The sequence below is a fragment of the Astatotilapia calliptera genome, chromosome 9 (assembly GCF_964374335.1).
Source record: "Astatotilapia calliptera chromosome 9, fAstCal68.1, whole genome shotgun sequence".
Classification (NCBI taxonomy): domain Eukaryota; kingdom Metazoa; phylum Chordata; class Actinopteri; order Cichliformes; family Cichlidae; genus Astatotilapia; species Astatotilapia calliptera.
Window position 1 is genome coordinate 14,856,598 of NC_137430.1, and position 285,042 is coordinate 15,141,639.

The 285,042-nt window shown below is 41.5% G+C and overlaps 1 protein-coding gene and 2 long non-coding RNA genes across 4 annotated transcripts in view; 2 read left to right on the forward strand and 1 right to left on the reverse strand.

The window, feature by feature from the left end:
- The first annotated feature begins 352 nt into the window (after positions 1 to 352).
- LOC145430930 (uncharacterized) lies at positions 353 to 128,989 on the forward strand. The gene is made up of 5 exons (XR_013911266.1): positions 353 to 530; positions 4,296 to 4,394; positions 110,883 to 110,950; positions 119,880 to 119,942; positions 128,529 to 128,989. It is a non-coding gene; the product is annotated as an uncharacterized LOC145430930 (long non-coding RNA).
- A 41,186-nt stretch (positions 128,990 to 170,175) lies between these two features.
- On the reverse strand, positions 170,176 to 199,688 carry LOC113028910 (uncharacterized). Of its 2 annotated transcripts, XR_003273302.2 has the most exons (4): positions 199,500 to 199,688; positions 181,309 to 181,363; positions 173,928 to 174,059; positions 170,176 to 170,364 (listed from the first exon to the last, which is right to left on the reverse strand). It is a non-coding gene; the product is annotated as an uncharacterized LOC113028910 (long non-coding RNA). The 2 variants fall into 2 exon arrangements; XR_013911267.1 differs by lacking the exons at positions 170,176 to 170,364; positions 181,309 to 181,363 and having other exon boundaries at positions 173,682 to 174,059; positions 199,500 to 199,632.
- A 10,170-nt stretch (positions 199,689 to 209,858) lies between these two features.
- zfhx4 (zinc finger homeobox 4) overlaps positions 209,859 to 285,042 on the forward strand; it is a 79,396-nt gene continuing 4,212 nt past the window's right edge. Inside the window, exons 1-11 of the mRNA XM_026179368.2 lie at positions 209,859 to 210,266; positions 230,351 to 232,886; positions 233,260 to 233,472; positions 233,815 to 234,109; positions 235,761 to 236,302; positions 251,971 to 252,205; positions 271,698 to 271,796; positions 278,288 to 278,421; positions 279,504 to 279,704; positions 280,002 to 280,122; positions 280,282 to 285,042. The exon at positions 280,282 to 285,042 is cut by the window's right edge and continues 654 nt beyond it. Coding sequence (XP_026035153.1) covers positions 230,397 to 232,886; positions 233,260 to 233,472; positions 233,815 to 234,109; positions 235,761 to 236,302; positions 251,971 to 252,205; positions 271,698 to 271,796; positions 278,288 to 278,421; positions 279,504 to 279,704; positions 280,002 to 280,122; positions 280,282 to 285,042 — 9,091 coding nt within the window. The 5' untranslated portion in view covers positions 209,859 to 210,266; positions 230,351 to 230,396. The remainder of the gene's footprint in view (positions 210,267 to 230,350; positions 232,887 to 233,259; positions 233,473 to 233,814; positions 234,110 to 235,760; positions 236,303 to 251,970; positions 252,206 to 271,697; positions 271,797 to 278,287; positions 278,422 to 279,503; positions 279,705 to 280,001; positions 280,123 to 280,281) is intronic.

Sequence of the window (285,042 nt, forward strand, 5' to 3'; positions counted from 1 at the left end):
ATGCTGATGAGTTTCAAACAGGCACAAACAGGGCATACGTTAACTTAGAGATATATAGTAATCCAATGGTTTGTATTTTAGCTTGTTATCAGAAATGATATCGACTTTATTCTCCTTCTAATCCTTGAAACTGCCAATAATATTTTCCCAAAATATGTCAATCCACTCTTTCTTCTTAACTCTGGAGATTGACCTGGACATTTAATCAAAATCAGAATCAGACTACTTTATTGATCACAGGATATTCTAATATCGGAAAAGTGAGTGTCTGTGATTAGTTTTGTATTAATTTTGAAACTTTTTGCGTTTTGTATGCCCCCCTTCTTTTACTTCCTGCAAGGTTAAAGGCTTTCAAGAGGTCATTGCTTCACGTTGCTAGCTGCTTTCATTATGAATGACATGTTTTGGAAAATAAAAGGTTCCAGTGATGTTATGTTAGGTAGTGTCATTAGCTACTTTTTACCTTTAGACTTGATTGGCTAAAAAGAACATCCTGCTGCAATGAAAAACCAAAGTAAATTACATGTAAGGTAAGGAAGGACCTGTGCCTGCTTTTTGCTGTGCTCTATGTAAACTCCATGCGACTCATGGTTAGCTAGATTGTTGCCTTGCTATTTTTGACTTATATATAAGCTACTCTTACGTGTCTTGTATTTGCTATTAAGTACAAATATAATGATGAATTTTCCAGAGGGTTTAGTCTTGAATATATTTCTAGCAGAATAGCTGGGCTGTGCCTTAAACGAACGGGCTAATAGCCGCTTTTTTGTGTGTGAGAAAACCCTGCAGCATGGCTCGCTGTGAAAGGTTTCCTGGTGTTTAGTGGATTCTTCACTGTCAGTGCGGACTGCTCAAGTCCATCCAAGTCACATGGTTTATTAAAATAATCAAATTACAGCATTTACATTTATGTTAGACTACTTTTAATTAACTGCTTTAGCCCACTTACAATGAAAATTTAAAAAAAAATCTTATTCATGACCTGTGTAGTATGTTAACACTATTGGAAGTAAAAATAACTTGAACTCCAATTTTGAAAACACAACTTTATTTATTTATTTATTTATTTATTTATTATAAAGCTCTGACTTGTATTATGACTATGAGTCTGTGGTCTGGGAGAGAGTCCTGCAACTCTGTCTACAAAATATAGTAAATAATGACCGATGTTGGGCAATTAATTATATAGTTCTCCAAAAAAGTTACTGAGTTTTGCAAACAACAAAGTTTTTTTGCAGCTGTTTAACCTAAAAATGCAGCCATGGCGTTTTTTTTTAAACAAACATTTCAAACTATTTACAGAACAATCAGCTGTTCTGCATCAAATCTGATGCCACACAAATAATTTGTGCCACTCCAAAAAATTATTTCTGTCCACTATGAGATAAAGGAGAACAACAGCCTGATACCTGCAGGCCTGACAACAGGAGATGTATCACTCCTGTAACACCTGTAACATTCAGCAGTCGCCTCATTGTTCTGACACACACAACAAAACTATTGACTACACTAACTACACAAGACTTGCGCTAAATGTCTCAAATCTCTCACATCTCAAAACACTGCCATCACTCCTAAAACTTCCTCCCGTTTCTTAACAACTAAGTGCCATGTTTTGATTGGTCGACATGGTACATTTTTCGACCAATAGGAAAGGGTGGGGTTTTTTTGGTTTTGTTTTTGCTCAAAAGCGGAGAGTGTTTCGATCGTTTTTCTTATAAAACGCAGTTTTTACCGTTTCTTCCCGCAGTAAATATAAACAACGATAGTATCCAGGAAGAAAACCAAACATTACAAATTATTTTTATCATAACTCTGGTTTTACGCGGCCTATCAACACAATTTAAAAACTGGTATAAAGTCCACACGTTTTCCGTCAATTGTTCCATCTGTCCTGCTCACATCTCCAATGGTTGTTCACGTTGTCATTAACGTGGCTTTACTCCACATCAGCCACGCCGCTTTGCTAGCTAAAACACCGGTGTTGGCACATAAGGACGCTGGAGAACTGCCAGGAGAATAACCTCCTCCTAAACATCAGCAAGACCAAAGAGCTGATCGTGGACTTCACTAAAGCAGACAAGGAATTACAAGCCCCTCATCATCAGTGGCACGCCAGTGGAGAGAGTGGACAGTTTCCGATACCTGGGTGTCCACATCGCTGTCACATCAACACCCTGGTCAAGAAAGCCCGTCAGCGTCTCTTCTTTCTCAGAAGACTTAGACTTCCATCTGCCACTGAGGGTGCTCAAGAACTTTTACTCCTGCACCATCGAGAGCGTCCTGACGGGAAACATCTGCACCTGGTTTGGGAACAGCACCAAGCAGGACAGACGAGATCTGCAAAGAGTGGTGCGCTCAGCCGAACGCATCATTCAATTAGAGCTCCCTGACCTGCTGTCCATCTACACCAAGCGGTGTAAGACCAAAGCTAGGAAGATTATGATGGACCTCTCCCATCCCAACAATGGACTCTTCTCACTGTTGAGGTCTGGGAAGTGCTTCCGCTCCCTTAAGGCCAAAACAGAGGCAATGAGGAGGAACTTCTTCCCCCAGGCTATTCGGGCCCTGAACACATAAATTTGAATTTGTCATAGCCTGTCAACGACGTTGATTAGCTCAGTATATACAAATTTCGTATATATATATATTTTTTTGTGCGCAACACAGATTTTTTGTGCGCAGAGACTATTGTGTGCAATTGCGCACGCGCGCTATGTTCCCCAAAACTAAGTGTTAAAGTAAATTGAGGTTTTGGATGAAGCATTATACCCAAATTTGTTCCTAGTTTGGCCCAAAGACAAAGAAATGTTTAAACCCCTTAGTGCTGTCCTATAGTGCACCAAGTATGCACATCTGTATTTGAGGAATCTGTACATCTTTGTTGTCTCTATTCTCTCATAGTCCTGAATTAATTTCAAATAATTACTGAGAAGAGTTTGTGCATGTCTTATAAATGTCAGCCTTTAAATCATCTCAGGGTAGAAGACGAAACACAGGCTCTTGGTCTCTTACCTCCTTTATTCCTCCACTTCTCCCCCTGCTTGCACTCGTTCTTCTCCCCTTTCCTTCCTCTTGACATGTGTCATATTTTGGGCTTCTGCTCTCTAGGGATAAATGCCAGATTACATGGTGTAGTATTTTTATCCGTAGTACATTAACCGGCAGAGCTTACAGCATCAAAGCCTCATAGTGTACATCACACAAGCATGCACACATATGTAGACACACATGCATGCAGGCACACACTCCTATCAGAACTGAAACGGAGGGTGGAAAGTGCTCACTTTGATCACTCTTTCCTTCCTATTCCTAATTACCCTAGTGGCACACATAACATGAAAACACAGAATGCCCTGATATCCCAGCATATAGTCGCACACACAACCACACATAGACACGCACACAAAGAATTTAAAAACATCATGAATTCTAAATACTTAAAAAAATGTGAATCAGTTGTAAAATATTTAAACGCCAAAACCTGAATAAAAGCAACGTGCATGGCATGTACAGATATAAACATTACTTATTATGAAATTAAGAGGATATTAATGCAAAAACTTATGATAAGATAATGCTCTAAAAACCAGTTATGGCTCATATTTGCCTTCATTTACATGCAAACACACAAAATAAGTTAGTGTGTGAATAGAAGAGTCTTTAATCCCTCCCTGGGATTCAGATGATTATTTTTTTAAACATTTGTTATCAGTGATGGATGAGCGCACCTCCAAAATGCGTGCAGACAGACCAGGTTTGACATGGCAGAAGGCATCAAGAAGTACAAGGAAGAAATTTAGCAATACGTCAGAATATTTAAGGGGTCTATTTTGTTGGTGGCAGCGTAGACTGCACTCTGACATTTTGGTAATTTACTGACCTTGAAATTTGCTTTAACCAGCATGTGTTTTATTGTTTTCGAGCCAAGCGGAAAGTCAAATGTGCACTAGTGAGAAGATTGAAACAATCAGGGGGAAGGTTCATTCAGACGAGGCAATACAAAATGAGTTAGTGGTGTTCTGGTGGAAAACATTGTCTTATGCTGAGAACAGACATCTCAAAACTGGAAAAATAGTACTTTGAATCTTCCTTTTCAGTCAATTGATTTGAAGTAGGTGTAACACTACTAACACTGCTCTCTTTTCTCTCTTCTGATGTTTATTTATTGTATTTTGGATTATAGAAGCTCATTAGTCTTCCCCTTCTTCCAACCTTCGTGTTAATAGAAGTAACATTTCGTTTTTTGATCTCGAAATGCATTATTTTGTGACACACTTTTTGTCTGACTGCAGATTCGGGGTGCTGTGAGATTACGTCGCGTTGCTCTGCCTCCCCTTTGTTGTCCAAGTGTCATTGTGATGGCAGCATCACGAGATTGCAGATGTATTTAGGTAAGAATGAAATTAATTATAATAAATTAATTTTCTTGCATGCTGTGTTGCTGTTGTTTTAGGAACCCAAACAGTAGCAGGAACTTGGGGTTCATGCACCCAAGACCTAGCGCTCTCATTTTTAGCAAATCAAGCTGCTCTGGTTTTCTAATATCCTTAATTCAAACAGTAATAATAATATTCAATAATATATTTAGTTAAATAGTTTATTTCATAGCTGGTAATATATCATCTAGATAAAACAAATTTTGAATGATAATAAAAAAAACAGGGTCATGGCTTAGCACATAAATCGAATTAGTTGTGAATACATATTATGCTATAATTTAGTCGAAATCATCCTGTTACAGGAAAATCTGTCAGTTACTAGAACTCGTTTGTGGCGAAAAACACAAACACTTTTACAAACAAACCAGGCACGAGTCAGGAAAAAATGGAACAAAAGGGAAAAACCTCTCTCCAATGCTTGAAAACTGCTCACCAGCTTTTAGCTAATCTCATTCAAATACACAGAGTTTCTCACCATCTCATCGGTTGCAAACAGGATCTGATGGGGGGCCATTCAGCCTGCTGCGAACGCTGCCTTGTTGACCTTTGGGTGCTGTCAAGCGATCAATGAGGGGATATTTTGCTCAGTTTCCACCACTGTTGGTAGATGTGTGAAGAGCCTCACCCTACTTCACGAGGTCATTTAGGAGAGAGCTTGGAGTGGTGGGGAGAGAGTTTGCACCGTGTGTACGTGCGCGCGGTGCACTAAAGATCACAGCTCTGGTGTTTGTGTGTTCACGGTAGGGGTTAGTTGCTCGTAGGGTAGATGTAGCATGAGTGAGTTGTCGAGAGGTTGAATTGGCCCTGCAGTACATACCGTTTAGCTGGAATCAATAAGGATCTATTCATTGAGTGCCTCACCCCAGGCTTGTGCGCCTCATCCAATAACAGGTGAAGAAAGCCTTTTGTGTGTGTGTGTGTGTGTGTGTTTGCCAGTGTGTATTTGTGTACTCTGATAAGCTTATAACCCTTGGGAAGAACATTGATCTTCTAGTTGACCTTTCACCCTTTCAGGTTGACTCTGGTATTATTTTAGGCCTGACTTGTAGGCTCTAATGAAACACAGGGCAATGTGTCTATTGCTCAACTGAGGCTTTATATTGTTATTAAAAACTTTATGCTGTCAGATGAAACCTGCACAACTGCAACTCTAATATAATTTTAGAGTTAATATATTAGTGTATGTGCAATTACTTTAAAGGAGTTATTTTGCATCACACATTTGATGGGGTACAATTACAGAAAGGAGCAAGTGTTAGTTTGCTGCTGTTTATTGCGTGTTTTTTCCATAAATAAGAGGCATTTGAGGTTGAGTGGAGTGCTAATGTCTGTCTCTGTTTCTCTGTGTGGGGTACATACTCCCACCAGGGGTGGTTGACAAGAGATGACTGTGGCTTACCTCACACTGTGAGTGCTGCTCTTCTTTAATCTCTTTCTTTCTGTGTTTCTCTCTCCCCGATCTTAATTTCTCTCAACTCTGACACGTAAAAGCCTTCCCTCCCATCTAAACCACTGCATTAATCCTTCAGCAGGTCTTTGGGGGTATCGTGCTGTTTTTGGGCTCTTCTACTGACACAACGGTTTAGTATCATAATGGCTTGCAAACACCTGTCCAATTAGGCTGGTTATGATGCACCTCAAACTACTAGATGGATCCTGTGGCGTGGCACGGAGATTTAGCATAACGCACTAAATACTTTTTGCTCTGGAAAGATGTTTTTGCAGTTTTGTGACAAATGTCTTTCTGTAAATCCAGGTTTAGTGAAGGGTAATTGAGGGGACTTCAGGAGTCAGCTGTCAGAGAAGGACAAAAGTCTTTCCGCTAAATTTAAAATGCAATGTCAGTTTGCTCTGCGTTACAAAAGTGGAGAAAATTACAGGCTGCCCAAGGTTTATGGGAGGGTTTTTAAAAAGCATGTTGGATTCAAAAGCATCTAAACTGTGGTTAAGTGGCTTAAAGATTTTTGTTTTATTTGAAAAGCAGCTAGGAGATACCAGACTGCACTACTGCTCAATGTCAGATTTTATACTTTGTATCCATATTGGATCTTCGCTCACGTTCCACTTGCACCTCAGGTGCTTTGAGGCTGAAGGGGATTCAAACTTCTGACAACTACTGGAGGAAGTACATCCCTTATATGTGTATAAAAGTTCTTAGACTTTAGTTTTAAGATTGTTTTTTAATTCCTCCTTCAAAGAAATGGCAATTGGTCCTGATATTAAGTGCTGATTGGTCAAACAATGGCAAGCATCCTTTTTAAAAAGCCTGTGCAAACATGGGCCAACGTCAGGTCAAAAATACTTCTTAAAAGTGGAATAAAGTACAGAAAAAACAAACCAACAGCAAAGTTTGGGCTTTACTGATCTTGCAGTTATGAATTGTTTTCAGCTATTAACTCATCATCAGCATTCCTACTGGAAATGCAAACCTACCAGAGGGGTATGAAGTGTGCCAAGAAATTCCACAACATAACCCCACCACCCGCAGCCTGAATTGTTGATACAAGACCAAATGAATCCATGCGTCCAAATTCTGACTCTATCATCCGAACGCTACAGCAGAGACTGAAACTCATCAGAACTTTCATTGTTCAGTTTGGTGACACCCCCCCACCACCCCCGTTGTTTGCTCTGGACAGTGTTGTTCCCTGTCTTGTTTACCTCTGCTATCAGCTAGTCGTTTTTGTCTGGACAGCCAAATGATTACTTTGTGTAAACCCTAGAGAGTTCATGAAAACACCAGTAGATCACAGGCTAGTCTGGCACTGATAATCTTGTCAGTTGCTGTCCAGGGCCCTACGACAGCTTTGTGGCTTATGGCTGACCTGCTCAGCTTTGTGGGCTATGCTGGCTTTTGCCTTTATTTCCCAATGCTTAATGTGAATTTCAGCAGATGGTAAATGGTAAATGGCCTGTATTTATATAGCGCTTTACTAGTCCCTAAGGACCCCAAAGCGCTTTACATATCCAGTCATCCACCCATTCACACACACATTCACACACTGGTGATGGCAAGCTACATTGTAGCCACAGCCACCCTGGGGCGCACTGACAGAGGCGAGGCTGCCGGACACTGGCGCCACCGGGCCCTCTGACCACCACCAGTAGGCAACGGGTGAAGTGTCTTGCCCAAGGACACAACGACCGAGACTGTCCAAGCCGGGGCTCGAACCGGCAACAGATCAGCTTGACCATGTCTACGTACCTAAATGCTTTGACTTTCTATTGTGAGATTTTCTGATTAGAGATATCATTTAGCAATAAAAGCTGTTTAGTGGTTGCAGGTAGCTGGTAGGTGATGCTTCTGGATGCAAAAAGAAATCTGACTGTATAGAAGTCTTTAGGAAAACAACCTTAATATAATACAATATCCATTTAATGTATTATTTGATATCACGTGATTTTTATTTTGTAAATTATGGATCTCTTTTGAGTCAAAAAAAAGAAAAATCAGTGTATGCTTTAGATCTTGTACTTCACAGGTTGCAAGTGCATGAGTTGGCAGAGTCTCACGGTTTCTCAGTCAGATCCATCCCTCAGTTATCACAAGGTTTCAAAGAACAAAGATGGCGATGGCCAAAATGCTCAGCTTTAGGCATCAAAATAAGTGTGACAGAACAATAGCGAAGTCTATCCTTTATATACAGTTTGTCAGTGAAATACTTTGATTGTTTTGTGATGGCTGATAAGTTGTAAAATCTATGAAATGTGCACGTTTTAGAAGCGTAGCAGTGGAGCACATGCAGCTAAAAACTCTTACTTCAGTAAGAGTCAGTTCTCTCCAAGCTGAATTTATTAAACTGGAGCAGATCAGGAATCTAAAAAGGCTCTGAAAGCTTTACAGGCATTCACTCAGCGGCTGAACTTTATGTAAATGCTGTTTTAATACCAGACTTCCCTTTAAACGAGCCCCAAAACACCACTGTCAGTCTCACTGTAATCTCTTTCCCCTTCTAGCTTCATAAAAACCTTGAACAATCTTTCTTTGAGCTTTGTCCTGGATTAACTCATATTACCCTTTTTATAATTAATGGAATTTTGAAATTGTTTATTTCATTAGTTTTGTGTTTATGTTTCATGGACATCTACATGCTTGGCATTTTCTTTTTGTAAGCTCCAGTTCAAAGGTGACAGCCCCCTGCTTTTTGTCCTTGTTTCATCGTGTATCATCAAATGTATATTGTATGGCAACTTTCTTGGTTTGCGTTCATTATGAAGCTCTAAGGATTCGAATTGCCTCCACCTATATGTGTGCATCTGTGTGGTTTCATGGTGCACGCTGCAGTAAGTGTGGATGCGGTGGAGGCAGGCCGCTGGCTCTGGCTCCGGTGCCGGTTTAGGAAGACATCACTCTCCAGGCCAGGCAGATAATGAAGCACAGTGTATGGCGACACAGAAAAGATGACTTATGAACATCTCTCCCTCCTTTTCTCTGACGCTCATTTGCTCACTTGGTCATTCCTCCTCTCTCTCTCACTCTACCTCTTCCTCTGTCTCCATCACTTCATTACACACACACACACGCATGTACAATAGGCGCAGACTGTTTCCCCCTTCAGCCAAACACATTCTGGTTTCCTGAGCATGATTAGAAGAAAATAGTTGTCAGGAAAGAGAGAGAGAGGAAGAGAGAGCTAGCGAGCGGGATGAATGGAGACATGAAGGGACATGTCACACCGTTCACAGAGCACTAGGTCTGACAGGAACCCTCAGGACATGGCACTTGTTTCAAGTGGGGACCAAATGGAGGTGGCACCAGGCTGTCAGTGTTCTCTAGTTAATTAGAAGACATTGCCTTTCTGGCTCAGAGAGGGCAGTTGGAAATCAGAGTTAATTACATCCAGGTTAGAACACTAGTTTGGCACCTCGAGTCAGCTTGTCACAGCTTATCTGATGCTGACCATAATGGCTTCATCCTATACATTCACAGTCAATGATGGCGGCGGCATGTCTGCACTCTTAAGTCTAATGCGTGTACAAATTGGACATACTGGTTTTCACTGTAGTTAAGCTAAGTGGAAAATTCTAAACAGTCGTTACTTTTTGGATCTAATTAATGAGCTGCAGCTCTATTTATTTTCAAAAATGGCAGCGGTCCTGTTTAAAAGCAGAAAAATAAGCTGCACTAGCCGATTTTCAATTTTTATAGAGAGGCCTTTGTTGGGGTTTCTTAATATGTTTTGTGCATTTTCATTTTTTTTTTTTTTTTATGCCGAATTTTTGGGATGGGCTCTCAGCTCTGTCCTGAGATCTAAAACAGTCCATTGCAGTAACCCATTCTGACTCACAAAGTAGTATACGCTCAATGTGAGAACGCACCCCAGAACGAACAAATACAAAGCCCCGAACACAGCAGAATGATAGTATTTCAGTTGCTTTTAGCTCATTTTGTTTGGCCACATGTTGAAAAATACATGTACAAGTCTCACATTTGGCCTTTTCAAACAAGTTCAGGGAAAATGCTTCTACTCTGTATGCGGAATCTTTCAACAACACCGTCACAGCGAACCACTCAGGGCCTGATCCTCATCTCTAAACACAAAGGAAAATGCCTGTCAAGTCTTGAAAGAAATCGTGTACCTGCATTTGAAAATCCATTAGGCAAGGCGGAAGCTGCAGTAACTGAGAGCAGTAGAAGCAGATGAAAGGGGTGACTCATTTGATGGTGCCACTGTGTGTTTTGAAGATGGAATATAGTCTGTAACTTGGCCGCATGGGTGAAAACAGAAAACTTTATGGACGTACGGTCACGTTTTTGGGTAAGCATGCACAGGCATGAGTGTGTGCATATACTCTGGGTTGTAGGTACGCAGATGCATGCACGTTGCCCCCCGTGGCTCAGACCCTCTGTCGAAACCAAAAAGCTACAGGAATGCACACCCTGCTTGTAGCCAGGAAGAGAAGTGGAGGAGGGGGTAATCAAACAAGAGAGCACTTAAGGAGAAAACGGCGGGCTGTTATTCTTGAGCTGCTGTACCGCCCTCCCTTAAAAATAAAGGCCTGTTCTTTTCCTCTCTCCATCATCTTCCATTCAGTTTCCCCATCTTTTAGGCAAACCTAATTACCAGAAAAGCTCAGATTGAAAGGAAAGAGCTTATTGTTTTTTATACTGGATCTCCTGCTCTCCCTGTCTCTAGCGCTTTCTTTTCTTCTTTCTTTGCGTAAAACAGAAATATAAGCTCCGGCTTTTCACCATTTGCAGTGACTTGGGAGAGCCTCGCTTGTTTGAGATCACGGCACTTAATATCCATAAGAGGGAAAGGAAATTTTGAGAAACCTGGTTTTTAAGTCGGCCTCATCTGGTGCTATTCTCCTCTCAAAGCCACTCAAAGCCAAATGAAATCACTCAGGGGAAGATAAGTGAAGCTTGCAAATGACCAGAGAAAAGGGAGAGATCATAGTCCTTGCATCCGCTTCATTTCAGTCAGATTCGAGACACACGAATGAATAGGGCGAGTAATTTGGTATCAACAACTCGCAATTCTGTGTTCCATCTTTTTCTTTTATGTCTGTTTTTATGAATTTTCAGTCTTTTCCACAAGTTTGGTTGCACAGTTTACATAATTCTTAGGACAGTCATGCATGAACTTTGTGATAGGCTTAAACTTGGGAATCCAAGTAGTAGAATTACACTCAGTGTTCCTGGACTCCTCAATTGTCCTCTCATTTTCAGTTGTGACAAGCCGTTCCACAGTGATAGCCTACATATAACAGCTTGCTGTGGACACTAATGAGGCTATGTTTATTTTAATGCGCAATTAGAGGCTCAACTGAACCACAAAAACTGAACAACTGGTGTCATTTTCCCTAAGGGCGTTTTACACCTACAGTTCGTTTACTCTGCTCCAAATCAGCTAATGAGTTTATCAACCTGTAGCTTATACTCATGCTTTGGTTTCTTTTCACACAGAGAAGACTCCAAGTGAACTCCAAGCAAACCAAAAATGCATTATTACAAACCATGTGACAACATTCATACCGCTTATTCGCCAGAATTGTCTGGAACGGGACATGGTTGCTTGCTAGCTGTAGCTGCTGTTAGCGTTGGTGTTATCTTTGGGTTGATTGCATTTGTATTGATGTATAGATAGTTTCCAGTAGCATTTATTTAAAGTTTAGTATTTCATCACCTTTAACAGTTAATATTATGCTAAATTATTTATCATTAATAAATTAAGTCCAGTTAATACATTATTAACTTTTACTGTAGATAGCTGCTAGGGATTTTGATCTGTCCTAAGACCACATGGTAGTGCGGATAACTGCTGATGTGAGATGTGTCATCCTGCTCATGACTCATATGTTGCATTTGATTGGAACAAATATTCCTTCCTTGTCTTTGGCAGTTCATGCAGAAATAAACGCACAGATGTTGTTCTTTCGCTGATGCCCGGGTGTCATTTAAATTTTTTTTCATTCAGTTCTTGATTGTTTTTGCAGGATGTCCAGCTAAGATACACACACACACACACACACACACACACACACACACACACACACACACACACACACACACACACACACACACACACACACACACACACACACACGAATGCAAATCATTGGCTTGAATACCACGCACACAAACACACACCCAGGCAGTCAGCCGCATTTACATTCTCCGCAACCACATCCACCACATCCCCAAAACATAAATTATTTCAGTCATGTTTTACGTTTCTAATTGCTGTAAGTATATATGTCAATGTATGGGACCGAGAAACCCATGTGCAGAAATAGAAATATACGTAGTAGATGCACCATAATAATTTTAATGACGTATTTAGGCCACATTAACTGTCTATGCAGCACTCGCCACTGTAAATGCACATTAGCATATATTATGACTTGGCTATGCAAATAAGCTGCATTAATTAGGGATAAAAAGTAATCTTTCCCTCTCAAGTAAGTTTTCTCAAGGCAAGTGGCACACTTGGCTGTCAACAGGGAATTAACTAAACAAAACCTCAGTGGAAAAGCAACTTTTCCTCATCTGACTAATTCCCAATGTTTTCTCAGTTAATAGTGTCATGATTAGTGCCTCACTCAGTGGTCTGAAAGCTCCGTGGCTGTGGACTCTTGAGCAGCTTCAAACCCGAGCTGAAACGGTAAATGTGATTGGACATTTCTGGGTTGGCTAGATGGCATGTTGGATTAGTTGCTGCATTAATTATGCTCTTAGACAATCAACAGCTAAGACTAAGGCTCTGCTTTGATACTGAGCTTCATTTCTACATTGCAGGAAGTATAAGTCCTTCTTGGATATGCGCTGAAACACCAGCGTTTTTAAATATAGTACTTCTTTTGCATACCAAAGAGACACATAAAACTTGTCAAATTAGTAATATTAGCTTGTGTGACTTATTTTTATTTTTCTGGAAGAACTTCCCCCCACACCCACTGTTCAGGCACACATCAGCTTTCAGCAGTAATCAAATGGACCTAATGGTATGTGACTTTATTTTTACAAATCCCTCAACCTTTAGAAGGTACTATAACAAAAAACATGTTTAACATGTTGGCATTATTTTTTTTCTCCAGACTGTGACATCAGTGTTTCTGGTTGAACTAGTTTTATAGAGTTGTATAAAACTCGACAGGAGAAAAGCAAAAGGGGAGGTCAAGCAACAAGCTTACAAATTATACTGTAACTGTAACCTCAGCCTGAGAAAAAGGAGTAAATATGTCATAATTATGGAGATTACAAAACAAAAGAAATTAAAAATGATACAAATATCTGCCATAGCAAAACTTGTTATTATTTTTATTTCAATCACCCATGTTTAGTTTAGTCCAGCTGAATCTGTAATTTCTTTAATATAAGTTATTAATTAAACATCCCCCCCCCAAAAAACCTACAGCTGGTGAAATTCTTATCTTGCAGTGATATACAAGTGGCCTCCAGGCTCTGTGACATCACTGCTGGGTTGGGTTACATGTACAACAAAGAACATTTCTAACCAAAAAAATTCAGGCATTTTAATAAGGATGGGGATGATCAGATCAAAAACAGACTTGAAAATCTGAAATAAAAAAGGACAATAAAACACTGTTTGTGTTACTCTTTAAAAATCAGACTACCTTTAAACCTCATCAATGAGCAAATTTCAGCTAAAGATACCCAACCATAGCCTTTCTTCCCAGATGTTCCTCTTGGTGCCCGGTGTCAGACATGATGGCAGCTCACCTCAAACTAGAGTGCATTCTTGATTATACAGGGTGAAGGCCGGGCTTTTTATAGAAAACCATTACTACAAGGGTTGGCTACAAGCTGAGTCCAATCCAACTTTACATTTGTGCACTATGCTCATTTGATAGCATGTTATTCCCATCTGTTTGTACATTTAGAGACTGTAAGGTGTTCTTCATCTCTCTTAAATTGTTGTTAATTTACACCTTCAGCATTTTTGCAGACCTTTCCTGCCTTGAAATAGGCAAAATTTTATTAACATAGTAGGTCTTTTCCAGTCTTAAAGAAGGGCTTCCAATCTGGTATTATATTGTTTTCTTCTTTGTAAAATCAGTTGCTGCCAGTAGGCTGATCCATGTGATGGTTTGTGATGATGCTAACGCTTCCCCTTTCATATGAACACGCTTGTAGCTAGATTGTTAAACCCTGTGTTAATTTAAACCGCCTTCATGTGATCTTTCTTGCTGGCATTAGGGTAAGCAAACTACATAATGAAAGGAAAGATATCCTTGCTATGCTGAATTTGCTTTTTAGCAGACGCTGTTATAGTGTTTCCCTACCTGGGCCTTTGTTCAAGCATTTCCTGGTTTGGTCACATGGTCATTATTGATTTTTTTTTTTTTTTTGGTCTTCTTTTTTATGCCACTGGCTACTGTGCATCACCTGGGATTAAGGAGGTGTGTGTTTGATTTCATGGAGTTATTATAGAGACACAGGGGGCTTGATGTAGTTTGAGGAGCCTATAGCTTACAAACATACACACACTAGCACATGCTGCTTGGTAGGCGCTGATTGTTTCAGATGATGGATGTCACACTTTCACCCGTCAACACAGCGCCCCTGCTGCCTTTAATTGCCCAATCAGAAGGCTGGAACATTTGTTATTGTAGGGCAGTTAGGGCCAGATGACAAACCATACACACACACACACACACACACACACACACACACACACACACACACACACACACACACACTTGCACAGTATCCACCTTTCTTTAATCATTTTTGTTTGATTGGAGGTGAACAATGCCTAAAAGAATACCAGGTGTCTGTACTTTTAGTATACACAGTGTTCCTGACAGTGTCTCGCTGTTGTCATAACACATTAAAATACTATGACACCTGCGAGTACATGTTCTCTTTGTAACGGTCCACTTTAATCTCAGGAACAGCAATCAGCATTTAGCAATGAAATATAAAAGGGGGGATGTGGCGGTGACACGACTTCCTGACAAAACAGCACATTTTGAGACAGATAAAAAGGATCGAAACATAGAGGAAAAAATCAAATCAAACCAAATTTGCTTTGGCTTCACACATTCTTCCTCGGCGATGTCTTGCCTTCACTGTTCAGCTCGCTGCCAAGATCTTTCCTTTGGGAAGTCAATAAACTCAACCAAATGTGATTTATATTGTCAAGCTATGAACTTTTATCAAAGTTATACAAGTTGATGAGATGCGTGGTCCTTGTTTAGCTCGTGTGAGTGGCATTCGTTGCAAAGATGTGGGAAAGAAGGTCTCACCACACAGAGGTATGACTGACTGTCAGCAAATGCTGTTCTCTGCATGAACAACAGAGGGCAGTATAATACTGGTGAAAAATTGATTTATACAATCCGTTGCTTCATATTTCTGTCTGTCTCTCATTTTGCCCCCTTCCTCAGTGCTCCTCACTTGATATCAGTTTTTTTTCTCAGCATTCAGTTTCATCTCCTTCTCTTTGTATGTCTGTCTTCCTCTCGCTGTGCACGCGCGCGCGCACACCGTGCAGCAATGCAATAAATATACATGCACACACGGAGGGTGACCCATGCACAAGTGTGAAGTAATCTCCAGTCTGATACACCCCGCTCAATTATGAGCTACAATGCGTGTAATTAGAAAAGAATAAAATGCATTTCAGTTTTCATTAATGAATTTCATTGATTGGCTCTGTCTCTTTTGTTCCTTGTTTTGATGAAGTTAACTTTGAGGGGAATAAACACAACACTTCCAGCGCAATCAGACCAGCTGCGGACGTGCTCGTGCGCTCATGTCTGTGTGTGTGTGTGTTTGCGTGCACGTGTGTGTGTGGCACTGGCTGTGTGTGTTGTCTTTGGCGTGTCTTTTTAATCTGTCCAAGTGGAGAAAATAGAAACGGGCCCCACCACAAAGCATAAAATTGTAACGGAGAGAGGGAGAATTCAAATCAGAAAGAAAGAAGTAATAAATCATGGGACGAGACGGGGGGGGGGGTATAGCGAGAGACAGTGTTTTAAAAACAGCAACGAGTGGCGGTGAGGAGGCTAGAATAGATGAGGTGAGGGGAAAAGACATAATTGGTACTGTGTTTTGGGGACATCTTGCTGCAATACAGTAAAATAAACCACAGAAATATGAGTTGGAATAAGCCGGGCTAAAACCAAATTGAGAGCACTCGTGTATATTTCGGACTACAGCAGTGTTAGAGACTCATGTGTTTGTTGGCAGGAGCGAATGCCAACTCTGCATGTATGTGTGTTTTCATGCCAGTGACCGTGCTTGGATGGCTGGGTGCACTTAATGCCCACACCTTTTGTTTTCATGCATTTTATGTTTGCCACAGCGTCTGTGTGTGTGTGTGTGTGTGTGTGTGTGTGTGTGTGTGTGTGTGTGTGTGTGCACAGTGGAACAGAGGCTCTGTGTCAGCAGTGGTGTGCCCTCAGTGAGCCTGTCTCTAATTACAGTCTAGGGTTTCAGCGTTCCAGCCCGTCCATCTCCCTGTTTAAACCCAGCTAAGGAAGCCAGGCCCCACTGAGCCAAGGTAAACCATACAGCTAATTAGACAGACTAGCTTCCATCTCTGTAGCAGTGGGGGAGGCAGGGGGTGGTGGGAAGCAGGAGTGTGAATCGAGAGAGGAAGACATAGGTGGAATGACTTGGAAAGAGAAGGCTGGGAGAAAGAACAGAGGGAAAAGGAGGGGTACCGAGGGATGGTTAGATGATTTGGGAAAGACGGGTGAGTTAATCTAGAGTGATGGAGAAAAGGACAAATGCTGGGAAGAAAGAGTGAAAAAAAATTACTTTATAGAGCATTAACTCCATGTCAGAAGTTAAGGGCAAAACGCTGCAGTATTAATAAGTTTTTGTCGCACAAAAACCTCCAAAACACTTCATCAAACACTTCATCAAACAAAATCTCATGCTAAGTTGTTTCTCTTTCATTTGCACATGTTCACTCACATGTGGGAGCATTGCGGGGGCTTGTGGAGAGGGGGGGGGGCAGTTTAGACTAACACTGTAATGCCGCAAAAGGTGTTTTGACACCCTCCAGCACGTTTTGGAACCCAGCGGTAATTTGCATATTGTAAACAAATGTAAACGGGTGGGGGGTTGGCGTGGGAGGTCATTGGTCAACCTGGGGCAAGCTAATCTGCATAATTGGCTCCGGTGGTTCAAATTATAGCGTGTTGCTGCTTCTGCTGAGAGAGGGGAAGAGAGGGGGAGGAAAAGGAAGGGGTGCAATTATGGTCATATGCACCCAATGAAAAAAAATGATCCTTTTTCAGTTTTTTTTTTTCCTTTTCTTCCTTTCCGTGCCTTTGCCTCTCCTCCCTGGCTTACTCTGACCAATAAGAGTGCTCCGCGCTGCCCGACAGCAATCAGAAATTCATCTCGCTCCACGACAGTGAAACCCCACCCCCCTCGCAGGGAGCGGGGGAGAGTGAGAAAGACCAAGAGAGGGAGAAAGCGAGGGCGACGGGAAAACGGATGAATGGAGGAGAAAGAGAGAAAAAAAAAAGAAGGAAAGAGCGAAACAGAGAGAGCGAAAGCACGAGATGGCATCTAGACTTGCTAGTCTTGGCGGTGCAAAATGTGAGAGGGGAAGGCGCAGGGAGGGCGAGGATGGGAGAATAAGGGTGAGAGGCAGACGCTGGCTCTAGAGAAGGAGCTAAAATGAGAAGAGGACAGGGAGAGCGGAGAAATGGAGAGGAAAATAAGATGCTACTGCGGTGTGAGATGGGGTGACCGATCTGTTCTCTTCGCACCAAACACCATTTTCTCCTGCCTGTCCTGTCCTGAACGAGGAAAAAAAAAGAGCCACATTTGCAGATTCTACCTTATCACTGAAATACTAGAAATCATGTGTCCATGTGTGCTGGGAGAGGTTGGATAAGGGCACAGTAAATAAATCATGGGGGGCTCATTTGAAGAAGGTCACCGGCTGGACCCTGCCAGCACACACACACACAAGCACACACATAACCATGCGTGTTGACAGGCCCCTGCCCCTCATTTCGGGGTGCTCTGGGTGATTCTCCCAGCGTAATGGCTTCTACCCCATTTCCAGTCTCCTGTCTGAAAGAAATCACACACAGACCCTCCAACAGTAGCTCACACACTGACATACACACACCTGGCCAGTCGGGCATTGGGGAAAGGGAACGGATGGAAACAGTCGGGTAAATACATTCTTTTGTAGATATTTGGTGTTTGTCTGCGCCGGCATGCCGTTATACCGCATAGGCTTCTTATTATTTTTCTCGTCATTCTACATTGTACACAGTATTATATATTTCCAGTCTTAGCTGTGTGCTTTTGTTAGTTTCTCATTGTAAACTCGCTCTCATTCTTGTGCGTGTTTAAAGAGGCCATTGTGCGAGCTTGGCCCTCCTGAGCACAGGTCTTGTTTCTTCATAGCGTGCTGCTTTGTCAGGACAGAGCCCAGTAAGTACATGCAGAGGTACGGCGGAGATGCAGTTAAATTTAATGCACTGAACAGTGAGGTGAGTTGTGCTGTCAATCGGGATGTTGCAGAAGCAGTTAGATGGATTTTTCAGCACTTACTTGTCACACGTTAAGGCTTGAAGTGGAGGAAAGTTGACACCTTGAGGGATTTAAACTGGCTGCAGTGACTTATTGAAAACTCTCATGGTCCATTGAGTTGATTTATTCATGTATACTGGCCATGTCCTGTAGTCTACGGAGTTGACGTTCAACTTCTCTGGAAGCTAGTCTTCAAAATATCTTTGGCCGCTCTGGCACTTCTGTCATGAATTAGGATGGGGACTGTATTCTAATAATGTACTAATTATTGGGAAGATTGCACATATTTGGATATTTCCAGGGCCAGTTGAGGCCTGCTGTGCATGAGACCTAAGCTCAGGGAGTGTTTCTTGGGTGTTAGTGTTGAATTGAAGCACTATTAATAGTTTATAACTTGTTGATGAACTAGCATATATATATGTTTTTACTTGTTTGAGTGAGTGGGTGAGACACAGGGAAAGGCGAGAAAGGAGAAAGAGAGATGCATATATCTGTCTGGATTTCTATCTGTCTGTGGAGGGTGGTCAGTGGGAGGGTCTATCAATCATTCCCAATCATTTATATTCAGCAGTTCATATCACTTTACCACGATCGGGAGTGGGAGAGAGTCGGCTCATTTGCATAGGCAAGCGTAACTGTTCCAAAGCTGTGGGATCAACAAAATGTGTGTTTATGTTGATGTACACGTTTGGTGTTTTTGTTCAGTGTGAGAAGCTTGGAATGAATACGTGTGTATGTGGTGACAGATGCAAACCCACTACCATCCATTAAAAAAAGTCTTTTTGACAACTCCAGTGGCTTTTGTTGCATTAGGTTGCCACACACCTGCTCTGTGACGCCACAGCGTGAATTTTTGAAATTGCAATTTAAAGACGGTCCAAAGTCTAAAATGAAAAATCTGAACTGTATTGTTTTCTGATCTTTTTTAGATTTCATATAAATGAAATTTGAAAAGAAAGAATAAAAAAACAATTAAAATGCCACAAAGTAACGTGAATATAGTCTAAAAGCAGAACAAAATATTATGTGGGATCAGTGGGGGATCTGTTTAATGCTACGTAATTGTTATGAGGACCCCTTATATTCTTTTGATAAGCCGAGGAAAAACAGCAAAAAAACGCCTATGTTTTTGGTGCTTTTTGCCTTTTTTGGGGCAAAAATTTACACTTAAGAATGAATGGAAAATGTGAGTTAAATGGGACACAACATAATCTCTTAACATATGTGGTGTAGTTGATTTTTTTGAGGATATAATTAGGAAATCATGTGAGAAACAGCTGATGAGAATCACGATTTAAAAGCATGGACCATAAAACATAAATAACGCTTGGATTTTTTATTATAAGTATTATTATATCTACAACTGCTTCATTTAATAGTCATTTCTTTATTAATTCTTTACCTATTAATTAGGCAAAGAAATAAGTGACGCCTTCAATTGTTTCGCTTTGTTCAAACAAAAGTCAAAAAATCCAGATGAATTTTTTTTAAATAGTCAAAGAAAAGCCAAAAATCTTTTTCATTTTGAAACAGGAAGCAGAAACCTCTGATTTTATTTCCTTAAATTGAGATAAAAATCATATATTGGTGTTTATTCTGTTTAAGTTGCGCGTATACTTATATATTTCAGAAAATCTCTCAATTTAATACACGTGTGTGACAAAATATGTTTGCCCCACATCTCGTGGGCCATGCCACATAAGTCCATTTCCTAGAAGAAAAATGACCATGTTCACGATTCATGTTGAACGCATAACTGACACAGGCTTCATGCAGCTTGTAAAATAGCTTTCGCCCTGTCTGTAGTTTCCCAAATGTAACAGAAACGTGCTCTTCCTTGTGTCTTCATTTCTTCATCCCACACTGTCCTCCATTTCTGCCCGTTTCTCCCTGACTCTCTCAGTGTGTGACCTTGTGTTCCTTCTGTGTTAGTGTGTGGAAATTGGGCACACCTAACTGCAGAGGCTTAAGTATAATCATGTATTTAGCTGCAGAAATGTACTGACACACTGTTCCTCCCTGGAAAAAGAAAACTCCCAACATTAATTGAGGGATATTACTGTTGGGATCAATTTCCACGTTTTTTGACAGAGATACTCATTCCCTCAGACCTGAGCAAATATTTATGTCTGGGTGCAAAATAAGGGAAATGACACACACACACACACACACACACACACACACACACACACACACACACACACACACACACACACACACACACACACACACACACAAGAATCAATATGAAATGATTTAGTATTTTTTAAATATATTTAAAAATGCCTGCAAATGAAATAAGTGCACACATATAATCCGTAGTCAGTGATTTAAGTGTGATATTACGATTCTTTGCATGAATTATTTGGAAGTATAAGACAATATCATGACCGTGGTGTATAATAAAAACAGATCACACGATCCTGCCTTTACAAGTTGACTCATTTCAAAAATTTTGAAACAAATAATTAAAAAATAAACAAATAAATCGCTGAACCATTTGGAAAAAATGCAGTTTTTTTACCCCCTCATTTGCATGCATCACTTAGATTTGTTCAAGTGGTAAGACTGCCAATAGGGGCCAGTGTGTAACCAAGTATGGGGCTTTGCTGAGGCTCGGATTCATTGGTGGACGAGAAAGAGAGAGCGGGAGAGAGAGAGAGAGAGAGAGACGGGCTAGGGGGAGCAGGTGGGGAGGATGGGGGCGGCGGGTGGGGGGGTATTGTTGGAGGGGGTTATTGTGAAATAGGAAACGGCAAACAAGGCGGTCTTTAACTCTGCTTATAGAATATGTTAAAGTGATGTCTGTGATGCGCCGTGTGAATTATTTGCCTTATCATAAAGTGCATTTATGACGCACAGTCATAAATATGCATCTGGACGAGTGTTTTCAAAATTGAACCTCCCTCCTCCTTTCTCTTTTCCATCCCTCCCTCCATCCCTTTTTTCGTGCTAACAACAGGAAAACAACATTTTTAAAATGCAACCCACCAGTGGATGTTTTGGAAACATTTCCTCTTCCCTCCCCTCGCCCCCCTCTCCTCCTCCACCTCCTCCTCCTCTCTTCCGGTAAATCTGCTTATTGTATTATAATGTGGGATGATTTAAAAATGTTTGGAAGTCACAAAGTAATTAGGAAATTCCATGAATTGGTACGATTGCGCTTAAAACGGTGGTGTACTACAAGTACATACATTGACTGCCCCTCTCGCTCGCCCTCCCTCTCTCGTCCCCTCTCATCTTCATAATCAAAATCCTGTTTCTAATTTCTATGGATTTCCTGCCAGGAGCAGCCATGCCAAGAGCTGACCCCCTTAACTTGAACATATAATGTTCTTAATATCCAGATTAAAAATTTTTCTTTAAGCTCTTTTCTACATGTGAAATTATTTCTGCAATCAACCACAAAAGCCAACCCCACCCGTACCCTTTGCTCTCAATTGTGGCCTGTCCTCCACAAAACACAACTTCTTATGCAGATGCTCTGAAAGCACCCACCACCCACTCAGCCTCCCGCAGCAGCACGGACACTCACCTCCCCCTGCTCTTGTCTCTTTGCAATTAGAAAGTAAAAGACTGCAATAAAGGTGGCGCTATATAGGAGGGCAGTTAATGAAAGAAAGGATTATGGGTAAAGGCAGCATCAAGGGGAGATTAGGAAAGGACGAACAGGCTTGCTGAGACAAAATATCCTGCCGACAAGAGCTGTTTGGAGCGCACACTTCTTTTCAAAAAAACAAGAAACATAAATGAACACTTTTACACTTTTGCATCCAGGAACTCATATCTACAAATGCATTCATCAAAGCGTCCTCTAATATATATACAAAGTTGAGAGCGCCTCTGAATTCGAGGATTGCTGTCTTATGGAAAACTACATTTCCAGTGACACATTGTGGCATACAGATACCACAGTGAAAGATTAAGCCAAGATGTTGTCACATAATCCATGTGAGCTTGGAATTAGAAGACCCCCTCACTGAGAAGAGACTCAAGATACTAGGCATGAAACTTTTCACATCCAGAGAGCAGTAGTTGTAGGTGGGGCAGTGCAGAATCATCAACTTTAAGACAAAACAGATTTAAAAAAACACAAAATGCACACCTATTTTTTTCACTTTCCCAGCAGTTCTGTTAAAAAAAGGCAGACTTTTTATTAACATCACTTGGTTTGCGCTTTAAAAAACTACGTTTATGCTAGTGAAGGTGTCTTTTAAGGTTTCCAGAATGAAACCCTTACATGTCCACCAGCACTATGAGACAGGCATACGGTCTCTTTAAGTAGAGTGATAAGCACTTCGGCCTCAATACTGAACAGGGAGCAAATTGAAAGTGAAGATTGCCTTCCCATAGACTTTATCTTTTCCCACTAAAACAGGGAGCGGGCGGCTATGACTACACCTATTGATTTTGCAATTTCAGCAAATTAAGAAGGAGACAGCCAAGCCTATTAGAGATCTGTCTGTGGCAGGGCCTAGCAGGGCCGTTGTGGTCTGTGATGGCGATGCTAAAAGAAGGGGAAAGAAAGAATGTGTACCCGTCTTGGGGGGCGCCTGTCTAATTATGTTTTTTACACCTCTTAGCAGGATGTACATAAATAAGCACATGCCACTCATCTTTTGATTTCATGCTATATAATGTGTTATGAACAGCTGCCACAGCGGGCTGGCTGCCGCATAGATGTGTAAATATAACACAAGGCAATCAGGATGAATGAATTACCCACGCATGTGGCCAGCCTCAGGATTTCAGTAATAAAAGAAGCTAAAGGCCAATCTGTACCGCTCTAATATCCACAGTAATATCCACTGCCACATGAAGAGTGATGAGAGGAATAAAAATTTCTATAAGGGTGAGAGAAAGAGGTGCAATTCAATTATAAACATCAAATAGTGCACGTTCCTATAAGTGGGCTGCTGGTTTGGACATGCTATATATATAGGCACGTGGCGATGCTTTGTCAGTGTTTTCGTTGCTACTTTCTTGCTGGGCTTGATCGCAACACGAGAAAGCCCAAGGTTTGTTCACCTTCCGAGAGGTCAACAGATTCAAACCATCCAAGTGCACTAATCCGTGATATACATTTATCGGTAGGAGGTGAATTTTTCTCAATTTTCAATCTGATTGTGTTATCAGCCTATATGACTTCCATATTGGAGTTTTAATATGGGAAATTCAATAGGAGCAGTGATGGATGGTTTCTCTGGTAAGGGCTGCACATTTTTCATACTGATAGGTTTTTGGGTACTCAAAAAGGAAAAAAAAAAAGATGAAATATGAGGGTTTTTTTTATTGATCATTAGTCTCGAGTCTGCACCTGCTTCACCAATTTGTTTCCAATCAGAATTGGCATTAAGATTCATATTTGGCATCACAGCAGCAAAATTTTCTCATTATTCATTCAATAACGAGCAGGAATTACGAAGACAAAGAGCAATACAAGACGCCCAATTTGTCCAATTTCCTCCATTGTGATTATTTTTTAACGTTTTTTTTTCCTCAGCCTGTTTTACATTGAATTTTAAACTGTTGCCCTCAGGCGTTAGGTGTGCATAGCGGAGGAGAAATGAAATTCTTGACCACTTTGCTTACTAAAGGTGCAAAATGGTTTTACAGTCTGCCTTGGGTTATAAAATAAGCTAATTGGGCAAAGTGTGAATTAATTCCTGTTTTCTGTGCCATGTAGGCACTTGCTCTATATGTGCTAGGCAGGAACAGAAAAAGTGTCTGAAGAGCAAGTGGGAAGGAGTGAGGAGGAGTGTGAACGGGAGGGCTCGGCTGGCAACTCAACACGGGAATCGCAAGCTAATTCATTGATTGCCCCTTGGAAAAGACGGCTGCTAATTGTTAGGTAATTAACATGGCAAGCTGTAATTATGTTCGCCTAAGGACCCGATTAGTGTTTCTGCATGTCTTATGGGCGCTGAGGGGCTGTATCTGTGTGTGCGTGTGTCTAAGCCTATCTGTTGGCTCGAGGACAGATGGCACATTGTCAAAAGCTGACATGTTTTGTTTTCCCTGATGTGTGTGTGTGTGTGTGTGTGTGGAGAGAGAGAGAGAGACCTGTGTACAGAGAGACAGAGAGAGGAGACGAGCTGCGCCCAGGGACTTGTCCTTTTGTTTCAGCATCATTAATTAAGTGCTAATTGAGTGTAATTATTTACATCATCACACACGGCGAATGGAGATGTCAAGTGGCAGAGGCACAAAGGCAGTTGGTGGGAGGCTGGCAGCTGAGAGCCTCCAATCTGTTGATGCCTGCATGGTTACAACCCACTGGCAGCAGAGCAGGAACAATTAGCAACAAGCTGAAATCGGTGCTGTAAAATGTTTACACACGAGCGTGGCTTAGACTTGTAAAAAAAGATTGTATAAAATGAAAGCTTTAGAGGCAAAGAGAGAACAGAGGGAGTGATGAAGAGGAAAAGGAAGTGAGGCAGAGAGTGACATTGATCACTCTGGAGGAGAATGAGACGAGGCAGTATGTAGTGTGTTAACACCTACAGCTAATCAACATGACAGAGTTTAGACTTGCCCTAGAAACAACACGTGTACACACAAACACGCGCACTCATTTTCACAACCTGACTGAGATAATAGCGCATATTTAAGTGTTTTCTTTACATGTGCACTCATTCTGCTAGTGGTTTTCTGTGTAGAGATATAAATATGCACTCATTTATGAGCAAGTCTGCATTAAAAAAAATCCCCTTGCTTCCACTCACATCCTCTATATCTTCATCAGAAAATCACTGAACCTTGAATCGAATTTGGCAGCAGCTGGATTTCCCCTCCTCTGGTTTTGCTAAGACAAATGAACAGCAATGAATCTTGATCATTTGCCACACCTGTCTGCGCGTAAACATTCTAAAGGCCTCAAAAAAACGCCAGAGCCTCTATCGGTTTGATGATTGCGCCGAGCATGAAGAACACAGAAAGTTGAACAGCTGCACAGACCTCGGTAACAAAGACAAAGTGCGCCTCAAGACAAGAGAATGAATGTCACTTAAATATGAGTTAACAAAAGGTCACTTAACAACAAGCCCCGAATAAAACAAAACTCAGGCATCTTAGCGGACGTGCGTCGTGCGGCGCTCTGGGAACAAAGTGTTTATTTTGAGGCATCGCAGTCAAGTAGCTGTGACATATTGCTGTTTTTAGACGTTAAATGTATTAAGAGGGAGCCAGCCTTTATTGATGTTGTAAATCAATATTGCTGGATAGAGGGAACTAATGTTGTGGTATCAAGTGTTCCATTCAAAACTTTTATTTATTTATTTATTTATTTATTTTTTAACCACATTTTAACAAGCTTTGTGCTAAAAAGAAACAGCATGCCATCACAGAATGGTGTTTTGTTACTTTGTAGCTTTTAGGTTATATAATTCATGCGTGTGCTCTCTGCCAGGTTGGAGCACCAAACGAGGAAAAAGAAAATGCGTTGCTTAAATGCGCAGTAGTTTTGCCGAATGTTTCAGCTTTGCTGTTTGCTTAGACTTTTGATCAAGACTGAGTAGTGCGCACTGAGACCGAATGAGGACTACTCCAAATTCAGCATCAGCCTGCGTGTCCATGTAGCCACTTGAGTTTGCGTGTGTTTGTGTGCGCATGTGCTTGAGCATGTAAGAGCTTAAGTGTGTGTTTATGGGTGTGTGAGTGTGCAGAGGGGGTTAAGCAGAGGGGTATTCTTGCCTCTGGTCAGAGGTGGAATTAATTTTAGCTGGCAGTCCCACGCTGCGGTCATTTGGTTTAAAGGGAGGTGTTATTATCCTGATTTGGCCGTAACGGCAGGGGATTGGATACCTGACTGGCAGCTAGACACTTTTAAAGACAAAGGGGCTGGAGACTGTGTCCTTTTATGAGGTGAGAGATAAATAAATGAGCAGAAAGCCAGCTAAACACAGGAGTATCAGAGAGTTACAGAGCAAGTGCTCGAATTTAAGTTAATCCCAAAATAATATCTGTTTTGACTGTTTCGTTTCTGAATTTGAAAGAATCTCAGCTTAAAAATGAGAGTTTAGTTTTCTGGACACCCTGCTCAAACATATTGCAGTTTACATTTTTTCTACATGATCTGTTTAATGATAAATTGCAGCTGACACTGCAGAACAAACTTTGACTAATAAATAACAAAACACATCAATAGCTGCAATCAGATACTGAGCAATTTGGGATTAATGTGATTAATGTCGGTCACCGAGTGTAAACTGAAACGCAGAGTTTACGCCTACAAAGCCATGCGCACGAAGACACGAGCAGGCATGCGCATACATATACAATCCAGCGACAAGCTTAATAATAGATGCTGGTTATAAAATAATTGCATTGTCTATTTTTCAGAATGAGCCTAAGCCCCCATTTCATTAAATCAAAGATCGATCTCCTGACAGAAATACCCAAATGACCACATTCCTCCCTTTAAATACCAGCCATCTGCCAAGGAGGGCCTTTTCAGCCTCCCAATCATTTGCATAACCAAAAGATTATTATTTTCCCCTATGAAAGTTGAAATGACTGAATAATTATAATGTAGTGGATTAGAATGTGGAAAAAAAACATGCCTTGATGTCAGAGAAGATTGCTGAGTAGTCACTATAATCGCTGCTTAGGTTTTTAATCAGAGTGAAATATGGGCCATAAATTATTGCCTTTCATGCAAACTTGTGTTTATGCACCGGCGCATCACAAATCTAATTTTTCAGCATTTTTAAGAGGCTTAAAAGATAGTTATTTTTGTGCAGGAGCTCTGAATTAAAAATCGTTCGAGTATACTTTCACTCGTGGGGATTATGTTCCATACTGTAAGGTTTTTGCCCGAATTACATTATAAACTTGAAATAACCTGCCCTTGCTTCAGCACAACTGCTTGTTTCATACATGCCAGCCAACTGAGATACAAACATAAAATACATGACATGGACCTTTAACTCAAAGCTCACATTGTGTAATACCTGGAAACCTTCATCTTAATATCCTGCAGGAGCGCACTTTGCTACGCTGAACCTATTGCATCACGCTGAAATCTACAACTCATAAAAGTATGTGCTGTTAAATCTTAGCGCCGATGTTTCGGTACTGTACAGCAGTGTAGTGTCAAAACGAAGAAGTCATACATTTATTTAAAATACCTCTCAGCCAGAAAGTGAAAGATAGTTTTAATATTACAAAACACCTCAGGATTCAGCTACTAAGATAAGATGCTCTGAGCCTTGAACAGAAAAATGGCACACATAAGTACAATCGGTTTATCTATGAGCTCCATTCTTGCTGCTCACGCGCTAAACACGGCAAAGTCTATGATGCCTGCACACCCCTTATCCTTAACAAAGCAGCAAAGCCAATGCATTGCGCTCGATCCTTCTGTAACGAATTCATACATCTATATCGACGCACCGGGAAACAAGACACCTGAGGAGAGAGGGATAAAGTTATGGACAGAGAGATGGAGGGATATATTTCTCCTTTTTTTTTTTTTTTTTGGTTTCGTTGGGAGTATTAGCAATCAGAGCCCCCACCCCCCCGCTCCCCTCTCATGTTCTTTACAGCTGCAAATTGCTTTGCCACCTCTTCCCCCAGCAGTCTGTCCTGCCAAATCCGCCCATGATGTATCATTATCGCAACTTTGGGTGGAAATCCATAGAATCAATAGGTTTGTCAGGGAAACTCACGCCTGGGATTGCTTACATGCTGTGAGGCTTGTTCATCTACTAGTCAGGCCTATCCTGCCACAGGCAACGAAAAAAGGAAAAAAAAAAAGAAAAGAAGAAGCCAACAACAAGCGCATCGGTATATTCAAGATGTACCCAATCACCACATTCATATAGAAAAATACGCAGGCCCGCATGCGCGTATGCAAACGATACGATGCGTAGTATCAATTTCACAAAGGTGCAGATATACCCACGCAGATATTTGTGTTACCATCTATATTTGCCTGTGTATTCGTCTATCTTTGCTTCCCATCTGCCCTCATCTTTCCCCTATCTGTCTGTGCTGTACTTCATTAGTCGAGCTGGTCAGCAGGATCTGGATGGACGTCTCTTCCCATGTAATTACTGTCCGGTAAACAGGTCAGAAGGGTAGAGTCCAGCCACAGCTGCTGCAGCTTTCAGCAACTCACACACATATACACGCAAGTGCATGCACTCATGCACGCACAACCACACATGCAGTGGCTGTGGATCCCGAGCTTTCAGAGTGGTATTGATTGGTTGGGCTGTGACATCTCCTAAGCCATGTCACCCCTGTGAAAGAAGCCTCCAAATTGACCAATAATAAAGTGGTGGAAGTTGTAGTGGCACTCTCCTGGGAGCTGTCCGCGAGGACTGTGTCGCTGTGTTTGTGGGTGTGAGGCATGTGTCTGTGTATGCGTATGATTGTGTGGGCAGTGGATATACAATATATGTGTGTGCCCTCTTGCCTTGCTGGCTCCGTGGACACCAGAGTGACCATCCGCCCTGAACCACATTTGCACATTTTTGATTATTTGCTAGTGCTTTCGCTCAGATTAACAGCAACTTAAAATAAGAGCAGTATGTAGCAGTAAGTGTAATCAAGTATTTGTACTGTGTATTTTCCTTTTATAGTATTACAGAAATAAGTTTTATAAATGGAAAAGACAATAAATCAGCTGCCAGAAGCACACTATTTATTATATTTATTACACACCAGAAACAACAGCTCTACGGTGATCATTGCAGTGTGGTATAATCCATATATATTTACCTACACATATGACAAAATATTTTTTAAAACTTATATAAATATATAAATAAACCTTTTTGTAATGTCAGAAAAAAGACTTAAAATCAGCTTCAAAGTTACTGAATAGTCATAGTCAGACAGTTGATGCATTGTCTGAGAGACCCTTACAGAATCTGGTCATCATAGACTCGAGCACTACTCAGATTTACATTCATGCAAATATAATCAAACACTGCATTTTGACACAAGCATTTATCTTGAATCGTCTCTGGTTGTTGCACCAACCAATGCACACACTACAGCACCGAGCTGCCCACATTATACAAATACACTTCTTTATACTCAGTTGAATGCATTCCTCTTGAAATTTGCAGGTATGAAAGCAATATATATGTGAACTTTCCATTTCCCGTACGATCTTGTTTCCACTCGGCACGTGCGGATAAAATGAGCTAATTTAGTAACTTTACAACCAGTCGCAAGAGTGAGAGCGAGTTTGAAATTTTACTTCAAAATGTGACCATTTGATCCTAAGAAAAGATTTCAGATGATGAAGCAGTCCTTAAATATGCATGATAATATCTGTGTGCGAAGAGCGCTGCTTCACAACTATTGTTATTTTTTAACAAATAGACTCATGTCGACTGTTGCAACACACTTTCATAGCCTCTTCACTTACTGACTCATTAATCTTCACTTTGAGAGAGATCAACCTTTATACAAATTTTTTTTTTACTAAAATTAGTGTCTGCGTGTGTGTGTGTGTGTGTGTGTGTGTGTGTGTGTGTGTGTGTGTGTGTGTGTGTGTGTGTGCGCACAGGCGTTCCAATACCAGCCTCATTATAGCACCGCTTTATGCACAAAGACTGTGGGGTCACATTGATTTGACTCCCTGGAGTATTAGCATGGGATTACAGCAGTCAACAGGCCTTCATCAATGTGTGTGTGTGTGTGTGTGTGTGCACATGTGTTTGAGAGAGTGAATGAGTAAGAGAGATGAGAGAGATGAACCAAGAGTAATTAGCGCACAGAATAGTCCGACATGCTGCGCCTTTGCCGTGGAGACTGTGTTTTCCGTGCGTGTGTGTGGCTGTGCGAGCGAGACAGAGGATGAGTGCATTTGTGTGCCCTCATTAATTCTTTGTACTAATACAACTACCACCCTGCTTGAAGTGTTAGACTCTTAGAGAGCTTCTCATCTTTATGATTTAACACTTTGATCTCAGAGTTTGATTGCGTGTGGGTGGGAGCCAACTTAGTTAATGTTGATGTGCGAGTCTCTTTGTGTTCGCTTGCCTCATGTGCTATTAGGCTTGTGTACAATAACCTCTATGAATAAATGCATATCTGTGTTACATCTCCAACCTGTGTGTCACTGTGCGCGCTCTCAGCCGAATGGCAACTCACAACAACTCACAATCAGTTTATCCACAGTCTGTGTGTGTGTGTACGTGTCTGTGTGTCCTTGGTGTGTGTGTGTGCCTGTGTATATAATGACAGCCATTTCAAACACTTGGTGGATTACTCATCATCACAATTTGCATAACTTTGAAGTATTCATAGCATTAGTGAGGCAATTACAATAATTAACATGGGAATCCATGTCAATGGGCCACAGCCATGAGGCAAGTGCAATTACAGTTATGCTAATTAGGGTTTGATTAAGCTTTTAAAGAACAATCAGCTTATTTAACTGAACATATTCAAGAGGCTGTAGAGACACCCCCCCACCCCCCCACACACCCACACTTATGCTATCGCACCACCTGATGCACATATGTGATATGCACATAGAAACCCCCCCACACGGTTTTATGCAGAAGCACCAGGTGTGCAGGGGTGGTGGATGTACACACAGGACACCTTCGCTGATACTGAAGACAGGCCTGTACACACAGATGCACAAATCCATGCCCCCGTGCATACACACACATGGCTGCACACTCACTGTCCTCCCCCCTCCTCTTCCTCCTCCTTTTGTTTTGTCCGCCAGTCTTTCTGTCCAGACAAGAAGACAGGATGTGTTTTTTTTTTCTTTTTTCTTTTTTTCTTTTCATTGAACAAGAACAATTTGCTGTCTGATGTTGGAAGCCTCATTGTAGTGACAGGGCCTAAATTAAAGTGTGGGCTTATTAAAGCTTGTGTGTGTGTGTGTGAGTGTGTGCGCATGTGCTCCTGACACTGATCCGCCCAATAAACTCACTGTCCGTGACTAAGAGTGCGCTCGCAGCAAGACAGACACAATTGCCTGTTAAGTCAGTGTTGCTTTTATTGGGCCTCCCTGAACAATGCCTTGATGTGTGTCACGGCTCAAACCGAAATCAAGCCAAACTGAGATTATTTTAATGAATTAACATGCCCTCCTCTTCGCTGTGAGGGCATTTCCTCTTTCCCGATCTATGCGCACCTTTTCCACCTCACAAATATGCATCGTACGTCTCTATTTTTCTTCTAAATTTGATTTTTCACATCATTTTATGGCTCGTTTTAGCTCAAATGGAAAGGGATCTGGATTCTTTCTCTCTGGCTAGAGCCAGGACCTTTGGTCTTTTTAGTTCAGCGTGCCAAGTAGAATAAAACAGTGCTCTAAAACTCAATCCTACTTGACCCAAGTCTGAGGAGAGGTTGCTGAACTTTTTTTCAGAACACAAATGAGTAACTTAATCTTTTATCATGGGTCTGGGGCTCATTAAAATATATTGCTTCTTTTGTCCGGTGGGGACCTGCCAGATACATATCCATGACCTATTTTTTGGTCCAAACTCATAGTTAAGCCAAGTGTTTAAGTTTTTTAAGTGGACTCTTAAAAAATCAGGATTTCATTTTTTAAATGACTACAGTTAGAATAGCAGTATATCAAAGCAAAAAACAAAAAAAGTCAAACTGTACGTCTTGTGGTTTGACTCAGTCTGGGTCAGCCAGCGGATGAATGTCACTCACTGCCCTGTCAGGGTCACTATAAAGCAAATAAAGTGCTGTTTTGGATGCTTTATAATAACCACTGACAAGAGAAGTGCTGTTTATTTGTTATAACACAAACACACAGACACGAATGCGCCATTACTGTACCCATACATGCACGCTTAAACTCACATGATAAGCACCTTCATTCAGCTAAAATCCATCTCTGCTTGCAGGTTACCTTTTTAGATCACTTTAGTAAAACTGCATATGTGTGTGTTTGCTCGAGCCAGTCTGAGGTATGTGGGTAAATGCTATATTTCCATACGTGTGCGTGGCTGTACATGCATGCATTTGTGTGTGTGTGCGTGTGTGACTGTGCGGTTGTGCAGCTATCATCATTACCCTAGTCAATACCCACATGTCCACGTATTGATCAGTCAATCGATGAGCGATGAAGGATCTCAGGCTGCAGAGAGCTTTGTGGATCTGTTTAGACTTTTACTGAGACCACACAGTGAGATCAGCTCAAGTTCAGTTAAAGATCACCTCCAGGGCAAGATTATTGGCTCTTAGACAGTTTTACGGGCGGCATTGAATACACATCTGATTAGAGCATTTCAAATAAAATACATATTACAGCATGTGTGTGTGTGTGGTTTTTTTTTTGGTTTTTTTTTTAAATAAAGTAGCTTTTTAATATCTATTTGTTAGATTTATCCTCTGGACAGAGAGACTTGAGCACATTCCTAATCATTACATGTTATGTTTGCAAGCAAGCTGGTTTAATCTCCCTCTACAGGCTTGCTGATCAAAAGTTTGTTGCAGTTGAAAGTGTAAATTATAAATCAGAGTTGCATGCATTTGTTCATTTTGTTTTGCTATTGAATCATCTTTATAGATTCTCCAAACTGCATACAGAGAAACTAAATTATACTTAAACTTTTTGTTTACTGACAAAGGAAAGTATTTCATATACTTTAATGATACAGTATGAACTGACAAGATGTGCCTTTAAAAAAAAATAAAAAAATCATTGCACTTTTTTTTGACCACAATGACAAGCCACATGGTAAAGTAACAATGCATGCTAAACTGTAACTTTGCACCAGTTGCCATGAGTTATGCATGCTATACATAATTACTCCAGTCTTGTGATGCCCTGTAAATGTAAGTTCTCTGAATTGGAGAAGTCATGCTTATGTTACACCAGAGGCTCTTCGTCTTTTTCAGCCCACGCCAAAATTAGAAGTTTAGTCTCTCACCCTGAGGAGAAGGCTCATTAAAACATATTACTGCTCTTGACATGTGGAAACCACCAATGGCCTATTTAACTCTGAAGCCAGAGTTCATGAAACCAGTGGACAGTTTCTGTGCATAATTAACATATTGAACATGTTGTATCCGTCTCTGTCTGCTTCCTGGTGAGTCTGCTAATGTAAAGCACAAACTGTGAGTACATCCACAGGTGTATTTTCTATTATATGTCTCTTTTAATCCTATGCAGTAAAGTAAGTCCTTAAAAAGTGTTTTTTTTTTTTTGTTCAAAGAACATTTTCAAAAAAATATGTTGCTATTTGGTCATATGAATATTGTTGAATACATAATATTATGCTTTTAGAAACAAGATTCACAATTTAGGGATGTTATCAACAACCATTAATTAACATGCAAGCGGGATTAGTTTAAATCCCGAGTGAATAGTGCAATCGCCAGAGGCTTGAAAACAAAGCAGAACTACAACAGGAGCAAGTATGAGAATTTGAGTTATTTTCAAAGGGAAAAAATAGGAATTCATGTTTGCAACATGTAACTCTGTACTTCTAATGGTAACTGACTAATAAACATGTCAGGTGCCACAGGTGTCAAGTCATCAAATGTTCCAGTTTCTCCAAAGCTACTGGAATCTTAAATGTCGGTGTTATATATATGTACAATATACACATACCACACATGTCATATGCGACACGTTGCACTGGACACTGCTAAGCATTGTTCAAGGTATGGGAGACGGACCGTCATTTTTTCATAAACCTAACAAACAGTGTGGGAAAACAAAGTGAAACAAACTGCAAACACAAACCTTTCAAATATAAGACAAAATACTAACCTTTGATTTTTAAACACTTTTATTTTGGAGATTTTCTGCTGTATGATTATATAAATAGATGTTCTGCTTCTGTGACTCACAAAAGTTTTGCATCAAATTATTATGGAAAATAAAAATAAGCAGGTCTTGCTGATATTTTAGTGTTTACTTTTTTAGACAAATAATAATTTTGCCTACCTAAATAATAAGTGAGCAGTATTGTTCATGTAAATTATGCTCTACTGAATTCATAACCTGTACATTACTATAATTAATCCACTTTTGGCAGTTGTGATTAATATAAGCACCGATTATTTATACAAGATTGTTACTTCTTGCGTTCTTTTGTCTTGATTTTGATTTGGTATTGAGCAGTGACTCATTCTTGGTAGTAGCAAACTAGCGTTTCCATCCTACACTTTTCTCCTTTTAAATGGCATCAGACACCCCTCAACCCATGCTTTCAGATTGCTTTCAGTTTTAAAACACCTTCTGTACTCGAAGTTTTGTTTCTTACTGATCTCATCCAGATAAAGCCGACCGAATGTCACTGTTTAACAGTTTCAAGTCCAAAAGAGCTCTCTATCAAGTAAATGCTCTTCTGAGGTTTGCTCTTGTTTTATTTTTGGTTTCTATCACTCTCACTCTTCACCTTCTATTCCTTCTCCAACAACAGGTCTCCTTTTTCTTTCACTATTTGTTTTTTTTTGTTAGTTTCCACAGTTTCTCCGCTTGTTCCGGCATCCACAATTTCAGCTACCTAGGGAAAGCTACTGATCGCTAAAGGGTACAACAAAAACAGCACCGTCTTCTGTTTTTTACCAAGAGATTTTGTATCCAATGGCAAACAGAACTAGTATAGTGAAAGAGAGAGGCTTATCCTTCTAACCATTCATGGTGTCATTATTCTATACACAGCACTCTGTGCAAACAATTTTTAAAATGCAATGTAAAGGAAAACTTCCTGTTTAATTTAATAATACGCAAAACATCACGTTAAGCTGCTAACAGACAGCTTGTCAGCAGCCCTGCAGCGCACACTGCACTCAGTGAACTGTAACTGAACAACCCAGTAACATAGAACATGCATAACATTGTAGTCTATAAGCTTTGCTATTGAGGTTGGCAGCCGGGACAGAAAAATAAGAATACATAATTGTTCTATGTATTTATGTCCATAAAATAACATGGACCCCTCCACTGTTTCTATATTTAGTAAAATTATTTAATTCAATTCTATTGATTTAAATACTTTGTATTCTAAGGCAAAAACCCTCCAAAAATAATAATAGATTATTTTTTCAATAATCTATAGATGTGGAATTTTTATAATAGAAATGTATAAGTGTTGTAGAAATACTAAATGATTACATTTCCCCAGAGAACCAACCCACATTACAAAACTACTGAAAAAGACTTTATAAAACAATAAATAAATACACAATGTCCAGTTTTAAACAATTAACAAATTATTTAAAAGTAGATATCGTCATATAAAATGAGAAATTTAAAATCATTGATCTAATTGAGCTGCATTTACACCCCATATTTGTTTGCGTGTATATATACAAAGGGACGAGCTCTCCAGACTTTTCCCTAAACAGTTTACACAGAATTATTCGATGTCTGATGTTAACAAAGCATCACAGGGTACATTTCCATGACAGCATTGTACATAATGTGTGTCAACATAGTCAGCTTGTATTAAAAAAAGAAAAAAAAAAGCCTGGAGGCCTCTTACATTTTCTCCTTCTCCACCTTTCAATTTCTGCTCCCCCCAGTCCTCTTCACCATCACTCTCCCTTCTCCCTCCTCCACCCCTGCCCAGTCCCCTCCTCCTCCTCCTACATACCCCCAGGGTGTCCTGAGACCCTTCATTACTGTCGCCATGGTAACACCTCAACCATTTGACAGTGGTCCTGGACACTCCTCCCCACCCACCCATCTTCTTTTCCTGACTCCTTCTCTCCTTCTGTCCTTGTCTTTTATGCTTTTCCTTCATCTCACCCCCCCCCCCCCCTCTGCAAAAGTCCCTCCTGCTCCTCTCAAAACATGGCTTCCGGACAAAAATCACCAAATCACAGCGGCAAGTGGGGCATATGATGATGGGACGACCCCCTGAGGTTTTCCTTCTACCCCAACCACTCCTTAAATGGCTAGAGCAATCATAGCGTCCTAACACTTTGAAGTCAAGTCTCAATTCCACTCCTTTCACTTTCTTCGTCCGTCTGTCCGTCTTCCCGTCTGCCTGTCTCCCTTTTTCTTACACCCTTTCCTCAAGAGTCAAATTGGCCGGCTTGTGGGCCTATATTGCCGTGACAGAGGGATGTCGTGCAGACTATTTCTCAACCAAATCAGTCGGCATCCAATTAAACATGGGAATATTGATCTCACGCCTCATTTCTGAGGATTAGTATTCCCTTTGAAACATGCTCTGTTTGAAACACGGCCGTGATGAAAACGCACATGGACACACACACGGATACACACTCATAATATACATGCTGAGAGACACGGGCGCTGTTGGCTGTCTGCCCTCCAGGTGTGACACGATGATCAGCTGTCATTACGAGTTGCCTTCATGTTTGCGACAGTTGACAATGTCAACATTAGGTTTAAGGCCCCTGTTGCTTCTGCGATGCCAAGTTCATGCTCGTACGCATGCATACTGTAGGTTCATATGCATATAAATACACACATGTGTGCACACACACATGCACGCACACACACAGACTGGGTCAGATCAGTTCTCTCTGGCCACCTCTGTGCTTTGTAGCAGTGTTTTAATCATGATCGGGTTTGTTTGTAATTATAAACACTCTGAGACACCCATATCAAAGAGCTTCATAGAATTCAGGCCTATGGGTATCCTTGGTTGCTTTTGAAAAATGCTTGCACACACACACACACACACACACACACACACACACACACACACACACACACACACACACACACACACACACACACACACACCCCCGCTTAAACACTTCACTTCAAAAGCAGACCCTTCTTTCTGAGATGTCTGTGCGGCTTTTGCATACACCTTGAAGGCCTCTTGCCCAGAGCCCCAAGGTCAACACAAGTTGTTTGTGCATGTCATATCGAGCCATCCCCTGGGTTCAGCTGCTTCAGAGGCTAGGTCCTGCTTGCTTTTTTTTTTTTTTTACACCACAAATGCCCGTCTTTCAAAGTCAACTCCCAACATCTGAGAGAAACGAGACTTTGAAAGCTAAAGTTAGAATCAGCGGAAATTAACAGAGTTTATTTTAAACAGAAAGCGGCTTCTTAATGGAAAGTTGGCAACTTATAGGTTAAGTGCTGGGCGTTTCACGGGCATCTCTCGAAAAGAAGTCTCATTACTGTTTCAGATCATATTTAATCCCGCTGTTTACAGTACTGACTCCCCAGACAAAATCGTGCAGTCCTCTAAAATGATGATGTTTTATCCGTCATCAGCAGAATGGCGACCTAAATATAACATCTTTTTGTTAAGATGCAGATGTTAATCTTCAGTTGAACCGATAAATCAAATATAACCATCCCGCCCAGACCTAATGATTATTTCAAACGCAAACAGAGCACAAGACCAGAAACAAATCCGTTGTGGTATATTGTCTTCATTCATTTTATTCGGTATGTTTTTAAAAACCCTCTACAGTTGCCATTTTATCGTAGTTATATCAATGCTTGCACAGTGAAATGCAGCTTACTGAGCATTTCCTCAGCATAACCTCGAAATTGCTGTTCCACATCTGTATCCTAAGGTGTATGCAAACATACACAGATTAAAAAAAGAAAGAAAAATCCCCCCCAAAATGAACGCGTAAGCATAAAATTCCAAGCAAAATGTACTAGTTTAAATTAAGTCAAAGTTTTCAAAGTGGTAATGTTATGCAATAAATAAATAATAATCTTTTCCATAACCAGGCTGCTACAGGCCATTTTTTATAAAACTTTCAGAGAAGATTTTATTGACATGAAATGGATTGTGTGTTTGTGCGTATTTGTGTTTGGATTATGCAACACCGGACTGATCACAGGCAGGATATGATGAGTGTGTGGTGTTGCGTGTGGGTGTTCAACAATAATAAAATTATTGACTGTTGCATAACCCGCATAAGAGTTTTTGTGCTTCTCGTACTGAAGGATGGCGCTCACTCGTTTGATTACTTCGATTACTGTATTTATAGGAAACAGGGGCTCCTATTAAAGCGGCTCTAAGACATGAACTGTTTGACCAAAGAATTTAAATAAAACATTTGCCGAGGCAAAGTTGAAGACCTGCATCAAACTTCAACATGAATTATAAAACCGATGTCTTTGAAAACGACCTTGTACTTTCACTTTACTTTTTTCTCACTCTCGGTAAAGACCATGAAATGAAAGAAATATGTGTTGTTGTTGGGGCAAAGGAGTGCATGGTGTCTCCAGAGTCATTTTCATTCACAGATAAACACACGGCAGCATCGGTAAACAAGATTCACGGGGAAAGAGTGAGACACATTTGATAGTCATAAAGGATTTTTTCCCCTCAACGAGCAAAGATCAAATAAACTCTGTGTGTCTGAGGTGCCGCGTAGCCTCAAGCAGTGAGGCATAAATTTAGAACAAATCTTGTTTCTCTTACAAGGGTATTACTTTAATTTCTATGCTTGGGTAAAAAAGGGAAATGCGGGGGGCAAATTATGAAAAAAATAAATAAAAACAGCAGAAGAGTGCAAGTCGTCTTCCATCCATCCTTCCTATGCATTAAAAAAATATGCTCTATCCCAGTTCAAGTTGTCACCTCATATACCACCTGACCCCGCAGCTCCCTTCTAAAATCAGTTTTGGTTCAAAATGAAAAAGCAATTTTCCTTGGGTTTATAATCCTTAGTAATAGTCAACCATCATTTTTAATCTTTAGATGCATTTTAAATCCAAGCTGTAATGTCTTAACTCTCCGCCAAGGTCAAATATCTTAGCAAATAAGGCTTAAGCTTTGTTTTATATGAAAGAATTACATGATTAATACCAAAGAATTAATCACGTACTCTTCAGATCTCCCAGATTGGGTTTGTGCTAAAGGATTATGCTGTCCTACTTTTTCACATGGCACAAATTGACATGGAGGTTTGTTTAGTAAAGTACTGCTAAATACATTCTTTTGAACTATTTGGTTGAACAGAGCATTGATTGCAGATGTGATTGCAACTTTCGGGTCATTCCTCGCCCTTTAAAAGTTCGAATCTTATTACAGGAAAGACTTAAGAACGCCATCAATTGAAATAAAGGCAAATGTTCTTTGATATGTAATTTCTTTGCACATTGGCACATTAACAGTTAAGAAGAAACACACATAAAGTACTGAGAACGCAAAAGTTGCACTACTGATAATGAACTCTCAGGCTGTCCATGTGACTTTTAAAAGGAACATGCCACACTTAGTCACATCATATGACCTTGCAGTTTGTAATGCTCAGCATACAATAACACTCAACTTAACAATAAGTCCAATAAGTCAACTTGTTTTGAAAAAGCGGCTCCTGGCATCCGAGACGGTCATATTTGAAATTTTCCTTTTAAGCGATGCCAGTAGACAAAACTGTAGCAGCCATTCTCCCTGCTGAATCAGTCATCATTGGAAAACTCCAAACCCAAATCATCAGCTGCCACCTCATGTTTCTCTATTTACGACCACCCAGGAAGGCCTCGCTTATTAATGCACACTTTTATAAACTGGACAGCATTTTCACTCCTCGGCCCCCTCCTCTACGTCCAAACAAACCATGATTTATAATTCCCATGATTTATGATCCATTGGAGTGCCGAAGTACCACCGTCTACTCAGCCATTCGTTTATACATGCACCCACTACAGATAAAGTAAAACTAGATGTAGATGCATTGGATGATTTCATTCAAAACCTGCTCATGTGTTTATTATGCACAATAAATCTAAAACCACTTGGAGTGTCAGAGCAATCTGTTGCCTCTGCTGCACTTTTATTGCCGGGCAAAATGATAAGTTGCTTTGTAAATTGCAGGGATAGCGACACATGCATATTAATGGGAGATTTCGGATGTCCCCGCATTTTGATCAATGCAAAATGAATAATTGCTGAATGTTTTGTGGCAAAACTTGAGTCACAGTTAGGCTATGGATATTTTACTTTCAGGACAAGAACAGACAGATATATTAGAGTCATTGTGCGCCAGCCTAGTTGAGTATCTTTTATTTTGAAGCATTAAACCCCAGACTTTTTAAAGCACCCTGATCCTCCAACTTCTACTTTCATTTTACACTTTCATGAAACATGTGAGATACATTTCAAGCAGTTAGTGTAAGTGCATGTGATTATCATATGAAAGGTTATGTTTGACCCCACGGAGTCGGTTGCATTTAGCATCCATTTGGAGATGCTCTCCCCCTTTTGTTCTGGCTTGCCTTGGATATCACCTGGCTGTGACTGTGAGTCTAATGAATGTTGATATCTCTATATGTGACAGATATTACACAATAAAAATGTTTCAGTAAAACTCACTATGTGGGGTAATTGGTGCTGTTTAAAAATGCATCAGGTTCGGCATGGCAGCGTAGACACATTGCGCGCACACACGAGCATGCCCGTATACACACGCACGCACAGTTGCACGCCAGGCACTTTCTGATCTGACCCGTCAAAACTCATTAAGGCTTAAAACATATTTCCAACTGACACCCGAAGTCTCCATTAGAAAACCGCCAATTACCGCTGAAAGATATCCCCCCACCTGCCTGCCACATTTGCATATGATTGGAGCGATCAGTTAAAATGAGAGCATTTTGGCGCTGCTCAAAAATTCACAGTAAGCCGCCAGATCAAGGGAAGAGGGGGGGCGCTGGGGGGGCATAGTAATGTGAAGTCAGCGCTTTAACTGCAGGTTTAAAAGTTGCTTGGACTGCGGGGGTGAGAGTGGGGTTACGTCCTCAAAATCGTGGCTACAGATGCAAGTTGGGCAACGGCGCCCCTTCTTTGCGCGGCTCTCTCGGCGATGCACTGTTTTGCCAGCGCAGAGTGGATCTAAACATCTCTCATTTAAATACATTTGAATACAAGGACAAGAAATAATAGGCACTGAACATGTAGCGCTATTGTCGTGGGAGTGTAGAGTGCAAGCAGTGCAGATTTTTGCAATTATGAATGTTTTAATGGCAAAGTTGTGCTTGTACAATTTTTTTTTTTTTCTTTTTGGACATGGCTTATGAGCGTATGAGAGTTTGTCAGTGTGTGTGTGTGTGTGTGTGTGACGGAGAGAATGAGGAAAAAAGAGAGAGAGAGGGGGATTTAGGGTGTTTGCATCAAGAAAAAGCAGCACTTATAGCCATTACAATCAAGATCATTCATGTGCAGCTCATATTTTCTGTATCGCTCTCTCCCTCTCTTTCTATCTCCTCTTTATTCTTTTGTCTCTCTCTGTCATGTTGATTGTCTGACCATCGCTGCCTTCATAAAGTTGTCTGGAGATGAGAAGTCAAGTCTTCAATCAGCGCGGAAGTAGGCCAATAGATGTGAATCCAAACATATGTCAATCAGAGACATAATCACCAAGCCTCTGGCTGAGGTGGGAACTGTAACAGTGGACCCTATGGATGCACATGTGCAGCCATTCTTTTAGAGTATATGCATTCATGCACAAAAGTATGGACGCAGCCAGAGTCACTTAGGGTCATTTCGATGGTTGATGATACATTTCTCATTAGTCTTATTTGTGTCTTTCAGTGGAATAAAGTTTGTTTCTCAATACTTATTATATCCAGAAATCAAGTGTTTCAATGATAGTCTACTAATAGTAATGCGATATAATGTGCAGGCCTATGACATCATGCAACTTAAAGGTAAAATTAAAGGAAAACAAGCAACAAAAAAAGGTCTGTTAGTGCTGCACAAATTAACCTTTTATGTAACAGGATGCCATATGTTGTAGTTCTGCAATGAAAGATATGAATGGAGACAAGCTCTGAAGAAAAAAAGAAAGGCCACTGAGCCAGCAACTGCTATCTGGACATCATGTGTAGACTGAACTTAAATGGCTCTGGATGAGGTTGTCAGACTTTGGTAAATGTGAGAATATTCAAATATAAATATAATAGGTTGAGATAATGTGAAACGGGTTATCACCCACCCGTTGAAAGAAAAAAAAAAAGCTGGTGATGACATTGATTGCAAGGTGTGACACATTTTCTTTATATGCAACAGACAGTAATGACTGTGCTGATGGCAGGACGATCATTATCACTGTAATCATCATTGGTATAATCAGTACTGTTTTTAGTGGGAGATTGCTTTGAGCCTCCTATTGGTTGTTCAGGGTGTGATAGGGAGATGGAGGGACACACAACACGCACACACCCTCCTACCCACACCACACACACAGACAGATAAACCCAGCGGCTCTAAACGAGGCTCTTCATTGTTTCCCATGTGATTAAAACTGAGTGCCGTTGAGTCTCTTATATTGTCATCAGCCTGCTTTTGTGATGTGTGCTGTATGTGTGTGTGTGTCTGTGTGTGTTTGCTCTCCCTGCAGTGGCCCTGCTCTAAATGAATGTCAGCTTGCCTTAGTCCAAGCATGGGCCCCAATGTGGCCGATCGATACTTCATTAGGCCGGGATTGTCTTGTGTCCATGCAACCTTGAAGCTGTTCCTTAATTACCCCGGCATTAAGACCCTGGACATCGCTACAGACCACGCTACACTGAGGATGGTCAGACCCAACAAAGCAGTGACACCCCACCACCACCTCCCCCAAAACCCTTCAACTCCCCCCTGACATCACCCCCCACCACCACGACACCATGCTGCATCAGATGCAAAAATGCTCACACATGCACATACATAGAAGAATATATAAGCATGCATCAACCCAAATGTATAGATGCTCCTTCATTCTCGCTTTTGATGGGGGGGGTGATGTCAGGGGGGAGTTGAAGGTGAGGCGAGGGCAATGAGGAGTACACAGAAACAAAGCAGTGGCAAAAACAAATGCAGAATAATTGTATGTTTTCCTGATAGTCACTGCAAACGAATGAGCAAAGAAGAACACCACAGCACTATTTTCTGACGTTAGCGTTTTGATCAGTAGAAAAAGGTGTTGTTTCGCTTGCCACGCATCACAATATTTTCCCCTTTTTTCCCCCGCAGTAGCCCTGGCTGCCTTGAAAAGTGAAAAAGTAATTATCAGTATCATTTGATTTTAGTGTTTATGGGGGTAACCTACATCACTAACCTCTTTTTCAAGATGTGAAGCAGATGGCGCACGAGATAAAATGCTTAAATGTCACCAGGCTTGACATTTCAGCCGTGCATGTGTGTATGTATGTATTTATTTATATAAAGTGTGTAGGTGTGCGCCTCACGTCTGTGTCTGTCCATTCGAGTTTGCAAGTGTGTGTGTGTGTGTTTTGTGCTGAATGCCAGTCTAATCCTTACCATTCACTGAGAACAGAGATTTCTGGGAGGGGGAGGAGGGCGAGGATTTGGGATTGTGGGGGGGGGGGGAGTAGTGGGAGGAGTGAGGAAAAGATGATGTGGAGACAAGGAGGAGAAAGGAAAACATAAATAAATCATATCCCTTTCTTCTTGGGCGCTGAGTCAGAAATGGGTGAAATTTCTTACAAAGTTAGAAATACTGTACCGCTGTTAATGTAAGCAGGTGGAAGTAATATCGGCAAGAGTCGGGCACAGTGAGTGTGCATGAGAGGGAGGATGAAGAGAGATGAGAGGCAGTGGGATGCGTTCAAATAGATCATTACAATGAAAAGAGAAAGGGAAGGAGAGACAGGGAGACGACGAAGGAGGCAGAAGAGGAGGAAGTTGAGGAGCGAGGGAGAGGGTGAGATGTGGAAGAGGAGGCAGATGGGAGGTAGGGGGAGGGAGGGGGTGGGGTGCAGTCAAATGGCACTCATGACAAATGACATCCCCTGTCTCCCAGTCCCCTCTCCTCAGCACCATGATTTGTCATCTCCACTTCTGACATTTTTCATCGCACTATCAAATCACCCTGACAGAATGATATTTTCTAATTCTCCCAGCCTTGGAGCACGCCAAAAATAATGGCCTCCACATGCTATGCACACTCTTTCTCTGTTTCCCCTACCGCTCTCTTTATTTTCCATCCTCTGTCTCTCATAAACATCCGCTGATTCTTTAATAATGAAAATACAGCAGCACAAATGTATTGTAGGCAGGACTAGACTGGAAGCAATTGGCTTCATAGAGTCATTGGAGTTGTTTTATTTAGGAGGTGGCACGTGTTACTGCTGTTTTCCAAATGCGTACAGCTAACAGTTCGGATTTGTTGGTTTGCATGTGAGAATGAAAAATGAATATTAAAAAAAATGGTTTTTTGGCTGTTTTTTTTTTTTCCTACCTGGGAGAAAAGTTAGCATTTTCTATAAGTGAGTAAACGAAAGAATAAAAAAACTTTCAGAATAAAAAGTGAGATATTTCTGCACTTGTAACCTGTTGTCATTTTCCTCAAAAGATATAAGTGAAATTAAATGGACTTTTTTTTTTTCAATAGTTCTTTTGTGGTGCACATCGTGATAATCAGCGTGGTAATCCTTAATCTTTCTTCTGTGCTAACAGAACTTAGACAAGTCCCCACCTGCTGAGCCTTTGAGTTTCCTGCGTATCACCCTCCATTGTTTTATTGAATATTAATAAGCACAGTGTCATATCTGCCGTGACCCACCTTTCCGATAATCCGGGTCATGGCACCGCAAATGAGTTTATGGCTAATTCCGTCTCAGCAGGAGATCACTATCTCTTTAGCCCAAAGGCATACAAAGAAAAATAGGAATGCCTATAAGTCTTCACATGACTGCTGGCTTTGGATCATAGTGATAATCAAACATTTACCATTTAGCATTATGGTGATCCAGTTTCATCTTAATGGCAGATTTTTGGAAGAATCAGAAGATGAGAATGTTGAGAACCAATATAATTTATAGAGATTATAATTTTCTCAAAGTAACACATTATCCTTACTTTATTGTTTTCGAACCATTTACACTGTCAGATGACACAAAACCATCCACCTATTTTCCAATGCTTTAATCAGTCTCTGTGTGCTTTTCCTGACTTCCCCATGTGCCTCTGTACTAGTTTTACATCAGGGGTAATTATGCTTTATCCTCCAAGGGATCAGCGTCTCGCGCTAAGCAGCACCAGGGTGTTGTTGTTTAATGTAATAAATGTCATGTATGCATGGCTTCACATGCGCTTCGTTAGCAGTTTAATGCTAACGATTAAGCATCACCAGTGCCTCCCAGCCAAATGGCAACATCTGCTGATGACAGAACTGTTTAGCTGGAATCATCATGTGGAGAAAGATAAACATTGTTTGCGACACCTCAGCCTCTGCAACTGTGAAACTTTGGTTGTTATTTTAAGCTGTTAAGGGGAAATGATTCACATAGTATTATGCCATCTTTGATAAATACAGTTTTATATCAGTTTTATTATTTACTTGAGTCAATCACAACCAACTAGGAGGTGGAGTTTTAAATCATTATAGCTGAGGCCTATTAGGATTGCATGAGGCCTGTAGCTAGCTACAGACACACCACTAGGTAGGATAGGATACTACTATGTAGCTAGGATAAGAGGCATACAGTTTTTGCTAGTCTGTGTATTTATTGCAAATTTTTATTGGTTGAAAGAGCATGTGTGTAAATACAGGATGAACAACAGAGGTTGAGAAATAGCTTGGTAAAGTCTGTTATGCCATGATATGCTAGTTAGCCACATGCTCATGTTGCTTATGTTAGCTAATCATGTGGGGCTTTTACTGTAATGCCTGGTGAAAACAGCATAGAAAGGGGAAAGCTATGTTCCTAAAGCTCATCTTCTCACTAGAATGATCATAGCGTATACATGTTTGTCTGTATAGGCTATATCCATCCATGTTCTTTTGCTTCTCCAGTTCAGGGTCATTGGGAAGACTGGTGCCTATCAGAGCTGTCATTGGGCAAAAGGAGTAGACCGTGAATAGGTCACCGGTCTGTCGCAGAGCTGAAAGAGGGAGACAAACAACCCTATTCATTCACAGTCACATACACACCTATGGCCAGTATTTAATCACCCGTTTGCATCTATCTATCTATAAAAATACAAAAGCAGTCTGGGTGTTGGCTAACAGACCTTTGCTCATGAGCACATGAGCACAAAAGGTCACAGGGTCCACTTTACAAACATAAAACATTTAGAGTTAACTTGATTTTTTTTCCTTGTTAGTCAACCCTTCGACTGTGCTGTTGTAATACAAAGTTTTATGCCAGCAACACGCTGAAACTGAGAGAATATTAAAGCAATTTCAACTCTGCCCGCTCTGAGATTGGGCCACAGTCAAAAGTAATACCAAAGCAGAAGAGATCAGTTTTCTATCATCTGAGAATTCTCTAAAGATGAAATAGGCCTCATAAATGAGTCTCAATGATAACTGGTGTATGGTAAATGATAGAGAGAAGATAATATAGGAAATTGGGCGAATAGTGTCTGGAGACTGAATCCATTCATTTCCAAGTAGAGATCTACTGTGGGCCCTGCTATTTTTAAAAAAAAAATGTACATTCTGTGCTTTGCTGCAGATTTCATCCCAACTCTCACGTCAACCACTTACACACAGTATTTATGGTCAAGCACGCAAATATACATACACCGACATAAGGAAACGGAAGAGAGGCAGCGATTATGGTAAAGAGGCATGGCGGATACATCATAGGATGAAAGATCACATCACCGAGCTATTGATGTGCTCTTGAGCAACACATTGGTAGCTTAGTATTCCGACTCTTTAGGTTGCTCTTGATAAGACCATCTGACTGAGTATAAAATGTTGGGGAGTGGGACACAAGGGGTGTGGGAGATAAGTGGAAGAGGGGGAATGACAGTAGAGTGGATAGATAGGATGGAGGTAAAGGAGGAAAGAGGAGAGAGAAGGAGGAGAGATTGATTTGGCCAGCCAGGAGATGACTGCTGATGAAGGCCTCTCATAGACAGATGGATACAGCGTCAGGTCCCCGCTCCTATAAACCCTCAGCCTAATCCGCCTCAAATTTCCCTCTGATTGCTTCTAAATTGCCTTCTCCCATAGTTTCCTGCTGATTTCTCACCGTGAACTCCTTCCCTCCCTGCCTGCCTCTCTGAACGGGGAATGATGTCTAGCCTGGTGAGCTGCTTCCTTGGGTTTGACCGAAGAATGTGCTAAGAGAGCAATTGGGGAGGGTGTGAGGGGTGATGACTCCTGTGCCCTTGTTGTGTGTGTATGTGTATAAAAGTGTGTGTGTGTGTGTGTGTGCATGTGTCAGTCCCCTCATAAAACCAGTCTCAGGTCTTGTCATTAAAATGCATTATCATCCCACTGTGTCAAGAGAGGAGACAAATAGTCTTTCTCTCGGCCTGCTATCTCTGTCTCATTCTTATTCTCTCTTTCATATACTCCCCGACTCCATCTCTTCAGGGAAGTGTAGAGGTGGTGGCCACGGAGGAGGGTCTCTCTCTTTTTTTCCTCGTGCATCCCCCCACTTTTTTTGTGTCTTGCGTTTCCTGTTTTATTTCACTCCCTTTATTCACTTTTTCTTATTGTGTCTTTTTTGTTTAGTTTTTGACTTCTTAGCCTTTCATTCCAGCATTCTCTTCCTCCATTGTCTCCATTTTTGTACAGCGTTTCTCTCTGTGCCCTCGCTTTAATGCAATGCATGGACTCGACAGAAATGTAATTCAGAATTATTCAAAACGGGGACAGTGTTTTCTGTCCGTGCCATGCGCGCCCCCACCTCAGCAGCGTGGTAATAAAGCTATAGCCTAACGCCCTCTGATTTGTTTGCCATTCGTTTATCATTTGACCTTTCCCTGCTACCATTAATACAGAAGGGGAGGGGGGAGATGGACAGAGATGGACAGGACGGACAGACTGAAAGACAAAACCAGAATCAAAGAAGCATACATTTAGAGATGCAGAAAGAAAGGTCAAGTAAAGAGACAAACAAGGTAGGAGGGAGCTTTAGAGAGAATAGAGAGAGAGACTGAAGAGTGAGAAGGAATAAAATAGAGAAGGAGAGAGAGAGATAGCAGGGAAGGAGCAGAGAAGATTGCATTTTAGAATTACTGGCCAACACCTAACAATTTATGCCCTCATGCAGTGCTTGGCAGCAGCTGGAGTCTGCAAAGCCTGCGGTGAGTGTGCACAAGCGTGTGTTTGTGTGCGTGCATGTGTGTGTGTTTGCGTGCATGTGCATGCGTGTGTGTGTGTGTGTTGGAGAGAGAGAGTAAAGGTAAGCTACAATACTCTATAGCGGTGAAGTGACATTATCAAGGGGCATTAACGAAAAGGTGTATCACTGCCGCTGTACACCGATATATGGTTTTATATAAGGCTCACATTGTGGCAACAACACTGTCCTGCAGGAAGAGCAGAGCGACAAAAAAAGAACCCAAAAGGGAAGACCTAGGCTATATCATATCGAAAATCTTCTCTGTCTTAACTAACCTTTTGATCCTAGGATGAACTTAACCAGGCACAACAGCCGTGTGGCATGAAAAACAGCTACTACTTGACTAAAACCAGAAACACATATGCTTACTTCCTGATTTGTGAAAAGTTTAGTAACATAACAAATACAAAGCCAGATTCAAAGGAAAAAAACATGCAAATGAATGACATTAATTTTGTTTTATTTTGTGTGTGTGTGTGTGTGTGTGTGTGTTTTCTGCTTTTTTTGTAAAATGGTGAGGTCACCACCAGACTGTGTGATCAACTCCACAAGGCCTGGCAGACAAAGACCTCAGCCCAGCCAAAACTACACAACCCTCCGAGAACAGGCGCTAACACAAACCATTTGTAGCGCTGTTTTTTTATGAACAGTTAATCCATTACAGCATGAGATCGTAGTTAAGAAAACTTTGATCCTGTTGGGGGCAAATAAGGATACCGGTTATTTTGTCAGTTTGTTGATGGTTGAAAGGATTAAGATAAAGTGCAGTTCTTGCTCTGGGATGACCCCCGCATTAAAAAAAGGGAGTTAGGAAAAACAGAAACTGTATTAGTCATAACAATGTGTTGTCATACACGTTCATGCACGCACACTGCGACGCAAACACACACATAAACAACAGCCCCCCCCCCCCCCCCAAAACCCTGCTATCTGTCATCAGCATAGAGTGAGCTTGCAGGTGAAAGACCACAGTGGGCAGTGAAGGTGGCGGTGGTGAGAGCCAAAAAAATTAAACCATCTACAGGGAGCTCCAGTCTGAGAATATGAACAGGAAAATGAAGGTGACATTTGAGAGAGGAGGGAGTGGGGGGGTATACTGGTGAGGCTGGAAGTGGGGGGGGATTTTAATAGGTCCCTGAGACACGAAGGGTGTGAGATGAGATGATGAAACCAGAGGATAGAGAGGAGGGAGGGCGGGAAGGCAGAGGGAGATTGTGTGTCAAAATGTGGATGTTTGGAGATTGGGCTTCCAACCCTGCCAAATGATTAAAATGTTCCCTCTGACATTCATATTCCCCTATCTAGATTCCTGCCTATGTACGTTGAGCTGCGTTGAATATAAATTGAGAGATGGCCCTATAGAATTTGATCTGAGAAACGTTCATGGCCGGAGATGCAATTTAGCTATGTGGCGTTTTGTGACAGTGTTAGCTTGATGAGAAAAGGGAAAGATAAGATTTTATTTTATTATACTTTCTCTTTTTTTTTCTGAAGCCACAGACCAATCAGAGCCTCTTCTGACCATGTGTCTCAGCCTCAAATGATGACGCATTAATTTGGTTTAATTTTAGTAATTAAGACTCAAATGTTACCTGCTCTTTAGAAATACAATAATACAATAATTTGTATTTATTTATTTTTAATTAGGCTCTGATTTGATCTGGCAGCTTTCTCAAACTTTTGTTTAGTAATATTTAATTAAATTGCTCGCACTGCACACAGCCACACGTATTTGCACTTATACTTACTCATGGATACACGCACGCACATAAACACACACTTGCGCACAGACAATAAATGCACAACAAAAGAAATCAGGGGGACCTCAGACATCAGAATCTCCCTGAGTCGCCATCCCTTCCCTTCCAACGCTCTAGAGATGAGGGTTGTCATGGTTACGGGGGCAGAAAAATCACCCCATGTCCCACCCCACCCCCCATGACACACATCCACATATACACATATATACAGACACACACATAAAGACACACCATTTTTCCCTTTTCTGTTTTTTTTTTTCCCCCTTTCCCTTCGGCTGTCCGGACATTGCTGATGTCACCGGTGAAACTATGAATTTAACATACAGGTCAGAGATGCATATCTGGGCCGCAGTAAGCCGTCAGGAGATGTAGAGAAAAGGAAAAAAAAATGGAACAAGAGCCTCGTTGGCTGACAGATAGACACAGCGTCCGAACGCCCTTGAAATTTAAAAGAGAAGGTAATAAAAAATGAGAGGAAAATTCTAAATTCAATCTCGCCGAGATTTGCTTTGAGGATGCTCGCTTTTTGCTCCGCTTTCTCCTTTTCAGGTGCAATTAGACCTTTTTCTCTGTAAGAAAAAAAAAGAAAATAAAGGCAGGCAAAAGGCAAAAATGAGAGAAACAAGGAGAGCTCTACTGAAAGGAGAGATGGATGGTGAAACAAAGCAAAGAGAGTAGAAAGAGGGGAGATTCTTTGAGAGTTGCTTTTGTTTTTGCTTTCGCTCTGTCTGTGGCATTATGAAAAGGACTTCGCTGAGCACTTAGAGGATTACAGTGCACTTGCTCCTGATAAATGTCTTAATTTCGATGTGATTTTTAAGCCATCAGCATAATTATTATTTTTCATTTTTCTTCCCCTTTCCAACTTGTTTTTAATGAAGACCCCTTTTCAATAAACAAATGGATATGCATTAAGGGGGGATGATGGGGCTTTCAAGTATAAACCTCTCATGTTTATTAAGTGCTTCCATTACACCACATTTCTTCAGCAGAGCATTTTTTTTCCCTCTCTTCTGGAAAATAGTGAGGAGGACGTTTGAGCAGACACGTTGAGGCGCTGCTCATTTTTCATTCTTTGCTTTAACTTAATGCTCATTTGCATAAAGAAATACTTAAATAAATGAAATCAATAAAAGACAGAAGATTAAAGACGTAGATAAAAAAAAAAATGACTGGGAACAGTGTCGCACATCATGTTTGCTATTTCAGCAGTTTTAATTAATTAAGATCATATAATAATGTTAATTGCTGAACAGTCAACATTGTTATCGCTCGCCTGTTAAAGGATATGTTAAATATGGGGATTGACAAAATTTACATCACTAATTAAAAAGCGTATTCCCTTTCCTTATCAAATAAATAAAATGTTGAGACATTTAAACCCAGACGTCTAGCTTTTGGACTGTGCTGAGTGAACAAATACAAGACGATAAATTGATGCAGTCTGTCTGGACATTGTTCTCATATAATTGCAGATTGATAACTCCGATTGACTATTGATCGGCACTGAGATTTGACCCCGGCAATAAATCCAGACCCCTGGTGGCCAGGACACTGCATCATTGAATCTGAAATATTTTATCCAGGGCTTAAGAGGAATAGCCACTTATTCTCCCCTTACACAGGTTTTTCTTTTTTTATGACAGCAGTGCTCTCATCTTTCCTCTTAAGTTTTACCCTTTTGTGACCTTTTGGAGAGACCAAACGTGTCTGCTTTATATATGGGCTTTCCTGCGATGACGGGGCGGCGAGGGAGGTTATGGACGGGGTGCATTAGCAAGTCCCCCCCCCCCCCCCCCCCCACCTCCCCAACCCACACCAAGCCAACCCACCATAGCAGAGTCTCCTACCCCAATCCCTACTCCGCTTCACTTCATTCATTTTGTTCGTCCCCTGCGGTCGGCCAGCAAGGCCTCTAAATCCTCCCTTTATTGTACACAGCGCGCACAAAGGCTTGGCCTGCTCTCTCATTTCCTTGATGTGCCTTTGGACAGCAGCGGTGGCTTTGTAGGCGTCGATGCAAGCATTTGCATAAAGGAGCTCCCCGGGACCGTCGAACAATCAACTCAACTGTTTCTGGTCAATCCAGAAGAATTACACATGATGTGTGACCACATGAACTAAATACTGGGGTTGTGGTCTCTGAGATTAAAGTTGTTTGAGATAAGCAGCACAAGGTGGCCAAAGACGTATGATTAGACAAGAGGAGCGAGGCTGACCCTCTTGATCTTTGGTGACGCGAATCGCCACAACCTCAGCTCGCTGTCTCTGCCTCACTCTCTTTCGCCTCACCTTCCTCTTCAAAACTAACAAAAGTGGGATTACCACGAGAGAGTGAAACAGAGAAAGAAAGACTGGGTTGAAAAAAAAAAAAAGTCAGCGTGTTTATGGCTAAGTTAAGCTTTTTGAACCAGGGGAGGCGGGCGGGGAGGGCTTCCATCCTAAAATAGGCTCACTTCGGGCTGCGAGGCTGGTAATTATTGACCAGGAGGAGAGAGTGGCAAACAACACACTCATTACACATGGAGATTGCTTGCTCACCACTGAACACCAGAATGGCGATGCAAATTGGTGGCTGCCCCCTTTTTGTGTGGTCAAAAAAATCTAGAGGGTCATTAGTATTTTGCTGGGGCCCGTTTAATGTTCCTGAGTTGCATGTGGGAGTCAAGCTGCCTTTGAGGAGGTGGCAGCGGCTAAAGGGAGGGGAGACGGTGGCCCTGGCGTCTGCTTCAAAGCCTTCACTCAATCTTTCATGTCTTTGCTCGAGAGGTGATGAGCATAATACGGGAGAACAGACACAAATATACGTTTCACTGGCGATCGCCTCTTTACTGCAATAAATTTGTACTTTTATTTGGAAAGAAAAAATACTCCGTACTAATGCAGTGTTTTCAGTTTTATTGGGGTTTATTTATTTCTAATAGCATATCTGCACAAGCTACATATGCACAAACTTTAAAAAGCATGAAAATATACATGTACTTTATGATATCAGGGTAGAAACGAATAAACATTTCAGACAAAGGTTTGTTTTATTCAGAGGTTTGATAGATTATTTTTAGTTTAGTTAGGTGCATATTTTGAACTTGAATATAATTAAATGATAACATGATATAGTTCTATCAAATTTTCTTGATCACAATTAATAATCAGTTTGGGTAAATAGAATAAAAGAGTACATTTTTAGATGATTAATCAAGTTGGTTGCTGGTGATAGACCGCATCATCTTCACCTGGCTGTTTTCAATATTTTCTGATACTGTTATAATGCATCTTTACATACATTTATTTGGACACATATAGATATTAAAGTGTAATAAAATGTGCTGTTCCACCATATCTGTCACAATGGTTCTTTCATAATATTTGTAGATGTTTGCGTGTGCTCACAATGTAGCGCAGTCTTATATTTAATATGAATTTTGCACACACGCTGTCCTGCATTTCTTTTCTGCTGGATTTTTTTTTTCTTGTACCTGTGTGGGCTTTCCAAGGATACAAGGAAACAAACACGATTCTCCAACAACAATGCACAGCTCTCTTTTCCTCCCCTTCACGTTGCATTCATTGCTTTATATGAAAGGAGATTAACATCGCCTCTGCATTTTTTTTTTCAATTCCCAAATGTATATCAGGCAGATGAGAACCACAATAGTTGTAATAGCAAAGTGCCATTATTCATAGTCGATATTAGCTGTGTGACACTGTCGCTTTCGCTGCTGCTTTGGCGCTTGGTTTATTTCTTCCCATCAGGCACTGGGGTGTGACAGGGGGAAGTGTTGTTAGGACTGAGGTCCCTACAATGTCCCCTGATGTGGACAGACATTATAAATGACATCGCCCAATCAGATGCGAGATGGCGACCGGGGCTGGTGTGTGTGTGTGTGGCAGAAAGAGAGAAAAAAGGCATGGTGAGGGAGGAGAAGATGAGAAAACACGGGGAGCCTCATTTGATGCAGTTAATGTGCAGATTTATGTAGAGGGACAGTGGTCAACATTCATAAGATCTTCTTTCCTCCCTCCTAGCCACCCCGCCCCCGCCTCCTCCCACCCCATTTCTTCCTATCCCACCCCTACTTCCCCCACAGGCTTTCTCTTTTCTCCTCTCCCCCTCATTCTCTCCCACTCTGTCACTCACCATCATTCCTCCCTTCTCTCCCCTGTTTTTCCCTCCTGTCCCTCATCTGTCTCTCCTGACTTCCTTTCCTCCCTCCCTCCCTCCTTCCGTCTCCCATGAAAGGACTGAGATTGTTGTGGACTGCAGCATTCAGACCAATAGGAGGCATAGGTAGACCACAGAAACACAGACCGCAGCAAAGGCAGGGAGCCTTCGCTAGTTTGTTTCTATGTACAGCCAGCATTTCTTTTCAAGACAAAGCAGGATGATGCATTTATCCTGTTTTGTCTGCACACCCCAAGGATGCATATTACAGTATGCAAAGCAGCACCACACAAACAAAGCTGCTTGATTGATAAGGCAATTTGCAGAACTCTTAAAAAAACAGGGGAAACTGTGAAGCTTAAAAATGCAGTGCTGCAGTCTGCTGCAGGGCTTTTTTTCCCAGTGTGAATTGTATTTAAAAAAAAAGTCACAATCCAGAAAAAAGAAAATCCTAAAATAGTTTGATTTTAATAATTTATTTGTAAATCATGATGGGCATTATATTGGTAAACATACTATTTTACAGTAAATGCATTTTATTTAATATTCATGTGAATAAGAATAGGGTCGTTTTTTTTATTTATTTTTTCTTAATTAAAGCTTTTCCGCAGCAGTTAAATGATTATTGTGAGTGAAGATGTTCTCTCATCATCTGAAGAAAGCGTTGCATTTTCTTTTCTATGTGTTTTATAGGTAGCAGTTGCTCAAAGAAAATGTTCTTTTCATCTTCCTCGTCTTTGACAACCTTGACTATTAAACTTTTCTAATTCAGCCAAAGTTTAACTTGATAAAGAAGAAGAAGAAAACAACAAAAACAACCCTTGTTTTTTTTTTTTTTATCAACAAAGGCTATGTAACCTCAATAGGAGTTCATGTAATGTTATTTTTTCATTTACTCTCAATTCCTTCATTTTAAGGGACCACTTTGTTTGTGCATTGCTTTATTTAACTTGAAGCATGTTCAGTTGGAGTTATGAACTATGTTCGAGAGCTACTGCTAAGTGGTTCGTGCCTGTGAAGCAGTTTGTGGGCAGAACTTTATTTTTTTAGTTGAAAAACTTTTTGCTCCTGCTGTGATCTGAAGTGAAGTGAAGAAAAAAAAAATCCAAAATTTAAAATGTCACAGTATCCCTTAAAGCATTCTGCATTATTTTCATTATAGTAGTGCAGAACCCACGCATGGCTTCATTTAATGATTGAATCAATTTATTTCTGAATTAACCCCACCCCCCACCCCAAACCCAAACACACACTTACACATACACACCAGCTCCCTCCCCTCTCATCTCTCTGCCCTTCATACAGTATTTTCTCTCTTCTTCTACCTTTTTCCCCTCCCTCCAACTCTTTCTCTCTCTCGCTCTCTTTCCCAGTCCACTGAGTTTTCTGGGTAATCCCTCTCAATCATTACAGAGGCCCTTCACTCTTTGTGGAACTTTCTCACCCTCGCTGAGTCTCAGACTTCCATCCATTTTCCTTCTCTCATGTTTCCTCTCTCAAACCTGCCCTTGCACGCCTTCCTTTTCATTTCCAGGGTGGAAATAAACCACAAATCGTTTTTCTAATGCACTTTTTTATTTTAAAAAACTGAAATGGACACATATTGCTTTAAGTCTTCCTTAAATGTACATTCTTAAAAATATATATATGCAGTATGAAAGAGTTTGCAAGAATAATATGTAAATTACTAAAAGACTGAGGGTTAAAAAGATGCAGAGACACCCAAAACACTTAATCATCACATATTCATGCAGCAATGACAATAAAAAAATACTATATATCATATATGCTAAATCTTTACCTTTGTTTGAGGTTATGTCTACTATATATTCCAGGATGAAGAAAAAAAAATGCTACCGAAAGCTAATCATATGAGTTCAGTTCCAAAGTGGGTTTCACTTTTATGCTAGCAATCATTTTGTCACACATTTTCAAACAGAGCATATCCTGTTTTGGAAAGAAACTCTTCAAGCTCAGTGTTTCTACCTGCAGCAGCAACCGTCTGTAGTTTTCTCTGTCTGAGAGCCTAAAGCTGTAGCTTTACAAGTGAACCTGCCAGTGTGATCTCAGACTGGCTGCACCCTGGGGCAAGGCAGAGGAGACTATACGTGTGTATGAGTGAATACACTATGCGTGTGTGTGTACAGTGTGTTAGAGCTGGCACAACCACCCCAGAAAAGCGCTCTCAAGACCCTTGATTCCATAGCTCAATATTATGATCTCTGAGATTTCTCTTATGCCAGGGTGGAACTTATGGATTTTGGGCATTCGCCTTGCAGCGCTATTAGCCTGCTATTTCCATACATTGTTCTTTGGCCTCTGGAGGAGAGGGGCTTTTTATTAGCCTGGCTGCTTTTTAGCTTCTCTGTCAAAAGACTGTAAAATTCGGAGAACTCGTTCAGTTTTATTGATGGTGGGCAGGAATATCAGTAACTTTAAATCACGAACTTTGCTAAAACGACTCAATCACACTACCGACTTTATAATGACCTCACATGTTATGGTATTTTTTAATTTCCTATGGCATCACTATCACATTTGCCTGGTGTGAATTCCTCCACAGTCGTTCGTTTTAGCTCAGCTCTCGCTCCCATGTGTCACGACGGGCCTGTGCACATCTATTAAAACTGCGTCCAATGAGGACAATTTTCCGCTAATGCGCTCTTTTAAAAAATGGAATTACACAGGTGATAAACTCGGTGAACTCCCACCCTTGCTGTTTATGAGCTTATGAGATGTGGATGTGTCCAGAGTAAAATGTGTCAAAGCTGAAACATTAGCTGAACTTTTTTCGCAGGCTACAAACTAATTTCCGCTTGTCCTCTTCTGCACCGCACTTTAGCGGTACTTACGGAGTGCAGCTTAAAGATGTCATTGCAAAGTAAGAATTTGTGATTTTAAAGTTGACAAAGAGTTCCCTTTTATTCTAGTTAGGGGAATGATGGCTTGATTGACAGAGAAGCACTTGAAGGGCAATACAAAGATAGCTAGCTGGGACGGCTGGAGAGAGCGAGAGAGTTGCGCTTGCTAATTAAAAGAGAAGCAGCTGTCTTTCTTTCAGTTTCTGTTATTCCCTTGTTCCTGGGAGTATTAATGTTTTATTCAGGAGAAACATAACTACAGATGAAATTAATAAAATCAGGCTCTGCCTTTCCCTTGCTATCTCTTGGGGGGGTGGGAAATTCAAACGCTCGTTTCTCCCGGCTTTGAAAGTGCAAACTCAAAGTGCTCCGTGTACTGTAGTTTTCATTTCTTCATTTCCTGCATATTAAGTTCCTTTTCCCCTTTTGTTTCAAAGTGCATTGCCCTGAAAATAAAGATCAATTTTTCAGTGCAAGAGGCTTTGGAATTAGAGCAGTGTTTTCCACACTAGCAGAGTGATTTACTGTAGTTACTGCATTATTTTCACGGGCTGTGTTGTGTTGCACGTACAAAATCTTTGTATCACAAATAACAGACTGTGGAGCTTTTAGTCCTGTTTATGCAAGTCTACATGAGATAGAGGGTAAGTGCGATTATATTTCAGCATGCTGTGTCTGTGCAGACGTAATAAGCATGTTCTTGCACTTTTGCAAGTGTGTATGTGTGCATATGAATGTGTTTCATTTGACTATACATCCAGGCTCTGGGAGTATTTGCCTGTCTGATCACCTCATGTGAGTCTAAGAAGGGAAGCCATGCGCGACTAACACGCACTTCAGAGTTGAACTAATTGTGTCATTTTTAACATGAATCTGTGCTTGCCCACATTTTATTCACTCTCTTTCCTCTCCTTTTCCCCTGAGCCACACAATGAATGCAGAGTGTAGCAGGCCCTTGCATCCATCCAACTCTGGAGGAATTTTCAATGCTGCACGCAGGTGCATCATTTATTTCCCCACCCCGACGCTGGTGTTTAGATATGTGTGTGTGTGCATTAAACCTACCTTTGTGGGGACCAAATAACCTCACGTAATAAGATTAGGTGAAACAGCTAGTATTTGCTGTCAGTGCTTATTGAGGCCAAGTTAATTGTGAGATATTTCTAAAGGTAAAGTTGAGTGCTACTCAGGTTATGGTTGAAATTAAGTTTGCCATTCAGGTTTGGTGTGTGGGGTTTCCCTTTGTGCACGCTAATACAGTTCTGCAGCACAAGTTTTATGTTATGTTATGGTTTTTGATAGGCAGTAGTGCTCACAGTTTTGCATGTTTTATGTCATTAGGTAAAAAAAAAAACATATTGCATACTAGAGTCTGTCAATATTCAACAGCATAACAGAAGTATTCAGATTAGTTTCCTGCATATGGAAGATTCAAGGAAGCCGGGATGTGTGCCATTTGCTGTCAAACTCACAGTACACTGTGAGTGGTGGAAAATAAAAACAAGCAAACAATTCGCCGTTGAGAAATGGATCGTACAATATTGTAGTTTAGCTTCAAAAACAATACTAACATAGCAATAATTTTCCAAAAAACATGAATTAAATTTGAAACCCACTTCAGATTTCTGTGTTATTCCGTCTCTGTTTAAACAAGGTAATCTAGTGCAGTATGAAAGAGTTTAAAAGAGTAATGTTTCTTTAAATTGTCCATGACTCTAATGTCTTCAACCACTAACATATTTGTCAACAGCTATGTGTTTCACAGAATTAAAGCCAGCTGCTAAGAACATCATGTTTACTCCCGTTACCAGTGAGTTAGGACGCAAGCAAACTTTGTCATTTTGGAAAATCAGAACTGCGTCGTGTTGTCGAGTTGAATGAAGAAGCACTCGTTTCCACTCCACCTACTTTTTCTCCACCTACTTTTTCCCTTGCCAACGCCACTGGCGTAAGTTAAAATGAAGGCTGATGCCGGCTGTATGTGATGGTATTAGAAATTGTATAGACATGTAATTGTTTATGTGCCTGGAAGCTAATATCAGTGAAAATAGAGTGACAGTAGGCAGCTAGAAAGGCTAGATTCCTGACTTTGGAAGGCTTTACCATATTTTGGGAGTGGACTGCTTCGTATTTATTTAGACAGTGAAAAGGAAAACTACAGAGCTGCGGGTGCACATTTTGTTTCCAGACACAGGGACATAACTATCCAACTATTTCTTGGCAGTCACGGACACGTTTCAGTAATGCGTGTGTCATCTACACACTCACTAATCCCATTCTACAAACAACAACTGACTAACCCTAATATCAGCTAAAAACTCGCCGATTTGCTTCTGCTGGGATCCTCTTTACTAAGATGTAACTGGTCAGTGGGGGTGGTTGTCTGCAGGGTTGTTTCTGACATTTTCCACTTAAAATCTAATTTGCAGAAAACATAATTTTCATGTAAACGACAGGTACAATCACAGTTCACGTCAAAGAGTCAGTGAAACAGCTTGGCTGTGTTGCATGTGACAAAGTCCCACATTCATTTTCCCATTACTGTATTAAAAATGCACACATAATGTTGGCAAGAAGGAGAAAAGGAGCAATAATAGAAGTCCTAGCAAGCACACTGTTTCGCTGTTGTTGAATCTAAGTACATTTGAGTGTTTGAAGCTATTGTTCACACTGCAGTAAGTACCGAGCCTTTTTTAATGGCAGTCTCTGTTTCTTAGCCCTGTGATCTCTCACTCCACTCAGCCAAAGCCAGGGAACCTTAATGGACTTCCTACTACACAAATAATGAGATAAGTTAAGACATTACAAAGAGCAAGACGGACATGTAAAAACAAAGAGAGAGTCGAGTACTTGGAGCTAATTCTATGCAACTTCAATGCAGATTCTGGCATTTAAGTCCTGGAACAAATAAACAGACGCACAGATGCAGAAACACGCTCGTCCGTGCACGTGCACTCGCACACAGACGCTGCTTACACATATTTTTACCTACCGAACAGCAAAGCACACACATGTGCGCAATCACACATACACAAGCCAAGGCAGTGCTGTCTGGTTGATCAATAGTTTCCTGTGCTGGGGAGGGGTGATGACTGCAGACAGCAGTCAAAGCCCCGAGGACTAGAGGGTGACACCCCTTATCAACTGAGCAAGGTGAAATGTCAAACACTGGATCTGGAGCTCCCTCCCTCTCTCTGCACACCGCCCCCCCTCACATTCGCTCGTTTTCTGTGAGATGCTCTTGACTTCCCTCAGTTGCTCCCTCCGATTCTGATTGTCTTTGTGAACTTCTTTCTCTGGATCTCTTTTTCTCAGGGTTTCCTCCAAATGTCTGGCTCGTTCTCTCGTTCACCTTACTCTGAATCCCCTTCTCTCACTCTCTTTCATCAGTCTCTCTCACTGCTACTCTCAATAAATCAGTTTTTAACCTTTTCTCTAGTCTGAAATATTATGGGATTCTGTTAATAGATTCCCTTCGTGGCATCTGTTTCTAATTGTTTTTCTTTTGCATCAACCTTGCACCATCCTACAAATGCTCTTACAAAATGTTCCACTTTCCATTTCACTGTTACCTCACCAGCTTGCACACAATAACTGCACCACAGCAGAAAAGCCTATTGAGAGGAACACAGTCATAAATATGAATTTGAATATGGCAACAATGTTTGTGGGGGTGTTTCAGTTCTAATCTGGTTTACATGCACTCTGCATGTCTTACTCTCTGTCCATTTCCATGGCCCTGAGCTTAATAACAACACTGTAGGATTAGTGCAGGGTGACTTCACACAATAACAAAAAAGAGGGGGGAAAATGCCACTCTCGGATCCAAACGATGTAGGCAGCTTGAATACAGACACATAATTTTGTGTCAGTGAGGGAAATGATACATTTTTCAAACTCAAAATCATTTGAATTTAATACAGTAGTAGATGATATGATAAAAGTTTTAAAAGAAGCAAATGACTCTTTAAAAAACATGTTAACGTCCTCCCTTTTCTGACCACTGAACAACATTTGGTTTTAATTCCTCATCTGGCAAAAGGATTATCATCCTCAGATTGGATTTATGATCTCAGTGCTCAGGCAGGTTTACGCAGCAACCATATGTAGAATTATCATTAGAGCCATAATCCCCAGCAGTGCACTCACACACAAAAACACCCCCTCCACAGTTAAATGCCCCATCGTTGATCATGATTGGCAGTTAGTGATTCTGGACTTCTGTGTGTTTTCCCTCAGTCAAAGCAAATTCCCATGCATGCTGTACGGATGGTGTGAAACACAAAAACAATGAGATAAGCAGGGGTGGAAAAAATAATATCCAGATGTTTGTTGTTGGAAGAGATAAAATGGAAAGGGGGTAAGATTATTTCTTTTATATTATTGTTATTGTTATTTTTAGTTTATTATCATTCGCTCAATCTCTCACACATCTATTTAGACTCATTTGCACCAAACTTCCCGATATCTGGCCCGACTCTGAGGCCCGGTCATGTCACGAGCTAGGTCAAACTACCTGAATACCACCAGAGATCATTTCAAGGTAGCATAGAATTGATTTCACCTCATACATGTGGTAGTCTGCTTTGCTTTCCCTTTGTATTGTAATATCCACATATAGCCAATTTGGTATAATTTTATTATTATTACTCATTCTGCTACTATCTGTCATTCCAACTAAGAGAACTGAGTTGACCTCAGTGTGTTCAGTATTAACTTTCAGCTTTTTTTACCTGATCGTGGGTCAGCATTGTTAAGCCACCGAGGTGTGTGACATCATTTGGAGGTCACAAATTAAGCGTAATAGCCGATGATAACATCATAACTGTAATAATCTTTCAAGTGAACTTCGGTCTCCAGCAATACATCTGCGGACTGTGAAATAGATGAGATGAACAGCTGCCGTAAAAAGCAAAGTATAGATTCCTTCCTATAGTATCTGATGTGCATTTACTGAGATTTTGCACAGTTAATTATAGAAATCATTTGGTAGCTCTCTGCACCAATTGCCAGATTATATTGTTGAGCAAACCTGTCACCTGTAAATGTATTTTTTATACGATCCCGTTGTTTTCGCAGTCTCGTTTCAGTGTCAGCGTACATCCAGGCTATGGACAGCTCTTTTTGAATGAAGCACACATTATTCTTGGCTTGAGTGGGCGGCAGGTGCACAAAGCCCATGTCTGTCACACCAGAGAGTGATGTTTACATCCGCACACTTGTCTGTGATTAAGACTAGGGAACCAAAGTACTTTGGTAGAGGTCAGGATAAGACTGCGGTATAAACATGTTGTGTCTCGAATAACTGCAAAGCTTTTCTAAATTATACTTGAACGTAATCCTAACCACAAAAAATCTATGGGCTTTATTCACAATTTTATTTAATCATCACTAATTATTAAACTCTGGCCCTCTTGTATAGTAAAATATATATTTGATTTATAAGTGGTCACTTCAACTGTATAGCCAGTCAAATATATTTTCAGATGTTTCCAGCATCAGGCTATTTTCAAGTTGTTTATTGTGTTAATTACAATTAATGTTTCCTCATTTCTTCACATTAAGATTTTTTTTAACATTACCTTGGAAACTGATTAGAAACTGAGGATTAAATCAATGCAAGATCAAGACTTTTACCTCAATTTTAGTGCCCAGCTTGTTTCAAGGAAAGGAAAGAACACCTGTTCCTAATCTTCTATGCAGTGAGTTCACATTACTGATTCATACTCCTCACCATCCTTCCTGATAAGTCATCATCAACCCCCCCCCCCCCAAACTCTCACCCCACCCCTCTCTCCCTCTGCGACTCCCGCAGGCTTCGCCATCTCTAATCAAGGCCTAATGAGCCTAATTGGTCGTTAAAACTTGCCAGAGTATGACACAGCGGTACTACAGCGTCTGCCATATGGTCGGGTTTGGCCCGAGGCCCTCAAGCTGCCAACTGTTCCCCCCGTCACTGACTGAACTGTGCTGCACTGACTGACAGCGGCTGCAATGGGAGTTTCTCTTCTGTTGATGATTCAGCACTCAGAAGACCACTCAGTGCAGCAGTGAGTGGAATATATATACTATACAGAAGTTAACTGTTGACTTCCTCAGCCACCTTCACCACATGGATATTAAACTGGAGCCAGATGAAAGTGCCGGGGATTTTAATTTTTTGGGGTTTTTTTTTAAGTTGAAGATGGCAAAAGTACCCACAAACCAAATTGTATGCATGATTGCAAGTAATAATAATTTTGTTGAAATCATTATTACATTGGCCAGGTTGTCTTGTGGAACTGAAGAAGCAAGCTCAAGGGTGGAAGAAAACTAACAACTGTCGGGTAAATACGGTCACTTCTGGCTCCAGAAAAAAGATGGTGACAAGCATAATGCTAAACTCACTTCTAACAGTAGTTTACAGTGCAGCAGGTGATATCATGGTAGTTTGTCAGTATTTTGTATGGTATGCCAAATATCCAGATTAAACAGAAGAACATGTCACATCATGTCAAAAGATGCAACCACTGAATAATTAAAATTTAGGATTTGCGTAAACACATTAAAAGTAGTTCTTTATTTTTCTTTTTTTGCAGCAAAAAGCTTAGCCATAGATCTGACAGCAAGCTTAACATAAATGGGCAATATCCTTTTTTAATTTGATGAATTTTCCATTGTTTTTTACACTTTTACCTTTCCACAACATTCATTCTCCCACCAGTGACCCTTGTTCCAGGGCAGAGAAATGAGTAGTAGCCTAATATTATATTTAGTAATATTTAGACATCCTATTGCCATCAGTGTGATGTGAGCTGCATCAGTAATGTGCTAACTTCACAGTGCTGCATGGCCCACTAATTAATTTGCCTCTGTAAGCTAGGAGCTGTGAGGCCTGCTGCCCTCAGCCAATTTACTTGTGACCTTAATATGACCCAAGCATAGCGCTATGTGGCTTGGTTCTAGTGTCTGCGTAGGTGTTCGTGCATGTGTGCGTGTGTGTGTGTGTGTGAATAGGTTAAGCATATTTTACCAAAACAAGGAAGCCCAGCATCTAACAAGAACTGATTATGTAAATGATGTGTTGGCAGCTCCAATACATCTGGGGTTTGAAGTGTGTGTGCGTGCATGTGGGTTTGTGCATGGGTGTGTACTTGTTGCAATAAGGTTTGAGCTGATCCCATTTCTCCAACTGGCAGCTCTGCAAGCTTTTGGTCACCATACTGTGAGTGATGGACAGAACATTTATTTATTTAATGCAAGTTTCCAGTTGGAGCAGATATTTCAATTAATCGTGATTGCAGCAAAAGATTACGCTCAAAGTTTTATTTTAATCATAGATAATAATAGAATAACCTTTTATTTTATTTTATTCTTTTTTATTCTTTTGTGGTGACCCGGTTGTTTCAAAGTCCAACAAGAGTCATTGTTGGTCAGACGGGTTATAAACAAGCCAGTGGTTCAGCCAGATTGTCAAAACCGCTGCATTCTGCTGCAAGTCCAAAAACTCTTACACACCTTAAGTAAAGTCTTCAGACATTGTGCGCACATGGAAACTGTGCACACAACAGCTGCAGCAACCAGATTGAGATGAAAGCTGATTCTGGAATTTTTTCTGTAAACTGTGGTGGGTGTTTACAACAGAAAGTTTGGGTTATTATTGTGACATTTGGCTTTCCAAGAGGTTTGTTTAAAACCTATTACACTGACCAGAATTTTTTTTTCTTTTAAAGGAAGAAAAGAAATAAGATGATGGGGAGAGAAATATTTATTTTTTTAAGGTGTCCATTACAGGCTTATTTTGTAAAATGTGTCTTGATCTCCTTCTCTAACCCCACCCCCATTCTTCATATTCCCTCACCTCCGTTTCGCCAACTGATGTCTTCATCAGTGATAATTTTGGGTCCATGCAGAGTGCGGCCGATTTCCCTGCCAGTAGATATAACCTGATTGAAAGCAGCCAGCGTCTGTCAATACCGCTTGCTTGTATTTGGCTGCGTCCCGCCTGCCTCCAACCCAGCTGATTATTGGAGACCTCTCATGGCAGTATTGAGCTGCTGTCCCCACTCTTGTTACCTAGCTGATAGTTTCATTGTTTAAATGCAGATGGAGGTGGGCTATTGAACAACCAAGACACTCGGTCCTAATGGTAAACAAACAATCGGAGTGGCATGCGGAGGGAAAGTGAGGTCAATAGAGTTGATTAATACACGTAAGGGGACACATAATGGACATTGCGATCCATATTTTCCACTGGCCACATCCTCTGTGATGTTCAGATGAAAGTTCTGAAAGATCGATAAATTGTCGGATATAGCAAAGGTGATTATGGATATACATGAAAGGGGGGAAGTTTAGCTTCAGATAAGTGTTGAAATCAGTGAAAGTTATATGGAGCTTCTATATTGTATTTTCAATGGACTGCAATTACCCTGTGTTAGATATATCGGCTGTGGTTTTATGGACCGTTATTGGAATTCAAAATGGCAAAACAGTAACTTCATGAGGGGAAAAGTGTAACGTTGCTTTTGAGGTAGCAGTGGATTAAAATAGCTTCTTGGCCTCTGTGCTGTCAGCCTCATCTGTACTTGGTACAGATGTTCATACAGTATATTATAGCTTGTCCATATTCTAAAATCACCATTTCCTTGATTGACATTAGATGTGCTTTCTCTTTACCAATCAGCCTTTAATAATACAATTTCCTTCTCTAGTGATTTTTCTGACATCACTCTCTTCTTCCTGTTTGACCTTTCTTTCACCCTCCTCCGCTCATAATCTTTTAATTTGATTCATGTGTTTGTGCTCTCATCTAACGATATGACAACGTGAGTCAAGTTTCCCAGAAAAGCACACAGACATCTTTGTGTCAAATTATATGAAGACAACCCAACAATGCCGGCCTACTCAAAACCATATGTGTGGTTGCAAACTTAGACAAAAACGGAATTATGTCCTGTTTTTGATATCTGGCCCTGTCTTACAGAAGTTCAAGCAAATGTGAATGAATGGAGCATGAGTCTCATCTGTGATGTGTGAAGTTTGAAAAACATATACTTCTCTTTTCCACCTTGAAAGGCCTCGGTACAGGCTGACCCATACATCAAAATGTATCAAAGGAAATCTTTTGATGGAACTTTAAAGTGAAAGGAGCCTTGTGATTGGGCAAGTGATGTACTGAAACTAAAAAACATAGTTCAAATGATGTTTCAGTGCCTTAGAGTTTAGTCCTCAAAAGCCAGGAAGCTTATGCCTCTAAGCTTATGGCTCGCATAAACCCAATTAAAAGCTGTGTATTACCTGTATATGTGTTGGTTCTTTTGTGTGCCGCTTGACTATCTGAGGTCAAAGGTTTGGTTTACACAAAGCTGCAAGGGAACAAGATATAAACGCTGAGACAGAATAAGAAGTAATTTCTAGAAGCTTCCGTTGAAGAAATGGAGTGAGTTGACTAATACAAAATACTTTCTATAAACTGTATCTTAAGTTTTCTAGCATTTTTTTAAATGTCCATGCAAAGCATACTTAGGGCCCATTTGAATGGGATTTATTTCTCTAGGGAAAGTAGTGCGAGCTTAATATTACCACCCTAATCAGTTATTTTATTTCAGTCCAAGGCACGTGTGTGAGTAATTTTTTGCCCACTCCCCAGTAATTATCATAGCCAAAATTAGATACTATTTTTCAGCAAACTCACCAGTCCTCCTGTAATTTAAATCATTTCTGGAGTGCTATCCCTGCATTTCCAGATAGAATTAATGATTTTTAAAAATAAATGGTAATATCTGCTTCACTTGTCCTGTATTTTTTCAGCTCAGTGTGAAATTTTGTCTGAGAATTGGGAAACTTGAAAATGATTTTGACAGTCCGATGGAAACATGTTAACATCAGTGTATAGGTCTGTTTGCAAACTAAAGGCACGATGGGAAGAAATTAAAGCTGTCAGGAGAGCTACACCTCATTAAGATCATTTACGGGCTTTTGCAGTGCCAGCTGCATGTGGGCACTATTTTTTTTCAAGCCATATTTTTTTAGCTTATGCTTCATTACAAACTGATGCAATTTCAAACGATGCCGAATTTCTTTAGTTAAGCAACAAACATCAAAATACATTGATTTGATTTATCTGATTTCTAAAGTGATCTATGTGAACAGCTCGTTCTAACTCCTAACGCGTAATATACCGACGATTTGTCAGGTCCCGAGGCGTTCCATGTGAACTATGCTACGTGCCTGATTATGTAGGAAATCTAATAGAATGACACTCCCACAGTAACACACGTTCCAGCCGTGTATTCCAGCCCTAACCCTAACCTTAACCACCACCTTAATTATGTTAGCGTTTTCCAAAGGGTTTTAAGTAAAATAAACGGACATGTGCAGATTGATTCCAAACGGTTCTCATGTTTCCGAACTCGAAATATAGGGACGTGTTGGGTGGCTGAAAGCATAATATACCTACGATTCGTCACCTAGCGTAAAATGCTACGCTTTGGGAGTGAAAACGTGTTGATATGAACCGTCTTCACTATTGTCCTTGCCTATTTTTTAAGTTTAACATCCCATGCTGAATAATGATCAGGATGTACACCCATGATGATGACATTGGTGATGTTAATGGTCAGAATTTGAATTTTAAACTGTTGTTTTGGTCTTGGCTACCATAAGGTTTAACATAAAATTGAAATGTGGGCAACAATATCAAGATTGTCAGTTTTTCTCATTACACAGAAGAAATATATAATAGGAATTTGCGCACGTTTGCATTTTTAACTTCTTACTTCACAGTAAGTCTGGGGTTTGAATCCAGTATACGGCCTTTCTGTGTCAAGTTTGCAAGTTCTCCCCATGTCTGCATGGGTTCTCTCCGGTACTCCGGGTGCCTCCCACAGTCCAAAAATTACATGGGGTTGGGTTAATTGGTGATTCTAAACTGACCGTAGGCGTGAACGAGAGCGTGAATGGTTGTCTGTCTGTGTTAGCCCTGCGACAAATTGGTGACCTATCCAGGGTGTACCCTGCCTCTCACCCTACGACAGCTGGGGCTGCAACCCCCCTGCAACCTGAATTGGATAAGCAGAAAAAAAAATGGATGGATATTACCTTCTGTGCATGCAGTCTTTAAATTATGAGCATATTTTTTTAAAGTAGTTATTTACAGAGCAAGAATTACTCACCTTAGCCTGTAAATAAAGCACCCAGCAACTCTCCCAGGAATAAAGCTCATGTCTGGTGACCTATTAAAGGTTAAATCCTGTAAAAAGGTTAAACCTTTAAAGAATGATTTTCATTACTTTTTAGCTGTTACAATCACCCTCTTCCCTTATGGGAATCAGTGGATTAGTCTTTAGGTTGTGGGTTTTTTTCCTTTTACTGCTCTAATATCACCTCATGCTGTTGGGTTTTTTTCACACAGGCAGTTGACTAACAGAGGAAAATGAAGTATGCCGTATCCACAGGCCATACACGGGGATGCATGCAGGGTACAATTAACTTTCGCTGAAGTGATGGAACCACTTAGTGTACAGCAACTTCACATACTGTGCTGCCTTTTAACATTTCAAAGTTAATAACTGTTGCCATTTTAAAGTCTGCGGACAGCTGAGATACTTTTTCCACGCTTTTGCCCTGCCATTCTGTGTGTATCTGTGCGCTAAATAAGGTCAAGACATCAACCACAAAACAATAAATTTTCTTGACAACATAGGGACGGTTCAGAAACCAGTGCTGTGGCCAGAATTCAAATTGTATTCAAACATCAAAGCATGAAAACCCTGAATTGCACTTAAGCCCTTGTCTACTGAACCTCATTTCAAGCTGAAATGTTTACTGTTTGTCATCCATTTTACATCTTTAACCTCGGGCTTACGTCACGGGTGGACCCAAATGACTCTTGATCACATCCCTCTAAGTTCTCTTTTGAGTGTGCTTTGCAAATTTTACATCATAAGCTTTTTTCCTTGACATTGACATTGCCTTTCAAAGTGTGTACCAACGTGCAACAGCTAATGGAGCCCTCATCTGTTTATTTGTTTGGCAGAGACGCATGAGTCGATTAATTCAAACAATAAAAACACAACCCCCATTTAACTCATTATCCCTCCATAGCCTGTTGTGATGTTCTCAGTGCCACATTTCCGTTTTCATTTGGCTCATTACTGTCTAAGTGGTGCCACAAATGGTCAGAATGATGTCACTGATATGAATGAAGACCATGGGAGTGATTGGTTTAAATGCCTCTGTGTAATTGAATCGTGTTAGCCAGATATGCAATTAAATTATGTTTACTTCACTGAATGGGCTTGTGTACAGAGTGTACTTTGTGTGAGTTGTCTGTGCAGTTGTGTGTGAGTGTGTGTGTGTGTGCATATGCTAGTGGAAGAGGAGGAGAGATAGAGCCAAGTTGAGCATCTACCTCAAAACATCACCAGGCAATTAAGCCAAAATAGAGGAGATCAAAGGTTGATTTACTCCAATTATATATATAAAAATGTAAATAAATAAATTTCTCACCCATGTCTAATGACTTCTAAGCATTCAGGTTTCATCTGCCCAGGATATAGGATAATCTGTCTTCATACCGATATTATGGGTGTTAATGGGGTTTTGGAATGATCACAGAAAAGAAATACATTAAAAGAAAAATGAGAACATTAAAAGCAAGGTTTGACCATCTTATTAAGATCAGATGATGTAAAACTTTAATTGTAAATCAGCCATTTAGGAGTACAAGCACCATAGATTGGTAATCTGCCTATTTATGACCCATTTTACACTTTTAGGCACCTAATATCACCGGCTCCTGCATGTTTATCCTTCAGTTTGGGTTACATAAAAGTTGTGCTGCAGACATATATACGCATAAGAGACAGGTTGTTGTGCAAGCACTGATTTGCCAGCCCCCTCCACTGTCTCCCTGTCTTGCGCCTACAAACGCGAGCTCGTACGAATCAGCGCACACGTGCATTGTGTGCTATCTGACTTGGCAGGCCCCTAACCGTGACCAATTGGCGAGTGTGGAGCGCGGACAGTCGGATTATCTGAAGACACAAGCTCTGTCTCCCTTGGTTTCCATACTGTTGTTTCAGTCAGCCATTAGAATAACAATGACAACAATACATACGCTGCCATAAGCTGACATCCATCCAGCATGCTGTAGCTGCAGGGATGAAGTCAGGAGACCAAGTTTGTGTATATGTGCGCGTGTCTGTTTCTCCAGCAAAGAATGGACAAGATGTTAATCACATCCATCTTTGTCTTTGGAGACTATAATCTTTTATAAGAGCAACAATAGTGCGCGTGTTGGTGTTTGAGTGTGCGCGCGTATGTGTGTGTTGCTGTCTAATGATACAGCGGTGACGATGGCGGCGCGTGGCGTCCCTATCATGTGGCGAAAAATTGATTAGCCAAGGGTCACACGCAGCAGAGCCCGAAGCGCGCGTTTGTGTGTGCGTCTCTGTAAATGCGTACTTGCGGGCGTGCTGGTGAGAGTTCTGCGGGCGTGTGCGTAAAATGTGTCGTCAGACCTCCTGAGCTGAATATCGACGTATTGATCAGACGCTTGTGTTGCTTAAAGCCATTTGCTCCGAGGGGAGTCCTTCTAACGTGCGCGTGGTCACAGACAGCCACGCACGCACACATATACTCAGAGCATGGGTATTGACAAGTGTGTCATCTTTTTTTTTTGTGAAGACAATTGCTGACAACCAGCGTTGTTTCTCGTCATATTGTGTCATTGTCTTATCAGACAGAGGCAGTGCGCCGCTACAAAGCACACCTGCCACACGCCCATTCATTGGGATGCTAATGCAAACTCTACAACATAATACCATTATGCAACATAATAATCTCACGGCCCACCTATTGGCCCTATACATGTGCTGCTGTATTGTTATAATGATGGCGTATCCCAGATGTTTCTGTCTCTTTGAGGGTTTAGAGTGAAGTAACAATAAGAGAAGGAGATATCTCAGTAAAAGTGTGAAGGATGAAACGAACCTGGCACGTGGTCGTAGCACATGCTATAGGCTTTTGTTTAAAAACTGATCTCTGGGCTTCAGAAATGACAAGGTGGGAGCGGCAGGTGGTCCTTTGGTTAAGATACCCAGGGGCTTTCCAGGCTCTGAATAGGCTTTTTAGGGTTGGGTACGCATGCAGAAAACGCAGCCAGTCTTTATATAATAATACTTCTGCAACAGATTTGTTTTTGCCTTTTTCTTCTGTTTCTTTATGAGTTACACAGACAATTAAAGAATGATAAAAAAAAACCTTAATGAACTTATAATGTAATGTCTCTGTTAAGTTCAAATTAAAGGTTCATTGTTGAATAGCCTGCTGTTACGGAGAGCAAGACAAGCAGTTTGAGATCCTTTGTTTTTAGATCGTGTAAAACAACTTTAAAACTGTAACACGTCATAATCATGTCCATTCTTCTATTTTCTTTCTCTGTTATTAATTTCTACCACAGCTGTCACGGGGCAGAAGGCAGGGATCACCCAGAACAGGTCACCATTCTTTCTGAAGGCTGCCACAGTGACATGGTCACTTTTCACACCTACTTAAAATCACCACCTCAAACAGATACAGGGAGAATATTCAAATAATAGATTCAACCTCAGGAACTTCTCGCTGTGAAACCACAGTGCTAACTACTGTGTAACCACCGCCACCCTATTTTATAATTTCATAATCATGTGTTAGATCAGATATTAATTACCATATATTTTAACTTCACAAAGAATAAAATATATTGATTAACAGCACTTAATGTAAGCTAAAACATTTATTATTCTATCGCCAGGCTTTTGTCCGTTAAACATGTGGCGCATCTGACTGGCAAATGAACTCGATGATTCATGAGGTTACAGAACACAGTGTGACAAGTTATTAGTTATTTTAAAAAGGCTTATTGCTTGGTAGCAATAAAAAAAAGAATCCTACAGAGGGATGAGATCACATTTTGGTAACAGAGTGCTTGCTGCTACCTCCTGTTCCACTAACTATGAGAAGATACCGTAGGAGGAAGCAGCTACAACAGCCAAAAAACCCAAAGACCTGGGCCTCCTGGTTCTGGACCGTAAAACTAATATTAAATAGTACTATTAAAATCACCAGGAGATTTAACCTGACTCTGGTTTTTCAGTGAAAACATGCAAGCTTAGTTGGCTTAGTGCAACTTGTCTGTGTTAAATATATAAAGGGTAGTTGTGGATGGAAGTCGTGTTAGAGTTTGTGTTATTAATCCCATTTTAGCTGGTGAAACTGCAGCGAAGTATCTGTGGGTGCTCAGTAAACACTCAGCATATGGGGACAAAATAAAATATTACAATAATCAATATATGCAGTTAGCCTTTGAGCAACTTTTAAAAACACCATTCTTATTGCTTATGTCCAGATTTCTGCAAGTCAGGGCTAAACTTCTTTATTTAAACCAAATGTCACCAACATCATAACAATCATTTTTCAGTGACACAGAGATGTGAATGAGAAAATGAGAAAATATGATACAATAAACTTGTTTAGAAACATAGTGTAACTGGTCGTAAGGGCTCCTAAGTGAAACTCGCTAGTTTTAATTTGAACTTAACGTGTAGCTGTGAAAGCATCACCCTCTAAATTGCCTGCAGTAATCAAATATCACAGAATAAAAACAGTTAAAAGAAATCAATGATTTTTAATAAGATCAGAAACAATCTCTTAAAACACAACATCAATCACACTCTGTCATTTCTGCCTCCCTCTGTGTTTACTGTATGTGTGTGTGTGTTCGTGTTTATGTGGACTGCCAGTTGATGAATAACCACCGAACAGTGCAATGATTCAGCATCATATGCACTTTATCAATCAAGCAGTGTCTGAGAAGCACAAATGCAATTAGCTAATGTGTTTGTCTAAACTCATCAGAGGATGCAATTAGCAAGGGGAAACAGATAACCTCACATAATCTATCTGAAAGCTCCAAGCAAAGGCACAGCAGAAAGGAGGAGGTTAGCAAGGGTGAGGGTAAGGAGGTGAGGTGATGGGAAAAGGACACATTTGTAACATAAAAGAGATCATCTGTAAACAGAACAAAAGAATAAACTTTACTGGGTGGAAAAAGGTCTTATCTATTACACCTCACAATCCATTTCCTCCCCTTGGCCTCCTCCTCCTCCTCTCCCCTAGCCGTCTCTTTTTCTAATTACAACAGATGGCATTGAAGTGGCAGCCAGAGCATATTTCATCGGGAGGGAATAAAAGCAATTAGACATTCAATTTGGAGTGTAATTAATCCTACATCAAAGCCTTCATTAGTGATCGCTCGTTAGTGAAACATGCCTCTCTGAGAGGCCCAATAATAGCCCTCTTCGTCAGGGGATCAGCGCTAAGAGGGAAATCAAACAAGGTTAAACAAAAGCCATTGTTCCATTGGCAGAAAGACGAAGACAAATGAGGTGGTGAGGCTGGGGTTCGACTCACTGTTTTACACACGTTTTCCAACTCAAAGCTGTTTTTCCGGTTAAAGGTCTTAACTGTTAAAACTCTGGCTTAATGTGATTGCCTCCTATGTCAGTGCTTTAGTACTTGAGTTCCCTCTCAGGCCGGGATCACACGTAATGAATGTGAATGTGGTACTCTCTGGTGATAGCTCATTCATTCCGGGTGAGGGAGTCTGTTGCTTCGGCGTCGTTCTTTTGCGACTGCATTGTGTGCACATGATTTCCGTTGTTGTTGCTTTTTTGTATCATTGTATCATCTTAAAAATTGAATCCACATTTTTTTTTTCCCTACCTCTGACAAAAAGCCATGCCTGTCTTGCACACATCCTGGAACAAGCAAGCAATAAAGTCCACAGCCAGTACTAGGAGCTGTACCTTTGGGGTTTCACTTGTACACAGTTGTGTTTAGATTCGAGTCTGTAGTTGTGCTCCTTTGTGTCGGCCTTGGTTGCTGCTGTCGCTGTTGAAGTAACTTGTCCCTTTCACTCTGTAGGTATTTGAGGTAATCTGTTGCTGCACTTTCAGTTTTATTCACTATTAAGTGAATTTTTGCAACCTGTATAATATAAGCAACATATTGAAATTAGTGATTTTGTGATACAGTTTTGTGTCTATTACTTAAAATGTCTTGATGTATATTTATTTTAACCAGATGAGAAATGGCTAATAAATGTTAGTGAATTACATACCTTGCAAAAATAAAGTAGTGAATCAATGCCAGTGTTTGTGATAGCAGACAAATTAATAAATACTGTCATGCAAATTGTAGGAATGATTCAACTTGTCTCTAAGGCCTTTCAGTAATATTGATTGTATTTAAATCATACAGTGAGGTCCGTAGTTGGTTGGATTCATACGCATCTTTTTGTGGTTTTGTCTCTGTGCACCCCCCCAGTGTATTTCAAATCAATCAGCATGTGATTGAAGTGCAGATTTTAAGCTTAAATTCGAGGGGTTTATCAAAAAATGTGCATGAGCTGTTTAGGAATTATAGCCATTTTTTTACATAATCCCCCATTTTTAGGGCCTCAAAATCATTGTTTTTATAGTCACTGACTGCCTGCAGTCTAGAACCCATGGACATCACCAAGCACTGTTTCCTCACTTGAGATGCTCTGCCAGGCCTGTACTGCAGCCGTCCTCTTGTAGTGGGTCTGTCTTCGGTAACCAAAAAACGTATTCTCTCATTTCTTTGCATTGAGAAACTCGAGTTGCTTTTACAGTATGCTTTGGGTCATTATTTATTTGTGCTATGAAGCACTGTCTGATCTGTTTTGCAGTATTTGGCTGAATCTGAGCAGAGTATAGCTCTGTACACTTTCGAATTCATCCTCCTACTTCTATCAGCAGTCACCAGCAGTCATAAATGCCCATGCCATAACATTACCTCTACCACATTTGACAGATAATGTGGCATGCTTTGCATCATGAGCTGTTCCTTTCTTTGTCCATACTTCTCTTCCCATCATTCTGGTATAAGTTAATCTTGTTTCATCTGTCCAAAGAGTGTTTTTTTTCCTTCTTTAAGACATTTACTGGAAATGTCTAATCTGGCTATCCTATTCTTGAGTGTAGCCAGTGGTTTGTATTGTTGTAAACCTTCTGTGCTTCCATTCAGGGTGGTGTCTCTAGACGTTGACAATATTATGACTACCTCCTCGAGAGTCTTCCTGATTTGGTTGGATGCTGCAAATGTTGCGGTCCTTTGTTTTAAGGATGTACCAGGTTGTTGTTTTTTTTCTGTCTCCGATAGGTTTCTTTTGTTTTATCAGTCTAATGATGGCATCCTTTAGTCCCATGTCTTTGGACTTTACCCTTTATAATTGCAGTGAAAATATGTGAAATGCAAACACTTTGAATCCACTTCTAATATTATATCTGCTTTGTAGGTCATGAAATAACAAGGAAACAGGCCACGAAACAGCTTATGTGTTAATTGTCCTTCTGTTTTTGATCTGAAAATGTGAAACTGTATGAAGATGTTTATATTTCTTAAACCACATGACATAAAGCTGCACTTCAATTACATATTATTTTTTTATTTATGTATTTTTTAATTTAAAACCCACTGTGGTAGTGTGTGGAAGAAAGAAATGTGTAATTGTTTACAAATCTAGCTGTAGATATAGTACACGTGAGTGTCAGTGAGCATGTTTTACGCTTTAATGGGACTAGTGAACAAAGCAAAGTTACCTTGGTTAATCATTACAACGCACCTGAAAGTGCACATCATGTGAAGAGGGTTAAAGTCAAGATTGAACTCCTTTTGCACTCAAAAGCAAAAACACTATTACAACTTAAAGAACGCACCGTTAATCCTACTGTATCTCCTCTGCTACATTTGCTTTAAATTGTTTTCTTGAGCATTTTCACCAGCTTTGGTCAAGGCTGTTGTAGCAAAGCAGCCATTTATAGACTTCCACAGGTAGGAAACGGAGTTTTTTACAGCCTGTATCTCTCAAACACAGATACTGCCATCATGGCGTGAAGCATCTTAAACGCAAGCTCCCTCTGTGGTTAGGTTGGGGTTACACCTATAAAGACTTTTTAAAAAAAATCATGGTCCAAACATGGTGTCATTGTTTGTAACCCATAAAATGGGCGATGATTTCTTTTCCTAGAAGAATGCTTTTGCTGGTGTGATTGTCTTTTTCTAACAAACAAAAACAAAAAGATATCAAGACCAACTGGTTTAAATATGTATAGTTAGGTGCAGTTATTATAATGAAGTACTAACTTGTAGCATTTTATCTAAAAGGTGGAGAAAGAATGAAAAAATACAATTAAAACTAGCTTCTTCTTTTTTTTAACTTGAAATGTCTTTGTCACCCTTATTTTAATCTTTCATGCAAGTACAATGGAAAACAATCTGAGGTTGCTAAGGCTTAGAGTAATGTTAACTATCACTGATAACTTGAAGGGTTCTGGTGTACAAATGCAGACACAGAAATACGACCCAAACCAAGCACCCCAAATATGATATTACAGGTGATATGATGAAACTGGGTGAAACATGCTCCAGGTGTACTGCATCCATTTTCTTGTATGCTGTTTTTTTGAGAGCTGTTTGCTGGCGCGCGACGCCAACAGGGGATTCAAATTCAACTCTGATCGGTGAGTAGATTCAGGTGAAGGGTCGCAACGAGGAAGAGTACCCACGTGCAAAATTGACATGAGGAGGTGAGGAATGAGGGAAGAACGATGGGGATGAGAGGATGAATAAAACAAAGTCCATCTCTGGCTGGGGGTACCTTCAATAATTCTAAGGCTTCATTTACTCTAGAGGATGGTTTGTGTGTGTGTGTGTTTGTGTGTGTGTGTGTGAACACTACTGTATTTTCCCATGCATCTGAGAGTTTTTTGGTGTGTGTTTGTGCTGTCTCTGCACATGAGAGTAATACAATATCCTTACAGAGGGCAGTGCTTGCCGTGCCTGTTGCCCCAGACACACATCCACGATGAGCAGATGAAAAATGAATTAAAGAACAACAGAAGAAAGGCAGAAAGGGAGAATAAACAATGAGAAGGAGCTGTGGCTCCAAATAGTCGTCTAGCTAGTGCATATATGCATGGGTATTTGGATGTGTGTGTGCGTGTGTGCGCACACATGAGGGATGTCTTTATTTTATGATTTACGCCGTGCCCCACTTCTTAATGTATCGTGAGTGTGTGTGTGTGTGTGTGTGTGTGTGTGTGTCCATTGAATATTTAGTGCTTTTGTCCTGACAGTGGCTATGGGGTGGACTAGTGTCTCACGAAGAGGATTCAGAAGTCTACCAGTACGAAACTGTCAGGAAGATGTGCAGGATATATCCCTTCTTTATATATTCTTGCCTAAATATATAGAAACCAATCAGAACAGGCAATACTTAATAATATTTCAATGCTATAATACCAGCCACTGAAGAAAGACTGAAATCAGAAGATCAATAAGAGATATAGGGATTAAGAAGAGATATTGTAATAATGATCGGATTGCAAAAGGCCCATATACTCTTTCAAGTGAGATTGGTTTTGCAATATGTGACAAAAAAGAGAGTAAAAACTTTCAAGAAGTACCCAGACCTATATATTTTTTTTTTTCATTTGTATTTCTAGAAGATTTTATGGGCACACTGATGTGAAGAAATGATTGTAAATTATTTATGTGTGGCTGTGTGTAAGTTCTCAAAGCCCACAGTGCAATTAGACTGTAATTAATTTGAGCATGTTAGTTTGAAAGGGCATGTGCCTTAGAAATCATTCGCTTTGTGCGTTTTTGTTTGTTTCCCTCTCTCTTTATGCCTGTTTGGTAGCAGCCAGGATTTAGGAGGATGCACAGTTTGTCATTTGACCAGTGAGACAGATACTAAGAGTTTTGGCTGTGACTTATTTGAGCTAATGGTCCAGAACATTGTGAGCACCCCCACACCCAGAGGCAATTTCGTAGGAGCACTGGGCCGGTACAAATGGCCTGTGGTATACCTTCGTGGTCAACACACACGGCAGGCCCATATACGTGCACATGTCAGCGTGCATATACACCTACTCACAGATATACGCACACGCAATGCAGTCAAAAAAATCACACGTCTTCCAATGCACGCTATCAACGGAAGCCATACTGTCCAGTGTCAAAAATGTGATAAATTCCTCATATAGTTACATATAAACAAAGGATAGGGTGTAAGAGGAAGGAGAAATAATCAGACTGTCAGACACTGGCAGAGACAGCGTGAGATAGATAAAATGAAAAAAGAATAGGAGAAACATACAGAGAGAGACGGACAAGCATATCAAGAGAAACGAAATGAATACAAAAAGGAAGGTAAGATGAATGCAGCTGCAAGGCAGGTCTGGTGAAGTGGAAGAAACTTCCAGAAGAAGAAACACTGAGTATCTGTGATTAGACTGTCTGACTACATTTCTGCAGTGATTTGGTGGTTGAGAAGCACACTAATTCTCTTTGAAAAGTCCACTCCAGACTAGACACTTCAGCACAACATTTAGAATGTCTGAACTCTCAGCCAGAGACCGGAATGACTGGTCAATTATTTCCTGCTAGGGAGGACATACAAGTCAAGCTTTTACATTTGGTACGCAAAATCAAAGTGACACAAGGGCATGAACGCATACAAACACACGTACGCAGGAAGTGTAGGATCTCCTGTTTTGCAAAAGACTGTGCGCTGCATGTGCAAAAAAAAAATTTGTAGGCATCAGTAAAAAAAGAACAAATATATAAAAATGGGAAACAGGTGCACTGATTTATCTGATGCATGTGCAAGCATACATGTTTAATACAGTATATCAGAAAGTCAATATTTGGTATGACCATCTTTATTTTTACAAAAGCCTGAACGCTCAAACTTTCTTCTAATCTCTTTATGTAGTCTTCAGGACATTTAAAGCGGTTCTTTGGATGTTGGCTGCCTGCTGTTCAGTTCTTTGTTAAGATGATCCCATACTGCTTCAATAATGCTGAGTTCTGGGCTGTGGGGAGGCCAGTCCATGACTAATAGTGTCCCATTGTATGTATTTCTATCCAGGTTTGCGTTTACTGCATTGACAGAGTCTGATCATCATCGCTAAAAAATGAAGCAGTTGTCAATCAGATATTTTCCAGATGGTACTGCATGGCGTTGTAACATAAATAACTCATGAATTAACACATTAAACCACTAATTATATTAAAGAACAGTTTTAGGACTCTCTTTTTTTCTAACCCCGCAATAGACCGGTGAAGTGCCCAGAGTGTAGCCTGTCTTTGGCTCTCTGACAGCTCGGAGAGGTTCCGGCTCCCTTGCAGCACTGAATAAGCGGAAGAGCATGGATGGATGATGGATGGATAGATAACATTTTCACTTTCTCATGTTTGATCACACAGTATGTTTTAATATAAAATTCTCAACCCACAGACATTCAGGCTTACCTAAAACCAGGATACAGTGATAAAGTGTCTTGCTGTGCCATGACTCAGACACAGCCAATCACCATGGCAGTAAATGTGTGTGTGTGTGATTTAACCTCTTTTTGTATTTGTGCATTTGTGAAAGGAGCTATATATACACTGAACAAAAATATAAATGCAACACTTTTGTTTTTGCTCCCATTCCCCATGGGATGGACGTAGAGACCTAAAATTCATTCCAGATACACAATATAACCATCCCTCCCAAACAGTGGTCACAAATCAGTCCAAATGTGTGGTAGTGGGCACATCTGCTATATTGAGATAATCCATCCCACCTCACAGGTGTGCCACATCAGGATGCTGATCTGACATCATGAGTAGTGCACAGGTGTACCTCAGACTGCCCACAACAAAAGGCCACCCTGGAATGTGCAGTTTTTTGCGCTATTGGGGGTCTGGGGACCCAGAACCGGTCAGTATCTGGTGTGACCACCATTTGCCTCATGCAGTGCAACACATCGTCGCATGGAGTCTATCAAATTGTCAATTGTGGCCTGTGGAATGTTGGTCCACTCCACTTCAATGGCTGTGCGAGGTTGTTGGATATTCGTGGGAACTGGTACACGCTGTCGTATACGCCGGTCAAGCACATCCCGAACATGCTCAATGGGTGACATGTCCGGTGAGTATGCTGGCCATGCAAGAACTGGGACATTCTCAGCTGCCATCTGCCCTGAACAATGTGAACCATGATTCATCCGTGAAGCGCACACCTCTCCAACGTGCCAGACGCCATCGAATGTGAGCATTTGCCCACACAAGTCTGTTACGGCGACGAGCTGGAGTCAGGTCAAGACCCCGATGAGGACGACGGGCATGCAGTTGAGCGTCCCTGAGACGGTTTCTGACAGTTTGTGCAGAAATTGTTTGGTTGTGCAAACCAATTGTTCCAGCAGCTGTCTGGGTGGCTGGTCTCAGACGATCTTGGAGGTGAACCTGCTGGATGTGGAGGTCCTGGGCTGGTGTGGTTACACGAGGTCTGCGGTTGTGAGGCCGGTTGGATGTGCTGCCATATTCTCTGAAACGCCTGTGGAGACGGCTTATGGTTGAGAAATGAACATTCAATGCACGGGCGACAGATCTGGTTGACATTCCTGCTGTCAGCATGCCAATTGCACGCTCCCTCATTGCTTGTGGCATCTGTGGCATTTTGCTGTGAGACAAAACTGCACATTCCAGGGTGGCCTTTTGTTGTGGGCAGTCTGAGGTACACCTGTGCACTACTCATGATGTCAGATCAGCATCCTGATGTGGCACACCTGTGAGGTGGGATGGATTATCTCAATATAGCAGATGTGCCCACTACCACACATTTGGACTGATTTGTGACCACTGTTTGGGAGGGATGGTTATATTGTGTATCTGGAATGAATTTTAGGTCTCTACGTCCATCCCATGGGGAATGGGAGCAAAAACAAAAGTGTTGCGTTTATATTTTTGTTCAGTGTAGTACCAGTCTAATAACTGGATACTTCTCTTTCTTTTCTTTTCTTTTCTTTTAATTATCATCTCTTATATGTACAAATGGAGTAAAAGCCGGGTTTGTGCAATTCAGTGACCACATACTGAGTAGATACTTAAAAATGAAGGGGGCACATGTAGATAATGTCTCCTCTAAGACAGAATGTTCTGCGAGCTCTGCTTTGTAGCTGCGAGTCTTAAAAACCTTCTAATGATTGAGGCAAATGTAAAACATGGCACACAGTCTGACTGGCTCGATTCGTTCTATCAATGACTTGGTGTTTCAGAAAGACTATTTTTACAAGTAGTAGTTTGTTTTAGATTACTTTATAAAAGAAACATTGACTGACCTGATTACTTCATTGATTTACCCGATTAATGACTTATTTGGATAAAACACAGCTGTACAGTTACATAATATACACACTTCCCAAAACTCTGATTATGCTTTCAATTCTCCATCGCTAGCCTCAAGAAACCAATGGAAAAAGTCTAAAGTTTTTTGAGCCCGAAGCGAGAGGCAGACAAGACAAAAACGTGAAGTCAGTTTGGGTTTGTTGAATTTAACGTGCTTCTAATTTTGTTCTGGCCTGCACATTAGAGAATATAATTAACCAGCATAGGTTCAAATCACTGCAGGGTAAGTCCTTGCAATGGTCAGATCAGAGTCCAATGTACCCAGAGTGAGTAGATGCTGTTAATTTTATTCTCATTTATTAGCACATATTTCCTGGAGGTATTTAGACTAACAAGGTTTCAGAGGGACTTGGCTGAGCTATATGTGGCCTGTCATTATTGATTTCACTGAATGCAGGCTGTGATGAGTACGATACACACTGCCGTGTTTTGCTGCTTATGAGAAATTAGTACGCTGTGGTCTTGTTCTGTGCTGGGAAACAATCGTGTTATGAGAGAAACAATGATATTGACTCATCGAAGCAGGTTGTGAAGTGTTTTGAAATTTGACCAGAGGAATGAATGAAGTGTAAATAACAAAAAAAGGCAAGTGCAACTGACACAGCTCCTTTAAAGAAGAATAGGTAATGTTGTAGAAATAGTCTGTTTTAAAACGATTAACTATTCCTAAACCTAATCAAGGTGGTTTTTGTTAACAAAACCCGAAAACATGAAGTCAAAATTAAAGTTAAAAAAAGGGGTGCTGGATCTACCTTTTGCTCTCCGACTTACGCAATTAACATCCTTTTTATTAGCTTCAATCAGCTTTTTCATGCAGCAAAATACAATTTGACAACAATGGGAGGCATGAGGAAGAGAACAGATGTTTTATTCACCTTTAGTGGCGACAGGTCAGCTGTGTTAAGCTTGCAGGGGCTCATCAGAACTCTTTTTACGGGTCTTTTGGACTTACTTTCAGATGTTTGGGGTCGAAATCTGGTCATCTCTAGTTTATTATGGATTAAGTTCTTGGATGCTTTTATTGCACTTAACAGGAAGGGTAAGTAGCACTATCTTGACTTTACCTGTCTCTCCTCTTTTCTATCATTTATGAACACACGGAGTAGAGAGGAGTGACGTGGACGGGAGAAATAGCACTACTGTAAATGAAAGCAGAGCTGAGTAGAGACTCTCGTGCTGAGCTGAATTACATCAGGACATTTAACATGTTTTACATTTTTCAGTGTTGATGCTTTTTTGTGTTTGTCTTGTCTTTGCACAAGGTGCAATAGAGCTGTAGCACGAGCGCTGCTTTAGAATTACGCCTTCTGCAACTAACACGTTGAAAACAAACACAAACAATACTAAGAGAAAAAGAAAAATATGCTATTCAGGTCTCAAGCTAAAGCCTATTCCGCCTTGAAAGGACTTTCCTGCCATTTTTGTGTCTATTTTGCTTTTTGAATGTTACTTTGAGCAAGAATGCTTTAAATACGTAAAATATTGGCCACAAAGCAGCATTGTTCTGCTTATAGCCAGATTTTCAGTACATTTTTAACCTCTTGCAGTTTAGGGAATAAAAGCTTCTTTATTAAAATATGAGCTTTCTTGTGGCTAAATTACATTTTCCAATATATTTGGAAATTTGTGGCTCTGTAATATTTCCCAACTTTCATTTCTTTATTATTAAAGGGGATCTGCCTAGGGCCGTGAATTAACAACACTATAAGGCAGTCATTCCTGAGGAAACCACTGTACTACAGAAGGAGCACAAAACATTTTCTCTTTTGACAGTCGCACCAGCAGATGAGCATGCAAAGCAGCTTAGTTTTGAATTAAGTCAAGGAGATCTCCTAGTTTCACTTGTGAAGAACCTTATCTTATCACGCTGCTATTTTGTCTGCTCTTACATTTACTCCCTTATCATTTATGTATGTAACAACCATGTAAGGTAACAATTACTTGCTGTGCGGGGTGGGGGGGTGGGGGGTTTCAGGAATTCCCTGACTTTCAAATGCATGTGACAGGACACCAAAAACACAGAGCAATGACATAAAAGAAGTATCTGAAGTTCAGTTTATTCATTAATAACCTAAAGAATCAAAGAAAAACTGTTTAAACATTTATTTACATCACTTTATGTTGTTGTTATGATAGTTTAAACTAGCATGCACTGTGTACATACAGAAACTGAAATTACGTTTCATTACAGTTACATAGGTCAGATGTAGCACAATCAGATTAACACAAATTAAAGACAAGTAAATATTAATAACACATGGCAAATTAAAGGCTATTTTACAAAAAAAACCAACTCAAATTTGGTTGCTTTGGATTTCTATGTATTTAACCTACTCATGATAGTTACTCTGGAGCATCTAGTGTTTACTCTTTCTAACAAATAAATGTTAGCTTCTCTGTAAATGAAGTGAGGCTCCCCATATGTACTTGCCCTTACAAATAAGTTTCACAGTCTTGGCAAACTTTTGTCTATCTTGTAGAATATGACAAAAATAAAGACAGAAGGACCCAAGCACAAATCCACAGTACATAATGCATGTCTGACAGAGTTATTAAAATTGTATCTGCAGAAAGCAGCCAGGAGTGGGCAGGCAGGTAAGTAATTGAGTGTTTCTGGAATAAATCCAATTGGAGCCAAAAAGGGCCGGGAGAATGTTAAGAGTTCAAAAGTCCAAAACTTGGGGTTTCCGATTGAGGGGAGACAGTGAGGGCGAGGAGCAGCAAGAGTGCGCAAAGGCAGCTGAAAACAAAGAGACTGTTAGACTCAGTGAGTGAGCCTAATGTTTCAACTGGAAGCAGCTGAGAAAAAGAGTGAAAGAGAGCGAACAAGTGAGAAGGAGAAAGGGCAGAAGGGGAGGGGAGAGTCCTGGACTTTGAAGACCATGACAATTTTAGCTGTTTACTTAAAGACAGTGGCACACCTCAGTTTCCTCCAAAGACTAAAACATGCATATTAGGTTAACTGGTCATGATAAAACTGGTCAAAGGGGTGGATGCGATTTTGAATGGTTGTCTGTATTTTTGCCTTACTCGTGTTACAGAACGGTGACCTCTTCCTTTGCAGTGTCAGCTGCTATATGCTCGAGGCACTCCATAACCCTGTTTGGTTTAAGAGTTGGGAAAATAAATGGATGGATTGGATGAATTCCAAAAGTTATGTTGCCCAAAACCTCAGATATGTTGCATAATGGTTTCTGTAAACCTGATGAACCAGCATTCACACAGACTGTTTACTATGACTGCACAGCTGCGCAGGGATGAGCGACGATCTGGATGCTTCTGTTGCTCGCTTTTTTCCCCCCCAGGTGTTTATCAAACATCTGATGGCCTTTTCATGCATATAACCCGATGCAAAATAAATGTTTCCCAGGAGAAATGCCATGCTCTTCCCATATAAAAACAACACTGCGCCTTCCACGCTCTCTTTGACTACTGGCTTCCAACGTAGCTAAACCAAAGTTGAGTGGCAAGTCTTGAGAACAAGCTCTGAGAAACCATAGCCTTGCTTTTAAGAGGCAGTTTCATCTAATTATCTTATTTTTTACTGTGTATTATGCATTATTAACACTTGGGACAAATTACTTACTTACTCTTAGTCAACTGTGGTGAAAAATGTGAACAACACAGAAGCCCCCTTTGCATTATGTAAAGTACTCGGGAAGTGGTCACTGATTTCTGTATGAGATCTTGTGGTATTAACACAAAGATCGCTCTTGTCCTCTAACAACTCTTAACAACCAGTGGACTATATTACCCCTTTTCAAAATATAGTTGATTTGCTGTGATGTGAAGTATGTTGTGATGTATTTCTACTCATAATAAGAGATAACTGATTTGGCCTTCAATACTTTTGTCTCTCTTGGGGTCGATTGATGACTGGACACCATAATTCGATTAGTTCAGCATGGCTGTTTTTGCGGATGGTACCTTGTGTAGCTTGACAGAAGGAACCATCTGTAATATAACAGGCACAAGTTGAAGCTTTGTGATGCGTCACCTTTTACCATGGTTTAGTAGTTATAGAGCTAATATAGCAGTTAGGACAAACCAGACTCCACCTTTGGGTTGTCTACATTTACACGTGGACATTAAGTGGACATTTTTAGTCCAAATGGTAAGAAAAAGAAGGAAAAGTAAAAGAAACACACTCGCTAGCCTCACCTTACAACTTTCCATTAAAGCGAGCAACTCACTTCTTGTTCCCATCATGTTGGAAATTACTGGTTCGCAGTCCAACATGCAGACTGGATATAAAAGACGGACATAACCACAGGGTTGGAAGAGTAAAGCTTATGTGGAAATGCCTATGGTCAAATATTAGACCTCAGTGAGAGGTATTTTTCACTACTGAGTGCCACTCACCAGCTTCGCCTTGTCATACAAATATGATCACTTTTTGTTTAAGAAAAACAAGATGGCGAACTGCAAAAGACCAGCTTTGAGGCTTATAAATGGTCGTTCACTAACCAGTATGTGACATCATAGTGGCTGATTCCACTTGCTATACGTAGTGTACACAGCGCTGTGATTATTAGGCCTGTAACCACTGATAGTTTAGATGAACCTCAACTTGAAAAACTCGATTACACCAGTATTCTTCTTTGATAGCAATCATTTTTCAATTGTCACCTATTGTTATGGAAGAATAATCCCTAACATGCTTCCCATTTGTTGCATTAGAGTGATTGTTGTCTGCATTTTGGGGTTTATCTTTGTGTTTTTTCACCCTCGGCCCCGAAAGGTCATAGTACCTCATCCCGCTGACATTTAGAGCATTGATAATATTCCCTCACATATCAATTTCACCTATTTTCTCATCATTCTCGTTTCCCCCTAGCAGAAAATGGAATCATTTGTGCTTTCAGCAATTTGTTATTGATTGGGAGAGCTCTGGAAATAGAGGGTTGCCATTATGGCAATGCTGCAGCTACAGTTAAATTGAGTTTTAAGCAGGCCTGCAAATGTATCATTTCACAGCCATAACACAAAAGCTTTTAAATCCATGAACGTCAGGATGGATCAAATGCCTAAAAATACCAGTATTCTCATCATATTGAGAGCTATTAGAATTTCTGCTGTTGAGAGGTTTTCGGTAATTCTGTACAATGTGACAGTATGTGGCTGCGTTTAACAGAAACCGCAGTTAAGATTGATTCTCTGACTAGCATCAGGCCTGTTGCTGCTGTTGTGCTATTGTGGGTAAAAAAAAACAAACCTGTGATTTGATGCCTATTGCTATCTTACTCTTTTTCTGTTCGGTCACTGTAGCTGCACTGAAAGAACATAATGAGTGTTTCCCCTTAGGTTAGGCTTTTACAAGCACAGCGCAACAGAGTACAGCAGAGAAAATTCATTTTATATATGCATGTAGGGGAGTCATAATAACCGCGTATTACCAGTAACCAATAACTGCAATTTTCTAAAACAAATTATCAATATCATGTCAGTAATGCAGTAATAAGTCACCTCTGTACACTTTTAGCAATTTGCCAAAACCGACAGCACACAACAAACAAGGATGGATGAAACTGACTATTATCATATAAATTTTTTAGTTTGTATAGACATTAAAATGATATTGTAACTCAATAAATACATCAGTGTACATATACAGATGCTGGTCACAGGGAAGTGATGGACTACTTTCTCCAGCGCTTGACTTCTGCCCCACAGCCCTTCTTCCACTGCACTCAGGGGACAGTGCATCCGGCCTGGGCAGGAGAGACAGTAGGACTGCCTCAGGCTGGGTCTTCAACACATCATCCCAGCTCTGGTGAGGTTAGGATGCCAAAGAATCACAAGCATGCAGCACCTCTTCTTGCCATTCATAAATAATGCCCCTTCTAACAATGAATTAGTAATTACCCCAGATGTTTTATTTTTGTTGACCCAGAAGAAGAGGGGCTCGTAAATTAATAGCACCCCTTCCTTCCCAGGGCATACTCCTACTACTATTAAATCCCTAAAGAAGGGTTGCTAGCTTTTTTTATGGCCTGTGAAGCTGTGACTGCCCCCCCACCCCACCCCCCTGCACTTCAGCAGGTCGGCTGGCCCTATAACAATCCATCCCTGCAGCTCTGCAAACACTACCAATGTTCTCACTGTGTGGCATAGACACAAAGTTCTAACATTGAGGTTTTCATCACAGGCCGGCAGACACAATCTGTATTCTCTGCAGTGGCAGGGTTACATATTATGACAGTCATTTTTCAACTCAAGGTCACATGGCCGCCCATTGTTAACCTGCGGTGAGCAGAAATTATATGTCATTAAGTTTTGTTTGTCTAACAGTCCGATTTGTCTTATATGGCGTATCTTATCTTTGTCTTATAAGGGAGTCGTGCCAGGCATGGTGGCTTTGTTGTCATCAAAGCAAGAATGTCCTTGGCTCTGATGCGATCCTCAGTGAATGGCTTGTTAGTTGTTACCATGATACAAAATTGAGTACATTTGTGATTTCCAATTAGTCTAATTGTATCAACAGCGTTGTTAATTAGGATTACAGCATCCTGAATGCTGGACCTGTTGGAGTGTATCTCTCTGCTCAATTGCACTGTGAACCCACATTGAAAATAATTACTTAAGGAATTAAGAATCTATGTGATTGGGAACAGGGTTTACCCCACATTTTGCCCTGTGACAGCTGAGATAGGCTCCAGTACCTCCGCAACCCTGAACTGGGTAAGCGGTCAGGATGGATGGATAGATGGATGTCTCCACAAAGACAGGAAATGAGATCTGTGACCAACTAAAAATCACTGGAAAGACAATTACAGCAGGAGGTACAGAATGAGACTTGTTAGCACTAATTACAGTGGCCATTCTCTGTAAATGGTACCAATAAATGGTGCACTGCTGGCAAGTCCAAAAACATTTAAACAAGTTCTTCAGACTAGATAGTATGGCTGTCTAGGAAAATTGCATTTCTGTGACAATTAAGAGAATGCAGCAAGTTCTATTGATGCCTGATGCAAGAAAAAAAAAGGAAAGAAAACCTTTGTAATGTGAATTATGTGAGAACTAGTATGTAATTACGTACTTGTGCATGTGATTGTGTTTTGCTATTGGCATGCCACCTTTCATTTAAGTATATCGTGATATCCGTGTATGTGGACCTATATCTGTACGTGTGTGTGTGTGTGTTTGTTTGTTGATGAGCAGAACAGTGCATTTCAATCATGGCTGTGTCTTACCCAGACCTTGTCTTACTTTCCTTTAAAGGTTAGCAGTGTGTATTTGGTTGTTGACTGGGAGAAAGAGAGAGAGAGAGTAAGTGTGTATGTGTGTGTGTGTGTCAGAGAGAGGGAGAGAGAGAGGGAGAGAGAGAGAGAATGCCAGACTCTTAATGATCCCTCCAGAGAGGTCTTGCTGTGTGTGTGCAGCGCCGAGGCCCGAACAGGGAAACACGGGGAAATTAGCTATCTCTCTCAATAACCTCTGATGAAAGTCTGCCTCCTACCCAACTACTCTGTCACTGGCTCCTCAAGACAATAAGCCAATTAGACCAAACCCAGCAAAGGGGCAGGGCCTTGTGTGAGTGTGTTTTCATTGTGAAAATCTCTAAGTGTGAGCAAGAAGTCAGAGAAAAATGTAAGAATAAGAATGTCAGATTGTTCATCCTTTTATTTATTTTTTTAAAGGAGGTTGAAGATTTTAAAGTAAAAGCTGTGGAAAATTTGCTAAGTAAATTTTCATTTCTCCGCCTGCTACAGTGTTTTAATCTGAGTCAAGTTTCAAATCTTCAGTTCTTGGATTCAGACTTTACAAAAACCATGCAAACACCAAGTGGTGGTTTCTAGTTTTTCTACTTTATCTACTATAGTTAGGTCCATACTTTGTTGAACAAAGACACAATTTTCTGTAGTTTTCACTCGACCACAGTAATTTTAAATTAAACGGTCAGTTTCAGCTTAAATTTAAGAGGTTCTACAAAGCCCCTGCTTTTATACACAAGCCAACATTTTAATAGATTCAAACCTAATTGGAGAACTGACTGACAAGCAGGCTGATAAAATGAATTCGTTAGTGCACTGGTCAGCTCAGCAGTAGCAAAAGGTCTGAAAGACCACAGAAGACAAATAAAATGCATGATGACAGAATTATTTCCATGGTTAATTAAAGACCTTACCATATGGTGTATTCTATTAAATATTCTATTAAAATATTTTTTATATGAATTAGTATCAAGGGAATTAATCATTTAATTACCTCTAACAGTGATATCCAAAAACAGTGATATCTGAACGAAATTAAGTTCACATAAATAGAACCTCATGCCTAAAGACACCCTCATGAGTTTTTTTTGTAAACAACAGGATCATATTATCTCTTACTCACAAAGTTCCCTGCTTGCTTGTATCTATATATTAGTGTAAGTTTACAAGATAAAAGTGGATAGGCTTTTACGACTTGACACGAACACACAAATAAACACTGACTCTTTGAGTAATAGAATAAAGATTTGGCTTTTGATTTACTTTTATTTATGTTTAAAGTCTGTATGAAAATCATTAAGTCATTAGGAACAGTCACCGGATAGTGATGGGTGGGGAGGGAACACTGTAAGCAAAGCAGATGTGCAACAAGAGAAGCCAAAACCAAGTTCTTGTTAGCTTGCCCCTCTATCCTTCTCTCCAGTAGCTGCTTGCCTAGAGCTTCAGCCATCATCGCCTTTAAAGTTTTATTCATTACTACCGTACCTGTCCTCAAGGTGATTGACAAGAAGTTATAGAATCACCGACTGCATAAAAGACAAACATGCTCCTCTTCCTCCCGTGTTTAACTAACAGGATGGATGCTACAGTGACTCCCCCGCCTATACACGGCGTTATTATAGTACAAGACAAAGTTATGAATACTGACTGTACTAACTACCTTTGCAACATAACACTAGAAGTTTTATTTATCTACATTCTCTTTTACATTTTTAAATGTTTAAAAAAAACACATTGCACCTATAAAAAGCAAGATAATTAAAGCCACGTTCCCAACAAGAAGTCATCTCTCTGCCTTAACAGTTATATTTTTACCTTTCTTGGCCCATTACTTGTTGATAAGTAGGATAGTGTGACACCATTAGTAGGGATGTGTATCATCTCACCATTACTCCACACTGTATTTTTGATCAATAGGGGATCCAAAGAAGCAGATACAGCAGCACTGAGCAGCAGGAGATCCCATTGAATAATTACAAGAATAAGAAATATGTCATGGCATTTACAAACCAACATTTTGATTTTGAAACTCCATAATATATGGAATAATATATTAAACAGCTTTAAGAAAATGACTGAAAATGATTAATCCCTTATAAATCTCTCCTTTTTGGTATTGGGATATGTGGAGTTGTTGATGTTTGCTCCAGCAGTAATGCCTAATGTGTGTAATTTAGATAGCAGCATTGAGATTATTTGTCACTTTTTTTTTTTCAAATTACACTCTTGCTTTTTCTGTCTCCCCCCCTCTCCCTTCCACCCCCTCTTTGACTCTGAGATATTGGCCTGTCTGTTCGTTCCATAACTCATACTTTACTTGTGATGCTCAATTAAACTGCATATATCAGGGGAGTTGATGGGTAGGTAGAACATTTGTAATCAAGCATATTTATTCTCTTTAATCACCCTGGGGACCTGGAGACCTCAGGAAGGCAGACGCACAAGGCTTCATGCAAATGCATATACGCACATCCACACAGACATATACACAAATCCTCAAGCAAACACACGTACCAGCGAAACAACACATGCACAACCATTTACGCATGCCACAGCGCACGCACACGTACACACGAATATAAATACTTATCAAAAGCCGCTGCTGAACTCAATCAGGCCTCAGCTTGGCAGCCTTGACTCCATCACCCTCGCAACTCCCCCTCTGCGCCCTGGTCTCTCGACCCCAACCCCATATAATGACAGCACACTAGTTTACATATTAATGAATAGCTTCGTTTTTAATATGCTGCTCACTAAATCACGCATGGCAAGCCGACAGACTATTAGTGCTTTGTACTCCTCTGGTGTATATTAAAAATATATGTGGTGATTTGTATAGGATACGCGCCTGTAGGTGTTTTTTGTGGGTGTATGTCAGCAAATGTTATGTGTATGTATGTCCTTTACAAGCATATTTGTCTTCCAGTGTGTAAAGGTGCACTGCCTGTTGTCGATCATTGAACAGTCCTAGAAGGAGATTTGAGAATGGATGTTTGTGGTCATTTGCAGTTTTTCCGGAACATATAAAGGCAAATTGCATTCATAAACTTCACTTTCACTCTTTCTTTTACCTTTGTTAGACCCACATGCAATCCTACATGCATGTTTTACAGCAGGAGTTATTATTGTCAACTTAGACAAACAGTAATCTCGTGCAAATACACCCCACTGTCAGTTAATCTCCGGTCTCTGTCAGTAATCACATATAGAAGAGTGAAAGGGACGTGAAAGGTAGGAAATAATTAAAAATATTCCCAGTGGCTGCTTTGAGACTGAGACTCGGTGTCACTTCACTTTTAATTAAGACCATGGAAACGATACACCGACGCTCATAAAAGCACACACAAACATCACGTTGTGCATTCACATGGCACCATTTGCGGACAGGCATATACACATTCATGCACACACTATTGCATACTTCCAGAGGGCAACAGGGGAAATAAAGGTTCGGTTTAAAGAGGGTTTAGAGCCATCCATGACCAAGAATACGTCTATATTCAGTAAAAGTTGTGTGTATGTGTGTTTCTGGGCACACGAAAGATGCAATCTGCTCTTTTGTGACAAATCTATTTGCCTATAAGAAAGGGAAGAATATAAGAGCAGGAAAAGCTGTAGAAATAGATATACTTAAACAATTTTTATTACTGTTGCAGACACAAATATGTTTATATAGCAGTAATACCACAATGTCTTTGGTTGATCTTAACACAGAGTACACATGGTATGCCTGTAGTCACACATAAATGCATTTTAAAGAGCCGCTATTTTAGGTTTCTTGCCCAATTAAACACCTCGGGCCTTATAAGTGTTTTTGTTTGGATTTAGTGCCCAAAGAATAGTCTTCACATATGCCCACACGTGTAAAGTCCATTCACAGGATCATTATGTATAGGATTCTCCCTCATTTTCCATTGTATGACCACCATCAAGTACCCACTACATTATTGAGCTCCCATCTGCTAATGACAAAATAGACAAAGAGAATAATCAACACCCTTCTTTGCCTCTTCTGCTTTCTTCCTTCTGTCTATTGTGTATCAGCTCTCCCATCTCGTTCTCCCCAGTCATTTGGATGAAATCAAGGGATCTTCATAATGTGTGCGTGGAAGCAGAGAGTTGTGTGAGTTGTGCGCTTACATTGTTCAAGAGTATGTATTTTCAAATGTGTTTGCCAGTTATCCACCAACGTTTGCCTTTGTGTGTGTGTGCCGGTGTCCCTGCATGTGCGTGTGTGTGTGTGCATGAAGTCCACAGACAAAATGCAATAATTGAAGGCCCTCCTGCCGATTTCACACAATCAACGTGGCCACACTGGAGGTGATGAAAGTGAATCAAAGATTGAAGGGAGAGTTGCTTTTAAAAAAGGCTTTCAGAGCCCCCTCCCCATCCCTCAATTATCCCCACAATGCCTTATTAATACTATACCCACCTTCACTGCATCGCACCCTTTTTATTTCTTTCACTGCTTTCCACATCAGAGCCACACAGTGTTATGTTCACAGTACCCAGTGCGTTCATATCTTAATATCTGACCAGCTCTCCCTCATTGCTTTTCCTTTTTTCCTTCCTTCCCCCTGAATCCGTCCTCCACTCCAACCTTGTCCTTCATATTTTTTAAAACCCACTGCCCTTTGCCTTCATATCTGCCCAGATCTCCGTCACTGTCACCCCCCTCTTCTGTTCTCCTTCGCTTCCCTCCCCTTTACTTCGCCCCCTTCCCTCCACCTTTTTTTAATCCTTTTTAATGAAACAGAGGACCCTGCTGCCAGTGGAGGTGATCCTCATTCGCCAGTCCCAGTGTGCACTGATTGTCTGTCTGCAGAATGGCTGGGGAGAGGGCTGAAAAGGATAGATGAGTCTGTATTGGCCCTGCTGCTGTAATTCTCATAATGCTGCTACCCCTATACCACTGCCACCACTCTCTCAGTCATCCCCTCTCTTCTTTTCCCTCGCGTAAAGAAAGATGAGGCTCGGAGATGTGATCCTGGAGATGAATGCAGCCTTATTACTAAAAAAGCAAGGTGGAACTGTGCCATTAATTGTTCTGCATTCGGCGTTAGCACAACGTAAGGGTGAAGCTCAGGGCTTGTATCATGGCTACGGTTCAGAAAAGGGGGCTGGTGAAAAGGAAGGAATAATAGAAGGGAACGAGAGAGGAGGTTGTGTCTGTTATCATCCACAACACGTTTGCGTTTGATGTCGCCACCGTCATTTTCCTCCGTGCGTCTAGATCTAACCAGAGAGCGGTTTCGGGATCACAGCGACACAGGGGAGAAAATATTGAATCAATGCTTTTGCCGGCTCTTGAAAGCCGGGTTAGCGTTTGATGCTGCGACACTGGGTGAGAGTGAGAGAAAAAGAAAAATGTGTATGAGGAAACAGTCACCCTCTCCTTCAAACCCTCCCCTTCTTTTATTTTCCTCACCCCTTTGCTTTCTTTCTGTCTTTCTCTCTTGTCTCTCTTCACTGCTTAGCGTTGTCATTGTCTCATTTAGCTTGTCTAAAAATATAGTCTTCCTCCCCAGAAGTAAAGAGGGAGAAATTTCGACATGTGTGCGTTACCTTTTTATCTGCGAGGCAGGGAGAGGAATCTTGGGGGAAATCAGGTGTCTTAATGACAGCAGAGTGTGCAGCATGGGTAATGCCGAGCGCTGGCATTTGCAGTACACGCATTAAATTATTCACATCAAAAACTCATTGTTTGTTACCTGACAGAGCCGCGGAGAGAGGTGGAAGGATGATGGAAAAGCGTGATGAATTAAACATCAGGAGGATGGAGTGCCTCAGAGAGAGTGAAAGAGAAAGCAAAAGGAGGGGGGAGAGAGACCAAAAGACAGGAAGGTGCATTCAAATGGGATGTTTAGAATCTAAACATGCACTCTTGTCTTTTGAGAGACGAGAGGTAGAGTTGAAAGAATGAGTATGTATTTACATCTGTGATTTTTATGATAGCGTGGAAGACTGTTTATAGTCCCCACCTATTATCTCTGCCACCAATGACAGGCAGCCAGGATGGAAATCAGGAAGTCGAAACAGGAAGTGAAAAATGTAAAATCTTGAGCGTTAGAATGAACATATAACCCTTTTTTTGTCTTCTCAGAGAAAAGTAAGTTAAACCAGATCCCTAGTAAAATACTAAAGAATATTAGTCTTGTGTGGGCAGCAACCATGAGTCGTTTTGTGTTTTTGTTGGGAGTACTTAACTACTGAAACTACAACAATAAAGTTTCATTTTTTATTTAACCATTTATTTTGTACTGTATTAGAACACTCGTTGACAAGCACCATCCCTAAGGCAGCAAAAGTAAAAGGTTGGGTGTCACTTAGGCTCCTACATACACAGTCGCAATATGACTATGTATGTAGTCAGTCTCATTGTGGTAAACCTGCTCAAAGAAATGGTTTTTGCTAAGCATTGGCAAATGTTCAGTTTGTGCAGTTTGTTATAAATTTATATCATATGTGCATTCAAGAAGTTTGCATGCTTTCCCTGTGTTTGCGTGGATTCTCTCTGGGTCCTCTGGCTTCTTCTTACAGCCCAAAGACATGCAGTCAGTGGGGTTAGGTCAACTGGTGAATCTGCAAATTGGGTGTGAATATGAGTGCGAATGGTTGTCTGTCTCTTTGTGTTAGTCCTGCGTCATGCAGGTGACCTGTCCAAGGTGTAGCACGCGTCTCACCCTATGATAGCTTGGGATAGGCTCCAGCCCCCAACAACCCTGATAAGGATAAGCGGAAGATAACGGATGGATGGATGTGCATTCAATATATTTTTTTTCTGTGACTTTTCCTAAGTAGCTTTAGATTTCCCAAATACCTAACTTTTTTTTTAACCCTCTCAAGGCAGGCGTTGCCGATTTGCAACAGTTAAAAACTAACAACCTGATTACCCCACATACATATTTTATGAGTTTTTTTTACTCAGAAGTACCACTGCAGGACTTGGTTGTGCATTAGCAACAAAAAGTTTAATTTGAGCCTGAGAGGGTTAAATTAGTAATAAAAATATTAATAAAATACAAATATTGGGTTAAGTTCCAGTGGTTTGTATAAAGATGACTTAAGAGACGTTTAGACAACCCTGGGTGGTCTTGGGTAATCTTTAGCCAGCTGATCTGGTACATTTTTGGGAATACCAGATATCAATTCTGTCTGGGCAGAGCTTTATCCAGTGAAAACACTCCAGAGGTTTGCATGATCATCCATAGGAAGGACTCTTTTTCATATATTTTGACACTGATGCTTTAACAAAAATAGCAACTAACATACAAAAAACCTCCCGGACTAAACAGGAAGTCAGCGTAAACCAGAATTAAGTGCAAAGTTAGGGCTAGTTAACAGCTTTGTGAGAATTGATTTTGATGGGAAAAGACATTAGCAGCAAGTCTAGCAAATTAATGTTTAAGCATTCTTTAAATATGGATTAGATTTAATACTTCATGAAGTACAATGATAATAGCTTGTTTCACAGAAACATAATGTAGCACTTAACAATGTACTGTAATTAATACATTATGCTAAGTTGTATTATGTTAATTTCTGATGGAGAAATTAAAAATAGATTATACAGCCAGTCTGAGTGTGTATCCTCTTGATTGGGGAGCAGAAAGCAAGCGGGGTAGAGCGAGGGGAAAAACACATGCATTTATCAAAGGGTGATTAAGTTTAAGGCAATGATTCACTAAATATTTAACAGCTTTGCTTGGTGCAAAGTATATCATGAATTATAGATGGTGAGGATGAGTGTGTCTTGATGTAAGACAGTGTTTAAAGACTTAACCTACAATATGGGAAGAGCAATTACCATTGTAATAAATGAGAGACGAGTGAAAAAAGACCGTCTATTCGTTATTTCTAATTAATTTCTGAGGATGATCACAAGGGGAGGGGTAGGGAGAGGATGGGGCCACGTCCATTAGTCCCTGACACTTTGGGGCCCTTTTTGTCCTTGATAAATGGACTGTATATGTTTCACCAATGAGATGCTCAACAGCAGACATGCAAAAGCTTGAAGACACACACACGATCACGCATGATGTTCACATGCACACACAGAAAACATTGCATATATTTTCTTCAATTAATGAGGACACAGCAGAGCCTTTTTCCCTTTAAAACTATTCTAAGTTCATTATTTTCTGAGTATGTATTTCTAGTTTCAGTTCAAAATATCACATATATCAGAAAACTGCAGTATCAGAAAACTCCTGGTTTTTAGCCGAGGATAAAATGGACTATTTCCGATGTCTGTATATTTAATCCACTTGAAATTCACTGAGTGATGGAGTAGGAGCAGCCAATGTGGACAGAACACGTGGAGTTAACTTCAAGGCAGCGAACAAGACCCTGCTGCCTCTATCTTTCTCTCTAAGTGGTCATTTTAGATGTAAATACAGCACAAAACATGGGAATGCTGTTGTCTATATTCATGTTATTGTCAGACAACATTATAGCTGGAACATCAGGATTTTATTCGTGCGGCGCAGCATCTTGGTGACTGCTTTGTATGTAAACCTAATGCATTTAGTTTCATTTAATACTGCATATGTGTTCCTGCTGCTTTAGTGGGAATTCAGCTGTATAAAAGCACAGCATATATGAACATAAAAAGTAGCAGAACGGCAAACATCACAGAGCTGACAAAAAGCCAGCTAACTTTAGTTTGCACTGAAGCACAAAGGGGAACACGACAACGCAGCAACCCACAGCCAGTTACAATTTATTGGTTTCACGTCAATGTCAAAGTTTACACAATGGGCACATGATCAAAGCCAATGAAAATGTTGGCCTGATTAGCAGTGCAGCCTGCTGTGGATATTTCTATTGTTGTAAGGAAACTGAAATGAAATGAAAAATGGAATAATCAACAGGGTCTTCAGCTCCTCAGATGCTAAGAGGACGTAAAATCTCAGTTGACAACAACGCGTTTAGTGTGCACGACTTGTGGTTGAAACATTTTAGAGTAAGGTTCAGCAGGGAATTAATAGAGTATGGTGGCTCATTTGGATTTTAAAACTGTGCAGGTGGATGAGTTTGCCCACTTGCTGTATCACCAGGGCCAACAAATCTGGATGGCTCTATCATAAGCACATATTCTGCTCTCATGCAAGCAATGAAAGACTCATTACAATTCCAAAGATTGTTTTTCTGATCTCTTGTCAAGAAGGTTGATTTTACTACCAATATACTTAAGTAATTATTTGTAACTTTGCATAACTAACATCGTGTGTGTCTGTGTGTGTGTGTGTGTGTGTGTGTGTGTGTGTGTGTGTGTGTGCAGTATATGCTTGCGCTACAGATCCGTCTTGACTAATACTTTGCCTGTAGCCACTCTGAAACTACTTCCTGTCATACAAATTCTCTTTATATACCCTATATTTCCTCTATGTTTCCTCCCCTTGATTTTATAAAGGATCCAGCATCTCCCAGCAATGCTTTCACAAATTTCATTAGGTAAGGGGTAAGCGGGGCGGTGCACTGGTTTTTCAACTTTCACTGCGCATTACTTGTTGTCATATCACTAAGGAAGAGAGAAGAGGTCTGCGTACAGGCCTTATATTCAAAGTCACTGGAGCATTCCATGTGTAGTGCTCTAAAATATTGATGAGTTAGCAAAAACACACTGGGTCCTGTCATTTTAAGGAACACAGGCGGATGGAAGTCACAAGGAAGAGGGACGATACCGCCTCTCCTTTTTTTTCAGCCTGTAGCCATTTTAACTGTCAGTGAAGGTAATTTGCTTTTGCACAACTCCAAGACAAGCACAGCGAAAGTCAACTGATAGGCCATTAAGTATAAACCGTGGATAAACAAAGGTTTAATCAATAAATCACCTATCCATCTATCTATCTGCGAATCTATATGGTTATATGTCTGTGTACTTCAGGCTCATAATATATGCATTTTAATAAGCCGCGATGATCTATCAACATTATTCATTGCATTATTCCATTAGATGCGCTGAATATATTTAACATGCAAGCCAAAGGGGAAAAAAATCACCATCAATTGTGAAGAAACACTTTTTTTCCCCAGCACTTGTTTGCATCCAAAGAAACCTTTCTTTTATTCAATCCTCTGCTCTTGTTTAATTGATTATTTGTCTTTTTGCAAATTTTATTTCACCTCTGTTTTCTCGTTCTTTCTTCGCCTGGAGTTGAGAGAGACTGTTTGGTTTCAGTGGCTTGTGGGGCTACACTGATGTTAAGCCTATCTGGTTTGTCTGTGTGTAGTCTTATTGATCCTTGGCTAAGACATTAGATCTGAACGTCATGTCAAGGGTTTGGTGACCTCTAGCAGCCTCTCTCCAAGTGATAGCTTTGATAAGCCTCATCCCTCTCTCTGTTCTATATAGAGCCGTGCCCTAACCTTTAGCCCGACTCTGTGTTTGAGCCTGACCTTTCTTTGATGTGTAATACATACCACGTGCCGTCCCACCACTGAACATACTCATTCAGGCACAAGATATACACACATGTAACCCCCCCCCCCCCCCCCCCCCCCCCAACACACACTCACACACATACACCCCGTTAGTCAACACCCTGAAGCACCAACTCCCATGGAACCTTATTAAAACCACCTTCAGTGAAAATGGGGGAAGTTCTCAAAGTCTCTATAACTTGTATAATGTGTTGTATGAATAATGTTTTCTTCTCCTCATTTCCCCCTCTTCAATCGTTAATGCAGAAAAGCAGAGGCATCACTCACACAAAAAGACAAACGCCCAAGTCCGCTTGCCACTGATGGGCATGTCTTATTTACTAAAGGCAACAACCTGGCCTGGCAGGAAGCAAACACACACACGCACACACCGTGACGTGCATGCGTGGAAAACGCAATCACATTTGCACAATCGCATCCCTGCATTCATGTGTACATGCTGTCTTAGATACTCTCATGCACACAGGCCTACACACACACACATGCACACACACACACACACACACACACACACACACACACACAGCATTTCCGTTTGATGTTTGCCAGTCATCCAAGATCCCTTACAGCCTGCCTTGCCTCCTACCAAATAACAGTCTTCATTAATTAAAAAAGAAAAGGCAGTGTTATTATAATTCTCTTTGCTTGGCCCTTGATGTAATGGAGGGGGTGTGTGGTGTTTTGTGGCTCTTCGAGAGTTTGCTTTCATCATCGTCTGAGATTCCCTATGGCTTTGCCTTACTGCCATCAAACTCTCTTTTACTTCTTTTTGTCTTTTCATCCAATGAGATGAAGTTTGGAAAAGTTGCTCCAGCCCAACAGGATCCTTTTTAGCAGTTAATGCCCTTCCCAGCTGGCAGGCAACTAACAGCCCACAAGCAGGCACCAGCGGCAATGTCGGACAATGTTATTAGCTTTCCAGCTTTTTTCAACTCATAGCTGATGGCTTGAAATTAGTATTGGCTTAAAGCAGCCAAACGCTTGCCGACTGTTTGCTCCGCAGGTCAGCTTTGTTTACGGTTTTCCTTGTGCATACAAGGTTATGGATATTAGATTTGAGCAGCTCAATTTTAAAAAGTAACAAACCAGATCAGGGTGATTTAAAAAAACAAAAGAAAAAAACATAATTAAAGTTACAGTGCTGGACAGAAACACTTTATATCTACATTTGGCCACTTTGAGAGGCATGAAACTAGCAGAAGACGAATGGAGGGACAATTAGAAGGACAGACAGGCTAAAAAAACATTACAGAGCAGCGTGACAGACAGACAGGTTCAAAAGGCTGATGAGAAGAGGAAAGAAAATGAGTGAGAAAATGGGGCACGCTGCTGCACTCTGTTTGCAAGGGCTAAACTTATTAGTCCATTCTTAATGCCTCTCACTGCAGATAGCATTAAGAAATACACGGTAATGATGATTTGTGTTCTCCTCAGCCAACAGAGGAAGAGGAGCCCACTTATTCCACATGAGTGTTATAATTGGCACCTTATTGCATTAGGGTAGAATGCACTGTGTGATTTCCTGGGTGTCATTTTTGACTAATGGATTCTTAAGAATAGTAATCTAATCGCTGTCATTATTTCATCTTTGCTGCTTTCAGAAAAAGCCGTCGTGATTTAGGTGGGGGAAGGAGTTTTAGCCGTGGATGTGTTGGGGCATGTTGCAAATTAATCTGCACACCTTGTAAACAGAAAGAAAGCGAACAGAAATCAATTTGGCTGAGTGAGGAACTCCACTCTCAGGGCTTTTAGCATCTGCATTAAGCCCAAGTTGTTTGGGTTGTAGTTATTTTGCTTTTTTTTTTTTTTGTTTCTGTGTTTGCCTGACAACTTTGTCAAATCAGCCCACTTATGTTACTTGTCAACATGGTATGCTATTTCCTGCTTCAATCAAGTCCTGTTTCTAATTGTAAAGCTAAATCATCAGTACAGATATGTTTTCAGCCATTATTAATAGCAGCTGCAGAATGGCATGCTTGTTATTTGCTGGTGTATTTTTCAGCAATCTCCAGCTCCCTATTACTTTGTGTTCAGTAATCACACAGTTTCAATACACACCCTAGCATCTCATAATGCCTAAAAATCCGAAACCTCTGCAGCTCTACCAGTCCCTCTGTTTCCATTTCCACATACCTTGATCCCGGTGTTGTGTCATTAATAGAGGTGATGTACTGTTTATTTTATTGATCATGTGTTTTATCCGAGCATCAATGCTGAGTTCACTCACTGGCATGCACATTCCCTTTATCAAAACAGACACTGGACCTCTGCTTTGAGGTTTTCATCAAGCAAAAACACCCATTATGGTCTCTGACTGGCTGGCTTGCTCAGAAAAAAAAAATACTGCTGGTGTTCCCCTGACATGCAACATCCCAATTATGCCCACACAGACGAGAATATACACTTACACAGGTCACATAACACAGACACGCACACATACAGACACACAGCTACATAAGCACTCATAATTTTGTTTGAAGCTCTGACACACATTTCGCATGCTCACAAATATAGACTAGCTGTTTTCTATACAGACGTATAGTAGGTCTCTCTCTCTCTCTCTCTCTTGCTTTTTTATACATCCTCAGAAATACACACACGTATACACACACATTCATTGAGCCTTTGGTTTTCTTTTCAGACTAAGGAAGTGCAGGAATGTCAGAATGGAGGCTGATCTGATCGTCAGGAGAGTGTCCTCCTGAATAACCCTCGACACACACGTGCACACAAAAACACAGACACACACTCCACAGCTGAACATGCACCATAGATACACACACACACACACACACACAGACAATGAGACGGTCCACCACACCACACCTTCCCGACATGTCTTATCACCCCTCTACCCCCCTTCCCCGCAGCCTTTTTCCACCATCCCTCCTGTCTGCCCCCCCAACCCACCCTCCTTACCACCACTGTCCTCCACGCTGCCCACCCTCCCCTACGCCCCACCACCCCCCCAGCCTCCAGGGAGAAAAGGCTGACTTGCATTCAGCAGCATCTCTCAGGAAAGAAGAAATGAATAAAAGAAAGGAGATGTCCCGTTGACAGTCAATGTCTGCGCTGCCAGGAGCCAAAATAACTGTCAGCAAATGCTCGGGACTGTCCAAAATGCCACAGAGACATTAAAAAAACAAAACAAAAAAAAAATAAAAGGATTGATAAATAAATAAATGCATGAAATTTAACAAAGAAAGAGGGGAAACCTTACTGTCACCTGCGGAAATGAAACAGAATTAGAAGCGAGGTGTAAAATCGGCTAAAAAGAGAAGGAAGCATCGCCAAGCTCGCTACATTGTTCAATCAGTCGTATACGGTTAAGAACCCTGAAAGAGTAGCAGTTGCTATGGTGTTAAGGTAAATAGAGCCCCTAAAAATAAACACATATGCAATACAATAAAACTATTTTGCTCAAGTGAGTGCAGTTAGAGTCATTTAAAAGCTCCACGTATATTTTATGTGCTTTAACCAACACAGTGGAAAGCGGTCTATCCAGCTGGGCACCATGCTGATCACTGCTTCAGTGGGGCCACACTTTGGAGGGCATTTCACTTTGCAACAAGCAAACTATGCTGTGCACACTCTTGCCTCGTGTGCAGTCATCACCGCACTTTTGTTCTCATGCAGTGCACCGTCAAAGTATAATTAAAGGGACGTATGATTACAACAGCAGCTTATGCGTTACATTATGGTGCCTACGTAGTCATTTGTATAATTTCCAACAGTAATTGGACTACTTTTGTACAAGCCACAGTGCCACTGATTGTGTTCTAGTTTGATTCATGGGAGCACTTTAGCCAAATGTGTTATTTGTTTTAACACTGTGAAAAAAAAAATTGTTCTCAGGCACAAGTAATCAGCATTTTCATGTATCTCCTGTATGACAGTGTAGTCATCTGTCTCTATCTGTAACTACATCCTGAAAGCTGTTGGAATTCCTACTCTATACATTTTTCTCTGTGCTTTGTCTCTAATGATCATTAATTGCAATAGATCTGAGAGGGCCCGGATGACCTTATATGCCAGTATCATACCTAGAACCACTTCTTACGGCAGACATCCTAATCGAGTGCATGTCTAATTTATGGGGCTGGAGTTTGCCATTAAGGGCCTGATCCATGGAATTAAATAACTAGCAGACCTTCGCTGGTCCCGGACGGTGGGCGGAGGAGGAAGGGAGATAGCATGATGAATTGCCCACCCCTCCTCTACCTCATCCTTGACTTTGAAAAATACTGTCTCTGCATTTTAGGTCAGCTTCTGACAACAATTAGGCGCAGTGAAATAGATAGACTGTGACCCTACCCCCCCTACCCCCTTCTTTTAGTGGTTTTTTTTTTCCTTTCTCCTGCCATATCCTGTGTGTTTGAAAGATAAAAAAAAAAAATACAGGAGGTTATAGGAGTAAATATGGGCCGGCATGAGCTGTAAAGGAACAGCAAAATGTTGAGAAAAACAAAGAACCTGTCTAAATACAATTATAATACTCATTAATCAGAAATAAATTTATCAATGGGTACCCCTTTCATTAAATATTCATAAAAACAATCTGACTGGATTTCATCATAAAGTAAGCTTTGGTCAGAGGTTCACATCAGTACTCTTTATAAAGAGGGAACATTGAAATAATACTATATAAACAGCATGTAATGATACGTCTTTTTTCACAGGTGCATATTTTTTTGTCTTCTTTTTATTTTCCACAGAATATTTTCATGGACATTGCTATTGATCTTGCCATGTGACGGAGGTCGAGCCAGCTAATTCCCTTTTTCATTACAGCAAAGCCCCCCGAATTCTCTTAGTAGAGCTGCCTCTTAGGGGCATCCAATCCCTGGCCTCTCCCAATGACATGAATATAAGCCTGTGCTGATGGGGCCTGGTGTAAATGTATTAGCCCTGCGCCTGTGCCCCTAGCCTAGCCAGCCATAATTATGTTAGGAACCAATGAGACAGCTGGGAAATCAATATGCTAAGACAGATTGAGTGGAGATGTGTGGCCAGTGGAGTGGGAATAGAGAGCTCTGGCAGCTCCCCGTGGTGCGAAGGGGCTAGAGTCGACGATTAAGCCATAGACTTAGCATTTACTGCTAGGATTCACTGCCTGAATCTAGTTAGCATTTAGGGAAAGATCCCTGCGAGCAGACAATGTTACTATTAGATTGGAGGCTTCACTCGTTAGCTGAGTGGCCTATCATCTTTGGAGGTCGGGTAGTGGCATAAGTGCTTCAACATGCACAGCTTTGAATCCATGACTCTTGTGGTCTGTGCTCACTTTACCAGTATGTACTGTAGAGTCTTGCTTAAAGAGTAGATTTCAGATGACATTTTGCTATAAGATTGGGCTGCCAAAGGTCATAATATCACTGATGCTGATATTCTGAGCTAGTTTATCAAGTCATTAGAAGTACCTGAGTCTGCAAAGCAGAAAAATGTGGATGGTTCCTTCAGCACAATTCTTTTTTCCTTTGGGATATGCTTCCTTCTCTTAATTTCAAATGCTGAGAAAGAAAGTATGCCTGCACTGTAGTTCAGCTGTTTCATTTTGTTATAGTTATGGCAGCCATGAGTTGAGAGAAAGAAAACTATAAGCACAGGCCTTGGTACGTTACTCTTCTCTGATCTTGATGAGCAGCTGGGAAGGAAATGAATAATTGGTGCAGGGGGCAGGGGTGGGGGTGGAGGGCGGTTGTGGGAGCAGGACAAGTGGAGTTGGGTTAAAGAAGATGGTGGTTCAGTCTTAACTTTGATGATAGTCCACATAAGCCGAAGCGCTGCTGTAATTTATATTCAATTAAGCAGGGGGGGGGGGGTTACAGATTCAAGACAAAGGCTCCGTGTTGAGGTGGAGTCAGAGGGAGAATTTAGAAGGGAGGGTGTGTGTGTGTGTGTGTATGCATGTGTGTTTGGGGGGGTGGGCGGTGGGTGGGGAGAGTTGCATCTGCTCTCAGCCCCAATCAGCGGCCTTGAAGGCACTGTCCCTTAACAATGGACCCCATCAGTGCAGGGAGCGGAGTCACAGGCATAAGTGCACCCAATAAGTGTGCAATTTCTGCCCATATGACCATCCTGACACAATTGCTCTAATTTTCCTCCTTTGAAATGACTGATAAAAGACTTAGGTAATTGCTACGCCACAGAATTTCTTCCATGATCAGGAGGAAGGAGGAGGGAATAACTGAGGGACAGGGAGCAACAGAGAGAGATGGAGGGGTGTGTGTCTGTGCGCGTGTGCGTCTGTGTTTGTGTGATCATGGGTGAGAAGTGACACAGCCCCAGGGCCTGACGATGGAGACTGGAGTGTCAGTTTGTGAAAAATCCCAAATTAATACTTGTCGTTTCCTTTTCCCCTCTCTGAGTGGTCGTCCTCTGCTTCCACCAAGGATCTTATTAAGAGGAGGTAATTTGTCCTGACAATGTATCGGAAATCACTCAATCAGATGATTTCTTGGAAAATATATTCAAAACATTGTGGTGTGGAGTTGAGGTGGCGGCTAATTCTGATGCTTATATGTCTGTCTCCCACTCAGTTTTTCAGTTTCTCTGCAGAAGTGAAACCTAACGGTGAACTTATTAAAGTGACACAATAAATGTCTCTTTTTTGGAGTCTCCTTCCCGCTCACACGCTTATTAGTGATGCAACTGGACCCAGATGTTATCATCAGTCTTCAAAAAATTCTTTGACCGCATTTCTTTTCTGTTTGTGTGTGTGTGTGTGTGTGTGTGTGTATACTTTCAGGTGCATGTGTGCCGCTGGAGTCTGAAAGCTTAGCTCCAAACCTGTGTCACTCCTCACTATGACCTTGTCCTTTGTAATCAAGCCTCTTTTATCTGATTCCTCACATGTGTGTGCGGCGTACTCACACCCATCTCATTGAAACACCATGTATTCTGGACTGTGGCCTTACTTGATTGGAGTTCAGTTACAGGGATAGATAGAGAGGTAAAAGATGTGCACTTGGAGTCAGAGGGAAATAGATAAGAGAATAGTAGTTTAGTCGCCTCAGTAACTAACTAACCTGACAGCACACCCAATCAGCTTCTCAAAACTGTGTGTGCGTGTTCTTGTGTACGTGTGTGTGACACGGTGTGACAGACTCCTGAGGTGCTGATTCTAAACACAGTCTCTGCCAGTGCCTGGGTAATGTTGGCTAATAGCTTAATCAATACTTATTATGGCCCTATTGGTTCACTAAAGTGAGAACAGAATCTCACCAAGCGCAGTGCCTCAGTGGAGAGAATGAAAGACGGAGCAAAGGAAGAGAAGAAGTGTCTTCTGCTGATCCAGATGGACAGCCTAACCTCCCTCATGGGATTTCCTTATTCAGGAATCCAATTTTCCCAATGTGATTGACTCGGATTGGATCACATGGAATAAGGCTAACTCTTTTAGCACACCCAATAAAGCACTAATGGGCTTTGTCCCCCATTTTCCAACTTTTTCCCTCCTCAACTCAACTGGTCGTTCGCAATTAGCACTGGCAAGGCAGTGGGTGGTCGAGAAATTAAGTGATGGGGAGAAGGAATGAGAGTAGAGGGGCATGACGAAGAAAGAGAAGAGGTGATTAGTTACAAATAGCAGTGGCACAAGCATTTACTGAACACCATGTTCTTAGGGCATCTTTAGAAATATGATCAAATTAAATCGAATGGAGTATACTTACAGTGCACATAAAGCAAGATTAAGTTTGTTAGACTGGTGCCAGACAGCTTAGATTTATATGTTATTAGTGTTACTGTAGTAAAAGCAGGGTTGTTGGAATTGTTGTAATGGCGGTTAGAAGTGGTAATAGTTGTAATCATAGAGGTAATGCACTAACATTGGTGTTCAGACTGAGACTGAGCTGTAAATCTGACTGAATATGCTGTAATATTAAAATGAAGAGCACGGTTATGATAAACAATGTAAGCAGAGACATAAATACACAGTGAAAGGACATGAATCGCATCTCATGTGATGTTTGCAAAAGTGCAAAATTTAATTTACTAGAAAAAATTAGTGTAATTGAAAAAAATACAGTCTAAATGCAGCAGTTAGTTAGATGTATATACTTGTACGGTCTTCATTAAATCTGAATGCTTCAAATGTAATGAAATTCATTTAGTACTTTAATACGCTCACTTAATGAAAGAATATAAATTGAAAAAATACGATCGGGATAAATTATTATCAAACTGAGCCACTTCTTAGAGAGAAATTATTTAGTGCAGCTTTATGGATGTTATTAATTAAATATTTTACACATAGTTGTGGCAGCTTCAATTCAGCTCAGTGTTCAGTGTTGAAGCAAAATCCATATGTATGCGACTTAGACTGAAAATTTTGCTAATGGAAATATTTGTTGCTAAAGGTATTGGTCATTTATCTTTTTTTATAATTCAACGTTGTTTTCTCATTATAATATTTATAATTGCCACAGAGTATATATAAAATGCATTTTAGACCAATCCAAGCCAAAATGCGAAGTAACTCTAAGCTGCATTCTTCCTAATGTCCAGCAGGAGGCGACTACTCTGGCTACAAAAAGAAGTCGGGGTGCATGGAGGTCGGGGGGGAAAACAACTTGACTAAGCCCTTTCCAGATGAGTTTGTAGTTTTTAGTCTTACTAATGATCTTACTGATGATAAATTATGTTAGATTCAAAAAGGTCAATAAACAAACAATTTTTTAGGGCGGGCCTACCTTGTGATTGACAAACCACTAATTTACAGGCATGCAGTGTCAGATCGGCCAGTCACTTGTCATATTGATTTTTATTGTGTTGTCAGCTTAAGGCTTTACAAGGGGACTTCCACCCACTGGACGTCACGTCCAGTGGGTGACGTCACACGGCTTCATTCATCATTTGTATACAGTCTATGGTAATTCTGAATAGCATATAGGCCAATGTCATGCTCTTCAAAACCACAACAGATACTAGTATACTTGGAATTAGCATTAAACATGTGTTTTATTTAGCGTTAGATACTACACTTTGGATTTGAGTTGCATTTGATGACTTTCCCATTCGACTTTTTGCTACTACACAGTATGCATGTCTTCTAAACATATCTCCTACTGTGTTTTGTGCATCTTTTGTCATTTCATTTCTCCCAAATGGCTTCAGTAGTCGCAAGTCTTTTCGACAGCCAGCTCTCTCCTGGCTGCCATCATCAGACCAGCTTGCAGTGAAATAGATACGCTATGAAAACTCACTGTTGTGTACGGTGGCCATGTAGAATAAGGAGATTGGATACCACAAAGCAATGTTCTGCATTTCAGCTGCGCTACACTGGCATTGTGTGGAAAATGTTTAGAATGGGCTCTGATTGCACAAATCAAACACAGATGATGAAAAAGTGACACGCACGCACCAATCTTGCAAGCTCTCGTTTCTGTTCACAGGAACCTTGCAGGGAAAAGAGGAGGACTCACCGCAGGAAATAGAAGCATTGATTGACAGATTAATCATTCTGGTGCTGAGTGTATGTGTGTGCGTATCTCGGAGCGAGTGTATGTGCATGTGCAAACGTGTGTGCGTGTCCCAACTGACCTTGACAGCTCAGTACTAGCGCAGCAGCCACGTCCAAGAGTCAGTCATTCAGACACAGCTGGTGGCTCGTAGCTACCAGACTCTGCAGCTAACAGTTAACACTGTGTCCACTCTACAATTATCCAGCAAGAGAACACTTATCAACTACTGTGTGCTTTAGAATAGCATTGCATTAATTTCAAATTTTACAAGCTATTTAAACAACCTGAGGTGTAATTAACAGCTTAAGATAATGGGTAATATTATAATGACTTTAATATCTTAAGTAACTAATTATCTTTATTTGATTCTGACTGGTTAGCATGGCTAAATCCATTGTGTTTTGTGTCCTCTGTGGCAAAGTCAATAGCATTATCTGCTGTAGGTGTTTTTTAATTACTTTAGCGTTAGTATCAAAGCATCACACAGTTTTCTCTTTTTCACACTAACTTGAGTCCTGCACTACAGTAGCCTGTGTTAACCTTTTTCCCATCCTACGGCTCCCGGGGGCCTGACCCTGAACTCAGTCACCTTTGACAGCTCCTCAATATCATCTCCATCCCCCAAGCCACTGATCTTAGAACAGATATTTTCTTATCCTTCTAATGGTTAAGGTTAGGGAGCTAGTCCAGAGTAATCTGATCCCGAATCTGTGGTGGGAGACAAGTTATTCCTCGGGCATCTCTGCTGCTCAACAAACACAGAGAGCGAGGCGAGCCAGGGGGCAGTATGGGTCTTGCAACCTGCCCTATAGCAAGGTTGATGTTGTGTATTTGTGTGTGTGTTTGTGTGGGGGGTTTACACATATGCGTACACATACATTGCATTTTCTTTGAATTTTGGAGCACGAAATATGTGCCTGCATATTCTAGCTGAAATTCGAATCGTCTTTAGCTTTTTTGTACAAACATGTGTGGGAACTCAGGTGTGCCTGTGTGTGTGTTTGTGTAAATGCCGGCCTGTCGAACTTGCAGACGCAAGGGAGATGTCATGTTCAGTTTGTGTTTGGCTAACCCTGTGGTCTCCACCCCTAATAGCAGGGTCTATGGGGTGTAGGCACATGCCAATATTCATTGGCAGTTGAATCAAGCCACTTAGATACCATCTGTAAACAGCACTCAGAGGGCCTTGAATTAAACTGAAGACTGGAAACATTGGTGCTCGCTGCAGAGATTACCAGGTTCAACCAGGTTAATGGGCTCTGTGGCCATAGATCAGTTATATAGATATTGGCAGGCATGTGCACAAAACCTCATGTCTTCTATGTTTCTGTGTTAAATTACAAATTATTGTTGCTGTTATTTTAAGTATGTGGAGAACTCCATGAACTTGAGATTGCATTCATTACGCAGATCTCAGAAAGGCAAAGGTTAAATCAATATTCATCTTAAATGTTGTTCTTTACTTTCAATTATGAGTCAAATTCCTGATTACCTGTATGGCTCAATTATGTGTACGTGATATAAGATTCCCTATTCTTAAGTGACAGTTTGAAACTCAATACATGCAATGCATAATTATTCATTTCCTGGTGATTGTATACTTAACCATGTTGCAAAATTACAAAGGATAATTTACAACTGTCATTCAAAACCAGTATATTTTGGTGAAATGACACCACCATGCATCATTTTGATGTCAACCAATCAGTATTTCCCCCCTCTTCTTCCTCTCTCTCTCTCTCGTTCTCTCTCTCCCTCAGCCCCTCTCTGTCTCCTTACTCCCTTTCGCCACCATGGCGCTCTGTTCACCAACACTGATTCATAATCTATAGCTGTGCCTGGGAGACCAGCAGCTATTGATTTAACGCCTACAGTAATCCAGCGCTGTATCCGCTGCTTGTTAGAGATGCTGAGGCCTAGGAACTGGGGCTTGCAGAGGTAGCCAGACAGAGACTAGGACAGATGTGAAGAATTGTTTGGATTCATTCCTTCACAGATTTTTTTCTTTTTAATTGTCTCAATAAAAGACCAATTTTGGATAACAGACTGCCATCATCTTTATGGAAAATATAAATATTTGGGTGTTTGTATTATGTATTACAGGCTAGGTGAAATGGTTTTTTGAAGTAAAGTTTATTTTATATCAGAATATTTATGCAACATAATTCAACAAAATGCAGATCACATCAATGGTTCACAGTAGCTAATTGTATGTGGGAACTCCGTCCATCCATCCATCCATCCATCCATCCATCCATCCATCCATCCATCCATCCATCCATCCATCCATCCATCCATCCATCCATCCATTAATTTTCTGTCACTTATCCAGGTGTGGGCTGTGAGGACAACAGCCGAATTCCAGACTTGCCCCCAGCCTTCACCCTGGACTTCCACCTGGTAGGACTTTGCCGAATTATTTTTCTTATTTTTTTGAAATTGTTCAATATCAAAAATATAGAAATACATGTATGTGGACTGCCAGAAGCCCTCTATGAATAAATTTAACTTGAAAAATGTTTATAGTGTTTGCTACTTCCAAAAAACAAGCCCCCAATCTTTTGCACTAATTTGGAAATTATTCAACATCAGCATGCTTATTACGTTGTATGCACCATAAGAATGAGCGCTTAAAGTTTGAAGGATAATTGTGTTTTCTTGAACGTGTTTGGATACACTAACAGACCACCTGAGGAAACAGTGACTAATTTGTTTTCTGTGAACTGATATTTCGAGTAAATGTGAAGATTTACATGAAAAAAAAAATGCTCTTCTCTTTTTAAACATTCACCTTGCTTGTAGTCTGACAGGCTATGATTTTAACAATTTGAGATGATTGTTTTGGAATTTAGAAGTGTTATTGCTGGTTTTCTGGATAATTATTAGGTCATGTTGCTTGCCCTTTTCCCTCAATAACACATCTGTTTGTGATTCCTAAAAATCATAGCAAAACACAGATTTGTGTGATTTTATGCAAATTTTAAAACTGATCAGAAATCTGAACTATTAATGTCCAGGGATGATACAATATATGTCCTCTGAATGCAATCAGTTCCCTAAGGGGATGACCCTAGTCTGATGTATCTTAATTTAAAAAAATAAAAAAATCACACCACGTTCAGTCATGTCACATAAACATATTGTAAATATAAGTTTGGTTTAACACACCTTTAGCCCATAAGCGATTGGACAGATCTTCACAATTTACAGTGGTATGACACTTTATACCCGATATGTAGTAGCTATATGCGCCACTAGTTTATTAATGTACATATTTACCACTTTATCTTGCCACATGAAAATAATAATTCTATATTTTTCCCACTTTATTTCCACATGTATATCTAATTAGTCATGGAACCTTTCAGTCACAATTGTCCTTCTCTAAACGTCTGGCGCTGACAAGAGTCAAGATCTCCTCTGCGTCTGTTACAATAACCCACTGCTCACGCTTACAATTGCCTGCATATGATTTGGAATGAGCGACAGCTAAGGCAGCCACGACATATTCATACAGAATGCTAATCATGCATGATACAAGAATAATAGACAATGTCGCTTTCAGTTCATCAAGCATCCAGGTAAGTGGATATGTAATTTAAGTTATTATCAAATCTACCTAATTTGGTGTGGTCCATCCATCATGATAATAGCACCATTCTGTGCACACACTTTCAATTGTGACAAGCCTGTATATATATGGACAATACCTTTGGCATCAGAGTTCCTTTTCATTATAGATAATTGCAGTCCATGTATTTTAGATCTCTTCCCTGGATTTTCACGACAATGTAGTTCTTTGAATGAGTGACAAGAAAATGGTATGACCAGTAGACACAACCAAAAATCTAGTGGTGAGTTTCATTTAGTGTACAAATGTCTGTTTGAAGAGGGCAATTTTTTTTACAGCATTTTATAATGAGAATAATATGAGTATCGCCATGGTCCTTGTATTTCCTTTTAAATTGTGCAGTTTAACATTATGACCCTTCAACAGTTCATGTATAGAAAATTGAAGGCATTGAGTGCAAAGACAAACATGATGTTAAAGAATATATGAAGGTAAAGTATGAGATGTCTTAAATAAAGGTGCACCGTTCAATTCCTTAAGGTCCCTTAATCAAGATGACAAATGACAGGAAGGTTGAAGAGGAGTACTTATCTCAATCAGGTACAGACCATCAGCACAAAGACAGATAAACACGCTGACCTTCATTAGTCTGGCCAAATAATTAGCTGACCTCGTCAAATAAGCACTCGTGCTGCACACACTCAAGCACGTACGCACACATACACACTTTGCGCACAGTGGTTTGTATGTGCCTTTAATGAAAAGAGGACTGACGCACAAAGCTGATTGCTTTGTTCTGATGAGTTTCTGGCTTGAGTAGCCCACTTGATTGATGGATAGATGAACACAAGGATGGGTGGATGAAGACAGACAGAAAAGGAAAACTCTGGAGGAGATGAGTGCTTTTGTCGGGTAATATCACAGCAGGCTGGAACAAAAAGCTGTCTACTTGTTTTAATGTGCAAAATGTATTGATCAAATTGTTGCTGCAATATGCAGAAAGAAACATTAAAAAGCATTTTAAATGTATGCATCTTTATAAATCCTGCAAGACAAATTCTCGAGTCTAGTTGCAGCTACCTTGTAGGGAACAACCATACTTGTCCATGCAGTTGGGTCCTGTCATGTACTTTATGCTCACTTCACCATGACCAATACACTAATCTCTGCCATTCTCCTCTGGCTACAATGAGCTGAAGAAGGTTAACTTCACCTTCCAGGGTAAATAGAAAAATGAACAGAATGGCTGTCTGAGATGGGGTTATAAACAGTAGTCATTAACTCAGCTCTGCCACTTGCTGGCACAGAGGGAGATTTGTGAAAGGTCGTGCTTTGGAAGTCAGCTTTGCTGAGATGAAAAACAGCAACACACCAAAAAATTAAGAGACAATTTGTTGTTTCAGAGATACATGTGAATGGGACACACACGATCCAGTTTTAGTCTGTGAGGTTTTTTGTTTCTACATGTAAACTGATCTGACTCTAATCCGACATCTGATGTCAGATTCCTACGTTGCCTTCGGAGTCCACTGCAGACTTGGTCTGACACAGTCTCTGTGAGTGTCAAGGATGTAATTTGCATTGGAGTAACTGATACTTTAAGCTGAAGTAAGGGAACTCTTCACAAAAGGATAAATGCAACCACATCACACTGAACATCGTCAGCAGAGAGTTAAATATGTCAGAGACTTGAAGAATAAGTGCCTTCACTTACTCCAGTCCATTTCTAGGTCTTTGGCTTGACAGTTTTAGAACAGCGGTAATATATTCTGGCACCAGGTCTGAAGACAATTATGTGAAATTGCTGCTTTCTCATCTAGATTTGCCTGTCTCCACCATTTTCATCTCAATCCAATCCAATCTGAAACCATTTGAGCAAATAAAATGATATTTACTTCATCTTCTGTTACAAGCTTTCAAAATTACAGGCTTCAGGAAAAATCAATACAAAATGCCAGCTTAGCAGCAGATGTATGCTCTGTGAGAATGCTAACTTTTCCTCTTCATGTGTCTCCCCATCCTCCCACAGAGGTAGGGGGAGGAGACAGGGAGCAGGAAAAGAAGTTCCTCACCAACAACTAGGGGGGTGGATTTTGTGGTGGATGTTTATAAACTACTTGTGCTTGCAGGCCGAATGCACGATTGTCTTGTCCAAGACGCTAACCTTTAGCATCTCGCTGCGCTTCGGCGCATCTTACAAAGTTCACTGCGAGAAGGGAGTCTTGACCCTGCGGATGATTTGGAGGACTGAAATACCACTTTCATTTATTATTTATCCCGGCTGGCCGAGGGGAAGGCAAGCCGTGGCGCTGTCATACCTGACTGGCTAATGTAAGAAGTGGCCATCTCACTGCAACCCTGGGGAATCAAAGCCCATTACTGGTTTGAGAGATTGCCTAATGTCCACTGTGAACACACACCCTGGATCAAAACATTAGGATGAGAGGGAGATGTAGGTACACACAAACGCACTCCATTCAAACAAGACGTTGTGCAGCGGTTGGAGATGAGAGAGGAGTCCTGGAAAACGAGAAGTAAACATTTATAATTCAGATCTGGCCTTGCAAGACTTCTTGTTACTCCAGTACAGTCAGTTCGTTAGGATGTATTGTTTATTAGATTTTTTTTTTTATTCTACAGGTGGAGACAATGCGTATAGCATTTGTATAACAAAGAACTCCTGTTTTTTTTTTTAGTAGTAAGAGGTAAATTTAAGACCGCCCATATTGACAATCTTACACAATCGTAAAGATAAGGACTATAGCGAGTTCAGCAATACCAAAAGGCCCCTAAGAACAGACCGGACAGCTAAAGTTGATGATTGCAGAATTCTTGGTATAAAAAAACTCTTTCCCAACATCTAACCAAGTCCAGGACGCGCCAAAGTAGAGTCGGCCTTTTGTTGTCTGCAATCAAGAGACTCCTTCATGAATGTAAATACAGAGGTTTTACCTCAACCACTGTTAACGCCATTCTTCCAAAAGATACTCTGTTATTTTGAGGTTGGTGGTCACGCATCAGTCCAAAATATTGGTTGATAAGTGGATCCAAAGCATATGACTGAGATATTTTTATACTCATCAAACCATTCAGTGACCCCTTTGGTGCAATATGAATAAAGATATTTCATCACAGAAAGAAAAAGAATAGGTTTGCAGTGACCCTCTCTAAGAGGACCTAAACTGCACCAACAAAGTACCACCCTTCCACATGAGAGAGCTAAAGTAGACCCTCACTGTACTGTTGAAGAGTTCAGGTTTTACAGGTTTTTGTTTAATTTCTCATCCATCTGACTGTGTGAGTAAAGCTGTAATTTATTCACTGTCAAAAAGGTGTGCCAATAACACTTGCTTATTACAGAGACCATGTCTAATGGATAAGGACTACTTTTACACAGTTTCTCAGGTTGAAAAGTGCAATGACCACTTCTTTTTGTGTTCTTGTGTGCACGTGAGTGGGTGTATCTGTGTCGGCGTGTGTGTAATTGCCAAGATGGAGGCTTAATGACCCTTTGGATCTGCAACCGAGGTGTAGCTAATGAAGCGTATGTGTATGAAGTACAGGCCTCTGCCTTTAATGGGAGATTCCTATCAATACCACAGATCAGATTAATATTTCAAAGTTAATGTTTTTGTTGAGGAATTTGCAAAACAAACATGAGATGAGGCTTCACAGTCGCTTGTGCAGGAAAATGCAATTTTCTCAGACTTAGCCGCTCATCTTTTTAATTACAGACTTAATAGCTTTATAGATTTTTCAAAGATGAATTCTTATTGGCATTTTTATAATTACTGGTCTTTATTGCTTTTTATGAAAATAATCGTCAAGGCTCATTTACCCCACAAACCCTGAGGCCAAACAAATGCGTTTCAATGATGAGTGCAGATAACCTCCAAAACACTGGTTCTCATTTTTCCAACTCTTGAATTCTTTACGAATATCAGCATTATATTTTTCACTTAATGTAAATAAGTGCTTCGCACCCATAAAACCAATTACTAAGTCTTTTTTTTCTTCTTTCAGACAAGTGGTTTCAGTAGTGAATTTGTACAGACAGCAGTTTTATTGTTTAAAGATGTTGGCTGGACAGCGTGTTCAAACATACCGTGAACTCCAGAGGCAGCTGAAACCAGAACAATGCACATTGGCCTATGGGGGATGCAGAGTTGGCCAGAGTTTCACATGTCAACATACTATCAAATGTGGTGCTAAAATGAACGAACCTCCTCAGCATTAACACATGTACAGAGCCAAAGCGGGCCAAGACAGCTTTAAAGCTCTGACTGTAGAAAAAATATACCTGGACACTTCAGCGAAAACACATTTAGAAGACCTGGCCAAGCTTTTCTCGTGTAGTCTGCAAAGGCCTTCGAGTGCAGCAGCCTTAGACAAACAGTGGCTCTGAGCCATACCTTGCTAAAACTTTGACAATGAATTTGGGCAGCCGGTAGAAATTCAGTCCTATGAATTTGTGGGATAGCAAAGCAGGCAAATAATCTTTTGTGAAATTTATACCCACCAATGGAAGAGGCTCCTCTAATCACTATTTAATTTAGGTTGAGATTCTGTGCGGAGGGACGAGTGTACATTTGGCTAGACTTATCACCACTAAAAGGGAAATATGCATCGATTTAGCCTTGAACTCCCTGTTGAACTTGGCTGCCCTGCTTCGTTGCGGTTTCCCAGTACATTCCCAATTCCTCCTCTCTCTCCAGGACCCAGCGTGGATGCAGACAATAACCGGAAAGAGTATTTAGAAAATTTTGGAATGAAGTGGATGTAAATTTCAGTCCTTTACATTTGCCAGAAGCATCTGTTTTATCTATAAATACTAGCTCCCAAAGAGCCAGAGCTGTGGAATATTTCAACCCATGCTTTATTTAATTGGCTTGGAAGCGTAAAAGGAAAGAAAGAAGACTCAAAGTATGACTCTTTTTTCCCTTAGACCCCCTGCTAACAGGCAAGTCTGGCTCTTCTGTATAACTAACCCAATCTGCATTTTCTCATAATAGGGCCAGTGCCAGCTAAACATGTTCACAACACGAGATTGTAAGAACAAGCCATTTGCTTGAATATTGTATATAAATCAGTTGGCAAGACCATTTATGGCACCAGGATTAAAGCAAAAATCAGTTTTGCTTTTGGGGGGAAATTGGGTTTCTCGTGGTGTGAATGAGTGTTGGCGTAGCTTGTCTGGCCTTGGCTGTGTCTGCTGAAACTCTAAAAACAGCCTCTGTTTTGGTTCCAACATTTTCGGTCTCTATGGCGCTGGATCCCGTGTAGTGTAAACTCAGTGTGGTCTGAAGAGCCTCTCTGTATGTCTGCTACACATGTGAATATGCTCGACAGATGTTAACTGGCTTCCAGGCAGACAGGCTCTCCTCCCCCTGGCCTTTTTGGCTCTGGTTGTGACATGGTGACACACAGTAGCATCTGGAGTTCAGACTGGGTCACCCAGGGCAAATATGATACAGAGCGGTACATCACTTGCTTGGACCTCCCACAACTTTGAAAAGGATGATTTTGACAGGGTTTTGGAAAAATGTTGGCATTCCTGCCCGCTCTACATACGGAGGCTGAAATATTTAGGACTGTTTTGACTTATCTGACCAGCTAACTCTTCATATGTTGGCAATGCAAGCAAGTTTTTACTAAACTCAAGATGAGAAGAAGCAGCAACTGGTAAGGCTGTGAGGGTTATTTTTTCTTAAACTACCACCAGCATCTGATACTCCATTTATGGAATGAACCCAAAGGAGAAAGAAATCTGCTGTCTTTTACTGATTCTAGATCTACTGAGAGAAAACTCTCCATGGGAATGCACACGTCTTCATCCTCACACACAGGTATAACTGTGATATGATTAGAAATATGTAGCACAGTTAATGAATTGTTATTTGGTGAGTATGCAAGAGATCAAACGTAGGGAAAGGCAGATGTTCAAAATATATGAGCTTATATTCAAAAAGCCCAAATAAACTGAAAGTCACAAATAATCAAATTTGATGTCGTTTAGCTTATGGCATATGTAAATTCAAATTAAATTAAATTCCTTCAGTATCTTTAATGCCAGCCAACTTAAATTCAGTCCATATATGCTGCCAAAGGGGGTATATTTGAAAACCTCCAGTGAAAAAGATGCCTGGTTGCCTTTTTTGTGTGGATTTCAAATTATCGTCATTTTTCAAATACATTTTGCTGTTTTATGGTGACCCATTTGTCAGGATTTTGCACACTGCCATTTCGTGAAGGCGGCTTTTTGATAGTCAAGATGGGTGTATAGGAGCCGTATACCTATTAAAGCAAGCAAACAAACAAACAAACAAAAAAACAGCTTTTGTGTCAAACTTGATGTTTGACTATTTGTCTGCATTTCCATTGTTAGCTGACAGTCAACCGTGCTCGCAGACAGTGAAGCGTCAGCTCGCAGCTCATGAAACAAACATTTAGCAAGCACATAACAGCAAAGCTGCCAGTTGACGTGCACCCGTTCAAATCCATCCCGTCATGTAAATAACTTGTTTCAGTGTGCTTTCAATTAAAGCGGAGGACGAAGTGCCATTGCTGCCTTTGATGGATGAGCTTAGATATTGGAGTGTACCGTTGGATGACAAAACGTTCCCCCACTCCACCTCAACTCCTCTTTCCTATTGATTCTCCTGGTGGTTATTCATCAGGGCGGTGGCCACTGTCAGATCAGCTGCTCCTTCTTCTCACAAAACACATTTTCCACAGTTATTGATAAAGCTATTTGACCTTTTATTCAAATGTGTGTGTGTGTGTGCGCAAGTCTGTGTGTGTGTATAATGTGCACACATCTGTGTTTTCTTTCTCTCTGCTCTTGCCAGAGGCCTGCAGATCACTGCAGTTACATGAATAAAGTCAGGCTGTTTTGATTAACGCCAAATGAGTAGGTCTATTCTTTGCAGATGTGGGTTTTAGCAGTACTGAGCCTTGCTTTCACACAACAAAAATAAACCCCAAACCTGTTTTACAGTTTGGCAAGGGGGAGCGCACATATACAGTACGGAGAGTTTGCACATACATATGCCCGTGTTCATATATATCAGTGGTCTCGTACATACTGTGATGTGCATGCCTTCATGCATATTATTTCAGTGTTTTGAAAAATTTCGACCCTTTTGTCAAGGTGAAGACAGGCTGCCTTGGCTGCGAGTACAATAGCAAATGTGCCGTGAGTTAGAAAAACCAAAATTGGAGGGAAGAAAGCTTTGGTTGCACAAAGGTTGATCCACGGAGAGAATAATGATTTTACAAAATCTCTGAGATCAGTGGAGGTTATAAATTGTGGTCACATACCATATGGCATCAGACTGAGGGTACCGTTCTGACAGAGATGACCAGATCTTGGAATACTATTGGCTTGTTACTGGAGAAGTTAAAGTAGTAGTTAAAAAAAGGTAAATAGTATTAATAGTATTTTTTATTTATATTATATTGTGCTTTTGTACTCTTACTTTCCTTTCACCTCTGCATGTACTTTTTTACACTACAAGCCAAATTCATCCATCTACACACGAATGCAAGCATTGGGGCATTGTAGCTTGCTCAAGGACACTCTGACAAATGCGATGGAGGAGCTAGAGATCAAACCACTGAACTGTTGACTAGTGGGTGGGGCACATTTTAATTAGCCAAAGTCAATAAAAAGACAGAGAGAGAGACAAACAGGTATAATGTGCAATCTTATGGAAATTAAACTAGTTACTTTTGTATGTGTTTGTGGGGTTTTTTCAGAATTCAACCCTCAAGAGAAGTGGTTCATGTGTCGACACCGGACGAAGATCATCAATGTGCAAGGTTAGGATACATACAGTCTTTTGCAAAGTTTATAACCTACTAGGATACAAAAAAAGTTAAAAAAGGAAGCTTATTTGCATTTTCTGTGGCAGAAAGTCAATCGAATTTTCACTTTATTTTAAGATAAATGCAAGACCTTTCCTTCATACCTACCACACTTGTTAACATACTAAAAGCATAACAAGACCTCTGTTTAATATAATTGGAAACAATTGTATTTTCAATTTTGATGGTTGGTCAAGATAAGACTGTTAAATATGTTAAACATTTTAATGATTTTTGACACGTTCTTGTAGGGAGACATAGGGAGCAGTCTAATCACTGGGAAATAATTAATTAGCAATGAAACAGTTCGGTTGAACCCTTTTGATTTAACCAAATAAGGAATTTACTCAACATCTGAGCGCCACATTTTGTTTCCCTTGTATTATTCTCAGTGAAGCCACAGATAGAGGAGGAGAGTAACATTTTACACGCTGTAGTATGAAAGCCATTTTCTTGTCCTTCATGGTGGCAAACTGTTCAATTACCATGTCATATAATTTCCCAATAGACCCCAGGTTTTTCACAATAAAGGACTCAAGTCGCTCCAGTCCAGATGTGTAGTGATCAGTTCTGATGTGGCCGTTAGATTTTATCTTAACTTAGTGGTAATTAACGCAGCTGGGGGTTATTGTTGTTTTTCACAAAAATATCTCAGATACATGAAACTGTCGAAGCATCTGTACTTCATTGTTTTGAATCCTTTTAAGATCACCGTGTGTGAGTTTATAGTTGTTTATGTACTGTTTATGTAACACGAGCAAAGCATTTTAATGTATATTTAGCCCCTAGACGAAGTTTAGGGAAATTATAGGTCATGACTTGTGTTTTAAACAATTAAGTTCACTTAGTTAAAATGATTATGTCCATGTGTGAATTTAACATAGGGTCATCTCACAAAACTTAACGGTGGAAACCTGAAACTTAAAGAATGAATAGCACAATGAAAACAGAGATTCTCTGTTGGTGTTTTTATTTATATGATGACTCGCAGCTGTGTTTATATGGTGTATGATTTTAAACCCTGCTGAGATTGAAGCGCAACGGTTTTATCCTATGAAATTTTCGCTCATGTCTTTTCCTTGCTATCAATAATTAAGACTAGATCTTGGAATGAAAAAGTAATTTCCCTTGAAAGAACCGGATAGAATTGACATAAACCCTAGCCCCCAAAACACAGCCCAAGAGGTATCGAAAAGCTCAGTAGGTGCCAATAAAAGTGGAAAAACAGAAATCTTTCTAGCAAAACACAACAACAAGAACAAGTACAAGCCATTGAAGTGGAGAAGTGAAAAACAAGAGCGACTTAAGGTGATTCTCATCTTCAACTCCAAAGCCTTGGTACTCCCCAAAAAAAGTGGGAATGTAATTTCCCAGACTAGGAACATAAGCCAGGAGTAATCTGGCCTGTAATACCTCCTAGTCCTTAAATAAAAGCCCTCCATTTTAAGTCTTCAACCTCGTTTTCCCCCTCCCTCCCTTCCCCACCTTTAATAGGATTTGGTAGAAAATGGCTTTGTGAATCGCTCCTCTCCGTCTTGCTCAAGGAAGAGCGGGCTATTCTCATTGAGAAGTGCTTAATTGCTTCAAATGACTGATGATATATCGAGGGAGAAGGGCCTTGAGCCAGGGGCCACATCCAAACACATAACAGATAGCGCTGCTGGACGATGGAAGGATATGGACTGCAGTGTATATCTGTACATTTTTGTGCGTGCGGTTATTGCAACAAAGATGAAATGCTGGGGGTAGACGCTTCTCTGTAAGTGTCATAAGTGTGCGTGCTGTGGATGGAACATGCGTAAACATGCAGTTCCCTGCATGCGTGTGTGCTTGGACTTGCATGTGTGTGTGAAAGATGGTCGCCAGGCAGTGTGCGTCCTATCGACACCCCAGTAACAGACTAAATTAAAGCTGTGATGAATTGTGGCTGTCATGGCAGGAGAGAGGGGAGACTCTGCACTGTATTCTGCCTCTGATTAGGTAGGAATAGAAAGATACAGTATATCATTATCAATATGTAGCACTATATTTTCATTAGATTTTTCTCTCCACAGTGGACAGCTTGATAGGATGATTTTTCATTTCAAAAAAAAGATTAAACATCTTCATGATGTCAGTGAGGAGTTTGGTTAAAACTGTTTTTGGTGTTTCATGTGTTAGGAACATGTATTATGATCTCAGTGGTGCCAAAATAGCTTTGATGAACTGGATTTTACTAGTTTCGTGTTCATAAAACAATTTAAAAAGCTAGTGAAGGTGCAACATGCGCAATTAAAATGTAAAACATAGAAAACCTAAAAGCTCTTTCATCATTGTAGGAAGCTCATGGCCATATGAGAGGCAGCGGCCTTGGGCTGTTTACTTAAAGAAGCAGAAAGTCACAGCAGTTCCAGGGATTGAGGGCTATTGCATGTTTGTGCACTTTGTGCTTTGAAAGTGACAACCTTTGGGTAGACCACAAGGTTTTTTTTTTTTCTGTCAGCTGAAGTGATATACCTGAGGAAGCAACATGATACACGAAAACACAAATGTAGCTCCGAAAGTTACAAATGCTCACTGTAGTTTTCAGAACTAATGAGACAAAAGTAGCTCTTTGAGGTTCAAACCAATACATGTCACAAACAGCTGACGTATCCCTATGAAACCCAACAACTGTTACTAAAGCACAAGACAAACATGGCAGCTGTGTAGGGCTAGGCAGCCTTTTAAACTACATTAAAATTGTCAGCTCTCTATCATGGTCTAAACTTGAAACTGAATATACATCTCATTGGAAAGTTGCTTAGAGAGAAGAAAGGATTGTGTTGCTCTTCAACAATGTATTTCCAGTGTATGTTATGGAGTTCTGGTCATTTGTTTGTGGAGCTTCCACAGATTTGTACATTTTCTGAGTTTGTGAACCTCCTTATTTTAGTCTATGGTGAGGCAATCAGGTATAAACAGAGATTGTCAAGCACAATGCGCAGTCGTGCGGCATTATAAGAACTGTTGAGTGTTTTCTGCCTTCCAGTCTTTTCAGCATTTTCCCTTTTGAATCATTTTTGGTTGCTCAACAGTGGCACCGATCACATATATGGAAACAGGAAACATGACGAGGACCGTTTATATACTCTGAGAAATTAGGGTTTGAGATTTTCAATGGTCTCAATACTTGTACTAAACAGGGGTTGTTGTTTCGTTTTTTGTTTTTTGCATAGGTGAGTTATGAGTATGCATTTGTTTATCAGTGTCCAATACAGTTTTGTTACTGTGGGCACTTTGACTGACCCCATTATTATCTATGTAAACAGAACATTTAGAAGATAATATGACCTTCTCTAAACCTTAAATATTTGTGCAAGGACATGAAAGATGAGATCTATACAATGCTGCTCTAGCTCCGTTTATAGACATGATGTATGGTGGAGAAGGCCTTAGACAAGTACCATCACCTAGTGCAGTAGATAAAAGATAAAGTCACAGCCACACTGCCGCGTGCAGTAGAAAAGAATACCTTACAGAATGGGATCTTAATTAATAGTGTACACACATCCACTAAAATCTGATAATATTTTTTATCAATCTGTCTGTTGACTGAGTTAATGTTTTATGTACTTCCTGCTGCCGACAAGAAGATACTTGCTCAGTAATAAGAAAGTAATGTCTTCCCATGTCCTGCTTACAGCCTTAGCAAGTCTTTTTTTCCTTCTCATCCCTGTTGTGCATTCGTAATGTAAATGTCAGTAAAGTTGTGGGTGCTGTACTTCAGCAGAGAAGGGAGAATAAACGCAGGAAGTCACAGATGATTTAAAATATAACTTTTCCAAACAGCTCAAAAAATATCAGCAAACACACAAAGTGTTTCTGTACACGTTGGATGACAGTTTGTCTGCTAGCTAAATGTATGGATGCTGTATTTACCCAGAGGTGTAAAAAAAAAAAAAGTACAAACATTAATGTGTGAGATCTCAGAGATGGAGAAAGATGAAAGAAAGAGGTCAGGAGACGTTATTCTCAAAGCCCAGAAAGTTGATTCTGTTCATCTGGATGTTGAGTTCTCAGTGGGAGAACTCAAAGCTGTGATGTCCACATGAACAGATCAGTTTTCTGGGATTTCCTTACCTGCATCCAGACAATATCCTCAAAGGTAAGGACTGCTCAGCAAAAGTTTGATTAACTGTAAACTTAAATCTTACATAATTTTGTAGCTCATGCTAGATTTTTGATCTATATGTGATGGTTGTGGGTTTTTGTTTTTTTGAATGAATATACAGTTTGCAGCAACGAGCTATGTAGACATGGTGTAGAGTAGGCTGCTGCGTTCAAGGTCCAAGTCCCATCACGAGTAGTGTGCATCATTATAATTTAACCTGATGATTAAGCCACTCACCTAATTCCATCTTTTATACTAGCTTGATATTCTCTAAGGGTCAGAAAGCAGCTATTATTGCCCATACAACATTTGCTTATCTCTTGTTGAATTCAGTTAGCCTTATGCATGAAGAGTAGTAAACCTCAGAACAGTAGAGGCAGCACTGTTAACTCAGACCTTCCCAAAGTGTGGGGCCTGCCCCCTAGAGCCATTGCAAGGGGGGCGCGATATGAGAGGGGGAAAAAAAAACAACGCTTGGACACTGCTAGCACGGGGCGCCTCCACAAACGCAAAGCAGGAGATGAAGCATCGCTGAATATGTTTCCAAACCAACTTCATTCTAAGCCAAAGACTTAGCATATCTTCCCTTTGGCTTCACCTGCACAAGTGCCAAGGTAGGTCTCCCCTGCAGAATTGGTTTTCCCTTCGTCGGGAGCAGCGCTGGGCTCTTCAAATCACGGACAAACAGTATCCCACATTCTTGATTTTTAGTTCACAAACCCTTGTTGTAATGACTAACTACTCCTGACATTTTGGAGATGTTAGCTCTTTATACAGTAAAGTTACAGTGGGATACAAATAACATCAGGGTGATCCTGCCACGATTTGTTCCCCCTGTCTAAATCACGGACAAACAGGATCCCACAGTTGTTTGTTTTTGAGCCCATTTTGCACAGAGAGGGATTTTTTGAAAAATGTATTGATAGCAATGTTAAATATTATTACACAGGAAAAAAAACAACTACATGTAATATAATTACACCGTGACGCCTCTGCCTTTGTAAATAGAGGGACAGTAACTGCGTGTGTATATGTAAGCGTGTAAAACCTGAAGATAGAGACAAAATACTGTTAATCTGACTATCTGCCATTTTGCAATTCGTCTCATGTAAACAATAACGTGGCGCACAGCGTGACGTGAAAAAAGGCACATACCTTTAACATTGCATGACGAACTCTGTATTCCTCGTCCACACGTAAACGCAAAAAAGAAGTTTTAAAAAATCTCAGTTTTCGGTGATTTGAAACGCCGTTTACGTGTGGACGAAACAGCTGCGTTTTCGAAAATACCCGTGTAGGTGCGGACTTGCGTAAAAGAGTTAGAGTTAATTTTCTTACTACCTGTAATTTACTGCAGATTACTTGTATTTGTTTAATTGTTTACTAAATGTTTGAGGGGGGTCTAGCAAAAAAAGTTTGGGAACCACTGTGTTAACTGATCATAGCATGTAGACAACCGACTCGAGGTCACAGTACAAATTGTGCATCTTATTTCTAAGTGATTATCTTCCCCACACCACACTGCTACACCTGATCCTAAAGCTATTAACTGATTATAACTGTGTATATGATAAAATATGATTATCTAGATCTACAGTGGTCATCCAACTGTGAAACCCCATTTATGTTATTGTAGCTTTTCTGGTAATAACACTCTAATATCTCACAATGTATGTATTTGTATTTTTTTAAACAATACCAGCCACTTAAATAAACTCTGAAGCAAACCACTTATGAAATCAGCCCAGCTCAACATGACTCTACACATTTGAGGTAACACATGGGAAGCTATTTTTGGTGACACAATCCTAGAAATTCAGTGGCAAGTGGAATTCACATATATTCTCTCATGGCGGTAGACTGTCTATGTGTATATACTGTTTTATCTGTGACCCGTATCCTGTTTACCTGATAGAGGCAAAAACTCAGCGTTGAAACTCCTTAAAAGTCAAAGCCAAAGGGGCGAGGGGGTGGAGGAGCGCATCCAAACGTATACCACATGTTATCACACACACTTTCGTACGCACACACACTAACATACACACACACACACTCCACCAGCCGCAGGGCGCCATGGTTACCTTGGAACTTTAACGTGGACCAGCTGGTGTACTTGGGTTGTGAAATTGCATTGCACTCTCGCGCGCACAGACACACACACACACACACACACTTTCAGAGGATCAAAGGGAGTTGGAGCCCTGCACAGCAGCCCTTCTGCTCCTGCCCTTGGCTAAATGGACGACCAAACATTCCAGGCTGTCCAGCCCAGTAATATCTGGCCCGCAGCCTAATGAAGATGGACTGTGTTTATAATTCTCATGTTTGCTCTGATCACTAACATAATCCTTTCTATACACATAACATGGAGATAGAAAACACTGTTTCTGCTTCTTCACATTAAGTCAAAGTGCAGGAGAAGAAGAGACGAATGAAAGAGGTACCTAAAGCTGAAATACAAACCCCTGTTTCAGTAGACTTTGTAGCTCTTTGCATTTTCACACAGGGCATCACATGATCTCAAACAAAAGAGAAGGCACCAAGGGATGTTTTTCTGCCTGCTTGAGACTTTGACACCTGCTTCGCCGCAGCAAATTGGAATGGCTCGCTCTCAAATGAGATTTCTGCCTGCCGCATGAGGAGAGAAAAAAGGTCACCCATTACAACTATTCTACATGATTCACAGAGTTATCACATCTCTGCTCGCCTACCTTCCCTTTAATTAGCTTCGGGGACCTGGGCAAGGTGTATGTGTGTGTGTGTGCGTGTTTGTGAATGTGACTGTCTGATATATACACAGAGGATCTTTTTCTTTCTTGCTTCTTTCTCTCCCTTCATCTGTGTTTGGGCCAAAATTAAAATCCCCATGTTGCTTTTCAGGGACATACTATATTTTTCTAACAACAAATGCATTGACCCATGAAATCTGCCCTTATTTAGCTTGCACTGTGAATCAGAGATTACGCTTATCACTAAGATGCATGCTACGCTGAGTATGACTGCAGCGATGTGATGCAGTTTAATGCTGAATGTGAAGGTGGTCTTTTGATTTTTCGTGACTAAATAAATGACAAGTTGCAGTAGACTTCTCCTTATCATTCAAGAGCTCCTACACATGATAAATTCAAGGCGGCATTCTCTGTGTCTCACATATCCCTGTAAACCATTCCCTTCTGAAATCCCTGTAAACAGAACATTTGGACAACTGGGGAGGGGAGGGGTAGTAGACTGATAATAAGTTTTAGATTTTTGAGACTCTATTTTACTTTGCAATAGCATATTGGTTTTCTGAGAGTTGTCTAACACTTAAAAGATCCTTATTTGCACAGCTACTCGGACTATTGTAGTACTATTGTAGTTATTCGGTATTGAAGATTCAAAAATATCCAGGAAGAAAATAAACTTGGCGAGATGGGATAAATGTAGGAGAAGACACTGGAGCCTTCTTTTGTGTGTGTTTTTGTGTTTGTTTGTTTGTTTGCAGAAAAGAACTCATCATAACCTTTGAGGAGTTGATTTTGAGGTCATTTTGTCTCAGAGGTTTGAAAAGGAGGAGCATTGATTTGGCGTACACTTTAAATGATATGGTCAGTTACAGATTTATGTGTTTTATTGGTAATTTAAGAATTTAATGCAGCAAAACGAGCCATATATTGTGTGATCATGTAAGACATGTGAATTACACCTGAAATGATTAGTGGATGAATGACGACTTAAATGTAGAAACAAGTGATCTAGATCAATTTTTTCATATTTAGTGCTGTTTGTTAAATGCAAAGGTTTTCATACATTCTTTGTCTTACATTACAGTTAAAAATCACCTTAGGCTCAAGACATTTAAGCATCTTTTTAGTACATATTACTTTAAGTATTTAAGCATGTATTACTTATTTATTTATTTATTAATAAACCGATTAATCAGTTTATGTAGCTATATAATACAGAATTAATAACTAAAATGTTATTTGCAGAATCAATTTATGGACTTATTTACATAGGTACTACTCTAATACATATTAACATCCAAGCTCTTTTCCCTTTAACTTTACTGTCATTTTACCTATTTTTTTTTTAAGTCATGTGAGTCAAATAATAATTGCACCAGTAGTAATAATAAGTAGTAAAACTGTATCAAAGCCTGTGAGCTAGTTCAGGCAGGAAACGTGAGCTGCTTCATACACACGGACTTGCCTCACTCTCACTGTGTCACATACCAATCACACTCTTCCAATATGGCGATCTATTTAAGCTACAGAATATCACATTTCTCCCACTTAAATCTTGTCGGTTTTGTTACCCTGCATCGCCACGTGCTGTTTCAATCCCTTCCCCACCCCACCATTCACCTGTTGACTCTAGGTGGACATTTACTCATCACTCCCCAATTTCTATGTGTATCATATTTGCAGGGAGTGATGAGCTTGGAGCCTGGGTGCCAAACTCTAAAGCCACGTACACACTGGAAGCTGTTTGCTCATTGCACATTGGTTTGAAGCTGATGGCTGGTCGCTTGCAGACATTCTAAATGTATTTACTACCAGATCATATTTCAGTCACTGGTATTCGTCACTCTCATTGGGTAGTCTTCTTAGTTGGTCACCTGGAAGTTGTGAAGAGTTTATCGTGAGACCCGTTCATTTCACCAGCACTTGCTCGCACAGAGTTGCTTGAAGTTGCCAAATGAGTTGAAGTTCTCATTGGCTTTTAGCAAGGTTTAACTTACTGTTTTAACTTGTTGTTTTATCAGTGAGGTGTTTTATGTACTTGTGTTTTATTGTATTTTATATTTGTATTTTATTGTACAGCACTTTGGTCAGCCTTGGTTGTTTTTAAATGTGCTTTATAAATAAACCTGACTCGACTTGACAAACATCATTCACTTTCTATCGTCTCTCATCGCCGCATCTCTGCAGATCACTTCTGGTGTATACATGTTCTATCACCCTGTGTTGTGATAATAAATCATTTCAAATGTCACTTGTGTGTAGGGATGGGTATCGTTTAGGTTTTATCCGATACCGGTGCCAAATCGGTACTTTTGAAACGGTGCCGGTGCTTAAACGGTTCTCGAACCGGTGCTTAAAGAATGGAGAACACAAACTTTGTCCAAAAACCTCTCATGTTCAGCTGTTTTTTTTTTTTTTGTAAAAAGATAACAATGTTAGCCTTTTCTGCAGCTATGTGGCATATATGGTATCACTCTTGGCTGGAAGCAGTGCTTAAACAATGGAAAAAAAAACACAAACTTTGTCCAAAAACCTCTCATGTTCAGCTGTTTCCCACTTTTTCTTTGGTCATTTTAGCCTTTTTGTCCAGGGTGAAGGGAGTATCTGCCATCAAACAAGAGGACAGCCGCATGTAGCTATGATGATGTTTGCTAGTTCACCTTACATGCATTAATGTAATAACGTGGTTAGCCTACTCAACGTAAATTACACACGGACAACATTAAGCGACTCACGCAGAGAAGAACGGCTGCTGCTGCCATCATCATCCGTCATCATTTCTGTTACACTGGCAGGGCTAGGGGCCAGGACTCTACTCTTCGGGTTTTTGGGGGATGTTGCTCCGGGTCCGATAACTGGCAACCCACCCAACGTGCACAGTGTGAGGTCTCGCAGCAAGCTATCAAATACGGCACATTTCTCGGCTTTTAAAAAAAACGCTATGCGTCGCCAGGTGTTTCATCGGATTTGAGGTGTTACCTCCTTTGACAGTATCACAGTATCAGCTTAAAGCACTTGTTGCAGGCTGCTGAGTTTGCATCTTTTACTGTGAAGTACAGCCAGACTTTTGACCGCTTCGCCTTGGACATTTTTAATCTGTAGCTCTGCTCTAACTGAACGTACTTACCTGGCCCGCCTACTATCCTGGGAAACGTAAAATGATTGGCTAGAAGTGTATCACAGCTCAGGAAAAAAAAGCACCGAAATAAAGCACTGAAATGTGCGCTGCTTTTCGGTCTGGTTACTACCGTTTATGTCAGAACCGGTGCACCGGTACCCATCCCTACTTGTGTGACTAAAGTTAAACTATTATTGCTTTATTGTTTAATCATTTCAGTTTTAAGTTAACAAATTGGCCAAAATCTGCTTAAATTCTGCTTCAAGTGTGGCAGCTAATATTAGTTCAGAGAAGAGTGGAGTGAACAGAGACTTTAATTTCTAAACAACTAGTGTAATTAATTAAATGAAAATGGTTAGAAGGTTCAATAAATGCTCCATTTTCAATAAAATGTGAATTTTCTGGCAATTATTTCACATTTTAGGCATTAAAGGGATAAGTTGTGGGTTTCCCAAATGCTTTTATCATTGCATGCATGAATATATGTACAGAAACAGGCTTTGGTGTCTCAGCCATATGTGTTCTGCCCCACACTCGCACACACTCATAGACCCAGTTCATCAATACCAAGGGGGTTTAATCAACTCTCAGAGGAAGACATCATTGCATTTAGAATCAAACCTATGGAATCAATACCTGTGTTACACTTAAAATGACAAAGCGCTTAGCTGCTGCTCACGCTGCCACACAGCCCCAGGGTAAGTTTTGAATGTATAGATGGATTTGCAGATCATTTTACGGTTTTGATTTTGGTTGTGTGATAGATCATTGACGATCTGAATCCCTCGGGTAGTTATTTTCACCAGTGAAATAGCTGAACTCCAACAAATACAAATAGGCCTAATACAATAACTACAGCAAACTACTTTGAAACCACCCGATTGCTCTTTGGAAACAATGAAATCACCAATACCAGGTTTTTGTGCTTGCTGGATTTTAACACCTCAACTTAAAAAAGGTCAATAAGTCACTATAATGCCAGCAAACCTTATATAATCAGGTGAATACAAGCTCAACTGGGCCAGTAATGTTCATTTAACTATGTTTAAACACAAAACCAGGCTAGTCAAGACTAATATGTCTTTTCATAACCAATTTTGAGGAAGATTTTGATACAAACAATGTAAACACATTGTATTACAGCAAAGCCTTTCTTACTTATCAACAGAGCTGCTGTCGTAATTAACACAAAGCTCTTAAGAGTCTAAGGAATCCTCACTTTGGAACGAGTCCCTGCATTTTTAATTGAAAAGAGGAAGCTGAATTATACAAGTAGAGTGTTTTTCTTATACCTTGCTAATCTAATGATGAACTTTTGGAATTTTAAAGGGTTTAAGTGGTGTGTTAGTATGACGTCGGGGGACCTTCACTTTAAGCCAATATGTCAATATCAGCTTAAGTGAAGGGCTGGCTTGAAAGCTAACCACAGAATCAGACTAAGTGTGAATTTCCATTTCTCTCAGATGGTTGGTAATTACAGCTGAGCTCTCTTATCCTCATTCTCTCAAAGTGTCTTTGCCCACAGTGTGTGAGCAAGTACATATGCGCAAGATAGAAAGAGGAGGAGAGAGAGTGCAAGAGAATCAGTCTTATATATTATTTCAGTCACGCTGGCCACATCTGAAAACATTTCACAGGCAGTGCAAAGGAAATGTAAATCTAAGTTTGCTGAATCCAACGCGCGCACACACACATACCCATGCAAAGGAGAGGGGAAAAAAAGCCTCGTCTCCCCACTCTCCCTTATACACACATAATGCATTAAAATGGAAAACAGCTCACACTGGCCCCGGCATTGAAGGGGGCCCTAATATTTGTTTTTCCCTCCCCTGTAGTGTCCTCATTGCCAATGACCAAATTTATAATAATCTCTAGCTCAGAGTCCAGCGCTGCTTTCAGAATCCATAATCACCTCTGCAAAGGTTTCTTCAGTGTGGCCATGGCCGTCTACATACCCACTTTCTTTTAGCTCTGCTTCAGTGCTACTGCACTTGGCCCCAACCTCTGCAATCTGCCGGTGGGCATGATTGTCTGTCTCTGCAAGGACAACCCAACCTCAGTGAGGTATTGCATGCAATCATCTGGCTTATCACTGAGTTTTACTCCTGTCACCCAATTAACATCCCTGTGACAAAGACTGCATACTCTGTTTTCATACATGTGAGTAGTTAGTGTCCTTGCTTCTGGCCTTTTTGCCAACTTCATTGCTATGTTATGAGCTCAGAACCTAACTACCTATCAGTGATGCTTACAAACTACTGCTCAATTTTATGTAAATAAGAGCATAACATATATGTATATTCGCATGTGTATATATATGTATGTATGTATGTATATATATGTAGATATGTATGTATGTATGTATGTATATGTATATGTGTATGTGTGTATATATGTGTATATGTGTATGTGTGTATATATGTGTATGTGTGTATATATGTATGTATGTGTGTGTATATATATATATATATATATACAGGGCAACATGGAATATTAAAAAGGTAGTACATAGGCTTAACTAAATCCAATAATACTGTTTTCCAAAACCTTGAGACGTGTCTTCCTAGGTAAACATGTTTTGGTTGCAAAAATGAAAAACACACAAATTAATTACATGCATCAATAGTCAGGCATCAAAAATGTCTGTGGTTTGTAACTGGGAGAGAGAAAATTCAAGCTTTGTTTTCTTGCATATTTTGTGCTACTGAAAATGAGCAAATCTCTTTAGAGACTTGAAATGTGCAACATTAATATCTTCAATAATCTGGTGAAGTTTAAAATAATTTATGTTGGCTGGCTTGATTTGTGTGTGCTGAAGCTGCCCTCATCCCAGAGTTGAATAACCAATGGGCATTCTGAGCATGTGCACATGGGCCTACACACAGTTGGGGAGCCATCCAAAATAGTCTTGAAAATCTTTAGATCTTCAAACTATGTACTACCAAAACAAGGATCTATCCAACCAACCAACCATGGGTTGAATACAGTAGTACTTCATATTTTTGCTTGCTCCTTCCTCTCTTATTACAGTTAATTTTAAAGTTGCTTCTTTATTGAGAATGCATGCATGCTTATTCAGAGGTTAGCTATAGCAACAGCAATCACAGTAGGCCCAGAAATTAATGTTGGCTCTAAATGAAGAAGCCAGGCTCTGCTGTAAGTATGCAGAGACAACAGATCATTTGATCATTACTGATTTGTTATCTCTCATGACGAAGACGTTTTATAAAAATGTACACAAGTTAAACCTTCACAGGGAATATTTCGGATTTGCCTGCGTTAGTTCTTGATTTTTTTAAAACAGAAAAAAGTATGTATATATTATTGCTTAACTCTCGTCTGGCAGCAATGCATTTTGAACAGATTAAACAGATAGAGGATGAGGATTTATGTGATGTATTTCAGTAGGAAAATTTTCAGAATGCAAAAAAAGGAATTATTGTTTATCAACACATTGATTAAAGGTTGTGACTCCTCTGAGACAGTGTTGTTCTGGCAAAAGGTGCTGAAAGTCCCACAGACAGGAGAGAGACAACAACAGGTGTGTGTGTGTGCGCGCGCGCACGTGTGTGCGCTTGTGTGTGTGTGTGTAAAGCTTTTACAAAGGTGTATCTTGATGGCTACTTTTGATTTTCCAGTAACACACAGTGCTCTCAATTTAAAACTATTGTACATGTCTATTACACAAAGCCTGATCATTAAAACAAGTTTGCTGTGGCCCTCAGGGTAAGTTGAAGCAGTGGGTGGGAATCTGTATTTTTTGTTTTGTTTTGTTTTTTCAGGCATTATTCAGACTTGCTATGTTTGATTTTCTGTGGATCTTTTTGTCAGAATTTTCTCTAAGAACGTGCTTTTTGTACAGTATATTGTACTTTATTAAAACATTTTAAACCCTAAACGTGAAAAAAAGGTTCTTGAAATAACTGTTTAATCAGAATCAGAATCAGAATACTTTATTGATCCCTGGGGGAAATTATTTAAAATTGTGAGGTATAAATCTTGAAAATTTAATTTTCCAAACAAAATAATTATGTGTTCAGTCTTTCTGGACTTTCTGGAGCAGGAAAAGAGATTCCTGGTAAGATGCAAATGTCTGTGACTCCTGCTACTACAGTATATGGCTTAGCTTTCTAACTAAAGCATTACTTTTATAAGTGTACTTGTTGCATGAATCTTTATTATAAAGTTGTGAAATTTCACTTTTGTGCCTGTAGACTACTTGCACTGTATTAGTACAGTTACCAATCAATCACAGCACCACGGGGATCAAACAACCACGCTTCAGATAAACCTTGTACCAGTAACTAGTCACAGCCTAAAATTTGAAGTAGGTCTGTAATACTTTTCCTTATTTTTATTTATTATCATTTTCTTATATTAATGATATTAGGTTTCAAATGATGAGGTCCACATATGTTCATGTTGTCACTTTGAGCATGTCTCTCAGGCTCCAGGCTGCTCTGAATGTCAAATTCCAAACTATTTTATTCGCAAGAGGAGATTTCCGCCTGCCTGCTTCAAAAATGCTTTTTTGGTTTTGAAGGTATTTTAATTTGTTTAGCTTCAAAGTAGAGCACACAAGACAGCCGTGGATACTGTATATGTTTAAGGACCAACAACAGCCAAAAGCCAAGTTTTTTGTTCACTCCAGAGGGGAATTAAGAGAGCTGGACTCTGGCTGGGCTTAAGGTAAAAAGGCGATCATTTTTCATGTGTAAATGGCCGTGTTGAGGAGTCAGAACCACAAGCTTTAAATAACATTATATAACTGAAACGGTTGTTTTGATAATCAGACCAAATGGCTTCTAGCTAGTTTAGTGTGTATATTTTCATGTACTTAAGCTCCTTCTTAATAAGTCTACCAACTGTTGCAAGTTGTTTTTCTATGTGGAAAAAAGTGTAGAGTTACACTAACCAGTCACTTAGTAACATGAGAATAGCATTGTACATGCTGCCTTACCTGCAATATTTCCTCATAGCATTTCATCACATTTCTCTCACCTACATCTATTAACAAGATCTTGTAATTATGCTGTTATACAGCTTGTGATTCAAACACTTAATCCACTTTTATGTGTCTAAAATATGCATAAAAGTGCAGAATTTTACAGAACAGGTGGCCGACTTACACCTAAACATGTGTGAGTAGATTTGAGAAGATGCCAACCAATAAAGAATGTGATATTATAGTTAAATAGGTTTACAATTTGTTTTTAGACCCTCGTTTCTGGCATGTGGAGATGTCGCTGGCAAACATCAGATATTTGCAGAAACCAGGTGAGGGTCAGCAATTCAGAGGAAGGCTGGTATGAAGGAAAGGTGGCCTTGAAGGGAGTTAAAATGGTGGAAATTTTTAGATAGAGGCTGAACTGAAGGACTTCATTAAGATAAACAAGGATTTTCTGAAACTGTGACTCATGCAAACCTAGTCTTGTAGAGTTCCTGATGAGCCAAAATGAGCATTGTAAGTCCACTTTAGACACTTCTGATATTTAGATCGCTGTGTTCCTGTTTCTTTGATTTATTTACCTTACTAAGCATGCTCCTAGCAGTGCTCATACTGTCACCAGTGGGTTATCCTTATTTGCACCTTCCACACTTCTTCTTAAGCATCTTACAATTCCAGCTAGTAAAAGGTATCAAAAGACCTCAACAATTGTTGGATGCAGGGCATTCTTCAAGAGGCAATGGATCCTGGTCAGGCTAGCTTGAGGGAAATGAATTACTTGTTCAGTGATATTTAAAGGTAGAAAGGTAGAAGCCGGGACTTCCAGTGTTAAATGGCAAAGCATTGGTAAAATGTATGGCTGACATAAGCAGACATCAACAGAAGAAAAGACTAGAATCTTTACAATCAGAAAATTGTTCGCAATTAGAAAACTGACTTGGTGACGCCCCATATACACACACACGATAAACACACATTTTCTTTTGCCAGCCAAGCACATAAACATGTAAAGCACCAACAAATATGTCTAGCCTTGATTAAAGAATTGTCTAAATCTGTTACCTCGGGCAGATTGCTCTCTGCATAAATCATAGATCAAACCAATCTAATGACGGCAGCAGTGATGGGTCCATCCTCCTCCAGGTCTAATGTTGTTTCCCCTCTGCCAAAATGCATAACGGTAATAATAATAATAATAATATGCACATAAGCCCAGCTCATAAATATCAGGCTCAATCACGCATGAGAGTTGCTACACGTGCTTAAAAAAATCTGTTCAAGGTGAGTGTCCTCCCAGCATCTGAGTGCCAGTAACAGAAAAAAGGGAGAGAGACAAACGCACCTTTCTCCTGAAAAGAGCTGCAAGACCTCTTACATGTATGTTTTGCTCATTTGTATGTGTGATTCCACCCTCTCATTGTGCATGAGTGATGACTCCAAGCTACTGTGACCCCTCACATCACCTCTCCATGCATATAAAAACAGCCTCCTGCTTTTAATATCCTCATTTAATGACTAGCCCCGGTCCAAAACCATTAACGTAATGACATCACACTGGCCATCTCTCTCTCTCTGACACACACATGCATGCATACTGCCCATCATACTTGGAGTTGTGACATTCTTTTGAACTACAAATAAACAATAAATTAACAGTGTTTGTGAAATTTGTTTCAATATGATGCTCATGTGTAGCCAGCTTTGTCTTGATTTTAATCCTAATAGAAGAGTTTGTGTGTGTGTTGGTAACTGCAGCAGAGTTGGGGGTTGCAGTTTCATCTTATTAATTCAAGGACAGCTCCTAATCATGCAGAGTGAATATACGTAGACATTATAGGAACATACGCATTAACCTCTTGAATATTTACGTCACGCTCGCACACATACACAAATGGGACTACTCGCACGCACGCTGAGTACACACAGGCAATTTGTAATATTGAATAGCTGACACAGTAAGATTTCATAATCTATTGACAGTGTCACAGCACAGTCATGCAAGGTGTTGGAGCTATTGATAAACACAGCACTGGCCTGTCGCCCACGTTCCTTAATCTGGGCCAGCGTAACTCAGTGTGGACGTCAGAATCGAGGCCACTCCTGATGACATCACAGGACACACGGGGGCTGAGAACTCCCCAGAGCAGAGCTTTGTGGACTGTTTTTATACATTGTCAAATAACTAAAGATTCTGATTTTTTTCCCCCCTTTTTTACCCAAATGGTATATAGATGATGGAGAATACAAGAAAATTTGCATTGTGTTTATTGAATGAACTACATAAAAGAAATTACAACACTGACATTAAAGTTTTTTTTTAAAAAAACTTTGTGAATATTTATTTATTTTTAAAACACATATTAAAAAATAGAGTAAAAAGAACAACTTTGGCCATTAAAGAGCAGTCATAGGAAACATACCGTCATACATTAAAAATAAACATTAATGGACACATTTACATGTACAAAAAACAAAACTCTTTTACAAACCATAACTAAGAGTTGATGCCACATTGAAAATAATAACCAACTCAACACTGTTCTCACAACTTATAATCTCAGTCAGCAAGCTAATACAACAGATATACTATACCTGAGAACGCAATTCCCACAAAGCGATCGAGATCAACATCCCACATCCCATTCGCAAACCATCCATATAATTTTTGTCCCTCCAATTAGAATTTTTAATATCTTGGTCGCCGTTAATGGAGATTAATGGGCGATCGCCATGGTGAATTCCAATGTCATCTATTATCATTCCAGCCTTGGTCCCAGTCCGCTCTAATTGCATCCTTAAAATGCCCTCTGCTTCGCAACCCCCAGCATCCTAAGAACAATCAATAATTTTAATTTTCGGATGCCCCCAACCCCGCTCGAATCCCTACCCTCATCCTGTGCTCGTGCTCCTTTCTTCCTTTTCTGCGTGTCGATTTGTTTCCAAAGAAAATCAAATGCTTCAGAATAAAGCCGAATGGGGAATTAATTACCCATCTCGTCTATAAGCTCCTTTTGAATCCTTCGTTTGTTTGTCCGTTCGTTGGGTCGTCCGTCCCCCTTGTTTCTCTCACGTCTGCTGTGTCTTTCCTCGCTCGCCCTCTCTCTGTCTGGCGCTTGGGGGGCGCTTTCCACTCTCGCCCCCCCCCCCATCTTGCCACGTAATTAGCATGCAGATATGCATCGCCTGATTCGCAAGTCAAATCGCCTTTCCATTTCTCCCTCTCTACATCTCTGGCTCCATTTTGATTGTTCTTATTCAAATAGGGTGTTTGATTTGGAGAACCCCCTCCTCCTTCATCTGGTCGACCCAAACACGCGCATATGAACACACACACACACAGTATATGATAACATTTCTCTTTATCTGCAGACGACAGAGCTTCGCCAGTCTCCTCCTACACTGTGCCCTGCTGCCAATAACGCAAAGCACGAATCAAGCACAATTTTTATTTGAAAATTTCCATTTTCGTGGCCATTTCAAAACACACTAGTTGTACAGCAACCTGTCTGAGGCTCAGAAGTTCCAAGTATAGCCTGTCTCTGAAATAAAGCACACAGCCATGGCAGGTTACATATGATGCATGTTCTTTTTCCCCCCACTTTTTTATGAGATCCTCTTACTTTAACGCATTCACACAGATAAGAATTGAGTATAGTGTGTGTTTTACTGCCACTGCACAAATACATTTCCCTCCTTCCGCTCTCACTCTCTCGCACACACACAGAGCATGTCTGCTTGTGCAGGAAGATGTTTGCTCAGCACATTTCAATATGAACATCATAATACTCTATCTTGTTGCCATCCGTTTTCTTGTCATAAACCAACAAGAGCCAGCAGTTTTTATTCCTGAATGCTGGGAGACACAAATCACATGAATTTTCCCACAAACTGAAATGTCTTTATGGAGGGATATATATATAGAGAGAGAGAGAGTGAGTGAGTTGGTTTGCACTTTGTAATTTTGATTTTTGTGGAAATAGGAGTCAATATTTGACCTTTGCCACGTCGCATAAATGGAGGTCAAGTTGGAGGCCAGACCTCTATCTTTCACCGTCATTTTGCTTTAGGCTCTCATATGTGCTTGAATATCTCATCCATTGCATGCAGCGGCATATTGAAACACTGCCATTCCTTCACAGATGAAAGCGGTTGGCTGACCATTCAGCAGCTGGTGTGGCACAAGTAAAATTCTGTGTTCCAGCCGGGGAACTGTATGTCCTCACATGTGATCCCAACACACAGCACAGACACAGCAACAAGTGTCAGAGCACAGTGTAGGGGGAGGTTTCTCTCTGTGCTCATGTCTTGGTATTGTTGGCACAAGGCCAGCTGTGCCGTCTGTCTCCTCTCCCCCTTCCTCTGTCTCTCCTCCTCCAAACCAATCTGCTCTACATTTGCCATCATTACGTGCCTGCCATTCTTATGGCATATCGGAAGGCAGGCGCCAGGCGCCCTTTACCCCTCTCTCCCCTCCTCCTTCTAACGCCCCTCTCTTCACGCCCCTATTTCCGCGCCCACTTTGCCACAGAGTTCTCTGAAGGGTCCAGGTGGCATCTTGCCCTGCTTTCCTCTCACAGTGAGGACAGAAGACAAAGAAGCTCAGCGGATAGACCAAAAAACAAAAAAAACGACTTGAAAATGAGGATTGAGGATATACTCCCTTCCACATCCTGCTTGGAGCTTGCAGTGCTTCCTGTGCCCACAGGCATGTTGTTGTTGTTCTTGTTGTTGTTGTTGTTGTTGATGTTGATTTCCATACCTGTCCTTCATCTGGGTGGCTGTTGCCGTTTTAGCAAAAAAAAAAAAAGAAAGGCTGAGATGTAAACCCGCGTCAAACCTTGGAACTTTCATGGCTTTTGGCGCTATTGACAGGACCCTGGTACGTCTCATATGCCCACACACTTGCAAAAATACACACACACACATACACAAGCATGCACAAACATGCTGCAGAGTGTTTCTCTCAGAGCTCCCTGCCACCTCGTCTGCCTGCTGCCTCGAAAGAACTGGGAATACAACGGGATCTACCAGAGACTTACTCATACATACACACAGACACACAGCGGATTTAATACGCACGTGCACTCACCGGTCGTTTGAGGCTGCAGGAAAGTGAATAATCAATTAAGTATTGATTTCTTGTAAGATTTTGTAAATTTCAAAGGCAAAGATAAAGAGGGTAGCTTAAGGAGAGTCGCCGCGAGCGTGAGGAGCCGCAAATTAGCCAATAAACACAGACAGTGGAATAAACGAAGGCGAACGAACGAACCGCTCGTCACTGCAATATGCTTCGCTTTTTTTCTTTCTTCTTCTTGTTTCTCTATTGTTTCTTCGTGTCACTCCAGACGAATTAATGCTGAATGCGACAATGGTTTTCTATGGAGATGAAGAGATGGCGAATGGGCGAACGAGGGTTAAAAGCAAAGGCTGCAGGAGGAGAGAGAGAGAGAGAGAGAGTGACTGGAGGACTTGGTAATTAGGCGGTTTGCAACACACACCTCATTATTATGGGGAGTATGCAAATTAAGCGGCTGGCTTTTTTCTTTTTTGTCATGGATCAGAAGGCAAGAGCTGCAAAGAAGAATTAAGAGCCATTATTCTACCCAAGGAGAGGCTGATGTATGCAAATGAGAGAGAGAGGGAGAGAGGGAGCAGGAGGAGACCAAAGAACAGTCTGTAACCACAGAGATATGCATTGGACTCCACTGCAAAGGAGAGTCAAATGCAATCCACAAATACACCCTTATTCTCCCCCCATACCCTGGAAGATTCTTCTACGTTTGCACGGGAAATAACGAAAGCGAAAACGACAATCAGACATGCACCTTTATTCCCTATCATGCCTATCTGCGCATATTGATAGGCTGCTCCGTGGATGATAATTACCTTTTGGAATATTGAATCGCGAAACGAGCCTCGGAACGAAGGAACGAGAAGAAAGGGGAGAAAAAATGAAAAAAGAGCGGAGGTATGCAAAAGGCGCTAATGATATTCAGAGCGCTGACTGTGTGTCATCTGCATGATGACAACGGCCAATTATAATGAACCATTGGCTCTCTGCCACAGATAAGTAGGAGAGAGACAAAATATGGCTGAAGAGGAGGGGTAAGCGAAAATAACTTCCCTGTTCGCTTTCTTCTTAATTTGCCGACGATATTTGCCGATTCTGCGCCATGTGGATTTACAGTAACCCAGTAATGATGCAATTTGGGGGAAAAGAAGGGAAAAAAAGATCATCTTTTCTTTGAAATGTCCCTTAAATGGAATAAAGGCCACAGAAGAAGAGAGCATCCCTCCAGGTTAAATGTATGGCTGCTTGGGTGGTATTCCATTCCATGTTGTTCAACTGGGCTTTGTTTCAGATGGCACTGGCTCCTGTACCCACCATCGCTCTGACAACCCAAAGAATCTGTTGAAAAACACATATATACACACACGCACACAAGCAAATGCACACACGGCGGCATCATTCGCAATGCCGCCCTCTCCCCTTTCTCATCACGCTACAAAATGCTTCCCCATCACAGTCTTGCATATTTGCATGCCGCCCCACCTATCACAAAGGACTAAACAGCGTTATGCAAAACAGTCCGGTATCCCCACTTCCATAGCGATAAGATGAACACTGTGAGAAGGAGGGGGGCAGGAACTGAGTGGGGGGTAAAACAAGATGGGGGGGAAGATGGAAGATATGAAGCGGTTGGGGGGGGGGCGCGCACAGGGGAGCTTGTTGGCACTAAAAAGGGGGCACGTGCAGTGATACCACTCCTACTGCTTGATGACAGAAAGAGGCGGGCGTGGGAAAAGTGAGGAGTGGAGGGAGGGGAAAGGAGGGAGATGGGGGTGGGTGGCGGGGAAGACGAGGGCATGTTGGCACTAACAGGGGGCACGTGTTGCCGTAGGAGGAGGGGCGATGTGGGTGGGCGAGGTGCGGTGGGAGGCGCTGGGAAATGGGGGGTTACACGGGGGCGCGGCAGGGGGTGGCACTAAACACAGATGAGCGTCTAAGGAGGAAGGATTTTCAGATTGCGGGGCCACCTGCGTTAAGGAGGAATGTCATACCATTAAAACACAAAACACACAGCAATCGACCCTACACACACACACACACACACACTTCTTATCAGATCTCAGGGGAATATGCCAGGGGGTGTGGCTGCCAAGCATGTGATGAAGCACAGCAACTTCACCATGAAATACCCATGTGTGCTTCCACAGACCTGCAGGGGTGCCAGAGACGTGTGTGCACTCGCACATGCACATTCACACTTTTTTCTTTTTTTTTTGCATACGCAGATGTATTGGAAATCTCAGCCGTCACTCCAGATCTGGCACATAGCCGAGGATATACACCGTGTGTGCCACACACACGCATGCACGCATACTTACACATGGCCTTTTGATTTCCGTGTCACTTTGAAGGAACCGTTTTGATTCTTCAGTGAGATTTCACTCTCCTGTCTGTGATGTCTTATTACATTATACAGCAAACTGTTGCAGGAGTGGAAGATCTTGGATTTTCAGCCACTCTTGGAGCCCATTATTCACCTATCACAGCCTGCATGACGATGCGAAAAAAGAGATTGCGCTAAATAAGCGTTAATATATGCGCAACACTTATTTTTACAACTTGGGATTCATGTGCTTTTTAACAGTAATTATATAAAAATAAAGGTTTGCTGTTTGAAATGTTCTGTTTATTTTTGTTTCCAGCTGTAAAAGGTATGCCCAATGACGCCCAATTTATGATGCTCTCCTCACCTGTGGTAACTTTGTACTTTCACTGAGAAACGCAGATTTTTGCCTGTTCCTTTCCATATTTCTCCCTCTTTCTACCAGAGCACGTAAACTCATCTGGAGTTGCCTATTTGGCCTTCCACACTTCCAGTCTAGCTGAACTGTGCTTTACTTTTGTAGCAAGACCTTGACCTTGGTGACAAAAACACCCAATTGGTTTGACTGCAGTCAGGAGTTCACGTTTGCCATCTTAAAGTCATCCAGTGGCAAGTCGATTTGATTATTTTCACATTCGCTTCTAGTTTAAGAGCGATAGTAGTTTCACATGTCCTTCTTGAGATGCAAGCCTATAGCTTTTAGTCTCACTAAGTGAATCATCAGTGGCACTATCAAATTACCCTCAACAGAGACCAAAGGTTACTTAAAGGCCTTTTAGTCATCCACGCTGGCATGCCAGCTAATTTACAGCAGACTCATTAGACCGGCATTAAACACAATTTCCTGCCGACAAATTTCATTTGGTCGAAAAATCATTACCATGGCAATAATAAACAAGCCTATACAGTAGTGGCTAATGGCAATTTGAGTAACCTAATGTCGTTAGCAAGCCCCAGAAATAGCAACAGTGGCTCGAACGGCTATGATCAAAGCTCTGCTTAAGATAGATGTTGACATGATGTGTGTTAATATTACTTTGGAGTTTTTATTTCTTTTTGTTTTCTTTCTCTTTTTCTTTCTTAAGCTTTGTCTTGGGCCTGGACAATGACAGTGGAAATATAATGTTTCATAACTGTCAGTGCACAGGGTTGTGTGTAGCCTGGGGTTACTGTGCTGAACAATAAACCATAATTTGATAGATGAGAAATTACAGCGGTCCATCTACTGTGCAGGGCCCTCACCCCAGGCAACGCAATACCGCTTCAGATGATGTGTCACATTTCTCTGAGAAAGGGAGAAAAATGAAATTATTCTTTTATACTTTGTTAATAATGTCTGACTGCATTTTGAATGTAGCATCCTTGTTTGTTTTATGTAGATAAACTAATACAATAGATGGATGTGCGCTCTCTTGGTAACACTGCCAATTATTAAAGGCCCTCTGTCCTTTAAAGCTCCATACGTCGCAGAATAAGAGGTGCTTGGAGGAATGATTCCTCCGAGTCTATATGGTGCATACTGTGTATTGCAGAGCACAGCAACGATTTATATTTAACAGCCGCTAAAAACATACCACCTTCTCTCTCCCACATGTGGAGAATCACTGCTTGATAGGAGCTATGCATCATAGCCAGTCCACCTCGGTAAGCCAGTGCATTTGCCATTAGCAAATGTATATCTCTTTGAGTGTAGCATGGATTTGCCATGTGAGCAGCTTGGAAATTATGTGTTTTCTGTGACATTGTGGCTGAGAACTACTCAGACCAACCATTAGTACCCCTGGAGCATGCTCCAGTGCTGTATCATTTGTGTCAAGCATACAGGACTGATTTGACTTGGTCCTGTGGTGAGTATATGACAGCCGTGCAAACATAATGGTTGTGATCTGACTGGAAACTTGCGCTTAAGTGTAAATTAGTGGGCAGCGCTAATAGCATGCATAAGAGGGAATGTTTTAAGTGCAAGTATTTAACTGGAAGTGCGCTGCAGTATACTGAGGCGGGTTTGTGGGGCGATGAGCAGCTATTTATCATCTCTGTTGTGTAAGCTGTTGCTTTGTGATTTCACCACTAGGGTCACTGTGAGGCTTGCGTTAACTTTTACCATGCCCACTTCTTCCAAGAAAGAAATCCATTCAAATGTGCCCCAAGCAGAGTCTGTGGCTGTCTGATCATATATATAAACTATGTACCAGGACAGTTATGCTGTTAAGTATATTATATTTTTATTGCATGCATCAAAAGCTCCAGCCAAAAGCATGGAGGCTAATCCCACTCCTTTGTTCTGCTGTGTTGTATGTATTGTCAGACAACAGCAGCAGTGAAGTCTATGAGGGAAACATTTTGTCCTTAGTTTGAAGCTGCTGAAGCTTACATCCTCTGAAGGTGGTGATGTCATGTGAAATGAATGGCTTTTATTCTTCAGTAATTTTACGATCTTGGCATGAAACCTTATATCCTACCCCGTTCCTATTAAGGAACCCCCTACAACCCCCATTCTTTTTAACAAGAACGATCTGATAGATGTTCAGAAAGAAGTTTTTTTTTTTCTCCCTTCGCCTTTGTTCTGGTCAGTGGGCTCATGCAATGTTTATTAGATTAAAAGTCAGTCACTGCAACAAGAGAAAAGGTGAAAAAAAAATGCAAAACACAAAAGGGAAGCCTATTGTACGCACTGGCAGAGCTTTCTCTGCTGGTCTTTTTATTACAAATTGAGACCAAATCACTGTGGAAGGCACCAGAGAACGGGGGGTGGAGGGGTAGATTTGCCTGTGATTTAAAGCAGCAGTATGTAGTACAACATTTATGATCAGAACTGTGTCTGTGTCTGACAATTAACGTGACTCCAGTCAGTTTTATGGCCGGATTCAATCCAGGACTGCATTTCAGCGTGATGATCGAAGACAGAGTGGACATAAATAAGAATATACATATGTGAAATCCATAAAGCCTTACCAAATGACTTATATGGAAAAGGGAAGTTTGGGTGGAAGAGTTCATCCTCCACATCTGAATTGTCACAGCAGCTTTTATAATGAACAGCACAGCTGGGGGTTGGCATGTTCTGGTGCTTCATATGTGCCTGGATTGTTCTAGAAACTGAACATGACCAAAAGTCTGCTATTTTTTTAATCCTTCTACTCTGTTAGATTAGAGCTATGTAATCAAAGAAACAAATGTGTGCTAATGGAAAGACTTGTTTTTATTGAAGGTATTAAAACAGCTGGCTCTAAGTGATTGTTTTACTGCGTTCGATAAGCTCGGGATGTCTGTTGCTGCTATTCACCCATTAAATGTCTAATTGTTTGATTGCACTCTTTATTTCCCTGTTTTCGTGTAATCACATTTCCCAGCTAAAGTTTCAATTAGCTTCCCTGTTTGTGCCTTAAAATAAAATCTTCTTCATATTTGTAATATGATTGTAAACAAGTAAGAACATGCTCATTTTAAGCAGTCACTAACTTGCTACATGAATTTAATTGGTGTGCAAAGGTAAACAGAAGTGAAGTTAATTAAACACTTTGACTTGAGATGACTAGATTCAAGATTCGTCCTATTGTTTTCTCAGTAATGTTTCTTTAATTAGCTTGACATGTTTGGGTTATGCTTTGGAGGCTTTTAATGTAACAACTGTAATTCCTCCCTCTTTGACTGTTAGCATCATGTGTTGTTAAAGCCTATGTTGATGATATTTTGAATTAGCCAGTCATCCAGAACAGTGGCCCCGAGAGAAACACACTGGAACTTAAGAAGACGTCAGCAAATAGAAAAACACTGCAAAAGCACACAGAACATAATGAAAGTTGACTAAAACAAAACAGTGTTTTGGGGAAGACGATAATGTGATGGGCCATCTGCAACAGCGTGACAGAAACCAAAACGTGAAGGATTGCAATGAGACACGCTTAAAAGAAGTGGATTTTACAGTGTTGTCAGTTAGAAAAATATTAGAGTTAGGGTGTGTTTTAATTGGATGATTCATGTAATACGCAAGATACATGTTTGTTATTAGCCGTTTACTGTTAGGTTCAATCACATTGTCTGCCCCAAAACACTCCCACTTCCACTGGAGTTTCCTTACCTGGATGATTGAGCATGCACCAAGAAATGTGACCGTAGTTTTGATGGCACCTGTTAGCAGTGATGCATTTAAGTGACATACATTTCCATGGCGTAGCTTAGCTTACAATCAAGCGCAGTTTAGCTTGGCTTACACTTTTAGTGAATGTCACACATAAGCGCTGTAGGGAAAACCACACAAGCTTAGAAAGATTAAGTGTAATGTAAGTTTTAACCGTGTTAGTGTTATGCCTGTATGCCAAGTGGCCCTGAAATTGTATGTAAAATATCTGTTTTATTACTGTATTTAGCAGTCACTCATCTTAAATACCTAGTTACATGTTTTGTCACATAGTTTGGGTTGGGTGCCACTTTAACTCAGTGGGTGAGCAAGTGACCACATGGTGCCACAGGACTGGAGTACAGTGGCCCTTTGCTGCGTGTCTTCCCCCTCTGGTGATTTAAAATTAACTTTTGAATAAATATATCAAATCCAAACCAAATGAAGTACACAAAATGGTCTGATAAGTGATTTAAAAGGATTTTGAAAGGGAAAAAAAATAACATGGTAGTATTGATTGGTGTAAAACGACATATGCAACAACAACAACTCCCTTTTGTTATATATATCTGCGTGACTTCTGACTGTGAGAGTCAAAGGACTGGTACAGTAGATAATGTATTGGACAATCAACATCACAGATCTCTGCCTTTCTGTCCCTTCTTCTTTCTTCCCAGCCATCAGCTGCATCATCCACCTTTCATCAGGCCACACCATTGATCCTCCACCCGGCAGGGGGTCCTTTCAGTATGCAGCCTAATGTTCTCATTATGTGTCCTGCATGGTCCCTTTGCTGATGACTGGCTGATTACCATCTCATTAAGAGACATGGCCAGGCAGGGGAGAGAAAGACCTGTCACAGTTTAAGGAGCTCATCAGAGCACAGAAATAATACATGCTGAAGACTTGCTTCATGTCTAATGATACCTGAAGGAATATGATTTCTTTATTGGAGAAAATAGGAAGGAAGAATATTCGCTGTGTAATATAAGCTGGATATGTAGCCTTTTTGTAAATATGGTTTAAGATTGCTGGCTTAGGAACTGAATAATTTTTATGGCAATTTTGCCATTTTTAATAATTTTCTGTTTTATGTATTCACCTGAAAGATGATATTTGATCTGCAACATAACTATTTTATACCAGGAAGTTGCTGTACTGTTTAATATCAGCTTCTAAACAGTTTTATTAGGCTTTATACTCCAATCAGCCACAACACAACCTCTCCTAATACTGTAAAGGCGGAATAGGAAATCCCGCCATGACACAGAATGCTTGGGAATAGTTCAAGGAACACAACAAAAAGGACCTTATCCTTTATACTCTGCAGATCCCGATCAGGCATTCATAAGTCTGATTCATTGAAGCTGCACCTCGCAACCTCTCCAACCCACAAGGACCCAAAGGAATCGCTACCGCTATTCCAATCCCTGATACCACAGGTCAACCTCAAAGGTCGTGTGTGCATGCCTCAACAAGTCAGTGATGTTTTGGCTGCAAGAGGGGAACCTACACAACATCAAGTTTTAATGTTATAATGGCTAATTGGTGTATATGAAGTGAAGTGCACACAATATCTACAAGTCAGGTAGACAAGAACCGCCTTAAACATTCAGACTAACGTAGAAGTTGAAGTCTGAGGTGTACACTGTGAAATATCTAAAGCTTTTCACTACAGAACAAAATTTAGCAACAACTGCATCTCTAATAATCAATGACAGTGCACAATTGCACTCAGAAATAGCATTTTTGTTACCATTATCAGTTACAACTCTGGTTTTATTAGGAGATGTGCTAGTTAATGACATCCTCATTCGGTTAGCCTCCTTTTTGAGGTAGATTTTCTTTGACAGTTTGTGTGTGCGTCTGTATCTTTATTCCAGCATCCATGTGTGCTGGGGAGGCTGGGATGGGGGGTGACTGAAAATCCCAAGGTAATCTGAGGCACAAAGGCAATGTCATTATAGACATGGGAGGACATTATTCTAAAATGGCAAGTGATGCAGTGCTGAGACAGTAGATAAGGTGAGGAGAAAATGTGAAGGGAAGAGGAGAGGAGAGAGTGAACGCTTAAATTTGTCAGATAAAAACAGGCCAGGCTGGAGGATGTCACGATACAGGGTGTTGTTTTTTTTCCCCTCCCCTTCTTTTTCTTTCTTCCATGCCACCTTCTCCCTCTCTCTCTCTGACTATACCCTCCTCTCTCCTTTTTTTCTGAGGTTTATCTGACATACAATGAATGCAGCAATTTTATCTGAATAGACAAAGCAGCGGTGACATGCAGCCTCACTCTGACGATTGACCTTGAAGGAGACGAAAGGAAGGGAAATTTTAAAAAAAGGAAGAAAGAAAGAGGGGACTGGCCATGGTTGTTACTGCCTCTGTCTGTCTTTTGCAACTCTCTGGGCTATTTTAATATCATCTCCCTAATGCTGTGTTTGTGGAGCCGTTTTCTAAACCTTGTTGTCTTGTAATTCTTCTTGTCATTTAACCTGATAGAGCTCTGCTTCCAGTGTGGTTTTGAATGAGTCCTGGACAAGATAAGGTTAAAAATAGAACGGTAAATTGTAAACACAATAATGGAGAACTTAATCTTAAATCAGTAAAATAAACTAATGAGATAACTGAGAGAGTCTGGGTCTGTTTTGTTACTTGGCGTCCTGTTTTTGTTATTGCTGCACGAGCTCCCGGGACCGGGTGTATGGACGATGTGTATGTGCAAAGGCCTGTTCTCACACATTAGCTGATATTTATAAAGAGGTGAGAATGTGCGCACACCCACTCATACTTCAGATCACGTGTGGATGATTTTATGTTTTGCTTTGAGCAGGACAACCCTGATACAGAGAGGTGGAGATGAAAAATAAGGTGATAGAATTTAACTTAAAAAAAAACACAATTTCACAGGGCTTGCATTTCTTATTACGATTTCTTCCCCTGTTCACAGCGATACACAAAAACTAATATTAAAATGTACAATTTAACATTCATAATCTGTCTAGTAAACAATTGTTTATGCACTAAATTGCATTAGCCTTCATATTTGCTTTTATTTAGGTATGTATGTTTTGGGGTTTTTTGTTTTTTTTTTGGAGGGTTCACTGTGGATGCTATAAGCAGTTGCAGCCATGCATAACAGCCCTGGCTGCTGCTCAGGCATACTTGGAGGATCTTGCTGATGTGTCTGTAGTCCCTATGCTTCTTCTTTTTTTTCTTTTACAATTTTATCCGGCCCTTGATATCACAGCTGCAGCAGAGTACAATGCCGCATATTACAAAAACAGTCCTGAAAATGTGAATGAAAGGGCTTCGTTCCAAATGAAACCGGAGAAACCTCAACAAGCTATAATGTAACAATGATGCAAAATAAATAAATATATATGTATATATATATATAAAATGTTGCACTGAGAAGTCAAGACTTACTTTTACAGACTTAAGGGAAAGAAGCTGTCTTGTTCATACCCCTATTGCTTGCACTACACCTACGCGTACAATCAACAGCTGGATTCAACAAGTTCTCGCATGTTCTCCTGAGTCTTAAGTCATCTTGCAAAATTTAAGATGTCACAGTCTGATCTTGAGGTAGGCGAACAAGGTTGTTAGAATAACAGGCATAATAATAATTTACAGAATTTAATGTCAAAATAAAACCAAGAACCCAAAGTAATGATATCTGCCTCCCACTTTTTATTTCTTTTTTTGGATCTAGTCTTGAAATAGGTTGCTTCATTGGCAGACTCTGGATCCATGTGATAACGTTATTGATTTATCTTTTAGTGAAATAAAAGCTGAAATAGTAAGGGAACACCAGCAGATTTAATAGAGTTTCATTTTGTCTAATGCGGTCCTCGGTCCTTGTGCTGCCGATAGGACTCTGTGACTGTGTAGCTGGGAACATTTCTTTCCACTAGCATTTCTCATAGTTACAGTAAAAGTATCTGCTGCCAATATGTACTCATTAATTAGTCATTTAGTGGCTCTGTGGCTCACCACCATTACACATTATCACACGCAGACTGCAGTACAATTGATAAACAGCCCACTTGTTAACACCACAGAAGATATTAGCAAGCAGGCTGTTTCTTTCTTTGTTCTTGGTTGTGATTACAAGTTATTCACTTTACTTTCTCCATTATTAATAATGTTTGTAAGAACAAAACTCAAACCAGTGACGAATGCACGCAGCATCAACCTTTCCAACATCTATGGACTTCTAACCCAGGGTAGCAGCTGCCTGATGTCACCTGGAGTGCGCGTGTTGAGCTTAACACACTTTGGCACACCTAAATTTTGTAGTCTAGGGCTGCACATTGAAGTGGAACAGGGTTATATGTGGCCCACAGCTGGCTTCTTCACTTGTGATGGGATATTACCTGCAGCACAAACCCGAGTTCTGACCAAGTCAATTAGCAGATGTGTTCTGACATCGTAGCATAAACATCAGGTTTCGCCACACTGAGAACATGGCACGGGCAGATTTGTTGGAAATTTCTAGAAGTAATTTTAAATGTCAGCAACTCCCTGTGTCAGTGATCGCAACTGGAAACAGGAAAGGAGTCTTTTCACTAATTGGCCCACATTGGATCACAGTGGTGAACATAAAGCAGGGCAAGTACTGGAGGAAACGTATGTGATGAAAGAAAAAAAAGGAATTTACATGCAAAGAAATTAATATACACACTTTTGTTATTTTAGGCATTCTGTCTGTAAACACAAAAGCTCACAAAATTTTGAATGAATTCTGATCAAATTTTGCCTGGGTGTAAAATTGGGTCTTCAAGGTCAACTTAATGATTTATTGGTGGGGAACTGAACAAAGCCTTACAACGTAGAACTTACAGGTGTGCTGAGTATTATCAACATATAGACCTGAACTCTCCTTCAAGATCAATGGATTGATCTGATGGTCAAAGTGATTTTTTTTTCTTTTACAAACTTGTGATCAATTTTTGATTTTTTCAGTTGATATTTATAATAAACAAACTGAACAGTGAAATAAAATGAATCTTACACATGTACTATAGCCACATAAAAACAAGAATAAATATGAAATAATTACACTCAAACTTATGTCGTGTATATAAAATGGGTTTCAGTGGGGAAAATACTAAAAGCCGTCACTTTGCGCTTGTTTTTACTGCACTGCAAACTTCTTAAAGTCCTTAATGTTACTTAATTCATTTTTATTTTTTAAAATTTGATCAGTTTCCTCAGAAACTCAGATGAAGCCCAAGAATTCAAGGGGAAAGAGTCATTGTGCATTTAAAGACAGAAGACCAGACCAATTCCAACTGAAAAAAGTAAACAGTCATTGGACGAAGCTTATTTTATTGTCAGGAACTAAAAGTACAAAAAGGTTATTATTTCGGACCATTTTCCTTGTTTGTCCTGTTATTATTGCTATATTAGCTTTGAGTTTACAGGCTGTACTTGAGCTTTGGAAATGATAGACGTGTTAATTTAGGCACTGCCTTTACAAACCTGATTTGAGTTAGCAGCTTATGTTGCCATGTTCTCCACTAATAACACACGCTGGCACACAAGACCCGAGTCTCACTGTGACACTGTCACCTTTCGAATAGAGAGGAGAAAATATCATTTTTTCTGCAACCTTTATGGAGCTTTTACTACACCGAGGAGCAAAGTCAGTATGCAAGTATGCAACGGATGCAAAGACATATCTTTCTTAGTCCAAAAGTAAACCTTTTCTATATACCCTTTTTCCTGGCTCTTAGGTAAGAGCAAATAGATTGTTGTATTAACAGATTGCATTGAGAGAGGTTCTTTTGCATATTTTTTAGACCGTTTACTTATTAAACATCTAAAAAAATTTGCTCATATTTACTAAATGTCCTTTTCTATTGGACGTTTAAAAAATAAATACTGTATATAACTACATTTTTTCCACAACATGTTTGGCATCTGCATTTATAGTTTGAGTATGTATCATATTAGCTTATAAAGAGCTGATATCTAGAAGTGACCCTTGGTTTAGACAAACAACATCCTGTGACATTAATTGACCAGTCACTAGGCCTCCGTTACAGCAGGTGTGTAACTCGATCCAGACAGTGATCTTTTAATCTGTTAATGTGAAGGGACGAATAATCCCACATCTGGAAGTTTTACTACTCTGTAATTACAGATCTGTTATGAGCAGCCCCCTGAGCCTCGGAGAAAAAGAATGACCTGCATTCAGCTCCCCACCAAGACAGACACGATAACATTTAGAGGGGATGAAATTTGTGTTAATTTCAGACGACTTGCCTTTTCCAAACCAATTTGTGTTTCGCTCTGTTTGTTGACATTGCTTCTAATGTGATGACTGTGACATGTATTTCCACAACAGATGGATTAATGTTTTTCTTTTTCTCCGTCTATTTTTTTCCCTCTTTTTTTCTTTCCCCCCCTTTTTTTTCTCTGTCTCTCCCTCGCTCTGTTTCTCTTGCTTGCAGGATTTCAACTAGACAGGTGCTTCCTGTCCGGACTTTGACATAAAATTAAACACTAGTCCAGATGTGAAGTGTGTGTGTCTGCAAGTGTGTGCATGCGTGCACGTGTCTAAGACAGACAGAGGGAAGCCATGTTTCTGGTGCCCGGCCTGGTCATTTCGCTGCAGTTGAAAGAACAAAGAATGAAAAGAAATAAAACAAGGCAGACAGAAGAAGAGGCAGGGCACTAAAGAGAGTAGCCGTGGAGGAAAATTAGTGACAAATGCAGTGAAGAAGTTAACCTTCCACAAACCGATCGCTCGATAAACACACGATAAACTGTTTTTGCTCCTTAAATTTGTTTTAAATTTGCCACCCAAAGTTATTTCAGTTGCAAATGTGAATGCTGACATTTAGAATTAAGGAGTTTAAATAGATGTGGCACCGCGTCACTTGTGTCCACTTCCCATGCACAAAAAGCCGATTCCTTTTCCTTAATTTCAGTTTCAGGCTGATTCCAGGTGAATGGCATCACAATGCGGCTTTGAAACACTGATTAAATACAGTTGTCTAAAAGATCTGCTTTTCTTTTCTTCTTTTGCTTTTTGCTTTTCTTGTCCTTGTCCTGAATGGAGAGACCGGAGAAGAGGAAAAGAGGGAGAGAAATGGAAAGGTCATGAGTGATGGATGCTTTGTGTGTGTCTGTCATTCCCAATTACTGAACTTTGCCTTTTAAAGCGTCGCTCAGATGCATTTCTCATTTCTGCCTTTCTGACTGATGAAGAGCAGACTCTGACTGGGGGCCACTGTGTGTTTAAAAAAAACTGCCTCACTAGTCATTCAGTATTTACTTCAGATACAATACACCGCAGCGGCCGCTCCTGCTCTGCAGCGTTCCTCCAACACAACTTTTTCTTCATTTGTATTCATTCTCCTGTTCCGTTTTCAAATGTATAGTTTCCCTGTGCTCAGGTCTGTTATGGCACGATGCAAAGAAAAATTAGATTACATATTTTGTTTTTAAAAAGAGAGAGAAAGAGAGAGAGAAGAAATGTTCAAAGCTGCAAAAATACATCACAGGGAAAAGACTCTTTGGAGGGAGGTTGCACTTTGATACTGGGCAGCGCAGATGAATAGAATACCCACACTCGGTGCACCCAGCCAGTCTCTTTTAAAGCTTATCGCAGTTATTAATCCCTGAGACAAAATGCTTTCGAACAACCACGAACTTTGGAACGCTCAGAAAATTACACTTTAGGGTTTTACTTGAAGGAGTAAACAGTTTTGAATAACCTTTTACAAACAGCCAGAAAAAACAAAATCACCAACAGGGCGCAGACTGTTAAACTTCGTTTCTATGCGATTTGCATTTATCCAAGATTTTTTCTCCCTTTTTTTAAGAGTAGAAAAACGTTCCGTATGCTCCCAGCTCCCGTGGATCGGCTCCTCTCCTTTCTTTGTGGGCATTTTTCTTTTCAAAATATCTTCTTGATACAAATGTTTAAAAATGTTTCAACTGCCTATAGCCAGGAAAACACGGACTATACAGCCACCCTTTTGTAGTCTTCTGTGTTATTTTTAACAGGAAAGAAAGAGGAGAGGGACAGGTGCTATGGCAGGCAGCTAGGTTAATCTCCTCTGTGCTCTGTCAGCCTCCTCGCAAAACTTTAAAAAGTGTCATGTTGGCTGGCTGTAATATCGTGACACTCTACAGACATAGGAAGAAGAGGTGGGAGAGAGGAAGGACGCGAGGAAACAGAGACTGAAGACAGAGGAGGAGGAATGAAGAAAGAAAAAACTGTTGAGCGAAAAATAATATATATATATGCCACACACAAAAACAACAGAATCCTCCAATACCTTCCTCCTGTGTGATTTTTTTTTTTGTCCCCCACCTACAGACTATATTAAAATCATTCCCTGTTAATACATCTATTTTCTGCTCGTGAAAACCTCCCTATGTGTCACAATAAAGGTGGAGGTGGTTTGTGAGGTCGGCCTGAGGAGAGCTTTACGAGACAAGCTGCACTGATATATGGCTCGCGGAGACTCCATTAAAACCCTGGACCTGCGCCATTTGGGAAAATGGAGGTCACTCATTCTAGGGTCACGTGACATCTATAAAATCAAACTTTTTCTTACTATCTGGTCATATATCAACCCCCCCAACAGCCCCTTTTTTGCCTTTTTTCCCCCACTAATGCTTGAATCTTAAACAATAGGTCCAGGGTTGAGGATGATCGTTTTTCAAGAGGTAGAAGGGGAGGCTGCTGTGTGTGTGTGTGTGTGTGTGTGTGTGTGTGTGTGTGTGTGTGTGTGTGTGTGTGTGTGTGTGTGTGTGTGTGTGTGTGTGTGTGTGTGTGTGTGGTGTGTGTGTGTGTATGCACTGGAGGGTTGGCAAAAGGGAACAGGGTGTGATGTTCAGTTTTTGATAAATGTACCATATCAGATCTGCAGAGGAGCATAAGTAGAACAATCTGCAGTTGGTAATCTCGGAAAGATGAGAACAGGTGTGCAAAGGAATGGTTGGGAGTCCTTTTTTTCCTACTCTGTCATCTCTCCTTTCCTCTCCTCCATCACTTTTTTCCTGGTGTTTTTTTCTATTCTCCGTGCTCAGCTTCTCGGTTTCTTCCCTCTCTGCAGGTTACCTAATTAAAGTGACTTCACGCTTTCTCCCTTACTCACCTATTATTGTCTCTGTCTCTTGCACTCTTTCTGACTTTCTGTTTTTCCCACTCTCATTCTTTGTTAGAATCTTAAACTTGTCTTAAACTTATCCCTTTTCCCTTTACTCCAGCTCCTGTCTCCCCTCATACTGTATACCCTTAAAAACCCAAGAAACATGTCATTTTCTATCTCTCCCTCGCTCTTCCTCTCTGGTTCCCCCCTTCCCTTATCTTCATGTCTCTTTAAGCCAGAGTGTGTGTCCTGTCTGTCTACGTGTGGCTCCCGGCTCCCTAGGGCAGCATTTCCAGGCTTCATTTGTTTGAGGGCTTTCTAATCTGGGGACTGGGACAACCTCAGTCCACCGTGCCCTCGTCAATCATCCTCGAAGAAGGAGCAGAGAAGAGGTGAAGAAGGAGTAGAGAGAAGCATGAAGACTGGAGGTGATGGCATGATTAGTTATCTGTCCTCGGTCTTGCCCACCCGCCCCATTGCCAGCGACTACAACTCCCTCCATCTTTCCCATCTCTCGCTTTCTCCCTCCTTCCACCTTTTCCCTGGCTTTCCCCTCACTGTCTCTCAATCTATCTTACCTCCTTATCTCGCTTTCCCTACTCCTCTCTCCTGCATCCTGAGCGCTAGCCTGTAGCGCCAGCAATCGCTCTGTCCGTCGGTCTATTTATCTGTCTGTCTGATTGTCTGACCTCAGCCCCGACGGTGGTCCCTTTTGTATCTCTGGACAAATGAGGATGACCTTTTATTGTAAAACAGACACCTATGGGGAGGGATGAAAGCGCCAGTGTTTAAATTAACAACAGAAAGAAGAGAGGGAGAGGGAGGCCATCTCAAACAGAGAGGGAGTTTGCAGAGATGGAGAGAGAGTGTAAAGTTTTTGAAGTTCTAATAATTATAGAACAGTGTTTGCGTCAAACTGGCATGGCCACTGTTCAATAATAAAGTCCCCTACCTGGCTGGCAGCTATTGATGAACAGTGGTGGAACAGTGAGGAGCGGACCTCTTGAACGTGCCCCGGACCCATCAGTATGGGTGCATGAATTATAAATGGCATTGACAGTGGAGGCCATAAGAGTAGACAGAGTATTATTGCACATGAAGGTCCATTCTGATTTTGATTATTTTTATTCCAGGGGGCTCACAAAAGGCCAGGAGACCGTTGGTGAATATTCTAAAAGGGCACGGGGCTGAGATGGGCTTGATGGCAGGCTTTGATTTCTGGCTAATAGCCACTTCAAACAGGCCGGGATGGCTCGGAGACAGGGGAGGAGGATGACACCGGGGCTAAAGGACAGAAGGACATGGGACGCACACAAAGGAAGGCCACACAAACCGCATTCACGGAAGACATGTTGCGTTTTACAGCTTCAACATTTAGCTGACATTCGTATGGTCCAGCTGGACAAATACAACGGGTCACGCGCGTGTCTAAAAGCCAAATACACTTATTTAAAGTCATGAAATATGAATCTACAGTAAAAGCAAGTGCTTTTGGTTGCAACAAAGAAGTAACAGTTTATTTTTGTTTTAGCAATCCACACACAGAGATCTTTTTTCATGGCAACATGACACCAAGCTGTGCACTATACTTCTTCAGTTCTGTTCTCCAAGTTGGCAGATTTCATCAGTCAGAGTATGGACGCACCTAAATGAATACAGGGTAAAATGTAATATCTAAAACCAGAAGCAAGTATTCTTCTGAAAGTGTGCAAAATGACCCTTTATATATAATCCATTTCAAAGTTTACAACTCAAGTCTTCAGAAACCTTCTTTTCCCTTTTTTACAAACACACACACAAGATCACATCATGAGCATGGAATCATTTGGCTGCTTGTGTGACCTGCACGACTAAAATAAAGGCCTCTGGGTAGTGAGACAAAGCCTGGACTATAGGGTGCACTCAATATGGCAAAATGAAGGTAATCCACTGCAACAAACACACAATATAAATCTTCCTTAAGGTCCAATTCCACCCCCTCTTCATCATAACTGCCTCTTATTCATTAAGCACACAGAAACACACCAATTTATACTCTTATCACACACACATACACACCAACCGGGACTGCCACACGACCGAGAGAGCTTCCACGCCACAGTCACACCCTCTCTCTTTTTTAATTGCAAAGAATGGGCCTTGGTAGGTCACACAAAACAAATCAATAGCTCTAAAAGAAATATTCAAATGTGACCTAGAAAACAGAGCTCGTGCTCCCATTTTATCATTGATTTTTGATGCAAGGCGATTTAGTTTTGCGAGATTATTTTTTTATTAGTATTATTTTTCTTCTTTCTTTTTTTTTCCCAGCACATAAATATTTACTCCAAAGATAAAGCACAAGTGCGGGAGAATGAATATTGAATTTGGAGGTAAGCATGTGTGTATGATCCAATATCCATCCAAAGAGAGGCTGTACATTGTCTCAGTCAGAAAGGCAATATAAATATAAGCATATTTGTTAGAGCCAGGGTCAATACCATAAGGTGGATATGGTTTGTGCCTCTGAGGCTGCTTAGCGAGATAGTTTGAAATCAATGGTGTGTCTGGCACCCAGCTCATTGTCTGATTACGGTTTTGTTTCTCACAGCTACCAGATTAATGTAGTTTTTCTGATTCAATCAAGGAAGAATCTCATGTCTTACTTTTTTAACACTAAAACTTTTAAAGCAAGCTTCTCAATATTTCATTAAAAAAAATAAAGACGTTTGCTGTGTATGCGGGCTATTTATTTATTTTTGCTTCACAGATGAGCCGTCACACATTTTCACCTGAGAGCTGCCCAGTACAGCACGGTCTTCATCTGGGACAGGTTTCACGAGAGCAACTGGGAACTGAGAGCTCACCTGGGGGTTAAAACTAGCAGCTTTACCAGTTGGCTGGTTCTTCAACCTCTACATTCATTCATTTAAAGCATTACCCCAAACTGTGATGGTTTTCGGAAGGTTTTGAAGTAGGCATACAGATTAGTTTCTCTATTTTGACAAAGCTGCAAACTCAGCTGTTTGTGATGGGGTTTTTACTCTTACCTGGTCTTTGCAGGTCTCTTTTCTCATATGTTCTGGACTCATCTTTATGTGTGTGCATATTAGTGTGTGTGTGTTAGGTTAGGTTCAGGTATGTGTGCATGTGTGGGGGTTTTTTTGTTGGGGTTTTTTTGTGAGTTAGGAGATGAAGAGGATATAAGCCTGGATTAAGTTCAGAGGATGATTTTTATCCTTGCAGGGGGTCTCTAAACGCTAAGAGACTGATGCAAGGTGACCCTGTCTGGACACACACACACACACACGGGCCTTTAAAGGAAACATGCAATCATCATGCACTTACCAATGAACACATAAACAAACACATAAACTCATCCTTGCAAAAGGCAAGACGCATGGGAGAAAAGAGTCTAAGAAGGAACATGCAATCATCATGTGCACACACACACGCACGCACGGAGGGCACACATGCACAAACATACAGGTGTGTCATGATCCACAAATAGGGATTATATAGTGCTGATGTTAGAAGTGAAATAAAGAAGGCTCTGCCAAAGCTTACTCTTCATTGTCACGCCGATAACACTATCAGTATTGACAGCGGATAGAATCGCGCCTTCAATAACTTCCACTTCCTTTTTTTAAAATTCCTTTTTTTGTGTTTTCTATTTGAGCGTCCCACTTTTATATGTCTATTAAAGTTGCACTGATTGCGCGAGTGAATGACCTACTGTGTACTCAGCACAGAATAAACATGGAAGCTCAGTTAATTCAGCTCACTTGCACTTCCAGCAGTTTTTCCACCTTTGCCCTCATGTTCAGAAGCAAAGGGAGAAACAAAGGGAGATATGTCACCCTGTCATTTTATCATTTCATTTCCCAAATGAGCGTCAACAGCGTTTCACGGAAAGCTGATTGTGACGGGATTTCTCTTTGTTCTCCGTCATTAGCGCTTAAGATAAGCAACAAACATGCAACCTGGATCTTGCCTCGCTTATATCTCCTAGTCCACCTCCTTTTCTCTGACTTCCTCCTTTTTCCAGCCCTGTGTCCACATCTGAAGCGCTGATCAGATTTGGCCGTTGGAAATGAGATTTCGAGGGCTAAGCATGACCTTTGCTTACTCTGTCTTGCTGTGTCTTTCTGTCTGTCTTGTGACATTTCTGCCATATGCGCAAACAGGTGCAGACACCCGTGTTCGCATGTACACAGCGTGTTCCTTTGTGACGCATCAACACACTTTTATTAAGAATGAAAACAGCGCAGGAACAGAACAATAAGAGAAACAAAGATGACAGAATGTGGATAAAACAGGCAACATAGTGCAAACTGGGTGTTTGCCTTTACGAGACTGGGGCCTTTGGGTCTTGACTTGGTCTTTGAGGTGGAAGTGTGGGTGTTAGCTCTGATCTAAAGAGCAGGTACAAACTCTGTTTATGTACTATGCTTACATATATTGTAAAACAACACGCTCTGTGGGAACTAAGTCACTTCTTTTTGTCAAGAGAAACTCAGCTCAGTGTGAGGCTGTGGCTAGTTTACTGTGTACGGTGTGTTAGTGGTGGGGAGCACCTGCACCTGCATGGGTTTTCCTCTGAAACTTCTCCAGCAGTCCAAAGATGTGTGTGTTTCTAAAGTGGCCATAGCTGTAGATGTAAGCTATTTAAACCAAAAGAAATAATGCTTAGAATTCAACACAGGAGTGAACTAACCAGTAGAAAAGCTGTACACTCCAAAGCACTTTGTTCTTTAGGATGATCCTGTTGTCTTTCTGCTTCTGCCTCCATCGTCTGTCCAATTTAGCCCCTTATCTGTAGACAGCATACCCACCCTGACAGTCCTTCCAATGGTCTTTAGGGTAAACCAGTGTCGCATTTAAGTATCCAAAAAGTCAACCTTAACATCTAAAGAAGCTGTCATGTGGTGCAGATGATTACTACTTCATATGATACCATGATCTGCCACTTAAAAAGAATATGATACAGTAGGTATTAAATGGTGGCTTGCCCCCATATTTTTTCCCTTTAGCAGCGACATGAAGGGAAATTTAATAATGAATTCACTGTTTTCTGTGGCCACTTGCCCTTTTGCCTCCATGTCGCATTGTGTTTCGCCTTTCCCCCCCTTACCTGTCCCTTTGTGTTCTTTTATCTGCTCAGCTGTAAACATAAAAGAATCTGTATCCCACTCCAGCTGTGCTGCTTCACCTTGAAGAAGAACAGCCCCCCACCTCTCCTTCCTTATACAGATCATTTCAAACAAGTATTTCATTCAGGGATGGTAATCAGACAGTCCGTTTCACTCACACACACACACACACACACACACACACACACACACACACACACACACACACAAAGTAATGGCAGTAAGTGATTAGGTTCACAGATGAGGGATCATTTTTGTCCATTTTCTGGGAAACAGTGATTGCTCCCAGCATTCATTAACAAATCGCAGAGGTCAAATGATTCAGAGGCAGCAGCCGCTCTTTTAAAAGCCCCTTACACAGTCCAAGATGACTAAAATGACACTGCAGATTAACAGACATGCCGCTAAACTAGTCCAACAGATGAAAAGGACGCAGTGTTACTGCCTCCTCAGTGTGTCTTGGTAGTTTACGGAAATGTGGAAAACGGCAAAACTATACGTCGTTGTTAATTGTCAACATGAAATAGCTGCATTTTTAGGAAGGGGGTAAAAAAATAGCCGTTTGTTGTGCTGGAGCTGCAGAGAACACATCGCACAAAAGGCTATTTGAATGGCACTGTGTGCGAATGTATCATTGAAATGTGTAATCCCCGAGCAGCCGGGGAGCTGTGTGTGATGGAGAGAGCCGGGCTTCATCATAGCCTCCACGGGAGGCTGGAGGAGTCCAGAGTGAGAGAGGCAGACAGAGATGGAGCAAGAGGAGGAGGGGTGGAGGAGAGACACCATACTGACAGTATGAATGATACATCATATGATTGTCTTGGACAGAGCTGTTCTCTCTGAGTGCCTATACTGCACTCTCCAACTGTCCTCCATTTCACAAGCCCTGTTGCACTGATTTATTACACTCAACAAAACTGCTATAGACTCGACTCTGTGTTGCCCATAAGTTTTCAAACTTTCTCACCGGGAGATATTCCTGGAATATTTATATTTTTTGCTACGCTGTACAGCTTTGTTTTTGTCTTGCTCATGGTGATGGACAATCAACCACGAGCAAGCCTGTGAAGTTTTAAATATCAACGGTGATCCTGTTTATTAATCATTCCTTCGACTCCATCACCGTGTAATGTTCACGGCTCTTACTTAAGTGCTTTTGATTTTGTGATTGAATTTTTGTATGTGCCTGCCACTGGACAGATCGATAGAAAAAAACAAAACAAATGCAGATGGCAAATTAATTTTGGTTTTTGTACTATCGAACTGTCAATAACGCTCAATAGTCTTTGAGCTGTGGTGTCTTCCGTTTCCTCAACAAGCAAAGGGGCCGGAGTAAACACGTGTCATCATTCGGATAACAGGAATGGCGTGTTTGCGGGATGTAGGTTACATTTCAGAAGTTTGAAAGGCCAGCGAAAGCTACCATCTGTAAATTATTGAAGACGTAAGGGATAGGAAGGAGAATATGAGTGAGTAGCATTTAGAGTTCAGGAGAGGGAGAGAGATGCGGCCAGCTCGCGTTGCAGTTCTGTGTATGACTACGATGGGAAATCCATACACCCTAACCTTTCTTTGTCTGTAGTTTTATTGAAATTGAGCGGTCAGGGGGACAGTTCCATCAGAACGATGTCGAGCGGATTCAGCCACTTCTGATTCCCGACCTGCTTTATTCTTCAACCTACAAAAAGTCTGTTTGCATCATACGTGGACGACGAAGACTCATAATAGGTGAAATTCTCCTTCCCAGTTCTCACGCACAGCCTCTTTTACAGTTGATGGAAACCCACTCTCCTGATAACAAGTGTTTTTGTGCAACTAGTATGCCAGAAAGCCGGCCTTTTATTAAATCTTTACTTTAACAAAATCCTTTTTGTTGCCTTCCTGATGGTATTTTTAAACTTAACACAGTCTGCATATTGAAATGTTGCACGGTATGACCACAGGTTCTCAGAAAACTTATGGGGTTACATTTTCTTTGGACGAAAAAAAGATTTGAATTTTCACTGCCGTTTCACACACCATTTTCTAAATTTGCCAATTTGCCATAAATACAGACAATCATCAGAAATGACAACATATAGAATTGCAAAAAGGGATTAGGTATAAGCATCTCCCATATCTCCACTAGCCACCCCGTTGAGGGAGGGCAGGTTGGCAAATAGGTTTTTCCCATTTCAGACACCACAATGTCACTCCATCTCATTGCGGCATCCATTACGTGCTACCTTGGGAATGGGGAGAGGTCCATGCTGAGAATCAGGGCAGAAAATGGCCGCCCGCTAGGTGGGGTAAAATGGCCAGCGTTATTATTCTGACTCCCCCCAGGGGGAATTGGCCTGAATATAGATATGCAACATTATAAAACCAGGTTATTATCTGGGTGCACAGTAACGGCCTCTTGCCTATCTCTACCCATTGACGCACACGCGCGCACACTGGCAAACACACATGCGCACATGGCCTGCACACATATTATGAAATCCATGAAATGTAGCATACTGCGATGATTGTACCCTCTCTGGTGATTGAGGGATGTTTACCATTCCTGTTTTTTTTCTGTTTTCATCATGTGTCATTGTTTTTGCCATTATTCTCTTTCTTCTTTCATTTACAGAAAATTAGCATCAAGCCATCTCTGTTTTCTCTCTGCCTCTCCCTCCACCGCCACCCCCTCTGTGTACATAATGTCATTTTACGGTGCAATGATATTTCCGATTTCAGTAATGTAGACGGCCGCTTCATATCAGTGAGCATTATTCACTTATGGGCTCCTTGATTTAAAAACATATTTTTTCCTTGGTAATAAAATTATTATTTGAGTCAGTATCTCTCTGTTGTTTGTGTGCATGTCTGTGTGTGTAGCGCAGGAATCATGGACAGGTTTTGCAGATTATGCATGTTGAGCCATGCTTAAGTGATCCCTGCCACAATGATCAAGCACTTTTCACAAAGACGCACATGGACAAATGGACATTTAATGTTATCTCTACATGCAGCACAGGATTGACACAAGCAATTGAAATTAGATGTAAAGCTCCTGGCCAACCCCCCCTGTGTGTGTGTGTGTCTATATATATATATATATATATATATGTGCGTATGTATATGTGTGTGCGTATGTATGTCAGTCATCTTCTTTCTATTAATGTTCTTATCTTTCTCTCCTCTGTTTCTTCCTTTCTCAGTTCTGTCTGTTCTCTCCTTCTTGTTCTAAATTTCCCCCTTTCTGTCGATCCCCACCGATTATGCCTCCCTTCCCTAGTTTTGCCCTTACCTACTGATGTTTTTCATACGATTTAATAGCTCGCTCTCTTCCTCCACCTCTCTCTATCTGTCTATCTGCCTTCTCCAGGTCCACTCTAATTCCCTCCTTTATTCATGAACCTAACCCTGCTGTGTTGTGTCGGTGTGCACGTGTGTGTATTTGGGTGTGTATGCCGCACGAGAGGAGAGGCAGACAGTAAATAGGAATATGAATCTTTAAGGGCCTGCTGCTACAGTGGCTGAAATGACTTTTCAGAGCCGTGGTGATTTTCCAAGAAGGATGTTGATGAGGGGATTGCAGGAGATGTGTAAGTGTGAGTGCCCATATCAACCATCTTTTTAATTATTCCCACCTTTTTCAACCTCAGAGCATTTGTTTAGTGCTTTGTATTTTTTAAATGTTTCTTAGTCCAATAATAAAGCAAGATTCATAAAACTATTACATATATTTCACTTAACTCTGCGAGTAAGATTGCATTTTTATTAAGTCTGATGAGATGTTTACTCACCTGGTATTCTCTATATCAATTCATCATCAATCAGAGCAAGTTTTAAAACCCTGCTCTTTGTTTTTCAAATCTTAGTTTACAAGCAACCAGCCCCCCTGTGGCAATATAGACAGAGTGCGGGGCCTAAATGACTTTTTGAGCACCAAAGCCATGTGTCTTGAGCCCAAAGTGTCAAGTTGATTACTCACTGCTGACCACGATGAGTCAGCAATAATTCATTAGTGGCTCGAGAGCACGGTTGGGATTGCAGCTGGGGGTCGGGGTTAGGGCCAAAGGTCAGGTGGGAAGGTGCTGCACAGTGAATTAAAATTAGCGGCTAGTCTCAGAGTGTGAGCTATCAAAATATTTGACATTTGGCGGAATTCAGCCGGGACATTCGATTTGAAATGTCAAAAGAGAAAGCAAAACACTCGTCCAAAAAGATTTAGATAACAAGTAAACAGAACAAAATCGAGAACCGGTGAAACCTTGCGTGAAAAGATTGTTGTTTATTTATTAGCCACGGAAATATTTGTATTTCAATGTGATCTAGCCCAATGCCAACTTTTCCCTCCCAAACATACCCCTATCCTCTTTTTAAGTTAAAAACATACTGTGAATATTAAAATAAAATTTTATAAGGATATCTAATTTGCCTCATACACCTAACCCGGTCGTTGCGATTGGATCTTCTTCCTCGTGATGAATTTGCACTTCTATGCTACGGTATATTACCTCATCTCATGTGTTAATGCTATTTCATTCTCCTTGCATGAAAGTCGCCAAAACTAGATGTTCTTCACTTTTAGAATTCACTTGCTTCCAAAAGGCTCATTGCAAGTTTGCCTTATAGGCTACAACTGTTTTAACATTAGATTAGATTTAGCTCTAGATGGAAACCCTAGAAAGGCCATTGAGTGACATGTTCCTGTTTCATAAGCTAATCAAACCCGACAACCCCATCAAAAAGGTCCAAGTGACTGCTGACAGCTTCTAAAAAATTTTTTGACTGTGTTTGTGTGTGAGAATGTATTTATTTGTATCATGAGTGTGCACTGACGACTGTGTGTGGATGTACCTGCTAGAGTGTGCCTGCAACTCTTGGCTGTCTGTCACCGGCCTCCATCACATTACCATAGAGCCATGACATCTCTGGCAGCCTTCTGAAGCCTCAAATCTGATAAAAACAGAGATAAATCTGCTCTCTGATCTTCCTGATGAATATGATAAGACCTGCTCCAGGTTAATGGACCTTGACACCTATCAGGGCCCCGAGAACCACTGATCCCAGATCAGAGGTGGAAGAGACAGCGGAGGTGGAGTAAGAGGGAGTAAGACCCAGGGGGGTTTATCGGAAGCTGCCCTAGAGAGGTGCTTCCAGGCTGGGCTTGGATGACAGCCACGGCTGGGTGACGGTCCAAAGCTCCATGCAAATCCCCCACCCTCCCTCATTCTCATTCACCCTCAGACCTACCCACTCACACGCACAACTTTCGGTTTCGCGTTTCCTGTTTTGACTTCTCCCGTCCTGTCTCCTTTCTCTTCCCTTCTCTCTCTCCCGTAGACTCTCCTTCTATTTCTGTTTTCTTTCACATACACTAACACACAGGGATCTCAGGGATATACAGGGGTGTGGTAAAGCTAGTGATGGGGCTCTGCTTTGATGCCCGGTGGGAGATTACAGGGCCAAGAAGCAGAGATAAAAGTACAACCAAAACACAGGTATCTGCTCTTGCTTATGCCTTACAAACACATTCACGCAAACACACATCCATAACACGTGTTCAGAGTAGACCGAGCATGCTCACACACACAAACACACACCTACATACACACTAACATCTAATGGCTAGTCAGTGACACTGAGGTCTTAGCCCCTGTCTGCCAGTCCTCATTTGTTTCCCAGCCCCTCCTATGTGTGTATAGCAGTAGCACTTGCTACTGGGTGTCTTGTTACTCCTCAGAAGGTCTATTGATTTAACTCTTGCCACAATCTATAACACTATTGTCTTGCCTTAAGTGTCTCATCTGTACAATTCACTGGCAGGAGTCTATACATCAAAAAAAAAAAAACCCACCTGCTTAAGGATATTGGTATTCTGCAACATGCTGGGAATACTTTTTTTTTCTCAGTGAATTTCACATTTCTTGCACACTCAACCTTACTTTTTTAAAAAGTGAAGATGCTTGCAGCTAGGCATAAAACAAGCTAGTACAAGTTTATTTTTACTACTGTTGTGTTTATAAAGTCAATATTTTATTTCACAATATCATACAGCGGTATTGTAGAGCAGAACTTATATTTTAGATTTTTCCATCTATTGGGACACGCATGGAATATTTATCTTTGTTTTGACACTTCCCAAAAAAGAAAAAAAAAAGAAGCATCGCTTGTTGAAATATACAGGTATGTGGATGCAACGTATTCTCATTTCTGGGGAGTCAAATACTACCATAGTGTCCCAAAGAGATATGCACAAGATATACTTAGACACCTATTCCAACAGAGCACCAAAGTCTGCACGAGGAGGCCGACTGTTTGGCGTCGGTCTAAATCAGATGTCTGCTAAACAAGAGACTTCTGTTTGTATCCCATCTGGCAGCTTTTGCTTTAATTTGCTGTTTGTTGAGGCCCTAAAACTTGGTGGGATTTACCATATGATCATAGTTTTCATATGAATACATTCCTTCTCAACATTCAGACGTGATGTCAACCAAGTATACATTAGGTTTGAGACTCGGCTTGTTGATCTGTTTGTCTAAAAACTTGGATTTTGTCCTCAAAAGGTTTTTCGGTATTTTGATGCCTCTGTTTTTTGTTTAAAACTTAAATACTCACATTCATATCAACGCAGGTCTGAGAATACAAATACCGTATGCGTGTTTCAGAGCTTCTACTCAGATCTTTTGATCCTTTTTGCCCATCAGATCCAATACATTTGAAATCAACAAATCACCTCAGTATAAAAAGGCAATCGCCTTTTCTGGTATTTGAGAAATGCTTTCTTACAAGCAGCCTACACAGTCAGATGTCTGTTCTGTGCTGCATTTATACCTTTGTGAAGCAAGAGAAATAGAAACTATAAAAAAATATGAGTAGTTACATAGCTATTCAGTTGAGCTAAATGCAATATTTTACAAGCTTTATCCTACAGTGCACAAATTCCAAGGTTACCTTTCAGAATCTGGAAAGATCTTACCATTGATTACCTTTAAGTGGCACCTCAATACAAATCGTTAACAAGGGACTTTGGCCTCTCCCATGCAGTAATAATTGATCTAGTAAGCTGTATGTTTAGAAAAACAAGGATGAGTGGCTGGGCAGGTGAATAGCACTAAAGATGAATAGCAGAATTCCATGATGTTGTTTCTTTACCTTTGAAGGTATACAAGTTTCTTCAAAGATTTACACTTAATTGGAAATTTTCATGGTGTTGAAAGGGTCATTCAACTCCATGATATACTCAGGAAAAAATAGCTCTTGAAACGCATCTTTAAAGTCCTGCTAGTGTATAGCAAGTGAAACTGAAAGTAAATAACTGATATTGACTAACAAACCTGGTTTTGGATGGATGGAAACTTTAACTGGAAAAAGTGAAATAAAAGGGGCTTGAAAAAAAGATTAAATGGTGCTCTTTGAATCTTCTGTTTGGACGTATACAGCTAGCGAGGATGGTTGTGTCGCATATGACTGAGCTGTCAGAAAACTAGCTTTTAAACATTTGGAGATGGTCTTGTTTGTACTTAGTTCACAAGGTCTTTCCTCTGCTCTGTTTTTCTCACAGAAGGAAGCCCGGTGAAAAAGATAGCAGAGGAGAGGAGAGAAATGGGGGGAAATGGGGAAGGAAACTCTGATTTGTGTGTTAATGTCCACATCTGTAAGACTGCTAACACATCTGGGAAATTTAAAAAAAAAAACACCTCTACTGCTAGACTGTAGCTAAACTAAACACTGTTTTACTGGAAAGCAATGTTTCATACATATGTGGCTTGAACCTGCAACTATAACCATACTGCTCTTATAAAATCCCAACTTGAACAACAGTACACTGGTTGAGATTTGTGAATCCACTTGAATTACTGTATTCTAATTATTTTTTTATATATATTTTTTTCTTTATTCTCCATTTATACAATATTTAAATTATCTAAATTAGCCAATAGATTTTAACATTTTAATACTTTTGCTTGTGTCTACCTGTGAGTCTGCCTATATGCCATCAGGTTAAGAACCTGAAGTCAAAGAGATGTGGTTGTCACGGTGAGGGCCTCTGTGACCATGGAGACATCAGCAGTGTAATCTGTGGGAGGCACATGTACTTCATCCTAGTTACTGTCGTCAGGCTTTGCAGGATATGGCACAGGCCCAGCAGGCCGCGGGGGTAGTGATTATGGTGGGTCTATGGTGAAGATGCCGTTACACTGTGGAATAATCAGACGCGTTCATTATGAACGTCTTTACATGATGCCTTGTAAACAAGCTGCAGTGAAATTACAGTAATATCTATCTATCTATCTGTCTGATGCATACATGTTTACAGGTAATTTATTTAGTGTTTGCATTGCTCCAGAATATTCACACTGGGAATCAAATGCTGTTGTTGTTTGCGGTGGAGGCATGAATAAAAAGACGGGGGCGATTTACCGAGGCAAAATAATGTGACACTGACGCCTTTTACTCTGGAGTTCCATTGCCCTAAAATGAGACTGGTCAGATGGGGAGTGATAGCTTTCCACGAAGGTATTATATGGTCGCTACCTACCTGCACGCTTCCCTCAGCTTCTCTTGCGCTCTGTCTCACTCATGCCTCATTTTTAGCCTCACCCCAGCGTCCAAATACTAAAACCAGCCATTTTGGATTCGCGTTGCCGTCATTCCATTATGACAGAGGCATGCAAGCTTGCACCCACATGTGCAAGATTACAAATAAAGTAATGTACGCATATGTCCACCACATGTGATCTTGTTTCAAAATGATAAAAAAAAATTCATGCAAAACAATATGAAATGATCCAAAGATATTGTAGCTACTACATGCTGACAGGTTCTGTTTCAGCACAGCTAGAGGGGAACATGGCCTGGTGAATCCTCAGATTACAGCTGTGGTGGCCTAAGTGGGCTGATGTCTTACATAAAAAAAAATACACATGGGTACACCTTATAAATATTTTTTGACTAGGCGCCACAACTGAAATAGATACCTAATTTAACAGGTGCTCACCATCCAAATTATTTTCTGCACTCTGTCATTGCATGGTGTACTAATGGCCTTGCTGTCCTTGAAACACGCCAGTATTTCTTTTATTCTTCTTTGAGCCTTCAATACATATCACACGGCATTTTACATTCCTGCGCTTTTTTCATTAGAGTTACTTTATTTATCGTCTCTTTTTTGTCTCTGAATAGGCAGCACAATGAAGCAAACTTTTAATGCTGAAAGCCCTGTTGAATGTAGGAAACAGGTAGCATTGCACATAAAGGGAACCTGATCCTTGATGATGGCTGTGTTAAGATGGCAGAGAATCTGTCCTTCAGCTTTGAGATGCCTCCCTTCTCACGTGTGGCTGTTTCTATAAATATTTCCGGCATTTGTATATATTTTTACACACATTTACATGAGAATAAATCATGCGTGGAAATTTCTTAGTAAAGACAAAAACAGCGAGCAACAACAAGTGGAATGTGGAGGACTGAACATCTGTGTGTATTTGATACTATGTGTAATAACCACACAAAAGAGAAGGACAGTAGCCTATGTTAGAAACACCTTTATTCACATATCTTCACGTATCTGTGTCAGAGCGTGCACGTGTTCAAAGACAGGAGTAAAAAGCAGGGAGAGAAGGGAAACAATAAAAGCCAGGGATCAAGAGAGGGAAAGGATTTGTGGATGGTGTGTACACAGTAAATATTTTCATCCATTCCAGCTCAGGCTACATACCTGCAGAGGAAACAAAAAAAGGAGGGGAAATAGGAAGGACAAAGGTGAAGAGAAAAGAAAAAAACAATCACAGGGGCTAATATTTCTTCATTTAAAAAAACATTAAAAAGTTAAAGATTGTATTTCTCTGACACAAGACATTCAAAAAAATTAAATGAATTCCCCAGAAACAACAATGCAGCATTTTAAGCATCAGAGGCCTTGATTACCATGACACCTTCACTAATGACAGTGAAAGTTTAAACATCCCGGAACAGGAATGGGGAAAAATGAGCAAAAGGTGAGTTAGACACGACAGCATTCAGTCAAAAACAAAACATCGCTGACACACACGAGCAAACAATACAGTGCACGCTGCCGTTTCATTCCATGCCCCTGCCTTCCCTCTTGCTTGCATCCAATTTACTCACTTTCTTTCGGTTTTGTGAGACATTTTCCTGCCGCTACAAAGCCGACGTCATGTTCACAGCTTTTCTACATAAGTGTTTCATGTCACTCCTTTTCCTCTAAAACACACTTGCCTATTCCTTGTGTTCCTGGTCTTATATTTGGGTTTGAGAGTGGATAGGTAACATTAAAGAGCTATCACTTTCTCTCTCTGTCATTCCCTTCCTTCATACACCATTTGATCTGAAGCCAGATATGGCTTTTGAGATGTAGACATGGACACACACACACACACACACACACGCACGAGCGTGCATGGATGCAAACACTTGCACTAGTGCAGGCAATTTGCACACACGCTGACTGACAGATAAACAATTTCCAGAGAACGCACGTGCACGCACTCTCAAACACGTGCATGAACACACCTTTATTTTGCAAGGCTTTTTTGTGTATTTCCTCCTAGCCAAACATCAAAAGGCGAATACCATTTCACATCACACAAACATCAGTATTACAATCCTCGGTGCTCCGCAGTGTCATTTTCAAATACCCCACCCTTGACAACTTGTGGAATAGGTTGAAGGAACGGAGCATTCAAACAAACAGGCATAAATACACAACAAATACCACCTACAGCCAATAAAATATGCATGGTAGAGGACGAGCACTTTTAAAGAGACTACTGTCAGAATTAATAACATGCAACAAAAAGACAGTAGCAGTGGCTGTTTTCCACAGGTGTGTGTGTGTCTGTGGATCTTCATATTGTATTCTTTCCAATGTTCTGTTTTTGTGCGCTGCTTCTGAGCCCAGCCATAACTCAACAGCGTGATGTCAAATGCATGAGAATCTTCTCTTAGATAAGAAAAAAAAAGGAAAAGTTATTACGGTAGCTCTATTCACATTTTTCATGACACACACACACACGCAATTTTCTAAAATACGTTGAAACAGTTTAGAGTGTAAAACATTAATCACTTCCAAAAAAATAAATAAAAATTGAGCAAAACTTCGGGACTCAGCTCAGCTCTCTGAGTTTAAAGTACAAAATGTTCCAAAAGTCAAAATTAATGCAGTCAGATTTTTAGGAGTGTTACACCATGATATATTAGATCCCAATAACTCATCTTTTCCTTTACTGCTGCCTTTGTTCACTCTCTTTCTGATCTGTAATTGAAAAAGCATTCCATTTTTATTTTTCTCCTCTATCCAAAGGCTAAATCCAAAACACCAGCCAAGAGGTTAGCCTGGTCACCTGGCACCCACAGGCACTCTCTCTCTCTCTCCCTCTCTCTTTTTCTATTTCACACACATGGACATGTGCGTGCACACACACACACACACACACACACACACACACACACACACCTGACTGCTGTGCTTCAATAAACTGTAAATTCCTCCTCTGCGCCCACCGTACCCAAGCTAACCCTTTAAAAGTCACCCGCCTCCACCTTGTAATGCATGGACACACACCCACAGACACGAACATACATACTTACCCACAGTTACACACAACAGACAAGCCCAAACACACAAAAAAACAATGTGGCTTAGTGGATGGTATCAAATTTAGTGGCCACGGGGATCTGACTGGGGTCATAAATCTATATCTAACATGTGAGAAAATCTCTACATGAATATCTGGAGAGACACAGAGGGAGAGGGGAGATGGAGAGTCAGACAACGGGATACAGATGGAGAGAGACAAAGGGGGGGGGGGGGGGAGAAAAGGCAGAAAGCAAAGTAAGAGTCTTGTAGACCGAAGGAGAGCCACAGACAAACAGCATCAGGAGGAGACAGGAGGCTGAGCGAGGTATAGAAAGAAATAAACAAACACATGCAAGACGACGGAAAAACTGAGTGGGAGAGTGGGCGACAAAGCACGGCGGAGGAGAGGAGGAATAAGTAAGGGAGATAAAGATAAACCGGCAGAGGTAGAAATAGAAAGATAGACGGAGCAAGAGAGTCACAGATGGAGACTGTGACAGTGAGAGATATATGGGCGGAGAGACAAAGCGAGCAAGAGAAGGAGGGCAGAGAGAGAAAGCTCGAGACAGACAGACAGACAGAGAGCGAGAGAGATACATGACCCCTCTCGCTCTAACAATGGCTCTTCATGTGGTGCCCAGCTTAGCAGGCGAGCCGTTGGAATCAGGAATGTGGAATGTGGGATTTCAGGCTTGGAAGTGATAGCTACTGTCTGTGTGTAATATTTAGGGCCGACACAGGGAGCCTCTGGCATGCCATGAAACACATGGACGCTGCTGCTTTTTCTGCTGCAAGTCAATTTATGTGTCCTGCATGTGCTTTTATGGGGGGAAAGTACAGAAACACACTCATGTAGTTATATGTACAGTATGTAAAATATGATACACGTTTAACAAAAATTACTGCGCTTTACTTAGACTGAAATATCTTCATTTTTATTATATTTCTGTCAATTTGATAATACTGTACTTCCTGGGATTCTAGATAGAAAAATATCTGTTTAAGTAAAAGTTTCAATGCCAAATATGTAAAAATAATAAAACACTCATTTCAATTTGCTTCAGGTAAAAAAAAATATTATTCCTGTTTTTATATTAAAGATGTTAAGTAAACTGTAAAAAATAATTTTTTCCATTTAATCTTGTGATATGTAAATATATCATAGGTATATTATTACATTAAAATTACTGATCAGTTGCTGTAGAATTCATTTAAATGTAGTTAGACAATTTATTTAATATAGAATTAAACATTTAAAAATATACAAAATCTTTGTACATACCAAACCACTTACCAATGTATTTATTTTTATCATAAATTTTGAAAATATTAATTAGTGTGACGTGAAATATTTGTAGTGGACTGAATTAAACAATTACCATAATGAATTAGGAGCATAAAGCAGGATTTAAGGTATAAAACCAAAAAGTAAATTGTTTGAATAAACTTACGAATTTACTTTCTACAACTGTACTGTAAATGTGCCGTGATTACATTTTACATTGTCCCAAACTTGGAAAAAAAAAAAAAAAGTGCAAACATTGTTGAGGTGAGTTTAATCTCCATGAGCTCCCGGGATAAAGTGGAAGTTTGAATGTATACACACGGCTTCTGCATATTGACACTCTTTGTCTCTCCTTCTCTGTCTCTTTTTCTCCCTCTCTCTCACGGAGCTAACGTACAGACTGCTGCTAACACAGGAGACAGTTGTTGCTGGCCGCCCCAGTGCCTGTCATGGCTGTCAGGCCAAATCCCACGAATTATGGCTGTTCCAGATGTAAGAGATTTCTAAGCTGCCTCCAACGGCCTGCGGTCTGTGGTGAGAGAGAGAGAGGGGGAGGAAAACAGAGAGAGAAAGAGAGAGAGAGGGAGACAGAGATTTGGGTTTATGCAGTGTCATCCAGAAATCCATCTTCCTTTCGCAATCTCTCATCTTTATTATCTTTTCCTTTTCTATCAGTAGGGGAAAAAAATACTGTCATTACTTAAATAACTTTTTGGACAAGATTATTATTTTATATATCACACATTTGAAATTTCTTAAGAATATGTGACCTACGTCTGCAAGAAAGACTGACTGCCTGGCATGCTCGTATTTTTAAAAGGCAGCTAGAAAACTGATACTTTTGCAGGAATATATCTTTTCCAGCTGAGCGGCAGTGTTTGTGAAGTGAAATCACGGCGTATGCTACATTTATATATCTCTATATATTACCTGCGGGCACAAATTCATGCAAAATCATATCATATTAGCAGCGGGGTTTGTATTAACATTAATTACGACATAAAATATTTAGCATTCGCCGATGTTTTCTTGAAAACAAACAAACGAAAACTATCAGAGTATTGACACATTGATCGTTTCGTCTGACCGGTACATTCGTCGAACTTCCCCGTATGCACATCGACACTTAAAATTCAACCCCCATCGTTCTCTTACTTCTTTTGGTCTACTCTCACTCTTTCTCTCATTAGTACTTCGTAACCAGACAGTTTATTTGAAATTATGAAAGCATTACACTCTCTGATGTAGCAGTTTAAAAATCAATAGCTGAAACCCTAGCTGCCTCACTTAAGCCCTCTCCTATGGCAAAGGGGATGTCTCTTTCTCCCTCTCTCTTAAATGGTAATTTCATTTGCAGTCACTAAGACCTCACCGATAATTACCAATGCCCTGAGAGAGAAAGAGGTAGTGAAAGAGAGAGCGGAGGGATGGGAGACAGGAGAGATGGATTAAGAAAGGAGAGTGAATGCCAGTCATTAGAAAAGCTTTCCTCTCTCCCTGCTTTGATCAGAGTTAAGAACACATTGCCTTCACTCTATCGCACCCTGACACCAACCTCTGAAAAGAAAAGATGGAGCACAGGAGTACGATGGAGGCGGGTGAGTGAGTGAGAAAAAGAAAAAAAAAGATCCCTAAAGTCTTAAATAGCGAGCCTTAATTTTGACATTGAACCCGCTCTGTTCTTGGGTTACACCGGGGCCGTCCATTTTCAGAGCGCCACCAGCCACCCCCCCACCCTACCGTCTGCATCTCTCAAATGAACTAATCAGAAAGAGGAATATGAAGTGTCCTGCAGGATCCATTTCTCTAGAAGCATATGGCAATGATTGATGGGGGACAACTTTGACTTTCCCAGGTCATCCTGCTTGCACACATCTGGGAGCATGCAATAATTCTCTTAATTTTAGACCTTTTTTCTCTTCCTTCTTTTCCTATCTCTCCCCCCCTTCCCAAAAACTTCAATTTCACTTTGGCCAAAAAAGAACCTCCTCTCAGTCTATCCGCTGTCTTTCCCTCTCACTTTCTCAAGGCTAACACAACCAGTCATTTTGGCTGAAATAAAGGCACTGTAGTGGTTACCAGATGCTTATACGGGCTGTTTGGGCAATCCCCTTGTTTTTTTTATGGCTCCCAAGATTTTTCTTTCCCTCCTAAAAAAAAAAGAATGAAAAAAACCTTAAGAACCACTTATGTCATATAACTATGCTAGTTGGATTTACCATATGTGCAATAGCGATTTAATATTTCATCATGATAAATACTGTAAAAGACATAAGGAGCAGAAGTTACTTGTGTTTATTGCTTTAAAATAGACTTCAGGCTGAGGCTTCTTTTTTTACAAAGAGCTGCACATCTTGAGGTTTAATGAACATCTGTTTTGTTTAGTTACATTTATTTAAATGAAATGGTTGAAAAAGAATAATGATAGCATGGTGATAATAATGATATTCAAAACCATTTGTAACTGCAACAATCCAACTTTTTCAGTGTGTTCGAGCGAGGGAGAGACAACCATCTCAAACCTCCCCGACAGCAACTGGGCCTTGTTAGCTGTGCATTGAAATCATCTTTGACTCTGGGTTTACAATAACAGAGAAGAACTTCGACCACTAAATGCTTTCGGGAAACCCGCCCGTCCTCCTTCTGCCATGTGATGATCCCACCTCTGAAATATTCAGCACCATTAACATTCCGATGGGTATCATCCCCTTTCAGACACAATTCGCTCTGCTCCTCAGACCTGTGGGCAAGGCAGGGAGAGGCCGGGAGCAGATGTTATCTGTTCTCATTCTTCAAAAGATCCCTCCTCCTCCAAACGCACACTGTAAGTGTTATATGCGGTGTAGAGGAAATGGTGCACAGAAGAAATGGTCCCCTCGCTACTGATCCGTATTGACAGAATCTCTTGTTTTTTGGGGGGGAGAATGTGCTTTTGTTTTTTAAATTTAAAAAAGAAAAGGAAAAAATCAATGTAAGACCTAATGTTGCAATATTTCCTTTAGAAAACAACTTTCTGTTTCGTTATTTGAATTTCATTTAACTAGCATGGAGTTCTGTTTTTAAATTCAGTTTTTAATCACATACATTGAATTTAAAATAGATTTAATTGTGTGCAAATTGAATTTACATCGTCTTGTTTCAGCTTGCCTGCATTTTACCGTTCAGACAGCTATTTAAAGCTGCCTTATCTGATATCTTTAAGTTCGGCACCATCAAGTCTTCCACCGGGTTTATTGGCCGGTAAAGCTTAAATGTGTTTGATCTTAATTGCTAATGATGTGACCATAAGGGTAAATTGTTTTGCCAATCAAACTGTGCGTTCTCTCCTACACTTACAACTGCTTTCATGTTTTCAAGGCTCACAGCTGATTAGCAAGTTGTGTTTCTCTGTCTGTGTATGTGTGCGTGGACATGCGTGCGTGCTGTCACTAATAATGTGTGATCGTATGAGAGACAGAGTGCTACACTTTGAGCACAATTAGCCAGGCATTTAGGCGTCTTAATTGGTGACATTCGATCTCAGGCACTCGTTGATGAACCACTTAGCAGCAGACTTATGGATTAGCAACCGGCAAAGCTCTCTCTTCTCAGATGTAACTAACAGGTCAGGAATTAGTGCTCTTAACACTGCCTTACAAATGAAGACAGTTGTATTGACTAGCACCGAGAACTGCTTTCTCCTCTAGTTTCCCTTGCTAAATTTAGTCTCCTCTTGAAGTCCTACTCCCGTCCTCTCTTCTTATCATCTCGTGTCATGTGTTTTTTTCTTCTTATCAGCTGAAACAAGCTTTTGTTTAAAAATTTGCTTTGTTCACTCCTGGACAATCTCAACCATGACGTTGGCTGTGGGCCGCTCACATTTGGCCTCGACAGTATTTAGTTTTTGTTGTCATGGCGCTGAAGCTGTCTCAGTTGTCTGGGCAACATGTGCCGGGGCTCATGGGAGCCTCATAAATGTCATGTATCGACGGAACTGCTCGGAAGAGCAGGAAGTCCTTGCCAAAAAGAAGATAGATAGAGCGCCACTGGTGTTGGGGATGCCATGTTGCATTAAATCAATTTTGCAGGGTGCATACAAATACTGTGACACTTGCCAACACTCATATGTGTACAAGATGCTTTGCATGCAGAGATGGCCAGAGATTGAAAATAAACAGATATTACAGCTGTGCAGTTCTGTTCTTTTCTTCTTCGTTCCCTTTTAAACTAACCCGTGTTCAAGGAGCCGATTCAGCAGCCCCTATCCTGCCCTCTGTAGGTGTGTCACAATTTCGCTACACTTTCCCCTCCCCAGGTCACTGTCATGTGCCTGGACCTACTGAGCAGAGGGGCCTTTAAACAGGAGAGACAGCACTTGTCCGTTAGATTAGCATGTCCCCAACGTCACATGCCTGTGCCTGCACACGTCACCTCTTGTCTGGAGGTGCCTGTCGGGGTTCATTAGAAAATGGTCAGATTTTTTTTTTAAAAGACAAAACAAAAACAGGGATTTTCTTTTTCTTTTTTTTTCAAAAGGTAGACAAAAAATGTCTGTGCACAGGAACAGGATCCGATGCTTTACTTTGTGTAAATGTCGGCATGAAAACACAAACACCTTCATTAATACAATTAATTTTGGAATTTTTCTTTCTCAGATCTAAAATAAATATTCCTGACACCACGTCATTATTATTCAACACAAAACACATATTCTAACCAACAAAGCAACTCCAGTCTGAGGCGAGGGCCAGTCGGCATTTCAAACGCCCCTGAGATTCCAGATATTCTAATACCGTGGGACCTTCTCTCATATTTATTGTGGGAATCAGAATTTATGATGAGTAAATTGGGCTTCTTCATCTGTGTGCCAGGGGGGGTTGCAACATGCGGCCGAGATGGCTTGACTTATTGATTACAGGGAGCAGTATGCCCCATTTCAAAGGGAAGGAGAGCCCCCGCCACGCAACTTCTGAGAATTAATTTGCCCGGCATGGGCCTTCATGAGAAACACATGTCCGTACACACACAAATGCAAGCATAGACACAAACAGGCACACAGAAACCAAAGCCTGCAGGTAAAAGAATTACACTCCCCCCCCCCCAGAAAAAAATAAAATAAATAAATAAATAAACACACCTACACAGGCAGGCAGCCCCCTCTGCCCCCACCAGTGCACACACACACACATGCACAGAGAACCAATTTTTACAGCGCTCCAGGTATTGTTGTAACCAAAGACTGTGATTGGACTTGCTGGCACGGCACGGGGATAAACTCAGAGGCATCTCAAACATTCTCCCACTATCTGACAAAAAATGACACCAATAAAGTTTCTTTTTTTTAATTTTTGGTAACATTTTTTTCTCTTTGGTATTCACTTTAAAAGTGTGTGCTGGTGGTATTTCTTTATTTCAAATAACTGAAATATTTCTCACAAAAAAATGACATAAAAGAAGAAATAAAACCTGCGTTTCTGAAGAACGTTTAAATAATCTGACAATCTGTCGGATAAAGCACCGTCCGGTGGCGCCGCAGCTGTACTGGAAGCGAATACGACCCTAACGCGGTCCCATCCGAAGTGTTTCTCCAGACCGAATCACAGCTGAACTATCCGTGGTTCATCCCTGGCATTGTCCACCGGATTGCCCTCGACATTCAGACACCAGCTCCTATTTCACCAGCAGCACCCGCGCTAATTTATCATCATGGTCATGACAGACAACACATCTGTGTGTGAATGGATTAAGTGAGGAAAGAGAGGAGGGACAAAAGTGAGAGCGAGGAGGGGCAGAAAGAGGGAAGAGCAGGAGGAAATGTGGTAGCGAGGAGGATACTAGTCACCACATTCGAGGCTTTTAAAGGGTCATATCTTGTTTGAAGGGTCCCATACTACCCTTCACTCGACCTCTCGCTATCCCTCCCACCTCCACCTTTGTCAGCTAACCCCCCTCAGCAACTGGACAGCTCATTGTCCTGGGTTGTCTTATATTACAGCCCCATATACTGCAAGTGTGAAATGGAAAAGAATTAAAGAGCTTAAAGAGTGAATTGAGAAAGTAGACCTGCAGAAGTTTATATTGCCACATAAAACAGTAGCTTCACGGGCCGTGAAAGGGCACGTCCATGACGACCAGCTTGTCGATGACGGTCCTGCGTGACACCTTTTTTTAAAAAATATTTATTGGCTGAATGACACCGGTGTGTTTGTCAGCGTGGAGCAGACGCGCAGGCCTTTCCGGCGATGAGATTGATGGGGATATGTGTTGAAATACGGACGGGCGACAGATGAGGAGACACTCACGTCTTGTGTTCACATGTTCTGCGCTCACATTAATGCCATACGTGTGTGTGGTTGTGCGTACATGCATGCATACATGTCCAGACAGCAGGTGTGCATATACAAGCGTCTTCATGTGTGTGTTCAAGCAAGCATATCTGTTTACTTTTGCTCTCCAAAACCCACTCGCATTTGAATGCAGGAGACAGGACACATCTCTCTGCTCTGTGAGCCGCTAGACAGCGCAGTCAGAATATTTTAGAGTCCACACACATACTACATCCCTGTACACACACATATACGCACACACGCGCACACATATGCCTCCCTGGGGTACCCCATATGCGGTGCCTGGGGAGTGCAAAATGGAACTTTTTAAAAGCCAAAAACACTTCTCTCGAACAAACTAGTCTCACTTAATAATACCACACTCATGTTTCTCTCTTCTCTCGCGCGACAGGCCGTCATTATCTACAAGGGGTGGGTGTTTCGGCTGCATTTTAGGGAAAGGTCGTGGTTGTTGTTTTGGTATCTGAAAGCCTTGCTACATGACAGATGGCAAATAGACTATTTGGAATCTATGCATCAACAAATACATTTTGGTATGGAAATGAAAAAAGGAAGGAGTCTGGGAATTGTGGATTTAGCGTGAAGAAGCAGCAACTTGCAAACTCCTGAGACATTCGATTGACTTGAATTGCTTATTTGAGACCCGCAGTACATGCTGCAATATTTTGATGTGCATTACATTGAGGAATCAAGCGAAATCTATGTTGCCGAGCCTTTTGTTGTCGTTGTTGTTGTTTTCCATCTTTTTTATACAGCAAGAGAGCAGCAAGGGTCTTTTTTCTTCTGCTGAGGTAAATGAACTTATGTACACACGGACACACAAAAAAGCAAACACACATGCACAGAGTCCGGGCACACACAACCAGTATGTATACAGACAAACACGCATGCACCTTCTGCTCTTATGAAGATAAATATGGCAAGGGGTAGATTTTCACCTGCACCCCCTGCAAAGGGACACACGCATTCATCTTTTGGGATGTGTGTGTGTGTGTGCCCGCATGTTCGTATGGGGGGGGGGGAGCATATTGGGGATACAGCTGCAAGGGTGTGTGCACCTCACTGCCTTTTCAATGTATGGAAATGTATGTGCATTTTTAAAGTAGGGGGGCTAAATTTATTTCTCTTTCCCCCGTGTACCCTTCGCCCCTTCCTCTCTCTCTCTCTCTCCCCCCTACCTCATTCCTGAAGCTGATAGACCTATGGATGCATGATAGATGGAGAGAGAGGGTGAGGCAGAGAGAGAGACAGATGGAGGGGGTCTCTGCATGGATGCATACATGCATGCATAGATGTGTGTACATATATATATATATATATAATATATATATATATATATATATATATATATATATACCCTTTTCTCTCAAACACATGCTACAAAGTCACAAACACACACATGCATGCATACAAACACACACTTCTGACTTCACGATTCATGCACATACCTACCTAATCCACAGTTTTACATAATGGGGAGGTGGAGAAAGGGGAAGCAAGTCGACTCCTGTAGCAGGGTGATAAAGATAATATAAATCATCTGACTCTTTTTTCTCTTCTGTATGTATACACATTCACCCAGGGAAATGCTGATATGCTATAGGGGAATATAATGAGATATGTACAAGGGTCCCCCTCACCGTCAAGAACACATGTGGGTCATATGTGAGCTTTGTGCAATTTTCACAATGTATAAGGATTACGGTTGACGTTATGCAGAGATTTTAAGGAAACTGGTCCAAGTGCAGGTCACATGTGTGCAGAATGGCAACGCTGTTGCGCTCTTCACGCAACCGAGTGCTCGTTTTGATATGCAGCGGATGGATTTTTCACACATTTCAGCAGTGGTCTAGAGTTTGTTTGTTGCTAAAAATTAATTAAGCAAAGAAGTATGCAACACACTCTACATACAAAACAAAAAAAGAAGAAGATTCACTGTTAATTATTCAGAGAAAGTTAATTTTTCTGGAATATAATTAAAGGCATTTAACCATCAGGGACAGAGTGAGATCAAAGATGTACATTTGATGTCATGCAGATAGCATTTTTAAATTAGCAAACCCTCTTAACTTTTATAATTATCTTTGGTGGGAGAACTGAGGCAGGAAGTTCTTTTGTGTTAATTCTGGGACTGAAATAGTCTCCTAAGAATTAGATTAAATTAATTAGAAATAATTGCAGATAGGCATGCAGATTGCATTTCCAATGCAAATAAATCTTATCGGAGCAGAACTAAAGTTTATTTTTTGTTGGTATTATTCTAAGAGAGAGAGACTCATATAAATTAGCAATAAATATTAGTCCAAGGTATTAGCATTAAGGATTTGAAAAGGAGTTGCAGCAGGAAGTTATGTCGATCCGGCGTGTGCTCAAATTAAAAAAGTGATTAAACGTGTCAAATTTAGTGCGATAACATTTCATTGCGTTCCTGTTTTCAGGAAAGGAGTTGTGTTTTTTAACCTCCTCTCCCAGTGTTTCTATTGAAGCTGATATATATACGCATACACACACAGACACACACATACAGAGTAATGTCCTAACATATAAAAAATGAGAAATAGGCAATGGGCGTGGTATATGTGTATGTCTGTGTGTGGGTGTGCGAGTCAGAGAGAGAGGGAGGGAGACAGCGAGAGAGGAAGCTTGAATTTTATCTCGCAGTGTCAGTACCATCACAGGGAGGAAAAAAATAGAATTGTTTCCTCCATATTAGGAATCAAAGCTAAGCCCAGTGTTATTGTGTCCACCATTTTGACTGCAGTCAACAGACCTTGAGGTAGCAGGTGCATAAGGATGAGCGTGTCAGTATGTTTTATTTATTTTTCTCTTTTTTTATTTTAGTGGGACAAAACGCATCCTCCTGTAAAGCAGCAGAATCATTCATTTTGTGTGTGTGTGTGTCTGTCTATCTACAATTATATGTACACGTGTATGCATACACACATCTTTTCCTGTGGTGAATGTGAGTGAGAGTGTCCGCATGTCCACGCTTACATGTACACGGGTATGCCTGCAGGTGTCCGTACCTTCAGCATTTATAGTCCCAGGGAACTGCTGACCTCGTCCGCCGACCCCCCTCCGCCACCACCCTCTGTGTTTCTAGGGGGATCCTTGAACTTGACCGTGGAGGGAGAGGGGTGATGGGACTGAAGCTGAGACTTGAAACAAACCACTCTGATGGACAACAAAGACAAGTAGGAGGGAGGGGGGATGGCTCGGGCTTGGGGTGTATAAAGGTTGAGATTCCAGGGAAAGGTCCCCAGGGTTTATGTGTGTTTGGGTTGTGAGTCTATATAGGCTAGCTTATCAGGTTTCAGAAATATGCTGCTTCATTAAGCCTTTTCTTCACAGGATGCTGTTATTGCTATAATAAAACTGCATAGTGGTTATAAAGCTAGTCCCCAACATGTGTGTGCTAGGATAAGACATTATGGTCAAATGTCTTTGCGCATTTTTGCATTGTGTTATATTATCTATGCATTTAATTCCACATGGATGCCCTTATAGAATGATAATAATAACACTGTTATTTGTAAAGCACTTTTCAAAAACACAGATTTATAAAGTTTGATGTTCTGTTACACAGACCCATAATCAACCACAGGGTTACGCATTAATTCCAGCATACACACTTGCATCCATGCAAATAGATGTAAACTGTGGCCCAAAATAAAGGGGGAAATTTTAAGGTGAATCTGACCTATAAAACTATGTTTTCAGCCGTCATTTGAAACAAATCACAGATTTACCTGATAGCTGAGGAAGGCTGTTCCAAAATATGTGAATGGTAGTTTGTGGAACATGATAATTTAGTGACTCATAACAACAAAGACAAAAAGTCATAACTTAACTTAAGAATATGGACAGCCTTTTTTCTCTCTATAAACTAAGCAAATACTCCTAAACAAAACAAAACAACTAGTGCTTTCAAAACAGTACAGTCCTCTTGAAAAAAGAGAAAATGTAAGAGAGACTAAAATTCCAAAAAGCATGTTGTAAAGATTGGTTTAAGTTAGAAGCTGCAGGAGAAGATGAAAGGAGTCAGACAAATGGGTTCGGGCAGAGATGGTAGTTTGTGGATGAAGATGATAGGAGAGGACGAAGAGAGGAGAAAATGAATGAGGAGGAGGAAAAGACGAAGAGGAAAAAAAAAGGTGGGAGTTACAGAAGTGGACAATTAAATGGAGCGAAAGGGGAGAGGATGGAGAAGTATATGTTTGGGAGGAGGTAAAGAAGAAGAAGAGCTTGGAAGGAGAACTGGTGGAGGAGGAAGGGGATTGAAAGAGGTCAAGGAGCATAGTGTCTTTTGGCAAGGAAAATGAAGGGGCATGTGTGTGTGCACATGAGTGTGTGTCTGCCTAATTGTGAGTAGAAGGTGAGAGGTGAGGTCTAGGCACGCTTCTCGAAAAAAAAAAAAAGAAGCAGATAGAGATGGACAGTCAGAGGCAGCGCTGCACTGCATGTGTGCGCATACGTGTGCACATGTGTTCGTATGTGTGTGCGCGATTTCTCTGCATGCGTGTGTGTGTGTGCACCTACGTGTGTGTTTTAATAGCCACAGTCAGAGAGCCTCTGTCAGACGGTCAGCTAATTGGCCATCTTACAAGTACAGAGGAGGCTGCTCGCAAATTGGCAAAAAGGGCAACCGGCTTCAATCTGATACCAAACTCCTTTCTGTCACGATGCTGTCCATTAGACAACAGCTTAAGTCAGGGAAATGGAACAAAAATAAAGAAAAACAGAATACAAAACAGGGGGAAAATAGTGGCGTAATTGTGCTTTGGAGACTCGTGTTGTTGCGCTCGACCCGTGTGTAGCGAGACAATGGGGATCATGCCAGACTTAGCGTAAATAAAAATTTGGGGAAACGTTGCCAACTCATCTGGCTGCTGTGTTTTTATATTTGTGTGTATGCACGATTGTGTTTGTGTTTCCCTGTTGCAGAAGCCTCATGTATTTTAATCCATGTAAAGTCCCAACTGGGTTCCAATTAGGAACAGGTTTCCTAACGCCCTGTGGGGAAACTGATAATTATGCTGTTGACTGTGGTTCTGACTTACAGTATTTGTGTATGTGTATGTGTGTGTGTGTGGTGCAGGGGGACTTAACACAGCCTATGATATTCTTTTTTTATCTTTCTGTCATGTTTACAATGCTGACGTTATTAGCTGTATCAAATGATCCTTCATAATTAGACACAATACAAAATTTCAAATCCTCTTATCTCAGTTGTTTATCATAAGTAGTGTGTGTAGCACACATGCAAGCACACACTCGAATAATATATTTATACACTAAATCTAAGCTTGAAGGCACAAAGGGCTAATATAGCTGAGCGTAGCTGCTTCTAAACATTTTTTGGGGTCTGACTGTTAATGTTCAAGCGCTTGTGTGCAGTTTAGAATGAGTGCACGGAGAGCAGAGCCTGTTCCTTTTATCTTTCTGTAGTCTTTACACTGGTGATGATCTTAGCTGTACAAAGTGAAAATGATGTGGACAAATCCTTATCTGAGTTGTTTACACACTGCTTTAGGTTTGAATGTAAGCATAAAGGGCCACTAAACCCCAGTTTTACAGGGTCTGGGCGTCTGAATTCGTCTATTAATACATTTTCATAATGAGTCTCCTGTGTTTGCAGCCATGCATCTGGCACTATGTTGAGTGTGACAGGTAGCTACGCCCTAATGCTCTTCACTGTAACTCCACAGCCACCATCTAACCTTGAAAAAAAAAAGAAAACAAACCTGGATTGACACTGATATAGTGGACAGTGCACCTCTCACATCTAAAACTAAATGCTGAAAAATGTCCCCTCAGATAAAATGGATGACCCAGCTGTAGAATCCGCTGGAAAAAAATACATTGTTTTGCAAGGCTGAGCTAACAAGAAAGCAAGAAAGTGTTGAATTTTCTCTGGGTGGTTTTCTGCAATTTGAAAAGCTTGCCATAGCGGCACAAAAAGGCAGCCCTGTGTTTATTTTCAGCACTGCAGTGTTTTAGAGATGTAAAGGCCCTCCTCACTGTGTATTCATGAACTCTTATTGTTGTTTCCCCTATTTCCATGCCGTGTCTACGCCAAAAAAAAAAAAAAAGAGAAACGCCCCACGGAGAGGAATTGAATGCAAGATATTTACAGCATTTTTCTTAATCCGTACAGATGGCCGTGCTGGGGTATGTACATACCACTGTTGTAGACTTATTCATATCACACGAGATTCTGGGAGGGGGTATGGGGTTAAAATCCAACTCCAATTTACAAATCTGAGATAATTTTCATACTCCCCTCTGAAGATTTCTTACATAGAAATGAAGGCAGTTGAGGGTTTAGAAGGGCACAAGGAGTCTTTTGAGACTGCAAAACAGCATAATTGTTTTGCTATCCAATCGGGTGTTATACTACACATAATATATGGTTATTTCATACAGCCTCCAGACTGCCAAGATGTTTTCAATTTGGCACGGCCCTGCGATCATGATATCACAGAGAAAAGAGAGAGAGCGAGAGCTTCCAGTCTGGGATGGCCAGAGCAGTGAGAGGGCGATCATTTCGCCAAACTCAAAGGCTTTTTTTCCCCTCCTCTCTCCCTCTCTCTCTCTCTCTGGGACGAATAATTCCACAGTTGCTGAGGCACTGAAAAAGCAATCTGCGGAATACCCCAGGGTCATGTCTGTGGCCGGATGATTTGTGTGAAATGTCATACATTAAATATAAGTTTAACATTCAGCCCGGTGCACTGTAAAACTGCCCTGTCGTTGCCACAGTCCGCCATTTCCCTCTGTGCAGGGAGGGTTCGGGTTCAGGAAAGCGGTCACAAAGGAGTTGGACACACAAATACACACAGAGACATGGACACACACACCACCACCACCCCCTGTGTCTGCCCAATCTTAGAGGGAGTAGAAGGAAAGAGGGGGGTGCAGACAGCAGGAAGTTGTGAGGCCATTCGATCTACAGCTGCCTTTCATTTATGAATGCGAGAACACTAACTTTTTTTTCTTGAAAATAGCTATATATATAGTTTTTTCAATTTCTTCTTGTATTTTTTTTTCCAAGGAGCTTTTGGCCCAAACAGGAATTGAGAAAAAGAGGGAGGGCGGGGAGAGAGGTAGACAGACAGATGGACACAGAGACGGACGGTCGGTCTCGAGGCAGGTGTTGAATTCGCGTCCAGCTCGAGATGAAAAAAGTAAGAGAAGAGGTGAGGAAGGAAAAAAGGGTTGTAACTAATTCATAAAGTTTCGGGAAAATAGCAGCCACTGAGAGGAAGAGCGCGAGAGAAGAGAAGCGAGAGACAGAGGGAAAAAGGTGTCTCCAGGGACTTCAGTGAAGCAGTCATCCCAGAGAGCGAGAGAGAGGAGATTCTGTCCATCTTAGCAGATGAGAAAGAAATGACAGAGGGGGTACAAAGGATGTCATCTGCCAGATGGACAACTGATGAGTTTCCTCCCTTTTCTCTTTGTCTTTCCTTTTCCCCCCTCATGGCTTGTTTGTTTGTGTGCAGTCTTTGCCTCTAGAAAGTTTCCGTCTGAATGACTACAATAAGATCGTGTGTTTGATATGTAAAGGGAAAACGTGGATATTTCCGAAATGTGAAATTCACTGAAGAAGGCCAACTTTAGCAATGATCAAAGGGCGAACAGTGGATGGTTTGAGTACAGAAAGTATAAAACACTATATCAGCCCTGATTAAGCTGTGCCAGACTCAGGTGGATATTGTTCATGAATGTAATTATATACCTCTGTGCTTTTTCAATATATTCTTATCTACTTGGCACAGTTCAATTTAGTTTTCGCCTGCTGGTGTTTGACAACATTTGCATCTAAAAAAATCCATGCACCCTTTCTACAAATTCTGCTTATTATTGCCATGAAAGAGCTTACCACCAGATTTATCAATTTCACCTTGAAGGTGTTGTACTTGCTAGTGCATTTGTAAGCAAGCCCGGACTCTTTGAAGACAAACACAGTATCGTACAATCTGTAGCCCCCCTTTCCCACCCTTCTCCTCCCTTCCCACTCCCTACTTCAAAGCAGAAAGGCTGAGATGAAGGTTTGGAAAGAAATGGAAAACAAATTGTTCATTTGTATCTGGGAGGAGACCAGACACTTGAGCAAATGCTCTCTGCATTCTCTCTTTACACGCGCTGTGGTAAAGTTATCTTAAGGTGGGGCGCGGGAGAGCCAGAGAGAGGCGAGGCCCCGGCAATTGCTGTTTTAAAGTCTCAGCCAGACAATCAAATGTGTAAATGAGAGTGAAGCTAGTCAATGACCACCTTCGGGACAAATCTACTGGGATACTTGATGCATACTTGCAACTGCAAGAGAATTTTCAACTGCAAGAGGAATGTTGCTCCGTTGCAGTTTTATACTGCGATTACTAAGGAAATACAAAAAAAACCTAGTTTAATATTTTTAATAGTATGAGAAAACTATCAAAATCACAGGTATACAGTATATTAAAAATATACAACCAACTAGTAAACAAGAGATTAAAGCAATGACAAAGACTCTGTAGCTTGTAACATTTACCTATATCCATGTAAAATAACCAAGTATGCACCCTCAACGCTTGTGAAAGGCCAATTTTCGCTCAGTGCATTATAGAAAAAGCCCCTGTAGCTTTGATCATGAAGGATAAAATGAAGCTCTTTCATTGACAAAATAAAAGAGGCTTTTTGATGTCAAAGTGCATGCTTGACCTCACTACGAGAGACCATGCAGTGTTAAATAGATGGCTTGTATTTAAAACAAATCTGAGGAGCTTTCAGGTGATATGCATATTATCCTGCTTTACTCTCAAAGGTGCTGCTGGAAAGTCTAAAAGACACTTCAAGTCACCTCTGTACCAATTTTTAGTGTCTGTGTTTGAGCGCAAGCTGCAACAAAGGTGTATCTGATGCTTGTTTCTGTTGCCAACCAGCTAGTTAGGCACCAGTGCGGGATATCTGGGGAATTAACACCTATATGTCTAAGTCGGTGCTATACTACAGACTGACGTATACTTTATATGACAGAACCTATATATACTCCTTACAATATAAGGCAGAGAATGAAGAACTGCAAGCCATAAGGATATATCACACAATATTATATATGTTTTGAGCTTCAGACTGATGATAAGGATAAATGGGATGATGGGAGAAGGCCAGACTGTGGTTCCTTGGCCATTATCCACAGGCAGGCAAATCAAGCCAGCAAATCAGGAACAATGGAGCCCTCAAAGAGCAGAGTGGGGATCAAAGCAGCGCTAACTGGCCATTGCAATCCAATTGAAATGTTCACTTTGCATCTCTCCAAAGGTAATGGATGTGGAGAGTGGGAGGTGAAAAGAAAGGGCTGCCCGCTCACATTTGTCGTAAAATTATGGAAGCTCAGAAGAGAAAGAAAGGAGAAAAATGCACGTGACAAGTCTGGCCTTCTCAAGTCATCTACTGTAGAAGCTTCATAATGTCCCTTGGTTATTTTGACTTTGAATTTGTGAAGATTTTTTTTTCCGCTCCCTTTTTTAGCTTCCTTTGAACCTTCCAGTGGTAACATTATGATGATATATGAGATGCTATACTATGGCCCTTGTGCATGTGGAGTAGGGTTGAGGCAGGCTATTTCTTAAAGTATCCTCTCACTCGCTCACTCTCTCTCTCTCTCTTTCGTTTCCTCCGTGCCTCTCGCCCTCTTCCTGTCTTTGTCTCCCCCATCACTTCCTCTCTCCATTGCTCCGTCTCTCCATTTGAATGTGTTGATCACCTGGGGAGATGCTGCATTAATGCTGACGACCAGTAAAAAGCAGAATCTCCTCTTTATTTATCTGCACTAAAATTCCTCCCAATCTTTCCAGCACATTTCACTCAATCACGCAACTCAGGCCATTCCATTAGCCACACAGGGGCGTTTTACCCCATTGAGCACAACACGCCCCGCACTTCTATGAATATAGATTCCCCTAAATTATGTATAATGGGAGTGCTCAGATTTTAGCATTTTTACTAAGAGGGTTTGAGGGTGTATGAGTTGTTTCTGCTGCTTTTTAAGTGCATCTTGAAATTCACAGTGTATGAGAGACTGGAGATGGTGTTTGCATCCTTTGAGTTTGTAGATTGTTAATGGAATGAGGATATGGGTGATATTTTAAATTTGTCAGTGTGCGTGACTTTAGATAAATATATATGTATCTATAAATATGTACATTTTTTTTGCAGTGCATTCATGTCACCCAATACTAAACTAAATTCAGTAATGACATTACAGTTACTAAGCAAACAAAACTATGTGGTTACTTGCGTTACATAGATTTTAGATTGTCTGCATGATGGGTGAAGTGAAAAAGCTAAACAAGCAAAATGGGAAAGCGGTCTATAACTTTTGAGGAATACTTACATGGACATTACTTTTGTTTTCTTTGCATAAAATAACAAGAATATGACTGTAAAGTCCAAACTGCACCCAGGCAAGAAACAACTACTCACTGCTAACACTCCACCCTCTTATTGCAAGCATCTAAGACAGGGGTGGGCAACTCCAGGCCTCGAGGGCCGGTGTCCCCTGCAGGTTTTAGATGTGTCCTTGAACCAACACAGCTGATTTAAATGGCTAAATTAGCTCCTCAAAATGTCCTGCACTTCTCCAGAGGCCTGGTAACGAACTAATCATGTGATTCAGGTGTGGTGACCCAAGGTGAGATCTAAAACCTGCAGGACACCGGCCCTCGAGGCCTGGAATTGCCCGCCCCTGATCTAAGAAGACAGCATGCTAACACAAAGCTAGCTGAAAACAACAGGTGTATAGCATTGTAGCCTTCATTTCTTCACACATCAACAGCTGTGAAGTGCTCTTTGGACTGGCTTTCAACTTTGCTGTCCACTTTGTGCAAATACTCAACATAATTGTCACAATGCTCAACGCAAAGATCTTATGTGCGTGTCTTCGTTAGGAAAGGGATGTGCGTCTGTCTGTGCAGTATATATTGCTAACCTATTATTTCAGGACATGCTATGAGTAATGTAAAAGTACTGTAACAAGTAGTAAAAAAGTGTTAAAGAAATGTGTAAAACTTACTTTTTTAATAACAATCCAATTTATTTGTTTACCTGATTTAATTTTGGCCACTTTTACGTTCAAGATCATACCCTCCTACACCTCTTTTTCACACTTTTTCCTCTGTGATAAGCACAGGATTTTCTCCAGTGTTAAAATGGCAACCCTTAAAATTGATTGGGGCTTTTTTTTGGTTTGTTTTGTGTCGCTCGAAGCCAGCATGAGATGACATGCTGGCCACAGTTCAAATCATCCTGCTGAATATTCTCCTTCAGAGACCATAGGACGTTACAGTTGAAATCAGTGCTGACATTCCTCAACCAGTGGGACAATCACAGCGCACACCCAGTGAATGTTAAAAAAGAATGATGAGTCTTTTCCCATTCTCGTGCTGTACATCATTTGCTCTCTTGGAAAGTGTCGACTCTTCACTAAAAACTGTTGAAAACTCCTCAGTCGTAGTCCGAGACCCAGCTGTCATTACCAGCAGTGATCCTCTAATTGAAATTCGGGTCAGTTTGAAACAGCAGTTGATTTTTGCACTCTGCACGAGTTTATGGCCTGTGGTGAGTGCACAGTATGAATGGTCAGAACAGGACTTCTAGGGAGCGATCTAAAAATAGTGCTTACTCTGGAATCAGTCAGGACATGCCTGAGAAGCTACCCCTGAACAGGAAGTTGGCCAAGTTTAAATCAGGTTAGATTTTGGAGCCTTTTTGATCATACAGTACCTCGGATATCTATATCTGTACTATATATTTGATTACAGTTAATTACACGTCAGCTTATTCATTCTACTCTATGAAAAATATGAACAATTGTTAGTCGCAGCAGTGATTTGATTGCATATTACTGTTGCTTTTATTAGGATACCTCAAGCTGAACCTATCTCATAAGTAACTAATGGCTTAGTCTAGAGGTCTGGATTTGATCTCTTGTTGTGCTGAACATTTTCTGCTCCAAGTGTGAGTAGTATGACTAATTGGATGGTAAGTAACTTTAATTCACATGTTGGCAGTTGGTGTCCATGTAGCTCAGCGGGAGGGAGGGCCACAGCTGAGCTATATCAACAAACAGACCAGCAATTCTATAATCAGAACAAAATCAACATCCTCATTACTGACTCCAAGCTGCTGCCTACATCAAAAAGGGCTTCAAAACTCTCCGTCCTTGTTTTCCGGGAGTGATTATGTTTAGTGTCAGCCAGACATATCAACATTTTTTTTTTTCTTTTTGCACTGAGACGTGCTCGCCGGAATGCTAACAACCTAACAGGGGGGTAAAGTTAGAGATATTATAATCGGCTTCTCATTCTGGTAGTTTATCTTATGTAGTGCTGTAATAATGTCACAGCATCTCACTGAAGTAAGACACGCTAATTAAAAAATATTTTTTACAGTAGTGCATGTACAAATCCAGCGCTATTAATGATTACTGATGACAGGCACATTTTGGATGTTGAAGCTACAAATTTATCTTGCTATAAACTCACCAGGACTCTGGGATTAATAATTACCATTGTTCAATCATCAATCATGTCCTTTTGTTTAAAATACACGAGCTGTCTGCATCTTCAGCGACAATCTGAACTTGATTTGACTGGGCTTTCCATTTTGTTATCATTATGTTTGTGGGGTTTTTGTTGGCTAACTGTGATCATATACATGAGTAGCAATGCTAATTATGTAGCGTGCCATGTGCCTTATGAACCCATGCTGTTTGTGTTACCATTGAGCTGCACTGTTTGTGGAGCCGTAGTGTGTCTGTACCTGTGGTCTGTGGTTAGCCTACCTCCACCAGCTTCAGTATTTCTGTCAGCAAAAAAACCCATAAACATCAACATTGAGTGAAAAATACGTCAATGCATACTTTTTTTCCCCCAGTGTGTTCTGCCACTCTTTTACATTTTAATTTTAAACTACCATAATTATAAAAAATGTACACTCAAAAATCTATTAAGAATTCTCATCCAACTTTTTTCCTCCACTGCTACAAATGCATCCACGCTGCCAGATGCAATGATTAGATCAAGCGACCATCAGATCTGAGATGGACCAGAGCCGGCGCGTTTGGTTATTTGGCAAACTGCAGCTTGGCTGCCCGAGCAGCACTCACTCATCTGTCTTATTCGATCACAGCCTAATAATACCTTGTGATATATTCTATATTATCACATGACTGTGCATTTTATTTGCCTGCAGCTCTCCTTTGCAGAAGCCAGCACAAAGTAAAGGCCAATAGGTTGAAGGTTGTTTCATGAATATTGCACCGTGACACCTGCTGAAATTATGCTGTGGAAATTCAAACATGTCCTGAAATCTTTTTTTGAAAAAAAGGAAAACATGATTCTTGGTGATACAGCAACTGTGGTAGTATGGAGATGAGTGCCAGAGAAAGTGTCAGTGCCTGTCTCAGGTTGAACTAGGCCCGGACGCTGGCTGTCTCTGTTGTTAGAATGTAATGGACATGTCACCCTTGAGGAAAAGCTGCTGGCTGCTTGGGTCACCATGCCCTTCAGCACATGACACTCTCGTCGGCAGGGTGACAGGAACATGCAAAAAGCATACGGACGCCATGGCAACTGAATCTGTATACGCGTGTGAATGTGCTCACAGCTGTGTGTTTATGTGTGCGTATTGATCCGACGTGTTGTCTAAACTGTATTATTGACCTAAATGTTGTTTCTAACATCTAATCTGTTCGAGCTCAGATGTAATTTTATAAAGATTTTAGAAACACTTGTTAGATTCACTTAAGCAATTGTCGGCTGATGGGAATTTATTGTGCCGATTCAGATGGATTGCTTTCATAAAATCTGATGTTGCATTGAGGGAGCCAAATATAGCAAATGGTTCAGTAACTGTATGATGCCTCAACACACACGTACGCACACGCACACCCACACGTACCTACCTACACACACAAATAAACATACGACAAACACTCTAACATATACGGACACAAACGCACACTTGTTATCGATCTACAGCTTAGCTCATGCCAGCAGGTAGTCCAACTCACCGGTTATTCTGAGGAATTGCTTTCAGTGGCTCCATCCACACACACACACACACACACACTACAGGATTGTTTCCAGTGGCTAAATCTACACAATTTGTACACAGCCAACTCTTAAGACACCATCACCTCCTCTTCACAGATCAAGGGCTGAGTTTGTCGATACCACATACACACACACTCACTCGCAAACACTCTTGCAGCCTTATAACTGAACCATGTTAAATGCCGTGAGAGAATCAAGTTGAATGCTGTTGCATAGTCAGTTCACTATCCTGTTCTCTCATCTCTCCACGTCGGTCCTTTCCTCCTCTAAATATTGTTTTTCCTCCTTCTCTGTCAAAGTCACGCTTTTTGAATTCTCTTTCTAGACCATAACGCACTTTGGGGTGTAAAGGATAAGGGATTACAGCTTTGTGTATGAGCATATGAATGACTTAGAACTGCTTAGGTGCATGTGCATGTCATGTTTATTGTGATCCCAAACAGCCAGGCCCGCCTCTACTGCTCTGTGCCTTTTTTTGAATCTAATTTGAAAATAAGTAAGGGAAGCACAAAGTTCATTTGTGCAAAACCAACATTTGGTACAATAGAATGTTTCTTATTAAAGTCAATCAGCCAGTAGACAACAAAAGAACCTTTCATTGAAGAATATGAAGTGAAAATAAAAAACAGGGCACTGCAATAGCTGGCACCGCTCTGCTTGTAATATGTCATGTGCACAGCCTCCTCCTCTCCCAAAATCGGCCTCTCCCCTTTGAAAGGGATCGAATTAAGATGTTCCAAGGATTTTCTTGCTCCTTCCCACTCCTCTGAAAGGTCATAAGTCTAATGCAATTATGGCACATAACGGAAACACATGCCAAGAGATGCTATGAACATACAAGTTGTAAACTGCAACTTTCTCTTCACTAAGCAGAATGTTGCTTTTTACAACTGAATCAATATCTTTAACTAAGCCTTGTAAAGCGGCCCAGTTAGAGACTTTATTTAGACTTACCTCTGTCTGACCTCCTCATGCTCTGCTTTGACTTTCCCTGCACGAGAACAGCAGGAAGCCTTGCATAAGAACCAGGTGGCACTGAAATTGCGCCATCGTGGCAGATTTGTTTTAAAGGCATTTATTACATCTCTTATGATGTATACACTGTTTCTTGATGTGACTGAGCTCCAAACTAGGCTGAAATTGTTGCCGTTTTCCACTTTCGCAAACTGGACATGATGTGTAACTTAGAACATTAAAACTGCCTACATATGTTGGGCATTTAAGAGTTATTAAATGTTGGCATTAGAGTCAGCGTAATATAAAACGGATTAAAATCCAAGTAAGCTCTCCTCTTAGATATTCATTTTAAGCAATCGAATTGGTTTCAAGGCAATTTTGTTGTCTCATTTAATAAAAGTGAATAGAATATTGGAGAAAACCTAATAGCTAAGTAAAGAAATATGATGCTACAGAAGGTGTAATCAGTTTTTGGTCAGAAAAAAGAAAGATGGAAAAAGCAAGAAAGAGAATACCAATCTAGATTATTCTATCCAAAAGACCCAAATCAGAGTATTCTTTTGCATCTATGTTCAAGTTGCGAAAGGTCGGAGTCATGTGATTGGAGGAGTAGTCAAGCTAAAATTAAAATAAAGCACTTTGAATCACCTTGTTGTTGAATTGTGCTATACAAATAAACTTGCCTTGCCTTGCCTAAAATTACTGCAGCTTGATATTGTTAAAAGAAACTATCTTATAGACTTATGCATTGTGTTATAGCGCAATGATACTTTCAGTAGGCTGGTTTGTGATGGCAAAGAAGCCTACTGATGCTTTTGTCTGACCCTATCCATCGTGTGACTCACTCTGAGTACGTGTGTGTGTGAGTTCGTGTGAAAGAGAAAGAAAGAGCTTGAAAGATTGAGATCAAAGAAATCAACAAGTCTAATTTAAATTGTGTATTTTTCCCCAAAAATGTCAACAAGTATTTTGTATAAACACCCCTAAATTTTTCCATTACTTGACCGCGGTGTTACCTGCTTAATTAAACAAAAATTTTTTTTACATTTTGAACCAATGTGCCTGCTAAAGTCTCAATTCAGTCGAGACAAATATAATGAGCAAAAACTGGTGGGGAAAAAGAGAAGAAAGCAGAACTTAGAACAATTATAATAATCAGCACTAAAAAAAACAAGAAAAGAAAAAAACTGGTTTGTGTATGTGACACGCTGTATGTATGCATGTGTGTGTGTGTGTGTGTGTGTGTGTGTGTGTGTGTGTGTGTGTGTGTGTGTGTGTGTGTGTGTAGGAGGAGGATGGAGGTGGCAGTGTGAGCATGCTCTTTCTACTGTTTGCTCGACTGGTAATCAGCCAAACAAGCTACAAGTCTCTTGCTATGATTTGCCCCCCAGTGTGTCTCCAGTCTGAACGCCTGTGAGTAAATCAGTGTTTTTCTATGCAGACATTCATATGCATTTATATAGTATCCAGTCTATACTGTACATATAGTATGTCTGCTTCTGTCATTGTGTTTGCATGGGACCATGACTGTGCCCGAGTGTACTCTATGGCCATATGTTTCTGTGTGTCTCTCTCAGAATATATATTTGTTTCCTGCGCCTTCCCCCTGCAGAGAGTTTACAGGTTGCGTGTGTGTGTGTGCAGTCTTACATGTTCCCATATGTGTGTATTTGCTGGATGGGAATACAACTCCTAGGACATTTAATCTAGGGGGAATTTCACGCTAGTTACTACTTGTCATCAAACGTTTCCAGCGTAAAATACTGGAGCAATCTTTTATTGGCGGATGTTCGGGACGAATTCGCTGTCAGACCCGAGTGGCCCGCTGCCCTCCAGATAGACTGAAAGCGTCCTTAAGAGTGTGTTTGAGAGCGGAAGGAAAGAGAAAGAACGACACAAATAGCAGGCAAAGTTTGTTGTCTCAATTTTGATGCTTTTCAGCTGTGACAAATGAATCTGAACTTTGAGTGTTTAAGTGTGTATGAGGAGGGCTTATGTTCTAACTTAACTTTATAATGGAAAGATAGGGAGGCACGGAGCCCCTCTCCGCATGCAACCTCTCTCTCACTGTCTCCTTCTCACACACACCCACAGATCTGAACCCGAGCTTAGGGGAAGACCGATTCCAGTATATCTGCAGTCGTATGTGTTCACTTAGTAAGCCACAGCTGCTAGCACCATTATTATGATTTCCTGTGTGTGTATGTCTCTCTGTCTATCTGCTCCCTCAGCACACACTCGCACTCACATCTAAGCGTCCTATACAAATGGAGTTTAGCAGGACCCATATTTTACACCCGCCTGAGTCACTCAGATGTTCAGCTGTTTCACTGTAAAATATAACCTAGGTTGTCTTCTAATGCATGTCACTGCCAGGAATATAAATATATTCCCTCCACCTCATCAAAAGAAAATGAAAGGAACTCATAACCTTAACTTTAAAAGCCTGAATAAAGGAAAGGACTAATCCTTTTTTTGTGTCTCTAAATATTAAAAATTTTCCCTATTTAAGCAGGCAGTTAAAAACAAAGGGCGCATTTGTTTAATAGAATAATCCTCCGTGTATTTAAGATGACTCCAAAGCTTTCAAATTTGATCCTTAATGTTTCGACAAGCTGTTCAATCAGTTGTTTTTTGAGGACATTGCAAATGGCAGGCTGTCTCTGAAATACGTTTGCTTGTTTTACCTGACCCACTTTTCCTTCACTATGTGTGTGCGCGCATGTGTGTGTGTGATTGTATGTGTGTGTGCGTGCTTTCGCTCTGTCCCTCTTTGCTCAGAAGGTTGTAAATGTAATCTTAGACACATGTTACTTCGGCTGATGTTTTTCAGATTGATGTCAGTTGCGATTAGCATATCTCCTGCCAAGACACAGGAGTGCTCTTTAGAGTCTGGCCTCATACACACTCGCTCACACACACACACACACACACACATGTATGCAAACCGTTGGGTAAACATAGCTCAGCTGCCATTTTGAATGATTGCACAATGATTATTTGATGCAGTGATTTATTTTGAACACAGCCTGTAAGTAAACTGAAGTAAGAAAAGATGAAAAATCCGACTGACAAGCTCCAAAACAAAATTCTACCCCAAGACAGTCTCCTGACACCCCTTTTCCAGCAACATATTATTACATGCTGGCCCCCCAAACATGTTTTAACACTCCCCGGCCTCCAACTTTAATGTCACCATGTCTGTTTCTTTAAAATGCCGTCTGTAGAACGCAGCCATGTAAATGCAGCTGTGACCAACACATCCCACGCCGAAACTGTTTCATTTGCATTCATCTTCTGCTTGGGAATGGAGAATTCCTCCTCCAGTGTAAGACAGCAGGGGAAAGTGTGCAAAATGAATTTCTCGACCATCTCAGGAGAGCAAACGATATAGGGATTCAGAACACACCCTTCAGACAATGGAAGAGGTGGGGGGGCTTATTTTCTCTTCTCTCTCCCCCTTGTCTCCCCTGTCTCTCTCCACACCTCCCTGACCCTGCTTCCCCTCAACCTGCCCAGCAGAGTGAGAGAATAAGTGTAGTACCAACAGGGGGTGGGGGAATTGGAGAGAGACTGAGAGAAAGTCAGATAAAAGTAGTTAAAAGAAGGAGAAACGAAGAGGGGGGGGGTGTGGAAACAACAGGAGAGTGACTGACCAAATACTCAGCGACAGAATGAGAGAGGAAGACGGATGCAGAGAGGAAAAAAAGAGAGGGGGGGAGAAAAGATGAGAATATATATGCGGTGGCCAGTGTTGTGAGACAAGGCAGGTTGCTGTCACTTTAAAAATGACTGTAATAAAAGTGACCGCCGGAAGATGGATCTGGTGATTTTGGCTTGCTAATCAGTCATCTGTGAAGAGGACCACAGCCCAGATTCAGCGGCCGCCTGACACCTTTTGATTGATGCCTGTGCCCGATAAAAAAGGGCCCATTAACTGTCCTCCTATTAAACTGGGTGAAATGGCAAAAAATGCTCTTCTATCCCACTCCGCTCTTCTGATCTCTCTTTCATTTAAACTATATTTCCTTTTATATGCTCTGCCCTCGTCCTTTCAGCTCTTTCCCAACTGTTAATGTTCCTCTTGGAGTTATTACTGGCACAGTGGGGCAGGTGGGAATAATGTTAATCGTCGAGGCCTACTTGTGTGTGTGTGCGTGTGTTCACTGAATGCGCATACTGTATTTAAGTTCAGTCCTCCCACTCGAATCGATAGATCAATAGGAGGCCCTAGACGCACTAGTCGAGGCATTAGCCGGTACCTGCATCAACAGTTCTCGTTATGTATGCAAATGAGCCGCGTAATCAGTGGCGTCACCGAGGGTGTGACTTCAAACCTTCAGAATTTTCGCCACATGCCATTCGTCACAGAAGAAAATAAATAATAATAATGACCCGCGAAGCTGAATCTCATATCTCCTCACATCTCCTTCTCTTACAAACACAAACACACACACACACAAAGATTGCCTGCAATAATAATAACCCTACAGACGACAGCTTCGACCCCCTCCTTCCCCATCCCCACATCACCACCTCAACCCCTCCACCACCACCACCACATACAATCAAACAAAGCCTCTCTCTTACCTTGCGCATGACCAATCCTTCCATCTCTCTCTTTTTTTTTCCTCACTCCACCATTCTATCTATGCATGCTCTTCCCCTTTCTGTAAACCCAACCACACCTAACAGCAACACCTTGCACTCTCCCGACCATCCCACAGCCTACAGCGCGGCACTCACACCCCCAATAAATACAACCCTGGTCTGCCGTTTTCCTATCTGTCCCTTTTTCTCTGCCCCAGTCTCTTTCCCCCCCCCCCTCTCTCTCCCCCTCTCTCTCCCTCTCTCTCTCCCTTTCTCTCTCCCTCTGTCTTTCCCTCTCCCCTCGCTCCTGGCTGGTGCTGGTGAAATATCAGGGCAAACGGATTCCAGCTTTTTTCTCTGGCTCAGAGGGGTTGTTCTGTGCGATTTGGCCCTGGGGTGCATTTCAGCACTTCTGATGTGAGAGAGGGGCGAGAGAGAGAGAGAAAAGAGAGAGACAGAATGAGGGAGAGAGGGCAACGGAGAGAAAGAAAAAAGAAGTGTGTGTCTGGTTGTGTGTGTGTGAGAGAGAGTGAGCGAGGAGGAGAGCGAGGGAGAAAGGAGACATAGCCTGGGCTTATCCTTTCTTTCTGTGGGGCAGTCAGTGGTTTTAAAATGACAGGCTTTTGACCAGCATCAAACCTGCGACTGGAGGTGTGCATACTCTCGCTAGCTTACGGAGGCCTTGAGGTGATCTCCATACATAATCAGGACAAGATACCTCCATGACAGGTGCGCGGCCATCTTGGAATCTCTCTGTGTCAGTGGACTTCAGCACAGTGTCTGTCTGCTGGGGTATAAATAGGACAAATGAACAACTGCAGCGACAATTTTGTACCTTAACGCTCTTCGCGCAGATATTTTTAACACACAAAGAGTGTACCAAATGTAGTCCGGGGACCCCGAGATAAAAGAATTGTAAACAGTGTGATCATAGTGGTATTATTGTAAAATATAACCTTATTTTTACTTAACAGTCATCAGATATGCAATTATTAAGCAACAGAATGCATTTTTTTAAAGGTGAGTTAATATGCATGTTATGCAAAACATATGCATTTCTACTGGAAATTGAACCTTTTATCCAAATTACAGTCTGCATTAGTAATTAGTATTAATTACTAATTATAATTATTAATTAGCGTTTATGTGCTGTAAATACAAGTAAACATTATTTGTATTGTCACATGATTAAGTCAGCTGAGGTCGTTTTGACCCCAACGTTAAATACCTGTGATAAATTTAAACTTCAGCACATTTCAATTTCATTTTTCTTTTAAATACAACACGAGAAATAAAATCTTCTCATTTAGCATTTTTAAATGTGTGCCTAATGACAAAAAGAGATGCCGTTCACATACAGTTCAGCATACCACACAATGTAGGCGGTTATGGCAAAATCTGTGCTTGCTGCATCTGTGCCTGACTCCTTCAGAATGACTGACAAGGTGCACACCCCACCAGCCCCAGTTTGCTCTATTAAAGCTGGATAGGCAGAATCAGGTGCGTTTGACTTGGGTCCAATACAGTTGGCATTTTAAAAACACGCCGATTAAACGTATACGCAAATCAGCGATTTGAAGTCATTAGGAAAAATGATTGAGACGCAAAATTGGAATGACAGAATAAGATGGGCTATGAAAACAAAGATATAGTAGGTACACCAGCCAGAAATAGTTTAATGTAAAACAAATAACAAGATTAACAAGACTGGGACATTTTTTTTCAGTATTTTCCAGTATTTTAATTACATTTTCATCTGAGCTGCTACACGTCATCTGCAGATACAATGACACATGCTTACAGAATATTAATTTAAGTCTCTAAAAATAAAGATTAATGTAACATTTACTGCATCAGAAAATGTCAAAACAACCTATGCCAGAGTATTTTAGAAATGCTTACTCAAAATGTATCCACTTGTCAATAAGGTGGATATATGTCTGATATTTTCAGTTTTCAGGTCAGTCATTTCTTCTGAATATCTTTTTAAAGCACATAATCTTCCATTAGAATTCATTTTGGAAATTCTACAGCTGATTGTATTTTACTGTTTCCATTCATGTGTGGTGCAGGTGTGTAGTTGCGTGACTTCATGGGCTGGTGTGTATGTGTGCGTATTTATGTTTCATAATCTCACATCTCACTGTGGGGCGTTCTAAAAGGATTTGTCACTCTCAGTTCAGATGGGCTGATTGTGAATTAAATGTATTTTTAGGCACCTTTTTTCTGTCCCTTTGTGAACCCAGTTAGAATTGAGGTCAGGACACACAAACAGACATACACACACATACAAATGCGCACGCCATCTCAGAGAAAGACACATAGCTTTCAGAACAAATCACTGTTGAACTACCCTATGTGGAATGATTCTGACATTTTGTTTGGGAGAAATAGCATTTAATTGAAGGGAGGGGCGATACGGATGGCAGTTATGGAACCAAGGGAAAATGTCTGCATTTCAACCCAAATTGAAAACATAACAGAGTTTGTGTTTGTGTGTATTCCTGCGTGTGTCTGTTGAGGGGTTTCAATGCTATCCACACTTTGCTTGCTTGTTTGAGGGTGATTAAGTTCAAGGTATGATGTTTATTCCTTAAAAAAATGCATTCACTTTGTATTATAATACGAAGTATCTCTTTAAAATCTAAAATTTACCCTGGTTTAAACAAAAAATCTGCAGGTTTGGAATTTACATATATGGTGAGGAAGTGCAAAGCTTTCATATCTCCACAAATTCCCTTTTGTCTTTAATTTTCAAATTAAATAAATTTAATTCTGTACAAATTGTCTTTCTAAAGATGTAATAGGCAGTTAATGGTGGGAATTACAGATGTGTTCATGCATTTTTTATATCCAAGAACAGAACCAGCTATATCATTTTACAAATTAGGTAAAGTTTCACATTCCCCAGAATAATTAGTGACTGCTGTTAAATTGATGTTTCTGTTATAATACATCTTAAAACCTGCTCATTGCTGCACGGAAACCCTGTTTCTATTGCCCCCAACACTGTAGGGTCAGAGGTCAGAGTCACCTCCAGATCATGCATCAGGAGCTGGGAGTGTTTTGCTCACCGAAACTTCGGTATGGTAGGTGCTTGCAAAAATGGCTGCTTGAACAGGGGTCATCGGGTTTAATGATGGTCACTTGGAAAGAAGGTTGAAGAGCCCTCATAAGGACTCTTCTAATGTAGTGATGAAGCCAACAAGCGTCTTTCGGGGTCACTGCACACCTCAAAAGATGACGCCTCTTACTCTCTTTCTCTCTCTCTCCCCCTGTAGTTCTTGTTCTTTATTCTCTCTTTCCCTTCAAGCGTTGCCAATTTGTCTGGGCTGCATTCCCTAATCCGTGCGCATTTACGCAGTGGTCATTGCGCCTCCGGTTGACTTGATTGGCTTGTTAGACGATGGCGTCCGGGCAGGAGACTGACTGAATGTACAAGCCCACAGCTGACAGCAGTGTTAGGTGGTTACTCTTTGTTTTCTAACGTGCTGCAGCACAAAAAACATTAAAAAAAAAATAAAAATGGCGAAACGAACATGTTCAGTGTTTGTTTTTTAAATTATTATTATTATATTGAATCAAAACAATTACTTTCACGAATGTATTAATTTATTTTTAATCGAGCTAATTGAGTTAATAGCATAGCCTTATTATTTTTTAATAAAGCATTTAAAAAATAGAAATCGACATAAGTTTAAATTATTCAAAAATCCCAGTAATTTGCAACATTACCTTTTAATCAGACGGTGGTTTTTTTAAACACCACATGACACACTTGAGGTTTTTCACTCAGAAAGCTGAAATGTCAATCTGACCACAGAACTGACTTCTTAGTACTGACCGGTTATTTGCCGTGTTGGGGTGGCCCACTGAGTGTCAGAGGAAAGGCGGGGTGTGGGGGTGCGGGGGCACGGATGGATGGATGATGGGGTGGGAAGGTGGAGGGGGTGACAGTCCCCAAGAGAGAGAGAGTAGGGGGTTCCTGGAGCTCTAAAAAGGACCTCTCGGACCACTAAATTGACATGTTCACGCCATGGGTTGTCATGAAGAAAGCACTTTAATAAGCCATGTGATAACGCACAGTATAGCGGTCTTGTTTCCTTAGGCCATTAAATGGCAGGCCTTTACTTTGGATTCCAGACTTTTATTATTATTATTATTAGTAGTAGTAGTAGTAGTATTAGTATTATTATTATAGATCAATAATATTCTAAAAAGGTTGATTTTCCCAAATAATGAAATGATCAGTGCTGCATATTTAAATTAATTTGTCAGTAATTTCCTGGTATACTCTTTTTTGCGAGAATTCCTCGTGCATTATTGCAATAGGATATGCAGAATATTTAAATACTGATTGTAGAGATTGTAGTTACATTACTAACCGGGAATCATTACAGTTATTTTGTTCTATATTGTGAATACTGTCAGCTGATTTTTTTAATTTTTATTTAATGGAGCATACAGGTGCTTTTGTTCCCATCCACGGCAGCTTTACCGGTGTAAGTCCACGTGGATCTGAGTGATAATCAATAGAATGAAGAGAGTAGTTGTGTGTGTGTGTGTGTGTTTGCGCGTAACGATAAAGCCGTTTTTTGGGGGTGGGTGTGTGTGGAACCGGGGGGTCCCATCCCCCACCACCGTCGTATGGAGGACACTCACTGGACGCGTGTCTATTAAACAGGGTTCAACAATGAAAAAGATCGGAGGACCAAAGGGCCAAGTGGGAGGAGGGCAGCAGGGCGAGGTGAGACTGAATGGAAACAGCAGTGATGTTGGCTGTGTGTGTTGTGTGAGAGGGTTGCACACGGGGAAGCGGGGAGGGCGTGTGTGCTTCCGAGGGTGTGCAGGCACTTATAGTGTTGCTTTTCCTCTCGTGAGCGACCCGAAATGCGAGCGGCGACGTCTGCCAAGTCACCCTTCTCTCTCTCTCTTTCACTCTCCCTCCCTCTCTTCTCTCAGTTCTTCTGCTGCGTCTCCTTCCTCTTTGCCTTCAACACTTGTTCTTGTTCGGGAGCAGTATCACAGCAGACCTTGCCCCGCCTGCATCTGGGTAAAGACTTTACAGTCAAGGGCCATCGATTGCGCTTATCAAATAAACAGAGTGGCACCGGCGAACCCACCACCCACACCTTCACCCCTGTCTTCTCCCTCCGTCTCCTAATCTCATGACCAACCCCTCCCCAATTGCACTCCACCTCTTTCCCTGCCCGAGAGCCCCAACAGCTGTGGTCCCATGTAAATTTTACATGATTGGCACCTCCTTATTTTACCCCTCCGCCTGTCCTAATTCCCCCGTTTCTTGCCCCACACACCTCCCATATCACGTTGCATATTAAAGCACAGTTTATGCAATAGCTCATCTGAGAGCGGGCACTTGCTGTCATGTCCATACCTTTTCTTATGTCATTTGCATATGTGATTATAGTGCATGAAGTGCTTGATTGTTGGTGGGTTTAGGTTATGTGATGCTGAAATGTGATATTTGGCATGCAGAGTGGGTTTTGTGGAAAGCAGGGGTACTGAAACGATTCCCCTTGACCCTTGAAATGCAGCGTAATCCCGTGTGGCCACGTTTGATTAGGGCATTTTCTTTCTAATTGTTGTCATCAGGACTCGCACTATCACTGTGCATCTGGAAGCACTTTGACATCTAAGTCAGTGGTCCTCAAAATCTGGATTCAAGAATCCTCAAAGGCCGCGCCGGAGAGGGTCACCCCCGGGGGTAAAGCGCAGAATTGTTTAATTTCACTGTGATTTCATTAAGCCAGAATTACTCCAATTAGAAAGCACGTGTCTGAACAAAGGTTTCACTTGTGTCACTGGCATCACTTAAAACAGGTCTGAGACGCAATTTTAAATCAATAACGACAACAACAAAAACTGTATTGGTCACCCCAGGGACAAAATCCAATTAAAAGAGGACCCCTTTGTGCAAGGTGTGTCCATTTGGGGGTCCTTGACATGAAAATGTTGGAGAAGCCCTGATCTAAGTGACTGAGGCAAAGGGCTGCTTTGACAGTCTTTGTTTTTAGCTCAGGCGCTACAAGCTCTCCTTTTCTTCTCTTTTTTTCCCCCTTCTTTGCTTTTTTCATCTCTCTCTCTCCCTCCCGCTCCCTCCCTCTCTCTCCCTTTAAAAGAGAGCGGAAGAATGGGCTGATACCGGTCTCATGTTGCGTATGGATTTTCGTTTATATAATCGATTGAAATGACCCAATACATTGATTTTGGGTTCAGTGTTTTACAAACAAGCGTTTATGGGTCTCGATTTTATGTTAGGCATGATGGCAGTGTGACACCGACGCGCAAAGAAGTCGGAGTTGTTGATTTTTAAATAAATGATCTAAATAGAAACAAATAAATATCTATTGTTTCATGTATAAAAGAATAGAAAAAAGTGTGACTGGGGTGGGGGTGAGGGGGGCAAATAAAAAGGGAAAGGGAGACAGAGAGAAAAAAGACAATATTGTGCTGCCTCTCTCCTTAATCAAATAAAGTGATGTAAAAAAAAAAAACACAACGCAACACACACACGCGCGCGTGCACGCACAAAAGCATTTCCTTCCCTCTGAATTTCTCCTTGAATTATATGCCATCACTAGTGTGTGTGATTGCGGAATATTAAATTAAAGTGGGATAAGTCCGCACCGAGGCGGGCTGCGTCCAATCCGCAACTCATTTCCCCTGTTGTAGCACCGCATCACTGCGCTCCTCTCTTTTCAATGACAATGTGCCAAATCTGGGCATTTTGAAAACACTTTCCATATGCTATTATCGGATCGCTACTGAGCAAGAGAACGACGAAAAGAAGGAAAACGGAATGCTTTATACCAAAGGTACCAAGAGTCTACATTTTTATGTATCTTCTTTTTTCAGTGGCTTATTTTACTTTGTGCTTTTTGTGGGAATTTAAGAAGAGGTAAGAGGAGGTAAATTTGAAGTTTTTCTTTTTTTATATATGTATATACCGATTGCATATTTATGGACCGTTGCTGGGTGGCTTTAGGGTTGAGTGTGAAAACGTCGAGAGAGTTTGTGTTGAGCATCTGTGGACAAAAAAACTTCATTTGTTTTTAGTGGTTTTCTCACATTTTCCTCTTTTATCACCAAATTTTAAAAAAAACTGCCCACTTTCCTTTGAGATGTCCTGTCAGTCAAGTAACTGAAGTAAGATTTTCAAAAACATTAATTTCGATTAGATAATTCAGTCTTTTTTTATTTATTTTCAGATTAACTGATTTTTGCAACTCCACACCTTGGATTTTATGTAGGCGATGGTTTTGCAAGTGGTTTTGCTTTTAGAGGATTTCTGTGTGTCACGTTTATTTTTTATATTTTAATTTTTTGAGGTCAAATGCATGTTGAATGGCTTGGCAGTTTTTTTGAAAGATCAATTTTCATTTTTTTATTTGTTTTTTTGTTCACTTTACTATTCTGGAGACAGTGGCGAAATCTCACATAGGTGCCAAGCGTTGGAAGAGTTACAATTAACTTCTTATTGTCTGTTTTATGGGCCCTTTATGAAGCTTGTTTGTGTATGTGTTTGCTGGACGAGAGTTGGCCAGTGGGTCAGTGTGGCAGGTTGCGGATCAGAGCTATGGGCTTTTGCGTGTTTTTTGTGTGTGTCCTGATGAGGCAGAGGGGTCAACCCTGCAACCCCATGAGGGCGCCGACGCATAGGACAAACAAGGTGGACGTCTCATTGCACATCCAGAAAAAAAAATTACGATCAGGTGTCCGCAGTAGACATGAAAGACCGGGTTTAAAAATTACTAAATAAATATTTAAAATAATAATAACATAAAAATCAAGCTGAACATCAACAGAGGTTTCCAGTCTGTCTTCAGGGAATATTGATGAACCAACAGTCCCTTAGCATATCCCAGTGTGGTTAGCCAATATGGCAATTTCTCCGGACATTCAAAGTTATTGATGTACTGAAGTGACAGAAGACCACTATGGGTGTTTAATGCCGCCTTTCATATATATCAATGGAGGCTTTAAAATAAAACAAACTCGATTCATTTAATGTTCGATAATTACTCTATAACTCACAGTTTAATTTCAGTCTACCTGGTGTGAGCTTCTGGTGATGCGAGCAAGACATCTCCCTGTAATTTATTTTCTTTACACACAAATACTCACATGCTCGTGCACACTCACACGCACGGAGACTAACATAAGCACGCACACACATACGCGGAGAGAGAGACACACACACAAAAACAGAGAGACACTAACGGAGTTTACAGATAAAAATCTGCAATTAATTGAGGATGCTGCTGATGTGAAAATAGGGAGAAATATTAGTTAACGCGGTCTATTGTCAAGCGGTCCTCCCGAGAAAGAGCATCGTCTGCTGGGAGAGAGGGAGGGTGGAGACCGGGAGGGGGGTGGGGGGAGATTTACAAAACGCAGGAGGTTAAGATAAGCGGTAGCCTGTTTCAGGTCTCCAAATCCGCTTTGTAATTTCTCGTTTTCTCATCGAAAAGCGATGAAATAACAAACACAACTCCGCCGAAAATGCCAACGGCGCGCGCAAATTTAAGCACACACGTGTAAAATAAGTACATCCCTTCACAGAAATGGAGACGATCGTAGAGAAAAATAAAAGAAATGAGGGTTGTATAATCTACAAAAGTCCTCCGTTCTGGCGAATAAAGTCACAAATGGCATATAGGGTCCACTCCGTACTGCTTCTGAAAGATCAGCGCACGGCCCCCGGTGGACTTTTTTACGCGTCCGCTGCTGAAGCGGGTAAAAATCGACTCTCCGAGCCGTCTGTGAGCGACGCCTCCCAGGGCTGACAGGCTAGAAAAAAACCCCTGTAGGACAGGGAGGCAGCTACAGCAGTAGCGCAGCAGCAGGAGCCTTGGATCCGGGTGAAAAGTGACGCCTCTGTTCATCACCTCGACCCACCCACCCCCTTTGTTGGAGACCTCTCTAAACCCAGAATAAACAGCCTCGGGTCGGGTCGGGCTCGGATCTCTTGGCTTCTTAAGGATCCAGTTGGTATGGGTGCAGTCCAGTCAATGTGGCTGCAAAGTAGACCAAGTACTTCACTTGCCAGCAGCAGCCTTATCATCACATCCCAAGTCCCGGCTCATGCAGTTCAATTCACCCCCAGCTTCGATTTTTTTCCACGAAGGCGAACAAGATCTCTTGATTTTCTCCCCGATTGAGACTGTGTAAAGTCTTCCTCTTGCCCAAAAGCCTCTATTAAGAAACCGATGGGGGAAACACGGCAAACTGTTTGCACTGAGATGATATAGGGCTAAAAAGAACGCTGCACTTTGTAAGGACACTAAATGTAAAAGGCAGTGAATTGAGCTTTGAATAGACACGGTGATTTTTGCGTGACCCTGTATTGGATTTTGCAGTTTGATTCTACTGAACCCACACGGGGCCTCAGTAGTCCAGAAAGGGCAGAGATGACTTTCCAACATGTGGTGGATTACTGTGATCCTTTGTGGCTCGATGTGTACCATTATATGCAACAGATCGCATGCACAGTCATCACTTTCAGTAAACAACGAGAATATTTTTTACACACACACATAACTACGTAATATAAATCACTCACATGTAATTTATGTTGTGTGTGTGTTTTGTTTTTACATATAAAGGTAGGCCTGACACACAGGTCCATTTTGATGCGCAGCAAAAAGCCGGTTCTGTGGTTTTGAATCTCCTTTCAGGTATTTTTCCCCTCTCTTTATGTTTTTACGTTCGTTATTGATCAAAAGTGTTATTCGCAAAGCGCAGTTACCGTTTTAAAAATCACATAAAGATTTTTTTTTTATATTCTACAATTTCTCGGAATCAAAAAAAGACATTCTGAGCTTTACACGATTAAAAAAATCATAATTTACCTGTAGTATCATAATCAATAAAAAAAACAAGCTGGTGTAAAGTACACACAAAAAATATGAATCCTATCTTTGTTAAATCACATCTTAAAAGACATTCTTGTTGGAGCATTTTGCGCTGCACCTCAGAAATATTCATCTGCACAACTTGCTTTATTTATGTTTTTTATGGGAAAAGATGACTTCTAAGTGCTTGTAACTAATTCGAAGTCCAGCCTTTTTTTCATTTTGCTGTGGAGGAAGCGGTTGTCCATTGTTCTACATGTGATTTGGCCCTCGGAGAGAAACCATACAAAAGGATTCTCTGCGCGCATAGACCTCTGCGGCCGCCAGGGCTCCGTGTGCGCGTCATTTGCAATGTGGAGACTGTTGATCAACTCACTAATTACACTTCTCTCCTCTCTCCCTCCCTCTCCGTCTCTCCTTTGCTCCCTCCCTCCCTATCGCTCTCTCTCTCTCATTCGTCCTCTCTCTCTCTGTCTCTCTACCCATTCCCAGAGTGCATATCGGGAAATAGACACACAAAGACATGCGCACTCAACTTAATCAGCCATTTTTTTAAACAGGGCTAAAACGATAATAATTAGCAGAATAAAGACATATCGGATTTTCATTTCCTTTCCTCCGTTTCCCGACCCCCGTCCACAAGAGAAACTGCGAGGCAGCCCGTCGACACGTCTTTTCACCGCCACCGGAACCAAAATAAGGGATAGCTCTCTAAATGCTTGACATTTGTGATTTTACCCCCTTTTCCCAATATAAAGTTGGAGGATTATTGTAATTTTCCCCGTTTTTCCATGTTTTTACTGTCTAATTACGCAAGACGCTGGATGTGACTGTTTTATAAAGCCAAGAGCAAAGAGAGAAGCGGAGGTGACGGTTTTGGAGGGGGAAGAAAGTAAGTTTTTCATTTCCACCTCTCCCTTTAACTTTTATTGAGTAGTTTGGGGTGTGTGTGTTAAATTTAGTGGTCGGGTATCGATTATCTATCTCGCCGGTGGATCCTGGACATCGGGGTCGTTTGGATAACAGGTGCTGGGTGTTTTTTAGTCCAGAATAAAGGCGGATATCGTGATGTTAGTGCAACTCCGGCTTCTTTGGCTACTATAAAACAAGCGACTGACAGGCTTGGAGGCGTTCTTACGCATGTGTCCGTGGCAGTACAGTACGATACCACGTCCGGACCTGCCTTTTGCAAAGTTTATACTAATGTGCAGATTGTGTGGCGGACACATGCGATGGTTGTTCCACCTTTGATACAACGGGACGGGACGAGCGCCTCCTCTGCTTTTGTGGCTTTGCAGTGCGGATATCGTGTTGCCTTTCCAGGAGTCCGATCCCACGGACATGTCCGCTTTGAGTCTAGTCGAGGTGTCCGGCTTGCTGTTTCCCTCCCCACTCAGTGACTCCTCATTTCAGGCTTCAACGATAAGATATTTCATCTGAAGTCATATTTTGGGTGCACTGCAGCGTTTAAGCCAGTTTTTCCGTACACGTCGGGAATCATGCACCTTCCAGGCATTCTCGGCCGAAGTGACACGATCAGTCTCTCGACACGATCCCCTCTCGCCGGAATAAGTGCATATCTTTCAAATTTCCGAAGTAAGGCTTCTTTTAAAAAAACGAGATGATCGGTACAGAAGTAACGCGAATTTGCTGCCGATAGTCCATACACGTTTACCTGCTGCGCTTAAAAAAGTAGTCTCACTTCACCGAGGCGTGCACAGCTGCGTCGCCCAAGAGAGCGACCGATCGCTGGGCTACCGATAGCACAGAGAGCCCCTTTTAGAGCCAGCCAACTCCGGGATCCCCTGATTTTCCTCAGCATCGGCATGTTAAGCATCAGCAAAATTACCACTCTATTTTACATTTATTGATATTAACATTTGTTTTATTTAATTTTATTTAAATTCCGCCCTTTAAAGTCTGTAAATTCCATTTCTACTGTCGGTCTCCTATACGCGTCAGTGGGCTTAGGCATTAATTTCCTCACATAAATTGTCATGTTATTTCCAAGAGATGCTGGCTGCAAGATTGTCTTTAAGTCGTATATTTGTGTTAGTTTAGATGAACTAGATTACAAAAGTGGGGATTATTAGGTGTGTTTTTACGTCTTTTTTTTGGTGCTTTTTAAGTCGGTAGGTAGACTTGGCTGGGTTTGGGACGAAATGCTGGGGGTGAAGGGATGGGGGTGGGGGCAGAAGGGGGGGGGGCATCGATCGCACGGGAGGGAAAAAAAAACATAAGGCTAAGGGGCCACTCTTTCTCCAGCCCGGGTACGTAACGGTGTAGTGAGTGTGTGTTGTGTGTGTGTGTGTGAAGATTGTATATGCTCTAAGAGAACGATGCGCCGATATAGGATAGGCGACCGTTTTATGCGATTGTCTCTATTCATACACGGCTTTCATTGCTTTTTTGGAGGGGATCGATGTTTAGAAGTCAGTGCGTATTTCTTCCGCAAATAGAGGCTTTTAATTCACTCTTTATAAACCCACTATACTTTAATATTTGTTTGGATTAATAAATGGGTACATGTTTGAAGAACGTACGCCTACGTTTTAATCCAAATAGGCCCATTAGATTTTCTGTAGAATCTCAGAGAGGAAAAAATATAACCGCCTTTGCTGCTTTAATAATATCCTTCTATTATTAATAATATTATTGTTATTATTGTTGTTATTATTATTATGTAAAATACAATTTTCAAGAATAGATCTAAGATCGTTTTTTCCGGTTCAACTATGAACACTTATGGGGGTTTTTTCTTCTTCTTCTTCTTCTTCTTTTTTTAGAAAGGGAATATCTCCTGTCTTGTCAGACAATTTAATTGCATCTGCATAAAATCATATATTTTAAAACAAAAACATTCAGCCTCGGACCAGTAATAAAAAACAAAAAACAAAAATCATTAAAAAGTGAAATTATGAGACATGATGATCCTGTCTAATTGCAGTGAATTTCGTCAGTTAATGACGGTATTGTCTCACTCTAAAATAACAAAATCTCACTGTTATTTTTCCAGCCTTGCAAATGAGGGATTTTTTCTTCTTCTTCTTTTTTTAGGCGTGTGTTTGCAGAAACCCAGGCCTCCTTGTTTTTTTGTTTTTCTGAGCCTGGTGTCTTAGCACTATCAAAGACTGGCTGTGTATAACGCTTCGTGTTAGTTAAGCTGCTTGCAACGTTCATTTTACCCTTAGCAGGAAAAAGGACGGATAAAAGAAAAAAACACACACACATATAAAGTGTGAAAGATGGGCAGACAGCCCTGGGAGGACAATAGCTGTTGGCTTGAAAATGCAGCTTGATTATTAAAAGCTAATGCATTTTTAGTATTGCAGCGTTCATTAAGAGTGAGGATGGATGGGTGGGGGTATGGGGTGGTGGTGGGGCGGATGGGTGAGAGGCTACTGGGAGGAGGAGAGGATGGGAGACAGAAAGAGAGAGGGAGACAGGGGCTGAGTCTGTCCTATAACTCCTGGGTCTAAGACACATGCAGCTAGAAGATTGGCTCGGGCCTCTCCTAGGGGTCGACAATGTGTCATTTCCACCCGGCTAGATTGCCCTCTGCCTATCTGATATTAATGTGCAAATCAATATTTCAAGGATTAAATTTCCCTTCTTCATTTTTTATGGTTTCTACCTCAATAAGTCTCCCGTCTAATAGAGGAGGCTGGATGATTTAGAAGCCTTTGCTGCAGAAAGAGAGAAAGAAATAAAGAGGAGCTTTGCAACAAGGCTATCGCTGCATTTTAATGTTCTTCTTCGTGGATCCCCCATAGGCCCTTAGTAAGGAGGGCTATATCGCTGCTTTACAGTGTAAAGACAGCCAATTTGGCTAAAAAGGCAGAAAGGGAAAATATGGGTCCGGTTGAATACTTAAGACGCTGTGGTAATCCGAGTAGCAGGTATTAGTGAAGGGGAGCTTCCAACCCCCCCACCCCACCTCCTCAAAAGAGACACACACAGAGCTACATCCAAACCTGCATTACCAGCCGTCATGGTTGAGCGAGCAGTATAGCTTACTGCACTCCGGACTGCTTTAACAATATATTTTTCTTCTTTTTCTCCTCCATTTTTCACCTTTTTCTTTCTTTTTCTTTTTTTTTTTTTGCATAGAAGGCCATTGACATCCACTGGGGGAGATTTACTCTCCTGTGTAATAACATCTGGCGTATGTGTGCGATAGAAATGAATCACTCTGACACAATGACCTGCGTATGATTATTGGGGAAGGGAGGAGCGTATTACCATAGCCATAATGCTGCATCTCATTGAGAGTCAACTAAATGAGCTTGGACCCTCTGACTCCCAATAGACATTCATTAAGGGACAGTGCACACAGAGGCGTCCGTCTGCCAATAGGTGTGTGTCTGTGCATGGGTGTTTATTTAATCCTCCTTCCTGTACCATCTGGTGCACGTGTGCATGCGTGTGTGTGTGTCCGGCAGCAGCAGCACAGTATGAATTTCCCTCCACTCCGTCCACCCTGGGCCCCTAAACAGCCCCCCCAAACCCACCCATTCAGCTTTTGCAACAGCATAGTAGACTGTTTTAACATACCCTTGATAGGTAGAGTGTCAGCAATTGAAAACAAGAAAAGAAAGGGAGAAAGACACAGAGGAAGAGGCACAAAAGAACTCTAATTGTAGCACGATCGCTTGGCTTCCTCCCTGATTCACGGCCATTATGATGTGAAAAGCACAACCGCCTGTCCTCCATTATCAAAACGGCAGGCCTACACACACACACACTCACATCCATGCACGCATACTCACTGGAGGGAATCGTGCAGATTTTGTTGTCTCTCATCTATGACTCAAATAACGGTGTCATTCCAGTTACCTGCTTTCGGTGGATTCGGTGCTTAACATGGCCAGCATTTTCTTCACATGAAGGGTAAATGGTTGATTCGCCAAAGTAACAGAAATGCTCTCTGCATTTATTTAAGGTAAATATTTAGGATCCCATGCTTAAATTTGACTCTCGTGGACCAAGTTGTCTCTTTTTAGACCCTCTTCACTGCACTCCCTTTGATTTTTCATAGATTGTCTTTTATGCAACTTCTGTTATGCAACAGTTTAAAAGCCTGCCGTGTTTGATGCAAAGGGCTATTTACCAATTGCACATATGTGTGTGTGAGGGATGATGGTCTGCAAGTAGTAGCCAAGGTCTCCTGGCCCAGCGAGGCCTGTATAAGGGGTGGTGGTGGTGAGGGGGGGCAAGAAGCTAAGAAGTTCACTGCAGCTCAGCATTATGTCTCAAAGACCGGGGCTTCCTGTGTCAGCCCTGGGGCACCACCACTAACACACAATTTCTCTCTATCACACACACTGCGCGCGACGCAGAGGAGGGTTAAAGACTTGGAACGAGATCAAGCCTCTCCGTAGCTCCCGGGGAGGGTGCTTGTGAATATGCGAGTTTTAGTGTAATTAGCACTTAATTATATTAACATATGCAAATTGTCAGGCGGAGAGCTTGTACTGCCGGTGGGTATCGGCTGAGATACAAGTGAGTCTATTGTACCACCACGGCAAAAGGAAAAAAAAAGAGAGAGAATAATGGGTGTGTGTAAGGCAACCAGCCAGCAGCCAGGAGCGGGCCAGCCCCCCGTGCTACCACGTAACCAGCTAGCTCATTTAGGTCTCCGGCTGGCCGCTTTGCCAAATTTCATTAGTCGCCATGACGACCTTGCTAATTGTGCTGACTAATGTCACTTGTCCCTGACCTGTCTTCAGTTGGGATGGTTGTGGATCCTTCTCCACCTCCCTCGACCCGCACCCCCACACAAAAAAACCCCCGAAAAACACGAGAGGGGTTAGAAAAGAGAAAGACAGCGAGAAAGCGAGAGGTCCGACTTTCCAGATTAAGGCAGCATACAATGACTCCTATTTACACACGTTCCGCTTCTGCGAGCATTTGCATATTCAAAAAAAATACTCTGCCATCTTTCCTTGTCTGCTCAGTGTGCGTGTTTGCATGGCAAGGTTGCGCACATGTGGAAGCAATGTGTCAGGGGGAACAACAACAGTTCATTTGTGTGTCATTCTGTGTGTCACATGTTTTAACACACACACGCACTGTGAAGTGGGCCTCGTATGGCCCTGTGTAGCAACATAGCCAAATTTGTTTTTGATTATTATACATGACTGAGATTCGGGAAAAGAAAAGCTTGAGCCAAAATATCCTGAGTGAGGAGTTGTGTCTCTCAAACTTTCGACCTTTCTTTTCATTTCTTCCAAATATCTAATTACAACACTTGTATAGACCCCCCACCCCCCCTCCCACATACACACACACACACACCCACCCCACCAAGGCAGCGGGACTTTATTTTATTTTAGGGGAGTAGGATGGACAAGCATTTAATGCTCTGTACTTCCCGATAGCCAAAGGTGGATAGCGATTGGGCCTAGTTGGTGCTACTAGTACTTGCATGCTAATCCTGTTTTTTGACAGGAACGTAAACTGATATAATTGCTTTTCAGAGGCAGGAACGGCGGTTTATACAAGTGTGAAAGCACGGGAAAGGGGATTAGCATTATTTTGCATAATGCTGGGCAGGCGCTGAATGGGGCATTGAACGCTTGACTGGATGACAGAGATGAAAGAGAGATGAAATGCTCTATCCCTCTCTCTCCCTCCCTCACTTACCCTCTCTCCCTCCCAGTCTAAGGCCACTACCGGTAGAGGACTGTGTTTGCTGGAGAGGACCCCCGGAAACACCAGGGCCAGTGTTTTAGGGTGTTTGTTCAGATGCCAGCAGATGGAAGTGGTCATGTGAAGCAATATGTATGATAGCAGAGGAACTGTGGAGACGGGTAAACTCCCAAAGCCTCCATGTATATACTAAACTGCATCCCTAAAGCACTGGAGTGTACAATTATGTAGTGGATGGATGTGGCTCAGGTAGCATTTACATGGACGGAAGGGAGCGGCTTTTGTGGATCAAATGAAACTACACCGCTCTTACATTTTCCTTTATTGAGATGTTTGCTAAGGATTTGATCGGATATCATCTGGGCAGAGGAAACTGTGAAATCTCGAGGCAGGTGTGTTTCATGTGAACTCCTGTCTGTGGGAGTTCTGGTGGTAGGAAGGAGCGTAAGGGTGGGGACGCGGCTCAAAAGTGCCACAGTGGCCCCCGTATGAGCAAATTCAACTTCTTTAAAAGTCATTTATGATCAACCGTCATCATTGCTATTGCATCTGGCGTATGGAAATGATCCAGGAGCTGAGGGAGGGGCTTGAGGTTGGGTGGTGGAAAACATGAACGGCACAAAAGCCGGTGTGGCCTGTTTTTGTTGTCTCTCATTGGACAGGATCCTCTTTCTTTGACCTTTTGCACGCCTTCCCTCGCCTTTCATATGGTAATTCTGGCCAGACCCAAGGAGGAAACGTTGCCGGAGCTGAGTGGAGGAGGACAAAGACTCCCTCTCTTTTTCTCTGCCTCCTTTCCACGCTATATCTCCTCTTTTCTTGCCTCTTCCCCTCTCAAGCAACTTGACAGACTTTGGCATGAAAGGAAGTGAGTGGATAGTGGTTGAGAAAGGTGGGGATGGCATTCTCGCTGTGACCCGCGCCACCTGTGAGGATCAAGTGTGCTGCAGTGATCCTTGGTTATGTGTGTGTGGAGTTTTATTTTTGAGTGGTCCTTGTAATGTGTCTTGCGGATCTGTAATCGTTTGAGCCACGCCGCTGGTGTAGTGTCACAGCACAGGCCGAGTCAGGCGAAGAGTGATTTGTTGTGTTTCTAGTGTAGCTAGCCGAGTTATCACGGTGTCTGTATTTCTACCTTTCTTTCTCAGCTCTGCCGACTTTATCGTCTAACAACCAGTAAAAGTGCTGTCTCTGGCGGGGTAAAAGGATACTAATATAGTTACTACAACCCTCCCCTAACATAATACTCCACTGCACCACTGTTGAGCATGACGTGGTTTCAAGGCTCCTTTGGCTCTGTTATGGGAAGGGGGCATGTTATCTGTAGGAAATGTAATTTTTGTCCTCATTGAAATCGTTCATTATTGAGCGCGGTTATCTAAATGTTTTTGTTGCTGTTGGTCCAGCGCCAGTGAGGATTGCGTTACCCTCTCTCTCACTCTCTCTCTCCCTCTCTCCCTCTCACGTCCCTATGTCTGTCTCTCCCCCCTCTCATCTCGCCAAGCCTTCATCAGTCTCTTAAGGGAAAATAGAAAGAGGGGGATTTTTCTCTTCCCTCTGTGCTCCGTCCCGTTCTCAGGCTCTCCTGCCTATTTTGCATCAGCCATCTCATACAGGATATTAACCATGGAAAAACATGGGTCTGGGTATTTCATTTAGAATAATATGTTTACTCTTTTCATTTCAAAGTGGAAGCAGGGAGAGCTCGTAGGGTGTGGAAAGAACAATCGGGGCCATATGTTTAAGAACTCTCTGTGTTTGATCTGAGGTCCTGCGGGCCCTGGGGGTGGCTGAGATTCTCAGGTCTCGGTCAAATGAAATGCACTGATGAAAAAGACAAGGCTTCTCTTGTGCTCCTCCTGTGTCCTATATTGTATCTCGCCGATTGCTTTCTCTGTGTATCTCCGTTGGCATCTCGGCCTCACGTTTCCGGTTGTTTTCCGTCTCATCTGTCATTCGCACCTCTTGACGTCCTGTTGCTTATTGCGGCACATCTCTGATAGTACTTACGTTATTTCTGCACATTGGTGGAGATTTGAAGCTGCAGTTACCTTTCAGGGCTGTGACATTGTTTGTCCTCTGCACTCCTTGATGCAGTCACTGTGAAGGACACTTGCTCAGCCCTTCAGGTCCACGCGAGTACCTTACAGTCCTCATCTTACATATTCAACGGAGCATTCAGCAGCCTTTTATTTTAGAAAGGTCTGTCCCTCTTCCACTCTGCAAAAGAAAATAATGTAGAGCACAAAAGGTTATATGCCACATTTTATCGATTGCTCTCAAAAGTATTTTCAGAGCTTTAAAAGCTGGCAAGATAAAAGAAAAAATGTAAAAAAGAAACCGCAAATACTGCTTCCAAATAGAAGTAAAATAAGAAGCTCCGGGTTAAGAGGGGGGGAAAAAGTTGACGAATGACTAAGTTTCTCCAGGTTTGAGAAAAGACACACCACAATAGCACGAGACGTCTCATGACAAATGATACATTCTCTTCCTTGTCGGCAAAAGACAAAGGCAAGGATTGAAAAGGCAGGCAGCGCAGTCACAAGATATGTGCACATTAATAGAGCTTACGGAGAGATAGATAAATAAGAACACACACACGTACTGTATTCAGTGAAATGATCAAATACACTTACATGAGTAAATATATATATATGTAAATATAAATGCATTGCAACACCTTTACTTTCTTCACAGCATTACATACACAGCTGGTATGTGTGTCAACAGCCGCCTGTGCCTGTGGATTCATGTGCATCGCAGGTGTGTCGTTTGGTGTTCCTGAAGGCAACATGATGCGGATATCAAGGGCATTGGCAAGGCTCGTCGGGGAATAAGTGGCTGATTAATTATGCATGACTTGTGCTCTTAAACAAACAGTGTAATAAGAGATTAAAACGACTTCACCAAAAGAGTTTGACTCGAATTGCACAGAGACGGTAACTATTACTATTAAAATCTTGTGCGCACAACTTAAAAACGCACTAAAATGCAGTTAAAAGTTAGTGTGACCGCATAGAAGTAAAAAACAAAATTTACTCGTAAACCAGTGGTGTTTTATCAAATCAAGAGAAATATAAATAATATTTTTTTCTTCTCTCTGTGCTGAAATATTTAATGCACCTGCATTAAATATGAATAGCTGTGTCTGGTTATCTGCAGGATTATATTAAAAGTCGCTTTAAAAAATCAGAATGGAGATCTTTCCTTTTTCTAGTGTAGGTCTCAGTCTGATCTAATACAAGCAAGCAAGCGTGTGTCTGTAACTCCCTGATGAGACTTCAGCCAACACTATCCCTCTCAAACCTTGCTGCTCCTTCTTCTTCTTCTTCTACCCTTTTTTCTGGCCTGGCACCAGCTGTGGAATAATCCTTAATTATTTGCTTTTAGAAAGAAAAAAAAAGGTAAACCCCCCCTTTCCTGTGACAGAAAAGAAGAAGAGCAGAGCAGGCACTGGAATGTTCTTGTATATGAAATTGTAGGTAACAGGGCTAGTTTTGTCAGCGGTTTCACTGATGTATCAGCTCCCTGCACCTAGACTAAATAGAGGGGGGAGCTTTGCCTCGTTTCATCCCAGCTTAGATGAGCAGATATAGCTAGGCTTTTGGAGGAACCCTTAAAAAAGCAAAGTATGCTGAAGAATGGACCTCTTCCTTAACACAATACCTAAACATGCGTCATGATGTGGTGATGGATGGTTCGGCGGTCTGTTGAGGTTCTTGGAGACGCTCGCCCCTTTTTTTTTTTCCTCTTTTTTTTGTGAATTGAAGGGCAGAAATGTTCTTGAAGGCTTTAGTTCCGGGTGATTTTTTTGCACTTAGTAGGATGTGTTACAAATGATTTTTAAAAAAAGTTACATGTGTTTAGATGTGGTTTTGCTCCGCAGTAAGCACAATCTCTGTGTGTTTAAGAGACTGAAAAAGGAGAGGATGCTGACTGTGGTCTTCAGCTGTCTTGTCACTCCATGGTCTCCCCGGTTGTGACATAAAGGGCGATTTACAAGCACACACACACAGATACACACACATATATAAGCATGAATAGACACATGCTATCACATGTGAGGCTTAAATAGGATTTTGTGTAAGTTATATCTAACAGCAGTTATTTCCTAGAGCGAACAGTAAGGTAATGGGTCCATTTTATCTCGGTTCCCTCTCAGCGGGCTGGCCCTAGATTTGTGTGACATGGTGTTTATTTGATAAAGGAATATTGCTGCGTTAATCTAAAACCATGCTAATTACATCTGACAGTTGTTTGTTTGTAGTAAAATCCAATTAAAATGTACACTTTTCAACTCCATTGCTCATTTTTTTTCTTCCTCTCCTCCCCCATTCTCTTTCTTCCCTCCTACAGTAACCAGAAAAAAGAGCCTATGATGGCATAAATAACAACTGTGCTTTCCTTGTGGTTTTTGTGAGAAGAGGGCAAACTCACAACAGCTGTCAGAAAAAGGGGGTTTGTTTAAAAAGCAAATGGCTTTGGTCTAAAGTTCATTTGAAGACCTCTCTAATTAAATAGAGAGCCGAACGCTTAAGTTAATTAGTAATTCACTGGGTCCAGAAATTAGACCTGTCATGAGCATTCAAGTTCTTGGAAAGCCAAAAGGTATGTGTGTATTGTGTTTTTATGTTTTGTTGCCCCCCTCCAAATCCCCTCTGCCTGCTCCCGTATCTGTACACGAGCGTGCCTAAATGTGCGTTCATTTGGGCTTTTCCGAATGCAAAGCATTTCTCCTGTTGGAACACTCAACACATTAATGGGCTTTTTGTGGCGTGTCAGAGAAGTGCTCAAGAGATGTTTAAGTGAGGGGCACATAGCTTGTGGCGTCAGTCGGGATACCTGCCCTATGATTATGTTTATGAAGATAATAACAGGGCTAGGGTCCCGCCGAGTACTGTCTTTAGAAAACAGTAGGGGGTTGAACTTTAAACTTTACTGTTACCCCTGGAAAAAGAACAGGAGAAGATGTGGTCTCCGCGCCTGGGAAACCTCCGTACAGTTCAGAAGGTGTCTTTACTCTTAACAGCAAAAACAGATCTCTTCTCTTCTCTTCTCTTCTCTTCTCTTCTCTTCTCTTCTCTTCTCTTCTCTTCTCTTCTCTTCTCTTCTCTTCTCTTCTCTTCTCTTCTCTTCTCTTCTCTTCTCTTCTCTTCTCTTCTCTTCTCTTCTCTTGTAATTGGACAGATAACCACAGGACGAGCAAACATAAATCAGCTGACTTTGACACACTGGAGAAACAAGCTGCCCCTACCTGTTGTGTCGTAATAGAGTGATAACTAAAGACAGCAGCTAACATATATTTATGTACTATCCTGTAACTAACTGTGCTGCCTGCATGCTTTTGGTCACTTGATCCTGATAGACATCTTTTACCAAATAGGGCCACATTTGTGACATTTTTGCTCTCCTAACAAGGAATACATTTTTGGCAACAAGTAGCCAGAGTTGGTGCATTAGCTTGTAAAGTTTAATAATAGCTTTCAGCAGGATCTAGTGCGTTTCACGACAAAATTCAGTGTAAGAAAAGTGCCTTTTCCCCCTCATTTTAAACTGCTGTGCCAAAGATTCACATAATTTAAATAACAAGTCGTAAAGTTATGTTATTTTGAGACTTAAAAATATTACGCATACAAGTCGTTAAATGTGTTTTGCACTTATCATAGCATAAAATGAGCAGAGAATCAGAGGCTCATGGTAGTTAATACAGTATAACCAGTTGTTTATATTTGCCAGGTGGATATGAAATGCCTGCGTCAGAGACTGCTCTCTGTGTCTGTCTGTGAGTGTGTGCTATCCTTGACTGACGTGGACAGTGTTTGCTTAACCTCTTCTGCGCTGCGCTGCCACGGCCTTGTCAATTTAAGTGTATTTGTGTGTGTGTGTGTGTGTGTGTGTGTGTGTGTGTGCGTGCGTGCGTGCGTGCGTGCGTGCGTGCGTGCGTGCGTGCGTGTGTGTGTGTGTGTGTGTGTGTTTCTGGGAGTGAGAGGGAGTCCAGCAATGGCAGCTTTCATTTTTCATGTTCCCAGCAGTATTTTTTCTAAACAAACCTGCTGAGAAGCAGAGTGAGAGATAGAGGGGTTTGAATCAACACAAATGAGTGATATTTGCAATTTGTTTTTTTCCCTGGACTGGTATATAATTGTGTGTCCACACACACCCCGAGAGAAAACATGCATTTAAGAGATTTTTTTCAGGATTTGTATTTAGCGGGATTATTAATTTCACTTGGCAAATAATCCCACCCTGCCACCCCTTTCACTTTACAGTGTCACTGCAGAGAGGTGTGCGCATGGTCTCATGCTTTTGCCTCATCTGAAAGATAAGGCTGTGATTTATGTAACAGCTAAGCCCTTTCATATTGTGTATGTTGTACCTTACAAGAGCATGATGAGCAGGCTAGATTAATATTTATTTAGCACAGGCAAATCAAGGATTAAGCAGTCATCATTTTAGCTCTAATCCATGTCTCTGGTGAGATGCAGAGACAAAGAGAGGCAGATTACCAAACTCATAACGGCGCAAAACAACAATTAGTTGGCGACTTGCTTTCCTCGGTTGTGTAGGAAAAGCAGTTGACAATAGATTTGCAAACATGCGCAGAAGCAATAATGCACACACGCAAGCGTGCGCGCATACAAAAGTTGCGTTTTGCTCCGTCATCGCTTGGTTTCTTAATCTATTGTTGTATGCCTCTTCCTGGCTTTTAACTTCTCATTTTCACCCTCCCTCTCTCTTCAAAAGAATCCCTCATTGAAATTAGCAGTGGTTTGTCTGATTCACTCATCTGACGTAAATGTGTCTCATGATCTTTCCACTGTCCGAACACAGATGCACACACACTCACACAGCTCTCAGATACACACAGACTGACACACATGCATGAGCAATGAATACTTCTTTCTTAGCTCCAACCACGTGGGACAGTGACAGTTTGCGTAAACTGTGCAAGTGTGTGCGTGCTCGCGCGTGCGTGCGTGCGTGCGTGTTACAAATTACTTGGAAGTCTGTAAATAAAATTACATTCTTTGCTAATTGAGTTAAACTGCTTTTCTGGAGATGTGGCAAAAAGATGAAAGCTCCCTGTGTATTTTATGTGCTTCCATGCTACAAATCTGCTTGCGTGCCGGTGCGAGTGTGTTGGAAAGTTAACTAGTTTGTTCTGAGGGCTCTTAGGTGCTTAGCGATGGGGATACTGCACAAGGTTTGGCTACTTCTGTCCTCAAGCCTAAATATGCAAAAGTTAGCCCCACAAAACAGCTAATCAAGAGCAGGAGCTGGACTTTAAGAAAGCAAAAGGAAAAACACTGTCTGTCTGTCTGTCTGTCTGTGTGTGTGTATATGTTTGTGTGTGCGTGTTATCTGTAGGGGGCACCCCTAACATAAGGAGCAACAACAAGTAACAGCGAAGGGGCCAAAAAAGAGCATTGGAGAGCTGCTGCAGTGGGGTTTGGTAGGGTGGGGGTGTGGGGGTGGAGTGGTGTGGAAGGGGTGGGGGGTCCAAACCAGATGTGAGGGTGATTGAGAGAACATAAAAAAAGAGAGATAAATAAAAAGAATGAACAGACAAGTCGTGCTGTGATAGAGAAAGACCGGGTGAAGCACACAGAGAAGGAGAATGCCATCCTCAGTTCCCCTTTGCCCTCCTTCCTCTCTCTCACCCAGCCTCTGAATGTTAATGGCTTTCATGCCCCCCCCTCGCCTCCTCCCATACGCACACACATATATCCCTCCCCATGGACACTAGCGCATTGTTTGCGGCAGTGCTTCTATTCTTTCAAACTTAATTACCTTCTTGCCTTTTGTGGCGTCAGGGGCTGGAAGTTTTGCTCCTTGGCAGTGGAGGTCGTCACACATTCTTCGTCAGTGCATTCCCTTAATCTGGCAAGTGAAGGGGTGGGGGGGGGGGGGGATTTTTTGGGGTGGTGTATATAGTTTGGAGTGTGTGTGTGTGTGTGTGTGTGTGTGTGTGTGTGTGTGTGTGGGGTGGGGGGGGTCAGACAGAAAAAAAATCAGAGGAAGTCCTGAGAATGAAGCTTCTACCAGCGTGTGCACTTCTGAAGTGATTTTAGTACCTCAGTGTGCACGTGCACGCATGTGTACACGGTGATAATAGTCAGGACATAGGCTGCCCTTTGTTTGTGCGGTTCATTTCCAATCAACCCTAATTAACTAGAGAGTGTTTCCAGATTGCCAGAAAAAGAAAAATCCCCACTTTTTTTTCACTCCCCTCGGTCTTTGCTGTTTGGAGTTTGAGCAAAAAGGGAGAGAAAAAAGAAGAAGTGGAGGCATTAGCTATGTAGATTGCCTCGCCTTTGATGCTGGAAAAAAATCTTTAGCAAGGGCAGTAAGTGGTGACTGCGACCCAGCAGTGTCTGACTGTTTATTTTCATGTTTCAGTTTGAGTTAAGTTTGAAATATTGCCTCTTCAAAGGTGTTAGACTTGTGCATATATTTAGACTGGACCGTGTAAGCCCAAAGTCTGTTTGTAAGAATGCAAAATCCTGTCAAAGTTGTCTTATATCCGTTAAACCTTGTCTCCAACAGGCTGCAGATAAACACGCTGACCCAGGATGCACATGCAGCACAAACTTCTAAAGTGAAATGTATTTAACTGTGCTCGAAAATCAATGAGAAATCCAAGTCTTTGGAGGTTGCCTCTAAGCAGCGACTAGAGGAACAGACGTTAGAATAGAGGCTGGTGTAATCTGACCCTAAATCAGATTTTAGAAGCCATCCGTGACTTGCTGGAAGAGAGGAAAAAGACAAACACGGCCCCTGGGTTTGCTATTTTTCCCACCTGGTCAACATTTTGTTTTTGCATAGCACTCTGTATGCTGTTTGCTTCCTGTTAAATTCTCATTTTGAGTTTTTCTTTTTTCTTTTCTTTTTTTCACAGTGTTAGCCAGATATGTTTTCTCTAACAATGAAATTTCAGGTAAGGGCCTGAGGGGGAGTTGGGTGTATTGTTACCTGAGCAACCAATGAGACCAATTTACTTGTCATCAACCTGAGGGATAGATCCTGCATACCTGCTCTGCAAAAAGAACGAAAGAACAAAAAAAAGACCACTTCTGTCCTCTACGTTTCACCTTGTTATACTCCTTCTTTCCCCTCCTCTAAACCTTCTTGTCTGTTCTTTTTCCCTCCACCTACAAATCCAAGATCATTGATCAAGTGAGACGTAATTTTGATTTTGATTTGCCAAAAGGCATTTTTTTGCAGACTAGGTAATTTGTCGAACAAGATTCCTGTGCTAAATGGAGTGGCGCTTTAGGTGTCTGGGCCTTGCCTTGCAATAATGATAAGGTGTCTTTTGGTAATGAAGGCCTTTGCTCACGAGGGAGACACAGGCAAGAGGACAAGCAGACAGGAATGGGTGTGGAGGAGTGGAGGGGGGGGGCATCATCAGGGAGATCTACTGCATCCAGTGTCTAATATTACACCCCCAGGCAACAAACAGTGGCTGCATGAAAACCCTTTGTGAGGTTAAGAAGTAAAGGAGACCAAAAAAAAAAGAAGCCATCGCCTGCTTATCCCTTTACAATTTTCTCACTGTGTCCTTTAAGACTTTAAACAGAGAGCATTAGTCCCTATTCTGTGATTGTGTGCATATGTGCGTAGTGTGTTTGTGCATACGTGCATCAGTGCTCTTTGATGGCTGCCGAGGCCACTCTTCTATTGTGAGGAAGGAGATAATTCCCCTCCTCCTTCATCCACTTCGTTTTCCATCCCTCCGTTTCTGCATGGCAACAAATAAACAGGTCTAATTAGACCAGAGTAGGCCTATTCATGGCACTGACAGTGGGAGATGGATGCAGGGGCTTTCACAGCGTCTTTCCCCTTTGTCTTTGGCTAACGCTTGGTGACATTTGATTGAAGATTTGGTGTTGGACCGAGGGGCCACATGCCGGGGGAGAGCGACGACCTTCTAGAAGACCTCAAGGAATGGATACCTAGCAATAGTCTCATGCTGTCTCCTGACTTTGTCGGTGGGATTGTCTTAAAGAATAAGCGTGAATTTCAATTCGACAGTCATCAGGCCCCGCTCAGATGTGCCCCCAAACAGCCTGACAAAAAGAGAGAAAAAGCTCCATTTTAGAACTTGGATGGCCACATCATAAAGCACAGGTCTGTCTAATTTCAGTGTTTACAAATGCTGTAAATAGCCACCACAGTATTAACAGCACTGTCTGCCACTGCATTAAAATGTCAGACACTTAGTGATGAAGAATTTGAACCTAGCAGATCCCTGTGTAAACAAAGACGGCAGTGTGGCGACATTACAATTACAGGTTTGTCATTGAACAGGCAGCAGCTCCGGTTAATGCCTGATACTCTGACAGGAGGACAAAAACAGGAGGAGACTGTGACATCACCAGCACCCGAGGGCCTCCGGTCTGAACTGTGGACATGTTGTAACACTTCTACTAATATCAGCTGATTTATTGCAACTTTTCGTATATGTACACTACATTGATACTCATAATCTCCCCATTGAAACTTCTTTAACTAGAAGCACTAAACTTGAGTTTATTATCACTCAAGTGTGATAGAAATTGTTTGTTTTTCCAGAAGTCCTTTGGTTCATAGTGCCTCTCTGCCTCTCAGGGAGCTACTGAAAGCAGCTGGAAGGGGTAGGGGAGAGAGAGCCAAGGGGAGGGGGAGAAAAACAATAGGCCGAGGAGTCTCTTAGCCCCTTTCACCCATCAGACCTAGCGGTGTCCAAAGCAGGCATTCCTGGGCTATTATTTGCCTCTCACTGGATCTGATCTGCCACTTTAATTACCTTAGCGTACGTGGGTGTATTTGTGTGTGGGTGTGTGTCTGTGTCCGTGTGCATACGTGTGAAAGCAAGGGGACATGCTTAATTAAAAAAACAGAGGAAGGAGCAGCTCAGGCCATCTCTTTTGTTCTTCCGTTAAAAGAAGGGAACTGTTTCTGCACTCTGGAAAAACCTGGGCTTTAACACTGTTTTCTCTCTTTCCCGTGTATCTGCGTATCGCTCTGTCACAGATGCACAAATGAAAGTAGTCTGGTTGGTTAGCAGTGCAGAGGAAGCCAGTGGGGGACAGAAAGAGGAATGTTTCTTAGCTAGTAGTAATATGATATGCCTTTAAAAAAAGAAAAAGAAAGAAAGAATGAAAAAGCAGAAGCGGGCACTGCTGCCGTGAAAGGTGTGAAACCTTGGGAGTGGAGCAAAACAAAAAAGGAGCGAGGACAGAGAGTGATCACGAGTTATTATATAGATCCTCGGGCTGTGAAGGTTTTGGCATTCAAAATGTTACTTTAAGCTTAGAGAGGTACAAGAGGAAAATATTGGATTCCCTTGACAGTTAGACCAGACATCTCATTACTTCTCTGTCCAGCTATGCTAAATTAACACATGCTGAAGGGATCAGGAAGACTTCAAATGCTTACACCAGACTGTCTTGCATCATATTGCCTTTTCACAAGCGCTTGCAGGATAAATTAAAAGCCAAGACGTTAGCATTTCACTAAAGATCAGGCATCCACTGTTTTGAAAGCAGCTCCTCTTTTGAGTCCCCACACGAGGCCAAATTATTGAGAGACACCAATACTCAGGGGTTAGTGCAGTCGCAAACACTACGTTCACTTTCTTTCCCACCACACTACTGCCAAGCAAACAACTTGCGCTTATTTCGCTCTAAGTGCATTAAGCAGCAGTCTTCTTTGTCAGTTTTCTGTAGGTGGCAAAATTAATGGGATCAATTAGAATCACTACCATTAAAAAATGGACAGTTATGTTATTGTTGGCAGGCAGTACACATGTAAACAGCTGCTAACCTTTTCACCTATGCCAGTGCCAAGTGCTTATCCATAAGACATAATTCCATACTTAAGGAGATGCATAATTCATAAACTGCAGTGTTTTATGTCCGAGCTACAATTCAAAGGGGGTAAGTCACCAACGAAATGACACCACTGACAAGTAGTAAATCCTGCCGTATGTGTCACATTTACTCTCAAACCCGCTACTTCTGAACAGCTTTGCCCTCAATTACGGTTAACACAAGAGTGTATGTGTTTAACTGCAGGAACATGCACAGTGTGCTGTTTTGGCAATATGTGATAATAATGGATGGTAGAAAGCGGGATAAGCTGTCATTTAAGTGGATGTATTAAAGCCATTATTTGTATATAATTGTTTCCGTCCTGCCAGCTCAATTTTGTTTTATTATTCCGTCACATAAGTAGCTCGGCTATGTCTAAAATTAACACAAAAGTTGGGGGAGAAAATGACTCAGTGTGAGTGTAAATAGCTTGAGTTCTTGTGGCATGACAGACATTTGGTCAGTTTTATCTCCTTGCTTGGTTGTAGCTAATTTAGCTGATGATCATCTCCAAGATTGGTGTCTTCAGCGAAACATCCCAAACAAAAAACACACATTATGTTTTTTGCAGGGTTTTTGTAATTAAACATTCATAAGTATCTCATGTAGGTTTTTCAAGAGAGATAAATTGTTAGCATCTTGCAAGAAACCTTGAAAATATATATATTTTTAAGTTTGCTCTGAAACTTTTAGTGCAAACTCTTGTGCTGGGAGATGATTTTGTCATGCACATGCCACACATCTACCTCCATCCTCTTGCCACATTCACGCTGAACTGATAAGCACTGAAAATTCATTTTCTGCTCCTTGTGAATTTTTTTTCTTCTTTAATCTCACAAATAGAGAGATACAAAGTGAGAGGCAGAGAGAGAAAACATCATTTCTCTCTTTTAATCTATCACTAGTCCCCATGGAATCATCTCTGGGATATGTCAGATTAGACCTGATTATAGCGCGTGCACACACATGCAACCACAACCGCACTCACACACATGTTTGATTTCATTCCTCACGCTTTTACTGTCCCTCCCACTGGCTTTGTTTAGCCCTGGATTGTTGCGGATTAATCCTCTAATTGCTTTGTAGCTTTATTGTTAGGGAGAGGCAGTGTAGGAAAATAGAGGGAGAATTAAACAGCAGGTGGATTGGGTTAAAGGTTAACATGGCTCTTCAAAGCTTTCTTTTAATGCTAGCTCATTTACACGCAAGCATCTGAAAAGACCTGGTACTGTATCAAGTGAAAAGACACTGGCATCCACAACTAGTTCCCATTTGTTGCATTTAGCTGAGCAACAAAGTAGGTTCCTTTAAGCTGCAGTGGTTTTCCTTTTCTCCCCTTTATGTTTTTTCTCTCAGTTTGTTCTTCTATTTCTCCTCAGGTGATAACAAATTATGCCTGTGATTACAAAATGAAGCGACTGTGGCATGTTATGGGTGTTTGTGGGATTAAGAGGCTTTCTCGGCATTGTGTGGGGGTTTGTTGGAGCCCTCGAATTTGTGCCTTGTTGTGAAACACCAAAGGTTTTAGGTAGTGAGGGGTTGAGAGATGGGCAGCCACCCAGGATTGATAACATCTCACTGGAATTCTAAACACCATTCCTCTTGGAAGCTTGTTCTGCTTTTTTTTCTCTTACTATCGCTGTTTTTTTCTCCGTGTTGCATTAAATGACAAGTGAAGATTATATTTTTTAAATTCTTGATTTTTCTTACAGTGCTATACAGTGCTCCACCATTCCTCATGGCACAGACACACTCTTGGTTCTACTGTCCAAACAAAGCCTACCACATAATTTCAGGGCATTACTAGCTTAATAGTTGCTGCCCAATTAGAAACTCCGGATTTGTAAGAGTATGCCAAGACTTATTTTCCAATGACTAAGAACCTCTATAATTCACATTATTTCTCATAATGCAACACGCTAACTTGATGGGTCATTACCTCTGTTTGTTAGTTGTTGTGCTCACATATGTGGTTTTAAGAAAGTAAAAGAGAAAGAACGAATCCAAGGCCAGTTCATGGCCATATGAAGAAATAATCTTTAAACACAGAAGAGTCCACTAATCAGATGATCAGGTTATTTCTTTAAACTTTCCAGCTGCCAACTGCTGTGCAGCTGCTTTGTTCATAAATCCACTTAATATTGGATTTTTGGAGTGCCATTTGAACAGTATAGTATATATGGTTTGTACTAGACTGCCATATAGGAGGTGTTTTCATCAGTGGGACTTAAAGTTGTTCTTGGTTATTTTGTTGTAGAAAACTCAAAAGCTCTGAATTTTGTTAAAATGGGTTAATTTAAAAACCTTTAGAGAAATCCATCACATATTTAGCACTTGGTTTAAGTCATGTCTTAAATTGACTTTTAAAGGAGTTACCAGTGATTTGGAAATTGCCTATTAAGTCTACTGTTGAATAGTATTTGGTAAATCTCTGATGTTCTTTCTTGATTTCTGTCGTTCTCCAACTCAGGTCCCTGTTGGGCTGGATGAGATGAGATCCCTATGTAGTGGTCGTCATGGCAACTTGTGACTCTCCCCCTATGGTGTCATCACGGCAGCAGGAACATGGTGGCCAGAGGCTGGATGCGGCTGCTGAGGACAACTCCGTCATCGCCATGGAGACCAGTGTCGCCAACAGCACCAATGCCAACAACAACCAATCGTCACCTGCTGCCATTGGAGAGCCAGAGAATGGCCTTGGAGAATCCGTTGTGAGTCCGCTGAGGTCCACTACTACCCCCACCACTGTCAGTGCAACCACCGACCCTGTAACTGAGCAGAGTCGAAGAGAAAGCTTTACTACCGGTAACAAAGGGAGTGTTACCGGAACTTTACCAGGAGGAGGAGGAGGAGCAGCTTTGGGTTCGGACTGTTCTGCCCCTGCCACATCCCCCGTGGCACCGGCAAAGGAGATCCCCTGCAACGAATGTTCTAATTCCTTCTCCAGTTTACAAAAATACATGGAGCACCACTGCCCCAATGCCCGCCTGCCTACCACTGGAGGTCATGAGGAGGGTGAGGAGGTTGAAGGGATGATAGGGGACGAGAGCGAGGATGAAGGAGACCGTGAGGTGGGTGCTGCAGAAGTGGGGGAAATGAACAGCGAGATGGAGATGGAAGAGGATAGTGATGTGGAGAACCTGTGCGGCGAGATCATCTACCAGCCCGATGGCTCTGCCTTCATCCTGGAGGACTCCAAAGAGCAGCGTGGCAACCAGGGGGAGCTCTCTGGGGCTCTCCAATTCAGGGGCCTGCTGTCCCCCCAGACCTTCCCGAATACCCAGGTCAGCAGTGGTCAAAGTGGCCTGAGCCCAGGGGGGGAACGGTTGGAGCAGCCCGCTGCACCCATGTCCTTCTACCCCCAGATCATAAACACCTTCCACATTGCCTCACCCTTTGGGAGTAAATCCCTAGCGGCTGACCACCCCTCCTTCCCAAATACCTCAGCTGGAGGGCTGGCAGGCGCTGGTCCTGTGTTGCACAGTTTCCGTGTGTATGACCTCCGCCATAAGACCGACAAAGACTATCTAAAGGCGGATGGTGCAGCCAAAAACTCCTGTGTGTCCAAAGATGTCCCCAACAATGTGGACTTGTCCAAGTTTGAGGGCTGTGTGGCGGATGGGCGGCGGAAGCCTGTACTGATGTGTTTCCTGTGCAAGTTGTCTTTTGGCTACAGCCGTTCCTTCGTGACACATGCTGTCCATGACCACCGCATGACCCTGAATGAGCAGGAGCAGAAGCTGCTGAGCAACAAGCACATCTCTGCCATCATTCAGGGCATCGGCAAGGACAAAGAACCTCTTATAAGCTTTCTGGAACCAAAAAAAACCCCAAACTCTGTGCTACCCCACTTTCCCTCACCTGCCAACTTCCTAGGGCCAGACACGGGGCTCCGCGGCTTGTGGAATGCTTTCCACAGTAGTGGGGAGAATGCAGATTCCCTTCAGGCAGGTTTTGCCTTCCTAAAGGGCAGTGCCAGCAGCTCCTCTACTGACCAAACCCCCAGATCCCAAAGCATGCCAAAGGCTGAGACCAACCCAAACCTCGGGGGAGGGGCTGGTGCCCACAGAACCCCCAGCGGGAGTTCTGCTGCTGCTACCACTGGTGGCAGCCTGGAAGGGCGGAACTCTGATCGTGACCGCAAAGGCCACATTAGGGACACTTGCACTTTGCAACCCAATGGGCCAGATCTGAGCCAGTACCCGCCCATTAAGCGGGAGCCCGGTACGGTGGGAGGAGAAAGTCCAGAGCAGGATGAGGATGCTTATTCCAGTGGTGGTGGAGCGGATATGGAGGCAGAAGAGGAGGAGGAACAGGTCATGACGATGACAGGCCAGCGGGCCGACAGCACCAGTAGCAAAGATTTCCCTCTCTTAAACCAAAGTATTTCCCCCCTTTCCAACAGTGTGCTAAAGTTGAATAATGACAGTAAAGGCCCTGCATCCACTTCCCTTTCCTCCTTACCTGTTAGTGAGAAGCTGGAGATGGAGAAGAGCCGTTTGTCCACTGCCCTGGCAGCTGCCAGAGAGCGGGAGAGCAGCAGTGACTCAACCAATGAAGGCCTGGCAGGACGGGATGGCTTATCACCATCCTCAAACCCCCTTGACATGATGACGTTGCGCAGAGATGATGAGAGTCCTGGACCTCTGCATCAACACACAGGAAACCCAAGTACACCTGGAACTCCAGGGACTCCTGGAACCCCAGGCCCTGGTGAAGGGTCACCAGGTAGCGGAGTAGAGTGCCCCAAGTGTGACACGGTCTTGGGATCCTCACGATCTCTGGGAGGGCATATGACAATGATGCATTCAAGGAACTCCTGCAAGACGCTGAAGTGTCCCAAGTGTAACTGGCACTACAAGTACCAGCAGACACTGGACGCTCACATGAAGGAGAAACATCCAGAGTCAGGTGGATCGTGTGTGTACTGCCGCACAGGACAGGCTCACCCTCGTTTAGCCAGAGGAGAAAGCTATACCTGTGGATACAAGCCTTTCCGTTGTGAGGTCTGTCCATCTTATGTTTCATGTCTGTGGAGTTCCATTTCCCTCTTTTTTTTTAATTTTGTGAAATTGTCAAATAAGGAGCGTTTCGCTTATGGTTTGTTTTTGTTTTTTGCGTGGATTATAATATAATATTATATTTTATTTTTGATTTACCCAAAATTCCAAAAAGTTTGGAATTAAAAAGGGAAAAGAGGCAGTTGGATGTTATTTTCTCTTTTCTTCAACATACATTGTAGCTTTAAGGATACATTTTGAATTATAGTGCTGAACAACAAATCAAAAAACAACTATTATTTGTCATTGATGTATTTAATGTTTATCATACATCATTACTATTATTAATATTAATTCCCAATGTTTGTTTCTCTTATAGGTATGCAACTACTCAACCACCACCAAAGGCAACCTAAGCATCCACATGCAGTCAGACAAGCATCTAAACAACGTGCAAACACTCCAGAATGGTGGAAGTGAAGCACAGTACAACCACAACCATGCCAACCCTGTGCCCAGTGCAAGCCTTGGTGGAGGTTGTGGGGCACCCTCACCATCCAAGCCCAAACAGAAGCCCACTTGGCGCTGTGAGGTAATGAAACAAACAGAGCATCATTGTAGCGCCGTGGCAGCAACATACCAACTTCCTTGTTGCACTGCCCGCACAATGAGGCGGTTATTTCCCTATGCGTCACTGTGTCTATTATTTTTCTTGGCCACATCGTCTGACCTTCAAATTTAAAATGGAATTTCTTATACATTCTAGTCTTCATCACCATAACCATGGTAATAAAATGCTTTCATGTCCTGTTTTGTTGTTAGCTGTTGTTTTCATGAAATTCTAAGTGGGAAAAAAGTGCTTTGCTGATAACAATCACGCTGGCAGAGTTAGACTTCCTAATACACTTATATTGTTCCACTTTTCTTCTAACAGGTTTGCGACTACGAGACCAATGTGGCACGAAACTTGCGAATCCACATGACCAGCGAGAAGCACATGCACAACATGATGCTGCTGCAGCAGAACATGAAGCAGATTCAACACAGCCTCCATCTGGGCCTGGCTCCAGCTGAGGCAGAGCTTTACCAGTACTACCTGGCTCAAAACATGGGCCTTGCGGGTGTAAAACTGGAGAACCCAGCCAGCAGCAGTGGCCCAGACGCTCAGATGATGATCAACCCCTTTCAGCTAGATCCTGCAACCGCTGCCGCTCTCGGATCTGGTCTAGGTGAGTGGTACTAAATTTGAAACAAAGCAAAACAAAAAAAAGAGATGGGAAATGGCAGGGAAAAGGATATTTCTGCTTATGATGTGAGAAAGTTCCTGTTTTGAATTTTTGGCCTCAAGCTTATTCTTTCAGTTCACTTCTGCTCATTTATCACTGGGCCAGTTATTCTGTTTTATCTCATATATCTGATGCTATCTAGGTTTTTTTTTTTTATCTCTCTGCATTTTCTTCTTTCTGTTGATTTTTTTTATTTATCTTTTTTACACCTTCTCACCTTCCTTTTTTCTGCTCCCATCTTTAGCCTTGGCCCCATTCCCTTGCCCCCCTTTTCTTTCTCTTTGGCTCTTATCTCTGCTCTCATATTGTCCCTCTGTCATTGTCTCCTTTCTTTGACCGCTCTCACTGATTAAAAAATGATTATGAGATGCCACATGAGAATTATTCTTAATCTTTCATTTGTAATTTTCTTAAGTCAGCTTAATCCCCCACCATACACACCCCACCCCACCTTTGCTCACCCTGGAGAGAACACACACATTAGCACACATGTACACAGACACACACTCGCACACAGTAGGAAGCGGATTCCCGTAGGAGTGAGAGAGATTTAACAATGACCCCGCAGTGTTGCACACCCACTCCCTCCTCTAGTGTGGAGGTCACAGCCCAGCTAGCAGATGTACTCTCAGTGAATTACAGTGATAACAGACAGCTCCCTATAGTGAGCACAGCTGTCCATTGCATACATAGATAGGTTTTTAATATATATATGTGTCTGTGTGTATAGATAGATACCCAGATAGACACTTATATGCACCTTCTAAATGACAAACAGTGTGATACTTTCACATTATCTTGTGTCCGTGTGCTTTTTTAATCCAGTGCACACCCACACATATCACACACATTTGGCCATCTGAATGAATTATGTAGAAAAGATTTAAATGATGTGTAATTGTTAATACCTCTATACACTTAAAAACACAGTATGAGCTTTGGTACCATACATAAAGGGACAATGAAGGGATCAAACGAAAGTGTTAATTACATTTGTATGAATGGCCTTTTTTAGGAAAAAAAAACTGTGTAAAGCATTGATCAGCTTTTCAAAAATCTGTGCGTATGTGAGAAAAGACTGGAGCCCTGCAGCCGTTGTCCCACCACAGCTGAGACCAGTAATTAAAGCTACCTGATGAGCGAGTTAGCAAGTTGAAAAGGATGATTGTAATTGATCCTGATTCAATCCTATTAAGGTTTTTTATAGACAAGACTTTGTAAGGAGCCCTAGTCCTCTGCAAGGCTTTATTTTATCAAATCCTTTTGTGTGAAAGAGGCCTGCAAAGACTCACTTCGCTTTCCACACTTAATTTCATTTAATACAAAAAAAAATCGTTTCCCCTTTTTTTGTACCTCTATCCTTTATCGCTCCATATGCATTCCAAGCTTTCATTTTTACTATAGCGTTGGCTTTTTGTCACATTACTTTGTTTTTAACATTCCTCTTGCTGTGCTTGCTGCCTGCCTCCTGTCTGACATGTTATCATTGTGTGCTTTCAAGTATTTAATCCTTTTTTGAGGTTTTACCTTTTACACTTCCATCTCAACTCCTTTCCAACAGTCTAACCTAGATTTTCTCTAATTTTATCCTTAGTGAATAATGACCTATCAGCAGAGTTGCGTCTTACAAGCGGTCAGCTGATGGCAGACGACCTGTCCCTGGTTTCCTCAGCTGGAATCGGGGGCATGTCCTCATCAGATCCCTCTCTGTCCTCCTTGTCGCCACCTATCAACGACCCCTCGCTGCGCCTCTACCAGTGCGCAGTATGCAACTGCTACTCCACAGACAGCCTGGAGGCTCTCAACGCCCACGTCAATGCCGAGCGCTCTTTGGCCGAAGAGGAGTGGCGCTGCGTGGTCGGCGATGTCTACCAGTGCAAGCTCTGCAGCTACAACACTCAGCTTAAGGCCAACTTTCAGCTGCACTGCAAGACAGACAAGCACATGCAGAAGCACCAGCTGGTGGCTCACATCAAAGAGGGTGGCAAGGCCAACCAGTGGAGATTAAAATGTGTGGCGATTGGCAACCCTGTGCACCTCAAGTGCAATGCCTGTGACTACTACAGCAATAGCGTGGATAAACTGAGGCTACATGCCACCAACCAGAGGCATGAATCTGCCATCCGCCTCTATAAGGTAAAAACACTATTTACCCACGCCGTGTCCTGCAAAAACCAGTTCGTTAATCTCAGCTCTTTGGCCCTGCTAAGATATAAGCAAACAAGCAGTAGAACAACACTGCCTATGAGTGAGGCTGAAAATGAATTTCTGAAGATAATTTATAAAGAAACAAAAAAACATATGGTTCTGTGTTTTTTGCAGGACACCGATGTTACATCTCATGACATGCAGCCTAATACAGACAATAGAATTCATGTTAATGCAGATCTAGCAAGGACACGCGATTCAGAGAGCACATACTTTATTTTTTGTTTATTTATTGTTTTTGGTTCAAAACAAATGACCCCACTCTCCTAAGCGTAGTGTGACACACATATAAAGTTCCCGTGAGAGTGGAATGACAAAGATGGAAAAGGTCAGTGCAAGAGTACCGAGGAAGATCCCATCTGATACGGGTATATTTCCTGTCTGTTATCAGCTGGCACTGTAGTTCCTTTTAATCCTTCACAAGTGAAGTACCAGCAGAGAAATATTTTTCCCCCTTCATTGTCAGGGCCTAATGACAGTGCCAACAATAGCAGCACTATTCATGTTACTCTTGATATTTGACTTTATGTGAAGCTCAATCAGACGCAGGAGAAACCTGACATTTTATGCAGTAATTATTTCGAGCCTGTTTTATATTTTGAAATATTATAAAATGATAGATTAACTATGAAATGTTAAATCTGACTTTAATTTATATAACTACAATAATTTTTATGATTATTTATAAAAGAAACACACCCTGTTGGTTACATCATCTTGCACCAGAACTGTAGCTTGTTTTGTTTATTTTACCTTTAATTATTCAGTTTTAATTTACCACAGCATTACCACACTAGTTTCCTGTCAGAGCTGTATTAATTGAGCTACTTAACTAATTAAAGTCTTCGCACTCAGAGCAATAAATAATAAAAAGTTAATCTAAGGAAATTCCAATATGCCCAATATTTGGCATCTTTCTGCCACTTTATGTATTTAAGTAGATTTAATTTGTTAGACTTCTCCTTCGTTTTAATAGGATGCTATTACATTTCCAAGGCCTTGACCTACAGGCCTGGATCAAGTGCATTACATTAATGAGGATTTCTTTATTACTGTATTCAACATTTGGCAGTGGGAGGTGTTTGAGCGTGTTGTTTCTTAAACGTGGAGGCAACAGGGGTTAGAACGTGTAGAAAATAAGATCCTATTGACAGAAATATATTTTTATTTTTACAGGGATAAACCCATATTTGTAGAATAATAATAAGTACAATAATAAAAGGACAGTTCTGTCCTCTCATTTTCAAACTAGAGCTGGTTTTTTTGTATTTTTAAGCAACAATAAAAATCCAACTGCATTTTGCCAACAATGAAAACACGAAACTCAGAAAAGACGTAATGTGCGATAAAGTTTTTATGATTTGAATCTGCAAAATTGTGTTTATGAAGCAGCCTCACTTTACAGACTTCAGTCATCATCATTTATTGTGCATGCGTTGTGTATGTGTGTGTGCACTGTGTCGCATAGTAATCTTAAAGGAATTACATTTATTTGAAAATCTGCAACTGATTCTTCCTTACACTTTCATGCCTAAACTGGATTAATCACATTGGCATTCTTGGGGTTATTTAAAACAGTCTTCACTTCAACAGGATGTACACATTGTCACAGGATTGTCCAGCAGCCTGGAAAAAAAGGGGGCTGGACTTGGCATGGGATGAGTTGGAGATGTCTCTACTCAAGGAACATTTTTAAATTATGAGCAAATGCTGCTTGCACATTGGCCCACATTAGCCAAGGTCCTAACCTATAAGATCAGCTTGATTAGATGACTCAAATCAAGTCTCTTTACTGTCATAGGAAAACTTTACCCTGTGTGTGTGTGTGTGTGGGTGTGTGTGTGCCTTTGCGAACATGTGCTTGAAAGTGCTGAGCAACTTTTGCCTGCTCTTTCAGTTGATTTAAAATGAGGCAACAGCCAGTTAGGTTACCAAGGCTACACTAAACACTGGCAGCCATTTAATCAAGCAAAAAGCTATTTATAACAGTTGTGATTAAATGTACAAAACCCAAGAAACAGAATAAGCTTCACAGAAACGGAACCAAGGGGTGCGCCTGAACATATTCCTGCTTTTGTTCATATTTTTGCTTTCCAAGAAACATTACGTTATGCAGCGGAGCATCTTTTTAGGCACGCAGAAGCACAAGATCAGCCAAGGCAAGAGAGGGTCATCCAGTGCCCCCTCAGTGCACCCATGTACCCCTGCATCCCATCTAACCACCCACCTACCCCCAAAGGGCCTCCACAAATCTGTTCCACAGATGACGCTTTTAATGCCTTTGGCAGAAATTCCTCTATTTTACCCTTGGACATGTGGTGGTAAAGCCAAGCGTGAGGGAGAGAGAAAGTACAGACAGAGCAGAGAGCGGTGCAGAGGGAAAAAAAAATCATTTCTTTATTTGACCAGAAAAACACCTCTCCTTTTATGTATTGGCAGAGGTGAAAAGCACATGGGGATAGAGGTAGCTTGGCCGGGCGCATAAAAGATCCGAGTGTTGACGACTTTACCATCTGGATTTTTTTGGAAACACAGAATATCTTTATGGCATGGGAAACCATTTGAAGATACAAACAAAAAGCATATTCAGGAGATTTTATGGCTGCTTTGTCGCAGCAATGGAGTACTTCTGAGGGGAACTGAGAGTTTGAAAGGGTTTTTTTTTCCAGACTTTCAAACAGCAAGAGGGAAATTACATTAGCAGCACATGGACATCAAGTCATCTGGTGTCCAGGGCACAGCAGGTGGTGCAGGAAGTTACAGGCCTTACATGGAATAACTGAGGAGTACACCTCATCCCCTTTAGAGGGGAAATATAGGGAAAGTGATCAGGGCTGGTTGGTACCACTCAGGTTGTTTTTTTTCTACACAGTATCTCCTAATATAGAATTTAGCTGATGTGAGTATGGAACCTCGCTTCGCAGGTATTATCACAGCTGTCCAGTGCAAACCTTTATCCCCCTACAAATAATGTAAACAACAAAATAGAAGATGTTTTAAAATAGCATTTGTATGCTGGCAGCCTGTGAGGTAAGTTCTGCACTAAATGGTGTTGTAGCATAGCGTGTCCTTTGCTGGAAGCACTTGTGTTTGGCTTACCACTGAATATGATGATATATGGCTGATTTTTAATAACAAACACTGGGCTTAATAAACATGGAGACGGGGGTAAATCTGTCAGTGCCATTCACAAGTGCTGCCTGGCTAAGTAGGGGGTTTAGTTTGTAGTCCGTGTGTGTGTGTGTGTGTGTGTGTGTGTGTGTGTGTGTGTGTGTGTGTGTGTGCGTGTGCGTGTGCGTGTCGTCTTTGAGGTTGAGATCTGGGCTTGCCCCTGGGTCATTAGGAGTTGAGAATGTTCATGGTCAATGTGGCATGGTCAAGGACCACACACACACACACACACACACACACACACACACACACACACACACACACACACACACACACACACACACACACACACACACACACACACTTTGTGTGTCTTGCAAGCCATGGCACCTGTTTCTCAGATGGTTGTCTGAGTAAATCTTAACTGTCCTCAACCGCTGTCAGTCTATCCAACTTTCCGTCATAATTCAAGCGGAAATGGACCTCCGGGGTCCACTGCACTTTTCCATATCTCTGTTTTCCTTTTCATTATTTTCCCCCTTCCTTTACTTCCCTCGCCATCTCCTTTGAACTCAGAATTTCCAGGTCATAAAACGTTTTTTTTTGTTTTTTGTTTTACTTTTTATGATGGCGACCGGAAGAGAAAGGATATTCAGATTTAGTAGTCGGTTGTTAGTGTGACAAATAGAGGAAAAGAAAAATAATAGAAAGCATCTTTCTTTAAACATCTGTCTCTCCTTCTCGCTCAAACACTCGTTCACAAACTCGGTCTTACCAGCCCTTTTTTTGTTTTGTCTCTGACTCTTTTTTTTTCTCTCTTTTTCTATCTCTCCCCTGGGGAGCAGCAGATAGGCCATCTCATTACCCATGATCCTCTTGGCAACACCATGGCTGGGAATCAGGGGGTGGGGGGAATTAAACAAGGGCTGTAATGGGAGGAGGGTGAGTAGGGAGTAAGAAGATGAGGAAAGGAGACTGTGGTTTGTAGATGCATCCAAACGCCTCCCTTTTCTCATTTTCATCATCTTCTTTGTAGCTCTCCCTCCCTCTCTCTGCCCCCTTTTTTTCTTTCTCTCTCTCTTGCTTTTTCTATCAACTGAGGGACCTTTTTTCAGTCTTTTATCTCCACCACCCCCACCCCCTCCTCACATTTAATTTTCTTCCATCTCTCTCTGATGGAGGTAGCTGCGCTTGCGTGATATTGTGATCTGTGATATTAAGTCTACCACTGTGCCTTGGCTATTAGCAAGGGTCAACCCTGCCCACTCTCATTTGAAAATCAAATGGCCCTATATATATGCAGCCCAAATTATTGGACTGTCATTTGGACTTGTGTGATGGGGAAATGGACAGGAGATTGACTCCCATAGATTTGCATAAAAAGTCATTGTGCTGGTACCCGGAATAGAAAAGAGACTGGATCTATTTCAAATGCATGGCACCGTTTATGACACACACACACACACACACGCGCACACTCTTAAATTCATATGTCCATAAAGAGGTATAGCGTTACATACATTCATAGAGACGCACTCGTTCACAATTGTAGTCATCAAGTTACCATTCCCACTTGAGCCCGTGTACGCTTGTTCCAGACACAGGCTCTTGATCACAGCGTCCTTGTCTCAGACTCGCAGACAGACTTAAAGAGTTGCTGTTCTCTTCAAAAAGGAATGTTCTCAGCCACTTCACGCTAGATGCTACTTGACTGCTAGATATAGATTTTCATATTCTGTCATGGAGACAGATGATGCCAACAAGAGTTCAGCACCTGAGCAGATAAATTAATTCACCTCTGTGTGGGGTTTTTTTGTCTTGTTTGGTTGTTGTTTTTTGCCAGAAAGGTTGTCCGTGCCTCTTTCTTTTTCTTTTTTCCTGATGCCAGTTAGTAGATTATTCAAATCATCTCCTCTTTCACCTGCATGGAGATTACAATAGAAATCTTTCAGAGGTCCGGGGGTGGTGAAGTGGGTGGGGGAGGGAGGATGGAGGGTAGCGGCTAATTAAAGCATAAAAGCAGGTGTGTGTGCACGGGTGTGTTTGTGTGTGTGAACTCTGTAGCTGTAGCTTTCTGTTTGACGGAGAGGTTTGAATGGACAGGCTTCCCCACCCTCCTCCCTTCTGCCAAATAATCCTCATAGATATTAATAAGAGTTTCGCCCCTTCTCCCTCCAACGCCTTTACCAGATGGTCGGCAGAACACGAGTGTTTATACACACATCTGTGGGTGTGGGTGCGTAATGTCCAGCTTTGGTCCAGCTCTTGACTGACACTCATATGTAATGTTTAATTTCCCCTCTTAAATTACCTCAAATTCTTGACTTTTTGATGAGTTTGTTGACTAGGTGTGTTCATGTGTGTGTGTTTCTTTTTTCTGTGTGTGACACAGAAAAACAGACTGAGCTGGTTTTCTCATATTAATAGCTAGATGTGATCCCTTTCATAATCATTCGCACCCCTCTGAGGTGTGGGTCATTTGGGCCGCGTCCATGTGCAGGGGACTGTGAAGCAGATCGAGGCTGACAGGTATGGGAACGATAGCAGGGGGGGGGGGGGATTGTGAAGTGTGCAGAAGGAGTGGGGGGGGGGTCAGTGTCTTCCAGACCACCAGAAGGAAGGGAGCATTGCTGGGATGTGGGAACAAAGGAGTTACCAGAAGTTTCTTTTCCTTTTTGTCTTTTTCCCCTCGTCTTAACATTCCCACCCTCACTATATCCCAACAGACGCTCAGATACACACTTCCCTCCTCCCGTTTTCCATCCACATGCCCCCTACTCACACACTTGTCTTCCTCTAACCTTTTTTTTTTAAATATCCCAAACTCCGCCCTATCCTCGCCTTTCTCTTGGGTCTTGATCATCCTGTTAGGACAAAGACACAAGCTTGTTTAGGGAAAAAAAAAGAAAGAAGAAGAAGAAAAACAACTGAAAACAAAGTAATAATCAAAGAAGGCACATGAGCTCAAACATGATCTCTCGGGGGCGTGTTGTCTCCACTTTTGATGCATTGATTTGATCAGAGCAGCCTCAGACAGATCACATGGCAGAGAGATCAGATAAATACTTTTTGTGTAAGTTCATTAGCTTTACTTTTGAAATCACCTGACATTAAAAATGTGCGCTTAATTTGCAAGAAAGCTGACAGGAAAAATCGTAGCCTCTTTTTTTTTGTAGCTCCGTTCTTGAAATAGTCTAAAACGTTACATCAGCTTAAAAATGGTATTTAGGCAGCCGTGCTTCTTCCCTCTCATGAAGCTATCAGGATATTGATATGGACAAAGTTGAACTGAAATACTCCTCAACGCCCTTCAAATCAATAATCGATCGATTGGAGGTAATTGTGCTACTCCCTTGGAACGGTCCCAAGTCACCCTCTCTCTCTCTCTCTTTTGCCGTCTCTCTCCTTCTCACACTCTTTGTGTCATTATCAGCATGTGGACCCGTATTCGGTATTTCAGCATTCCAGCTGTAATTGATTTTAACCATTAGGTGCTCAGTGAATAGATAAGTAGTGGGAGATATTCGATTATACGGTGAAAGAGGGAGACGGGGATGAAAAGAGGGAGAGAAAGAAGGAGGGAGAAGGATTTAGGGATGTTGCCGGAGAGCTGCAGAAAGGGGAGCTGACCTGTCCTGCTGTCTATCCGTCTCTACCACTGGCCTTCCATCTTTGCGGCAGCACAATACCGCTGACCTCCTGTGAGTTCAAGCAGCTTAGTTTCTGCGAGGTAATCCCTAATGCTTTGAAATAGACCTGATAGAAAGCCCACTTACTTGTTCAGGATTAATGTGGTTTGTGTGTGTGTATTGGGGGGTGCGTGGGGTGTGGAGGTGGGAGGGTAGTTTCCAGCACATTTAGTTAAATTAACCGATTCGAATCATGATATTCACTTCTGACTGCGAGCAGCGCCTGTAAAAGCATGTCACACTTTATCGACAGACAGGTGGGAGACTTGGATCCTTGTGCCTCACCTGTCACACATTATTACGCCGCTCTTCTCTGTTGTTTGTGTCTGGATTCGCTGTGCTGGTTGCCAGAGTGCTGTTATTTCCTTTCAGTAGCTGCCCGTCGTTTACAGAAGCCATTTTGTATCGTGAGTGCAGCAGAGGACGGTATCGTTTTTCAATTGTTTTCTGAAGATACAAGTCAGACTTTTTTGTTTCTTCCCTTTTCCGCTGCCCTTTTCTCCTCTTTTCCTCATTCTGGCAGGAGTTTAGGATAGGACTAGGGGCAGGAGCAGAGGGAGGGGGGACAAAGGCAAACATTTGAGTAATCTTCAAAGAGCCCATTGGTATGTTGAGTGGACGCTGGTATGCGGACTGCGGCTGAGGCTTTTTCAGGGGAAAACAATATCCTTCCTTTAGATGGCTGGGGCCTGGGCAAACACTACTAGCTAGGCAACTCTGCCCAGTGCTGCCACCGCTATCAGCTTACCCTCACGCCGCCCCTTGTCTCTTGCAAAAATTGGTAGTCTTCTTCATTGCTGGAACAGAAGCAAAAGAAGAACCCAGCTTGGCAAATGCAGGGCTCAATGACTGAGTTTGTGTGACATATCTCCAAATTGTTTAACTGGGAGAGTTTTGATGTCGACTGCTAAAGAAATGGTCGCACTCTGTATAAAAATAGTAGCGGCGGATCAAGTGAGCCACGTTGTAGGTCACCTGCAAGGCACCTGATTTCCTGTGGCAATATGCAAAACATGTCTGCTGAAGAGGTACATTCATTGTGCTGTTCCTGGCAGACAGACCAGCCTAACATACACACACCTGGACGCAGCCTTTCTGCACAACAAGCCACATTTTCATATTGTTTCCAAGGAATAAGACCTGACACTGTTTTGTTTTTTTTAAATTGGAATGTGTAATGTAAGCATACAAAGGACAATTGTATGCTTCTTTGTTATGAAGTTGATTATTCATTATATATACCACTATGTAGAATCTATAGTTGTAGATGGGCACAGTGATATGTCTATCAAAAAAGCATTAAAAGGCAGATCTATTTGATAAATACGACCATTAGAAGAAAGAAGCAGGCAGTCTGCCATTTTGTGACAGTTTCAAAATGAACTCCCTTTTGTCCAGTAATCACTAGCCATTTTCTCACGAGGATCCACCCCAGGGATAATTTCTCCCATTTCTCTGTCATTAGCAGGGCCTGGTATTAGGCTTGTGTTTTGTTCCCTGTACCTTTTGTTTTGTGCTAAGTGAAACCATGCGACAGGATAGGGGCTAACTGGAAAACAATACTCCCCTTCACAGGCTCAGGAATGTGTAATTAGTGATTTGAACCCAGCTACACTCGTCTAGATTCTTCCCTATCATTCTCTCTCTCGCTCTCTTTCCATCTCTTGTTCTTTTGTTCTCCTTGTCACAGATTTTCTTCACCCCGTGTATCATCAAATCTTTCGCTTAGTGTTGTTCACTGTATGCTTCTGTCATTCCTTTTGTCACACTTTCTCTTGGAGACATTTTTTTTGTAGCAAGTCCCCACTACCAGCAGAGCAAAGCAAAACAAACTTGGCAAAAAGTCACTGATCCTTTTAGCACCAAAATTATTTTACCTTCTCTTCCTTTTCAGTTTCAGTTAAACAGAACAACAACCGTGTAGCGCAAACTTCTTTGATGATACAGGTAAATGAGCTAAAGTCCCAGATTTGGAACCCTTTTACTCGTGTTTTTCGTAGACCCTGTCAATTAGAACTTGCTTTGATTCCTCAAAAGCATCTTGGTGTGTTGGGAAAATGGAAAAAGATTAGCCCTACCCGAAAGTCTTAGCACACTGGCAGTATAAAATATAACAGGCTAACAAGCATGCTAGCACTTCAGTGATCTTCTTCTCAGCATTTCACGATCTGTCTCCTACTCTGAGTCGGTGGAAAAGATAAAATCAGTGGCACAATGGTTTAGGGAAATAGGGAGGTCTGGTCAGTCTCACCTGGTGGTGATGGAGACAAGTGGGGGGCTTTTAGACCCTAATGGGCTAAGGTCAGGATAGCTAATAGGCAGTAAGTGGCTGAGCCATGCTGTCTAAATCTAATGCTAATGTAAATACTGATCCATTTTCATGGGGGATGGAGGTGAGCTGGCTTTCAAGACACCCAACACACATACACTTGAGCTTAAGTGAGTAAGGAAGATCTGCTCTGGTGTCTTTGTCTTTTGTAATCTGCAATTTTTGAAACTACACGTTAATTTCCTTGCTGTCCACTGATCAGGACAAGAAGAAGTTAATTGTGTTATAATTTAGCAATGTTGTGTTTTAGGAGGGAGACTAGAGGTCAGGTAGGTGTGAACTTCAGATTGATCTTTATGTCAGTTACACACTTCACTTATAAACTTCTATCCATCCATCCGCTTATCCTTTTCAGGGTCGCGGGGGGGCGCTGGAGCCTATCCCAGCTGTCATAGGGCGAGAGGCAGGGTACACACTAGACAGGTCGCCAGTCTGTCGCAGGGCTAACACACAAGGACAGACAACCATTCACACTCACATTTACTCGCACATTCACACCTAGTGGCAATTTGGATTATCCAATTAACCTATCCCCACAAGCTGCATGTCTTTGGACGGTGGGAGGAAGCCGGAGTACCCGGAGGGAACCCACGCAAACACGGGGAGAACATGCAAACTCCACACAGAAAGACCCCAGCCTGATGGTGGAATTGAACTCAGGACCTTCTTGCTGTGAGGCAACAGTGCTAACCACCGTGCCACCGTGCACTTACTAACTTCTATCGCTATTTGTCTGCAAATAGTAAAGAAGGAAGAAATTAAGTGAAGAAAGAAAGAACAAGTAAGGAGCAACAGAGAAAGGGAGAGAAAGAGACAGGGAGACAGCACAGAAGTGGAGAAAATGTCGTATGAAAGACTCATTGTGATAATTCATTTATTTGTCTTGGCAGTGATTATGAGATGAATGCTTATTATTATTGGGTGACCTAAGCTAAGCTCATCCACAGGCCCCTGCACCTCATGGATCGGCCCCAGAGCTGTGATCACATGTGATTGCCAGCAGCCAGAGAAACAGGAGAGCCAATTTAGCTCTTGGAAATATTTTCTTTTGCATTTATCAAAATGAGAGCCTGGGCAGGAGGCAAAGGAAAGATGACCATCAGGAAATAAAAGAAGGTCGAGTCGGTTGGATTCAGGTGTGCTGGGAGTGCCTTGTGTTGAATCTTTAGATTACACACTGTGGCTTTGTAGGAGAGGGTAACTGCAGACGCACACTGAGTGTGTGTGTAAATTGGTGCATGTGCACTCAGCACTTTTTTTTGCACTTCTATATGCATATTAATTTATTGTGTCTGTGCAGCACTGACGCTGACAATCTACCACCGCCTCTGTTTTCTTTATCTGTGGAAGGAAGGTGGCACATACCTGGGCTCTCCGCAAGTCTTTTGAGCAGTGCAGTCTGCCAGTGAATCCATTGGCAGCAATCTTGCGTTACATCTATGTCTTGGGGGCTGAGTGTCGGTTAGCAGTAACATGTGTTAGGGAGCTGGTAGCACTGATGGAATTCTACACTTGGCAGCCTTCCAGGCAGTACTGGTATGTGTTTAAAATACTTTCAAGGAACAATACATGCTTTTGTTGTTTGCTGGGCCAAGTGGGGCTGTTTTTGTCTCTGATGGCCCTCAGGGGCCCAGGGGATAGCACTGGAGGCTGGTGACGTTCTTAAAAAAAAAGGGGGGGGGGTAAAGGTACAACCAACAAAACTCCCTGCTCCCCCCCAAAAAAGAGGAGATACAGATGAAAAGATATAAAGAGGTTTTTATTTTCACAATGTGCGGGGTGTACATTTGCATGCATGTGCACACTCTCAGAGGAATCAAAAACAAAACTGAATGTATGCACTTCTTTACATACGCACGCACACACATGCACACAGCACCGGTTATTAAGGCATAACCGCTGTGGCGGAGACCTCTCACTTTCAGCATGTATTCATTAGCTGCCTGTTTCTACACTTAATGACAGGAAAGAGTCCTGTTTGTACCGAATACTCTAATTTGTCATTTGCTTTATGGAGGAAAAATGCAACCCCGCTGCCTGGTTCTACTTTTGAATTTATTTTCCACGTTACCAGAGAACGCATCACAATCACAGGCAAAGACAAAAAAACACAAAAAACAACACGAAAAAACGCCCGACTGAAATTATAGACAGACGCAAAAAATACTTATGAGATAATATCAAAAAAAATGTGGAGTTAAAATTACTAATGCATAAAAAAACGCACGCACACATTCGCACAGTCATAGAGCAAAAAAGAAACGGTGGATTGAAATTATACCCACACGCGCTCTTTCACGTACTCGTACATGCACAGGGAGATAAAAGAAGTTGTGAGGAGATGTCTTTTGGCTTGGCTTATTAAGAATTCAGTTAATGAGGCAGCTTTGTCACCCCAGATAGAACAAATGGATACGAGACAGCAGCGCCGCTATCCTTCCCCGCAAACCCAGGCAGCGAGCCGAGGGGAAGATGTGTGTGTTCTCGTGTTTACTTGTGTGTGAGAAAGGTGTTTTGTAAACATCTCATTCTGCATAATGAATGCAGTCCTCTGTCGTCCTCAGTCACACACACACAGCAGCAGCAGCAAACTGCTACACCAGGGAGCTTCCTTTACCTGTCAGACTGACTCTCCTCCCCTCTCCCAAAAACAAGTCCCAGGGTGTTTTTGCATCTGTGTGTGTGTGTGTGTGTAAGTCACTGACAGCATTGACTGTCTTGTGTTTCTGACAGCCGAATGGGAAGTCCTGAGTATTGTAATTTACATTGTGATGTGTGTGTGTGTGTCAGACAAGCACTCCTTGTGTTTTAATGTGTCGGCTAATGTCTGAGTGAGCACCCTGGTCGCTTTCGGTCTTCACTCGCTCAAACCTGGTAACATTCACATATATATCTACATATTGCAACACAACAGTAACATGCACATATTTAAATGTTACCTCACACGCATTTCTATTTTCAGTTTGCCACAATGATATATTTTTGCAATTCCCTGACCAGAAGAGGGATCTCTCTGTCTCTCGCTTTCTGTCTGAGCCCTTTTTGGGTCCACGGTAACGATCACTTGCTGCAACACCAGAGAAAAAAATACTGAGAGAGCCACTCTTGCTCTCATATGTGAGCTTTACTATAAATGTAACTACATGTCAGGCAGTAGTGACGTGGACGTTTGCAGTAAATTTGCGGTAAATTAAAGAAATTTTTAAAGGAATTTCTGGTCACTACGCAAGTTAGGACGTAGATTTCCCGCAGAAGTCTAAATCAAGCTTGAGTGGAGAGTACTAAATGTTCCCTCACCGCTAGTCACACTATTAGAATTGATACTGACAATTGACAATAACATATTGATAAAGCCAGCAATGTGGCATATTCGATGACTGAAAGGGGTTTTATGTGTGTGCATGTACCCCCTTTGCCATCTAGAGATGTCTCTGCCCTGTTTAGATCCACCCAGGGAGTGCTGTGTAGCTGATTTTGATTGGCCCACAGGGAGTGTTGGCTTATTTGGTTGTTTGCCAAACACTAATCCCCAACAATTAACCACCAGGCAGGCTGGAGAGGTGCCATATTGACAAGGATGGCTCTTTTTGCCATTCTGCGCAAAGACGCTCGATATGATACGAATGTGCGTATACACACATACAGATCAGCAGCAGCATAAATTACATGCACATTGCAAGTAGACACACAGGGGCACAAACCCAGGAGCAGGAACAGTGTGTTTGTGTGTTTGAATATGCATTACACAGCCCACGCCTGGCAGGAGTCAAAGTGCTCCTTTAAAAGTTCATAAATCATGGATGTTCTGGCCTGTGATCACCAGACCGCCTGCATTTCAGGCCTGCGGAGTGCCAGAGAGCGACAGACAGCCCTCTAGTTTAGGTCTTAAACAAACCCTCTGGAATGTGCTGATGGGGGAAGAATTAATATTAGGTCTAAACCTATCTGGCATCCCAATTCAACCCTAAAGTATATCATTCAGCTTCTCTCAGCTGAAGCCTCACATCCTAAAAACATTACGATGTAACTTACAGCAGTAAAGGATGTGTGGTGTTTGAGGCCACAAGCGCTACAATTCTCCTACTGCCATTAGGAACCAGTTTAAGCCATCAAGTATTTTCTGAAACTCTGCCTCTCTTGATAAGACTCTTAACTGTTATGGCCATGTGTGCTCACACACTTTCCAATTCTAGCATGGTCTTCATATGGGGCTGTTCTTAACGTACTTCTCGAGGTTGTCACAAGAGGAAAGAAAGGCTTTGTTTGATTACCAGTTTTCTATTCAGCTCTAAGAGCCCCGCTTTCAGCTTCATTCAACTGTAGCTGGGCCCCATTCCTATCAGAATGACGTTAAAATAAAAGTGTGTTTAAATGTCCAGATACGGTTAAGCTCAGAAAGAACCAGTTCCAAGCTAATCCTGTTTTGATATTGTGGTTGTCCTAATTGATCAGAGGATGAATGACAGTCAGAATGTGTGCAACTACACGGGCTTTTACATATGCTGTATAGCATATGGCATTGCTTTGAGAGGTCGTTTTCAACAGAAGGTACTTTGAGCACCTCCTGTTTAATGCCAGTGTTTATAAAGAAACGCTGAAAAGTTCATATTGAAAGAAAAGCCATGACGTCACACTTTCTTGTTTATGCATGTGATATATGCGTGCTTGCTTCCGTAGCAAAAGTGTGTTTCCACAGTGAGGCTCGACAGCCCAGTTTTCCTGCGAGGTAGGGAGGGGAAGAAAGAAAAGAAGCAAAGAGAAAGAGAGAGAGAGAGAGAGAAAAGAGCGAGGGAGGCCTCCTTTCACAGAGAAACAAAGATAGCTGTAATTAATGGCCCTGAGCTCTGGACTAGGGGAGCTTTCTTCTGACAACTCCGAGTTAATTAAAACTTAAGACTTCTGAAAGGGCCTCTGACTGCGAGGGGACGTCCCACCGTCTCGTGAGAAAAACCTCGCAAGATTTCCTACAAAAGAAAGAAAGAGGGAGAGACAGAGAGAAAAGATGTGTTAGTGGCTGTAGCTATGTTGCTAATCCCTGTTTGTCAAAGGAGGAGGGGGGGTGGTTAGAACTCATACACCTGCGACCCACTCCTCCCACCACACACACACACACACACACACACACACACACACACACACACACACACACACACATTCATTTTTCCAGTCTCTCTCTCTTCCTGCTCCATATAGCTTGATGCAACTATACTCTGGAGGAAATATTACCTGGCTAACTTTTCATTTGCTTCCAGAATGAAACGTCTTCCTATAGGAAGAGGTGAGAGACTCAGTAGGGCTAGCACATGCACACTTGTCATTATCTGCATTAATTCATGCACAGAACCCTGCACCTCTTTCTCACATGGCTGTATGAATAAATCTTAACAAAGTATAAACTAACCTTTGCGAGCCACCCCTGTGTCTCTGCCATGCTATCTTTTCCCCTCTCTCTCTCTCTTTGTTGCTCTCTTTCTCTCCCTCTCTCTCTCTCTTCTCCCCTTCACAGAGGATCAGATAATAAAAGCTTGGCCTGGTCTTTTGTTTTTGTGCATTGTTCATTAGCCCGGCAGCAACAACAGAAGCACACTTGATATGCTTGGCTTGACTGGGTGTATGGGAGTAGGGCAAGGTGGGATGGGGGCTGTGCGTGCATGCCTGTGTGTGTGTGTGTGTGTGTGTGTACATGTGTGTGGGTGTTTGTGCACCTACATGCACCAAGGGCAGGGCAAGAGGTAGGGGGTAGCTTTGCATGGCTGCAATGCCATTAAAGAGGCAAGTGGAAATTAGGGGCTTGCAACTGACAGCACACATTGAATGAGAAACCCCTGCAGCTGCTAACAATATGGAGAGCTGGACAATGTGCATGTTAAAGACAAAAACGGTGTTTTGAACTCAACACCTTGTCTGACTTTTTGTGGGGGGGGGGGGGGCTTCTGTCTTTGCATTACTTAGACAATATCCAGTTAATTGGAAATGTTAGTCTTTAAACTAAGCTCAGCTGCTTAGAAGTTATATCTATTTCTGTTTGGTAGTTTCATGTTTGTCTGTCCCTTTTATATCTTGCCTTTATGCCTATACCTTTTTTAAATATGTACTTCTTGAAGATCTTTACTTGTGCAGTAGACTTATATAAAAGAGCCATTAGTCAGGAATCTTGCTCTCTAGTATTTTTCTTTCAGAAATATCTATAATACCACTGTAGCCAATAATGGGTCTGACTGAAATGCTGACTATTGACTTTTTTTTGTGGCTTTTTTAGAACCAGGCAAGTGGGATTTCTGGGTGTTTGAATTTTTGGAATTCAACTGGAAGGATAATAGAAGGAAGGATTTTCTGGCCAAGTTTAAAATGTTACAAAGATATCTGGAAAAAAAAACAATGAAGTTGCTCCTGCTTTGAAATTTTTGAACTGTCCCTAAAAGGTGAATGCATCTAACCTTCAGACTCTCTACTTGTCTGTTCCACAGCATTTGCAGAAGCTGGACAGTTCGTATAGCCCGGAGTCATGTGTCTACTACTGCACGCTGTGCGACTACTCCACCAAGGCCCGCCTCAACCTGGTGCAGCACGCCCGCTCAGCTCGCCACCAGCAGAACGAAGGACTGAGGAAACTCCAGCTGCACCAGCAAGGCCTGGGAGGAGATGAGGATGGGCTGAGCCTTCATGAGCTGTTCCATGTCAAGGAGTGCCCCAGCAGCCAAGGTCTGTGCTTTTTCAACCTAGTTTGTTTGCTTTAACTGTGATACTTAAGAATATTTGTTAGTTTTAAGGCTATTTCAGTTAATACTTTGGGGATTAACTTTTTGTCACATCTTTTATTTTTTTCTGGTGGAGTGCACACATGGCCTGACTTTAACATTTTCTATTGGCTTCCACTTTTATTTTTATTTTTGTTGTTCTTCTTTTTTTAGATTTTAAAACCTTGATATTAGCTGAAGTGGTCAGTTTTCTTTGTTTGAAGTCAGATTCCTCAATCTTTACTCCTTAGACTCTTCCTATCTCTTCCCTCCCTTGCATCACTCTCTCTTTCTTCTGTCAAATCTCTCTCACTCCGTACTTCATTCCCTCCTTCCTTTGGCCTTCATATCCAGATTACGTCTCTCGATACAGGCCCGTCCATTCCTCCTAATCTCTCCAAAATGAGCATACTGTTCCTATTAGGCTGCTGCTCTTATATCTGAAACATGCACACACACACACATAGACATACACACACACAGTGTCCCGTGCACAGGGACATCCCAAGCAGGCAAGTCAGCTTATGAAATTTCACCTTGGGAGGATCTCATAGTGAAAGGCCTGTACACACATACGTTACTCACACACATGTATGCTATGGCTGCACAGTCTCTCCCTGGAGTGAGCTTTCATTTCCTTTCTCATGACCAAAGCAATTTGGCTTTCATTTAAGAGTCTCCGTCCTGCCAGCAGCTAATAAGTGTAACAGAACTGTAAAACATTCAGAGAGACAAAAAAAAGAAAGAAAGAAAGAAAAAAAAAAGATTAATCGTTTTTCTTTGAGTGGGGGGTTGGATGGTGGGTAAGGGGTTGCAGGGTGTAAGGGGAGGGGGCTGCGTTGTAATTTAAACCAGAAGACAGAGAGTCAGGGTCCATTATTTAGTCATCCCTATGTTAATGCTGCCGGGAGAAAATGAGCGCTTAACTTGTTTTTGCTTTGCTTGACCTGCAGGAGCGGGTGGAGTGGGGTGTGGTGGTAGTGCAGGGGGGAATGGGGAAAGTAAGGGGGGGGAACACATTTTGAAGAGCATTCCAGCATAGCATTAGCCCATACATCTGTCTGTGTGTGTGTGTTTAGGTGTGTGTGTGTGTCAGCTCATGTATATTCCACCATGAATCTGCGCTCCCCAAAGTGTCCTGTTTATACTGTACATATACTCCCAAAACAGATGGGGGCCCAGCGCTTAGAAACATATGTGAGTCCTAGCGCACACACACACACACACACACACACACACACACACACACACACACACACACACATTAACAGGAGACGAGCTCCCTGTCCTGGAGTGGAGACTGCTGCTGGTGAATGTTTGGTTTTAATTACACATGGATCAAAGTTTCGGTGAGATTTGGGGTGCAGCAGAAAAGCATGCTTAGATAAATCATTACCTTACATTTTAACATAGCCACCAACCCCCCCCCCCCCCCCCCTTCTTTCTCATCTCCTCTTTTTTGCCCCCCTCCCTCCTCTCTTTCTTTCTCTCCTTCTTTGTCCTGCTTATTCCTCCAGCTCCTGTCCATTTTTTTCTCCAGGCCTTTTACCGTTTTTTTTTTCTTCTTTTTTGTCCTCCTCCCCTTCCCTTTTTAAATCTCAAACCAATGCGCCCAAGCAGGTTTTAAACCTGTCAAAAGCAATATTTGGCCGCTGCACCAAATTTCCAATGTTCCACTCTTAAAACGCACTAAATTTGTTGCTTGGACCCTCATTTTATACCTTGGCTTTGAGATGGCACATGGTGAATTTCCATGAGGAAGATAGCGTAAAACCTTAAGCGGACGCTGGCACCGTCCAAAATGCTAAGCCACTTTTCTGGATGCCCTTCTTTTGCCCACTCTATATAACTTTCTTCTGAACAACGGTATTCTTTCACATGGTACGTGGTAAATGTTTCAAAGGCTACTTCCTTGTAGCCCATAAGTATTTGGCAGGTGTACGCAGTGAGCAAAGTTACAACCATGTCAAGTAGAGATCAAACACTGAGAGTCAGTGGAATAAATTGGGCTTGTGTTCTTGTTCTGTAGTTTGCTAATAAAATCCGTGTTGTTGTATTTGTTGTTTATTTTTAGGATTTTTTTTGTTTAACCGATTACAAAATAGTTCCTGTTAGCATCACACGCTAGCCCGCCTTACGAGAGAGGCGATTGCTCCCGCAGTGATATATGATGCGAATGGGTTTTTTTTTCAGCAATGGAAAATGCTTTATAGTAGGTAACATTTTCATCCAACGTTCAGTTTAAGGACCCTCTGTTTGTGTATTCGTGTGCTGTTAGTTTTCTGGGCTACAACTCCTGACTCGAGCACTTTCTGTTCATTAGAGACTGGTATGAAAAAGATTAATTTAAGTGCTGACCGGTATCTTTCTCTTAAAGCCTGGGAGTTGGCACCAAGCCACATAATTATAGGCTCATTTGGGAATAAGAGTTCTAATGCTTGGGACTTTATGTACATGTGAATGGCTTTCATTAAACAATTTTGATGCTGATTTTATGGCCTAATTAAGGATACGGTACTGGAGAGACACACCGCAAGAATATAGGTGTTTTGAACAAAGACAGGAGTGTACATGCAGTACTTGTGAGCTTGTAAATGCATAGGTTTGCCGATGTATGTGTGCATTTGTGTGTCTTTGCGTTTTTCTGAGAACTTGTCGGTCTCTGTTGTCCTCTTGAGTGTTTAATTCTCGTAACCTGGGCCCAGCCAACTCACGCCTTTACCTTTGGTAAATACCGTTGTGAAGCGAGTGAACTCTGTGCTCGCTTGCCCGCTTGCACCCTTGCATGTGCAGCAGTTAGCACTCCCGGCCTAAACAGCAGGAACTTTTCACCGCAACCTCTCAACTGCGTCCTTCAGAGACAAAAAGCCCACTGTGTCCACATTTCTGAGATAAACCGTCCCTCTCTGTGTGCAATTAGAAATGATCAAGAAAATTGAGTTTATAAAAAATGCCAGTTTGCATCAGAAGAGCGGGCATAAATGAATTGCCTCTCAACACGGAGGACTTAGAGGCCATTTTGCTTTGAGGGTCGTCCAAAAGTTATTAGAAAAATTAGATATTTTTTGTACTTCTCTGCGCTCTGTAATGAAGTTACGTCCTGAATGGAGCTGTTTAGTAAAACAGCTAAAAAAGAAAAATATGACAGATTGCGAGTCATGGGTATTCCATCATCGGTTTGATAATTTGAACAATTTGTTTAGCTGGACTTTTTGAGAAATTAACAACCTCTGAAGCTTAGTTGTTACAGCGATTTTTTTCCCTTTTTTGCCAGCTCTGAATCTCTCGACCATTTGAGCATTTGTTTAACTACAAAGAGCATTTTCAGGAGGCGTGTGTGTGTGCGTGCGTGCAAGCATGGGTGTGTTTTTCTATGTGTTTCCTCGCCCATTAGCCCTGTGCTCCATCATGTGTAAAGCTCCTCATAAGCCAGACCAAGCAGAAACATGAGGCCTTTTCTGCATACTTCACTTTCTGTCTTTTTTTTTTTTTTCTCCTTTCCTTGTTCCCTCTGTCCCTCTCAAAAAGGAAAGGGAGATGGGATCTTATGGAGGTAATTATGTCTGAGAATCAAGCCTGTCATCCATCCCTCCAACACCAACCCCACCACCCGCACATCTCCATCACTCCGTAAACCCCCTCCTCTCTCCCGACCCCAACCACCGTCACCCGACATGCATTAAAGAGGGAGGGAGAAGACCCTCTTTGTCTGAATCCCTGTTTTAAACAAAAGATCTCTTCTGACTTAGACCAGCAACACTTTTATCATGTGCGTGTGGGTGCACGTGCGAGTGTGTCCAGAGCCCTTTGTTTTCTCTGAGTGATAAGGCTCTAGGACATTTTTGGTCCTAGTTAAATTAGTGTAGCAGTGCTAACCATTTACATAGCAGCTGTAGGCTAAAACCTGAGCCTAATGGACTCTTATTATCCACATATATATGTGGCTGAGTGTGGATATAGATGCGTGTTTGTGTGCGTGTTTCCAGCAGGAGGAGGTGGTGGAAGCACGGCCAGTGGGAAAGTGTGCCATCCTGCCTGTTTCCGAACGCACAGACATTCCTTGTTGTAAAATGCACGCCGTCGAATTGTGTCTGAGCTAAGTCGAGGAACCAAAAAGCACAGAGAAGAAAAAAGAAATCATCCCATTTTCAATGTGGGAAAGAGCATCCCAAAGAGCATTTCGATGTGATGACATTGAAGAAACTTTTGAGGTATTAGGTTTTACCTCCTCCCTCAGTTTCACTTATTCATCTTATGCCTCGTTTTTTTTTTTCTTTTTTTCCTTCGGGTGGTGGGGATGGTTTCGCCATTCCAGTGGTTGTCTTTTTTCGGAAAGGTCTCTCCTCAGACAGAAGTCTATTTTCAGGGTTTGTCTCAGTAATTTGTGGCCATTACATAAACATTCATGGATGGCCAGAGGACTGAGAGAAAGGATGCAACACACACCCAGATCTAGCAAAACCACTAGAGTTAGCATAGCGGTCGCCATTTTCTCTTTTAAGTTGTAGAATGGAGAGGGTGAAACCAGATAACTAGCTCATGAAAGGACACTTCAGCCCTTTATTAGGAACAGCTTTAAGCATTCATCTATTAGATATGTACATTTAGAACTGCTCTGGATAGTTTAAGCCGACCAGTTATAATGCATATCGATTTGCTCACATCCAGATGATTAAATGCAGTCATTTATTTTTGACCTTTTCTTCTTCATTTACCGTGACACAGGAAGTTACTTACATACTGTAAAAGGTAAAGTCCACAGATTTCAGTCAGATGGGATTCATTCCTCGCATAATAAAAACCTGGAATGTTATTTTATGTGTCCAACACGAATACAAATACAGGGGGGGACTATTCTGATGAGAGCGATGTGATTTTGCCCAAGAGGATTTTTGTAAAGCATGTAGCTTTTTATTGCCGTGCAATTAGTTGGAGACAATACTCTGCATTTTAAATCATTTGTCAAATCAAAATAAGACACATTCATATATGTATATTATTATATTTTCGGCAAGTAGCAATTTACCCCAAATTTCCCAAAACCATATTCTCTATGGCTGAGGGAGTAAAAGATGTGGTCATTTTTTGAATAATTCCATCCAAGCAAATTATAATTACTTTGTGGTCTCTGTGTGTGTGCACACAAAAAAAAAATGGGCAGGAGCCCGACTTGTGCCTCAGAAAAAAAAGTGCCTCGTTCACCATAAACTATTTTTGCAATGGTGTGTTGGGGCGGTATGGGCTCAGCCGATTGTTTTTCTTTGAGTTGAGCAGCTCTTTGGTGTAGGGGTATTACCCCGTCTAAATTGTTCCCTCATGTTTTCCGCCAAGGTTCTGTGCCCAACACACTGACAGTTATAATTTGCAGAAATTGCGCTGATTATCTGAATTAGCATACCTGACCAATGCCACATTAGTCTTATTTACAATACAAAGCCGTGGGGCTCTGAGGACGCATACTAAATATGACTTAACCCTTTGAAGAGGGGACTGGCGTCACAGGGCCAGAACGTCTTTCACGTCAATGATATCACAAAGAGCTTAAGGCCCCCCACTCCATATGGACCTGAAAGCCTCTGGAAGACTCCTGGAAAGGGAAGTGGTGAATGCAAAGTCCAAGGACCATATTGAAATCACAGGTTTACTGCAAGTTTTCCCCTTACTCTCAGGTTCTTTTGACCTTTGTCTTCCCATATTTTTTTTTCACCACTTAGCTGTTCTCCCCATCTTGTTTTTCTTTTCCTTTTCCACCCCCCACCCGCACCCACCCTCTTCACCTCTGTTCTTCTTTATTTTCTTCTCCCTCACGTCTATTCTTTTCCCTCCCCAATCCCTTCATACACCCCCTGTCCATTGACTCTTAACCACAGATGGACAAAACAATGGCCCATGTCACACAGCATTAAGACAAACAATCCAGTGATGGGAGGAGGGTTGTGTGGAGCCGGAGCCACGGTAACCAGGCAATACGCTCACTGGTCCAAGCAGCCACTAATCTCAGACAGCGATGATACAATTCACAAATGGACACTGAAGGCAGCCTGTACGCACACACGCTCACAGCCACATGCAAAAAAAATAGGAACATTAAGAAATATAGTTACTGGGCAGCATTTCTGCAAAAAGTTTTCTTTTCTTGTGTCCGTCTACACTCTCCACTCAGTTTCTCTTCCCTCATCCATCAATGGGAGGTATAGAATTGATAGCAGGTATTGATTACCAATTGGCTAAGGCTAATCTGCTCTAACCGGAGGAAGCTTTGCACTTACAGCGGCTGTCAGTGGCTTGTCGTGTGTGTTTCTATTCGACTGTGCAGCATTACAGTAGCAGTAACAGTATTTTTTTGTCTCAACTGCTTACCTACAGCATACTAATGGTCCAAAAGCAAGGCGTTACATTTAAAAGAAAAGAAACAAATAAATAAAATAACAATGGGGCTAATCTGGACATTACTTTGATTTTTTTCAGAAAAAGGGAAACGTATGTTCTGTCTGCCCAAAGAAGCTCCGAGAGACATGCCAAGTTTCACCTCCCTACCTATGTGAATAAGACCCATCTCCCTCTTGCTTCTTTTCTTCATCTCCCTAATAGGAAATTTGAGCACACTGTGTGAGATTAAAGCAGAGAATCAATGCCTTGTGAGCAATCATTTCCAGACAAATCTCTTTCATCTTTTTTTTCTCTCACCCCCCCCCCCCCCCCTTCTTTCTCTCTCCCGTTCGTTTCCTCTCCCACCTCCTAATGCTAACAGGGGGTCCTGTGTCATGACATCCCTTTTGCTTTTATCATGTCCTAATAACATTCTGAAAATAGAGAGAGAAAGAGGAATGTGACAGAGAAAAGAGGGTGCTGGGGAAAAAAAAAGAACAAGAAATGGATAGACTGATAAAAATCCATTGAATGAGCATGGTTCTTGATTTGTGCTTTGATGTGGATGTCTTTGTGCAAATTAGACAAATATGCCCGCTGCTTTAGTCATCTCGAGGCTCTTCAAGAGATGCCATCTCCTCTTGCCATCCTTTTCTTTTATAAAGGATCGAAAGAAGGAGGGAAGGAGTGAGTGACAAGTTCATTTAAGGGCAAAAAAAATATACATTTCACAAAATGCAAGTGATTGAAGAGAGACAAGAGGAGGCTGAAGAGAAGTTTTTCTCTACTGTGTAAAATTATAGTATATAAGAAGTAGCCTGTACAAGGCAGTTGAATAAAACTGAAAATCTAAAAAGCTATAGACATAAAAAAATGCTTTTGTTTCTGCTTGGTTAGATGCAAAAGGTGTTTCACCTTGGTGCATAAGTCTAATGGGCAGGGATACACACATATACACACACACACCTTGGCCAGACCTTTGTTTCAAAAGCAGGTTAATGGGGAGTGAGGAAGAGGAGCGTTGCAATTTTCTGCTCTTTAGGCGCCAGAGAATTCTCTCCAGTGTAAGAGAGACCAGACTCTCAGCGTAATAGGCATTTTACACCCTCATCACCCCTTGCACAGACACACACACAAACATGGGCACACGTTCCCCAGAAATGCGTGGGAGTGTAATAGGCATTCTATGGTGTGTATTGCCCATCCCTAGAGAGCCAGTAAGTGTTAGACATGCATAGAGTCGGCAATGAGACAATCAGCATGCTGAAATTGAAACCTTGTCTGGAGTCACACAGGAGGGGAGGACGATGTGCGAGAGGAGAGGAGAGGAGAGGAGAGGAGGAGAGGATTAACTATATAGACTGGAGGACCAGGGATAGGAGCACAGATGGCGGCAGGGCGAGGAGATCCAGAATAAGAAGAGAGGAGAGACAGAGGGAGAGGAAATAGGAACTGATGTTTGTTTAATTGCCTCATAAGTGATGACACAGATAATTATGTCGAAAAAGGGATGCTCCTCTTAGGCAGGGCCAATGAGCAGCTGTATCTGTTGTGCGTGTGTGTTTCATGCTGTCTCTCCCTATAGCCCCATCAACTGTTGTCCCCTCAAGCCACATCAAGTATAGGACACCATTAAAGCAGTCCGGTTTACGTCATATCAAATCATTCAGCTTAATTAACAGACAAGCACACACTCAAAACACACAGACACACACTCATCATTTGGAATCATTTTAATTACTCTGCAACATCATGATTATTAATATCTCTGCTTCGTATACCTGGGGATATGAAGGCGAGTGTGTTCACCTATATTTCCTGCGCTGCGCTTCCATGTGTGCAAGTGATGCTCCCTTGACTTCATATCTAATTGTCTTTTTTAATGACAATATTCCACTGTGTGCGGGCTGTATGTAATGAGTCAGGGTGTGTCAAAGTGCAGGCCTGAGCTGTCTGCTCGAGTTAAGCTCTTCCCGTCTACTGAAGAAGCCTCCAGCGTACGCACTCGCGCGCACACACACACACACACTCAAAAAGACCAGTATCAATGTGGGAGTTCCTGTATCTGACACGAGATTAAGAGGGCCAAGCGGAGGAACGTCGAAGAACTGCCCTGTTGCATTTGCAAGAAGGAAAAAGGACCGTCCTGTCACACGCGCGCGCACACTCAACACACACCAGCACGAGCATCCTGTGCTGTAAGTGAGCAGTAGCCTGCCTTGCATTATTCACAGTGGCCGAGTGATCGAAGCCTGGTTCAATAACACTAAAGCGGCGCATGCTGGAGAGATTTGTCTTACAAAACCTTGACACACACACAGGCGCACATATGCTCTCACACACATTGATTTTTGGTGGTGGGAATCTCCTAGGCTTTGGACGAAAGACAGGGACGAGAGAGGGGGCTTCCCCCGTCAAAGCAAACCCCCCCCCATACACACACACACACACACGCATCGTTGTACTTATTCTGGACTTTACACCCGGATACGGTGCATAGGCAAACACTGTAAGTGCATGTTTAATTCTCACAAAATGAGATCTGATGGATGGCGATATCATGCACGCGAAAACGAAAGAAAAAGCTGAAGATAGGCGGCGAAGGATCTGCTTCTTAGATCTGATGGGGTTTCATTTACTGCAAGATGAGCTGATGGTAAAAAAAAATGTAAAAAGCAAAGGAAAAAAAAAGTCTAACTGATCATATTTCTGTTTTTTGCTGACTCCCCTCTTTTGCATTTTACCATCAGGGGGCTTTTTGCAAGCCAGGCAGAAAAAAAAAATCATGCATTGCCTGATATGTCATATCATTCTGCTGTAGTGCGTGTGTGTGTGTGTGTGTGTGTGTTTTTGCACAGGAGTGTTCAATTTGAAAGCCTTCACTTGATTTGAATGGAAATTTTTCTTATACATCAGCCACTTCATTCAGTTTCTTATTTTCTTCTGAGCGGCACAAGCAGCGCCCTCCGGCGTTTTTGACATATTAACATGTATTGACAAGCCAGCGCTCGCATGCCTGTAAACACACAGCACAAACACACGCGTATACACACACACCTCTGTCCCCCGAAGACCTGTGATCAACCATACCCAATCCCTTGTAATCATTTGGAGCACCCACACACACACACACACATACACGCGTACACACATGCACATGTATTTTCAGCTTCAATCCAGAGTAATGGTTTGGGGCAGGGGCTGAAGCAGTGGGCTTCTTTCCCTTAGCCCCAGTGTCTTAAGCTGCCATTGATTAAATGTTAACTGATATACTCGGCCCTGGCAATCTTGTTAGAGCTGGAGCAGGCAGGCAGCTAGACAGACAGTTTAGGACCTGCACCCTCCTGATCAATAGCACAGATAAAGATTTCATCCATCAATGAGCTCCCAAAACAAAAGGTACCTGATACCTGATTAGGCCCGCGGGGACACACGCACGCACACACACAGATATGAGCATAAACACACTTTTACATGGCCACATGGGCTTCAGGCACATGAAGCGATCACACACACACACACACGCGCGCGTTTGGATCAGGTAAATACTTAATTTAAAAATCTGTATATAAGCTTAAATAAGCGCACACTTCTCACACACACATTCTTTTCACTCACTTATTTTGTCCAGAATAATACCTCTAACAACCCCATCTGAAGTCAATCAGTTCCACACCTAATGGTGTAATTACGACAGATACACACTCACGCTGAAGCGCACACTCCCCTGACACACACACACACACACATATACACAGTCAAGTTTGCAGATAAGACAGTCCTGACTTTTCCCGGATGAAGGTTAATTATGCTGTGTAAGTTCACTTAGGTGTGGGGTTGCGTTTATCCAAAGAGGTGTATATATGTGTCTATATATGCACGTGTGTATGTGTGTGCACGGCTATTTAGATTGCACGTGCATGCCAAAGGCACCACAAAATGGAAGAATCAATGTCTGGGCGACCACTACTGTTAACGTGTATCAATAATGTTCCCCCATCTTCTTTCTCAGCTATTGTCACAAGGCAATTTGAAAGTCCAAGCCTTTGCCGCAATTAAGACTTAATTATAAATCAATAAAAGAAGTCATTTGAATATTGATTTTTCCTTTTTCTTCATATTGTTAATATATTCCACACCCTGTCTGTGATTTTTTTCCCTTCTGTTTTTGTTACAATTTTAAGGGGAATCAATATTTCCCTTTACAGTCATTCGAGAAGTGTTTTGGCGTAATTGGAGCCAAAAACACAACAGGATGTCTTGATGGGGTTTGATACCCAGAGGTGGTCAGGGGGTGAAAATGTCACAGACCCTTAAATTGTGATGGATTCCCCCCCCCCCCCAAAAAAAAAAGAAAGAAAAAGAAAAGAAGAGCTAATGATACTTTATAGCACTCAAACAGTGATCTCATTTTGGGAGATTTTGGGTGACATTTGTTGTCACGATGCCAAAAACGCATTTCCATAATTTTCACGGCTGACATTTTCTTTGATATGACACTGTATCAGAGCACACTCCAGAAATGATATCAATGCACCCCAGTAACCTGCATTTCATTTGATTAAATGATATCTTTGCTGTTTTATTTTCCTGCTCAGCCATTTTGAAGGGCTGTGAGATTTTCAAGTGGCGTGTCAGGGGCCGGGAGTCTAATGCATGGAAACATGGTGCTTTCTGTTTTCTGACGGCTAGCAGAGATAAGGTAGAGATATGGCTCTAGTACTGGCTCAAATCTAAAACAGATCCTGCTTGGGGGGAGGGGGGTGGTGGTTGGGGGAGTTTAGAAAGTGAAGGAGGGGAGGGAGGAGGAGGAAGGGAGGGGTGGAAGTAGTAAGAAAAGGGAATATTATCAATCCTCTAAGTGTCTGGCGGTGTCTCTCTTTCTTTCCCTCTTTCTCTCGCTCTTTTTCTCCCCACTCTCCTTCAGTAATCTGATTTATTCGAAGCATATGTGTGCTGCTCTGTCTTTGTCTGCTTCTATTAGGGCCAGTGGGGGCCCATATGACATTGTTTAGCCAGTAATGAAATGGACATTTTTTGCATGTTTTTGAGAAAGTCAGAGGAAAGCCAACACTCCTTATTTGTAACTGTCTGCGAATACCATCTCCAGGGCAGTACAATACCATCTCCAGGCCCAGGTCTATGCATGTGTGTGTGTGTGTTGCGTGTGAACATGTGTGACTATGTGTTACAGGTTCCATGTAGTCATTTTGGAGATGAATCTGAGCAACCTAATGAATATTTTGGCTTGAAGATATTTTTTTCCCTTCTTCTGTTGCTTCTTATGAGTTCTGCCATCCTCTCTGACCTTAACACATTAGAGGCCCTGATGATGAACACATTTTTTGTTCTGCGCATGCCTCTATGACAAAAGACGTGTCACATATAAAAACGGTTAAGCGCTAATGGAAGCTACATGGTGCTCGACTGAAGTCCGCATCGGCAACAAATACAGTTACCGAAAACCATTTGAAATTAATGAAGTGACTGGAAACACGGTTAGGTTTTTTTTTGTCATCTTTATATGTGTAAAATACACATTTTTAAACATTTCGTTTATCTGTCCTTTCTGTCTACTCAAATCTTCCCTTTGTTTTTCATCCAGGATTACAGTCTTGTTTTTTGGTGGCTCTGAAAGCAGATGGTTTTATGCAGCTAAAAACGGGACAGTAGCCCAATAGGATAAAGATCTGTTTAAGCATTATCCATTTGGCCACTGCCCGTCACAGGCCTATTTTAAGCATAGACACACACACACACGCAGCCATTCTCTTAAACCATGGCAGCCATTTTATTAGATTCCCTGTTTTCAGGCCTCGTATTAGTTCTCGGAAAATAAATAAACCTTGAATACATGACAAGGACCGGTCTGGTCAGTTGAAAACTATATCTATCCTGCTCGTATCTTTGTTTACCAGTGTACTGATGGATGGAGAGATAACGGGTAAATGGTGGCGCACAGGAACAGATGGGATAGGTATATGGACGGATAGCTGTGTGAAAAGATAGAAAAATAGATGGACAGATAGATAAATGGATGGATAGCTAGACAGATGAATGAGACAGGGAGATCTTGTTGGGCTGATAGAGTTGAGCAGGTATGCCGAGAAACAGCTGCTTTCTTCATTAGGTTCATCTATCGATCTCGGACCCTTGTTTTGTGCGTGTGTGTGTGTGTGTTTGAGGGAGAGGAGAAAGACAGCAGGCTCTGTAGATAAGTGCTGGTAATAGAACAGAATGAATTCTTATCACAGAGATGGGAAGGCCATTAACCCTCAGCTCCTAGTTCTCTCTCTCTTGCTCTCTCTTTTTCTCCCTCCCACCGTCCTCCGGTCTGGACCTGACAGGTTCATGTTGGCAGGTGTGTGTGATATTTCCACTATGTGTGTGAGACTCTCCAAGTGCGTGCATGTGTGCGCATCTCAGCTGCCGCTGCGCAGACTGCCCTATCGGCCAGATGTTTATAATCATGGGCTAGATAAATATTGGCCCGAGGAATCATAAAAGACCGGGAAGAAACAGAGAATAGAGAAAGAGACGGGAGGAGATGAAACAGAGGAGAGGAATCTTCTTTTCAAATTATTCTTAAATCCCTCAGTAAGCATGCCGTGCCGCCTCCTCAGTTCACCTACTCAGCCTAAGGTGATTCAAAAAGCCGAAATGCAATATGGCTGTTGTGTAAGATGCAGGTGTGTGTGTGTGCACGTGTGGAGGTGTACAGTAGGTGTGTTAGCCTATTGTATAAGGCCAGGTGTTGGGGCAACTTTTTTTTTATCCACCAGTGAAACTTTTGAAGTCATATTTTTGTCCTGTGAAAACCCTTTTTGTATTTGCCATTAAAGAATCATTAACACCACCCTCCACACACACACACACACACACACACACACACACACACACACACACACACACACACACACACACACACACACACACACAGACACACACAAACCCATCCACCCAGTGCCCACAGCACTGAAAATGAAACCCTTCTTAACACGAAACAACAGTTTCTGTCTGCGCAGCAAGCAAGACATGCAAGCCTTTAATCTTGGCTATGTTTATTCATATGATTTTTTTTTCTCCCCCCTCTTTTTTTTTCCAAAAGGGTAATAGGTGTTTTGTTAGTCGCCTGCAAGACAGCAGAGCGAGCAATTTGAGCGAAAGAAAATACAATGAAGAGTCTCAGGAAGTCGTAATTGACAACAACAAAGCAAATTTGGAGCTGCTGATACAAGCATTTTTTACACAAAAAGTCATTTTTTTCAGCTTATTCTGTCAGTTCAACTTATTGACATTCACACCAGGAGCGAATTAAATGTGACAATCCTATTGTCTGGCTTTCAGAGTCGACCTGAAACTATATATATATATATATATATATATATATATATATATATATATATATATATATATATATATATATATTCATCCAGGATTACAGTCTTGTTTTATGGTGGCTCTGAAAGCAGATGGTTTTATGCATTATTTTCGATATATATATATATATAATATAAAAATATAAATATAAAAATCTTTTTTTTCTTGCTGGTGTAATAAGTTTGCGTGTTTTTAACAATAAATGGCTCAGTGTGGGTGGATTTGAGAGTGTGGATGGAAACATGTGTGTTTGCTTGTGCTGGTGTGTTTACATGTTAGCATGTGGGCTGTGGACTTATGTGCATGAAATGCATTGAAAGCTGCGTAGGAGTAAATGTGTGTTATACGCAGAGATATTCATGGTTAGGTGTGTGTGTGAGGGGGAGAGAGGGAAAGCGTGTGTGTGTGTGTGTGTGTGTGTGTGTGTGTGTGTGTGTGTGTGTGTGTGTGTGTGTGTGTGTGTGTGTGTGTGTGTGTGAGTGAGTGAGTTATTCCCAGGCCCTGTGCAGGAGCTGTAGACCCTCTCTGCTGGGTTGATGTTTAGTATTTTAGACATGCTACATTAACAACATCTGGTTAAGATCTAAATGCTTGTTAAACGCGCTGAAATTCGGGGGGAAAGGTACAGGGAGAACGAGGGAGAAAGGGGGGATAAAGAGGGAGAGTAGGGTAAATAAAGATTTGAGGGTGAGAGAATGGGAGGGGGGGGATCAGTAAGTCTGTAAGGTTATTACTCTGGCAGTATTACCACTGGCCCTTGACTATGTGTGTGTGTGCTTCGGTGTGTATACGTGTGTGTGTGTGTGTGTGCGTGGCTGTGACTGTGTGGGATGGTGTAATGTTTCAAAGCTTTCCCCCTAAAACCTAGAGGCCAAACTAGAGCCACGCGCGCGGCGCAGGAATGTGACATCACAGGGCCCCCTGTTGCTCACATACGCACACATGGTCTCACAGGGGACGTGACCAGAGTTGTAAGAAGAAATCAGCATCAACATCATGCCTAAGTTGAGGAGACACGGGAGTCAAATGTGTTGCACAAAAACATTAAGGCTTCATTATTAGCACAGATAAAATGGACCCAGTATCAGGCCTGCATTATTAGACAGACTTAACACTCTGAAAATGCTCTGCTATACGCAGTCCAAGCTACACAATAACAGATTCTTTGTCTTGTTATTTTAGCAGTTCTTATATATCGTATATTTTCTTTGGCAGCAATTACACTTTCAGTTGATGCTCCAATTTTATGTTATCCATGATTTAAGATAAACAAAATGCAAAACAAGACTTTTTTTTTACTCCTTTACCCCTTTAATGAGCACCGTCCTAGCCCTAAGGAAGCAAATTAGAGGCAGCTCAACCCAGCTAATGAATTCAGCCATTTTGGAGTCTCCGTGTCCAGTTTCCTGGCGTGGCATTGCTCGACTGTTGTGTGCTGTACAACCGAGTCCTCCACCGGGCACATAATGACCCGGCATGGCGGTTATGGGCCCTTAGGGGGAGACAGGAGGGGGAGTGAGTGGTCTCAGAGCAGGTCATTATACAGCTAGAGGGCACACACATACACACACACATACACATGCACACAAACACACTGCACTCACACTTTCAATATATTCTTCATTGCCTCCATCTCCCATATGTCTAGTCCTCTATTTTTTTCTTTCAGACATCTCTTTCTCCTCCACTCTATCCTCCTGCGTCCGTCTGTTTAAAACTTGCTTTTCTATCTGTTTGCTTTTTGCTCTGCTTTGAAAAAATATGAGCATGTTTTGTTTGGTTTTTTTTTATTTCTACTACGGATGCCAAATTTCAGATACTATTTATTGGATAAACAAAACAGACATTTATGGGTAGGAATCTAACTGGTTACACTGGCTACTAACTGATAAAATCTCAAATCAAATTGATAGGTTGAATCTCTGATCATAAGACACTTAATTATTCTTCCTTTTTAACAGTTAAATATAGGCTTGTGTTGGTTGCAGCGTAATCGAAGCCAGGGTTTGTGGTTAGCTCGAGCTCACCGGCCGGCTTTAATGTTCCGACTGACCCACATCAAAGAGAATCCCACCAGGCTGCCAAAATCACACACCCTCCACAGTCTGGCCCACTTTGTGTGTGTGTGCACGCGCGCGTGTGCATGCACAGAGGCAGTGGAAGGTGACTGCGAAAGTTTTTGCTCTGTGTGTCCTCTGGTAGCGATTAAGTTGATGGTTAAGAGTCCCCCCGCTGCAGAATGCTCTGTCTCTCTTTAACACACACACTTTACACACACATACTTGCACATGACATTTCACATGCAAACATATGCAGTCACTGTCTCACTCGCGTGATCAATGGTACACATCCACGCTAACACGATGTAACATGCACAGTCATTCACGCGCTCACGTACACACCCGTGTGGTGTGTGAATGTCAGGGTCAGTCAGAGGGCAGACGCTGTGCTGATGTATTGAGAGAGCTCGTCTGGGAATGTCCTCAGTGTGGAAACACATTCCCCATATGCACACACGCACGAACACACACATGCATGCGCGCGCACACACACCACAGATATAACTGACTAGAAGGGGAAAGGAGAAAAAAGCACTGATGAGGCCCAGATGATCACCCCCTCCTGTTCTCTTTTTTCTCTTTCTTCACCCACTCTTCACCCTCTTCCTTCCTCTCCTTCAGTCTTTCTGTTCATTGTCTCACGTTTCTCCTGTGTTTTGTCTGGCTACAGGTAGACTGCCCCCTAGAGGTTTGTTAAGACCCTGGTTTGATATTGTTAAGATCACACACTGCAGTTCAGACCACTTTCACTTGACTTATTTCCTCCTCTGCTTGCTGTCATCTGTTAGAAGAATGACTTGATTAATTTGCAGTTTGACCAGCTTAATGGGCGAATACAAAAATGTGCAATAAGTCATTATGAAGATCATATTCAGAAGTAAAAAAAAACACAAAAAATTATTCAGAGTTGTCATGTAATGGTAACGAACTAGCTGTAATTCACACATTTTTATTTATCATCACAGATGGCAAATTTATTTATGGGATAAATGATATGGTCCCGTAGTGCATTATAGGGATAATATCAAATAAAAATAATTGCTATTAAACTTTTATGACCATCTTTTTAAATTAATTGAATAAATGATATGTAACAAATCACTTTTTTCCTTCTACTTTATAAACGTTTTTATTATTTTGACACACTAACTTGACCTTGCAGTATATAAGATCTACTAACGCGTGTTTTTTTTCTCAGTATTTCTGTTTTGACCCTTACCCCTCCACCCCTCCCACCGCATGCTTATGTGAAACATGCTGTTCGATTTGTACCGTTTGCTTTTCCTTGGCTTTGAACAAAAGTCAAGCATAGAGAAAAGATAAACCAGTGATGAAGGACTTTGGTACCCGCCACACACGTGCAGCATTTACACCAGCACACACGCGCACACATGGATACACAGTGTGCGTCCTCTCCCCCCTCCGTATGAAGGTGAGGTGAATTAAAATACAAAGATGGACGCTGCAGCACCAGCAGTGAAAATTGCAATTTCTGCAGCCCGGCCTCTCTTGGCTGACAGGAGATATTTCATCTCCGTTGTCACCGATGTATTAATAAAACATCAGGAGCAGAGTGCAGTCCCAGTCTTTCATACACACACACAAACACACAGACTGTGTGTACACAGCGTGTACAGCAGCCACGTGTGCAAATGCAAAAATATAACAGTGTTCATGAATACAGGCACACACACACAAACACAACTGCAATTTTCCTCCTCAATCACATGCCAGCATCTGCCATGAAAATTTCATGCTGTATATAATGTCCACTTAATGTGTTGCCGCTTAAAGCAATGGCGCCAGCGCTTAGTCTGTGTGTCTGTATGTGCTTTTTTGCATGTGTGTGTGTACTCACACCACATGGTATTTGAAAGGGTTAATCATATCATGTTTCCAAAGGGGTGTGTGTGTGTGGTGGTGGTGGGGTTGCAGACCTCTTTTGCTCATTGTACAATGGCCAAAGTGATTGTATGCAAATGCAAGCTGACCTCAATGCACCCTTTGCCTGATTTCTGTGAATATGTGTGTGAGTGTGCCTGCGTGTGCTGTGTGTGTGTGTGTGTGTGTTATAAAATATGGTTATTAAGGCAGTACAGGATTGATGAGCTCAGCTCTTTTATACACACTCACCCATGCACACAGACACACACCGGTTTCATTCTCTGGCAGAGTGAGGGGTTTGTGTTGAGAGCGAGACCCCCCTTTCCCCCATTTAAAAGACATGAAATTTGTAACGGTTTTTCCTCTGTGTGTGTCTGCGTGAACGTGATACTCTGCGTGTGTGTGATTTGATGCCTGTTTGCAAGTGTTTCTGTTTGATTTTGCATTGGTGTGTGCTAGTCCTGAGATGGAGGAGGGCACTATATTGTGTGTATATTTATATATATGTGTGCGCGTGTGTGTTTATATGTGTGCGTGTGTGTTCGTGCCATGTGTGCATGCGCATGCCTGGTTATCTGGCCTCTCTCAGACTGCTCAAAATTCATTACAAAGTGACATCAGCCCAGCCGGAGACAAATGATGGCTGGATGAAAGGGAGCGCTGGGGCTCGGCTAGGATTAGTGTTAGCTTGTGCTGGCGACACATATATACACATACACACACACACACATGCGTACACACTCGCACACATGCACACACTTTAATCCACTGGCAGAACACTGCAGATACACAGAATTATCAAACAAGGGGCTGAACTCTCAGAGATGGGTAGGCTAATCTGCTAATAGTGCAGAGCTGCACGTGTGTGTTGGTTTGTGTTTTGGCGTGCACACGCAAATACACACACACATACTTTTTAGCAAGGCGTGCAAAAATACACAGACACACTATTTCTGTACGGGGTAGTGGTGAGCATGACCTACACAATCTCATGTTATTTTGCTTTTCATTTTTCCTATTTTTTCCCCCCGGATTTTACAACAGGATGTGTGTTGTAGGCTGTCAGTGTTAATGTGTGCCTCAATTTGGTAGAGCTGTGTATTTTTTCCAGTTGTCGCAATAAAGCAGAATGATAGCGTTTCCACATAATTATGTTTTTACATTACAACAGCATAATTTGTGTTTCCACCATGCTGTAATATTTGTCTAACCTGAAATAACACTTTAAATGAATAGAAGAAAAGTAAAAATGCTTATTTAAAATGAAATATATGGACAAAAAGTCATTATTATGCAATGTCAGTAAATAATATTCTTTCTTTTTTTGAGAAGTGCATGTTGAAGAGAGGCACCCGAAATGACTGAAGCCGTTTCCCCGGAGGCCATATTTTGTTGTCACACAACCTTTCAGCTTTCAGGCCATGGATGTATTATGTTTCACCCACTAGAAGTGGCAGAGCGCGGCTGTTTTCAACAAAGCATGTGTTTAAGTCAATAACATTATTTGCTGGTGAGATATGCTGTTCAGTGGGATACGTTTATTCTAGAAAAAGGTGTTTATGGGAATAAAGCAAACATATAAAAGCTGGAATATTTCTCTAATATCACACTGCAATATATGTTAGAACATCTGCAGCTTTCAGAGTCAAACACCATGAAATTTTCTTTTTCCAGTGCTGCCCTTACAGCCATCGAATGTGTTTTAGAGAGCTCTGCAGATAATGAAGTTGTTGTTTGTGTGTGTGTGTGTGTGTGCATTTTCAGAAGAAACTTCTGAGGACAGTGAGAGACCTCCTCGCTCCTCCTCCAGGCCCGGGCTCAACCTCAGCGACCGAGACTCGGCTGACAGCAGGAAAACTGACCGTAAGTCTGCGCGCGTGCAAACTGTGCGCACAAAACACATACGAACCACAAGCCTCTCGTCTTAAGTTATTGTTCATGTGTCGCTCTCCCTCAGATAAGGTTCTAACGTGTGTGTAACATGTGAATGCTGCTGACTAGCCTCCATGTGACCCGCTTTAATCGTTTCCATCTGACAGAAAGAGAAAAAAGGAGAGACGGGGGAGTGGGGGAAACAAGAAGAGGAAGGAAAAAAGGACAGAAAGAGAGAAGGATAAGTTGAGTGTTGTGGATATTACCAGGCAATGTCCAGGCCCCAGATTATTTTTTAATCAAATCAGTTTGCGTGCTTGTAATTTATAAGCGCCTTGCATTAATCTTTTCTCGTTCTTGTGCCCTCTCCGATGACATATTAATTTTTCATAAGCGCAGGATTAGATGGGGGGCCTGTGTATATGTTTTTCTAATATTGCACTGCATCCCTGCAACCCTTAAATTAGTTTTTTCCCTGCACTCTCCCTTCATTTTTCTTTCTCTCCCATTTTTTTTTTCCTGGCTCAATCCATCCCTTAATTGTTGTCCAATCTGTGAACCTATCGCAGGCATTACCTTGGGTAGAAAAAAAAATAGCACGAGATAGAAAGAGGGGGAAAGGAGAAACAGTTTATTCGTTTGTAAGTATAGTGAAGCAGGGAGGGGCAACAATCTGTAAAAGGCGACTTGGCGTCGCTGTTATTTTGGGCGAGGTATGGAGCACATAATGCCTCTGCTGTGAAGCTGTGGTCAGGATGGCCCCGGCTTTGTTAGATTTGATTTACCCAAATATGAATTCATATGGTTTTCTTATGTATGAGATGGAAATCCATGGCTGGGAATGAATATTACATGGGGCTTCTCTCTCTCTCTTTTTTCCCCGCTCTGTCTTTGCATGGGGTTCTCATTCTTTCTGCCCCTACTAATGTCTCTTCTACTCTTTCACTCTTGCCCCCCGACTCACACACACACACATGCACTTCCAACTACACCCTCTATCCATCTGAAGCTCCCTCCCCACCTTCTCTTCCTAGCATGCCATACCTAGCTCCATAATGTGAGGCTCAATGAGCCAGAAGGAGAGCTGAGTGAGGCTGGGGCCTATTAGTTTAGCTAGTCATCTATCTTTCAGCTCTATCTCTGTGACAGGCCTGTCTGACGGACTAGCGGGGGGAACCACCATCCATGCATTTACTGCTGCATATTACCACCAGCGCCATTTAACACCAGAGCACACATGCAAAAAAGAAAAGGGAAAAAGAAAGAAACCCACGGTGTTCTTAAGCGTGCCTACGTATGCGAGCGTTCTTGAGTGTAGTGAAGCTTATTTAATAAAGCAGAAATGTATTCCATTTTTTTTTTAATTTTTATGAATAATTTGTTCTAGGAGTCGCCTTGGGGGTAAGGTTTTAGTTTGTCTAGGAAGGCAGATATAATATTGCTAGTGGCGCTTTTTTTGGTGTTTTATTATGCATTTGCTTTAAAGGAGACTTGAGAAAGTCAATTGCCAGAAAATGTAAAGTGGGGGTGGTGGTGTTGTGGGGGGGTGGGAGATCCTGGTGTGTTATCAGGCTGTTATTCTGGGGCCTTGTTTTTGTTTTGTCTGTTTGTTTAGATTTTTTTTATAAGTAGGCAGATTTAACATTTCCTTCATCAGGCCTAAATCTTGAGATCTATGTGTGTGTGTGTGTGTGTGTGTGTGTGTGTGTGTGTGTGTGTGTGTGTGTGTGTGTGTGTGTGTGTGTGTCCATATGGTATCTCCAGGGAAGGGATTACAGTGTGACCAAGTGAGCAGTGTATTTGCGCACTTCATCTCCAAGACCAAGAGTCTTTAAACAAAGAGGGGCCGATAGATAGATAGAGAGGGGAGAAGAGGGAAGGAGCGAGAGAGAGAGAGAGGTGAAAGGGTGGGGGAGGGGCAAGGAACCAGCGAAAAGAGCTGTTTCCCTTTCTTCATTTACATTGTCTTGTTTTAATCCCGTGTCACTTCAGATTAATTATAATCCACGTTACATTTTCCATGCAAATGTCCTCAGTGTGGATTACTTCCAGATAGCTTTATGCTGTTTGTGTAGATGGCACATGTCGCCACCATGGCTCAGGGGCCCACTTCTTATAAATAATCAACTAAACAAAGGCCCCGGCATAGAAATGAGCCTGTCAGGCAGCCTAAGGAAATTACAGATCTCTACCTGCTTCAAATTAGCACAGAAATTACTCATTGTTCCTCCAGTCAGATGTTATGTATTATTGCGTGTGCAATTTTGAATCGTGAAGATACGGGCGAAACGAAACGCATTCACGTGCAAACAAGATCTCATGTTAAATAATTCTATATTAGCTTGTTTATATTCTGAATATTTGTGTGTGTGTGTCTGTTTTTTTTAATGTGCATGCATCTTGCAAATTTTCCCCAACTTGAGAGGATAGCTGTGCTCCTTTTCTGTCTCTCTCTCTTATATGAGATTAAAATATATTAAAGATATTAGCATGTTTAATTACAAGCCTGCAGCATTTCCTTTGTGCATGCACTATGTGTGTTTTCTGTGTAATGACAGCTTGTTGAATGTCTCCGACAATTTGTCAAATGTGACAAGGCCACGCTCATATTTATCTCTCATTAGAACACAAGCTGGAGATGGAAGAGAAGGGAAGGCTAGTCATTAAAAACACACAAACTACAAGACAGCTGCTGTTTAATAGCCTTTCTTTCTTTGACTCTCTCTCCATCTGACTATGTCTCTGCCTCTCACCATTTCAATCTTTTTCCAGCCTCCTTCTCTGTGTACTTCCCTCCGGCAAGATCTGGGCCCTGCTGAGTGCTTCAGTGGGAGTTTGGGGTTCAGAGTGTGTTGCTGTAATGTTATCAGGTGACCGGGGGTCAGCCTAATGTGTAACCTCAGAGCAGTAGGCCAGTAAATCATGCTGGCCAGCCCTCCCTGGCCCGCTTTGGCCAGCTCTCCTTCCTAGATTTACTGCTCCGTAACCTTAGCCAGTCTGCCAGGGCTCAAGACAGCTAAATTGAATACTAAATCCAAGCCACCCAGCCCACACTCCCACACCACCGCCCCGCTCTCCGCTCTGTGTTTGCTGGGCTTTTTTGTATTTCGATTAAATGAAATGACAGGAGTGGAATCATCAATGGAATTGATGCAGCATGTTAAAAGAAGATAGAGGACGAGGGAAAAACAGGGGAAATGGTTACAACAGGTTTATTTCACTGTCGACTTGATCCCGGTGATGCAGCCGACTTTACGTATAGTCAGTCCTGAAGACACGATGATGATTCAGTGACATACTTGGACAGTTTGTGTGAAAAACTCACTTGGTCAGTCTGCTTTGTACAAAAAATCTTTTTTTAAGCAAAAGGGCAGATTCCAAATGGATCCCCAGATAAAGCAAGAGCTACAATGGCATTGTTGGTTCCCCTGCCTTTCGAGGAACTACATGGGATAAAAATACCCTGAGGCCGTGGACTTCTCTGTCCCTCTCTGTCATTTTTTCTTGTTCTCTCCTCTCCCCGTTGTTCTGCCTTTTACCCCATTGCTCCGTGCCTCTCTCCACTGGAGCGTCCACTTGCGTCTATAGAAGTGTATGTGTGCGTATGTGGCTACCTAAACATCCCTGACAGTTGCAAATAAAGATGGGTGGTGTGTGTACCGCTCTCTCCCCCTGCAATGCAAAAGGGGTTGAGTGTCATAAATCACCTTTTGATTTATCTAATCAACTCAGGTCCTGCTCCATGCAGACATTTGTCATTGGTGGAAGGGGGTTAGGGGGTTGAAGGGGCAATTTCAGGTTTATTCTACCCCTCCATTTCAATAGGCTGCAGCTGCTGGAACCCACATGTGGAAGAGGGGATGGAGGAGAGCCGGAGAAGGGAGGGGAAAGTACAAGGGGGAGGAAAAGGAAAAAGGACAGTCATTAAGTATGGGGTGCAGACTCAGAGACAAAAGAAAATGAGAGAAGAGTCTTCTGATTCTCCCTTGTTCTCAGTCATGTGCTCTCCTGTTATTTCTCTTGATTTACTTAAGTTATCCAAGCACTATTCATTGCAAGAATATGTGGCTTGTTAAGAACAAGGTTTTAGGGATATTTAGATTTTCCTCTCGTGGTTTTATGGATAGTTTTTGGATTGCGGTTGCCATTGTATTTATTTGTCCTACTGGTAATTATATTCTTGGAAGACACTCTACAATTTTGAATGCAATTCTATGCCTCAAAATAGGTTTATTATTCACTGGCAGAGCTTGCTATTGAAAGCTCCTAAGTGACCATAGAAAGAACTCCTCTCTCATTCAGGGTTAACCAACTGTTTTTTCTTCATATGAGTTTGAGCATAAGCATAAGTGTTGATTAAAGCAGCGGGTCAAAGACATTCAAAACAGAAGGACAGATCTTCATGTTGCACACACACAGACGAGCATTTACATTCAACATGACAGTAATCAATGGTGATGTGTGCCCCCCCCCCCCCCCCCACACACACACACACACACACACATGCACACACACACACCACCCCCACACCCTCCACATTGTAAATGTGTTTGCAGGCTCTCGTCCAACAATCGCCTCATCTCCTTTCTCAGGGATGTAATTTAGTTGCAAATTGACTGGAAGACGGAGGCAAAAATTGAAAGTTGAAATTAGAAATGGTTATAGTAAATATAGGAGGCGGGGCACGGACTCGGGAAAGGTCAGGTGATATGACGGGCGCTTCCAGCCTGCACCGATCTGACCAATGGAGTGTCAGAGGCCTGATATGAAGCCCAAAATACACACGCATATTTGCACATAGACACGCGCGCACGCGGACACACACAGGCTAGCCCTGCAGGGGCCATCACAAGCAGTGGAAGACGAGATTACCTCGCTCTTCTGAGCTGCAGAGCAATTCTCGGATGTTCTTGGAAATTCACATTGTGCCCTTGTGTGCGTGTGTTTTTTTTTTCTTCACTCTCCCCTTTCTCTCTTTCTTCCTTTCTTCCCTCCCTCCTTCTCTCTTGTCACTTTCCTTGACAGGCCAATATTTCAGGCTCCAGATATAGGGGATTACAAATAAAATAAGTGGAACGCCTACTTAATGCAACAGAATTAAAATGCATGAACGGGCCGGAGGAATTGATATGCGCCCAATACAAACACGAGCCACAGAATAATATGAAATACAAAATGTTTTTTTTAGCCCCCTCTCCATGTATCAGTGCTTTGATTTCCCTTTTTTTCCATTTGTGCATCTAGCGTGAAGCGTTGATTCGCAAGAGTGAGGCTCACATATTGCCTTGAGTGACCAGACGAGGGAGGGGAAGCGGGAGGAGGGGAGGGGTGGGGGGGGGGGGTAGCTTAGGGAAGAGAGCGAGGAAAAGGGAGGGAAGGAGGGAGGGAGCGTTGCTGTTGCTGTGTCTTTGTGTTGTGCAGAGTGGGTAAATTGCAGTGGCAGAGTATAGCAGGGCCTGCACGGCCTGTATCTTAGGATGAGGCTAATGAAAGATTTATCAGTGGCTGCAGCATTTACTAAATACAACCAGAGGCTGATCTCTCCACACTGAGCCCTGCTGTTAACATCACACACGCTTACACGCACACATACAAACAGACACACACAAGTAGCGCTGGTACTGTACCACCAGCCGTGACAAAGCCCTGAAAATTTAGCATCTTATACAGACACAGGAGTTGTCGAGGCAGCTGGGGAAATGTATATGAACTAATGAAGTGTATAATATTACCATAACATTTAATGTATGTCGTGCTGTGATAATGAGCCTGCCCGAGTTTTTCCTATTTTACATGTCCTCGGGGCAGTGGCACGTCAGCATATGTGAATGTGAATAATACTCTTCATGCTTGTATCCATGCTAATGTTGTCCTGGTGTCAGACTCTTTTTTTTTTAAAGCCATCACCTACAATACATGTGTTGATGTTATTCAGTTATTTGTAAAGCAGTAATTATTTAATGATTGTTTTATGATCCCATACAGCCACAAAATGTCACAATTAGATTTTATTGGCCCATTCAAATCGTGCATATTCTGAATGGGAGAGGTGAAAGTGGGGCAGCTCATTGTTACAAAAGATAGCAAACATGACAAACCACACATTTATGTTATGTTCACAAATGATCCAATTCCAATGCGAGGGATGTGAGAATTTTATCAATTTTTATCATGTATATTTCACATGTTACAGATTAATACATCCATTTCTCATGTAATATGCAGGATATATTAGATGCTCTACTTAATATTCTTCTCCTGTATTCCAAAAACCTTGGAAAAAAACAAGTTTGCCATTAATATTGTTGTATTTCTGTTTAAAAAAATATGTGTATCATAAATATTTGGAATATTAAAATATACAAATGCAGACATTTAAACTGGGAATATAAATACTGAATATTTAGTTGATGAAATCCATTCACTTTTAACCTTTTGCGTTCTCTGTCCCCTATTCTCTTTGTCTCGCCACCACCTGCTAGGAGTGAATGCCGTGTCTAAAGAGGTTACCGGACCGAATGCTATGGTTAAACATTCTCTCCTGCCAGATCGCCAAATGGAAAGCCCACCTAAAAGGCCAAAGTCTGCTGAAGGGAAGACCTCAGCTAATGACCAGGTTTGTGAAGTTTTAAAAGGAAACTCCCAGTTGCATTAGAAAATGTCACCTGTGTTGTTCTTATCTGTTCCTCATTTAGTGTTTGCGGATCTGTATACTGTGTTCACCTTGCTAAAGAAAATCCATCTAGGTTATGGTGCTTATCTATGTACCTATTCAAAATGGCTATTTAAATTCCATATACTAGTTGGACTTTGTCATTGGATCTACAGAAAGCTAATAGCCACTGAGGCAGGTTTGTCTTCATAAGCACTAATGAAATCTAACCTTCACTGTCACTGTGGGATGAGCTAATGGAAGATACTTAACTATAAGAAGCAGAAATGTTAAGCCAAGCATTTAGCAATTCCTGGCGCCATTCAAAGGGTTAAATGTATCCTACTATTCCCCCTCTGACATAGCTTTTCAGCATCAAGCACAATAGGCCGGCCTTTGTGTCCTTAAGTGGAATACCTGCACTAGCCTTAGGACTCCTTGCCTGCTTCTTTTCCCCTTTTTGCATCTCTTTAAATTATATGTGTTTTTAAATTAGATTATGAAGTATTAGCTCGTCTGGTTCTGGTAGGAAGGAAGACTTAGTCATTTCAGAAATGGATTCTATTAAGACAGGTGGTAGGGAGGCAGCTATGCTCAGAGTACTCGCTGTAATGAGGGCAAGGCATAGCTTAGGAGAGTACACACCTTTGTCATCTGCAATCTCCTGATTAGAAATTCTGGCCAATCTTGTTTTCTACTAATAAAATGGCACGACTTAAAAGATTTAAACAAATTACATGAAAGATGGTTGATTTATGTTTTCTAGGTCAAGTTGGGCATGGTAACTGGGGGCCGGGTGGCAGATAGTGAGGATTACCAAAAATTCTCGTTTTGACAGATTTAGTGGAATTTTAAAAAGTAAGGTGTGACCAGTGAGGCGGATGGCTGGCTAATTTAATGGCCGTGCAGTGCAAGAATGATACCCACTAAAGTACATTGAGCGTAATAAGTAACTTCTGCTCTTGAATTAAAGGAAAATATTTTCCTTTTCTTTAAAATCATTTCATTATTTCCCCACCTAGTTATTGTGCTGTCTTGTTTTTTAGGTTCAGCAGTGTCCGTACTGCAACTACAGCAGTAAAGATGCCAACCGTATGCAGCTACATGTTATGTCCCAGCATTCCATGCAGCCAGTGATCCGCTGCCCACTGTGCCAGGATGTCCTTAGCAACAAAATCCACCTGCAGCTACATCTCACTCACCTTCACAGCGTGGCACCCGATTGTGTGGAAAAGCTCATTCTGACTGTATGTAGAAGTAATGACTAGAAATACAATTTGTTTGAATGTGTCTGTTAGACTGTGTGTGTGTGAGAGCAAACTGCACATTCAAAGCAAAAAGAAATTGTGATGTTACTTGTTGTTGTTGCTAAATGTTCTCTCTTGAGATGCTCCCAAAATCTTGAATGTTGCTACTGTCCACCGAGAGAAGCAAATTCTTTCCCTAAAATAAGCTTTGATTTCAATACAAGAAACAATTTGGCACGCTTCCTCTGCACTTTCTATATCAGTTTTTGGTATAATAACAATCTTTGGTCTTTGCAGGTTGTTGGACCTGAAACAGCAACACCAAATAATATAATGCACCCCCAGACTGAACAAGAGAGAAGTATGTCGTTAATGGATTCCTCTACCTCTCTCACAGATGGGTCAGGAAAGTCTCATGGTGAGCAGAATATGTAGCATACACTGTTTTCTTTCTGTCATTAATTTGTTGCCCAGATGATGGTAAAGGTCCACTGAAGAACTTTAGTGTGTAATTTTCTATATATTTGTCAAAAAATACTGACTGACGAGAACCTTACATTGTATTTTCTATGCGTAGGAAACATTTCAAAGGATGAGCTGGCCAATCAAGACAAGAACGATTTAGACCTGCAGCGTGAGGAACTCAAGCCCCCAAAGGAGGCCTCAGAGGCCCCAGATTGGAAGAGAGCCAGTGGATTAAGACATGATAGCAAATCCCCTGATAATCTGCAGGAGCATCTCAGTGAGCTCCAAAGACTTCAGCAACAGCAACAACAGCTCTCTGTATCAGATCGTCATGTCTACAAATATCGTTGCAACCACTGCAGTTTGGCCTTCAAAACAATGCAGAAGCTTCAGATACATTCTCAGTACCATGCCATCAGAGCAGCCACTATGTGCAGCCTTTGCCAGCGCAGCTTCAGGACATTCCTGGCCCTCAGGAAGCATTTAGAAAATGGGCACCCTGAACTTAGTGAGGCTGAGGTGCAGCAACTCATAGGCAATCTGCCACTGAATGGAGATATCACAGAGAGTGAGGCCAGGGCCTTGGAGGAAGCTCAGGCCTTTGAACATGACTTGGACAAAGATGATGAAATGGACCAGGAAGAAAGGCCCAGTCCCACAGGAAGTGACAGTAGCTCCCTGCTAGATGACATGGGAGCAGAACCAAAACGGACCCTACCATTTAGAAAGGGGCCCAATTTTACAATGGAAAAATTTCTGGACCCTTCTCGACCTTACAAGTGCACAGTATGTAAGGAGTCCTTCACCCAGAAGAACATCCTACTAGTACACTATAACTCAGTTTCCCACCTACATAAATTGAAAAAAGTCCTTCAAGAGGCATCAAGCCCAGTTCCACAAGAGCCAAGCAACAGCATTGACAACAAACCATTTAAATGCAATATTTGCAATGTTGCATATAGCCAAAGTTCAACACTTGAAATTCACATGAGGTCAGTTCTACATCAGACCAAAGCAAGAACAGCCAAAAATGACATGAGCAGCAGCAGCAGCAGCAGTATATCTGGAACTAGCGGTCCAGTATCTTCAAAAAGTCCAGGCCCAAGCACACAAGGGAATGCAAGCAATTTAGATGCTGCAAGAAGTGGTACACCTTCTTCTAACAAAGAAAACACTGTTGAACCCAAAGAACCTAACAGCAGTAACAACTCAAAACAAGCAGCAACTACTGACCATGTTTCAGCACAGGCAAGCAGCCAACAATCAGCACAGTCCTCAGCCCAACTGCAGCTGCAGCTTCAACATGAACTCCAGCAACAGGCTGCTTTCTTCCAGCCTCAGTTCCTCAATCCAGCTTTTCTCCCCCATTTTCCAATGACCCCAGAAGCATTACTGCAGTTTCAACAGCCGCAGTTCCTCTTCCCATTTTACATACCTGGGGCAGAATTCAACCTTAGCCCAGAACTTGCGCTGCACTCAGCTGCAGCTTTTGGAATGCCTGGTCTTACTGGATCATTTCTAGAAGACCTGAAGCAGCAGATGCAACAACAGCACCAGTTACAGCAGGCTCAAGTCCAGCAACAGGTTCAACAGCAACAGCAGCAGCAGGCTTCTCAATCACAGTCACAAATTCTGCAGCAGAAAAACCAGCAACTGCAGAACCAGAAAGCAAAAATGGAAGCTAGCACAGTCTCAGTTTCAGAAATACAAATGTCTAGAGATGCAGAGGACCACCTGGAAAAACAGGAAAACAGGGCGAAGATGGAAAATGGAGGTGATGCATTGAATGATGTAGGAAAGGACAACAAAGAACCCAAAAAGTCAAAGTTTTCAGAGCCTCTGATTCCCCCTCCACGTATTGTGTCAGGAGCAAGAGGTAATGCAGCAAAAGCGCTATTGGAGAATTTTGGATTCGAGTTGGTGATCCAGTACAATGAAAACAGACAAAAAAACCAAAGGAAAAGCAAAGATGGAGTTGAACAAGTAGAAATGAATACTGATAAGCTTGAGTGTGGGATGTGTGGAAAGCTCTTCTCTAACATGCTTATTCTCAAGAGCCACCAAGAACATGTGCATAGTCACTTTTTCCCATATGTGGAACTTGAAAAGTTTGCCCAGCAGTACAGAGAGGCTTATGACAAACTTTATCCAATAAACCCTTCTTCACCAGAGACACCACCGCCGCCACCACCTCCTCCTCCTCCTCCTCCGCCACCTCCTCCTGCTCCAACCCCAGTGACAGCTCCTCAGCCTGCTGCCATGTCTGTGGCCAAGCCTCAAACTCCAGTACCTTCACCGGTTCCTGTTTCCCATCAGAGTTCACACCAACCCTCTCACCAGACACAAACGCCCCAGCCACCGCCCCCACCTCCACCACCTACTGCCCCCCCTGCACCACCCCAAGTGCAGCTACCTGTTCCCTTGGATCTGCCCCTTTTCCCGCCTCTAATGATGCAGTCTGTCCAGCACCCAGGGCTACCCCCTCAGCTGGCCCTCCAGCTGCCCACTATGGATTCGCTGTCCACGGACCTTACACAACTCTGCCAACAACAGCTGGGTCTTGATCCAAACTTCCTCCGCCACTCTCAATTTAAGAGACCGCGCACCCGCATCACCGATGACCAACTCAAGATTCTTCGCGCAAACTTTGATATTAACAATTCTCCTAATGAAGAGCAAATTCAGGAGATGTCAGAGAAGTCTGGCCTGCCCCAAAAAGTTATAAAGCACTGGTTCCGTAACACCCTTTTCAAAGAAAGGCAGCGGAGTAAAGACTCTCCCTACAACTTCAGTATTCCTCCCATTACAACACTGGAAGACATTCGATTGGAGCCCCAACTAAGTGCACAGGAATACCACAGAGCAGACTCAATGATGAACAAGAGGTCCTCCAGAACCAGATTCACTGATTACCAGTTAAGGGTACTTCAAGATTTCTTTGACACTAATGCCTATCCAAAAGATGATGAGATTGAGCAGCTCTCCACTGTGCTCAACCTGCCATCACGAGTCATTGTGGTGTGGTTCCAGAATGCTCGCCAGAAAGCTCGAAAGAGCTATGAGAACCAGGCAGACTCTAAAGACAGTGAGAAAAAAGAGCTGACTAATGAACGATACATCAGAACCAGCAACATGCAGTACCAATGTAAGAAGTGCAACATTGTGTTCCCACGCATCTTTGATCTTATCACTCACCAGAAAAAGCAGTGTTATAAGGATGAAGATGAGGAAATTAATGACGACAACCAATGCGAGGAGTATTCAGATTCTCCTGAGCAAGGTCCATTTAAGATCACCCAGGGACCTTTAGACATACCTAAGCATTCCCAAACAGGAACTCCCAGCAGTTCTGGTTCAAGCTCCCCTGTGATGTCCTCTCCTCGTACTACCATGGGCAAAATTTCCCCCAAGCCAGATTTGACCCCTGAAACTGAAGTTAAACAGAACGAGACTGCCCCTTCACCAGTGGTAAAGTCACTACCAGAACCAAGACCATCTAAGGCTTGCACACCGCAGCCACCTCCACAAAAAGCCCCCCAGGCACAAATGTCAAGACCCCATTCCCAGCCTCAGGCAGCTGCAGTTCCCTCAAGTCCACTTTCCCTGGCACTGTCTTCACTTACAAATAGCCTTTCCCATCAGATGCTTCAGTACCAGTGTGATCAGTGTAAGATAGCATTCCCCACTCTAGAGTTGTGGCAGGAGCACCAACACATGCATTTCTTGGCTGCTCAGAACCAATTTCTTCACTCACAATTCCTTGAAAGACCCATTGATATGCCCTATATGATATTTGACCCCAACAACCCCCTCATGGCTAGCCAGCTGTTATCTGGAGGTCTCTCCCAAATCCCATCTCAGAGTAGCTCTGGCTTAGCTTCTGCTGCAGGCTCTGGGGCGATGAAGAGGAAACTTGATGACAAAGAAGAAAGTGCCAATGACAAAGATGGCGGTAACAGTAGTGAAGAGCAACACAGAGATAAGCGTTTAAGAACCACCATCACACCAGAACAATTGGAGATTCTTTATGACAAATACCTACTTGACTCTAACCCAACAAGGAAGATGTTGGACCATATTGCACGGGAAGTTGGCTTGAAAAAGAGAGTTGTGCAAGTTTGGTTCCAAAACACCCGTGCTCGAGAGAGAAAGGGGCAGTTTAGGGCTATAGGGCCCTCCCAGTCTCACAAGAAATGCCCCTTTTGCAGAGCATTGTTTAAAGCAAAATCTGCTCTAGATAGCCACATACGATCTAGACACTGGCATGACGCTAAGCAGGCAGGTTTTAGCTTGCCACCAAGCCCAATGATGAATCAAGACAATGAAAGAGGTGAAAGCCCCAATAAGTATAACTTCTTTGACTACCCACAGCTGCCTACCAAGACTGAGCCAAATGAGTATGAGCTACCCACTGCATCCTCAACCCCAGTCAAACCATCTGAGGCGCAAGTAAAAAACTTCTTAAGCCCTTCATCCTTAAAAGCTGAAAACTGTGATGAAACTGAAGGGCCTAATATTAATTCAGCAGAAGTTTCATCTTATGATCTCAGTAAGATGGACTTTGATGAGACATCATCAATTAACACAGCCATTAGCGATGCTACAACCGGAGATGAGTATAATAACAATGAGGTTGAAAGCCTTACTGCCAATGGAGGAGACAAGCTAAGTGACAACAAAAGTGGCCTGATGCCAAATTTTGATAGTGGCAATGAAAGGTTCCAATTCAGCATGGTGAGCCCTGCCCTCAGCTTCTCTGGAAAAGACTGTGACTCTTATTTTAGCTCCAGAGATGATGAATTTGATGAAAACAATGACAGGAGTGAATCGTCAAGCCTAGCTGATCCTAGTTCCCCTAGTCCTTTTGGGGCAG